Genomic DNA, 224,813 nt, shown 5'->3' on the forward strand with positions numbered 1-224,813 from the left:
AAAAACAGACCTAAGGAAGAAACCTTGTGGCTGACTCTTTTAACTAAACTAGCAAAAGGAAGAAAGGGAGCCAGTAGAAGAGAATCAAATTAAAGCTGGATGTGTACCCAGAGGGCATGCTGCCATGGAAGCTGAGGTTATAAAGCCCACGGAGGAGTGAGTTGACAAAGCCATTAGAGACCTTCAGAGCACTACCAAAGCTCTACTGTTGAGCTTCTTAAAGGGGAATATGCATTTCTCCCAGTCTAAGTGACTGTGCCAAGGAGTATGTGAAGCCACAGGACCAAATAAGCATGGAACATCTTTCTGGAACAGGATTTCAATCCAGGTTTTGGGGGAGATGCTGAAAGCTTGGGTAATAATGTTATACCTAAATATAAAAACCCATTTTATTAGGTAGAATGCAAAATTTGCATGAATTTTATACTAAAATCATGAGGCTAAAGACATTCCAAATTTGAAATGAAGCTGCTTCAGGTTATAATCCTAGATTTATAAATTCACTTTTCTCCATCTTTAAGGGTAGTGGAAAGGTTTGAAAAATATTGCATGGAATATTCCAGAGTGAAAGAAGACAGTTGTCACCATCTAGGTCATTAAATTGACATGGGACTCAAAAAGGTTATAACTCCTCTGTCAATGCCAATCTATTGGAAGTGTTTCCTTGGAACACCTTTATTGGGAAGAATTCCGAGACTTGTGTTTAGTGATTAGCAATGTGTTCTAATGTTGGGGGAAGTGGCACATGGCAGTTTGCTGTAATGATTCATTATAGATTAATATGGGGATCTAAATCTTTATTCGATACATTTTTTAGATTGCCCAACCTCTCAGTTTTAATGTTTACTAAATACTTTCAAAGCCATATTGTCCTTACATCTTGGCCTTCATGACTCAAGGGGTATCAGTTAATATGTTTACCATAAAGGAACCCTTGAAGATTTTATATCATCATCCCAGTCCAGTCTTTCTTGATCCCTACAAGATACAGAGGTGAAGAGGAAATTAAAAAGGCACTGTATTCCATGTGAAAATTTTTTTAAACATTTTTTTCCTTTTTCTCCCCAAAGCCCCCCAGTACATAGTTGTATATTCTTCATTGTGGGTCCTTCTAGTTGTGGCATGTGGGCTGCTGCCTCAGCATGGTTTGATGAGCAGTGCCATGTCCACGCCCAGGATTCGAACCAACAAAACACTGGGCAGCCTGCAGTGGAGCACGCGAACTTAACCACTCAGCCATGGGGTCAGCCCCTCCATATAAAAATTTTTAATATTTTATTCTACAAGGAACAGGATGGTATTTAAATGAGAAGCGTAGAACAAATATATTAATAGAAAAATAGTAGAAATTCAAATGAAAAGTCGGAATGAGTGAAGCTGGGGGCAAGGAATAGTTAGGATAATAATTGAACAGAGAGACTTAGGACAAATAAAGTAAAGAGGTGGGGAGAAATTCAAGAGATATTTCTGAGGTAAACTCACTGCACTCTAATAACAGATTACATGTATGGAACAACGGGAGTAAATGATTAATGCAAGAGTCTTTGTTTAACCAACTAGGTAGGTAGAAATATTAACTATTACATGGGGAAGGCAGGAAGAGGAATTGTTTTGGCACAGACGTCACTGATGATGCTGATTATGTGCTTGTTTGCTCTTGGTCTACTCTGCCCTTCCCCTGAATTCCTCAGCATTACAAAGAACTACATTTCTCAGACTCCCTAGTTTCCAGGCAGGTTTGGGCAATGGCAGATGCCGGAGGTTGGAAGGTAGAGAGAAGTCAGGATATTTCTTCCTCTCTTACTTTGCCTCAGGAAACATTTCTCACAGTGACCAGATCTTTTCCAAGATTTCAGCTCCCATCAGACAAGCTTTGTCCTTGGTTCCAGCTTCCTCAGTGGTCATAGCTCTAGCTTCAGCTATTGTTCTAGCTGGGTGGCTTTGCCTTATGGATTCTGGAAACTCCACCTATTGCTGTTATCCCTCTTGCCCTAGGGATGATAGTGACTTCCTACTGTTGCTAATCTTTGGATTGTCTTGCAATCCCCATGTTACGTTCTTGTCTCATTTATCAACTGTGTAACCAAATCCCAGCATTAAATTCCCTGTTAAATTCTTGACCAGATCCTGACTAATACAGTAATATATTCAGTTTTAGATACATTGAGCTTGAGAAAGTGTGGGGCTCCCTGGTCAAGATATTTAGTAGAGGCTTGGAAATAGTTACCAAAGACCTAGAGACAGATGAGTGTGGAAGTCAACAACATGCAGGTGGAATTTGAAGATGTAAAGTTAGATTTCCCAGGCAGAATGAGGAGATGAAGAGATCAAACCAAAAAGATTAAATAGTAGGCTAACCCCTGAAAAAAATCAATGTTTTTAATTTAAGCCAAGAAAGAACTTGAAGACTGAAAAGGAGTGGCCAGAGAAGCAGAAAAGCCAGGTTAGGAATGTCACAGAAGTCAAATGAGTGATGAATTTTCTAAAGACAGAACAACAGTGTTAAACTTGGTGGAAATAGCAGATAGGACACATACAAAAGGATCCAGGCAAATAAGACAAACATCTTCCTTGTATTTAGCAAGAGGAGCGTCATTGCTACTTTTGTCAGAACAATTACAATGTAGTCGGGGAAAGAAACAAGATTATGAAGAGTTAAGACAGATGAAAATGGGAGAAGCCAGCAATGAATGTAAGTTACTCTTTCAAGAAAGTAGACAATGAAGACCTTGAAAGAAAGAGTTACCTTAAGTCAGAGGGAGAGGAAGGGCTGAGGAAATGAAAGGAGTGGCTACTGAAGATACCACAAAAGTAAGAGGAAATGGGATCAAACATATAGTGGAATGGTTATTCCTCCTGAAGAGGGAGGGTGATGAGGTTAATTAAGATATAGATACATTTACGTTAATTAAGATATAGATACATTTACAAGGTGTCTAATTGTGCCTTTTCTAACTTGGTATTATCAAGTAGTATCCACTGTGCACAAATGTCTCTAAAATGAACAGAAGTATTATTCACTTTTCTTTTGCTCTCCTACTCACAGCTCCCTTTTAAAGCAAAAAAGAAAAAAAAGTTGGAGTCACACATCACCTTTATATGAATCACACGCTTGAGGCTGTGTTAACTTTTCTCCAAATGTCTCTAGCAAAGCATGAAAATTCCATGTTTGTAATGACTGATACTAGCATTTTGAAAAAGAACAGACATATTCATAAAATTGGCTTTTCCTGAGTGCTGATCTGTCGAATTTTTTTTCTCGTGATGAGGACACTTAAGCTTTATTCTCTTAGAAACTTTCAGATGTCGAATACAATATTAACTGTAGTCACTATGCTGTACATCTCATCCCCAAGACTTTTATTAACTGGGAAGTTTGTACCTTTTGGCCCTCTTCACTCATTTCACTCACCCCCCCGCCCCCCAAACTTCTTAATTGACAAAGTTGTCCCATTGTTTACTTTTCCAGATGCTACCTGAAAATATTAAGAAAATATTAAGAAAACCAGTTCCATATATTCTATTTATACACATTGTATGAAGTATTGGAACAGTATAACTATTTGTGGAAAACTGTCAGTTCTTCATATAATTACCCTGAGGCTGTAAACTACACAGTAGTACCCGTCTTTGTTGTGTATTTGCTCATAACTAGGAGGCTCAGAAATCAAGTAGTGTAAATCAGTTCCCATAAGGATAATATAATATCCAGGCATCAAGCAATGGGTTGAAGAAAACTGATGCCTTCATAAATATATTCCATTTTGTTGATAAGGAGAAATGAATAGTGTTGAAATAGTTTGGATAACCAAGGACAGAGGTAACAACTTGTGTAATGCTTAGTATATACCATGCTGTGTTGACCATATTTCACATATTTACCTAATTTAATCCTTAAAACACAACCCTATATATATTTTACTTAATTTGGTCCTTAAAACAGCCCTTTAGGTAGAAAATATTGTTATCTCCATTTCACAGATGAGGAAATAGACCTAGAAAGATAGTCTAGACTGTGACTCCAGCAGTCTGGCTCTGAAATCCCCATTCATACCCACCACACTATAGAGTGTAATTTACAGCTAAACTAGTTAGTGTCCCAGATGTACTTACCAACATAGGTTTTAAGGGTATTTTTCTGCTTTTTTTTTTTAAGGACCATTATTTGAGGGTAGAGTTGTTATAGTATTTTTTCCTAAATGTATATCCAAAGAAAAGAATTTCCACAAAAAATAATTTTGAAGTTTTTTAATGCATGAAAAGAACATCCCAGAAACAGAACAGGTATTGACTTATTAATGATGAAGCACTATATAAAGGAGCCCCCTCCCCACTTAGTAAAGAGGAATATAATGTAAATAGACATGAAAGAAGACGATCACTTTAGGATTAAACGCAAACCCCAAAGTTGTATACAACATTCATATATGGCTTATTATCTTATAGCACTATTTTCATAATGATGTATATGACATTTATACTTATTGGTAAGATGCTTCTGACTCAAAAGTTAAACAAAAGTGCTAAAGAGGTAGTTTTGCCAATGCAAGGTGAGAAAAAGGCTTTACCTTGCTTTGTTTTTTTTCCTCAAAAGTCTGTAACCAATTCTTTTTGTTCTGATTCTCTTCTGGATCAGCCAGGAAGATAATGATGCTTTCAGAAGAAGCCAATTCAAAACCCTCTAAGAACTGATTCCCCCAAGTGGACAAGGATGGTGTTGAAACTACTCTACGAGTGTCCTTAAAAGGCTCCGTAGTTTCCTCTCTCAGTCTTGGATACGAAATAGATTCTGACTCAAAGGAGATCTGTTAAGATCTGACCAGCAGTTGGAGGAATTCATCCTGTTTTCTCCTCGAATTCTATGAATGGTCTGACGATGGTAACTGCTACAGTGACCTAAGGATATAGGTAAGTACTCCCTGTCATTGTAAGTCAGAGACAGCTTTAAAGACAAAAAATATATATATAAATTGAAGTTTGAAATAAGAATTTGAAAAACCCTCTAGCTGGCCTCTGAAATTGCATGATGAGTACTACAAGTGGCCGCACATAATTCCTCATGTTTTTAGGCGTCACAAAGTCATTACATCTTCGATTCTAAGGGAGTTTTGGCTTCTGACTGCCAGATGCCACGTGTTGCTTTATCTGTGCGAGCTGACATGGAGTGGGGGAGGTCTGCTGATATTCAGATTCTTTGACACCAGTCATCTGACCCTATGTACAAACTAGCTTATCCTATCCTTACAATGAGAAATAAGCCCACAAAGAAAAGAAAAGTTAAGTTTCAGGGGGCAAGAAAATATTTGTCAACTTGCAAAACTAGAACAGTCATTTACTGGACAATGGTTAGGAACCACTAGAAACAAAGTGACATAATATTAATCAGGTATGACGTTACACATAAGAAAGCATAAATATACAGTAAATAAGAGGTTTATATGTAGCCCCAGCAGAATATGTACACATTAGAGCTGCTGCAAAACTGAGCAGGAATTCCTGTAGCATATCCCCAGCTAAAAGCAGTTTCCTCACACAACAGTGTGAAGGTGACAGATGCTGAGAGTGACAGGTGGTAACACTAAGTAGATATCCACATAGATTTATCCTGGAAAATGCACAATGTGAGAAACAAAGGGCACAAGTGAAGAGCGCTTTGCCTGCTGAGCTTCTTTCCCATAAAGATGCACGAGTCTGTTCTCCAGTGGTGCTCTGCAGCCTCGCACCTCTTGCCTCTCTGTGGTGCCGGGACCTCTCGGCGCACATCGAGCCAAGTCACATGCTGTACGCTTCCTCCTGCTTCCACTGATTCAGGTCAGGAACTCCTGCCACCAGTCTCCAGATGCAAATCAAAGCATAAATAACAGAGACCACGCTTGTGGCTCCTCCTTTCACAATGTTACTGGGAACAGTGACTGGTCCGAGCAGCACAAATGCCACACACCAGTGTCTGGAAGTGGAGAGCAGCTTTGTGCACTTTTGCAAAAACAGCCCCCCACACCCAAATCCACCCTCTGTGTCTTTTATCTTACTGATTAGCCCTGTCTGTAGCTAGGAAGACGCTGTGTTGCTCCTGGGCTCTTTCTATCAGCTTCCTCTTCTTTTTCTTGTTCTTCTTCTCCTTTGCCTTGGGTGCCCTCTTCCCTACAACAGGGAAAGAGAAAGAAATGAAGACATGTCAGAAAAGGCTCTTTCTCTAGCAAAGAAAACACAAAACATTAAGAGTTTTACACAAAGCCCATCTGGAAAACATCACCTATGGAAAAAGCAGCCTCAAAGAGAAAATTGTTCACATTAATTTTGACGGAATAATAATAATTTACTAAATTGGATATGCTGTCTAAAGCAGAGACTGATCTTCCTGTTACAGGGAACTGGCGTATTTAAAAACCTCCCAGCGGCCTGATCAGTCTTGCAAATATCATCCTGCCACAAAAATTCCATTTATCCCCTCCGACTTTTAACAATGCTACCCTTTACTAGACATCTTTACATCTTTCTACTGCTCCACATGTCAGTGGGTCGAAAGAAAATAAGCATTTATCTACAGTAAATATACCAGAAGTTTCAAACTCCCCTCTCCCTGCCCCATGGGAGAAAAAAATGTCTTGCTTTTAACATTATTCCCCCCATGTTCTCCAAAGACCAATATACGAAATGACATATGTGGAATACTTCTTTACTTTCTACAAAAATTCACGAGGACTTCATTCATTATGTGGCTTATGGCTTCTTATACAACTCCCCCAGACAAGTTGTTCTTATTATTAATTGAGAGTGAGAAAAATGCTTGTTTCTGAAGAACTGGTGGTATGTGTCTTACTGCCAGGAAATCAAACCACGTTATTTCTCCTCTTTGCCTTACCCACTAGGAAGCCCAGACCACGAGCTAAATGGGTGAGGTTTTCCTCTATCAGGAGATTTTAGATAGTTTTCCCTTTGCCTCTGCTATACTTTACTTCTTCTATCTTGTGGTTATGATTTATAGTTTTTATAAGGTCTCAATGTTTCTTTGCAAGCATGTATATATAAGATTGTGAGAAAATGAGAATAAGGAACATAGGCATTCGCTTTAGGTCCATTGCTCTCTCTGAGTTCTAAACACATAGGAATCATGGGATTTTTAGAATTGAAAAGAGCTTTAAAGGTCACCTACATTTTACAGAAAGTCAGACATCACCATACACCTTCAGTACGGGAAGGTTCTCCCCCAGACTAGAAATTTCAAATCCTATTCTTCCTCTCCTACCTGCCCTTCTTCCGAATTTATCATGTAGTTCTACAAAACTTCAGTTTTCTCTTCCTGTGAGGTATAGCTATTAGACACTGTAGTAATCAATACGACAAATAGAACATTCAGTGCTAATCCATGCTTTCCAGCCTCCCCCATACCTAAGAAACTCAACATCCAAGACCCTTTCATTACAGAGACATAGATGGCCAGCTTTTCAATCCAGACGATGGAGAAAGTGGCTGATATAAGAAATGAAAAAGAAACAGGTAAATGGCTTTGGAAACCAGGGTATGCTAGATTAAGAGAGACTATGAGATTTCTAAATAAGGGAGGTGTTCCTCGTTTCCACTCTTTCTCATCAGGAAGTATCCATTTTGTTTGAGGTGGAAAACAGTCTCACTCAAGACTGTAGCACATGGTTGGCACACAGCTGATGTTCAAGAAATGTTTGAGGGGTAAAACTATCACAAGAAAAAATATAAAAAATAACATTTTTAATAGGACACTACAGTAAAATAATCACAATGTGATCATGCCCTCATATTAGATTATGAAGGCCCTTTAAGTTAACTTCTGGTTCTTGTTAAATTCTGGCATTAATGTTATAATGGCATTTTGCCATCTTTAAACATAGGCATAATCTTACTCAGTGAAACGTTAGTCCAAGCCATCATTAATCAAAGAAGCTGTAAAGTTACAACTATTCAGCAACATTATATCTAATGATGAGACACACATAATGAGGGAAGAGGAATGAAATACTTAACATAAAATAGCATGTTTAAAAAGAAGCTTCAATTATAAAGTTTTATGAAGAAAGTTCTTAGTTCTATATTTTCTTTAACCAAACAAAAGTTCCTTAGTTAAAAAAATTCATTACTGACTACATTGTAAAAATTAATTTAGTTTATGTTTAATTTATTTAAAGCCTGAAGTTTAAGAGCAAATGGAACTTAAGTGAATGGAAAAATAATGCTAATATTAATAAATTTTAAAATATGTTAAGATAAAACATATACTGGATATATGTTACTTAAAGAAAGCTTTTCACATTCACCGCCTCAATTCTTCATACAAATTATGTAGTTGAAAGTTAAATGTACGTTACTCTAACAGCAAATCCACGCTAAATGAATGGAAACTCATTTTAAAAGGGTCAATTTTATGTCATTTACCTATTATTCTGATATAATTGTCAGTATCAAAGAGTCTTTGGGTTTGCTGGCTGATAATATTGTGTGATAGGGAAGTTATTAAATATTTACATAAAGTAGTTCATATTGTGGCCAAAAATTCAGTAATGCTTCTGCAAACTTATTTTATATGAAATAAGTTTTCAAATTGTATGATTATCCCATCGGCAATAAGTTACATGGTACTGGTTCCAACTAAAGATGTTTTGGGAGACCTAATTACAACCCTAAAAATTTTCCTCAGAAGTCTCTTTTGAATGACATCTCTATGCTATTGGTTCATTGCTTGGTTTTGGTTTTGGTCAGCCCCATTTCTCATGTAGGATATATTGCAAATACCAAAGAATTAAGATGGTTAGCCAAGATTTGACCACGGATAGGCCTAAATTAACTGAAAATATTTTGTGGTCCACAGTAGGTTTTTTTGACTTTAAGCCCAACTCAAAGTAATAAAAGAATATTAAAACATAACCTAAGAGAAGGTATAAAAAGGATCTTGTACATACTTCCTTCTCAACTCTAAGATTTTTCAAACATAAGAAATTAATCATAAGGATTAAAGCTAACAAAAAAATCTGTTTTTGTCTATGTATTTGAAAAGAAGTTATATTGGACATACAAGCATGCTAATTTACATTTCCACTTAACCTCTTTACATCTGTGGATATGAGATTAGACTTGGAGAATGACTTCCAAACTTTCACCCTGTACAGGAAGCATTTAAACGCAAGTATGATACCAGCCACCCAAAGAGTAATTCAACTCATCGATTTAACTTTCTTACTTTTTAGTTCACAAGACTTGGAAAATATAGTGCCCAAGATCAGCAGAAAAGATTTGAGTTTAATGACAAATTCTGCATATCTTTGTCCTGCATGCTTTAAGAATGCAGCAGCTATGACAAATCACTATTGAGTGAGTCTGATCTACAGAGCAAATCTTTTCAGCATTGTTCTACAGATGCAAGATGACAACTGGCCCAGATACTACTGTTGTTAAGGAAAGCAATGCAGTTTAATAGAGAAAGGCCTCCTCAGGGAGGAAGGAAAGCTGGTAGGTAGGCACAATCTTATAACTCAGATGTCTAGTAAGACATTATACTCATGACTCTGTTTTTACATTTATAGACTGAAGATGCTACGATCAACCTTCACTAGAAAGTTATGAAACACTGTATGAAAATGTTGTGTTCCTAGGGTGAAAGACGTGTAAAATATCACTAGCAAGACAAGATTATCATCAAAATGAACAAAGTCAGAAAGATACTATCAAAGCCACACTCTGACCAACATAATTACATTGACTTGCACACATGTGGAAATGGTCCAACAGGATAACCTATCAACTCTTCTACAGAGAAAGGTGAACAGTGCCTTATGGAAATACTCCTAACATGCAGCTGTAGATTACTGCTATTAGACTTAGAAATAGGAGAGATTATTTTGAACTAAGATATCAGGCAGACTCACAAATTACATGAAGCTGTGAAAATACTGACTCCACGGCCAGTCAGACATGAATTTCATTCATTCATAAGTTCCCAAATTCAAGGAAGGTCTTCAAATGGTTTCTACCGTTACTAGGTTTAGGTAAGAGTCTTTTCATCACTGGAACAATGGTTCTTGTACATCCATTATTAAGTTACAAAGGTTGTCTAGGGTTTTCATAATGATTACTAAGAGGTTTGAGGAAGACTTTCTAATGACAAATACAATGAAAGGAAATTGAAGAAAAAAATGCAGTAGCTGTGACTATCACAAAAGATAAAAGCTTCTCTCTCTCTGTCCTCCTCTCCCTCCACACACACTGGGGAAAGCAAGCCACAATTATGACAAATGTAATTAACTGTAATTACCATTGTTATAACCACAATTATGATGACAAAGGGAATCACCTGAAACCAAGACCAATTTCTATTAAATTTTAATGGTAAGTTTGTGATGCTAACTTGAAACCTGGGCTTCACTGTATTTATGAAATTCACCACGGAGACTTGGGGATCACCTCAGAGAGACTCAGTCATCCTTAAAACAGCTAAATCTGAGGGACAAGAAGCCCATGTAATAACCAACCCGATGAATCTTGCCATACTTCAGAGGACATGCTGGAGGCAGAACACAAAAAGATCGCTTCCACATCTAAAGTCACAAAGATTAAGTTGTAGACAATGAATAGCAACGGGACTATTTCTTTTTTTCATATGGGCAACTTGAGTTTGCCCAAGAATGAGTAGCAACAGAGATTGATTTATTTAAGAGTGATGGATGATTCTCTGAAAAAATGCCAGCTGGTTCCTAAAACCTTTTAAAAGCTCATATAGACAAAAGACCTAAATACAATTCATAATGGAAATAAAAACAGTTAATAAATATATTAAACAATCAAATCTCACTTACAATTAAAACTGCCAAATAAAATGAGTTGCTGTTACAAAGATTCTTAAAAGAGAAAATATCTAAAGCTAGTGAGAACGTGGTAAGACAGACATCAGGATGCATTATGAGAGCATAACATTGATACAGCCTTTCTGAAAAGCCATCTGGCAATGTGTACAAAAGCATTAAAAATATTCCTAACTTTTGACTCAGATCTAGGAATCTATCCTAGGAAAATAATCTAAACTTGGACAGAGATTTATGCATAGAGATGTTTACTATAATTCTGAAAAAATCTGTAAATTACCTAAATGCCCTACTACAATTTTTCATGACTCCTTCTTTTTATGATTACTGAAGCAATAAAGTATTCTGTATTTTAAGGCCACAGCAATTAAATTTATTCCCAATAATAATTGCATGTCCTTAAAACTTATCATAAATAGGTATAAGAAAACACCTGTAATACAAAAGCATTCCCAGTGTGGTGGTAAGCAGATCCTTTAGTGGCACAGTCAATCATAATTGGATCTAAGATATAAAAGCTTAAGAACTGCTAAACTACCTAAACACTTCAGACGTTAAGAATGGATTAGCTCATGAAGCTTCTTTAATCTAGAAAGGAGTCCCAGTGGACAAATATGATGAGCGCTAAGGGATCCACCATAGCATATCCTACATAGTCTAAGATAAAAATCTTTCCATTGTACATAGCAGTTCAGAATAACATATTGATGGTTATTTATTTACATAAGCCGAGAGTCAGAGTACAGAGTTAGTTAGAATGAGTAAAGCAAATGGATCAATTTTGGCTCCTTATTTATAGTGCAAAGTTCAAATTATATTTTTAGAAATAATACTCTTTCCACTAAAAACATTTCACCAATAGATAGATGTCTTTGGAAAGGACTGGGAAATCCTTCAATGGTTGTTTCCTGACTGTGATCAAATTTTCTTTGAGAAAAAATTAATCTCGAGACAAACCACTAACTTTTAAAGTGTTGAAAAATAATAAACCACCTACTAAGGGGACCTTACTGGGCATCTTGAATTTCAAGTTATAACTTGAAAAACTTCCAAGTGGTTACTTAGTCATTTCATCTTTATAAAAGAGCACGTGCTGGGTATGGAGAACAGACTGGTGGTTACCAGAGGGGAAGGAGGTGGAGGCGGAGCCAAAGGGGTAAAGGGGCACAAGCTTATGGTGATGGATGGAAACTAGACTTTTGGTGGTGAACATGATGCAGTCTATACAGAAGTTGAAGTATAATGATGTACACCTGAAATTTATATAATATTATGAACCAATGTGACCTCAACAAAAAAAAAGAGGGCATGGGCTTCAAAAATCTATATACAATCTGAAGATAAGTTACAAATAGTTGTTCGTCTTACAAGCCTATTGGTGGAGAGTGACAAGCATTCAAAATCAAAAATAACTGACAAATGTACTCCTCTAAACATACAAACATGAAAATCATTCAGAATACTTACTACCTAAGCATATTTATGCTAATTTGTAAAAAACTAATTCAACAAGCCAAATTCTGATTTTGGGATACTGTTCTTCTATTTGTCAAAGTTTGCCATATTTTTAATTGTCATAAGAATATGAAACAGCTTCCTTTGTCTTTAAGACCTCTCAACTCTTCTTATGTAAGGCATTTTATTAAGCATGAAGTCTGTTACCTATTTTGCTGAAAGGAAGTCCCGTTTGGTTTTAAAATCTTGTTTCATGCTAAAAATGATGAAAATGGAAGAAAAGCTAGTCCTGAAGATCACCTGAGCCTTTATGAATCATGTCATCACTGAGAGTTCCTGTACGTGGTATTTCAAAATTTCCTCATTTTATATCTCTGAGGAAAATCATTCTTCTTCAGGTGTATAATGCGACTTCTAAAAGGGCAATGAGCTATTTCCCAAGCTCCTACCTGCCAACTCATTTAAAGTGATAAGAATTACAGAAAAGTAATTCGAATGAGATCTGGGTTTGTTCCACGTAACGTTGGTCTCTCTAGTTGATTTTGTTTAACTTAAGCTCTTAGACACCTGGTACCTCAAACCAGAAAAAAAAGGAAAATCAGTCCAAAGACAATATTCTATGGAGTTTAAGTCAGAGAATAAACAAACAGGGAGAGATGCTTTCAAAACTAAAGATATTTTCATAAATACTTTAGGTTTATTGTAAAGACAAAGAGTTTCAGAGTCATGGAGACTAAAACTTTCCACAATTTCGCTGGTGTGAGAAAATAAATACATAATTCTACCACAAGGGGGCAATAATTCACTTTTACTGTAAGAATAGCTCTGATTTTTTAAAAAATGTACAAGGGAGTTTTGGGGCTCTAATTTCTTAAATACTTTCTTTTAATCCCAATTGGACGCCTTTTTTTTTTTCCCTTTCTAGCTAAGGTGAGTTCTGTAGTGGACTAAACAGTAGGTAGCAAGGCCCAAGCGCATTACAGGGAAAAACGTAATTACATTGCTGTTAAAAAGATGTTTGAGGGTAAAGGAGGGCAAAAAAGAGAAGCAAAGTAAGATAAATTTGCCATTCAAACAGTGAGTTAGGGGAAAAAAACATTATTCACAAACCCAGGTTTGCCATTTTATTATAGAGAAGTTAACATCAACTACCTGCAAAGAACAGATCCTTTTTGGGGGCGTCTCATTTATAAGAATAGAGTTGTAAAACTAAAAATGATCTTCACTATCTTCTGGTCCAGGGTGTGCACAGACTTAATATCAAGTACGAAAGCTGATAGTTAGATGGTGATTCCTGACAAAGGGTTCCGATCGAGTTGGCCATATTGAGGAGGGGGAGAGACAGCGAGTATACCAGACACTCATTGTCTCTGCTCTAGTCCAGCTCTGCTGTATGGTTTAGATCAGCAGCAAGCGAGGCACAGAGGAACTAGAGCGACCTACCCAAGTTCCAACAGCTGATTAGCAGAACCGGACTTGGAACCAGGTCTCAATGTCTCTCTCTCTCTTATGTATTTTTATAGCTTTCAAGGTCATTGGATAAGGACATAGTTATAGAGTTACAAACACACTAGAAGACAACTAATATTACTCTAACCTAGTTCTATGGGAAAAGTCATTGGCCTCATAATAACTGTGAAACCCCTTTATGAACTGCATAAATAACAACTTATCTGTAACCTAGACTTTCTGTAAATTGACACTTCATCGATTCACGGCTTATTCTTTTTCTTACCTTTTAGCAACATGCAATCTAGAAAGTTTTCTACATAGGGTTAATGCGACGGTGGACATTCCTAATATGTACCATGCACTGTAAGCACTTTATACACATTCTCATCTAACTGAGTATCATGAAAAAATTTAAGTACTCAAACTGTTCTGCCAGAACATTGTGCAGTCACGCACCCTAAATTGAATCAGAATAAATAAAATTTGCAGTAAACTATCAGGCTCATTTGGCATTCCTAAATTAAGTCAGAAAAACATCAGGTTTTGCAGAGAAAATGATACAACTCATTTCATTTGATTAGGAGCGATGGGATAACCAGAGAAGTATTTCAAGTTCCTCCATAGCTGACTTCATACTATAACAGAGGGTTCCTTTTAAGATAATTCCATTAGAATAAAAGGATTTAATCCCTTCTTCTTGGTCTTCAATCAATAACCATTAACTAAATGAAAAAAAAAGTCCAAGAAATGATATTTAGGACTATCGTCATATGGCAAGCATTTATTTAATTTGGATTCAACACAATTTCTATGGAACTTGAGGACACACCTACAAGTGAAAAGAAAGTTAGTAATGGTTTCAATGTGTTAGCTATGTCAGAGCATGGGTTACCAGTCCAACATTGCAGCTCACCTAAGCGGCAGGCCTGACGTAGACAGTCAACACAGGATGTGAGGGGATGAATGTTCCATGAAGGACCATAAATGCATTCCCCTCTCTGCAACCTTGTAGCACTTTGGATCTCTCTCATTAAAAAATTTACCATCTTCTGTTGTAATTTTGTGTTTGCTTATGTATGATGACTATTAGTTTGTGAATAATTACAAATAGCTACAATTTAATGCCAACATGTGCCATAGATTCATGGTTGAAGTCTTTCCAGAAATCACGTTACCAATAGTCACTCAAACTTGATGAATAAGGGGAGTTAAAGCAAAGATATATGGACTAGATTTAAACACTCAATGTGGTCAGGAACCAAAGCCGTATGGTCTTTGTCATCCATCAGAGAACGAACTCTCTTGCTCTTCCTGGGCTCCCACATAGCTTCTGCCCTCAACTTTAGCTTACGCATGGTTTATGAAGGAGACCCTGGCCCTGAGTAAACCCACTGATCTTTCAGCTTACCTTCCCCTTATAACAGCCTCAGTCTCTTTTGCCTTAATTGCATATTTTCAGGAGAGGAATTCAACATGAATTGCTTCCCCTATGAGTTAAACCACAGAATCATGGATGCCTGGCCAGCCCATGGCTAGGTCACTCCCAGGTCTTGCCTAGATAGGTGGGAGCAGTCATGTGACACTAGACTGGGCAAGCATCTAGGATACATGTTTAGAGCATGGGTTTGGGGGTCAGCCAGCCCTAAATTCAAAGCAGAGCTCTTCCTTTTATAAGCTGGTGACCTTGGACAAGTTACCTTCTTTTTCTAAAGCTTAGTTTCCTCATTTCTAAACTGATATCAATGGTACCCATCTCATCATTGCTGTGAAGGGTAAAGAAAATGTATGTAAAGTTCCAGATACTATACCTGGGACATAAATGCTAAATAAATTATAGCACCATATGAGGTACCTCACACGTGTTATTTCTAATCCCTACAACAACCCACAAGGTAAGCATTATTTCCATTTTGTCAGTGAGGAAATAGGTTTAGAGAAGTTAAGTAAATAGCTCAAAATCACATAGCTCGGCAGTGATTCAAACCAACATCTGGCAGATTCTGAAACCTGTACTCTTTCCACTATACTCTTTGGATCCCTTGTGCCCAGCAAAATGTCTTTGATCTCATAATCATTTAAATGGCGGCTGAACAAACAAATTAATAAGTAAATGCTAGGCTGAAGAAAGGCATCAACCTCCCCACCCAGTCCCTCACAATATTAGGGTTCCCTTGGGCCACATTAGCTCCCCAATGGGCTTGGCCTACAATCTATATTTTTCACGTTAATTATTCCCTGGGGTTAAGGCATTCAAAGTCTCAGTTTCTTGGGGTCAAGCAACACATTTAGCATTTCCAACTCAGTATCAACAATGTGCCCATGGCAAAACCCAAGGGAAGAAAACATTTCCTTTCCAGGTGGGAGTTGGAAGAAGTTTAGACCTGTGGTTCCAAAAGCCAGTTCACAGGCCACAGATAGCAGAATCCTCCAGGGAGCTTTTTGTTTGTTTGTTTAAACATAGGTTCCCTAGCCATACGCTGACTCTTGAAGGAAACTTTCAGGAGAGAAAACCTAGAATGTTTTTTAAGCTTCAGAGGTGATTCAGTGCAAAGTTAAGACTTACATGCAAGTCTAGAGCATAAAGCTCTGCTGAAAAGCATGTGGGCAGGTGAGAGAAAGGACTTTGGATGAGGATAAAGAAGAAGGCACTGAGCGAGAGGACTTCAAAATGAAAGTCAACTGCCTTCCCAATTGAGCTAAGAATCTAGCTTCCAAATTGTGAAATGAAGCAAACCTCTTTCTGCCTGGACTCTCTCCCCTAGCTTCTGTCTGTGGTGATTCCCCAAGAAGAAAGCAGCAGAGATCAAACTGTCCCTGTGTCGAGAGGAACGTGCACACCCAGACAAAGGACCACTTATCTTTATCTCAAGCCAAGCTGTTGTGGATCACTCATGTTATAGCAGATTCATTTCTCCTGTGGTTATATTCCAGAAACTTGCTTCACTCTATCTACAGAATCTCTCAAGTCATTCAATTAACAGGTTCTGTTGTGAAAGACAATCTACTTAGTTTGCAGAAATTCTTAAAAGTTGGACAAAAAAAGAAAACAAAATTGTAGTTGAAAAAATTTAAACTATTGTCAAGTTTGGAGCTTCTTCCTAACTAGGATACAGAGTTGGCACTTCAAAAATTGGAAAGAGGGGCTGGCCTGGTGGCACAGTGGTCAAGTTCACACGCTCTACTTTGGGTGCCTGGAATTTGCAGGTTCAGATCCCGGGCAAGGACCTACATACTGCTCACCAAGCCATGCTGTGGCAATGTCCCACATATAAAGTAGAGGAGGACTGGCACAGATGTTAGCTCAGGGACAATCTTCCTCAAGCAAAAAGAGGAAGATTGGCAACAGATGTTAGCTCCTTCTAAAAAAAAAAAGGAAAGACAAGAAAAGTACCCCTCAGACCAGTTGACACAAATACCAGAGGTAATAAAATGTTATTAATTGTATTACAGAAAGAAGGAAGAATATTCCAAGTCTTTTTTCTTCTTTCAGAAATGTGCTATGTAGGAGTTTCTTCCAAACTATTAAATCATCATCATCATGCAGGTGTTAGCTGTGTGCAAGCACTAAGTGTTTTACAAATGTTAAGGCATTTCATGCTAAAAATATCCCTATGAAATACATACTATCTTTAGTCCCACTTTGCAAAGAGGAACCCGAGGATCAGAGAAATAAGGTAACCTAAAATGACACAGCCAGCCAGTGGTCAAGTTGGGATTTGAACTCAGGCAGTCTGGTCCCAAGGCTTACCCTCTTAACCATTATGCTATACTTTCTCTTATCACCTTTGTGGCATAATAAATGTGATCTCCTGAGAGGGAGGAGAGACAGGAGGAGGTGAGTGTTACACTCTTCCCTTTAATCATGGACTCCCACAAACCCTATGAAGAGGCCATTCATTTAAATGACCAGACTATTAAATTAATAAAATGGAGGCTGGGACCATCATTGATTTGATATAAGACAAGGATGAACAAGGGCATATTGTATTTGTTATTCTTGCAGGACAAGGAAAGTAAATATATATTTGCCAAAAATAAATAGTCTTTATCTACAATTAAAGACCAGATAAATGTTTTGGTTACTGTAGAATCTTTGTCACCTACCCGAGTAGCAGCAATGGATTTCAATTAGAGGAAAATTATTTGACAAGGAACTCTAAATAACATGTTCAACACACCTACTGATTACTACAGACATTACAGTCCTGAGGTTTCAAAAAGTCTGCAATCTTTCTGTTTTCTTGAATACTAATATCTTTGTCTGTCATTATCAGATATTAAATAAATCAGAACATGGTTAATTATGGTTTTTTTCCTACAAATATCCTAATGTTTAATAAAATGGGTTTGTTTCCCTTCAATTGACAGTGGTATTTCACTATCTGGAAAAAATATAGAGACTTATTCATATAGTATAAACTAAAATCAAAGGAAGCTATTACACGTGTACACACACATACATACACACAATACATACCTGTAGTATTTCCCAAGTATTGCTTATTATCATGGTTATATTACTATGTTCTAATCAGTTTTATTTAACTTACGTGTTAAAGGAAAATATGAGACCCCAAAAGTTTATGAATCACATGAAAAAGTTTAAGATGTAATGGAAATGATTTAAAATGAATCATCACTGAATCAGATTATCTAGGAGGAGACTTGCATTCAAACTAGTATAATTTCAATAAAGACATCACCTGGAGTTTGACAAGAAAAACTATATAAAGAATATCAGTGAGCTGTTCCTGTGTTACAAACGACAAACTTCTCAGGATCTTAGCAGGGCAGACTCAAGGATCTGAGCTGAAACTTGAGCTAAATGGATCAGTGCAGTTGCAGTAAAAGTTAAAAATGTCTGTTAACAGTGAGTAGAAGGAACACTGAAGCTGAAGGAAGGAGCGCAAAGCTCTCAACATGCACTGTGCTTGAGTACTGCACCCCACTTGGCTTTCAACAGTTTAAGCTGGTATATCCAAATGAGGCACCAAAAATGAAAATGCTAAAAAAAAAGACTTTGTGGAAAGGCTACAGAGAATGCTTTCCCAAGAAACAAAGATGTCAATGGTCCCGGGATATGTAAAAGATTTTCTTTTAAAATTAGAACTGTTTTCTACCTTTCACTGTGTCGCTAATCAAAAATAGATAAAATTACAGCTACAAAGCTCTAACACAGCTATAACTCCTTTATCCATTAGGGAAGTTCGAGACTGAGTTACTGAGAACAGATGTGAAAAAGCTTTTCTGCTTTACCATTTGCAGAAATTAGGTAACCAGTTTTCTGACAGTAGCTTGAATAGAACTCAGTCGGAAGAAAAGGAATGAATTAAGAAACTTCTGGAAATCGTTTCCAATCAGTTTGATTCTAATACAAAACAGACAAAATATGTGGGTGATAAATGTTAAAGATGATTAATACTTATATTTTGATACTTTTTAATGAAGTGATATATTTTTAAACTGCCTTAATGTGGTTTGCAAATTTTCCTATAGAAACATTTAAAATTCCACCAAAATAATGCCCAACCCTCATGCTCTAAATGTCTTATTAAAACCTAAATTGATTCTAGCATAAACCAAGTCTTCCTTGAAAGACAACTGCAGCTATGTTTTAACGACCCTTCATTTAATCTTAAATTCTGGACCACTGACAGTTTCAGTAGCAATGAAGTAGGCCACCCTAAAAATTACCATGCACAACTTCTGAGATATATGTGTGAGTGTATTCATAAGTGCATGTATATCTAAAATATACCTCTCCATAGACTACATCTGGGCATATTGGTTTAGAGGATAGTTTACTCTCATGTAAATGTATATGTGTTCATCTTACGGCATAAAATTACATTTTTTAGGATTATGATCAACAAATTACAAGTTTCTTTAAAAATAAGACTAAAACTTCTGGGGAATTAAAATTGTAAACTCAGCAAGAATTACAAAATTCCTATAAAAGTTTACCGCTTGTAGTTATAACCAATCAATGCTATTTTTCTGGCTCTGACAAAGAACATTTTGCACTAAACAGCAAAGTTTCTTTAGGGCTCCAGTTTTTACACTGTAAAATAAGGGGAAATAATTCCTATTAACTAAGGGCAGAGCATGACTTAAGATCTCTCTCCCACTTCCTGTGTTTATAAACAAAATATTGAAACAATAAAATAACCTGGATGAGGGGAGTTGTATGGTGAGGGGGAGGGAGGGAGGGAGGGAGGAAGAGCTCATTAATTATTATGGCTACTATTCAACTCAAATACAAATTGGTCTAGGGGACCATTTTATAAATATCTTCTCATTTAGAAATCAGACACTGAGGTCACCCAATGACAGGTAAACATTTTATTCATGATAGGATATAATTTTTGAAGCCTTACTGTAACACTACTTATTAGAGCTTATAAGCTGGTATAAAGAGTGCTTTGTCATAGATCCTATCCTAAGAGTTTCCATTATGGAAACACCAAAGAGACTAAATCATAAGGAGGTTCTAAAAACAGGATTCTCTAGGGAAGTCTGCAATGGAGATGTTGCAAGAACAAAATGGTAAAATTTGGATCATATGCCATTTTGTTCTAAGCATTAAAGTTAAGGTTAAAAAAGACAGTAAGATGACTATAGGTGAATACTGGAAATTTGCTTAGATTTGAGGTGCTCTCATCACACACATGTAACTGTGAGAAGATATGCTCATTAGCTTGACTATAGTAATCATTTCATTAGTATATGTATATCAAATCATGTTGTACAGCTTAAATACATACAATTTAAAAACTAAAATAAAAAAGTGAAAATGGCCATTCGATTTGGTCACTAGGATGTCATCAACAACCTTAAAGAGTAGTTCAGCAATGCTGAGAGAGCAGAAACCAGACCAGCATGAGTAAGTCAGAGGCCATGAGGAAGTGAAGATGAAGGAGTGAGGCTTTCTAGAGAGTCCAGTTCTAAGAAAGATGGAAGGGAAGGCAAGAGTTATTTAAGGATGGGAAAATCTGAGCTTATTGAAGACTGAGTAAAAGAACCAAACAGAGAGTGGGAGATGGTTTCTACTATGGCTAAAATGTGTCTGGCCACATTCACATTACCAAAAGGATGAAGAAAAAAGCAAAGAGAAGGAATTCTCTTAACACAAAAATGTATTAGCTACTTATCTGTAATTTTAGATTTGAGCCATAGAAACTATTTAATTCCTGTTTAATTCGTTCTGTATCTAGACTGCATGGAAATCCAGAAGACACAAACCTGTTTAATAACCTTCCTTGATTTCTAATTCCTTCTTCATACTGTCTTTCCTAGATTTCTTTACAAGGAAAAGCCAAAAAATTAATGCTCTTTCCATCAGGAAAAATTGAATAAATGTATTCTCTGTGCCAAATCTGATAATAAAAAATAAAATAAAAATAAAAGTAATATTTGAGCATAAATCCTTTTTGAAATTCATTCCATATAACTCCACAAAATGTACATTTCACACATTGATTGCACTGATTGATTGAAATACTGTGGCTTTTCCATTGAGTAATGAACGTTCCCCAGTGCCACCAAGATTTTATTTTAGAGGTAGATGTTAGATCAGTCCCCATTAAGAGTTATAAGAATGCATCCTGTCATGCAGGTAAAGAGTCCCTTCGCCAAGCGCTACTCCATGGGAATTTTATAGCCTGTCAATTACAATTAGTATATACCTAAATATATATACACATTTAAAATTAAGTGCAATAAGTTAAAATATGAAGTAGATGAAAAAATATTGAAGTATTTACATGTCTGGTTTAAGTGTAAAGTGGTACAACTTTTCTGAAAGGAGCTTTTCTCTCTTTTCTTCTGGGAATTTTATGGTTTCAGGTCTTATGTTTCAGTCTTTATTCCATTTTGAGTTAATTTTTAGTGGTGTAAGGTAGGGGCCCAAATTCATTCTTTTGTATGTGGATATTCCGTTATCCTAACGCCATTTATTGAAGACACTTTCATTTCCCCATTGAGTATTCTAGGCTCCCTTGTTAAATAGTAGTTGACCACACATGTGTGGGTTTCTCTCTGGGCTCTCAATTCCATTCCATCGGTCTATGTGGCAGGAAGTGTGATGTCTCTAGCTCTGTCCTTTCTCAAGGTTGCTTGGCTATTCGAAGTTCTTTATGGTTCCACAAAATTTTAGGTTTGCTTTTTCCATTTCTGCGAAAAATGCCATTGGTATTTTGATAGAGAGGATTGCATTTAATCTATAGATGGCTTTCGGTAGCATGGACATTTTAACAATATTAACTCTTCTGATCCCTGAACATGAGATATCTTTTCATTTATTTGTGTCTCCTTCAATTTCTTTCATCCATGTCTTCTAGTTTTTAGCATATAGATCATTTACTTCCTTGGTTAAATTTATTCTTAAGTATTTTATTGGTTTTTATTCTATTATATATGGGATTGTTTTCTTTCTTTTTCCAATAGGTCATTATTAGTGTGCAGAAATGCAACTGATTTTTCTATGTTTATTTTGTATCCTGAAACTTTACTGAATTCGTTTATTAGGTATAATAGTTTTCTGGTGGAGTCTTTAGGATTTTCTATAAACAAGACCATGTCATCAGCAAACAAAGACAACTTTACTTCTCTTTCCCATTTGGATGCCTTTTATTTCTTTTTCTTGCCTCATTGCTCTGGCTAGGAATTCCAGTACCATGTTTAATAGGAGTGATGAGAGTGGGCACCCTTTCAGCTCAAGAAATGCATTGATGCTTGGTGGGTACTGTGGGGGGGTTGCAGAGGCTGCAAAGGCTGTTGAGGTCCTCAGTGGTGACTCTAGGTTCAGAGGCTGGGGACCAAGGTGGCAGGAATAGTGGCTGGAGCCAGTGGTACGCACATACTCGGCTGCAGGGAGCCAGCTGTCTGGGTAGTGGCAGGAGCCAATTGCAAACACACACATAGTGGTGGGAGCCAGAGCAAGCAGCAAGGGCTGGGGCCACCAGCAGGTGCACTGGCAACTGCGGGGGCCCTGGCTGTCAGTGTGCACTACTATCACTGCTGGTTCTGGTCACTGGTGCCAAGCAGGGGAAGCCAGTGAAAGGAGTCAGGCTAGGGGCATGCAAGTACACAGCTGGAGGGACTAACCGCAGGTGAGTGCAGTGGTGCAGGCCAGTGACCAGAGACAGGGCCAGGTCAAGGTCCACACACAGCTGCAGGTGCCCCGGCTGTTGGCGTGTCCTCCTATGGCTATATGTTCTTTCCACTAGCATGCACATGGCAGGGGAGGCCAGTGATAGAGGCTGGGCCTGAGGCATACAGGTGTCCAGCTGCAGGGGCTAGCCACAGATGAGCTGAGTGGTGTAGGCCAGTGACAGGAGATAGGGCCAGATCCAGGACCACAAGCAGCTGTGGGGCCTTGGGTATTGACACATACTTCCATGGCTGTAAGATCTTTTCACAGTGCACACATAGCAATGGAGGCCAGTGATGAGCACCAGACCAACAGCATGCAAGTGCACAGCTGTGGGGGCTGGCCCCAAGAGAACACACAACAGTGAGGATCAGCTTTAGGGGTCTAGGCTGGTGTCTTGCTACCACAGAGGCTTGCACTGGCTGCTGGTGTGGGTCCCACGCTTCTGAGGGGAGATGGGAGCAGGGAGTGGGGAGGGACTCAGGGGGCTGGCTCAGCAAACAGGAATACTTGGGGCAAAAACTGGTGAAATATGCAGGGGGCTCCTCCTTGGCTGTGCTGGCTGTTGGGTTTCTTCAGTGGCGAAAGCTGCTGATGTCATCCACAGAGCTGGTCACTGGGAACAGAGGTTGTTCCCACTGTGTGGCGGATATGGGTAGCCCTTGCTTTTCTTCCTTGTTCCTAGTCATCTTTATATGTCCCAGCTTTGCTGGTCTCTGGGTAGGGTGACTGAAGTGGGGCCTGAAGCTGGTGGCTCACCTCACTCTTCCTTTCCCTGCAAGGGGACCTCTTTCAAGGAATGCGTCTTGGAGGATGGGGTCATCAAGGCAAAACGAAGCTGCTCTTCCTTCTCTTTTTTGTGGGGTTATTCTCAAGTATTTTGTTCCACTGCATTGCTGAAGCTTCTTCAGTGGACTCCAGAGCTCTCCTAGAGCTGCTTTTGTTTGTGGACAACTGTCTAATCAGTGATCTTTACGGAGGAATGGAGGCTGCGGTCTCCTACCCCGTCATCTTGGTGACGTCGCTAATAATGATATATTTTATAAATGGAGTGCTGGGTAAACAGACGGTTTCTTTATCATTGTTCTTTAAACTGAACGTATAAACTGTATGTATTTTTTGGTAGGTATACTTCTTTAAAAAGTTAATATAAAATCACTGTAAAATATTTCCCCAGAAAAACCCCCCAGAAGTAACCATTGTTAACCAAAGAAATATATCTTCTAAACAAAAATATTAGCATATCCTAAATGCTAGAAAACTGCTTAGTTTCTTCTTTAAGATAGTTTGCAAAGTTTTTTTTCAAGAAACAAATATTTTGGTGGCACACTTTGCAACTGTTGTATATTTAAGTATCTTTCTGTCCTTTCACTACAGGAACCCTCATTATCTGAATCGAATCCATTCCTAAAAACATGTTGGACAGAAAATTTTTGCCTAGAGGAGGCCTGTCTTCTGTTTTTTTAAATTGAAAAAGTAATCTATTTCCAGCTTATGAAAATATCCCAAGTAATTTCTCAGAATGTCACTAAAATCCTTGAAACATCTATGTAACAATTCAACCCACAATTTCTAAATAAAAAACATTTAAATAGCCTAGTTACCTATTAATAAAACTTAATACACTCTTTGATAGGTGTGTTTGTGTTAACCAACGATACTGTATAGTACTGGAAACCTTCTACATTTGGAAATAAAGTACACGGTGAGGAACACTGTAGAAGGGTGACTCCAGGACACTTGCCATAATTTTCTTCCTTCCTTGTACACATTTGCCCTTCTCTCATCCAGAGGTGGAGTCTTATCCTTCACTCCCTTTGAATCTGGGCTGGCCTTAGCAACCTGCATGCCAGAGATGATATTCTGGGACTTTTTTCATAAGAATTCTTGCAGCTTCATCTGGGTCTACTATACTGTGAAGAAACCCAAGCTAACTATGTGGACAGACTATGTGGATAGAAAGATGCTCAACCAACACCAATTATTCCAACCATGCCAGCCCAGGAGCCAAACATGGGATTAAGAAGCTTTCAAATGAACCCATTTTCAGCAGTCAACTGACAACACAATGAGTGCTCCCAAGCGGAGAACCTGCCAGCTGCAACCTGTCAACTCCCAGATCCACGTGAAAGATAATAAAATTCTTGATTTTCAGCCACTAAGTTTTGGAATGTTTGTCATGCAGCAATAGATAACCAAAATATACACTATCCTATTGAGAGGACTACTGAGGTGAGATCGAAATGCACTGTACATCCTTCTTGCTTGGACTCACATCCTATTTAAAAGTTTTGCTGGCAAATGCACGTGAGCTGATTCTGGTAGGGTTTGATTTATAAATTTGGAGTACAATTTTTGAAAGCTGTTATAGCAAATATTTCAATAGTGACAATTCAGGTAGCATGGTACATCTGTAAAGATAGTTTGGCTGGATTATAAGATTACAGAGTTACATTCTTCATCTGCCAAAACTTAGATACTATTCCACTACCTTTTTTTTTGACCCTGAAATTAGAAGTCTGAGGACAGCTTGATTGATTTTTGTCCTTTCAACATAAAGGACTTTCCCTATGGATGCTTGTAGAATTTTTGTTGTTGTTAGGAAGATTAGCCCTGAGCTAACATCTGCTGCCAATGCTCTTCTTTTTTCTGAGGAAGACTGGCCCTGAGCTAACATCCATGACCATCTCCCTGTACTTTATATGTAGGATGCCACCACAGCATGGCTTGACAAGTAGTGTATAGGTCCACACCTGGGATCTGAACCAGAGAACCCCGGGTCACCAAAGTGGAGCACGTGAACTTAACAGCTATGCCACCAGGCCAGCCCCTTGTAGATTTTTTCTTTATCCTTTTTACTCAAATGCTTTTGCTAGGCTGTGTCTATATGTAGATTTCTCTTTCACATATTGAATTCTTTGGCTCTATAAACCCACACCATTTTTCAACTCGAGTTTCTTATTGTTAACATCTATCTTTTCCAACATCATTTTCATCAGTTTGTTCTTATCTTCCAAAATTCCACTGGTTTCCCAAGTTTTTCCTCCATATCACTATTGTTTTACCAAATGATCAATTCTGTACTTGACACTCCCCAATGAACATTTTAATTTGATTATACTCTGTTTAGGTTGCCTTCAGTTCTTTATCTCACCTGACCTCTCTTTTAATCTGATCCTGTGCCTTTATCTCAGCCTATTCACCATTGCTTTCTAATCTACTTTATGAGCAATATGTCTTTCCTGCAGCCTATTGCGGACAAACTTCTTTCCTAAATTTTTCTTCTGTTCTCATAACGCAACAATAGCAGAAGTCTGAATGTTGCTAAGTTTTAAAATGATTTCCCTCTCATTCTACAATAACTATTCCATAAATTCACTCTTTTCCCCAAAAAAGGGAAAGTCTACTCAGATCTAAGAAATGAATTACAGGGACTGCCTTTGGACCCTCTCTTTGCCCATTTCCATTTTCATTCCAACAAATGAATAGCACTTGATTTGCCCATCCCCCACCCTAATCCAATGTTTAGGTAACTTTTCTCTGCTGTGACTATGCTGAACTAAAAATGGAACCTTCGCTCAGCTACTGTTTGGATGTCTAACACTGAAGGGAAATACATTAAATTATAATCTTTAACAGTCACTCCCTCCAGGGTTCTTTCCATCATCCCCCCTAACTTATAGCACTTAAGAAAACTACATTTTCCACACATGTGCCACCGATTTCTTATTTGTTTTCTGGGAGTTGGTGAATATTTGTAGGAAGAGCAATACCAATCGTCTTTAGAAAGAAAGATATAAGAAAGAGGAATCCTGCTTCAACAACAGTTTATCCTTGTCTTTAGGACTAGAAGCCCTGAAGCCCAACAGTCTGGATTCAAATCCTGGCTCCGTTACTTAACTTGTTCAAAACACACAGCTGATACTGATCATCTCCATGCCTCTATTTCCTCATCTGGAAATCCGAAATAATAGTACCTCTCCTACACAATTATTGCAGTAATTAAATGAGTTAACATATTTAATACAATATCTGGAGTATTATAAGTATTCACTATTAGTTACAATTATCATTCTGTTGTTATAAAGCAGAGGCCATGCAACAGAAGGACATCTGTTCAATTTTCTAACTGATACAGAACTTTCATTTCTGACCCAGGGTGCATTGGTTGGGAGTAGAGAAAGCCATTTCTAGTTTTCAGGTGAACAGTCATGTAAATGACCCTCTACTTATGTTTTCAGTTTAGTCCTTTTGGTTTTTAGCTGTTGGAACTTCCTTCTGGATTCTGATGACAGGTTGCCCGTTGGTTTTAGTTTACAGTTTATTCATTCCGTCCTTATGAGCATTTTAGGGAGAAGTCAGGAGAGGTGGCGGCAAGGGAAAATCCACCTAGATACCATTCTAAAGGAGAGGCCAGTGACCATTAATCTTAAGGATTAATCCTTTGTATTAAATAGAAATTGTTCAACTAAAGCTTACATGACTGAGAATAGCTCCCAAGTTCAATTATGTTTTGTTTACACCAATAGCAAGTATCAAATCCTAAAAATCTCCTACCTAATCAGAATTCTTAAAAGTGGACAAAAAAAAGTCACAGTGCTAGACAGAGCTTTGAGGGCTCATCTACTCCATCTATCTGCCTTAAAATATGTCTACATCCTCTTATCCTGGAAAAAGTATTTCAGAGACTCAAGAGAATATTAAGTATTCTTAATAATCTTAAGTACCAAGGAGCTCTCGATTATTTGAACTTCAAATCCTCTTCTGTGGTTATTTAAGTAAAGTTTCTCAGAGAGAAAAATAGTTGGCCACCAGGTTCCATATAATCTTGGTTCTTTAAACCTTATTAGATCATCCTTCACTATGCTTTTTTAAAGTATATAGTTAACAGATGCACTGCTTAGCTGACAAAGTTTGCATAAATAATTAGCCCTATATAAACATATACTGCCTATTCTTCTTTTGAAATGTCATATTTAAACAAGAAACTAAAAATTTGGTCTTGCCAAATTATGCAAAGATTTCTCCAACACTGCTTCTAACCTAACCTTTTGATCCCCTTTACTAAACATACTTACATTATATAAAACTAACAGAACTGGGAGGAATGCCATTCCAAATTTTTATGTACAGAACATTTAAAAGTGGTGAGTTCCTAAAGTGGGTATTTTCCAACAACCGTTTTAGTTCAGGAAAGCAATATAGCACAGAGGTTAAGCACATGCTCTCTGGAGACGAAGAGCTTTGGTATAATGCTTAGCTCCACCACTTTAACTCATCCAAAGCCTCATAGCTGCTATGTTCTCTAAGCCTCAGTTTCTCATTTGTAAAATGTGAGAAACAGTGGTTCCTACCAGATAAAGTTGGTGTTATGATTAAAGAAAATGAAGTAAAGTTTTAGCCCAGTTCACGGCACAGAGTAAGCACCGAATACATGGTTGTTTTGGTGATGGTGGTAGAAATGGTGGTGGCAGGGATGATAATGATGATAACAAAGAAGACTGTCAATGAGACTGTGAGCAAGAATAGATCTTAGCCTTCCTTAAACCAACCACATGAAACAATCTCACTCAGAGCCAAACCACAGGGAAGGTTTGACCACACGCCCTGACACTATTGTAAGCCCATGTAGTGGCTGTGCCGTCCCAGCTCAGTCACGCCACAGACTGTTTTCTGACTTGTATTAGAAGTTGCTCTTCCCAGCTCTGATGGATGGTAACTGCTGGTTTGGATGGGATTTACTTTACATCCTCTGACTTGAACGGCTTCGCAGAAGTAATTTTTTCTTATTTTGAGAGGATAAGTAACGCTACAGAAGTACTCATGTCCAAAAAAGTGAGGATCATGCAACAAAAAGAAAATACCCAATGGAAAACAAATGTGTAGAGGAGATAAATTCATTTCAGGATGGATGTTTACCAAAAAGAAATTACATCCACAGTTCTCTCAGTTGGGGACCAATGGCAAGTTACATGCCCCCTGTTCAGCAGCTGAAAGCCAGCCAGATCCTGTGGCTTGGCTCCCTCACAAGCTTTAAATACACGAACTTGCAAGACAGCACCCAAGTAAGCAAATAATGTGCAAACTGCTCTCGGCTAAGAATAGAGAGGACAGAGAGAAATTTTTCAATAACTACAAGCTTGAAGAGATTATACAGATAAATGGGTTCAGCTTTGCTAAGGCAGAAAATATTCGATTAAGTTTTCAAAATCTATGAAAGACACTTTAAAACACTTTCTCTCCCTCAACCCTCTCACCCTCTCTCATTTTAAAACTATCAAGGATAGGATGTAGGAAACTTAGAACAGATACAAATTTCATCTTTTCAATAGCTGCTTTTCTTCTTATATTTTTCTACCTACCAAATAGGTTTCCCACTATGAAGAGAAATGCCAAGCAATTCTGTCTATACTATTAACTCTGACTTTTAAAGAAACTATAAGGCAAAATATCTGCTGGAGCTGAAAAATGTTGCCTGTGGGGATTACAAATCCCAATTCAGCTACACTATTCATAGACAGAATCTGACTATCTTCTTACCTTTTTAAGCCTTCTGGGCGATTCTGATGCTCTCCTTGGTTTGGGATCTACTTCTCTAGATCAGCACCATTACGATTGTTTTATCTATATTCTTAAAGTGGACTGATGTTTCAACATCATTATTTGTTAACATTAATATGTTCCCAGGTACTATGTCAAGCATTTCATATGTATTGACACATTTAGTATTTATTACAACTTTTGGGTAGGTATTATCACTTTACAAATGGGGACACTAAGGCGTGGTAAAGTTAAGTAACTACAAAGGTCACAAAGCTACTAAGTAAAGGAGCCGGGATGTGAATTCCAGAGCTTACACTCTTAAACAATGTTGTATTTCCTGGTTATGTAAGAGCTCCAAGAGTTAGAAATAAAGTCGGAGTGAAGGATAGGAAATTAGGTTTGAAAGAAGAATAAAGATAAAAGATGAGGATTTAAATGCTACAGGCTCTATTAGCCAGATCTCTGTCACTCTAATTGCAGTCCTTTCCCACGGCCCCCCAATTCTAAAGCAGCAAAGCTCCTTCAACTGCTAAATAACTGGTGATGAACATTGTAAGTCTGCTCAAACATCTAACCTAATAAACGTCCTTCATTATGCCATTTTGGCACTAGGATTTTTCATGATATTCAGATGCATTCTGAACCACAAAGTTGAATAACAAACACCAGTGCAGCACTAAAATTATAGAGTCTTGGTTTTGTAACGATTTCAAAGTATGTTGCTTCATCCCTAAGTCATCTAACTCATGATGGGTACTCAATAAAGTCTTATTAAATACAAAACTATGATCTCACGCTTGGAGAAACTGGATTACTGTCAGTAGAGCACACATACCATCCCCTAGATCAATAGCAGAGCCAGACGTTGAGGTTGGTCCTATTGCCAGACACTCGGCTTGACCATTGTGTGTCATTTTTCATCTCATAACTGTACGATACAGTTCAAATCCTTATTTAAGTAACTGATATGCTAAACTATCAAATACAAGTTTATAATCCAATTTGTTTCTCATCATTTAGGAAGCTGTTTTAACCAAAATGTGCTAATTTGTTTCAGGATATACATAAAATCCAACATTCCTCTACCTGGGCTGGAAACATAATAGCACTTTGCCAGTGAATAAAAATGTTTAGATGGCTCCCATAAAAACCTGTGACATGAAATTAAGCTAATTATAAGACACAAACTTAAGGTTTAAACTACTTAATAATTCTTATTAATCTTGCATTAAAAACTGAAACCAACAATGGACAAGAGTTACTTTGTGTAGACCAACTCTCTTTAAATTAATGCTACTTCCTTTATAGTAAAAAGAAATGTTAATATAATGTAGGTCTTTATTCTTCACATATCCTCCAAATCATAGCTTTGCAGTACTTATGGCTCCAAGATAGCCAAAGTCCAGTAATGCCCTTGGTAATTTGAGATCTGCAGTACACTTTTGACACAAGCCTCCTTTATTTTCCCTTTAAATGCTGTCAAAATACATGAATGTTATCACTCTGCTTTACTTTATGTTTGGATGCTTGGCCCTCACAAAATTAACTGAATCGTTTGTTTGTAACAAGTCACAGAAACAATTATTGTACTAAAAATAGAAAAGTAAAATAGAACAAAATTTTCAGAAGTCCAGTTACACAAAACTAACAACTAACATGAAGTAAGTGGTTGGCTGAAAATTTGAAATGAGGTGACCACACTAATAGAATAAATGCAACATATATATATATATATTTTAAAAAGGGCTATATCACTAAATAACAGTTAACCTAGAAATTTCAGTAACATTTAACAAAGGTGCATATTGTTTGTTTCAAGGTAATATCTAGATGAAGCAAACGATTCTAGTGTTATATACCAGATACCATTCTAGAGTTGGTCCTGAAAAAAAAAAACTCCAGTCAAGAGACCACTAAAATAGTAAAAGTGGTCAAAGAGAAGAAAAAGTAGGACTGAGTAAAGAGAGGGAGCAGACAAGTTGTTAAGGTGGCAGGATCAAGTGGAATCAGTGACCAAATGGATATGGGCAATGAGGATAATCGAGGAGTTTTGGATGATTTCTGGTTGTGGCTGCAGTGAGTAGGGAGGCGATGCCAGCCTCTAAAATAGGGCATAGTAGGTGGAAGAGCTTGTCTGAAAGGAGAATTAGAAGTCACTTTAGATATTTTTAATCTGAAGTACATGTCGGGTAATCAGGTGGAAATGTGAAGGTCAGGGGCTAGGGTAAGAAGGCACTGAGAAAGAGCTGGTAGAGAAAAGGAAAATAGAATAAATAAGGGCCTCCTGGAGAAGGGATAAAAGTCAGGAATACCAGGGTAGCCTTGAAAGAAAAAGGTTTGTCTCTTCCATGAAAAAGTACAAGTAGAGTAGGTACAGTGTTTGAAGATAGACAAACAGGAAGAAAGGTGAGGCAGTTTACTTCAATTGTCTGCCATAAGGAGAAGACAACATGGTCTTTTGAGAAGAACAGTCAAGGTTAGGAATAACTGTGCTGAATGATAGAGAGCTAAGAGAGAGATGGGTAACAGCATCCTCAAAAGCTGGGCTGAGGACTTAGCCAAGATTACAAGGACATCTGTCCATATGGTCTGTGATTTCCTCAACCTTAGACTGAATCAGGTTTGGAGGATTTGAGACTAGATAAGGAGGCTAAGTTCCAGCTTATCTTCCTGAGCCTGTGTATGTTGTTCAATCATAGAAAGACTAATAGCCATGATGCAACCTCCTCATAAACACTGCCTAATGGTGTCTTCACCTGTGTATACATACACCTCTCTGATCTGATGCTGAGTTTAAATGAACCATATCACTATCAATATGAAAAATCATATGGCATAATTTTTCCAGTATTATAACCTAGTCCATGCACATGTTGAGCCTGCTATAAAAGAAAATGTAAGCTCACACAAAATAGTCAACTGTTGAAAAGAAATTGGCCAGAGAGGTTGCAAATATACTCGTATGAAATATACATGTATTTAAATTATCCATTCTCTTTCATTTACTTCTATGCTCATAAAAATGCTGGTCCCAAATTTATCACTCATGAAAAACAGATATTTACGTCAAAAAATGTTTTGAGTACCACCACCTTAACAAATCTTAAAAATGTTGAAACCCATGAGCGAATTTCTGAGGGAGCACATATGCAAAGTTTTTCCTCAAAGGAATATTTTAAAATTCATTTTCACAAAACAATTTTTCAAAAAGAAGCTAACATGCCCTTAATTCTATTTGTCTTAGCCAGCACCACTCAAAACTTAGAATGCTTAGAACAGAAGCTAAAACTATCATTGTACAACATGACAGATTATAAATTCAGCGTTTTTAGTACAACTTTGTACTCATTTCATTCCATCTAAAAATTAATGACCTTGTACTTGGACCTAACAATCTAGTCATAAGTATCCAACTGTGATAATTTAAAAACTCTCTGCCATTATGGAAGTCTTGGACCCTCATCTTAAAAAATAAGATTACCACATAATTTTTTATATTCCTTTTTTCTAAGCTTCTAAGGAATGCACATGCTCTTTGCCTATCATGGGCTAAGTTTCCAAAGACAATTCCCAAAAAAGGGAATGCAACTGGTAAACAAAGAAATGGAAGAGGGATCCCCCTCATTAATAAATAAATATAATTGAAAACAGACGAAGTATTTTAAAATATAAAACATGGTTCTGGCAAGGTGCGTTAAGGTTGCTACTCACACTTGGTGGTAGCACAATAATATAGACAAGTCCTTTGGAAAGCCGTTTGGCAATGTGAATGTTGGCAAAAAATAAATCATATTCTTTTTACAGTAATTCTACTGCTCCATCTATTCTAAGAAAATAATCCAAACTCCAGAACATCATATTCACAACGATAAACGCAAAAATATTTTCTTACAAAATAACTTCAGGTTGTTTTTCCTGATTATTATACTAAGACAATGTTAATTGTACAAAATTTTAAAATTGAAAAATGTATAAAGGAAGAACAATTTTACACATCCACATTCATTTAGATATTTACTGACTATACAATTGGATGCAAGGAACCATTAAACACTGAAGACTGAGTAGTGGGTGTGACAATCCTTCCCATCATAAACCATAATACCACTACCAAGAAACAACCACTATTAATATCTTGATGACTTCCAGTTTATTTTTCCATTCAAATAAATTTATTACATTTTTTAACTGGTTGATACTTATAAGTAGGAATGCTATTGATTTTTCCATCCTCATCTTTTTTTTGTTCAGTAACCAGACTGACAAAAGGAAACAACTCTCAAATGCAGGAAACTCTTAAGTGCTCAACTTTATAATTTAGGTATTGTAAAAAAGATCATAGGCTTATTACATGCAAAGTATCTTCTCATTTCTAGAAAATATATATACAACATACAAATAATATATACTATATATAAAAGGATTACATATACAATACATATTTTATACAATACTCAGACTTGAATATGTATAAGAAAGGTCCAAATACACAAAATTATTATATACTACTATAAATCTTTAAGCTAACAATTTCAAAACTTGTTCCAGAAAACATATACTAATAATACACAAGATACCCATTATGAGATAAGGCTTAAAATGGATGTAATCTAAATATCCATCTTTGAGTTTTGCAATCTCATAGCTTCCTACTGGGTCCTAGATTTGTGAAAAGTTCTTATCCCCCTGGGAGGATTGTCAAAATTTGGGGAAACCATCACCAGGTAGCCAGATATGGAAATTAGAGAAAAGTGCCCAAGCAAGTGGGTCAGTAACCCAAGCAGGTGTAAAGAATCAGAAGATACAAAAGGCACGGGACTGATGTACCAGGGTCCAAAAATAGTGCTCTATTGAATGGCAGAACAGTGTCCTCTATTGAATGGCAGGACGGTGCCCTTCATACCTCATAAATAAAGGACCTAGGTTTATGTGTCTAACAGAAGGAACTAGGAATCTGGAACAATACTACTACTTTCTGGAACCTGAAGAGCTCTAACGTCCTAGGCAAGCCACCCAGGGTCAGCTGAAGGAGTTAGCACACTGACACTAATATAAATAGCCATAAGCACCCAGGAAATGTTAGTTATGTGCAGACACCACATTCTCCTTGAAGCCTCAGAAGCTTGAAAAGTAGATTCCATTCTCTGTCCCCACTTTACAGAAAACAGTATCAGAGATGTGCCCAAGGTCAAATAGTTAATGAGTGGCAGCCCTGGGGAGACAATCACAGAACTGTCCAATTGCAAAGCCTTTGTCCCCTTTACTCCTTTGCTATTCTGCCTCCCATCATTTGAGGGCTGAAAAAAATAGAAACAGATGGAGCAGGTGATCCGCAGTGGAGTCTCAGTTTGTGAGGGCATCAACATTGGAACAAGTTGACATCAACTGGAGATGCCAGGTCATCAAGGAACTAAAGGCAATTTATTTACCCCTAGATGTCTACACTTGCAATTCTACATTATGACTCTTCTGTAAAGTTATTCTCACCAAGCCTGTTAGGAAGTGGGTATTTCACCAAACAGATTTGATCCATATTGCAGGGAGAGCTCATTCTCCATCTTTTCAACAGACCAGTTAAGAAAATATACGTTCTGGTCATACATACACATACAGAGGGAACATGAATGAATGAAGTATATAAAGACTGACATTTCTTGTATATCTGCTTAAATTCCTGAACCTGTCCACAATAGGATCCTTGAAATGAAATTGCAGTGTCATAGTGCTGTATCAGACAACATTCTTGTAACATAAAATTGTGTCCTTTAGAGTTTAAATTTCAAGTTAGAAGAAACAAAATATTTAATAGACTCAGAAGTTTTATTGCCACAGATAAACATTTTAGTTTTGCTACGTTTCTTGGCATGCTTATTAAATCAAATATTTTGCTCTGTTTACAGTAAAATCTTTATGAACTCAGAGCTTGAAAATATGAAGAAATTAAAATTAACCCAGAAATGGTCAAATAATTTCATCCTTGTGACAGTTTACAACCACCCACCATTTTCCTAGGCAAATGCTCTGGGAACCCCCCTTAAAATACATTATCTTAAACTTTTCATTTACGAATTCCTGCAGAATTACTTAACATATTGAAATGAAAGGTTTTCTTTTCAAAATACACAGTGTGTCTGCCCACAACACTATCAGGACAAAAGGTCATTTACTAAAGCTGTAATATCCCACCCACTTAGTGAAAATAAATAAATACAATAAAACAGACCATAACTCCCCGGCCCATCAACCAAATGGATTAAAAATTGGGGGGCTCACCTGACTGTGGCTATAGAAATGTGAAAAGTATTTGGAAGCTAAACACCAAGCATAGGTTCAGGAAAAAGGAGTCCTTCCCAAGAGGCAAATAACCTCCAAGGAGACAGGTGACAGATGTGCCTACGGACCAAAATAAAATAAAGATCTGGCCAACCAAGCTGGGAAGGAATTTAAACACAACAGAAGCTCATGTTAGCACACGTTGGTGCCAAATGTATCCTGCAATCTTTGAGTAAAGCATTCTGAGGAACTGAGCAGTAAGTCGTGGAATTGAAATGAAAACCTAAGCATCTACCTCTGCCTGCCTACCACAAATGCTGCCCACATCTTGTCACAGCACAGGTTAACACTGGCTGGGACAAAAGAGCTGAGATTTTGCTGTTATTGCATTTTTAATGAGTGGGAGGAATCAAAACAAAGCCTTGAATCAGCACAAAATACAAACTGAACATCTTTCCAAGAGTGAGGCCAAGTCTCAGGAAAGCCCAACGTGCCTGCAAAAGATGAGGAAAGGGATCCTGGAGAAAGGAAACATGTTTGTGAGCAAAAATGAGATTATAACTCTTGCTTGTTATTAACTCTGGCCAAGCCTAAACAAACATTTGTTTTTCTTCCAGTTATTATTGAGTCATATGGCCACCAGCAGGAACTGTTATCACTTCATTTTCTGCAGAATGTTTCAGAAACTTGAAACCTCCCACACTTTCCCCATGTGAATACTCTGGATTTTTAAACAACCATGAAGTGTTTGCTTCCAAAATTGAATACATTCGATGGCCTGGTAGTACAGCTGATCTATCACAAACTGTTTAGCAGGGAGAGTAGGGGGAAAAATTGAAAAAATTACTCGACCAAAGGGCACAATGATTAAAAAGTTATTATGGGGTGCTGGCCCGGTGGTGTAGTGGTTAAGTTCCCACGTTCCGCTTCAGCAGCCTGGGGTTCGCCGGTTCCGATTCCGGGGGCGAACATACACACCACTTATCAAGCCATGCTGTGGCAGGCGTCCCACATATGAAATAGAGTAAGATTGCCACAGATGTTAGCTCAGGGCTAATCTTCCTCAAGAACAAAAAAGTTATTATGGGACAGTTATATAAAACAGCAATTTAAATTAATTAAATTAGCAATAAGGCTGCCTCTATTGTGCCTTTCTCTCCGTTTTGCTGTTCAGTCATTCAAAATGGAGAGCATTTGCAAGAGCACAGCCTGAATTGCTGAAAGTAAACAAGTAAACATTTCAAAAAGTCATTGTAATCCTCGAGTGACTGACCCCCATGAAGCACCTGCTTAATGACACAGGAACGTGAGGTGAACGATGCCAAGTAACTTAACTGCCAAGCATTTTGCCCCCATTCTATTAACATAACAAGGGAAAAACTATCTAGAATCTCAAAGTCTAGTGTGTGCTACAAGCTTGGTAGTAAAATCAATCCGTGATTTTTCTGTGGCTGTTTTACAAAAAAAAAACAAAAAAACAAAAAAACCCGCCTATTTTAGGTAAGTGTTTTTCTCTGAACAATGTCTCTCCTAAAAAACTACAATTGCTTATATATCATCTTTGAATCAAGGAAATCTCTAATACCAACAGATTCAAACTGATCTATAGGTTAACATAGAACACAGCTTCCTCGACCTTACAGCTTGTAAGCCGCTCTAGAATCTTTTGATTGTGCTATATGTAACATCATCTTCAATTTCAGCTACAAACAATTTCAAAGTCCTGCCTCTTGTCACTGAATGGGCTAAAGAAAGAGCTTTCCCCAGAGGATTTCCTCTCATGCCAGTCTACTCCTCCCTGCGCCTAGGGCTAGTTCTTAAATTTTCATAGAGGTGGTCATTTCTGCTTAGCAGATAAAGTATTGGGTTTTGCCTAAAATGAACTTGAAATGTAAAACATCAGGTTTCATGGCTCCAGCCAAGTTAAGTATGTGTGTTTTATAACAGATGCTAGCCAGAAATGCAAATGACTTCTACAAAGTTCTAATCCTGTTATCAGTCCCTTGAGACACACCCCCTTACCCTTCATCTCTCCCCTGGCTATGGTTCTACATTTTCATTGCATGTTTTTAAAAAAAGAAAAACACTAGTAAAGATATCCTAGATTCTGGTTTAGGAGTCCCAGGAGATGACACCGAGGTGTGGACTTCAGCAGTTTTCTAATTAAAAAGTCAGATGGTCTGTTTCTCTTAGAAAAGCTTCAACTCTCAGTGTCTGCACAGTAGATGCTTTGCTCATAGCTTCTTGGCCCAAGGCCATTTCGGATCTGCTTCAACAAACCCCTTCCAAAAATAGAGCCTAGCAAGCGATGTAGAGTCAGGATATCAAAGAAGAAAGGACTTGTATGTCTTAAATACGTATGATTTTTATTAAAATAAATTTTAAAAATAAATTCTAAAAGGCTTGGAAATCTGAAGAATGCAAGCATAATTTTGAAAGAAAATTCACTACGTAGAAAAAGCAATATGAAATATTTTAACAAATAGATGAATGAGGAGGAATCAAATACACTGAACTATTTTAGCCGTTGATTAAAACACCAATCACAGCTTGCTTCTGATAGCTTTTTTTTTTTTAAAGCATAATATACCTCCCTTACGAGCTTCTCAAGCAATTGGCATCATTTTTCTATGGTGTCTGTGTTCCCCGCTTTCAGCATTTGGTTCTTGCTTTAATTTCAGTTGTAGCAGTGTTTAAATTTTTCAAATCATAAGTCACTTCTACATCACAGCTCTTGGTTTGTAAAATACCTATTACAATGAAAAGCCATGCATTTTATTAGAAAAAATTGCATATCTTATCAATTTCTTTCATGTCTGTGGATCAGGGAACCCTTATATCAAGACGACAGCAATTATATCCAGACTCTGCAATAACTACTATTGCAATCAGAATGCAAAAAAGCTGAGAACAGAGCTATTAGAAGTCATTCTCCCACCCTCTTTATCTAGAGATATTCTTCTGTGGTAGCCTCACTCTGAATCAAACTGCATGAAAGTCTAGGAACATGGCATACAAAAGCCTCACCAGAGTCTTGGTTTAGATTATGATAATGATAACAGCTACAATAGTCTAGTGAGTGAGTTCGAAAAAAAAAGTCGCTGGGGCCAACCTGGTGGAATAGTGTTAAGGGTTCCACACACTCCACTTCAGCGGCCTGGGTTCGTGGGTTTGGATCCCACGTGCAGATGTCTGTCACTTGTCAGCCATGCTGTGGCAGCAACCCACAAAGTAGAGGAAGACTGGCACAGATGTTAGCTCAGGGCTAGTCCTCCTCAAGTAAAAAGGAGCCTATTGGCAATATGTTAGCTCAGGGTGAATCTTCCTCACAAAAAAACAAAACAAAACAAAACCACTATAACAAAGAGTAGATTCTGAAGTCATTTATGGGAAGGTAATTTTTCAACATGATACATAATAAATGTGGACCATTTTTTATTTTGTTTTGGGGCTTTATCTGAAAAATTCACTAAGATAGCCTGTGCCAGACATTTCACAGGTTACTTAAAATATAATGTGCAATGAAATTTGTAACACCATAAGATACCACTCTGATAAATGTTCATTTCCTTTGGACATGGGCATCAGTCAGACCATGGGTTAACTTAACCAGCGAGGAGCCGGCCATTTGCTGATCCCATTCTGGTCTCACATAAAGCTGGTTGGTGTCACAGTTAGCAGAACCCAGTAATGCTATAATTCTCGAGTAGTCCTTGATTGAACACTCTATAAATGACATAGAAAAAGTAAGAAGTGAACTCTTTATAGTTCGTGATTAATAAAATCAGCTAGGTTATGCCCATGGAAAACTGACCAAGGTAAAAACATGGAAAAGGAAAGATATTTGAATTAGATTATGCAAAGGCACAAAAAACACATGATTTTGAAGAAATGTAACATATATAACTTTCTCCCAAGGCCATAGAACTGCCTCCAATTACCTGCCACCATTTGTGTGAGTTTTACAGTGAAGATTTTCTGTGCCAACCTTTGGAGGTCAAAATTCTATAGTAATTTTAGGGAATCAACTCACACCAGAAAACTGAGATAAGTAGAGAATAAGCTTTAAGTGTCCAGAGGACAGCCCCGGTCTCCCCAAGAACTTTGGAGGGTGACTGGCTTCCCATTGTTACTGGGAAAAAAAAAAACCCATCAGGATGTCTCTTCCAATTCCAGATCCAGTATGCATTAGCTTTAGAAGCCCTAGGGACAGAAGGTTCCTGGCCTCCTATATTAAGAGGGAAAATTGTACTGGCTGAACAGCTAAATGTCTTATTTCAGACTCTATGAACATTCTGAAAACCCTATTGCAGCATCACAATCTAGCACCCACACCTCTTGAAATTCTGGTATCATCATAATCTCCGAAGAGATACAACATCACTACATAATTTAATTATGCAAGATTTCAGCAAGTTTACTTTCCTCTACATGATAAGTACTAGAAATTGAGATCTAAATTTGGGAGTCTTTTGACTCCAAAATTCTTTGACTCCTTTACAGGACTGGCTTTGTAGTCTGAAATATCTCTAGGACGTACAATTTAAAAATTCATTTTTTCCTTTGTTGATAAAAATGAAATAATGTCTTGTATTTTAAATACTAAACCCCCCCCCCCCTTTAGAAAAATCCAATAATAGGAACACCCAAAACTTTTTTCTGGTTAACAGGAACTATACATTTTCTTTCTCTAGTTCATGGGTGAGGGTAATTTTAGTTAATAGCTAATTCTGATTTTTCTGTCATTAAAAGGAACAGATGCTAAAACGTGCACACAAGAAGTTTAAATGTGTGGACAAGCTAGTTTTGAAATAAAGGTATAAAATGAACTTAAACTGTAGTTGCTTTTTGTATTTGAGCTATCTTTGTTTCTTACTGGGCTTCTCTCTCTAGTAGCGGACAAATGCACTAATTTTCTCAATATGGAAAATGCCAGTACTAAAGCCAAATAAAGTCGAGTTTAAGATAATTACACTAGATTTCATCAAAGCAACTTGGCACTCATCAAAATTCAATCCCAGTTGACTGATGAGATTTCATCAGGCTGCTTAAGAAGCAAGGAAATAAACAAAGTGGAGAGACAATGAAAACAATGTGACAACTGTCAAACAAAATGCCGAGCACAACATTGAACATTTCCCTAAACGCAGTGCTGAAACCACTAATTCTCATCTCTCCACCCCCAACACACACACAAATGTACAGGAGTAAATAACCACATACTTTGAATTTTCAATCATCTTTAATTGTGCATTCATTTGTTCCTAAGTACTAAAAGTTACATAAAAGATGAGCAATTTGAGGGCTGTATGGTTAAAAAAAATTTTGAAATATGGGTGCTTAAGAGGTCACCACCCTTGTTTGAACTCCTTTAAGCAAGTTCTTAATAAATGTAAGCTATTATAAAAGGAATGGTTCAAATTAGGCTACTACCGATGTTATAGTTCTGCAACTAGATATGCTCACATGTCATCCACCTGGTGGAAAATTTTACATAGTGGTTCCTGGGATACACAGGTCTTATGTTTCTGATAAAGTAGAAGCAAACTGGTAATGGCAAAACAGAGCACACTGCTTCAAAAAGCACTACAGAAGGTAGCCAAATAGCTCTTAATTCAAAGCATATTTGATGACTGTATTAGGTCAATCTGTGCGCTTAGAGTTGACAATTATACCAAATGGAGGAAGACCTGCAATGCAACAGACACTTGACATTTGAGGCAGAAATTACTTTAAATTACTCGAGTTAGCAATACCACTCTCAACATGAAAATACAAGACTACCACACGAAATCTTTGCGCACATGCAAGACAGAGGCTTGTGGTTTCTTTCTATAAGATTTGACATCAGATGAAAAGAAGAAGAGAGGGAGACAGGGATGGGAGTCTACACAGTATACATCTTCCACGGATGAGCATTCGGTTGTTTTTACCATTTCATCAGAGGTTCATTTCCTTTAGAACTTTCAAGGAAGAGGTATTTCGGAAAACAGAAACTTTCCATCAGCCAAAGTCCATTTTCTATTTATAAGTCCAAGGTAATAATCAAAGACTTATTACTAATTCTAGTTTCTAGTTTTGGTTATTACCTTGGATTAGACATTTGAATGACTAAGACTGTATCCATCACTAAAAGTGACTGTAGAACTGTATCACCAAACAGTCAGCAGAAATTTTCTCCTAGGAACAAGCGAAGATAATACCTACTGAATAAAGTGTTAAAGAGGCAGCACAAGATGAAATGAAGTTGTTTGGAGCACATCATGTGCTTGTCCACTTTATACTGCATTTAACTGTATATAATTTGTATTTGCAAATGAAAAACTGTCAACTAGTTAAAGGGGGTATTTTTTTATTGGTCTATCAGAGAATCTTGCAGAGTCCAGCATAAAAGGTAGATACATTACTGAATTCAGTCCATGCTAAGTTTCATACCATATTTTGAGAGAAAACTGAAAAAATAAAAGGCCAGTCACCATAGAGGATACATATGCAATAACATGAACAATCCTACTTGCATTACCTCTGGAGAATTCCCAGGAATCACTAGGGGTTGAAAGACAAGGAGGCTATATGGGAGAAAGAGCTCTAGGTCTGACATCTAAGCAAGAACCAAGCTTATCTGCACCTTAGGTTTCAAAGGAAAACTCATGCAGAACCCCCAAAATATAAAAGAGAAAAAAAATAAAGCTACTCTCATGCAACCAGGGTGAGAGGTCAGATTCTCACCTGCCAGGCCTCCCCAAGAGCCATGAGAAAACCCATGTACCATGATATCCTGTACAGAACCTAGATTGACCACTCCTGAATCCAGGCCTATAGCCTCCATCCCTTCTATAAATCCTCACCTCTCCTCAAGATTAAATTATTGATATATAATGGGCTTAAGAAATTGAATTTCCATAGCAAAAATGTCTTTAGGAATAGTGAAGCAATACACATTACTGAATTGGTTATACATCCAGACCCATATTCTGAACTTCAGGCTCACTACTTTCTTATGACACAGGTGGCTAGTTCACTTGTTACAATCCATGTATCATAGGCTATACCCAGGCTTTAACTTCTTTTTGAATATTCACATACCCAAGCTTGAGACTTATAAATGAATTACCACAAATAGGCAGAGACATCCTCGTCCCTGTGATAATTCTTCAGTCAGTCTCAAATTTTTCTGGCACAGGTCAATCCATGAGGTTCAATTTGGTAACCAATTCTGACTGATTCTGAAGTATTTGCTGAGTTCATTCCTTTCTCCTTATTTCTACTCCTTTTACCCCAATTGTCCCCCTTTTGCTTCCTGACACATGCATTGTTTCAAACAGATTCCCCATGTGTATATAAATTGTAACCTATACACACATTCTATTTTTTCACACTTTTGCTCCTTCAATCTTCTCCCTTCACCCTCTACTCATTTTCACTTATTCAACTCCTCCCATGATTCCAGGTCTGTATTCTGAAATCTCACCTCTTCAGCCACCATTAACCTGTCCTCAACATCCTGCAGACTTCATCCCTTTCAACATCTGAGGCTTACTCTGTACTGGGCCTTATGCCAATCAGGATACTCAGTAGCTGTCCTAGCCATTTTTAGAATTTAGTGTTTTGATTTTACCACCTAGATTACACTGTAAATGAGGTGAAGAGTTCAAATTTGAATATGCTGACACATCTGTTAGCTAGAATGCAAATTAACCTGTATTCCCTCTGCCTACGAAAGGTTATTGCAATCTTCTATGTAAAGAGAATAAAAATGCCTGAAGTCAAGACAATAGAAATGAAGATGAATGGACAGTAGAGAAAGATGACTTTGTGAGTGGTTATGTAAAAAGTGAAGTAATAACAACAACCCACATTTTCTGATCCTTGACCCTGTGCAAGGCAAGGTATGAATGATATTATACAATCCTTCTTACAATCCTATCAACAGCAATCTGTTCTTATCCCTGTAAAACAGATGTTGACACTGAAGCTTACAGAGATTAAGTAAACTTCTCGTTTGCATACTTTTAGGTGGTTGAGAAAGATCTGAGTCCTAGTTTGTCAGAATGAGAGGAAGAGATTCAAAGATAGGTCTGAGAGCCTGGGTCACTGGGAGCTAATTATGCCTTTAAAGAGGATAGCCATTCCCAGGAGAAATAAAGTTTTGAAAGGACAGCAAGGTATGTTTCAGCTATGCTTGGTTTAACATGATGGCAGGATACCCAGGGAAGATGCCCCTTGAAGGCCAGATCTGTGGGATTAGGGCTCAAATGGAAGAAGAGTCACGTCTGAACGACTGCTGAAGCCATGAGGTAGGTGGAAATCAAAAGAGAGCAAAGAGGCAAGAGTAAGACAGCCATGGGAAAAATGGAAAACAGTAGAATTAACAACAGAATTACAACAAAATGTAACAGAATACTAAAAACTCACCTATTTGCACATATGCTCATTTACTCCTCACAACAATCCTGTGACATATTATCCCCGTTTCGTACATGGCTAAGCTTTGGGAAATTAAGTAATTTGACCAATGTCATTCAACCAGTAATTGACCAAGACAAGCATGTATCAAATTTACAACTTGTTCCACTATTTTTCCATACTGTATTTTCCCAATATGCAATCACCATAGCTGAAGGAATAAAACAGAAGCTTAGATGACTATTTGTCAAAGACATCCAAGTGTGGCAGGGAGTTGGAGGGAAGGCAGGAGAAGAGTCATGAAGAGAATGGGTTAAAGGATTAGAATTAGGGGGAGCAATATATGATACATTCCTTTCCACCCCATGCCACAAACACCACAAACTGATAACTATACAGTTTTCTTCTGAACCCAGCATTTAACACAAAATCCTTCTCAACCCAATGTTCCAGGCAGCTGCTAGTAAACAACATGATAGATAAAACCACCTTAGGTTATACAATTGAAATTGGACCTTGTAGGAACATTTTCATGTTCTGAGTAATCTGAATAATATTTAATTTGTTTACTTTAAATTTTCAGAGTATTCCAAGCTGGCCTAAGGGAAACCCATTAGAAGGTTAACATCATAAGCTAGGAAATAGGGAATAACACATCCAAATGTCTTGGTAAATGGCACATGGAAGTAGCAGTTAGAAAGCAAAAATAGCTCAATTAGGGTGAATGCAAAATGTGCCTAGATTTAAAAAAAATAAACTTCATTAATACAAACTGGGGAATGGCTTGGCTTAAAAAGTTGGCAGAAAAAGACAAGGGTCACAGTGGAGGAAGTGAAGGTAAAATTCTGCACTCTTTAGAAAAGCAATCATAACAGAAAAATACATAAACATGAGAACCCATAAGCATTCTCTGATAAATCTCCCAAACTCAGACTTTGCTTGATACTCTGCCCCAAATCTGGGATGTGCAGTTTATCTTCTTATTTACACCTTAACAACACAACTTCAGTCACTTCCATCTTCAGTCAGCATCTTACTAATGTACCTCCATGCTCAAAAGCCCCCTATGGCTCCACTTCGTACAAGGCAAATGCATAATCCTGTCCTCTCTATAGAAGCACTCCACAATCAGTATGTGACTTATATTTTTGCTGTGAGCTTCTGTCACTGCTATTCACAAACTCTGAGCTCTAGCCAGGCTTTTCTGCTTACCCTCCCTCGGACACAAGAGGCACGCTTCAGTGTCTACGTCTTTCCTCACAGTGTCTCTCTGTCTAAAATGATCTCCCTTTTTAAACATGTTGTCCACCCACCCCTCCTAACATAATTTAAGTTTTGCTCTTCAGAAAGTATTCCCTGGCCACGACTGCTAAAAATGATACTTTTTCCTATAATATCAGAGCCTGTGACAATACTTACATTTACAATTTCAACTTTGCTACCTCTGTTATTTTGTAAAGTGCGTTTTCTTCTTCCCTAACTAGGCGATAAACTCATTTGTTTGTATCACTCCTTGTTCCCAATGTGCCCATTTCTTTAAAACACAGGTATTAATCATTTTAAATAATTTATTTGATGAACCTGCAGACATGGCAATGGGAAAATCATGGACTGCATTGGAAACTCAGCTCCAGTACTTACTACCTGAATTATATTGGGGTAGTAGGTTCAAAAGAGGAATTAGAAGGCATCTTACAATGTATTTTAATAAAGTCAATTTAACTCAGTAAGCATTTCCTCAAAATCCATGTGGTTTTATCATATCAAATAGTTTTGACAGATTAAAATAATCGAAGGCCAGCCTTGGAAAAGAAACTAAAATCACAAGATTATTTAAAATATTACTATAGGGCTTGAGATAATCACCAGAAATAATTTTGCATCTAAATATGCAACTCCTGATCTTACTTAAGAACCTCTTCCTATATAGGAAAGACATCATGCTTTTTGACAAGTTCAAAGGGCAACTGACCCTCAATACAAATACACATTATCTAGATTCTCCAGATGCCTTGAAGTTCTAAATGTTTTCAGTACTCACTGAAAGAACCTACCGGATGATTCCACTCAAATATAACAGGCAAGTCACAAAGTATTGATTCCATTTTGCCTGGGCCTCTATGGGGTCACATTTCACGATTACGCCTTCAGCTTTCATTGAGGGATAAACACTCCCAAGCTGCCTTCTGCCTTCCAGAAACATATGTTTGTGATAACAATGTTGTTGACGACATTGTCCACCATATTACTCATTGTTCTGGATGTGATTTCTCATTTGAGAAATATGTTTAGTGTTTGTCTCCTTATGAAACTAGAATATTCTCTTCACTGTGAGAATTAGCAATTTCCTCAATTCAATGATGTAGGTCCCACGCCTCCCACACACACATACACACACTTTAATGTGTCTGAAGTTGGAATTAGTATTCATATACATGTGTGTTGTGTATATATGTGTATATGTATCTACATATTCATATATACATGCATGTGTACATATGGATGTGTATATACGTTTTATGTGTATATACATACATACATATGTGATTTTCCCCCCAAAAGCGGTTATTAAATTGATCTTGTATTTTATAATTAATCATTTATTTTAAATTAAGATAGAACCATATCCACTTTTTCCCTTTCCTGGTAGGAAACCCAAGGCCAAATTTTTGGCTTAACCAACACATATTTGTATGGTCTATTTTCTTTGTCAGTCCTAAGCTCTTATTCTAATTTAAGTTGTTCCTAGTTCTGATCTTTTAAGTTTGTTTTGTTTTATTTAAGCATGTTATCAAATATCTTTTTACGTTATATGACTATAAGTTTTCATTAAAACCTGTAAGTAATGGGCAGGATATAAGGACATAGCATCGATTATTAAATGTCTTTTGACTATACAAATTCCAATATTTCACTCCTCGTTTCCAAAGGCCTCAAATACAAGAAAAGAATACCAACACATAGAAATATTGAGTCCAAGTATTGTATACACAGATCAATTGTAAAGCAAAATATACTGTCTTTACTTTTTTTTTCTTTTTTTTTTTTTTGCTTGAGGAAGATTGTCGCTGAGCTAACATCCATGCAAATCTTCCTCTATTTTGTATGTGGGACACCACCGCAGCATGGCTTAATGAGTGATGTGTAGCTCTGGGCTTAGCACCAAAACCAGCGAACCTCAGGCTACCAAAGTGGAGCCTGCGAACTTCACCACTATGCCACTGGGCTGGCCCCTACTGAGTTCACATTTTTAGTTTAAATTGTTATAACATTTGACACCTGAAGCTTTTTGCCTCTCTGTTGCACAATGTAATTTTATCTTCTTAACCATTTCCGTATGATGACATGAATCATGCTGGGATTTTAGTAAAACTCTTTCATTATTTCCATTAAAATGTTTTCTTTCTGCCCCCTGATCCTGGAGGATATCCACAAGTACAACTCTAGGTCAATCCAGTAGCTGGAGAAGTATTTACAGGAAATCTCAATGAGCAAACCGCATGTGCTCTTTTTATCAACACCATTGAAAGATCCCAGAGAGGTGTCTGATGAGGAAAATAAGTTGTTCTAAGAAACCGTTAGGGGATTTATACTTGAGACTCTCTTATCTTATAAGGAAAAAGAAGTCCCCTGTAAGAAGAGAAAAAAAAAACTCTACCACTGACACCATATGTGTCCTATTAAAGTTGTTTTTATTTTAGAGTGTTGTAAAAATTGTTTTATATATTTTACATTAAGATCAGAGTAGCTTACTGCTGTGTAAAATTCATAAAAAAAGGCCCCTTTGGAATTTTCCTGTCCTTGCCTTGTTACACATAGAACATCGGGCCTTCGAAGGCATATGTAGTTGAGAAATCCTTTTTTTACAAGAACCCATAAAAGAGACTAGTACATGTTGCTCCAGACTATAATTAAATGGGGCTAGTAGAGATTCCAGATGGGAAGCTGTAGAGAGTGGCACAAAGGTGTGGCTTCTTTCACTTGCTGGCTCCCTGGCCCTTTTGACAAGCAAGGCTGGCACCAGGACAGGCTCAAAATGAAACTGGGAGAAGAGGTTGTCTTCCATCTCCTCCCTCCGCCTCTGTTTAATGGGCGTTTTGCACGCCCTTAGATTTCTTTGTCTAAGTCTGAGACTGAGCTTCTTTTTGCCGTCTCTGGACTTTTCATGATCTCCCATGCACACCACATTGCAGCCCAGTTTTCTGCTCCTCCATTTCCTCAGACCCTTATCCTCTGAAATGTGAGAATTAGCAACCCTCAAAGAAATCATTGCTTAAAATCCAAAACCAAAAAACCCTACCGCCAACAGGTGCCAGTGTCTACCCCCTTACGTACTTTCCAGAAAACAAGTAGAAGAATAAAGTAGCGCGGGGTACAATGATAGTGGGGATATTTCCAAGACACTGACTAAAGGCTCACTGCTAAGATCACTGAAGGAGGAATTTCGGACATTCCAGCTCCTGAAAGAATTGTTTGGGGCAGGTGGATATTTGTTAAACATCAGTTTTATATGATAATTAAATATTAATATTTAAAATGTGGCTGCTTATGTGTGATTGTGCCAGTTTACAATCACTATAAAATAAATATAATTAGCTGCCATGTCTCCAGAATACCTGGGAAATAGTACAATTTGCTTAAAGCAACTAACACAAATCACTGATTTTAAAAGAAATATAATAAGGTATTCAGCACAGCAAACAGAGGAGCAACAAGAATTCCTTTTTTGATGCTCTCTTCTTCATATAAAAATTTCAATACCTACATTCCTGACAATTCTGAAAGTTTCAAAAGAAAATAGGTTTCCTCTCTCTTCCAAACTACTCTTGAGGTTGGCATGTATAAAACAGACCACATAAATTGCAACTCAAATGTAAACAAAATGTACAGAAATAAAGAACACATGTCTAAAGCATATTTTTTGACCCTGTCCTACTGAAAATGTGCTTATTTCCTGCTCTCTATTTAATCCATCACAATCTACAACCATCTTTAGTCATATTTTCTAATACCTAGTCCACATGTTGCTGTCAGTTTATATACAGAAAACAAAGATTAGAGAGATTTTATTACTATTGCCTTTTAAAAAGTAGATGTTTGCAGAGACTCAGGTTCTAAGTTGCTAAATAATATTTTCTTTTATTTCCTACCAAGTTAAAAGTCACTTTAAAAAAAAAGGAGATAATCGTCAAGTAATGTCTTTTAGAGGAGTAAGTTATTTCAAATTGAAATAGTACGCAGTAGTCGATTCCATATTTAGACTTTAGCAGAGTCCTAAGCAAATACAACTAGGGCTTCAAGAATTGCACCATATTGTTACTAATAACCGAGGTATGGTAAGTTAAGGCAGCCACGAGTAGGAGACACAGAAAGCTATCTTAGCATATATCAAAACATTGCCTAAATTACTTTAACAGTCTGATTGTTTAAATGTATCAGAAAGAAAAAAGCCATACTGGACACAGAGCCACTAGATGTGGGGGTGGGATTCAGACCCCAGTGCTTCTTTGCAGGCCAGGGAGCAAGGGGACAGAGAAGTGCTGGATGTGGCTCAACACAGGCTGCCTCAACCGGAGGGTGACTTTGAAAGATTAAGAATGAAAAGAACATTCTTGAGGTCCCACATTTTCCCCCCAACAAACTAAGGACCAATGACAGTAAAACTAAAGACCAGGTCTTTGTAGGGGCAGCTGAATCAAAGCAAAGCCAGCGGCTCAACACTTTGGCATTTATGAAAGACCTCTGCGGTATGTTTCACTAGCTATTTAAAGCTGGAAGATGTTGGGAACGGGTGGTGATGGCAGGGTGTCACATTTTTAAAAAGCATTTGTAGAGCAAAAGTAAAATGATGCATTGGGTAAACAGAGAAATAGTTTCAAGTTGGCTACTTCGATGTTGGACAACCATGGCTTTATCTTCGATTTTTATTACAAGGAACAAGGAAAAGGCCTAGAAAAACTTGGGTTTCCAAGGCAGCAAGACATTGGTCCTGTCTTGGCTCTGCCACTAGAAACATGCTATGTATCACCCTGGACCAGCCAGAGCCTCCCTTGATCTCAGTTCCTTCCTCTTCCCTAATAAACAGTGAAAGAATCAAGGATATTATTAAACATAGCCATTAAGTCAAAAGCCAAAAAATTTTCCCTTAGGTCTTCAAAATATCTTCACTCAGATTTCTCATCAAATGTTACTCTCTCAATTTCCCTGAACCCTACAGGAAATAGTACACTCCTGATCCAATCTTTCACCAGCTCCTTCTCCTGCTTTATTTTTCTTTGCAGCCCCATCTCCACATGAAATTATGCATTCACCCACCTATTTCTTTATTGCCATATCCCCACTAGGAAAAGCTCTGTAAGGACTCTCTGAGCATTATCATGCCTAGACCAATGATTGGTACATAATGGTGCTCAATAAATATCTGATTAATCAATTAAAATAAGTTGTCATAGGACTTTACAAAATAATGAGGAATCTCATACAGATGGGACAGAATATTTCAGGTTGAGGTTATGTTGGCCAATCTCGGGAAAGAGAAGATTACAGCTACCTCCAAATGACATTTTCCTCTGTACATAAACATCATCCAACTTTGTGCCTCTGAAACCATGATTTTGTTCTTCCATTTGTCGTTTAAATATGATCACAGCATGCTTATATTTTTCTATTAATACATTGCCTAATGTACAACATGGTCCAGACTTGAAATTCCTTCCATTTAAAGCTGCATGTTATATATTAATAAATTTTCTCCAACAGGATGAACTCAACTAATTAGCATGCTCAAGATGGGAACAAAGGGAAGTGATATCTGCAATAAGTACAGTCTATTTTTAAGTAGTCCATTCTTTTTTCCCCTTGTTTTCTCCACTCGTTCAATTTTTTTTTTCTCTCACTCATCCATCTTTCTTTTTTTTCCCCATGGTCTTTTATGATTCTCTCTTCTCTTTCTCCATCCTCCTGCTGTCTTGGTAACTAAAAATCACAAGTCATATACAGATTTAAAGAGAGTCTTGCTTAGTCTTTGAGGGTTGTAAGGGAGTGGGAGGAGGGAAGAGAGGAGATAGGGAGGACGAGGGTGAAAGTTGCCAGAAGTGACAGGCTTGGCAAACGCACAGCTCAGCTATTAGAAAAGTGTTCAATTCTTTCGCTGTGAAGCAACACTCTTGGGCTTAACAAGTTTCTTCCTTACCCTTCACATGACAACCACAGAACTTGCCCATATCTTTTAGCAATCAGTCTTAGAATCATCAGATTTTAGAACTGGACTGGATTTCAGAGATGTCCTACCCCAATACCCTCAATTTACAAATGAGAAAATAGAGGCCAAGAGAGGTTAAGTGACTTGCCAAGGGTCACAGAATTAATGAGTTGACAGGGCGCAGAGACCCGATCTCCTGACCACCAGACCAGAATCCTGAAGACTCTGAATCAAAAAAGCCCAAGAAACTCTACAGGTTATGTCACCGGAAATCTAATCAAAAAGAAACGTTTAGGAATGAACACGGAGTAACTTCAAGTGTAAATCAACCCACAACTTGAGTTATTTCCAGATATTCTTTCACTTTTAAAAAGCAAATAAGTATATGATAATTAAGGAGAAAATAGGCTAAAGCATTACACTGATGTGTTTTTTTTTCTTAAATCTCAGTCATTTATTTTCTCATTATTAATAGTTTTCAGTGTAATATCTTATACACTTAGTGACTATTCCATTTCACTGACCTCTAACTTACGCTTTCCCGTAATGGAAAGCAGCTGATCGTAATGTGCCAGTGCTTTAGTGTGAAGGAGGTTACAGCTGCGTTTGTGTGCAATCAGGTTAAGACTGGCTCCAACGGGAGAAAAATCCATACACATGTTGAAAAGATCTGGAAAATGCCTATATTCCCAACCTGATTACGACTTACATTTTTGCATGGTTTGTCAAAGTAGATCACTGAAATCAAGTCAAGATGTAAAATAGGATAAAGTGGTTTTCTTCTCCATTTTTCCATTAATCGCCGTGACCTATGGAAGAAAGGAAACTTTCCCTCTCTTACCTGAGGCAAGGTGGGATACTCCACTGGAAGTTATGCCAATTTTTGCAAATTGGTGCTCAAGTTCCAAAATTAATTTCCTAGTTTTCATTTCTTATGTTTGTAAATAGAAGTTATTTTATTGCAGAGTAATTTTGCATTTCTATCAACAATTCTATTTTAATTCTGTTTTCTTAACACATAAAATAAAACAAATTCCAACATAGCTTTTAAACCTAGTAATTTTTTAAACTAACTTTTTATATAACTTCAAAGATTATATAAAAATTGAATTTATTCAATTGAAAATGTAGATACAGGGATTAGAGTGATAGCTGGTCTCTCCTAATAAATAATACTCAGTAAAACCTAAATATGAACTAAATCAGAGTTCATTACTGGTTCACTCGTGAAAAACAGAATATTAGCCTCTGGTACATAAGCATTTGTTCTGACGTAATTTAAATTGCTGACAGTGTCAGGTTGTATTCTATTAAGACAGTATACTGTTGTTGGAAGCATAAAAAATTAAAATTCAATAAACATTATAGGGGAACAATCTTATCTACAAAATTCCCAAGCAAGACTGGAGCTAGGTCAAAATAGTTTCAAAGGGGAGGGAAATGTGCTAGCTCTTGTTACACATAAGCGTGTTTGTTATAGGAGCATTTTCAGGTTAATTTTTGCTATTAACGTAAACCACAATTGGAGGACTGCGTTGCTGGAAGAGGAATGGGGGGGGGGGGTAGTTATATAAACAATATACAACAAAGAAAGTCTTTATTTCCATTACCTGAATACATCAGGTTTGTTTTTAGGCACAAGGTTGCAGGTTAAATGCTCTCAGCTATCCAAGAAGTGGCTTATTAGTTTTGTAAGAAAATATTTTCTTATATTTTGACTGAAAAATACCCAGTTTAACTGAACAAAACCATCCTTGTTAGTGAAAAGCAGACCCAAAAAAACTTTGTTTCAAAGACCCAGCAAAAAAAAAAAAGCAAAACTAATTCAAGAGGAAAAGCTGCCTTCCTAATAGTAGCATCTGAATCTGGATCTAACAGTTCTCAAAGGCTGACTGGAGTCTTCAAGTCTTAAAAGTTTTGTCTTCCTCCACGCATCACAGACATTCTCTATGAGGCAGCATAATACAGATATAAACCCATTTTAAGCAGATATATATTGTCTTTCTGGGCTCTAGCCACAAAGCTGGAAAGCTATGCACCAACAGCAAGAATGAGGCAAACAAAAGTGTTGATTATTTCATAGGGCAATTTTCCACACGCAACTTTCTCTTTCGCTTTTCTATTTGGTGCGCTAGATAAATCCCAACTTCATCTCTGGCAATTTAGCATCCGCTAGTGATAAAATAAATGGTAACAAGCGATTAAGCTTTAAGAACCACAGTGACAGCGCTAAGCAGTGCATTTCGACATACTGACTCAGCCTTAACCAGCACCTGAGCTATGTACGCTTCTCCTAATTTGTAATTTGTAAATGGGCCTAATCCTGTTATTACAGAATAATTACTGCAAATCAGCACAATTACTACAAAGACATGAATAAACACACACATACCAGTAGCTGTTTTCTACAAATTATTATCAAAACAAAGAGAACCGGGTAATTGTGGTAACATTAAGACAACATTTACTCTTCCCAGTGTTTGGGCAAGTTTATTTTAAGTTGTCATCTTCAACTAGTAACGATACAGATGATTTTACAGATTCCATAAACCTTTCTAATCTAAACTCTTCTCAACCGAAAGTTGGCGCTTCCCTCAGAGCAACATCTGCAAAGGCCTGATTTCACAAGAACCGCTTTTATAGTACATTAGCAAAAAAAAAAATCCGGCACACACACAATGCGTTTAGAAATCTCATTTTAGAAAGCTCATTTTGTAATGTACTCTTCTAAATTATTTTCAAGGTATCATGAAAGTAAATGAAACATTCACTTTATATTCTTCACAATTTAAGCATTCATCCCTAAGTAAGTACAATGTGGAACTTTACTCTCTCACCAATGTTATTATCAAGTTTCCTTTGTGGATAAATACTCCCTATTGGGAGGGAAGGTGGTTTAGGAGGAGGAGAATTCAGACAACACCCAGCCCACGATAGTGATTATTCAAACTCACCTCCTGGACAATGCCTCATGGCCATCTTACATCTTCTGGACTCAGCGATGGTTGGACATGGTATCGTGTCTTTTGCAGGCTTTTTAACTATTTGCCGTGTTCTGGTTTCCAGACCCCATTTAAATCCACATGTGCGATTATTTCTGCTACAAGTTCCCCATTCACTCCAATGACCAACTTCACATCCTTCTAACAAAGATAAAAAAAAAAATACAATCACAGATAACAATTTGACATCCACTTGCTCCACTGTCATCCAATTTATACAGCAGTGTTTCTCCACTCCCCTTACCTTCAGACACCAAAAATTAAGTTGTACAGCCCACAAAGACCTATATTTGCCTTTCAGGAACTTTAATTCTTTGGGCCATAGGGTTACTTCCATCTACAACAAACAATTGTCAAGTAAGTAATTTAAAAACTATTACTTTCTATTTGTCTTAGTTCATTTTTTGAAGGGATGCTACTGGTCCATTCTAAAGACACTGAAATACATAACCTTTAAAGATTCAACAGCTAAAACCTATGGTAGAAGATTATTTTCATACCATGACAGAAGACAAAATTTTACAGGTTAATTCTGAATGCCCCCACTGAAATTCAGGAGTGTGTTAGTTTTATTCTGGAAGTAAGTACTTCGTGAACAGGATAGGGAGTTTGTTCCCCGTTTTCTGATTATCTCAATTCTTTCAATAGGAAACCACAGTATTTCTTATTCCCTAAATTGGTGCTATACATTATCATAGTTTGAAAAGTAAACAAACTGGTCAGGTATTTGAAAATGGGTGTTTTTCCTAGATTTATAAAGACTTTTAGCATTCCCTTTTGTAAGTTCATATAATGGAAAAGTAGGCTACCCTTCAACCCCCTTGTGGGGGGGTGGGTGCAGCATGGAGGGAATAAAAGAATAAAAATATGCAAAGCTAAACATCTTCATCAAATTCACCATTAAAAAGCCCCTTCACACTAGCAGATGAGGACCCAGGCCCAGAGTGCACACACAATCAATATTTTAGCATTCCAGATCTCTGCAGGCTTCATGGTTACTCTTAGATTTTTCAAAGCTATTTAAGATTTTTATTAAGGGGAATGCATAGAACTCTATTTGTAATTTGTTTATATTTAAGGGTTTCATAAGCGTTTCCACTGAACATTTGCAATGGGTGTGGGTTCTGCCTCTCAAAAGCAAATTCAACATTCTGAATATGATCTTCCAGTGACTTTATTTTTTTAATAATGTCACCTGCATGAAAGTATTAACTCACATGTAAATAGGAGCATAAGTACACATTTCTTCAAAAACCTCTGAATTAAATGTGTTCTCTGCAAGCTTTCAAATATATAATTACTTCAGCAATATTTCTGCAGGAAAAAAGTTCAATTTTCTTTTAAATCTCCATTTTAAGGAGATAGAAAGTTTCATTTATAATACATAGCTCTGTTGTACATCATATCAGATGTATAACATGTCAAATGCAATTCAGGGATCGGGGTGGGAGCAGTGAAGATGCCATTACACCTAAGATTAATTCAGACATTCGTCAAAATGTAAGTCCTGACATCTCTACCTTTTCATCAGTGGTATAAAAATACCAAAGTGTTTTTCAAACACTCAAAAAATGTAAAATTTATAAAATATGCACTCCTAATTATTATTCACAAACAGTAAATATGTATATGTTAAATCATGCATTCTAGATATCTAAATTTAATAAAAGTAAAATTGTTTTAAAGCACTTTGCAACATGCAGCCAATCATCAATAAGATATGTTTGGCACAAAAAATTTCTTTCCAATTGATTTTTTTAAACAAATGCCTAAGCAAGAATCTCTATAATTAATATACATAACAAAAGTGATAAGATAGTTAACCACATGGTACCGACTGAAAACTTTTTTCCTCAACAAAAATGTTTTTCTCTAACAGTAACTAATAATTTAAGATAATTTAGAAATGGATGTATTACACGGATAACAGAAACATCATCATCACCATCTAAAAAGTTTCACCTAGCAAACGTACGACTAGGAAATTTTGTAGCACGATGTAATGAGACTACTCAACATCATGATGCCTAAGAATTCAGAAAGTCAGCAAAGAACTTAAATAATTTTCAGTTCTAATTAACAACAAGAGAACCAATTTGTTTTTAGGTTGAATATATCCAGCATGTTTTCAAAAAACAGGTGAAAGTTCAAAAAAAAGTTGAAGTTTGAAAGCTACATGAAAAACTACTCACCCACACATTCCATGGTTTCATCTAATGGTGCAAAACCATCTGGACATTCATCAAAGCAACGGCCTCTATGCAAATAAAAGCCTACTTTGCACTTGGTACAAAAGTCTTTGCTAAAGCAAGAATCACAGTTTTCTATTCTGCATCCTAAAAACAATTTTAAAGAGAAAAAGAAAATTTCAGTCAAAGCAGCTTACTTGTTTTGCAAATAAAACTTTCACAAACTCACTGGTTAGTTCAATCGAAATTCAAGTGGTCAGAGAAATATGTGGTCAACTCATTTGTTTCCTAATATTAGCCATCTCATTCTAAATAACTCCTACTGCTTCCAACAGCTCACCACATCAATAGGCTAAGAAAAAAATTGCAGCCCAAGGCCCTGGGCAGCTTGAGACCCTTCCGAAATTTTTGCAACTCCAAATGGGATTAAAACAAAGAATTAAAAAGAAAAAGAAAATATCCCCACTACAAATTACATCACTGCTGGGACTGAAGTCTGTTCTGCCCTTCAAAAGACTTACAATGATAAACACAATGGGAATACTCCAACTAGTATCTTCTGCTTCAGGACAGAAAAATAAAATTCTGTTTAATACTAGCCAAGGCCAGCATTTACTAATCAGAAGGTATCATAACTCAGAAGGGTAGTTTTTAGGTCATTTTTTTGAAAACCTTCAATGTTCCAAAACCTTTACATGCATCTCCATTTAGTTTTCAGAATAATCCTACAAGATGGGCAGCAGTATCCCTATTTTTCAAATAAGGAATTTGAGACTAAGAGACATTGAGTCAAATAGCTAGTAGAGGCTGAGCTGGTTCTTAAAGCCCCCAAAACTAATTGCCTTCTAAATCTGTTCTCTTCTCTCTATAATGCACAAACTGAGTTTCGCTAGGAGCAGTTTGTGAAACAGAGTGCTGTCAGGTGTGCTAGGTCTGAGTTTGAATCCCAGCTCTGCGACTCTGGACAATGACATGCCTCTCTGAGCCTCTTTTTCCTTCAGTATAAAACAGGGATGTCGCTGACTTTACAAGGCTCTTGTGAGGATTTATAACAATACATATAAATCAACACTGCCCATAATAGGTAGTCTGCACAGAGAGGTAACAGTAGATTAGAAACATGCATTTTTCCCCTAAACCACACACATTACAATAAGGTGTAAAAAGATGCAATAGCTTAGAGGCTTGTATTCTAGGTCAGATTCCCTGGTAAGTCAGTAACATCTGTGTCAGAGATAATTGGCTTGCACAGGTGAAAATAAATTTACTCTACACTACTCTTTCCAGGAGAAAAAAGGAGAGAAGTTTGGAGGATTGGTTAATTGAAAGGTCAGGTTTTCAACACATTACAGTGCATTATTACTTGTAACAGGTTTAACTGATGGCAATTAACAGCATGTAAAGCTCTATGAAAACTCCATGGCATCACTTTCATTCAACAAGCCTCTGAGTGCCAGCACTGTATTTGGTGCTTCAATGATTCAGAAGAGCTTTAAAATTGATAGTTCTTGCAAGCAAAGAGATAATAGAAGAGAAAATGAAACCAAAACATGAAATCACTGAATATTAAAATTTTGCAAATTGAGCAAATAAAGCCAGAAAGTAGAATTTAAAGGCTAAAAAAATTGTTAAATAGATTACATTGTAAATAATAAGTTTCTAGACCTATAAAGAGAAAATGGTAACTCTTCACCTTTCAGCTTTGAATCTAAACAGAACTTCATATATTACATGACCACCATGAAACAGCTAAGTCAACCTCTAAAATGTTACCAAATTTACAGTTGGAAAGCCGACTAAGTGTGAGTGAAAGTCCATAGTCAAATTACACTATAGCTCTCTTGGGGGAGGATGGTGGGCACAGAAGAAGTTTATCACTCCATAAAAGGTTCATTTGTAGTCTTAAGACTATAAATGCTGTAAACCATATTTTAATAAAACACTGGTCTATAGCCGGTCAGTAGTTTCTTAATCATGGTCAAAATACATGGCTGTCATGTCCACAAATTGTGGGTTTTCTTGCTACATTTTTTTCAAAAGCAAGCAGCCCATCCTGTTAGCAGAATTATCTTCCAAGAAATAATGATAAACATTCCAGAGGATAAAACAGAACTAAAGGGTGAAGAGAACAAAGCATTTATATTTAAATTTAAAAAGACTACACACTCCATAAATCAGCTGTTATCTACAAGGTCTGATTTTTCTTTAAAACATAGCCTGCACCAATCAGCTTTTTGACAAAAAGTTATAGCAATAAGCATTTGGAAATAATTTTACAACATCCTTCGCTGATCTTTATTGTTACTTGTAGCTCTCTCTCCTCATTTCGTTCCATGCTCCTGATACCAGTTCACAGAACGTGGAATTTCTGAAATACCTAACATTCTCTGTAAAATCCCTTAGGACTTCTTCAGGCATAAATCCTGCTAGAAGAAAGCTTAATTATTTATCCTCAAATTTAAGAATAAAAATCTGATGCATTCAAATTGTAAAATACTACAACCACGAAAACCCATGAGGTGAATTATAAGCAATGACTGAGAATGAGCTCTAAGACTTATCATTATGTGAAAAAGGCAAGTCGCAGGATGTAGAGAATATGATGCAATAAAACTACATATGTACGTGTGTGGATATGAGCAGCTGAGAGAAGTTAGTTTGGGAAGGGGGGTGGTGGAATTTTGAAATGTTAAAAATTACGTATTTCTGAATCATATGAATCTTTTATAATTGTAATGCATTTATGTATTAAAAGTAAAATAGAAAGTTATTTCAATATACATTGGTGACCTACTTAAATTTACAGAAAATACCACTATATTAACATTCCAAAATAAACTCTTAACAGGCACAAAAGAGTAACAGAATATTCTATCCCAAATTTTTTCAGATTGGGTGCATGAAATTATACCCCTTATACGATAATGCTGAACCTGACTGAGCCTTCAAAATACACAATCATTTGGCCATCTCTTGCCAGCATCCTTTGTTTTCATCTGTTCAACAGTGCTTTCTCTTCGTTCAAATCATTAGGGGAAAAACCTAAACCTTTTTTATTCAATAGAGCATTCAAACAAATCTTTGATTGGTGCCAAGCCCTAACACCATCTGAAGCTCCTCTGACCTTCCTGATCTCAGCCACTCTTTGCTGCAACATAAAACCAACGCAGGCGGCCCGTAGGCTCAGCAGCCTGAACTGACACAACTCATCTAATCACAAACACCTGAGAACCGAATGCTTTTTCAAGCTGGCAACCGCAGAAACCACCTCCCCTGCAAATCTGCATCTTGACATGCTTTAGCATCTGAAAATCTTTCCTCACTGGCTCCAGGTCCATCCACAACCTCCTGCCTTGTTCAGCCACTTCTCCTGGAACTAACTCTTCTGCTTTGGAGAAAACCACTATCGGGTCGGCCCTCATAGTTCTATACCTTCCCCTTAGCCCTGGAGCTACTCTCCCAAAATTTTCTTAAGCTTGTTTTCTTTAAATAATTGGGATTCACATTAACTCTATTAACTCCTTTTTTATATAAAAGTAAAACATTCTCATTATAAATAAAAATTTAAAATAGAGCAGAAAGTTTAAAGGAAAATACACAAATACTCTTCCTCACCTGAATGGCACATCAGCCTACCACCCAGAAATAGCCACTGTATTCATTGTCCTGGAAAATCTGGATGTACATTTTATAAATAAACGAGTTTTAAAACACCAGTGGGATCATACAATAGATTGTTAAACCTTAGAAAACTTTAGACTGCATAAGAAAACAGGTGTATCAAAGTTTACAAAACATGGGTCTTTTCTATAAAACTCTGGGCTTTAAATCCTTATTCAGAAATATAAGACCCTGGTTTAGCCAACTTACATGCTTCTAAATTACAGTGCCTCCTCAAAACTGTAATCCACCAAATGAGAACTGCCAATATCGGTTTAAGAAAAATTACTGTCCAAGTGAAACTGTGTTCAAATGTGGTCTGACGAGGCTGTCATTTGGCAAGAGGGGCTTATTCTGGCCAAGAGACAGAAAAATAGACTGGATACCCATTCTCCTGCACTCCCATACTACCCATACAGGCTCCATTATAACATTTTTCAAATTATACTGTAGTTACCTTCAACAGCTCACTTCAAACATTCTCCAAAAATGGAGTATGTGCCAAGTATTGTGACAGATGCTGCAAACATAAAATTATAATACCCATTCCCTGTCCTAGAGGTGCAAAAGCCAAGGAGAGGGGGCTAAGTGGTACTCACAGGGTATTGCAACACAGCATAGTAGATATTAGAGGCAAGTGCTGGGTACATTAGAAGCAGAGAAGATAGATCCATTTCTGTTTTGCCATTACAGTGTTATTTTTTTCAATCTGTGAATCCTTTGTTTCTAACACAGTACTGGACACACGGAGTTTTAATGCTTGCCAAGTGAACTAACATGAACGCCATGTAAAAACTCAATTCCTTTATATTTAAAAACTCATTTGAATGCTAAGTATGAGATTGCTTGCACATGCACTGTAAATATAAAAAAACCATAGTGGCTGTAAAGGACTGCAAACTTTATTGGAGCAACGAATAGTCCAACACCTGAAAACAATTGTAATAGAGCATGTAAGTATTGAAGTGTGGCAGGTAATATGTGCTATGAAAGTTGGAACCTCAGCTGAGCAGGTTTTAGAGAGACAAAGGGAAGACAAGAGTCCTGGCAAGGGCGATTCTGTTCATAATAAGGCAATGGAGAAAATCCACATGGTGCATGACAGGCCCAACGAAGAGCGGTTTGAATGAACTGGAGGGTAGGTAGAGGGATGGTTACTCAGGTTTTCATTACTGTGGGTGAGGAATTTCACTTCTTATTCTACTTAGCTTCAAAAAAGGAGGTAAAATATAAATTATTTGTACTTGGGGGGTTTTAAGTAACAATGAAAATTAATAAAAATGAAGTTGGCTCCAGATTAGGGCTTGGTCTGACTAGTAGTGAGAAGTTCCCATAGATTCTTGAGCATGAGAGCAACATGACCAGGATGGTACCGAATTTGTTCCCTCATTTCAACAGATAAAAGCCCCTAGGGGCCAGGCCTCATGATGGACAGCTAGAGGCAGGGATGAAAAAGCAAGGTTCCTGTACTTCAGCATCTTTGGTTTACTAGAAGGAAAGGTACATAGGCAGGCAATGAGATACTAATAATGTAGCTACTCTGAAGTATACAGAATAAGTGGAGGAGTGCATATTTTGAGAAAACTAAGCTTCCCGAAAGAAGGAAGAAAGTGAAAGTAAGGAAAACGGCTGAGAGGCTCAACACCCTTAAGAGGTAATAGTCGTGAGAAAAGGAGCTAGGATGAATCAATAGAACGGACACTGGGTGGAGGAGAAGATGAAAAACAGAGAAGCCAAAGAACCGCCTCTTCCTACAGTGCCACACCTCTCTCAGGGACTTGGCACACTGCGAGTTAGTTTTGTTTATCTCCTCAGCAAAATCTTGATGACAAGAACCATCTCAATTGACTATCTCAGCATAGCCAATCATATAAACAAAAGAAATTTAAAACCTTAAAAGCAGAGAAAAGCCAACCTTTGTGAAACCCAACTGTGAAACTGTACCTCTATATATTACAATGAATTATTAGAGAAAGGGAAGCAATCAGTGAGGTAGAGAGGATCACAGACACACACTGAGGAATCCATTCTTGTTATTTCTTGATCATCAGGGCTGTGGGCTTCAGGCTGCCTTAGCACACCATGCGAATCTGACTGCTTATTTTTCCTCAAGTACCCTTTATTGTCAAAGCACCAGCATCTCCATTCAGAATGTGGCCGACACTGACACCCACTAGGGGCATTTAGTCTTCAGACTGCAGTTGCAAGGATCAAAGCGCATCAAGCCAACCCCTGGAAAATCCTAGCGGTTACTCTACTCAGTATATGCTAGAATTCGAATAGAAATTAAAGGGACAGGTTATTCAAAGACATTTGAAATCAGACTTTTAGCAATTTTTCACACAGAAAGTACTTGATTGTGCAACTTAATGAGGTTTCCTAAAATTGTTTAAATATTTTTTAGGTGTCTCTAACAACTTCAAATACTGCTGTTTAACATTCCTTCTCAAAACTTGCAATGGTTTATAAATACCCTTAAATAAAGTCTTTAAGCTTTACCTCACCAAAATCATGCATTTCTAACATGGACGTTTGCAGTAATCCCATTAGAGCAGGGACTATGAGAACTATGACCTAAAATCTAAAATTACATTTTTTGTGTAGCATAGTTTAGTTACACACAGCTCATTAGAAGCTTCATTATGTTGCAGCCTAAAGAAAATAAAGGACAGAATCAGAGGTTTCAGGAATCAATGTTTCATACTTACAACTGAACTATTTGAGTGATGACACAGAAAACCAGCATTACTAAGTTAATAGAAGATCCAGAGTAGAAGTCTGTGTAAAACCCATTGGAATGGGTTTAAGTCAAGATTGCCTTTATTATTTGGGAGAGTTAGCATAGGATGAAATTCAACTATGTCAAGGGCAGAATAGGAGACAGAACAACAGTCAAAGGCAGCAAATAAGAACTATGTTGTGAACATAGTGGCCTCTCAAATAATACAGTGGTTAGCAGATTTGAGGTTAGAATCTTGGCTTACTGTTATGTGACTGTGGGCAAGTCAGTAATGCTCACTTTGCCTCAGCACTCTCATCTATAAGGAAGAGGTAACATTGGTCCCTATCTCAGAGTTGTTGAGAGGATTCAGAGGCTTAATAAAGGCAAAGATTTTAGCACAGTATCAACTATGTAATTAGTGATTAAAGAATGTGAGCTATTATGAGTGTAAAAATTTACCAACTAGGACAGTCCAAGATGGCAGATGGAAGGGAGCGCAAGCAAGATACCAGGATACTCCACATGGAGTGCATATGGGTGTGTAGATTTATAATTAATGACTTTAATTAGTTATATATATATATGTATGTGTATATATATACATGTATATACGCACTACTCAAATAAAAGGCATTATCCAAAGACCACTATCTGTAATAAATATAGTGGCTTTACCTTTGTTTAGGTCATGCAGCTAAACAAACTGAACATAATCACTTATTAAGCACCTACATGGAAAGTCATCTACTTCAAACATTTGGAACCAAGATTTAGGAAAACAGATCTAAATGTAATTTTGACCTTAATAGGGGAAAATAACAACCTCTCTGTGCCCTACTCTCCTCACCATCAACAGGATGGGAAAATACCCAACCTACCTATATCAGATGATTGTTTGGAGTATCAAATTTAAGATGAGAACAAAAAAGAATAGGTGAAAGCTACCACACAAAAACTATCACTCCCTAGAGCCAAATAAGCCTACCCTTCAACAGACACTGCTTGAAATGTGCAGGACCGCTTTCTAAGCACCAGGAAGATGTTCAGTTTATGAAGTGCATTAAAAGTGGTCTATCATGGCCACTGGGCAGTGAACACAAGGATAGTAAAATCCTGGCCTCGGCAAAAACTTTAGTTCTCAAATAGCAATTAGGTAGGATGAATGGACTCCAACCAGAAATTTATACGTTGTTTTTCAGATAGAGATATGCCAAACTTCTATTATTCTTCTTCTGTTTCAACTTCTGAGGATATATACGCTGTCAGAAGTAATTTTTTTTTCTCCTAACTCATTTTAACTTAAAGTGTTACAATTCATCTAAAAAAATTAAAAGAAGGCGCTGGCCCTGTGGCCGAGTGGTTAAGTTCGTGCGCTCCGCTGCAGGCGGCCCAGTGTTTCGTTGGTTCGAATCCTGGGTGCGGTCTTGGCACTCACTGCTCATCAGGCCATGCTGAGGCAGCATCCCACATGCCACAACTAGAAGGACCCACAACGAAGAATATACAACTATGTACCAGGGGGGCTTTGGGGAGAAAAAGCAAAAAAAATAAAATCTTAAAAAAATAAAAAGAAAAACCCAAAACTCAAATTTGTGAAATATGTTGCTGGTAAACTTACTGTAATATCTAAATGCTTAAAAACGTTATCTGGCTCACTCACAGAAGAAAATCTGAAGAAACAGTGAGGCTTGTGTAAAATCATGTGGTCAAATAATGAGGAACTATAAAAATGTTGGCTTCATTCCCTGTATATTCAAGTGATGCATATTTGAAATCATTCTCAAAACAACTGAAATTAAAACATGAACACATTTGCTGGGAATACAAAGCTAGGTGTTTAAAGGGATTTTTTTTTTTCATTTAAAGGGGGTAAGAGAGGAGATAACTATCTCAAAATGAAATAGGAAAGGAATATGCTAACAATGAAAACAGTTTTAAAACCTATACACCAAATTAGTATCTCTTCTCACATTTTCAATTCCTGCCAGCACTAGACCTCTCACCTGGGTTACTCTTTGTGCTTTTCCTTTTTTGTAACTTGTCACCCTTTCATATTAAGGTGGAACTAGAGCAGTTTAATAAACTTCAGACCTGAGTCTTAGTTGAACTTTTCCAAATGTTGGAAATTGCCGCTCTCTCCATCCAACTAAACAGAAAAGCATACGTAAGCTAATATATGTTTTGCCTTCCACTCAACTTCCATCCAAGGAAAACAAGAAGAATTTCTTAATCCCATCACACTCCAAAGGGGCTAGAGGAGGAATCAGCAAACTTTTCCTAGAAAGGGCCAGATAGTAAATATTTTAGGTTTTGTGGACCATACGGTCTCTGTCTAAACTACTCAACTCTGTTACAGAACAAAAGCCCCAATAGACAACATGTAGATGATTAGGCATGGCTGTTTTCCAATAAAACTTTATTTATGAACACTGAAATTTGAAGTTAATATCATTTTTTGTGTATTGCAAACTATTGTTCTTCTTTTGATTTTTTTCCAACCACTTAAAATCTGAAAGCTATTCTCAGCTCAAAGTTCCCACAAAAAAAAGGTGGCAGGCCAGATTTTGCCCATGGGTCATAGTTTACTGACCCCTCGGCTAGAGAATGATTGAAATCCATGGAGTGCATTTAAAGAAAAAGGAAAAAAAGGATTTCACTTTTAAATTTCCAAATGGTAGCATTTGAGCATAGGGAGGCATAGTAGTATCTTATATACTCCATCTTATGTATACACTTACATATGCATAGTAATATATAAACACTTGTGCATAAGACAAACATCAAATGAACGTGAAGATGCTGAAATTTAGTTATCTCAACGTGGGAACACTTTTACTTCAGTGTTTTTCACACTATATTGATAAATCAAGAAAGATGACTCCTTATCATTTATTAATAGGTCAAAATTCCATTCTGTTTTAACAGGCTTTTAGTTTCTTGATTACATATGGCCTTGACTTATCAATGAAGGGGTTTGTTGGAGAGAAAGAAGGAAGAGAGAATAATTTTACAAAATAATGCATTTGAGCTGAACCTGCGTAACCCTTCTGCTTAGTCCTATGGTCTGATATCTTTACCCAACTCTATTTGTGAAGGTGCTTTGCCATGTCTGCCTACCTAGTTTGATGATAAAAGTAGAACCAGTTTCAGCCATGCCACGTAGTGGCAGCCAACTCGCAGGCTTGTCAGCGGACTTCTCAGAATTTCTGTTACCTGTGCTGTAAAGGGGGATAACACACTACCCCCCTCATAGGATTGCCAGGAGCAAATGAAAGGATGGATGTGAAAGCACTTTAAAAACTAAAGTGCTAAACAGATGCCTTACTTACACAAAGGAAGATGGAGCGCAAAGTAGCATATGCCTTTAAAATAGAATGATCCTGTCAAACTTGGTCTAAATTGAAATAATAGGCTCATTCAAGAGAGCTACCAAACCCACAAGAAAATTAAACATAATCTTGGGAAATAAGATTTCCTCTATTAAATAGCAGAACAGGCTTTCAACTTTCCAACCATTAGCATCATAATTAAAAAATATCTTTTGTAAAGAGTATTGAAAATTACATAGCCATGTTTGCAACAGAGAAGAAAATATTTATTCTAGCTCTTTGGATATCTATTTCATACAATTTGGCTTCCAGACGAAATAGGAAGAAAGAGTGCCCTTTGAGTTTTCTATAGAGAGTCGTGTAATACAAATTAAAGCAGGGTCTACCTTGCAACAAACAGTTACGGCATTGCTACCATGGACCAGCATATTAAACATCTACAGTGTGAGATGAATAACCATTACTGAGGTTGTGAATAGTATCTCTGATGTGGCCTACTTCTTAAATCCTTGATGGTTCAGCCATACTGGTGTTACAGATCACAGTGATCAAACTAAGATTGCTCTGCTGTTGCTACACGAGGACCACTGTGATCTTTCAAAAGCTCAAGTTAGTCATGTCATTTCCTTGCTTTAAAATCCTTCAGAATAAGCTCCAACTCTTGATTTTAAAACAAAAGGTCCTTCTTACAGACATATCCATCTAATTCCCTAGCCTCATTGCCATGTGCACCTTACACCCTCGCCAAGCTAAAGTTTCCTCAAAACTTCCCATGACCTCCCAGCACCCAGACACCTGTGACAACAAGTCTCTCACAGTTGTTACAATGTTCATAATAATCCCTCCATTAAATGGAGACCCCATGAAGAAAACAGAGCATGTCTTATTCTATTCTGTATTCACAGGGGCTAACCTGGGTGCTTGACGTGACAGATGATGATAGATGTATCTGCTGAATGACTAACAAATTTAACACTAAATTTCTATCAGTTTAGAATAAGCACCAAAACAGTGTCTACCTTGTATATTTTAATGTAATAGCATGATTTTGGTACAAACACTTTAGATTATAAAGAGCTCCATTTCCAAACTAGGTACCAATTTTTTGTATACTATATTGAAGCTGTTGTCTCATTTTTTCTCTAAGAAACAAAAAGTATACATATTCCTTAACTGAAAACCAAGTAAAGATGAGAGTTGGAGGGAGAGACTGAACATTGCAGAAACTAGACTTAAAATACTCATAAAGTCACAAAGAAATCAATATTAAAAAGGTAACTGCCAACAGCAGATATTACTCTCTTATTCAGTTTTTTATAGATAGACTCATAAGAGTTCTTAGAACCAGAAGGCTATTATTCCAGACTGTGTTATGTAATTGTGTAAGCTTGCAAAGCTAGTTACCGTCAGAGCTCAAATCAGAGCCCAGAGTTCCTTCCAATCCAGTGTGCTTTTAAAGATGTGATTTACCACTAATCAATTTCTCTTTTTAGAAGATAAAATCCAATGTCTTGAAATCCTTAATGGGATTTAAAACACTTAAACTGACCACTCATTTAACAAAAACCAGTCAAAGAAAGTTTTAGATTTTTCTAATACTCAGGTTTATAACTGTGCATAATAGTTTTATCTGTATCACATGGTGTATTTTTTGAGGAATAATGAAAAGAATATTCCATGGAGCATCTCAGACACTGAGGCCACCCTGCTACTGACTAATTGTGTGACTTTGGGGAAGTACTTCCTTGATAAGCTTCAATATTCAGAGGTGTTGGAAGTGGGGGAGGGAGAGGGGCAGAGAAGGAATAGAATCAATTAGGTCCACTCCAGATCTATGTGCATAATTTTTAATTAGTTTAGGGGGACTTCTGCATGCCTGACAGAGGCCTGGTAGGGCTGTGAACACACACACACTGGTTGATCAGTAAAAGTGTTTATCAGTTAAAAAAAAATCCTCTCCTTTAAGAACTGTTCGAAATAGGCTGTTATTACTTGCTTTCTTCAGCACAATGCAATAAACTACTAGCTTATCTTTATCTGAACTCTGTCCACAGAGTGAAGAGATTGGGCATAATGTGAACTATTTCATATTTAAATTAATAGATAAAAATTCCCTGATTATCCTCCTCCTCCTAAGACTAGCTCACTAAAAGAATATTCAAGATGTCGTAAGGGCTGTCACATGACAAATATTGGCCTACCAAGTTGCTCCACTGTACCACTACCTTCCTGGATAATCATATTTAGGATCTTATCAAGAAATTAGTTGCTTTAACCTTACATGATTTTTAAATTCTAAAAGTAGTTAAAAGGAATGTCTTCATTAAATGTAAAAATAGTTCCAATTTTTACCTTATCCGTTCCACAAAGTTATATAGCAATCCCTCTTTAGAACAAACTGAAAAGCATTCTAGGAAACATATAGTCCAGTAACAAAGGACATGAGGTGTCGACAGTCAGACACACGTTCTATTACCAAGTCTGCTGTGGACCAGTTGGTGACTTTGAACAAGCTATTGAACTTTCCTAGTTTACTTGCCTCTAATAGTCATGTATCTACTGCATAAGCTGTTGAAAGGATTTAGCCAAAAAGAAAGTGCTGTGTTCATCATTAGTCATAAGCACATGGAGTCTTTCACAGAAGAGCAGCTAGTATAACTGAGCTCTTCCTCTTGCTCTCAGAGATCCTGAGCCACCTGGGACATTTCAATCATTCAGTTCATATGGATTGAGCAACTATTAGATGTCAAAGCCCTTGACTGGCTGAACTTAGTCAATTAAACTGTGACCCCAGTGAGACCAAGCTTGGATACAATACCCTAAAACTAAAGCCAATTGACAAATGTTTTGTTTTATCTCAGTCATAGGTGCATCAAAACATAGTCAGCTCTCTTGCAGAGATGGGATTTCTTGAGAAGAAAGCATAAAATCAAGAGACTTAGCCCGTAATGACATCTCAACTGTCTTCTGATAAGGGGACAGCAGGGCCATCCTCATGGTCCCTCTAAGGAATTATTCCTTAACCATATCAAGTTATAGCCAGGTTATTAATTGGCTGGTAGCAGCTCTTTTGTAATAAGATAGAGGCACTTTAGGACAATGAGCTTTCTCTAGCTGGCAGTAACCCGTTAACCAAATGAGTATCTTCTGCAGAATGGCCCACAGGGCAAGGTCCCTCTGTGGAGAAGAAACCGGCTCAAGAAAATACCCTTTTAAATTGTGCCAATTAGAAGTGAGGACCTACCCTCTCCCTGCCCAAAAGACAGATTCTAAAACTTATTCAGTAATGTGCTTTTCTGATATTTTGTTTTCTCCAAGAGAAGACACACGGTGTGGTGAAAGAAACATGGGCATTAAAGTCAGAGAATATCCTGGATCCCATTCTTAGCTCTGCTTCATACTGTATGTCCTTGGGTAGGTTTCTGAATCTCTCTGAGCTTGTCTTTGCAATGGTAAAATGTAAATGTTTACCTAAGTCATTGGGTTGCTGAGCGAGTTTTGGAATACATATTCCCACCTGGAATTTGAGTTGGAAGAGAGGGACTGGTCTAGAATAGCAAAAGGCAGTAATGTCTGGCATTCATAGAATCACAGAATATCAGAGCAATGACTTCATAGTCTCCCCTAGTTTTTAGAGATAACAACACTGGGACTCAGAGAATATGATGTTCACCCATCGTCAAAGAGTAAGTTAGGACACCTCACCCAGGAGCCAGCTGTGGACAGAGCCATCAGAAGGATCTTCTCTGCCTGAGTAGTCCCTGTGACCCCTCTCTCCTGCCTGTAAAAATTCCCCTGCTCTTCCTTTCAAAATATGGCCCCAAAGAATGGTTTACCATGCTTCTAATCATGTGGAAGCTATATTTCAATCAGAATCTTTTGTCAGAACCTCTATCACCAAATCAGAAGAGAATAAATTAGATTCTAAGATATCAAGACACAATTATAAATTAGAATACTATACGTGCCAGAATACATAAAGTAATGGGAATCTCAGAGAAGAAGGAAAAGGGAGCTATGAGGGAGGGAGGGAGGCAAAGTAAGAAGTCAGAGGAGTGGAGATTCAGGAGCACTGGAAACCTGGCCAGAAAGCCAGAGTATTTTACTGTGATCAATTTAGTAGAGTCCATAAACAGATACATAATTATTGATTATAATACCGATGATTAAAGAGAGACGTGAGGACACACTTCCTCAAAATATCCTCATAAGCTTAGGGGGTACTAAAACTTATCTTTTACTAAATACAAAGTCTTCTATTCCATAGTTAGTGACAGGTGGAGGCAACATAATTACCACATTGTAGCAGTGATTCTCAAAGTACAGTCACTGAGCCAGCCCTGTCAGCATTACCTGGGAACTTGTTGAAAGTGCTAGTTCTTGGGTACTATCTCAGATCTACCAAATCAGAAACTCTAGAGGGGACCCAGCAGTCAGTGATCTAACAGATGTTAACAGAATGCTGCCCAACTCTTCACTCCTTAGCCACAAAAGCTAGATGGTGAAGGAGGGAGAAAATATAGCTTAGTTACACAATTGCCTAGTCTTTCATGACTGTCCCAGCCTAACCACTAACTGCTCCGTTCTTTGACCTCTGTTATAATCACGTGATATACCTACCCTATGTGCCTGCTGTGCCTTAGCAGCACGTTAGGTAATGGTGCTATACAATACTGTTGTCTAAGCTGATTCTGATACACGCTTCAGTTTGAGAACCACCTCAGTCTCACTCCTCCCTTGCTGACTCCAGAGGATATTCTAAAACGAGAAAACTGTGTGTATTCCCAGCTTATGAATTCTCCATCCTCATCTTCCAAGATTCCATTCTCCAACTTCATGTTCCAACTCTCAGCTGACACTCTGCTATGAATACCCTTTTCCCCCTTGCTCTTACTCACCCTACTCCTCCTTCAGGATTATTTAAGGTAAAACACTCTCTAGGAGATCTTAAACCTCACCTATCCCCAGTGGAAGTTAGCTGACCCCCCAAGGGTTCCCTGAGCCACCCAGTGTATTGTTATCACAGTTCTTATCACATTGTACTCCTTTGCATTTTTCTTAAAACACACTTTGCCCCTGCCTACTGCATAGAAGGTAAGCATTAAATGTTTGCTAAATTTGTAAGCTTTATTAAGCAGCCTAAACCAAATTATAGCCTGTCATCTTTTTCCTCACTAGATAAATACCTAGCAGTAATGCTGGGAAAACTAGTCAAGTGCCCTTCATCCAGCTTCCTTGATTCTAGCATTGCTTATACTCCAAAATAAAGAATATGATAGGCTCCTTAAATATATCCCTAATCCATTTGGTAGTTTGCTGGAAATCAAACCTAAAGTAAAATAGCTCTAACACAATACTTGATTTAGAACACATCTGATTTCTTTTAAGTGTAATCAGAATGGTCTCTGAATTTGAATCCTATTATTTTTAGTTGGTGCAATATCAATCATTTATCATCTCCAGGTTTCCCATCAAGGTCTTATTACTGGCCATTTCACACATCGTGCATGCCCATTTCCTCTGAATGCCCCATAACTCTTCATACCTACCACCCCGATGGTGAAGGAAGGAGAGAATATAGCTAAGTCACACAATTTCCTACTCTTTCATGACTGTTCTAGCCTAACCACTAACTTTTCCCTTCTCTGACCCCTGTTATAATCATGTGATACAGCTACCAGATTTCCCTGTGGTGCTTTAGCAGCACTTTCGATAATGGTGCTATATAAAACTGTTGTCTTCTTCTAAACAAAGACACTCTTGACTTTATTTTACTTCTATAATCCCACAAATACTGAGGTTACAGCAACATATTTCTTAGAGGTCTGTATCTTTACAGATCTTTAAATACACATTAGATAGACTTTATGGTACTCCGAGTAATGACATATGTTCCCTCACTTAGAGTCCACAGTTGTTCAGATTTGATTAAAAACATTTTAAACATATTTCTATTTTAAACACCTAGATCTTTTTTCAAATGCATCATTAAACTGCATGATCCTGAATGCACTAAAAGCACTCAAACTTGACATGCAATTCTTTAAAAACAGCTAAACACTGGCCTTGGAGTTCACAAATTAAAGGATAGTTATATTAACTGTGAATTTTCTTATATGTGCAAAATTACTAGTTTTAAACATATGTCATTTCAAAAACGTAACTATAGCATTCTCCTACCCTAAAATACATTTTCACAAAGTGCCAAAACAAGGGCAGCACGATAAAATATAGAAGAGTTAAAACAAAAGTAGCAAGTTCACTGCATACAGAATTACAAAATCTCATTTCTATAATTTTTTAGTTACAAATGATTTTTTAAAATACACTTCCTCCAGCAACAAATGTATATGTATTATTTTCTTATACATAAAAAATGTACTAGTCCGTTTTCCCTTACTTCAGCATATTTCTGATACCCTTCCTGGTACATTAAATAAAGCAAAACCTTGACTGACATGAGGTCGATGCTTTATGGATTGCTGATTCAACAAATGCTCAGTCCAAGGCTAATTTCCCTACTTAGGTTTTGGATCCCATGTTCTTCTGTCTCTTCAGTGATCTTGTTTCCTTAATCATCTCTGTCTTTTCCCAGCTCAACTGGCTCTTTCTCCCCCAAATCTCCTTCTGTCTTTCACACACACAGGAATTTCCTAATCCATGAGACTTCTAGCTGCCACTAGAAGTTTTTTCAACAAGCTCAGCGGTGAAGGGAGAGAAGAGAAGGAGTGTCTACCATCACTGTGGCTGCTTCCCTAAGACGCCACATAATCCCTCAACCATAGCAATCAGGATAGTGGTCCAACAATAGCAATGAAACAACTCCCAGTAAGGTAATAGCTCTATTGTTTAAACAGTGCAGTTTTGACGTTGATCACTTGCCACTTCTCAAGCCTATCTACTTCTGCTTCTAGGATATCATTCTCTCATTTTCTTTCTATGTTCCTGTTGACTCAGACTCCTCCACAGTCTTGTCTTTGCTTGCTGTTAAATGTCAATATTTTGGGCTTTAATCTTCAGAACTCTTTTCCCCCTCAGTTGATATTCTTTTCTTTCTGCCAATGATTCAGTTCAGATCTCACTTAAGGGCTCAGGACCCTTATATCTATCTGCTCCTTGGGCACCTCCCCCAGGATGTCTCATAATACCTTAAGTTCAACATGTCCCAAATCAACCATTCTCCACCATAACGACCTTTCTCCCCAGCAAATGCTCCTCTTCCTATATTCTATACCTTGATAAATTTCATCTTCCAGCTCCCAAACCAATGTAAGAGTAGTCTTAATTTCACCTTCACCCAACATCCTCCAACTGATTATGAAGTCCTATTGATTCTTCCCCAATCTCTCTCTCCATTCCCCCATTCTTAACTATAACTACTTTCATTCATTTATTTATTCAAACATTTATCGAGCACCCACTATATGTCAGACACTATTTTGCATATCAAGAGCCTAAACAAGACAGATCAAAATTCCTTCCCTCTTGGAGCTTACATTCTAGTGGTAGAGGAGAATAAAACAGATAAGTAAAATACACAGTATGTTAGTTACTCTTAAGTCCTAGGGAAAGAAGGGAGGGAAGGAGTAAATGTAAGAGGGAGGGAAACGGACGGATAAAGAAGAGAAGGAAGAAAGGAAATATTAGGATAGGGAAGATTAAAATTTTAGATAGATTGGCCAGGGAAGGTCTGATGAGGAGACAACTGTTCCCATTTTTTTTACCTAGACTATTGATTTTGCTGCCTTTATTGTTGACTCCACTCTACTTCATCTTTCATGCTGCCAAAAGAAAAAGACTTCCAAAAATCATAGCCTTATCATTCCCTTACTTGAAATCCTTCACTGACTACTTGTGCCTTTCAGGAAGATGTTTTTACTACCTAAATTTAGCACATAAGGCCTGTCATGATCTGGTCCCCATAAGCCTAACTAGCATTTCTGGTTATACAGTAGAACTGTACTAGTAACCAACTGTACTAAAATCATCTGCATTTCACTTAACAATGGATGATTTTTTTTCCATCTCCATACCTTCACATGTCTCTTTCTTTCTACCTATAACACTTAATCCTAATAATTCTGAAAATGCCCACCATCTTCATAAGTGTCATCTCCTTCATCACTGAAATCCCCCCTAACATTTAAAAAGTATATTTTACCCAGTTTAGGTAACTTCACCCATAAAACAGAAATACCATAACCTACTTTGCATACTTGTCTGAAAAATAAAACAAGAAAAGTATATCTGATAGAGTAGTTGGCACAGAATGGAAGCTAAATAATTAGCAGACTTTACCACATGATACGCTGAATTAATTGTCTGTCTTTTCCACCACACCAGGCTTTCTCAACCTCAACACTACTGACATTTTGGACCAGATAATTCTTTGTTGCAGGGGGCCGCCACTGTGCATTGTAGAATGCTTAGCATTATTCACGGCCTGTATCCACTAGATATCAGTAGCACCCTTCCAGTTGTTAATGACCAAAATTGTCTCCAAACATTACAAAATGTGCCCCAAGGGCAAAATTCACCCCTGCTAGAGAATCACTGCACTAAATCATAAGTAACTCAAGGTCAGAAATCAATTATCACTCATCATTTTATCTCCAAATATCTAGTACCAAAGCCAGCACAGCACATAGTAGGTGTTTAATAAATGCATATCAGTATGAACCACAATCCTGCCTCCTAGCACCAAAGATTAATTTTACCTATTTTTGAAATGTATGTAAATGTCTATTTTTTATGGCTTCTTTCATTCAATATTATGTTGTGAGATTCATTTATGTTGCTGCACATTTGCAGTAGTTCATTCATTCATTTCCACTTCTGCATATTTTTTAACATACTTTTTTTTAAGGTAGTCTATTGTTTGGATATCCGGATTGTTTCCAATTTATAGCTGTCCGACTACTGTTGTCATGAATAATCTTTTATGTGTGTTTTGGTTATAAGTCAGGGCAGTAGTTTTGTTGAAGGAGGAGTGGGGGAGTGATTGGGAAGGAATACCATGAGGGTTCTTGGGGTGCTGCTAACATTTCTTCTTGACCTGAGTGATGGTTACATATGTGTGTTCACTTTGTGATAATTACTGAACTCTCCATTTATGGTCTGTGGACATAGAATTCCATATGATACTTCATTTACAGTTTTTCTTTTATATTACTAAGAATAAGACAGTTATGCAAATAGAGAAAAAAAAAGGCCAAGGATTCTAGTAAATATCCTACAATGCCAATATTCATGTGAATAACAAACGTTTACCTTCATTTATATCAAAGAAAAGCATATAAAAACCAAAAAATGCACTTTTATACTGTTTGCCAATAATACCCATTGTTGATAAGATGAAAGGGAAGATGTTTGCTGTTAGTGAAGATGTGAATGGGTACAATTTTCCTAGAAGACCATTTTGCAATATAAGTCAAATGTCTTTAAAATACGTATAACGGTTATGTGTCACTTATAATTCAACAAAGTTAGAAAAAATTTATTATGTTTAAAAGCTTATCATGAAAATAAATTAGACAAATGTGTAAAACTATGCATGTCTGTAAACATATAAAAGTATGTGTGTGTATGAGAAAAAGAATCTCTTATATTCTTCACATAACTGCTTAAAATGGTGCAAAATTAAAAGCAAATATTCAATAGGCAATTAAATATATTATGGTATATCCATTCAGTAGAATGAATGCAGCCATATTTAATGACACACAAAAAGTTCATAATTAAATTAAAACAAGTTATAAAACAGAGTAATGACACATCTGTAAGGAGAGAAAGACATAAATATGCATAGAAACAAAATGTCAAGGATAGAAGCCAAAACGAACTTTCTAAGCTTTCTACAAGGACTATGTGTAACAATTTTCAAAATTAAGCTTTTTCATGTAAATGAGTTTATCAATGAATGAGAAAAAGAAAACGAGAAAATTATCACCTAACAGTATCAGAGACAATGGCAGCTCTTAGTGCCATTAGTGTATATATATATTTTTTTCATAGTATGCCTCAAATGAATTCGTTACTGAATTGGTTTTTATAAGCATGTTTGAATTTTATAAGCTCCATACTTTATGGACTAAGAAGCCAACCTCAGCCAACATTCCACAGAGTAAGTCCTCCTTTGGAAGAAAGGTATTGCTTTACAATTGGAATCTTACTCTAGTAATTAGGAAACATGAGCAAATTTCCCTTGTAGGATTTTTTTTAAAGCTACTGTTGCTTGAAATATAATTTTCTTCTCTACTCTGTCAAGCAATAATCTCTTAACAAAAAGTGCACAAGATTTCAAATTTTAAGTCTGTAACAGTTTTTCTAATTTAAAGCTGTCTCATCCTCTAAATGGAATACAAACAACAATGCAATATAAACAAAGTATCTATGGAAACAAAAGCAAATAATTAGTATGAAAGAACCATGGTCACCCAAAGCCATATACTGAGAATTAAGAAATAATTGTCCACTTTCACTTTGCTTCACAGGAGTCTTGATAATAAGCACTTCCCGACTGTATCAGATAAGTAATGATTTCTTCCAGGTTAGTAAAATGCAACATTAATTGCATTCACCTACAATAAGAAAAACCATAGCAAACCCATTCTCACATGTAGATTCTCTTTCCAAGGCTGATTTATAGTCACTGTTCTCCTCTCCATTTCTGAGAAAAGGGATCGATTAAACCAAAAGGTGTGTGTTAACCCCTGCATGGGAGTGTATCTCTAAGGAAGACCCTGTTGGTACACTAAGAGGTATATGGTAAGTGACCATCTATAGCAGATTGCCCAGGACAGTCCTGGGTTATAACCAACATCCCTGCATATTTATTAATAGAAGTCCTTTTCACTCCCCACCATCCCAGGTTGAGTAACATTACATGAGCACCCTATCCTCCCATACACAGTATGTATCAGGCTAGGCCTAGAACATGGAATAAATGCCTGGAACCATCTACACTCTTGCCTCTTCTTCCTTGTGCATGGATAGTCTGGATGAAAAACATACAAAATATTTATAGACTCAAATCCCCCCCATACGTGGTCTAAAGCAATCTGAACAGGAATCCATTTCAAGATGGACCCATCCTCCTATGGAAGTTCAAAAACCACGAAAGACAAATTACTAAGTAGCCCAAAACATAAGCCTTAAGGATAAGGTACATATTTGCAAAAATTGGCCAATCTAGTGATATTTGTTGGGTGTTGTGTCCCTCTAATTATTAATCCAAACAATTCCATGAAATCGAAGTAGACGCAAACTTCCTCTAAGCCGATATGTATTTCTATCTCTGCTAATGGTAAAACTAGTCACCCGGTCACCTTAGCCATAAACCATGGGATCAAATTTGATTTTCTCTCTTCACTGTGTGAAATTAGTTACCAAGTCTCATTGATTCTATTTTAAAAGTCTCTGGAATTGATTACCCAGAAAACTTCCATGAGAATAGGATTTCTAATCTACAATTGTTACAGTAGCCTTCCTCTACTTTCTATCCTTCTCCAATTCATTTCCCTCACTGCTGCTAGAATTATCTTAAATAAAATAAGCAATCTCTTTAGTCCACTGCCTGCTCAAAACCCTGGGATATTATCCAGACTTCTTAGCATGGCACTCAAGACCTTTATCAATTGCACTCAGGCCTCCCCTTTCCATCCTCAATTCCAACCACACCTCCCATTAAGCACATACTACTCAATGGTTCTCATCCAGGAATGGTACTGCTCCCCTGGGAGGTGCTTAGAAATGTTTGGGTTACATTTTTGCTTGTCACAGTGATTTGAGGGCATAAATGACATTTAATGGACAGGGACTAAGGACAATAAGTGTCCAGCAGCGTAGAATAAGTTGCCTTGCCAAAATGCCCACAGTATCCCAGATGAGACTTCTTGTTCCCTGAACACATTATTTTTACATGTGTGGTTCCTTCTTTCTAGACTCTACTTAACCTCCCTCAACTAGTTCTGCTTGCTTCCAAAATAATATTGTCCTTTGATGATACAATTCAAATAAAGACATCAGCTGATTTAATAGTCATGTACACAGTGTGTTAATGGGAGATAATTAAATCAGTGTCATTACACAGTAGCTGCCTGCTGATACAGCACTTAGTATATTGAATTATGATTCAATTTCTTATCCTTTTGTCACTTTACTCCATGTTTCCCCCTTTTCCTTATTCCCTCTATCCCCTAAAATTTGAGCTCCTTAAACAAAGGGATGTTCCTTTGTATATCATTCATGTTTTTAAAGTCCAATTTCTACCATTTATCTAGAAATTAAGAATCATTTTATAAGTGATTTTTGGATTAAAAGATGAAAAATTGTACCTGCATTCTCATATGCAGAATAGCATTCGTTAATAACCTTTTCTGTAGTTGTTAAACTTAGAATACTTTGATGTAAAACTAAATATTTTAGTTACATCTTTTATCAGTAACGGTGCTTTACAGAACTCTAAAATGCACATATTAAATTGTCGATTAGACTAAATAAGGTATTACAAACTCAGGTAAAAAAGGAAAAAGATGCTATAGACACTGGTAAACTGGAGAGAGTGTTCGCCAATATAAAGGTATTTCAAGTCTTTTTGTTTGTTTGTTTTGGTCAGTGCTAAGCAAGTACGCTTTACAAAGATCTGCCTAACAAGCTTGTGTTAGAGATGCTTGTTATGAAAAAATACTTAGGTAAAGTTAAAAGTGTACGTGTGCAATATACTTCTATACAAAAAGAGAAAGTATTCTATCCTACCTCAATTTTTTTAAGCTTAGACTATTTCTGTAGCATATTAAAAATATACCTTTTTCAGTCAAAATTTTCAACTTAATTCCCCCTAAATTACATCAACAGTAAAATAGGGTAGACCAAAGTTAACTGCTCACTTGCACATCTGTTCATATCTGGTGCTCGGTGTCCATAGTACCCTGATGGGCAGGAATGCAGGCACTCTCCATACTGGCGCATGCCTTCTCTTCGAAGGAAGAAGAACAACTTCTGTTGACATCGGCTGCATCCATTGTCCTTTGAACAGGACAAGCAACCCTTGCAAATGGGATTTGATACATAACTAGCTGTAAAAGAAAAAAAAAAGCACGTTTAAATATGAATATAATCAGACTTCTGGTCCATACAACATGCTAAGACAACAAGTATCTCTTGTTCTTTTACTTTAATCACAAAGAAATGCTCAACAAAATATCCTCTGCCACTCTCTAAAAAAATAGTTAATACACAACCCAACTTAGAAACAAAGAAACTCAGGCAGAGTTGAGGCCAGAAGATCACACTGAATGACTCATGGAGATGTTTGACTAGACAGAGGCAGACCTCATGGCAGAGTCCCGAATCCAAACCAAGAAATATGCATGTAAAGAGCTGACACTTGGCCGTCTATGTTTATGTAGACTGGACTCATGAGGGCTGTTTGTCCATAAAACAAGTACTAGAAGCCCCTACTCCAACTGGCCAGAGAAGAGGATTCCAACACTAGATTAGGGGCACAGAGGGAGCGAGCACAGGAGAGAGAAAACATAACACCTGAGAAATAAGAATCCCAAGTCTGCAGGACATCTAACTTTGGGATCCAAGTTCAAATTATCAATGTAGTACGGAGTCCCTAGGGTCAATAGGTTAACATATAAACTTGTCCATAACCAGGAAAACTTACAAAGAAAAAAATATGAAACTACCCTATAGAAATTTTCTACAATCCTGAGGCCTGGGACTTTCATGGAAACCCCTTCAACATCAAAACAAACAGATCACACATACAAGCGAACCTCCATGAGGAAGAGTCATCAATCTCAGGAAGACAGATTTCACGAATAAAGAATCAGAAATAAAAGAGCAATCTGAAAGAGACTTCAAAATGAGTATCTTTAGAGTATTTGAAGGAATAAAATAAGGACTAGCAATCACATGGGAAGAAGCAATATCATATACAGAATGTGCAAAATAGAAAGAAACAAAAGTTCTAAAACTGAAAAAATTCCACGGGCAAGTTGAATGGTAGACTAGAAGAGAGGGACTTGATGGGAAAACAGGCTTAAGGAACTGCAGCATGAAACAAGATAGAGAAGAAAATGTGAAAAAGGTGAGAAGCATGTAAGAAAAAAATGAAAATGTTCCAATACATGATTATTAGGTGTTACAGAATGAAAGAATAGAGAAAATGAGTAAGACGGAATATTCAAAGAGATCATGGCTAATTAGTTTTCAGAATTAAACACAGACATGAGTTCTGAGAGGAAAAATTCAGAGATCTGAGCAGATCAGTAAAAAATAAATCTGCACCTGAACACAGAACATTTATACTAAAGAATGAAGTCAAACCAGAGATAAACAGTAGATTACCTACAATGGAATAAAAATTTGACTCCCGGGAGATTTATCAAACAGTGAGTATTAGATAGTGGAATATTATCTTCAACGTGCTGAGGAAATATCATCAAACTTCCATAAGCAATTAAATGAGAGTTTAAGAATAAGGGCAAAAATAAACACATTTTCAACCAAAAAAAAGGCAGGGAACTTACTAATCAAAACACTCATTAAAAGAATAAACTGTATACATTGGAGAAAATAAAATGGAACCCAAATGGAAGTAGAATATAATAAGCAATATTGATCAAACCAATTGAGAAACATGTTAGTATATTTATAAAAATATCAATTTAAAAAATAATGATTTCCAGAGTTTAAAAATAATACATATTTTATATTCAACAGCAATAATATGGAAGACTTGAGAAGGGAAGCCAAAATTAAAGATTCAAAGTTTCTGTATTATGAGGAAGATCAATATAAATTAAACTTTAAGTTAAATGTTGCTAAAACCCCAGGTGGCAACTACAAAAACAGTAATACATAACTTCTAAACCAGTGACAGCTACAGACAGATGTAAGAAACATATAAAATACAGGTAGGAAGTAACAATCTAAATGTCCGTGAACAGGAGAATAGATAAATAGTTTATCTACATATTCACACTATGAATTTTAATGATAAAAAGGATTAAACTACTGAGGCAGACACAAACATGAAGGAAACTCATATATGTTATGCTGAGCAAAAGCAGCCAGACTAGGAAAAAAAAAAAAAAGAATATGTTCTATATAATTCCATTTATATTGACGTCAAGGACACGTAAAGCTAATCTATGGTGATAGAAATTAGAACACTAAATGACTTTGAGGGTTGGGACTGACTGGAAAGGGGCACAACGGAATTTTTGGCAGGTATATTAGTTTCCTGGGGCTGATTTAACAAATGACCACACCATGGTGACTTAAATAACAGGAATTTATTCTCTCAGTTCTGTAGACCAGAAGTCTGAAATCAAGATATCAAGAGGGTGCTGCTTCCTCTGAAGACACGAGGGAAGAAGCCTTCCTTGCCTCTTCTGGTGGCCCCAGGCATTCCTTAGCTTGTTGGCAGCATAACTCCAATCTCTGCCTCCATCTTCACATGGCCTTCTTCTCTATGTATCTCCCTGAGTCCCTTTCTGTCTCTTATAAAGACACTCTCATTGGATTTAGGGCTCACCTTAATCCAGTATGATCACATATCCATCCTTACCTTAATTATATTTGCAAAGCCCCTCTTTTCAAATAAGGTCACATTCTGGGGTTCCAGGTGGACATGAATTTGGGGAGGGGAGGACACTATTTAACCCACTGCAGGATGTGATGGAAATGTTCTAATCTTGACTGCATATTGGCTATACAAATGTATATATTCGTAAAACTCAAACCGTGTATTTAGGACCTGTGCATTTTTTATAAGTAATGTGTATAATTTATAAGAAATCATATCTCAATTCTTTGAAAGAAGAAAAAAGTGGATAGGAAGGCCATATACTAACTTTAGGATAATGTAGTTACTTATAATTATACCTCTTTTAAAGATTCTATAAATTATAGAGTGCTCACCTATAAGATATTCTTTACTTCTATGAGTTTTTTTTTTAAGACAGAAATATCCAATTGCAGGGACAAAGAGGGAGCAGTACTAAGTAAATGTTAAAATAGCATCTGAAAACTAATCCATGAACCTTACAAAATTTACTACATCTAGTGATAAAAAGAGTACTTTAAAAGAAACAAAGTGCTGTTTCTAGCCCCAGTATCAAATTTAGAAATGATACAATCTGAAATCCAAGTATAAATTCTAAAATATGAAAAATGCATGTAACTTTTAGTTATCACTATACCAAGCAAGATTATAAATATAACAAGATATATGTCACACTGACTTCATTTTACTGGATTAACCCACAAAAGAAAGCAATAAGAGAAGAAATAGAAAACTCATTAATTATTGAAACTTTTATAGCTTTGAGACTACATCCTGTTTGCCCTACATATAATCTTTATTGCATATAAAACTAGTATCAAGTGATAAGTATTCAGGCTAGTAGCTCTACAACAAAGTACTTTGTATACCACACCCTCCCTTTACTTATAATGATTCAACATCCAATATATTTACAGCTGCCTGTAGCAGATCTATACAGGTTTTAGTTCCACAAGATACTTTCCCTGCTTCTCCTGGGCTCGCACAGCCCTGATTTGCTCTTACAGCCTCTCTTCCAGAGAGATCCCCAAACTAGGGTTTAGTTTGCCTTTCAGAGGAAGAAAAAGAGAAGAACCAAGGCACTCAGCACCAAGAATCAAGGCCAACAGAACTCCTTGAATTAAGATCTACTTCTTCCCACCTATTCCAGGCCTTTGTTCTATCAACTGTTCAACTATTTTTATCGACATATTGAATCCATCTCACGGACATTCCCTTCCTTCCAAACCTACCTATGCTTCCCAAGTAATTTCTCATTTACTACCTTATTTTCTTAAATCTGGAATTACAGAGGACAAAAGAATTCAGATGAAAAGTCACCTCTTCAGGTATCATTCCTAATAAAATTTTGGCAAACAACTTTCCAACTATCTCTCTATCTATATATGCATATATGTGAATGAAATATGTATTTTTCATAACTGTGATCACACTTTACATGTGGTATCATAACTTGCTCAATTTCAATTTGTGAGCATCTTTTCATGGCAATGAACCAGTCCAAAATCACTGTCATATTTCTTAGAAGTGTCAGTTTTATCTGTTGCCTTTACTCACCACTACCACCCATTCAATTATCCCAACACTACTTTTATGCAAACCATAATTATTTTTTGATACTCAATTCAAGACCTCATTCTTGGTGTTTGGTCCTTACAACTCCTGTAGCCTGGGTCATTGCTGAAAGTTTTCTTCCTCCTCCAGCTTCCCATGATAATGTCTCCTCCTACAGACTTAATTCCAACCCTCACTCTTGTGACTTCCACTAATCTTCTCATAACTCAGGCCCTCATTGCTTCTCATTTAGACAGTTATCGTGCCCCCAACCCCATGTCCACCTCTCTCTACCTCACTCTACATTCTATGGTTGGGTCAATTTTCCTGCTTCCTCATTGTAGGATTTCTCTTATACCTTACTTTGACAAGATAATTATGATTTATAAAGCATTTTCACATAGCTGACCGAAAACAAGCCTATACTATTTACAATTTCCCTAGATGCCTTCTGAAGAGGTATGTCATCTGATATTGCTATTAGTGTCCTGAGCAAGGTGTAAAGAGTGAGTACATAAGTTTCAAAAACTGGAATTACAGCTCAACTTCTCTGTGTAGGAAAGAGGTAAAACTGTGGGGTGGGGTGGGTAGGGTGCAGAAAGCGAGGGGAGAGGAATATTCAGTGGCTCTATGATGATGCAATGGGTTTGGCAGAGGAGGTGGTGACTGGGGAGAACCCAATACATTTTAATTTTCAATATTGTCTAAGAACATGCCCTAGGGCCTTTGTGCTTAAGACTCGGTGGCATGGTATTTAGAGAAGAAATTTATGACGGCGAAAGAGAAAGCCCCTAAATAGGATGAACCAGGAGACTAAGGCAAGGTCAGGGGTTGCTGGCTGGAGCTGCATCAAAGGCAGCCCCATACTGCAGAGCCCTCTGCAACATGTCTGAGAGCAATTCACTGGCTGCCTTCTACTCATCCATTTAACTACAGATTTGAAAAGACAATATCAAAGTTATCCAAATCTCAAACTTAGCTTTATAAGTAAAAAGATAATTTGGAAGATTTGCATACATAGTAGAATGGTTTAAGGAGAAGGCTTTCTGGACCGCAATCACCACAACCTCAAGCTGAAGCTATACTTACTTTCACTTCAAAAGTTAAACCTAGAGCTCTTTATCACCATAAATCACACTCCATAGCAAGAAGTATGGAGAAAAGAGAATTACAGAACCAAGAGGATCGACATAAATTAAAGGCTTTTTGTTTTGTTTTGTCTTTATGTATGAGAAACCAACTTTCATCTTGACCACAAAGATTTCAGAGTCAACAAATTGTGCTCTACATATTTTTTAAAGGTATTCTTAAAATCATTAAAAGCATTGCTTTATTTACTTGAACCTTGACTGACTTAATGAAAATGAATTAGGGAGTAGTGACCTGAGTCCATATCTTAGATATCTTTACAACTGTACACATGAGGAATTCTCTTAAAGCAAAAGTGATGTGAACCACACCCAACCTAAGTGCTCTCTTCCCTTCCCCCAATTTTCTTTACTCATTAATAGTGCTCAATACTGAAGGACAAGAGCACATGTAATTTTTTCAGTTTGAAGCCTTGTGCCCCAAACCCTCAGTATACTTTTCAGTTTAATTAACCATTGTCCAGTGTCAACTATCCTGGTGGCCTCTATGTTGTAAATCAATAGCCTAACAATTCAACAAGAACTTCCTTCATCCGTTATATGATGACTACATCAACCTCTATATCTAAACCCAGGCAAAAATAGACCTTTAAACATGACCAGAGTAATTTATTTTGTCAGGATCTTAATAAGTCAAATGGCTCTGCCTATTGCTATGAGATTTAATTCAAGTGTGCAGGTGAATAAACAGATCTTAATTCCCAGCTTTGATGACCATGTTTATTTACTCTCACTGTAAGCTTCAACTTTTCCAACTCTAAAGCCTGCTGAGATCCAGAGCCTCATCATTCCAACCAAAATACTTTTCTAAATCTAGACCCACCCAAAATTCTAAAAATCCACAAAAAGGTGTTAGAGAGTGGTATTAACACAAATCCACAGATATCTCCTTGACAGAGAAAGGAATATACGGACATAGAAAACAAGAAAAATCATGAGGCAGAAACCAGGTAACAATACCTATATCACTAACAGGATACCAAGAGAGAAAGGCAGCTTAAGTAGAACTCTTTACTTTTAACTCTAATTATTTGATTTGTGTTCTTCTTAAATTGCAAAGTAAGTTTGGTTTTTTATGAATCCTGGTATTTTAAGTTTGATACTTTGTTAAATCAAATCCAGTTATTCATATTTTATCCCATAGAGCATTTTAGGTAGGTGTTGAATGCCCATCTGTTTCCAATATACTGCTAACACTTTTTTAAAGTGCTCCCTTGTTTCTGGAGTTAGTCCTTGCCAAACAAGAAGAAATCCTTCAAGGTGAAGGCATCCATTCCTGACAAAGGGTGTAGATTTCTAATTCCGAAAATAATGGGACTGAACAATGGGCTGTTGGCTTCTTAGCCTCACTCTATATTTGCTGGTTAAATAACACTACAATTGAACTTGTACAATTGAACAGATTTTTAATGAACAATCCCTGTTAACTTCATAATTCAATCTTATTATACAATTGCTAATATTTATCTCCGCCCAATACAAAATTCAAGACATATTTAAAAACAGAAACCCTATCTCTGGCACCAGTAACAGGGAACTTGGACATCAGATTCTATACAAATCAAGTTGGGCACAGATTCCCTCTCCAAAGCTTGGCAACACTGAGATAAAAATCCTAAAATTGTGTGTACTTCCAAAGCTCAGACTCAACTAAATGATGAATGTCATGAATTAAGGAGCCATGTAAGATTTAACCAAAATGAGAAATGTCTATCTTAGGATACTTTGCTTAGTTTACATTAAATTGTAAGTGCTTGTAGAAAATATCATCATAAAACACATAATCTGATGTTTGATGCAAAGATGACAAATTTTAACAGTCTAGATGTTCACCATTATAATCATGCCCTAGACAGAAAATAGATGTTAAAATTAACAGTGTTAGCAAAGCTTAAACATAAATTTCTAAATGTCCATTAAAGTTTTAGAGGGGCTAAATTAACCATACATGAATTTAATCTAGAAAAGTTTTTGAGAATAATAAAGGAAACTGTACCAAATATTCCAAAATTTTAGAACCTCTAGAATTAAACCATATTTTCTCAGAATCTCTTTTTATCTTTCATCATGAGTTCTTTCATAGAAATATTTTTAGATAAAAGACTTACAAAACTTTAACTTCTCAAAGAAGCACTAGCTTTGAGAAATCCATATTAATTGGCTGTCTGAAAATATTATTTGATAATTAATAATATTTTAGCCACCTAAAATACATCAATTAGGAATAAAAAACTGGATATATCCTTATCTCTAGAAGTATTCCTCAGGAAAATAATACTTCTAAAAATTTATAAGGCCTCTAAAATATGGAAATCATCTCTAGAGATGAATATTCTTAATGACATCAAGAGTAAAGGTCTTTAATCAGATGATTTTGGCTCTCCTACCAAAGTATGTATCTCACTGTACAAAAAGTCAAATAAAGCCACTAAACTTTAAAACACGGAGGGAGAAAGATAAATCAAGTTAGATTTATTTTAACACATGAAGTGCTAATATCTTAAAAAAAAACAAGAAAATTACCCCAATTATAAGTTCCTAATTACTCTCCAGTGCCAGCACCACTTGAGCCATAATCCTCAGAGATTGGCGCCTCAGAAGCACATTTACAATCATAATTAACCATGGCCTTGGTGCAGTCCATTGGACAGGATATTTTTTACACAGCACGGGAAAGCACAAAGCCTCTATGAGGCATGTGTCATGCATGTTTCAAGTCTGTCTTAACTGAAATGTCACATGGAAGCCCAGAACACTCAATAACTGCAGGTCAAGGAAAGACAATGAACCAAGATATGGTTGTAAAGTAAATATGGATGGAGTCTTAACATCTGAGAGCACAACAGACTTATCCAGAACATAATAAACACATTCTCCTTCTCCCTTAACAAGTCACAGACATCATCAATATTCAAGACAGTCTGCAAAAACTGGAAGAGATTGAGAAGATGTACCAAAGCAAACCATCACTGCAGGAAAAGTAACTTTGGTTCAGCACATTTTACCTTGAGACAAAGCAGTATCCCTTCAACATATTTCACCCAGAACGCAAGCACTAAAGCAGATGTGGGTTGCTCATCTTGTGGTGGGAGCCAGAGATTTCCCAGAGGAGCTTCTGAATACACGTCAATCACAATGCAAGGTACTTGATTGCTTTTTTTTTTTCTTTTTCTTTTTATCAGCACCCATCAGATCCTGATCCTCAGGGCTCAGCACCCTGGAAAGAAGCTCCAGGAAAGCTAAAATTAAAACTTTGACATTCCAGTTCTATGCCCGGACCAAGGGAGAGTCAGCCTATGCCAGAGAGAAAAGCTCAAGCAGAACATAAGAATTCGAATGAATTAAACGGGATTTAGAAATTCTCCAAAAAACACATTTCCAAAACAGTCATTAATACCTAAAGTCAAGTAAAAAGACAAGATAAAAGTAGCTATGTATAGACTAATAGAAAACTAAAATCGTGAACGCTGAATTTAGCATATCTGGTTCCCCAAATGAAGTATTTCCCATAATTAACATTCACTTTGGAAGCCAAGCCCTCTAAGAATTATTCCCTTTATCCTACCTTTTGAAAGATAAAACCTAATACATATCCCTACACTAGATGTTAATTCTGACAGGTAATGGAAAAGGATAACACACTCATCACAAAACTAAGCTACTAAAGTAGGCAAAATACGCCACCACAGTCATAGGCTCTTCAGCTCCAACAACTGCTAACACCAATAATGATTAGTTGATGAAGTCAGAGAAAAATAGAAGATGATTTGGGATTGCTCATTCTCCCAAAGAAATATGATGTTTTTGAAACAAGGGAAGAACAATATCTTTTGTATAAAATAAGCCACCTGCTTGAATCCATGAGAGAGAGAAAAATTTACTCCATGAAACTGCTCTAATATCAAAAGAAAAGTAAGCTTAAAGTTAGAATGTGTGTGATCCTATACAGCATGGCTAGAAACTGCTGTGTAGTACAGATTATTCATGCCAAGTGTTGGCTTGGACTTCCGCAACATTCTTAAAAGACCCCATGGAAATGTTGACAGACTGTTGGTGCTAATGCTAACTCCAACATGAGCAGATCTAAATATATACATTTATGAAGATTGAGAAACCACCGTTCTCACATGGTTCCATGTTTACACAAGGAGATAATCCAATTATTTAAATATAAAAAAACAAACTGCTCACAAACAGAGCCAGATTTTTATTCCATAAAGTACTTAAATACTTCTTAAACTAACACTCTTTCAAAACAGTTTTGCATACTTCCTAAGCACTGTCACATAAGTGCCATAGTGCCTGACCCACCCAACTTCCTGTAGGACAAATCTCCCCCTCCTGCTTATTCAAAGATTAAATTGTTTTTTTAAAAGGGGACAAAGGGGAGGATGGAGTCTATTCAACACATATGCCCATCACGTACAAATTATTCAACCACGTCATATACCACCTGCTTCCTAGAATAGCAACTAGCTTGCTAACTCCTGTTTATTCTACTACTTTAATTTTAAAAACAATAAATGGAATGCAAACTGGATGGTTTATTTGGTGTCATAACACAGCCCTCAAGAAGAATCAGTGTCATAACTAACCAGATTAAAGACTCCCTGTGTTTTAGATGTGGAAACTTCCATGGGTCACACCACTCTCTTTAAAATTGAGAATGAACACTCTGTTAGCTATATTGTCCTAGAGAAAGGTTTCTTCAAACGACAATAATAAAAAAAAAAACAATTTAAGTTGCCTTAATGAAAAACACACTAACAAACCCTTAGGGCCTACAAACATTATGCAACAACTACTCAGGAATACACTAAGATGCGAAAAAAGGGAAAGCTTTATTAGATTCAATGTAGATCACTGTCGCTAAAATATTACATACATTAACAAAAATCAGAATGATTCACTGCTGCGTCTCCGGACCTACACAGAACTTAGTTCTTGATAATTTTTTAAATCAACTGTCTGCGTTTAACTTTTATAAACAGTTTGTTTTAGCATGCTTTGTCAATTTACTAACTTCCCAGCAATCCACACCTTAGGCCTACTTTGAAATCTATTTAACTATTCTTATTCTAAGAATAGTCTATTCAAAACAAGAAGAAATGAGGAGGAGCAACATCAAAATCAATTGGGGGTAAAAAGAAAAGAAAATGAACTTTGGGGAACATGCTACAAGACAAATTACAGACTACATGCTTTCCTACTTTTTGAAAGTAACGCTTGTTACTCACAATTTCTGTTTACAAAAATGAATCAACAGATCAGAGTTTAAGAAACCGTTCCAAAGTCATATTGTTTGTTGGTGACAAATCTGAATGCAGCTCTGACCTCTGATTTCAAAAGCTATGCTTTTTATTTCTCCATTAAGAGATACACATACAGCACCTATGGAAAAAAATGCATTATACCACCGTTAAAACTGTGAGACCTTTCCTTCAAATTATGCTGTGCTCTTGTAATTTGCTCACTGCTCCTTGACTCTGTTTTTAGCTATGGCAAAATAATCAAAGTCCTTTTGATGATTAGTCATTAAGAGTACTATACTAATTCTTTCCTAACATAACTAGGACTATATTAAGTCCCATAAACCAACAAAATTAAGATGTCATCCACAAAAACACTTCACAGTGAAACTGCTGACACATCAAAAAGGATAATGGGGGAAACTGAGTTACGGGTTCCTTCTGGCAGAGGTTAAAGAGAAAGCTTCAGAATCATAAATGGAAAGTCTTTAACTGTTTGAGCATACAGCAAATGGTCAGCACTTTTTGAAAAGGGATCTCCACTTGACAAGTTCAAAGAAAAAACAAAAAAAACACCCCCCAAACCATGCAATTTCCTGCAAATAGGCCACTCTCCTCATTGTCTTTGAAGACAGATCCTGTGCTGACCAAGGGGCCTTTGAAGTAACACAGCCAGCATACCTGTGTAATTAGAAAGGCTGGTACACCACTCAAATGATCAAAACTAGACTTTAAAGACGCATGAAAGAAGGGAGGGACGGACTGACAAACTGACACAAGGAGGAGAAACTTCTGTTCTGGACAGATTTGGAAAGCCATTTGCCACCGCTCACTGACCATGATTCTCCTCCACCACCTCCAAACCTTGGGAGCCAGAAGCCAACTGCATGTGCATTAATGGAAAACTGTAAATGGTGTTTGGTCACTCTCAAAAAGTGACAAAACGATATGCAGTGTGTTTACAGACATAGACGTGTACAGAAATATAGCTATATACACACATACCTACATTTATGTGTGTATACAAACAAATGTATGCATATACTAATTTTCTGAACCATTTGAGTGTAAATTACAAATACTATGCTCTTTTACCTCTAAATTTTTCAGTGTGCAGTATGTATTTCCCAAAAACAAAGACCTTGTCTCACATCAGCCATAGTGATACAACACTGTTTTCTAATCCACAGCCCATATTCAATTATTCTAATAATGCCCTTTATATCTATTTTTCCCGTAGACAAGAATCCCATTCAAGATTATACATTGCATTAGGTTCTCATATCCCTTTTAGACTCCTTTAATCTGGACGAGTTCCTCTTTCTTGAGTTTAACATTTTGGAAGAGAATAGGTCAGTTATTTACAGAACGTCTATTTGGGTTTGTCCGATTTTTCCCTTGCATTTGGTCACGCATTTTAGGGGTCAGGTATGAAGTGACATTATGTCCTTTTCTTGTGCATGTCAACAGGCACATGATGAATTGGGTTGCATTACTGATATTAATTTTGATCCCTTGGTTAAGATGGCGCCCATCAGGTTTCTACACTGTAAAGTCACTATTTTTTCCCTTTGTAATTAATAAGTCATTTTTGAAAAGAGAGTAAGACTATATAAATATCCTGTTCTTCATCAGACTTGCACAAAGCAGTTTTGGCATCCTTTGATGATTCTTGCCCAAATCAACTATTATTCTAATAGTTATCAAAGGTGATTGTCATTCCTTCATTCCTTCTCCATTTATTAGAGGGCATTCTAGTATTCGGAGGAGCTTTCCTTCATTTTTTTCTCCCTCATTTGTTCGTCTGCTTCTTTGTCTATATCAGTAAGAAATCATGGATTTTATTCAGTGATCTGTAATCTCTTGTTGTAGTTAATGCCCAATTTATCCTAGATTTGTTCAGTGAGAGCCCTTTAAGGTGCTGTGGTTTTAAAATTGCATTTTATATGTGTATTACATTTTATATGTGTATTACTGAGTGCTTGGGGGGTAGAGAGGAAGGAGATCTAATTTATCCTAGATGAGCTAAGTAGTAGTGATGCGAATTGGGTCTTGCAGAGAAAGCAGGAGTTTGCCAGTTGGAGACAGCTATCCCAAGGGGAGGGAATAGTGCGTGCACAGATGTGTGCACAGGGTTGAAGAACGCAAGGACAAGCAGTTCTGTGAGTCTGAGAAATCTTGGCCTATCTTATTGACAATTTATCTTTTAGACAACAGCAAAAACAACGAAGGAGCCACTCAATACTTAACTTGGATACAAGCAAGAATTTGTTGAGAATATGGAAATTATGATGTTACCATGGGGTTTATAAAAGTAGAATACAGAAACCGTGACCCCAGAAGTATAATCAAAGACTTTAAGAATGTATATTTTTAAAAGTTTGGAAGGAAAAAGGTTTGGGTTTGCAGCCAATATTTCTAAATTAAAATAGGAGTTAAGAGGATATTTTCAAAATAAGAATCTACTTACATAATACCAAAGGTTAAAAAAAAATGAATTCTATAGAATTCAATATGGTTTCTTAGGAAGTTCTCTGATGACTTCAAACATTTTAAGCAATACATACAAAAGGATACATTCTGGAGGAAAACTGAATACTGTAATAACAAAAGAAATGTCAAGAAGCCTAAAGTTTCCTAAGGTTTATGGAACATTTTTTAGAAGAAAATCAACAAAAAGTCAAGCCCAACTATTGAGATATAAGGTAATATTACCTAAAAGAATAGAAAAACTTTAGTTTTCTGCTTTCATTTTTGTATTTACTAAAAATAAAGACCTTCAAAGTAAAAAAGGAAAATCAAGCACGGCTTAAGAATATTGAAACATAAGATAGGCAAGAAGACTCTAAGGAACTGTGTGTTTATATTTTTTAAAATACTGAGAAATTGGTTCCTGAAAAAAATGGAAGAGAAATTTAAAGAAGGGAGATGGATAAATGTCTGATTTTCAATAAGTTGGGAAAATTGAGCTTCAAAGACTCCAATTCTAGAAGAGACTTTAGGACATAAGGATTGTAAGCACTTACAGTTTAAAACAATTATTATAAACACCTATCCTACATTTTGTAAGTCACTAAGAATAAGTCATATCAAAACTAACCTCATTATTTTTTACAAAATCATAATTTCCCCTTATTTCTTTCCCTCTTACATATCAATATCTATATGTCTCTGTCTACATACAGATGTATAGATAGGGATGAAGATATGGAAATACACACACATATTTTTGGCAAACTATCTGAAAGGAAGTTGTAGATATCACAATATTTCATACAAAATTCTTCAGTATGCACCTTCTGAGAATAAGGACATTGTCTTACATAACCACAATACCATTGTCAGACTTCAGAAATTTAACATGTGTAATATTATTAATATGCTGTCTATATTCATACTTCCTCAGCTCTCTCTGAAATGTTCTGATTTTCTGCCTATCCAGAAACCAATCAAGGATTGTGCATTGCGTTTGGTTTATTCCTTTAGTCCTTTTAATTTGAAACACTTCTCCCACTATTTTGTGAGTTTTTTGATATTGAGATTTTCGGAGTCCAGGCCAATTGTCTTGTAGAATATCTTATAATCTGTATTTGAATGACTGTGGCCACATAATTAGATTCACCATCTTGCCATCGTTAATATGATCATTTAATTCAGGCAGGATCACCACCATCCTAACACCAATAGGTAAACATTTACTGGGAAAAAATGATACCCAAGAGATTTCTTATTAATTCCAAAGGAGGATGTTGCCTTTATGATGGAGAGATTTGGCCAATCCATATTAACCAAGAGATCAAACTGAGCATAACTAAAAATGGGACAAACTACATCATGTGCTTCCTGCTTTGTGTACTCCCCATTTCATCACCTGTATAGAATCCCTATCAATAGACAAACTCTTGTAATTACTTCATAATCACTAAGTCTCCAATTTCATTTTCAGGGATCCTGAACTTGATGTTCTAGAAAACTGTTTCTTCCTCTTTATTTTTTTCATTTTACTCTTCATTAGTACTTTCATCTACCTCATTACTTCATTTACTTTCTTTAGAACTCTGAGAACAAGGTATTTCAAAAAGGAGTGTAGCAAAAAAAAATGAGCCAATAGACAGAGATTATGAGGCATTTTGTTTCTGCTCAATATAAGAGCCAATCATTAGGCTCATACATAGGTATGCACGTATGCACACACATGTGCATGCAATACACATACACCCCAAAGCAGTGAAGTAATAGATGAAATCATCTGCTTTCTGAGAACACCAGTTTGTCACTGGGGTATACAACATTTCTAGGCCACCACCTATTCTTATGGACTACACAGCTGTCGGGGGCCACTAGTCACATAGAGCAGTTCTGTGTAGAACTAATACAAAAAGCAGAGGTTCCCAACCGATTATCACCAGCCCTAAGGTAGTCTGTAGAAGTATTTTGTTTTACCCACACCATATTTTTCCCTCTAAAAATATTTTTATGGAAATCCAGATTTCTTGCTTTTTCTTGAATAATCAGATGGTATGGTTCACATTCCTGTTTAATAACCATCGACCTGAGCTGTACTGCGGCTGCCTCCATTGAACAAGCATGCACTCTATTTCAGTTCATCACGCTTCATGGTCTCGCACGTGACCTACCTCACTCACAGAAGGAGCCACCTGGCCCAAGAATCACCTTCTACAAAGACGACAGGACACTAGAGTTCATGCTGTCATGTGCAACATTGACCTAACACCCAATTCACTTACTAACTGAAAGGTTTAAATCATCTTACAAATGGATGCAACCTTTCTCGCTATGAGTTAATAATCACAAGATGATGGATTTGTCACTGTAGCCTAGTAGAGACCCGTATGCATAAAGAGAAATAGATTTTATCATAAGCAATATCAGTGAAAACCAAAATTAGATTCTAATTATAAACATATTTAAGTGTACTCAAATGTCATACATATAAAGTATAAAAATCACTTTGCAAAATGGTTTGCACATTTTAAAGTCTATGTTCATAGAGCAATTAAAAAGAATCTCCTGAAAGTCTGTGTAACAAAGTCAGAAAGGGTAAAAAAAAATACTTATCAAAGAAACAAACTGGAAAAATTATAGCAACATACAACAAAGTTTCGATTTTTTTGTATAATGAATACTTGCAAATAAACATGGAGAAAGGTTCTTCTAGAAGAAGTAGAGAATACAAACAAACTACTAAAAAACAGAAATGACCAAGGAAATGGAAAGACATACATAAAAATATGTTCAACCCCATGAGTGACCAAAAAAATGTAAACTAAGTCAACCTCTCTATATATTAAGGTTTAAGAAATTGATGATTAAAAACTATGGATAAGCATTTAGGAAACGGGAATCTCATATACTGCTGGTGGTAATATAAATTAGCACAAATCTTCTAGAGTATAATTTAGCAATATCGCACTTTTCCTTTGACCCAATAATGTCACTTTTAGGAATCCTGCAGAAATAATTGGACAAATACATAAATATGTACAATTTATATCACAGCATTGGTTTTCATGGTGAAAAGATAAACAGCCAATAGAATAAATAATTAATATTAGCTCTAAAGTATTGACTTTAAAGATCATTTATTATGCACAGCCATGTTAGTTAACATGTAAAGAAGGCTTTTTCCATATAGAACAATGTGGGAGGGGAGGTAGATTATTAAAACAAGGTAGCATTCTATTTTTACTTAAAAACACACATATATTATGTGTGATGGTATAATATTGTGGAATGTTAACTGACTTTCTTTTAAATTTATATTTAGTCCTTCATTTTTTCTTCATTCAAATATGCAAGTGGAAGTCACTGGCTCAGGGGAGTAAGTGCAAATGATCAAATTTTGAGTTTCCACATGGAATCTTAAAACTCTTGGACGAGATAAAAACCTTCCCTTTAATTTTATTGTAAAATACTGAGTTTTGAGTATCAAAAACCAGAGACACAAAAGACACAGAGCAAAAAATAGATTGTCCTAAGCAGGGAAGACTATGTAATCTATCAGTCAATTACCTGCTTAGACAAGATAAAGACCCCATGAATGAGGTGAGGGCGGGGGGTGGAGAACACACAGTTTAGGCTGAGTGGGTCTCTACAAAGGGACCTGTGCCCTAGTCTTAGGGGAATAGTGGGACAAAAGAATATTCAAATCGTGCCTTGATAAGTTTGGGAATCAGACCAGAGGAAATCCGCAAAGCCTAAGAAATTAGGAGCATGCAGGTGTGCCCTCCAGCGCAGACACTTAAAGAGTCAGGAGGGGAGACATAGGAGTGAGGCATTGGGGCAGAGAAAGTCTGACAGGTGGTCTCAAGCCAAAAGCAGTCTAGGAGATCATCCAAAGTAACCTCACACCCTGAGAAGAGCTCAGAAGTGGCTGAGAGAGAACAGTGACCAGTGACTCACAGTCAGGGCAGAAGATGCAGAGCCCACGGACAGACAAACAGAGCCCTCATGAATGAATGCAACAGGAGGGGATGTGCAGGCCTACACATAGAAAAAGTCAACAATAACAGCGCACAGTAATGGAAAGTGGCATCAGGACGACAGAGGCCTGCATCGCTTTCCCTCCCCTGACAAACTTGATGCAAACCTTACTGAGAAGAGGGTAGGGGGAGAAAAAGGGAAGGGCAGAGCTCATTTGGGGAAGAAAACGGAAGAAACACTTAATTGACAGAGTACATGAATTTACTAGGATTAATTTTCCACTACTAAGAAGAACAAGGCCTGAAGAAAGATGCTAAATTCAAGTTTAGAAAATAAGATGACTTTGTTGCACCCTTGGGTATGTGTCTTAAGGAAATTTCTACATACACACAGAAAAGCACCTTAGAAAGACAGATGCAAAAATGTTAACAGTGGTTAACGCAAGGAGGTAGAACAAGTCAGGTTTTTTCTTTGTACAGTTTGGTACTTGATAAACTCTTTCAGTGAACTCATTAAGAGAAAACAAAGCTATTTCAGAAATTAAACGTAAGTCACAATTATTTTGCCTTAAAATGTTCTAAAGAAATTTAAAGAATAATTTGGTTTGTAAAATAATTTTGGTACTAGAGTATAATGGACCATTTCTCTCCATTTCTGAGTTTGTACTTTAAGTTATCCAGAGTTTCACACACCGAATTGAAGGAGAAAAAAAATCCGTGACTTACATCAGTGACTTACCTGAAAGAACACAGTAGGACATGTGCCATTTGAACCACACATGCTAAATGAACGCGCTTATCCACGCAGAGGAGCTAATTGGGCAGGGAAGAGTTAGTCTCTCTTTAAAAAACACATAAAATGCTAATGTGCTTAACATACGCACAGAAACCCAAAGGCCTTAATAACCTTAATTACAATTTCCTCCAAGTAGAACATTCATAAGCCTTAAATCCCTTTACTGAGTTTTACTGCCAGTAATTAGGCAAAGTCCACAGAACTGAAAGAGAGAGAGAGAGAGAGTGTTTGTGTGTGTGTGTGGGGGGGGCGGGGGGGGGGGGTTAAATTTAATAGAATCAAGAAAGATTTGTGTCATTTAGTCCCCCACTTTTCAATACAGAATGGAAATATTTAAGAAGGAAAAGGAAAAGAGATGCAAAGAATTCAGAATAGGTGGAAAAGAAAGATTTTTTAGATTAGTTCAACATCCAAATAAATATAGTATTTGGCTCCTGGTCATGTAAATAATTTATTTCAATCATTCCTTAAACTTGCCAAAAATATATTTAGCGGGAAAGCTGAAACCGAGATTGGTTTTTAAAACTATAGTGCCACATTAGCCAGTGATACTCTAAAGCTTTGCTCTGCAACGTGTGGCCCTCAGCCCTAGGCAGCAGCATCACTGGCGAGCAGAATCTCAGGCCTCACTCCAGACCTAGTGAATCCAAATCTGTATTAAAACAGAATCCCCAGCCGATTCCTACATAGCACTTTCAGGCATTCAGATCAAAGTTTTGAGTGTAGTGCCTGCTACCCCCACCACAAAAAAAAATTTAACAAGAAAAATAAATTTCTGTACCTGAAAACACTAAAATTACCTTTGCACCTCTCTATACATAGATTAAAATCGATTCAAAGGGAGAATTCATACATCTTTGCATCAGAAAAACAAAACATCATAATTAAAGTAGAATCTATTTTATTTTCTCAATCTTAAACTGCAAATTGAAAATGCGTTTATGTGCAAAAGAAATTCCAAGGGTAGATTTATTTCTTAGGGTTATTAGTTGACCCTATTCAACCTACACTATGAGAAGCTACTAGGTCACAAAGTAACATCACAGTCAAGTACAGGCTACATAATAAAGAGATTCTCCAAAAAATTGAAGAATGAGTTTTAAAAGTACACTATATAAAGGAGAATTAACAAAGATTAGAAAATATAAAAGTTAAGGTTTTCAGGGTCGGCCCCATGACGGAGTGCTTAAGTTCACGTGCTCTGCTTCAGCGGCCCAGGGTTTCGCCGGTTCAGATCCTGGGTGCGGACACGGCACCGCTCATCAGGCCATGCTGAGGCGGTGTCCCACATAGCACAACCAGAGGCACTCACAACTAGAATCTACAACTATATACTGGGGGGCTGTGGGGAGAAGGAAAAAAAAAAAAGGAAGACTGGCAACAGTTGTTACCTCAGGTGCCAATCTTTAAAAAAATTTAAAAAGTTAAGGTTTTCAAGTGTTCATTCGTTGAAATTACAACCCTCATACTGGAATTTACCCTAATGTTACAACCCACACAACTCTGGTAGAGATCAGGGTTCAAAACGTCTTGCCACATTGGATCAGACTCACAATCCTTCCTGTCCAGGATCCTGGTGATGGTACCAAGGGACACACTGTGGGAAGAATGGGTGTTCTTTGAGGTCCACCTCAAAGGTTAGGAGTGTACCCAAAACGTCCTAGTTCCTCGTAAGAACCCATTATGGATCTGTCATCCACAAATTCAGTTAAATCATTTTTGAGGTTATTTTCCACCCCTACTTCCTCTTAAAGTAATCAGTTCCATAAGTTTAACCAGTTGAGTGAGGCGATATTTTCTAGTCCAACTGTTCACCAAATCTTGGAATAAGGCAGTGTTCTTACTCTCAGTACTATTCATGTCATCTGTGATGTCCAAAAACAGCCATGGCCATATCTCCTCACAGACTTGTGCCTATAGATGTCTGTTGTTTTCCTTTTCTCCCCACGGGCAGGCACTTTCTCTCTTGACCACTTTAGAATCTTTCTTGTATCTTCTCCAATTTCATTATATATCTTTTGGGGGGATTATCAGTCTATTACAAGGAATAAGTATGCTATTAATTTGTTCAAAGACAAGAGAATGCTCTCTACTTGATTTCAAAATTCATTTCCTGATGATTTAAGGCCTCAGTCAAAATTTTCACGGGTCCTGTAAACTCTCGTCAGTACTAATAACTTAAACTATAAATTTAACTTCCCATACCTATAATTTGCCTTGTTTCTTTTGTTTTGTTTTTTGCCTCCACCCTTATCCTTGTCCACCATTGTGAACATAAATCCATCTGCCTGTGTCTATGTCTGCACACTCAGGTAAGCTCATGAGCTTGCCCTGACATTTCTCATCAGCTTGGCATTCTACTCCCTGGTAAGGATTAGTATTGGCAGCCAAAAGTAGAACCTGTATACTCTCTCAAAATAGTAAATTGACTTGATTAAATTGATCATCAGTCTTTAAGATGCCCAGTTTGATATATATTTCCTTTGTAGAAAAATGCCCCACATTACACCTGTGATTCCTAGGCCTTGGTCTGTTAACCATACAGAAGCGCATAAGTACAGTCTCCAGTTACATTGTGACAAAGTGTTTTACACAAAGTTATATTACTTTCTTCTGATATACAGACATATTTGGATTAACTTCTTCGATGTAGCTAATAACTGAGCATGATTAGCCTTAGAAAAAAAATTATTATTTTCCACAGCAGGTTATTTAGATATCTGTGGTACTATCTTTTATTTCACATCCCAATAATGTTACACAAAAAAACAAGTGACACACTCATGAGAAGCATTACAAGGACTACCTTGAGAATGTTTTACTCTCTAATACCTGAACCCGTGTGGAAAAATCACAAGACCTTCAATCATGACAAAGATTCCCCCCTTGACCAAACTTTAGTCAGGCTTCTCTGAATTCTTGACTAGGCCTTGACCTTAGAACTGTCCTTGCTGTGTCCTTAGCAAGAATCCTGTTAAGTCAGCTCAGAGAGAATTTCTCACCCTTAATATCTGATCATCTGCTTCATCCCCTACCCTTGATATCTGATCTCCCTGGCCTGCCTTCGGCAAGAATCCTTAAAGTCAGTCTAGCAAGAATCCCCCTACCCTTGATATTTCCTTTTACTAATTTTGCATCTACTATTCCCCTCCCCAACCCTAATCTTTGACTGTAAATCTCCATTTTTTCCCTTGTTATTTGGAATTGAGCCCTGTTCTTTATTGGGGTCTCTTTTCTCCTATTGCAATAGTTTCTGAATAAAATCTTCTTTTACCACTTTAACTACTGTCCAGCTATAGTTCTCTTTGACAACCACAAAGAAAAATAAGATACCAACTATCAGCACCTATGATAACTTTTGAAGGTGAAGGTGAGGGTGCAGAGAAGGGAAAGATATCCTTCTAGAGAGGCACATGCTCCTGACTTCCACCACCCACTTGGGGGCTGGAGAAGAACTGGAGAGGAAATTAAGAGAGTTAGATGTAGCAAACGCTATAGGAGAGCCCATCCTGAGGCTGAAATCTGGAGTGAGGAGACAGCTGTAGAAAATCTCCAGCAAGTATCCAGGACCACCTAAAATGGTCAACTGCCAAAGCAGAATAAAGATCTTTTCTGATATGCAAGGTCTCAAAAATATATATCCCAAGTAGCCTTTCTCAGTAAGTTATGGAAGGATATACTCCATAAAAACAGAGAAATAAACCCCCCCAAAAAAGAGTAAGAAAAGTAGGGGCCAGCCCAGTGGCATAGTGGTTAAGTTTGTGCACTCCACTGTGGCAGCCCAGGGTTCACTAGTTTGGAACCTTGGCGCGGACCTACACTGCTCATCAAGCCATGCTGTGGTGGCATCCCACATACAAAAATGGAGGAAGATTGGCACAGAGGTTAGCTGAACAATCTTCCTCAAGCAAAGAGAGGAAGATTGGCAACAAATGTTAGCTGAGAGCCAATCTTCTTCACCAAAAAAAATAAAAAAGTAAAATATGGAATCCAGGAAGTTAGAGGCAGAAGGATTCCCCAAGATGATGGTGAAAGGAAACCCCAAGATGATACCTGTGAAGCAGCCTATTAAGAACCAGTCTAGATTGCAGATCAGACTCTGAAAGAAGTTTTTTCAAAAGGATAAAATTATAAAATAGTTACTATATTCTAGTATACTATAAAGAGATTTAGGCAAAATGGAGAGTTTAAAGTTGAATTTGAGATGTGTACATAAAGGGAAAAACATCTCCAGAGAAAACAAGTTATGCAAGATAGGAAATGTAATAAATATATATACACACTTCGTGGCTCAGCTGTGTCTGCACAGTTATAAGAATATAAACACCAGCTATTCATCTTTCCAAAATTATAATATAACTATCCTGGGACGATGGGGCGGAGAAGCAGGCTTATGTGTAGTGAGGAAGGAAGTGGTGAGAGTGAGCCAAAGCCTTATCTCCCATAGTGGCAAGTCACTGGATCACTCCCCAAACTAAAAAGAAGGCCAGGAGCAGTCAAAGCATGTTATGAAGAGTTAAGAACACAAAAACCCAAAGATTGTAAAGGAGTTGAAAATACTCGGCGGAGAGGTGGCAGAAGGAAATTGGGCTAAGGACAGTAATTTTTCATAACAATGCTGATAGAACAATTTGATTCCAAACTATGTGTACAGTTTTGATAAAAACAAAATTTGGAAACAAAGAATGTACTTATTTCCTCATATTAGTAATGAATCATTTGTCTATACTGAGGAAAATTTCAATTCCATGGGATTAAATTAGAAGAAATTCCAAGCTAAAGATTCAATTACATAGTACTTACTTACAAAGTCAAAAGGAGAGAAATATACAGTTGAATGTTAATATTCTGTGGGCTGTCAGCAGTTAATATCACAATATTCAAATTCCCAGATTTCTTGCAATTGCTACCAACTAGAAAAGTCACAAAAAGCCTTTAGACTTTGAAGTCTCATTCTATAGTATCTTGCTTCATTCAGCAATTGAACAAAACTGATTTATTCAATGTAGAGAAAAAAACAAAGCATTATTTACCATCATGTTTTTATTTACTTAATTGTGGATAAAATTATACCCTTAATTCATATTTATATTTCATTACTAAAAGGGTACTTCACTTAAATCTTGGCAGAAAGCTGGAGTCTCCAGACAGACACACAGCTCACCTCATACTATGATGAACCCATTTGGGAGGTCTCTTATTTTACTCGGGGGAAAATGAGGAAATTAATCCACGTTATTGGGATGCATTCTTATATAAAATATTGGGTTTACAAGGAAAGAATGCCTGTATTAACGATACATGGCATTTGTAATAAATCCTTCTCACACTGTGGTATATTAACCAATATTTCCCAAACCTCCCTTAGGTCAACACAAGAGACCTCAAGCAGCCAACCAGATTAACTAGGACCACATCAAGTAAAACCAGGCCACACAGAAGTACTTTCCTACATAACAGACAAAACAATACATGTACAATTTCAATAGTTTCTCAAGCTGTTCCAGTGTTGGCTAAAACTTACATCTTTCCAGACTTAGCAAAAGTACAGACATTATCCAGGCCTAAGGAGTTTCATATTCAGTAAGAATTAAGTCTCTCTGTTCCTTCTTGCCAAGATGTCTTAAAGTCTTAAACAGGAATGGCAAGGGGGTAGGGACATGATACAAAATCCAGATAAAGTATTAAAAAATAAATGTTTACATCACCAAATGTGAAGACTTTTTTCTGTAAAACATGAAGAACGTAAAAGTGCCAGGACTTTAAATTTCATGCTTTCATGATCTTTCAGTGGATTTGGTTTTTATAATTAGTCCTTCTTACTTTAAGAAAACAGACTTCATGCCAGCTGAAGAATTGCACATACCTTATTGTATATATGTTTAAAATAGTTTTTAAAACTGAGGTATGGTGGTATATTTAAGTGAAGCCAATACAATATAGATTATTTTAAATATAAATACAAGAGAGACGTACACAAAAGCAAACTTGAGAGAAGGTTTATTATTTTACCTCTGGTCTGTGGACCTCATAATCTCTAATATTTTCAAGCCTAACGAATTCAACTAAAAATTTTATAGTGAACTACCCAACACTGACTCTTGTTATTTAAAAAAAAACAAAAAACAACTTTCCCATTTATATGTTTATTGTATCTTCTGCAGATAACCCCCACTCCACAGTAGCCTTTTCCTTTTGTAGGCTTCCCTCAGCCTTTTGGTCTGAGTCACATAATAGTCACATATTTACACACTGCTTTTAAACTTTCCTTTGATGTTTTCTATTTTCTTTTACTTTTCACTCAAATAAAGCTGGGTAAGAAAGACCACAGTCAACTTTTTTTTCTTTTTCTCATCAATACAGTAATCTCCCATTGGTATATGACGTTTTTCTCAAAATGTTCTTATAAAGAGTAGATTTCATGCTCTTTGTTTAATTCTAGTAGTAGTAAGACTAACAGGTAACTTACCATGTGTCAGACATTACTAATTATCTACCCTTCTTTCAGGATCCCAGTTCTCTTCAGGGTGGAAACATGGTTGGCTAAAGAACTGATTTTCCAGACCCTCTGGTAGTTGGGAGGCATTCGCTGCATGGCCCTCCAGGCAGGGACAAGGGTATATTCCAGTTGGGTCTCTCATTTTTTCTAAGAAATCAGTACCTTTTCAAGGAGCCCTATCCAGGAGACTTCTGCTTATATCTCAGAGACCAAAACCTTGCCTCCAACATAGATTCCCATCCCCTCACCCCTGGTCAGTTACCAACTCCTACCAATCTTCACTCTCCAATTCATCCCTCACTCCAGTCATTCTCCTGCATCTCTATTACCATAATTCTCACTGCAGATCTCGGGCTATTCTGCCAGCCTACGTACCTACATGCTTCCAGCTCTCACCTCCATCTAATCTAGTCTCCACTAAACTGTCAGAGGGATTTATTTTAAAATTAAATAAAAATCTTATCACTCCTCCTGTTTAAAAGTCTACTATGGTCTCCACTTCCTAAAGAACCAAGCCCAGTCTTATCTCCAAGCTGTGTCTGATTCCTACACAAAACACAACCCCAAACTCTTGAGGTTCTGGTTCTGCTCTTCATCATCCATCCCAAAAACACCTTCACCCCAACAGCCCTTATTTCTCTAGTTACTTATAATTCAAGACTCACATCAGGCTCTATTTCATTCATTCATTCAACATTTATGATTATTCCCTATGTCCTACACACTAGGAACAAAGTAAAACGATATACAATTTCCTAATTTAAAAAGGAACATGCAAGTCCCTTCGAGAAGCCTTCTCTGATACTCTAACCACTTTTAAGGGCCTAAGGGCCACTACAGTATGCCTCTGAGACATGCTGGACTGTCTTCTATTAGTACATTTATCACATGATGAAATTTCCCAGCTGTCTGTATGTCTTCCCCAGTAGACAGTAAGCTCTTCAAAGGCAGGTATCACCTCCTAGACATTTTGCAGTGCTTCACGTCTAGTTTAGATGTTTGCCATATGGAAGAATATATTGTTAAAATGCAGTGCCTTTCAATTAACAAGTTTTAGCGTACTCACCTTTTACTTGGCTTCTTAGAAAATAAAATACGGCTCCTGGTCTCCAGAAACATACAGTCTAATTTAAAAAGATATGTGTGCATGATATGCCAAATTTAGTGCAACATTAAATAACAAAGGGAAAATCTCTAAGATTTGGTCTCAATCATTTTGAATAACCTTACGACAACGTTCTATAGATCATGGATTTGAAAGGCAAATTTATGTATCTCTTTGCCAAACAAGTCATTAACCAATTTACTAAGACAGTTTTACTCACTGGAATAGGTAAATAAACTCTTTTTCCCCCAAACCTGACCCCCTCTTCTGCTACTGTGAACCCCCACTTTCCCCTCAGGATACCAAGCAGATTCCATCAATGAAAGCAAGTCAAAATTTACTACAGTAGTTCTTGCATATTTAAGGACCATTCCTCTTTATTTAAAACAGCATCTAAATAGAATGTAAAGCCTTTCCTCCTCTCCCCACACACACAGAAGTCTAATTCCCCAACAGCGTGGAGTACATGAAGGTTGGATGCCTTAATCCCCAGTGTGCTACAGAGGAAAAAGGACCACGTCTTCCACTTAAAGGATGAAGTTTTATCCCTCTCCTTGGTTGGCCTTAATGGTTTCATTGCCAATGGTCTCAGGAAGGAAAAGCAATGACTTCATCACCTTCATCATCAAAAGGAATCTTGTTGGGGAAGGGTTAACATCCATACCAACTTTCCTAGGCTTTAGTGGTCCCTTTACAAATCTCACCACTCCTTCCAGATACCACCAAGTGGGCAGCGTTCACACTGTGTCTCCCTGATACAAGCTTTAGCTAGCCCTATCCCCGCCATGCTGCAAAGGTCCTGTCAAGACCATCATTCCTAATCTCATCCACATTGTAGTCAAACATGCAGGCTTCATCATTAGTGCCTTCTAGAGGCAGTTGCCAACTCAGTCTCTTTTCTCTTCTTCAGACAGCACAGAAGGAGAGCAGGAGTTTACCGTCTAAGGAATTTCCAACAATGGAAGGAAAAGTCATTCTCCCCTTTCTGTCAGTAGCACCAAAATTGAAGAGTAATTTTCCTTAAGTCCCCACCCTTGCCTTTGGGGAGGAGAAACACTTCCCCTTCATTCCCAAGCTCCCAAATATCTGTGAGTTTGTGTGTGTGTGGTGTTAAACACACAGAAAATATCAGAAACTGATATAAAATAATAGTTGCATCTAGAGAAGGGTGATGAAAGAACATGGGAGACACGCCTTTTACTTTTTTTTTTATTTTAGGAGGATATATTTGTGCTACAAGTGTAGCTAAAATGAGAACAGGAGGAGAAAAAGGGAAAGAGGAAAAGGAGGAGGTAGATTAATTGATTCCTTATAATGAAAGATTCCTTATAATGAAATGTTTCAATCATCAAGCTTTCAAATTAAACTCTTAGTATTCATAATATTATATATTAATTTACTTTTCAGAAATAGTGAGAAAAACTCCTCTTCATGGTTACTGCAAAGGAATAAAATTATACCACTTTAATCAAATGCAGCAAATTCAGAATTGAGAAAAATGTCATAGTCCTTAGGCATCCCTGAGGAGCACGCCACGTTGCCCCCGGAGCCCATTCAAGAACGAAGCTTAGAAAGCACCAGCTTCTGGTTAAAGTCAATCAACCCAGGAACAAGAGAGTCTTTGTCAAGGAAACCCGAGTTCAAGTGCATGAGGATCAGATAAAACACAACACATGGCATCTGAACTAAGATGATATGCTTTGATTTTCGATCAAAAGTTAAGAAACCAGCAGAATGTGAACACTTAAGAGAAAGGATGTACAAATGAAATTAAGATTGGCTTCCTCTTAGGTGCTGACAGTTGAATAGAAAAGTGATGATATTAAATGTGTTGCAGAGCAGCCCTATAAACCTCTTTACTTGTAAATCCATTACATATATGGTTCTATTTAATAGGACATTGTGTTATGGTCACAGATAATAGATATTAGATAACAAGTATTTAGCAAATATGTTGTTTAGTAGACTACTGATAATAAAAGAACCACCATTAATTTGGAAAAGCACACGGTCCTGCTTGTGGTCTTAAGGCCTGTATCCTGTACAGGGAGGAGGAAGTGGTGGATGGAAGGAGTTATGCAGAACTGTGTCTCAATTACGGCTATAAAACCAGTTACCCAAATTCTTTTAGAACCTCTCGTTAGAAGCTACTCAGATTACCTAAGATAATAAAAAGCCAGGAAGCATAAGGGCTCTTTTGACCACACATTAAACATGAATTAAATTACTGAAATTTCATGGTGTATAGTCCCAATATGGTGTGTTTCTGTGTTTAAAAGTAGGAGAATTTAAAATTTTATACACTGAGAGATACTTCCAAAGGAAGAAAAACAATCTAGATTAACACATACATAATTCCAAAATTCTCTCCATAAAAGACAACTTGGAGGAAACTTAGATTAAGTTGCTTCATTGAAATAAAAATTACATTAATCTGAAAATATATTTGCACAAGTTTATTTTTGCAGCATTGTTTGTTCCTGCAAAATACTGGAAGCATCCTAAATGCCAATACACAGAAGAGTAAGTGGATAAGTTATGGTACATCCACACAGCAGGGTACAGTACAGCCATAAAAAAGAATGAGAAAGATCTCTAAACTGATATGGAGCAATTTCCAGGATATAAAAAAAAAGGAAAGAAAGAAAAGTGTAAAAGAATATCTAATGTATATTACCTTTGATATCAGGAAAAAAAAGGAGAAATAAGAAAATATTCATGTCTGCTCATTTGTGCAATAAGATGAATAAACCAGGAACTAATGAGATGGGTACCTGCAGTTACCTGTAGGAGGCAGGTGAAATGGAGTGGAAAAGACAGGGGAATGTGAACAGGGTGGAGGGACAGGGTGTGTGAAGTACATGCACCTCTTCTGTATTGTTATGACCTTCAGAATCATGCAATATTTGACATACTCAAAAAAATAAACACATGAAAACAACAAGGATGGGGAACAGGGAACACAAAACAGAAAGGAAAAAAAACCAGAATCAATCTAACTGAATTTCAAATGAATAACAGAAGCACACTGAAATGGGAAGAGAACTAACCTAAGCAACTTGAACACATTTTGACTACATATCCTTAAGCTAAAGACAAAGAGAATTGTAAACAGATACTGATTCTTAGTATGTTTTTCACAGTGGTATGGGTTAGCATTTCTAAACTCTTAAAAATTCTATGTATATTCTAGAACTGAGCAAATAGGTAAGTATATCGTGGAAGAGAGTTAGGTTTCTCATTGTTAGAAAAGAAAGTAAAAAAATATGGAAAGAGGGAACACCAAAATGAACCCTACAGTGCTAGATTGGAATCGGAGGCCATGGCAGCATGAACTCATCATTTTCAATATGTACATACAGGTAGATTATATTTGTATATATATGTATACATGCATGTATATATACAAACACATAAACACAGATGCATGTATTTCCTAGCTTTGCTTGCTGAGAAGGTCTAGAAGTAATGATATCACAATAGCAATGAGCATACCTTCCATCCAGGTTTTGTTTTCTAAATATCATTCTCAACTAAAAGGAGCCACAGCTCCTTGGAGACATATGGCCATTTCAAAGGCTGGGTCAGGGAAAGTACAAAATCAGCCTGAGACATTTTGTGCCAGAAAGAAGAGAAGCCTTCAAAGAACGATGGAAACATGTCAAAAAGAAGTTTAAAGGAGCTCCTAATGGCCTAATCTGGGACAACTTGAGTAATAGTATAAATAATGACAGTAAAAGATTATAATCCTTAGAAGAAAGTGAACCATGAACCTATACTGCTATGAATGAATGAATGAGGGAGAAGAAAGCTCTTCTTTGCAGTAGAATTCCAACTAATGAATATAGAATAAATAAGGAATTAGGAGATCCTCACCGGAAATCACCACAGTAATAATTGCTTCAGGTACTAGCTAAAGCTACTGAGTAGAGGTATGATGAGAAACAAGGTTTTATATAGCATCAAAGTATTTCCCATAAGATACTTATTAATTTTGAAGGTTAATATAGTAACTTTACAGACAAAATATCTTAACTTAGTGATCAAAATTAATGTCACAAATCAATATCATGTGCTTCCTGATGTGACGCACTGAAAAACACATCATTTCTGTCATATCCCTGGCAAAAATGCAGAACTTCAATCATGAGGAAGCATCAGAGAAACTTAAACTGAGGAATATTATAGAGAATAACTGCCCAGTACTCTTTAAAAATGTCAAGGTCATCAAAGACAAAGGCTGAAGAATTGGTCCAGATTAAAGGAGAACAAGAAACATAACAACTAAAGCAATGCATGATCCTAGATTGGATCTGAAACAGGATTTTTTTTTCTTTTACTACATCTCACATTAGTGGGACAACTGGGAAAAGTTGAATAAGTTCTATAGACTAGATAACAGTATTATTTCAGTGTTATATGTTTCCTGATTTTAATAAATGTCTTGTGGCTATAAATTAGAAGGTTTTTGTTTTTAGGAAACACACACTGATGTTTTTAAGGAGCATCATTTTTCCAACTTACAAAATTTCAGGAAAAATAGATAATATGACAGCAAGTAAGAAGTGTATACGACATTAACACTTGAGGAGTCTATGTAAAGAATAGATAAAAATTCTTTGTGTGAATTTTTTACTTGTCTATAAGTCTGAAATTAGTTCAAAATAAAAAGTTAAACAATATAATGATCCAAGTTTAATCAGAAGAAGCAATAACCAACCAATCCATTTCAAAATAATTAACCTAATAATTACCTATAAAAAACAAAAACCATTAACATCAAGTAGTTTTGTGAAACTAGTCCTGGTTTTTCCAAGGAGCCACAACTCCATAACACTTATATTTCTTGGAGCTTTTCCATGAAAACAACTTCTGATATTTCTTAGATAATAAGGCTCATTACTTAAAAAACCAACATACCCAAACACACATTGCATTTTTCTCAGTAAAGTTATCCAACTGATTAATTAACAGATAGTTCTTGAATGAAAGACACTGTCTAGATGCTTAAACAGATAAGATCTACATCTGTTTCATCCAGTTGATTAGTTCAGTGCCAAAAACAAACCACCACACAAGCTTTAGCCAATGGGCTTTGCCAAATGAATTCCCAGTCTGGTCAATCTGGTAAGATTACCATATGCAGGCAGAACATTCAATACAGTCACAGTAATGAAAACAATTCTTGAACAATAATTTCAAGGAACTTACTGGAAATGCATCCTTCATTACAAAGGCATTTTTATCTGAGAAAATAAAGGGTTGAGAGCTCGCATTTAAAAAAAACCAACAACCCATGAGTTCGATTATAAGAACTCATTCCAAATCACCACTATCCATTAGATTCCTTCTTTCTCATTTTTGAGATATAATTGATATATAATATTGTCTCAGTTTAATATGTACAACATGTTGACTTTATATGTTTATATATTGTAATATGAGCACCACCATACCATTAGCTAACACCCCCATCACATAGCATCACATCATATCACATAAACCATCACCTATTAGAATGGACAGATCAGGATGGATGTAGTTTAGGGGAATGAATTCTAACTAGATCTTTTCAGAGCTGGAACAATAAAAAATGATCATATTTCTTTCTTTTAGGACTTCATCCTTCTCAAAAACAAAATCCTCCTTGATGTTTCCATTTACTCCCTAACATATTCTCATCTGGTTTTATATTCAACAATCCACAAGCTTCTTTCTACATATTTACATACTCCAAGATTCAATGTAACCCTCACACCCTTCAAAAATTCTTCAGTGGTTCCCAATGCCTACTGATAGCCTTTGGCCTCTCACTCTTTATTTCCAGCGTAGTGGCTCACCTCAGGGGGTAATTATATATACCACAAGTCCAGTGACCCACCATACATGTAACCATTCTATATATTCTACCATCCAACAAATCAAAGTCTCAAGTTCCTAGCCTGACACTCGAGATCAGCCATCCAGTTTGTTCAGGAATGAAGAGTTTTCCACATGTGAGACTTTCAGTGCTGAAACCCAGAGTCTCAGGCAAATCAGGACATTGGGTCACCCTAGCTCTGTGGCCTAGCAACTGACCTCTTGACTTCCCAAAGGCACCTTTGCTTCTGATATTCACTTTCTCTGGCTCATCCTGCCCTTGTCAGGTCCACATATCTAAGTGAAGATTGTCAAGAACTTGTCCAAACGCCACCTTCTCCGTCAAAGTTTTCCCTTTCTCCAGTCCTGGAAGTGATTTCTCTTCAGCGTAAATTCCAAAGCACCTCAATTTTTCTCTCCCTTGTACCACTTGTTCTATGTTGGGCAGGAAGAGAAAGGACCCTTAGTCCCCACTCCTGATGTTTCCTTCTTCACAGGGGATATCTATTCACATAGTACTATGCACATTCTCCTCCCTCTCACTAACTCTTCCCCAAGAAAGACGAAGGGAGTTCTCTGTACAGGGAATTTGGGACAAGGAACTATGTATTGCAGACCAGCACCCTCCTATCTTTTCCTCTTTAGAATTTGCTTGCATTGCCAAAGGGTTACAGAAGCAGGCCTCCACATGGAGTCTCACACACTGTCTGTGCCTGGCTGTATGGGCCTGTCTGAATCCAAGGCATGGGATTAGGAAGTTCATTTTTGCTGTACATCAAAGGCATGTTCTCTAGTATCAGCTTTACCAGTAACAAAAATATTTGTCATCTGAACACACTGATCTCATCATTATTCACAACATGGGTAGGTAAGAGGAAAACTATTGACTACCACTCCCTCTAAACTGTAGGGTCCTATAACTTGACTTAATCATCACTATAGCACACTGTACAGTGCCTTGTAGGTAGTAGACACTCCTAACCATGTGAGCAGATACAAATATCTTACTATTGATTTTTTTTTTCCTCAAGTCATGACAGAGTGGAATCAGTTCAAATCCTGGGTCTGGTACTTACTAGCCAGGTAACCTTGGGTAAGTCTCTTAACATCCGAGTCCCAATTTTTTTCCCAGTTGATGAGTTGCTACAGAGACTTACAGCCCACAAAGTCTAAAATATTTACTCTCTGGCTCTTTACAGATAAATTTTGCCAACCCCTCTTTTAAAGATTGTTGTGTGAGAATGGCTATAATTAACAAGACAGGAAACAACAAATGTTGGAGAGGGTGTGGAGAAAAGGGAACTCTTGTTCACTGCTGGTGGCAGTGCAAACTGGTGCAGCCACTATGGAAGGCAGTTTGGAGTATCCTCAGAAAATTAAGGATAGATCTACCATATGATCCAGCTATCCCACTGCTGGGTATTTATCCAAAGAACTTGAAAACACAAAGGCATAAAGATACTTGCACCCCTATGTTCATTGCGGCATTATACACAATAGCCAAGACTTGGAAGCAACCTAGGTGCCCATCAAGGGATGAATGGATAAGGAAGATGTGGTATTTATACACAATGGACTACTACTCAGCCATAAGAAATGACGAAATCCAGCCATTTGTGACAACATGGATGGACCTTGAGGGTATTATGCTGAGTGAAAATAAGTCAGAGGGAGAAAATCAAATACCATATGATCTCACTCATAAGTAGAAGATAAAAACAACAAAAAAGAAAACACATAGCACTGGAGATTAGACTGGTGGTTACCACTGGGGAAAGGGGAGGGGGGAGGGCAAAAGGGATGATTAGGGTCACATGTGAGGGGATGCACTATAATTAGTGTTCGGGTGGTGAACATGATGCAATGTATCCAGAATTTGAAATATGATGTACACCTGAAAAAAATAAAAATTAAAAAATAAATAAATAAATAAACATTGTTGTGTGAACTACAGATCAGATGCTATTCATTGCTAGTGCCTAGCATATTTTTGGCTGTTATCAATTTAAATGCCACGGTAATAAAGTCATATTTTAAAAAGAAAATTCCTGTGGCTATACAAAATTAACAGCTAAAACACCTCATACTCAAATATTCTAAGAGGGAAAAAGCCCACAAGAATCATCATTTTTAATTTGCTACAAATTTAGAGGCTCAGGAAGCATTACCTACCTCAAAACTCTTACACTGCAATGCATTTACAAGACATTCATGACTCAAGAGAAATAACAGATATGCTAAATATTTATTCCACTAAAAGGAATCTTGAAATAGAACTTGAGCAACAAGAATATTTACATATTTAATATTCTTTACTGGATGAGAAGCAGAGGCTACTTACTGATGGGAGTTATTCCAGCTTGAAATGAGTTGTGAAAACTATTAAACCGGACCAAGACATTGCAATAATTCTCCCTCCAATTAACTTTGACTCATTTAACATTATGCTAAGTGCCAGGGATCCAAGATAAAGACAGTCCCTGTCCTTGTAGAGTTCAGAGTCCAGTGAGAAACACAAATATGCATTCACCAGAGTTATTTGAATTCTTCTAGCTGCAGTTCAAGCACTTTTAGCAGAAATGACCCTTCTCCCCTTTTCTGAGCTCCATGTCAGTTTTGTTTGGTACCAGGCATGAAGGGAAGAGTTTTGCGAGTGAAGGTCCTAGGACTGATTTAAAAAAAAAAAAAAAAGATATGACAACTAAGCTTGTGATAGTGGCCAGCCACTGGGCTGGATTTCAGTTCCAGAAGTTAGAAGGGCAAGGAATTATAGCTAGATAAGCTGGTTGAGGAGGACCCTGTGGAGAGACCCAAGTAGTATTCATTCATACAACCAAAGTACGTACAGCTTAGAGTTTGGGAGGGTGCCAGCGTCTCTCCCTTTGCATGGAATCCAGCATGGCTCTGGTACCCTAAAGTTTGGCAATTTTAAAAGTTTCAGAAGCAAGAGTCTTTGGACCTGCCTGGTACCTGCACTGTCACGAGCAGTGGTCCTGGGGAGACTCTCCAAAATGACTTCATGAGCCACAGATACCGAGTACTGGCTGTCTAAGCAAAAGAGGAAAGCCCTGATGGATGCCGTATGGTGACTGCATGTGATGCCCAGAAATAACTGGAGAAATTGACTGGGAGTAGAACCCACAATCCTTTAATCATTCCTCTGCTGGCTTAAATATGCCCTACTCATTTAGGATACATATGAAAATAAAACCAACACATTATGGTAAACGCTATGGGAATCCAAAGGAGGGGCTCCAAAATCCAGCCAGTTGAGGCAAGTCAGAAAGAACTCTGAGGAAGACCAGTTATGTTTTTAAGAAGTTACAAGGAAAGCCATTCCTGGTTATAAAATGGTTGGTTTTTTACATTTCTGTCAACTATTTAGTTTTCCTCCTTCTGAAGATATAGTATAATAATGGGATACATATTTCATCAAGTGTATCTAACATTCTTTGAAACCACTGCATAGGGTCCCTGAAGAATTGGCAAGCATTTTTCTGATGATTATACTCCTGTGTCAATACTCGTTAAAGATCAAGATGACTTTTTATGCTACCAGAGAGAGAATTAGTATCTCCCACTTACTTTCAGGCTCAAACAATTCCATTGTTAAATCATTCTTATATCTCACAGGATATGCATCTAAGTTACATTTTCAAACTGGAACAAGCATAACTTGACCCAGTCTATTTATAAATTATGGTGTTACAGACTTGAACCTACCACCAGGTTAATCTGTCTTCAAATAATGGCTGTAAAGAGGTATTTAAAAGATCCCAAAGATCTTGCATCACTAATGGCTCACCATTACACGGTGCAGAAAACTTGACTCAGGAAGTTGTAAGAGTAAACAGATGGAGTCCATTATAAGTTTTCCTTTCTTGTGGTGTAACTAAATGGCCTTATTATGCTACCAACTTTAAAAATAATAAATTGTCATGTTTATTACTGATTATTAAAAACACTATGCATCCCAAGCACTTTGAAAAATACACAGAGTAGATTGTCAATCCATTTTGAAAGAAGAAACCAAATCTTTTATATTTGCAAAAGCCCTTTCAGAACAAAAGAAATACAAGCATTGCCACCTGGGTGAGAATAAGAAATGACATAAAATAAGAACAACAGAAGACTACAATTTTTTTATTGAAAATTCAAGACCAACCATGAAGGAAACTGTAAAAACAATATTCACTGACACTGAGAAAGCTAAAGATTGAAGCTTTGGTTAGTAGACTTCGTTTCAGTTCTCTCTCCCTCCTCCCCCTTTCTCTCTCTGTAAGTTGAAGAGGGAAAAAAAAAGTCACCCTGAACTACGAGATCCATCAAACTGCTAAAATTATCTGCAATCTTTTGGAGATAGCAACTAGCTTCCCTCATCTATGGTGCAAGCAGAAAAGAAAGGTGATGGAATGAAATAGGATTGGTGGCCCACACCTCGCTCATAACACAGTTGGCCCAGCAGCTACGACGGTGGCTTAGATTGACAGAGATGAGGGAGGGGGAGGGGACAATGGGGAGGTTGTCACTCCATACACCAATATACAATAGATTGTTGCCTTCACCCAGGAACTATGACTGGATCACAGGCATATAGAGCAAATACAAGTTTTGACCCCAGTACTGCCTCTTCAACTCAACAACTTCAGTAAGACTCCTTGGATGCTCTTGTCGTTATCCTAAAATTAAGACTTTTCTTAAAAAGGAAAATAAAAATACAAAAGGAAAGGAAAGAAGAGGAGAGGAAGTTACAGAAAAACAAAAATCTGTTTTACCAAATTCAATCCAAATCATCAACATCTAATAACATACACAGTTCACGCTATGGTCCGCCCCTCTGAGAAGCTACTCCTTCATCTTCATTCCCACTAAATGATGAACTCCTTGAGGGCAAACACTCTTAAACTTTTATCACTGGCACCTTAATACAGTTTCTAGTATAGGAGGATTATATATAGTTTATATAGACGAATAAGTGGCTTTATTTATCTTTCAACTCAATAGCTCCCATTTCTATCCTGTGTCCTGGCCACATATCCTAGATATTTAGTAAACACCTTGGCTGCCTATGATTTCAAAGTGAGCTTACTGAAATTAAAAAAAAAAAAAAATCAAACTCTCCCTAGCAATTTTCATGTTTCTTTTCAAAAGCATAAGTATCTTTTTTGTGTACTTCGGCACAAATTCTTAGTCACCACATTCCTTTCATTCGCCAGATTCAGTAAGTCACCAAGTTGAGAGGATACTTCCAAACCTTTCTAGCACCTCTCATAGCCCACTCCTAGGACCCTAGTCCAGTTGCTAGAAACCTGTGCTAGAATTCTAGGTGGCCTCCTTGATTCCAGCATCCACCCCTCCAAATCACTTATCTTCCAGATGCCCCACATCCACCTCCCACACCCACCCCCCGAAGACAGGCGTGCCTCAAAGGCAGATGCCATGTCTTATTCAACTCAGAGTGTCCTTTCAAGTGTTTGCAATAAAAACATTCAATTACCTCATGGACTGAGGTGCCACATGAACACCTATTTATATTCAAAATTAGATCTCTTTGGACCTTCTGGATTATTCTCTTTAAATATAGCCTTATGAACCTTCGTAATCACAAAGGAATGGATAGCTTACCTATTAAGCAGCAGCTCTTGCTATGGAGTTTTATAATTCACCCGTACACTCTGCTTCCTAGACCCTCGTTAATCTCTAAAACAATAAAATAAAATGAAGGAAAGGAAGCTAGGTGCACTTAGTGCTGGCAGTAGTGTGTCGAAAGAAAGGCATTGGAAGCAGCAAAATGCGACACCAAATTGTCCATTCTTCATGCAATTCCATCATGTTTGGAAAGCTAAAAACTACAACCCCGTGGCAACACCCTTCGCTGAGTCACTGTATTCTTTGTGTGCATTTTTCTAAGAGCAATCAAAACAGTAATTGCAGGACTAACTTTAGAACATGAAATCACTGTATCTGCATTGACATGGAATGCAGTGTGAAAAGTAATCTCTCATTAAACCAGAAACTGTGGTTTGCATTGTTTAAAAAGTGCATCGGATCGCTCATTCTCAGGGGATAGATCATAGTGCTCCTTAAGGACAGAAAATTGAGAAAGTATTAGCTCCTTCCACAAAATACTTAAGAAATCCCACGAGGCTCTGGGTTTTCCCCAACTTGTTCTAATTACATCAGGAATAAAGCGTTCTTTAAGTGTGTCTTTAGTATCACCCTTAAAAATGTCCTTTCCCCAAATTAAGATCCCAATTCAAATAAAACTATAACAAGCCATATTTGAGACAATCTGAGAAATTTGGTTGTGGCAGGTATTAAATGGTGCCAAGGAATTATTGTAAATTTTGTTAAGTGTGGTAATGGCATTGTGGTTATAAAAGAACCTCATTTTATAGATAAATAATGACGTATGCTAAGGTAAAATACATGATATCTGAGATTTGCTTTAAAATACTTTAGCAAGGACAAAAAAAGGACAGAGGAAGCATATATGGAATGTACATATTCTTAATAAATGTTGAATCTAAGTGATCTAAAGGGATATCCTCTATTTGTGGTGTGATTGAAAACGTTCATAATAAAAAAGTTCTTAACGTCTACTTTTTCCCCCTTTACATAGGTCTCAGAAGAATGACTGCAGAGACCCAGCCAAGAAGGGGTTGGGGCCACAGAAGCATCCAAGCAAAGGAAGACTTGCTGTGACCATGCTATGGCTAAAGCTATGTGAAAATCAGTCTGGGAAGTGTTATAAACACAAGGTCTAGAAGAGATGTGCATGTGTCCACAGAACACTTCACAATCTTGTCATAACTTCACATGATGAAGCAGACCCCTACACAGAAGCTAAGTTTCACTTCATGTTGTGACTGAAATTACCAACTATTTCCCCCAAGCGTTGTTTTGCTTTTACTCCTCACCATAATACAGATGTGTTTTATGTTAAATAATTGAAACCTATTGAAAACTCCCTCCAGGTAAACACACCTTCCAAGTTTTGACCATTCCTTGGTAAGAAGAGAAAATGAGTTGGGAACAAGAAGATTGGATCCTTTTCCAAGAAAACAATATAATGGAGACAAAAGACTGGATGATTACCTGAGTATCTAGCAGCAGCAATAGAACTTGAGAAATCTAAATGTCTTCTCCAAATTATATCGTTATCTTCAAATTATTGCCCCTTGTAGCTGCTTCTTAGGGCAAGTAGATAGCAGACAAGTAGAACTGAAAGATTTGGTGATAGTTCCTATTGAGTTCCAATTCACTTTGTGTTTTCTTACTGTGTTTCATTCTGCTTTTGAGCATGAATTTTTAACACAAATACAACTGGTAGAGTCCATGTTAACAGCACAAGCTTACAGAGAGCAGTGGTTTCTCCTGCAGTTCTTAAACATCTGTGATTCCTGGACACAGAGCCTGAGCTGCCCCTCAGAGAGTCTGTTTCAGTTTATCTGGATTGGGGCCCAGGCTTCCACACCATTAAATGCTCCCCAGGTTATTCCCACCATTATCAGGTTTAGGAACCACAGGCAAAGTCTATCCATGTACTGGCTAATGTAAACATTTTTCCTGATTTTGTTAAACATATTACAAAGATAGAGACACAAAGGCATCCTGTGAATAAATGCATACTGTCCTCCGAGTATTAAAAAAGCAAGTTTTAAAAAAGAATTTGTATTAAAATCCAAAATATTTTATTAAAAAAAAAAAAGTACAATTAGCATTCCCTTCATACCAAGTAAACTACCACTGGTGCTTTGCTGTCCTCACAGATCTTAGTAAAGAAAACAAAACAACCCACCTCACATTATTAAAATGTGCTAAAATCTCTAGCAAAAGATGTGCTGTCCCCTCTGTGAAAGTGTGACTATCTTTCAAGATTCAGCTCCTATGACACTCTCCCCTGTCCAGACCTCACCCACCTCCCAGGCAGAGGAGCCTGTGGCACATTGCACATACCTGTGTGTGGATAGTGCTTTTCAACACTGGGTTGTAGTTATTTGTTTTCCAGCTTATCGTATGAATTTGAGCACCCTCAAAACAAAGACCACGAGTTATTCATCTTCATATTACCAGCATCAGGAAGTATTTGATAAATGCTTTGCTCAGTGTCTACTAGGAACCAAATAAATAAGTAATCATCCAAATTCTTGAATGGCTTAAGTCAGTTGCTCATTCCCTTGGTGTATATGACAACAAAACAAATAGGAAGCTAGACTCCTTAACTTTCCCTGACGTTTCCATTTTTTCTCTCTTTCAGTATGCTCCATATTTAAGAGTTTCTAGATCCTAATGGTTCTTGTCCTCATGTATTAAAATCATAGCACTTTAATAATCTGGCAAGTAAATTAGAAACAAGTTCTAATGTCTCCCCTTTTTCTTGCAGCAATCCTCATTGCTTTTGTTGTCAGTGTCGCTGAGTTGATTCCGACTCCTATGACCCTGCGTCCATAGAACAGAACCCTACCCAGTCTTTTTGTCCCATGCTCTCATCTTCCAGTGCTCTACTAGACAATGCTCTGCTCTTCATAGGGTTTTCATAGTCAATTGTTGTCAGAAATGGGTGGCCAGGTCTTTCTTGCTAGTCTATCTTAGTCTGGAACCTCTGCTGAAACCTGTCCACCATGGGTGACCCTGCTGGTATTTGATATACTGGTGGCATAGCTTTCAGCCTCACAGCAACATGTAGCCATCACAGTATGACAACCAGTGGACCAGTGGTAGGATACCCTGACCAGGAAACAAACTTAAGCCAAGGCAGTGAGAATGCCGAATCTTAACCGCTAAACCACTGGGGCTGGCCTTTCTCATTGCTTGGTAATAGTAATGTTAATTGCTATCATTTGAGAATGCACTATATGCCATACTGCTTAATATGCTTTACATGTATTAACTTTTTTAATATTTCTAAAAATCTTATGAGGTATTACTATTAACCTGATTATAAAGAGAATGAAAGTGAAACAGAGAGTTTATGCATCTTGCCCAAGATCATTCAGCTACTAAGTGACAAAGCCAGGATTCAAACCCAGGCTGTCTGGCTTTAGAGCTTAGAACAAAAGAATTAGTTAAGTGTGTTTTCCTTTGTATTTAAAAGCAAAAAAATAAAATAAATGTTTGAAAGACGGTTGATCATAAGATTCCTTTCAAAAGGGAAAAAAAATAGCTGGGTACTGATGAGGTATGAGCTCATCTATCCAGCCTCCACAATGGGTGGGCCCAGCGCCTCTCCCCTCCCATCAACCTGAAGAGAACCCCAGGGACTATGGAGCTGCCAAGCACATTTACCCTTTCTCACTGCTGGCCAAACAATAAGTAGCATAAACAAGGGATTAATCAAGAAACTAACACTGAGCACCTGTTGCTAGAAGGCTCTGAGGAATAGGAAACTTGAAGACATGATTGAAGCCCTTGAAAAGCATCCAATCAAAGGGCTGTATCGGGGCTGGCCCCGTGGCCAAGTGGTTAAGTTCACGCACTCCGCTGTGGCGGCCCAGGGTTTCACTGGTTCAGATCCTGGGCACTGACATGGCACTGCTCATCAGGCCATGCTGAGGTGGCATCCCACATGCCACAAACGGAAGGATCCACAACTAAAAATATACAACTATGTACTGCAGGGATTTGGGGAGAAAAAGCAGAAAGAAAAAAAAAGATTGGCAACAGTTGTTAGCTCAGGTGCCAATCTTAATAAGAGAAAAAAAAAGGCTGTATCAACAGGCATTAGAACACCCACAAGAACAGGCAAGCTAAATGTTGTAAATATACATATTGAAATTTCCTGCTTTAAGTCATTTTTAACATGCCAACTGTGGTGATCACTGAAGGTATCTGAACTGGGTCTTATGGACTAGACCTCAAACAGAAGGAATGTAAAGGGAAGCAAAGGCATTGTAGACAAAAACAAAACACATGTGAGCAAATGCATGGGAAAAGTAAGTGCTGCAGTTGAGCTAGTGCAGAGTAGATGCTTGATGGTCTTGGAAGAGGGCTGAAAAGGTAGGTGGGGTCCAGACCAAACGGAATATGAAATATCACACTGAGGAAGAAAACTAGCCCTCCAGGCACTGAGAAGTGCTTAAAACCTGAGCAGAATGACTTGACCAAAGAGTACAATAGGAAGACTCATCTGGTTTGATGTGTCAAACTAACGGAGGGAGAAGGGCAATGAACAGAGAGGGAAATCAGTTAAGAGACTTTTGCAATAATCACAACTAAATATTCCACGTGACCAGAGCATTGGCAAGAGGAATCTGACAAAGAATGGATTTGATTCATTACGAACCCAAAATGAACAAGTGTTGATACCAGATAGAGTGTGGGGAGAGGATATATGAAGATGTGGTCAAAATTTCCAACCAGGGGAAAAGAACTGAGGTATCACTAAAATCAACAGCAAAGTCAATGATGAGCAAGATGGCAGTGTGGAGTTGTGGGTTCATTTGTTTCATTTTGGCTGGGAAAAGTGTACAGAGAATTCACTTTCAGGACAGGCTAAGCTGGCCACGAAAATGGAGCTCTCCAGCATGCAAATGAAAACACAGGGATTGCCTACAGAGAGATTTTAAAGTCATCAAACAATTTAGGAGGAGAGTCCCACAGCATGAACTGAAATCAGTTTCGTTTCCTTGAAACATTTTAGAAGAAGTTAAAGAATGAATGCATGGCAAGAAAGGAGAGTCTTCTGCGGATTGAAAATGATTTTTTTTCCAAGAAGTTGAACAATGAAAGGAATTGCAAGAGCAAAAACAGTACATTTTAAGGGTTGCAGAGCCAAAAGATATTTTTATCTTACATATAATATTGAGGATACCTAAGGCCTTTTGAAAGTAAAAGGGGACGGAACCAAGGAGTGAGAAATGGAAAATCCAAATGGAAGAGATCATAACTGAGTGAAGCCCAGGAAAGGAGATGAGACCAAAAGTAGAAGTAGAAGCAACAGGCTCCACTCCATCTGAAATAGGAGGAAAAATAAATTTAATAGAATGAGTGACAGGAACGGCCCAGTAGCATAGTGGTTAAGTTCGTGCGCTCCACGTCAGTGGCCCTGGGTTCACAGGTTCAGATCCTGGGCGTGGACCTACACACTGCTCATCAAGCCATGCTGTGGCAGCATCCCACATAAAACTAGGACTTATGACTAGGATATACAGCTATGTATTGGGGCTTTGGGGAGAAAAAAAAAGGGGGGAGGAAGATTAGCAACAGATGTTAGCTCAGAGCCAAGCTCCCCCACCAAAAAAAAAAAAAGCATTCCTTTAAAAAGAAAAAGTGACTAAAAGTTTTTAAGAAGATATGGTAACAGGAAAGTACAATGTGGTGAGAACGAGAGAAGAAAAGATTAGTGAGTTCTTAGTGAATAGCCTTGATTTTCTCAGTAAATTAAGTGGCAAAGTTATTATCTGAGTGATAAGAGACAGCACTGAACAAAGACCAAGATTGCAGAAAAACATTTGGAAGAGTTACTGTGGGCGGAATGCAATAAGGCATCCCAAACAATGATGAAAATGGTTTTCATGGAGTAGTGAATCCCACTTCTGGGCAAAGAGCACACCACATACCCCTTAGCAGCATAAGATTAGCATCACATAAGGTCAGAGGCGAAAGCATTAGGATAAAAAAGATGGCAACCTGGCAGATGATGGTTAAGGACTGAACATATGTGTCTCCCAAATTCATATGTTGAAACTCTAATTCCAGTGGATGGTATTTGGAGGTGGGGCCTTTGGAAGGTAATTAGGTCATGAGGGTAGGGCCCTCACAAATAGGATTGGTGTCCTTATAAGAGGAGGCTAGAGAGGGAGCTTGCCCTGTTCCCACCGCATGAGGATACAACCAGAAAACAGCCATCTACAACATGGAAGAGGGTCTTCACCAGAACTTGGCCATGCTATCACCCAGGTCTCAGACTTTCAGCTTCTAGAACTATGAGAAATCAATTTCTTTTGTTTATAAGCTAGCCAGTCAATGATACTCCATTAGAGCAGCTCAAATGGACTAAGACAATGACCGTGTGTCCAATCAGAATCCTGAGTCTATCAATATGCTGTCAAAAAAAAGCTTTAAAGGACCTGTGGTTAGAAAAAAGTCAAAGAACAAGACCAATTAAGTGATAGTAAGGAAAGGTTGAGCCATACAAATTGTATTCAAGAGAAGAAAATACAAATTTGAGAACTTGGAATTAGAAAGGTCTCAAGATAAAGTCACTTCTACAGGTAATTGAGGAGAAAACGAGATCAAAGACAAGCTTTCATGGGTCACCAACATGGTACCTATTGGTTCTCCAATAGGATTTGGAGGAACCCCATGACCCAAGCGCGAAGCTAACGGAGGACGGTGAAGGAAGACCCTGAATGTCTGCACGGTGAGGTGATTATGTGAGGAGGCAGCAGAAAGGAAGGTAGTTCACTACGAAGAAGCAGACTGTTTAACAGCGGCGAGAAATAATGGCTACGACGGGGCACAGAGAAATGAGACGCAGTCCTTCCTTTTCCAAGGAAATGAGAGGAAGAGGTCTCCATGAGAGGAAGATTCCAGAAAAGAGGCAGCATGGCCTGCAATCCAGATTTCATTACAGCTCAATATTAGTGCTCATTAAATGTTGAGTTAATGAATGGCAAAAAGACAGAAGAAGCAATCATATGGAAGCAACTTTGTTATTAACATAGCTTTCTCCTGACACCTAGGAACCTAAGCGCCAAAGTGGGGAGCGTGGGGAAGCAAGGAGCTGAGTTCTTAAAGATGATTACTAGACTAGCAGTAGGGGCAGGATAAGCTTTGCATCTAGGGCAACAGTGATAGGTAAAAGATGAAGGAACATGAAACTGGCAGACTGGGAGGCAGCACAAAACTGGGAAATTGGGGATCAAAGGCTTTGTTTGGAGTCAAGCCCAACTTTGGATCCTGATTCCATCACATGCTAGCTGTAAGAGCTTCTCGCCTCACCTCTTTGCTCCCTTAAACTCCTTGCCTATAAGCTTCCAATTTCCAACTACATATGGCTGTTGCAAGGACTAAATGAAATAATGAATACTTACAAAGCACAAGGCTGAAACACACCAAGTATACAATAAACACCAAAAATAATTGATAGCTATTTTTACTAGAAGGGAGGAGGCATCGAATAGTCTCAGATAGAGGCTGTGAAAAGTGAAGGCAACCTGTGGGTGAGGGAGAGAGAAAGATAAGAACAACTGTATAACAGCAAGTGCCTTGATAAATGGGGCTTTTAAACCTTAAGGGTAAGTGTACTCAATTTGTAATGTGATTTGCTTTGACTAAAATGCTTGCTCTCTTTACATGTAATGCTAACGCTTCGCCACTTGAAAATTCTGTGCTTTAAAATCCTCCTTGCCTAAGCCTTAGAGAGAGATATGGGCAGGAGGTGTAGCAAAAAGCCGGGGCCTTCCCATAGGAGGACACCCACTGGGTTTCTCTCGCTCTGGAAAGGTAAAGATGCTGTTTCAGCTGCTTTGTTTCTCTAATGGTGCCAGATAAAATTTCATTCCTAATGAGGAACAAAGGAAAACAAATTATTTCTAAAGTTGTGTCTAAAACATATTACTCTTTTTGCTAAATTGCTACAGGAGAATAGTTATTTTAATGTGGTTATACTTTTTACTACTATACTTTGGAAAAAAGCAGTATCTTGGAAAAACACCAAAAGATAGTCTTAGCACCTCTCGCCCTGAAGCATGCCAGCATTCTCTCATTCCACATTTAATTTGAAAGAAAATTAAAGAGATACCCATGACAACTTGGCTGAACTTTATAATTGTGATAGCCAGTCAAGAAGCCAAGGAATGCGAAAGCCGTGCAGCCTGGTCAGGGCTGTCCAGGCAGGAACGAGGAAAGGAGTCTCTGAGGGGCAAGAACACTCCAGAGAAAAGCGAAATGAAAGGACCACTTGTACAAAACATTGTTTTAATAACCAGAAATCCTAAGGGACATGACAGGTCTAGAATTACATTTGAATTGTTAACAATAGCAACTTTAGAGAAAAAATGTTCAGTATTTCACTAAAAATTTTAGTACAAAAGCAATGTTTCACTATTTTATAAATGACAATCACTTCTGGCACAATGCCTGACACCCAGTAGGAATTCAAGAGACCTCTGCTCAATGAATCCATGTCCTGTGAAGAGCTGATATGTCCCAGTGATTATGCCACAATTCTAAAGTGGGCTTACGAACAGAGAGAAAATGCCAGTAATTCTGTGATCCAGAAAGAAAGCTATGAATATGCTCTGATTTTACAGGTCAAGAAGTAATATTAATATCTATGCTTCTAATTCCTCAAAAAGCTATTAGAAGGTAAACTTAATTTCTAACACAGAAGTTTCTCTCTTCACGACAAAGCCCGTGCATTAGATGCCTGAGTTGGAAATCCAAACTCTCTCAGAACATTAATTCTTTCTCCCTTTATTATATAACATGATACATTCAAGACTGTAAGAAGTATGTTTCATTCACTATTCACAAATACCAAAACTCACAAATATTAAAACTTTTTTGAGTAGGAGGGAGCATTGAGGAGGGGGGAGAAATGTCTGTTCTACATGTAGCTGCAACACAAGCTTAGCTGAATTACATTCACCTTTTCTAGCCGTTAGAAGATAGCCATCTTGTCTGTATCTGTTACACTAATGTATACATCTTAAACAGTAAAAGACTTTTCCCTGCATCTACCTAAGTGAGTTGCAAGGGAAAACATGTGAACAATTTGCTAACTGCTTACTCCATTCAGACAGCCATCGAGTCGGCACTCCAGGCTACGTATACATGGTTGGAATTAAACTGTGTAATATAAAACACAGCTACACTTTAAACTCTCCTTCTTACCCTGCCATCTTTATTGCCATCTCCACCAACTGAAGAATCCCTGTATCTCAGATTCAGATAAATATTCAACAAAACACGAAACACCTCTTCTCTTGGAGGGGGAAAATCCAAGACAGGTAAGGCTCAATGTTAATGACCCCTATTCCAGACAGCACAAATGATGGCAGCAGCTGCCTGAAGAAGGCTCACCCACGTGCGTTTCACAGGGTATGGAAACCATTTGTTAATGAACAGCCATAATTTAGGCCTAGGGCCTTATGAAAAGCAAACGTTTATACATTTGCAGAACAGTATAATAAGATTTCACAAATGCAAAGATAAAATGTGCTATCATTTATCTTGGATTATAATATCTGGGGTTTGATTACCTTGTGAAAGGTCCAAATCAAGAACAATTATAGATTTTTCTCACACACCACACACACCATGAAACATTTAACAAGTACTTCTTTTAGACTATTCAAAAGATTAGAAAAGAAGAAGATTGTCTATTCAGTGGTAGACAAAACCATTAAGATGTGAATATGATATGATATATAGAGGAAAAATAAAGAGCACTAAGACTAGCAATGAAAATAACCATTGGTCATTTTTTCAAAACATTAGTTTAGGGAAGGAACAATCTTATATCATATCTGGCCATACAAACTTTTCCCTTGGGTTAAAATTGGCACCTTGAGACAAATGCATCATTTGCAAAACCCTACTCTACTCACTGCACGGCCGCACCAATGGTCTGAAACAGTGCCCGCTCCCAATCCCTAATTGAAGCCTGGCCCAGTGCAGTGACGCAACTCTGCCAAATTATACATGAAATGGACAAGAATTTAAATATTCACCCTATGAGTTTCCTCTCCCAATACAAGTGTCAAGGGTAATTCACACTATACGCTTTCTAGAAATAAACCATTTGGATGTGCAGACAAAACACTAAGTTTTTACCCTGTCAGCAGACATAATTGAAAAAAGTATCATTTGCAAGGATAACAGTTTTTTCCAAATGTCTGGAGAGGAAAAAAAGTCAAGAAAGGTAAAAGGAGAAGAGGAAAAGGGGAAATAGCAAATATGGAGCCTGGAAGCCGCACGAGTTAGGATCAGAAAGTAGCACCTGGAGGCATGAGTGTCAGCAGGATTCAGCAGCTAGAAAGCCACTTCTGCACCAGTGGTCACCCTATAGAAGCAGGGCTAGCAACTGGGAATATTTGTAACACCCTCCTGCCCTTCAGTGTTACTTAGTATAACCTATGCGCATTATCCAGGACATGAAATATTATTAATAAATGTGAAATTTATTCATGTACCAGACAACACTATTCAAAGCTTTCGATCTTTTTATAAATATTTAAATTACAGTCTTTAATGCTGCTTATGTCAAAGGCCACGCCAAGTACATTAAGGGGAACTTTGGGGAATTTGTGACCTCATGTCAGCAGAAGTGCTATCTTCTGCTAATGAAAAATTTGCACATTTCACCATATATGCTGCTCAAAACACCTCAGGAAAATTCTTGAAATGGTGCTGGACAGTGTGCTGCTTCTCACTCGGTGAATAACTTAGTGAGTAAGAAAGTGGACACAACTTAAGGGGAAGCCTGTGGTCCACTGTATTTATATATTCACCCAAGGTAAGGGGACAAGTTAAGGGATTGACACCATAGAGATTTTTCTTTATTCTTTTTTTTAAAGATTTTATTTTTTTCATTTTTCTCCTCAAAGCCCCCCAGTACATAGTTGTATATTCTTCGTCGTGGGTCCTTCTAGTTGTGGCATGTGGGACGCTGCCTCAGCATGGCTTGATGAGCAGTGCCATGTCCGCGCCCAGGATTCGAACCAACGAAACACTGGGCCGCCTGCAGCGGAGCGCGTGAACTTAACCACTCGGCCATGGGGCCAGCCCCTCTTTATTCTTTTTTATAAAGAGGAAAATATCTAAATATAAGGTATCTGCTTCGGTGTGTTTGCTAAATGACAGCTAAAATATTTTTGTCCTTACTATGTGCTAAGTACTATGTTAAACACTTTTTAGGTATCACTATCTAATCCTTACAATTACCCTAAGGAGGTAGGTACTATTAACATCCATTTAACAGATGGGAAAACTGAGGCCAAGAAATGTTGAGCAACTTGCCTAAGACATAGACCTAAGATGCTATCCATTAAGCATCCTGCCTCTCTTTATATGCCCCATGCCAATTTATGAGAAAGAAGATCCTGAGGGACTTTAAAAAGCAAATTCCAGGGCCACTGGGAAGGGGAGTGGAGCTAACCTGTCAACGTCTATTCACATTTACATCCGTCATTAGGCTTCACGATAACTCGATAGTTAAAATTAGAAATAAAGTCACAAAGAACAGTGAAGTTATAGAAAATCTACTGGAGTCAAAAATAAATATATTTAAGAAAGAATTATATCAATTTCCCTAAGTTCTAACATTTAAAATAATCATTTTCATCTAGCTGGAATCTTAGCTTTGCAAAATGACTCAATCTCTAGTTACAAATAGCTTAGGCTTCACTGTACCCTTAAGTCTCTGACGCTTAGAAAGAGCACAAAAAGCTGTTTCCATTCCATTCTTTTTTTACCTGAAGCTGGGAATTACAAAACTTAAAAAAAAATTCTATCTTGTGCATAATTCCAAAATCTCAGGGAAAAAAAAAAACACACTAGACAACTCACTGCTCTACTTTTTCCACTACAGTCAGTCAACAGCAGGAAATCTTCAGCACCCTCCAAACCACTTGATTTTCCAGGATATATTTGTTTTATATTTATGGCATTTTCAAATAGAATTTCCACAGCCCAGAAAAAGCCTTCCAATGAAAACAAATTGCTTCTTACTTTTATGTATTCAAGTGCTGGATTGTTAGTTTTCCTAAGATTTTCAACTTGAGGTATACATGAGTTAATTATGATAATGTTTCATTTTAAAAAGTTTATACAAGACTAAAATTCATCCTTTTGGATAATTTGTCACTTCTTTCATAGGACCATACTAAGTAACCATTGTTTACCTATTAAAAATGAGTAACTAAAGTATGGATACATAGGTTGATGAAGCAAGTATTACAAAATGTTAATTTTTTATTCTAGGCTCTGGGCATGTGGATGTTTATTTTCCTATCTTTTTATTTTTTTTTTTTTGAGGAAGATTAGCCCTGAGCGAACTACTGCCAATCCTCCTCTTTTTGCTGAGGAAGACTGGCCCTGAGCTAACATCCATGCCCATCTTCCTCTACTTTATAAGTGGGATGCCTACCACAGCATGGCTTTTGCCAGGTGGTGCCATGTCCGCACCCAGGATCTGAACCGGCGAACCCCAGGCTGCGGAGAAGTGGAACGTGCGAACTTAACCACTGCACCACCAGGCCGGCTCCCTATCTTTTTTATGTTTCTGATTATTTCTAGTTTAAAAATTACAAGTGACAAATGCTTTTTAAATGTAACAAAAGAAGGCAAGGTGGCATTAATATAATCCCATTTGAAATGAACAAACCCAAGAAATAAATTGCAAGCATGAATAAATGAACGTCTCCAGGGAAAACTCCTGCCACCACCTGGTCAACACTGAACGGGACCTGAGACCTGGCTGGGCTAAAGAATCTGCTCCCATCTCACCATCCTCTGCATTTAAAAAAGAAAAAAAAAAAGAGGCAGATAGCACCTTCTATGAAATCTGGGAGAAAAATGTTACCTACATCTTCGAGGACAGAAGAATCACCTGGGGGAAAAAATGCTGCTCGGCTGCTTTTTCCTGGGTTCTCTTCTACTGACTGAACCTTGCAATTTCTTCCTGGGAGATTAATTACAGAGATGGCTACGACAACATGCCACAGATGAATCAAGAAGACCTTCTTACACCATGAAACCAAAGCCACATGTGAGGGTGTGTGTGAGCGCTGGAGAAGGCTGCACGGCTTCCACAAGGAGCAACACCCCTCCAGCCCCCCCGCACCCCAAACCCACCAACACCACATTTGGCAAAGGAAAACTCATTGAATTGTTAAGGGAGAGGATAAAAACTGGGAGTTGATTTTTTTAAAAGCTCATCTAAATATTAAAACAGGATGCCTATTACTATACAATAATCTAGACAGTGTGTCACTGGCAGCCACCAAGTTGAGACTGAGTGCTGCAGAGGCAGTTCAGAGGAGGGGAGAAAAATTAAGACTCCAAATCGAGCACAGTTAAGGTTTGGGATTGTGGGGCTCCATCAGCAGAAAAAAAAGGCTGCAACAAAATTTAAGGTTTTATTTGAACTGGCTGCTTCTTGCAGTGTACAGAAAGTGTGGGTACTAACAGATGTCAAACGATTTAAAAGAAATTTTTATAAATACTACCTATTACCTAAAAACCTTGTCAATAAAAACAGCAAGGCATAGAGAAAACGCATGAATGTTTTGAGAGTCGGGCAGAGAGGTCTGGGTCTCAACAGGGCTGTGACTTTGAAAGGACAAGTGGAACAGTTGACCAAAGTAGATTTGAATATCACTCCAGTAAATGAAGAGGAAAGACAGACAGGGAATTAGTCTTCAGAGACAGAAGCGGTGGTAACAATCAACATGAGGCCCAGAAAAACTCAAGGACTATGTCACAGTGAGAGCCGGTGCCCATCCGGAAGGAATTCCAACCCAGGACTCTGGCCTCTTTTAAGTCAGCATTTTCTACTGAGCTATCACCAAAGAACTCAAATCACACACAAATAAGTTCTGGAAACCTACTCAAGCTAGCATAGTGCCTATAGCTAATAATACTGCATTGTATACTTAAGATTTGCTAAGAGGATAGATCTTATGTAAGTGTTCTTACCGCAAAATAAAACAACAACAACAAAGGTGGGAGGAAACTTTGGGAGGTGATGGATATGTCTATGTCCTTGATGGTGGGGATGGTTGCACAGATGTCTACTTATTCCAAAACTCATCGAATTGTGTACATTAAATATGTACAGCGTTTTACATATCAATTATCTCTTAATAAAATGGTTATTTTAAAAATCACATGCACAACCAAGATTAAGTAAATTTAAGTTTGTTTCTTCAAGTATCTTCTTTGGGCATTTCCATCCTAGTTCTGTGGTAACTTATATGAAACTAAGCAATGTGCATGTTAAAATATTGGTTGTTACATACAATTTTTAAAAAGCAGAGATGCTATGATAATATCAAAAGGAAAATTTTAGCTTTTTCAGCTGGTGGAGGATTTCTAATGTGACTCATTTTCACAGTGAAATAAACTATTTATATAAAACTGGATCATCTAGAAACCCAGGAAGTTGAACATAGGCTGACTTAGAGTTCTAGATTACCATGTTTTCATGAACTCATTACTTTTCATAAGGTGTATTTTGCACCTTGGCTAGCCACATTCGATATCTCTAAGCACGCATTTCCGTTCTTCACCAGAAGCAGCCAGTTTAAAATAAAAAGCTCCTTTCTCGGAGAAATTCAAACATCTGTGATTTTGAACAGACTTCCAAAAGGATGTATTCCACAGCACCATCTTCGACAATGCCAGATTAATAAAATGGTATCTTTTCTCCAATTCCTATGTATTCTAGAAGTAACTTAGTGGTTCATTGGAATTAGAATGAATTTTTAAAAGACACTGTTTCAGGGAATCTTTCAAAACCATGAATGGAGAATTTATTAGAGACCTGGTGTGGGAGCAAATATGAGCAAGAAGACGTCCACAGAGTAAGCAAGTGGAAAATTTAATTAGCAGCAGCTAATGGTCCCTGTGCGCCTGTTCAGTGCCAGGTGCTGTTCCAAAGGCTCCACAAGTGCCCCCTACTTAACTGTCACCACAAAATCAGAAGGCGTGACTACTATTACTCCCATTTTACAAATAGCAAAACTGAGGCCCAGAGATGAGAAATAATCTGATCAATGTTAGAGAGTACTTAAGAGATGAATGAAGATTTGGTGCAAAAATTTGGACCAAATGAAGAAATATGCATAGAAATATGAATTTTATTGTTGAAAGGACTCTTAGGACCATTTAGTCCAAAGCTTTTAATTTAAATAGGTGGGATATCTGGTCAAAAAGCTGAATTTAAGTTCTCTCACAGACACACATTCTCTTTCTCTCTCTCACACACACACTCTCTCTCCTCCTCCCTCACTCACACACACTCTCTCTCCTCCTCCCTCTCTCACACACAGTCTCCCTCCCTCCCTCTTACACACACGCATTCTCTCCCCTACTCCCTCCCTCACACTCACACACACACATTCTCTCTTCCTCTCTCTCTCCCTCACACACACACTCTCTCCCCCTCTCTCTCTCACACACACACATAGTCATTCTGTGGCAGAACTAGTGAAGACTTACTTGTCAGGGCTCATTCACGTGGGACAGAGGGCCGCACACAGCCTGACCAACCAGAGAACATGCATCTTAGCAGCGACTTTGGAATGTAAGTAGGAATAAAGGACTCAGATTTTATATATTCTAGGTCTGAACTGGGGTACTGAACCTGTATATCTGGATCTTCTAATAGATCATAAAACCTGGGCCATCTACCACCAGTCCACCCTGTTTCCACGCAGCTTGCAGTGTGGGCTTCTCAGTGGGAAGGTCCCCACAGCGAGCAGCAGCACCTCCCTCCACCCCCCATGCCTGCCCGGAAACTGCAGGAGCAGGAATCACCACTCTCCTCTTGCCCATCCTCCTCCATGCCCAGAATCTCAAGGCTCCCAAGAAGTTAAAAACAGGTTCATCATCTTAAAAGGGTTAGAAATCCTTAATCTTGACCAAAAATCCTTTCCATCATCAACAGCACAATGCCAATGCCCTCTCCTTAGAGCCTATAGACATTTCTAGAAAGAACGGCACCAGATCCTAACCCCAAACTAAGGTTTCTATCACTAGGCAAGCACAACAATCTACTGAGCCTTGAACATCAAGGAATTCCACTATGTAATAAATTCAGACATTACTTCTCTGTTGCATCAATTAAGAAATTCTTAAAAGTTCAAACATATACTGGGCATAATCAGTAAGAAATAAAGGCAAGAAACTTTGAATATTTTCTAGTTATAGGCATGTCACTATAAAAACGATTGGCTCTAGCCTAATACATGAGCTGTTATTATTAAATTCTATACTTTCAATGTGAAAACACTGTGCTGTACCTCGGGCATAGATTTTAAAACATTCATGATTAAGAAATGTAGGGCAGCTTTATAAATACTGAATACCTTATATTTAAGCGTTAGGTCTCTATTCTCATGAAGTCTTTTTTTCTGGAGCATCATCCACTCCTTGCCCTCTGAACCCAGAAGACATTTCCTGCCTGCATCCTTCTTCCGGAATTCTGTCTCGAATTGTTTACACACTGCTATTTATATCCTGCATTTATTTGTTCAAAAGAAAAATTGCTTGAAACCCTCGACAGGCTAAGCATTGTACTGGGCACTGGTGACACGACGTGAACAAGGTCCCCACCCCTTCGGAGCTTATGTTACAAAGAAGCTCTAGTGTGGATAAGAGAGCCCATATTGCTCAGGGCAAGCAATGCCAGCTTTATTTTCCCCTCCAGCTTTATCGAGGTCTAATTAACAAATAAATTCATAAGATATTTAAAGTGTACAAATAAATTCATAAAATATTTAAAGTGTACAATGTGATAATTTGATGCACATATACATTGTGAAAGGATTCCCCCATCCAGTTAGTAAATTTTTTCATCATCTCACAAATTTACTTTTCTTTTGGTAAAAACATTTAAATTCTACTCTTAGCAAACTTCAATTATACAATACAGTGTTATCGACCATAGTCACCATGTTACACATTAGATCCTCAGGCCTTATTCACCTTGTAGCTAAAAGTTTGTCTCCTTTACCAACCTTTCCCCAATTCCTACCCCATCCCCTGCCCCCTCCCCAAACATTTTTCTGCTCTCTGTGTCTATGAGGTAGGCAGTATTTGTCTTTCCTGACTTGCTTATTTCACTTAGCGTAATGCCCTCCAGGCTCACGCATGTTGTCACAAATGTCAAAGTCTCAGTGGCTTGACACAAAAGAAGTTCGTTTCTTGCTCGCACAGCGTCCAGTGCAGACATGTAGCACAGAGGGTTCTACCGGGTCATTCAGGGACCCAAGCTTTCTTCACGTGGTGGTGGGGGACCTGGGGCTCAGAGAAGGGGGCTAGCTCCTCTGCACCAAGTTGGCTGGCTTGAGAAGAGTGAGAGACTCTCCCATAGGAGTTCTATTGGGGTCAGGACTAGAAGTAGTCAACACATCACTTCCGCACACTTTCAACTACAAAACGCAGGCCCATGGCCACACCTAACTCCAAGGGAGGCTGAGAAACAGTCTAGCTACATGCCCAAGAGGCAAAAGAAATGGGCTTTGATGAATACACAGTGTTGTCTGCTGTAAGAGAAGAGAGAAAATTCTAGCATGTTTAACAAATAAAGAGTTGATAAATCGAGTAGGGCTGTGACTGGGGTGAGGTGGGCCAGGATCCTATGGCGCAAAATGCACGAGTTGCTCACTCTCAGGCGTGGGCAAGTACACTCCTTAGATTTGTGCCATAGGCCCCCCCTCCTCCCCGTCCCCTTCCTGGCCCTGATTGACAGTTTAACTGCAGAAAATAGAGAGAGAGAGAGAAATTCACTGTTTCAGATACAGTTATCAGGAAAGAAGCCTCTCATGAAAAGGCTGAGGAAAGTTTTCTAGACAGACAAACACCAGCAGATGCAGAGATCCTCAGACAGGAATGAGTTTAGAGTGTTTGAGAAACAGAAAGAGCCCAATAGGTCTGAGATAACAAATGAGAGTTGGAGAAATAGGCAGGGACCAGGCCACAGGGCAAGGAGTTTGGATTTTTTTTTCAGGTATAATGGAAACCCACTGAAGCACTTAAGTGGCAGCATCAAATGCTCTGACCTTTGTTTTACAGGCAGTCAGTCTGGTTGCCACGCGAAGAATGGATCACAGGGAGATCAGTTGGAAGGCTACCGATGTGGTCTAGGAAGGAGATGGTGATGACCTGATCTACAAAATGGCAATAGACTTAAGGAGAAGAAGAGGGATTCAAAATATACTGCAGAAATAGAAAATATAGAAATAACACATGTTGGGGCCAGCCCCGTGGCCAAGTGGTTAAGATCACGCGCTCCGCTGTAGGCGGCCCAGGGTTTCGTTGGTTCCGATCCTGGGCACAGATATGGCACGGCTCATCAAGCCACGCTGAGGCGGCATCCCACATGCCACAACTAGAAGGACCCACAACTAAAATATACAACTATGTACCGGGGGGCTTTGGGTATAAAAAAGTAAAAAATTTAAAAATTAAAAAAGAAAAAAGAAATAACACATGTTGCTGAAAAAACAAGGAATAAAGCTTTAAGCAAGTAAGTGGCAAGCAATGTTATATGGAGCCAGGGAAAAAAAGGAGAACGTTCTCTCTCTCTTTTTAAATAGCGAGCTTCTTCGCTATAAGGTCCTTCTTTCTATTCTCGACAAGAATAATCCAACAAGATATTAAAAAGAAAAAGAAATTACCAAAGACTCAAGGCAATACACATACCATCTCCCACCTACAGAATAAGAATCAGTACAATGTTCTGGAGAACAATCAGCAATGAGGTCAAAAGCCTCATCTTTCCATCTTGGTGGTTAAGAGCATGGCTCAAACACCTAGATTGAAATTCTGGCTCTACCACTTACTAGTTCTGTGTCCATGGGCAAATTACTTACCTTTCTGCGCCTCAGATTCTTCATCTATAAAGTGGGGAGAAAAATAGAGCCTCAAGGTCATTTGAGAACTAAATCAGACAATATGTAGCCTAAAGAACTACGCTTAGCACATGGTAAATGTTCAATAAATGTAATGAGTAGAGTATATTAATTGTTGTATCTAGTTCTGTGAATGATTCCTAAGGAAAAATGATGTGGGAAAAGATGTACAAGGATGTTCACAGCAGCATTACTCATTATGCTTAAAATACTGAAATGTTTAACAGTCCAACAATAAGGAAATTGATTTTAAAATTTCATGGTGAACCATAATTTATGATGCAGACATTATAAATAATGTCATTATAATAGTTAATATATGCTTATAACATATTAAGCTTTAAAATCTTATGTTTATGTAGAAGGGGAGGAAACATCTGGAAAGAAAAACCAGATGTTAACAGTGGTTATCACTGAGTGGAAAGATAATTGGTAGTTTTGTTTTCTTCATTGTGTTGTTCTCTATTTTCCAAATTTTAAACAATGAATAAACGTTGGGTTTATATTCATTAAAAAATTCCTTAGTGGCTTTTTTTTAACCAACTACTTATATGAACACAATGTAAAGTCTTTACCATTTGCTTCCAAGATAAAACACCTAAATGTTTCAACAATATGAAAGTTTATTACCAAAGTAACCTTCAAAACCAAATGAAAGAAAAATGGGGTATGAACAACATGAACACCTAGCCCCAATTACTGGATATAGCTCACTTGTTTTCTTACTTAAAAACATACAAGTTGAAGGGAAAAACTTCATTCTCAAGAATCTTCCATTTGCATTCCCAGTGCTGTTTCCCTAGCTTGCAATGTAACCAGTTTCTTCAGTTCACAATACTTTTTGTTCTTGTAAAAATACTGGGAAGGCACTTTTTACTCCTAAGAAAAGTACACATCTACAGTGTTGTATTTCTCCAGCAACAGTTTTGTTTTTGTGAGCCACATACCAAATGTGTTTATATTCAAAATTTCTAACATGCTCTTTAATCCTATCGACATTTGTGTAAATTTTCAACTTCACTAAAAAATAAAATTATTAAATGTATGTGTTATAGGTATTTTTCAATGGGTAATACAAAAACTATACCAATGTAATTGATTAGCAGCAATGAGCTAAGTTTTTAAATGAATAAAGGAAAGATTTCTGTAATTAGAAAGAGCCAGCCATAGCCTGTATGTAGAAAACTTTTTTTTCCACAATTTCACTGCCTCTTACCCACTGAACACACATATTCTCTAGACCCTTTCTTCATAAGCCTGAAAGTTAAAGGTTGTACAGCAAAAAAGAAAAAAAGGGCACGTCATCGATGGGCTTGGAGAGCACATTCTAAGTGGCTAGCTGCCGTTCAGGTCAAGCTTCGGGGAAAATGTAATCCTCCTCAGGTGACATTACTTGTAGTCTACAACATCCAGTTGATCTCCTCAAATATTTTCCTTCCTCTCCTTTCTAAGCCTTCCAGGGAGTGTTTAAGTAGCACAAAGTACTGTTTTTCTACCCAATGAGCCTCAGATTACACCAGGCTGAAGCTACTGTATGTTCACTCAGAAGCTTTTCTGAAAGCTGTTAACAGAAAACACTATCAGAAGATGTCTAATAGAACTCAGGTTTTCAGAAGGTTTGCATTTCATTCCTGTTAGCAGAAGCCAAGAAGATTTTTTTGATGTCATTCTACCACCACTGTTTCAGTAAGCAGAAACTGTTGGAAGCCTTCACCTCTTCCATCTGACAGGCAACGGCTTGACACAAATCAAAGCATTTTATTCACTTGTAGTGAAGTCGATCCACCAGCCTACTGTACACGCATCAATTCCTTACTCTGAATATCGGCAATTAAAGGGGAAGAATAAAGAGTACTGCCTGCTTTCCCTATAAGAACTTTGATTCATAGTAACAAAATACTATGGTTGAAAAGAAAAAAGAAATTTATAGAAGAATCAGCTAAGAAATGTGGAAGGAATAATAAAACTAGAAAAAAAAAATCCCTATTTTACAACTCTTAATGAAACTGGTGATTCAAAGATCACCAATGGAAGAAAACGTTACATAAAAGGTTAAGGGGAAAGTTAAAATGCAAGGATTGGCCTCTTACCACATAACCCACTGATTAATCTTAGCATCACTAAAAATGGCAAGTTAGTTGTGTGCTTCCTGATGTGATGTCATGTGAGGCACACAGCACTACCTGTGAAGTGTTCTAGCCGAAAGAGTTGGATCTGAATCTAATCAAACCTTCAAGGAGAGATTATAGTTTACAGAAAAAGTGGAGGATAGAGAAACAAGTCAAATGACCCCTATAAGGGAGCAAATGGAAAAATCCAGAATGTCAGGCATTCTACTGAAAACTGACCTGGTTTCTTCAATAAGCCAATGGCATGGGAAAACGGGTGGAAAGGAAGTACTGGACCTTCAAAACAAAGGGACATCCCAACCAAGTGCAATGAGTGGGTGTTACTTGAATGCTGATTCATACATACCAGCTGTATAAAGACATTTTTGAGGCAAATGACGGCATTTGTTTACATACTGATGAAGATGTGTTACCAAGGAATAACCAATTTTCTCAGGCATACTAATGACATTGTGGTTTAGCAACAAAATGTCCATCTTTGTAAGAAATACATTCAGAAACATGTAGGGTGAAATGACATAATGTCTGGGATTTGCTTTATAACAATAAAAAGTAAAAAAGATGAAGAAAATGTGGCACAATCTCAATATTTGCTCAATCTTGATGATAGGTATATGAGGACTCATGCTATCCTCTCTGCCTTTATGTATGTTTGAAAATTTTCAAATTTAAAATGTGACATTTTAAAATGTTCTTACTAGCCCTTTACATATAGCACACAAGTATGAATTGATTGGCAATGCCAATATTAGATGCTACTCAAATTCAGAGGGAACTATTTGAAGATACCACTGACACCCGAAGCAAAGTACAGCAGACAATACTGAGATCACCGTAACGTTCTATAAAGGATGCTGACGGCCCTTGGAAGACAGTAAACTTCAGCAGGAAACCAGTTGAACACTGAGACAGCAATTTGATTCACGGATTTATTTGAAAAATAAACACTTTCAGGTGATGCTTTAGATTTGTGCAGTTTCACAGAACTTCAAGGGCAGGAAGGAAATTGAGTCCTCCTAGCCCAAACTCTATACACTTATAAACCACATCGAAAGCATCCCCAACCCCAGGGCCACTGTGTGCACAAGTCCAGGGGGTGCCACTAACATCATACTTTATGTCCAGTACACCGTCTGTGTGGCTATATGCAATGGTCCTATCCCTACTAATCATTTTACTTCTATTACCACTACTTCTTTTACTACTACTTATTGTTATTATTATAGTATAATAATAATACTTCTTCCACAGAGTTGTTACAAAAATAAAATGACAATTTAAAGAACATACAGGGTCTGACACAGGTTATGACTTACTATGGGTTGAACTGTGTTCCCGAAAAAGACACGTTGAAGTTCTAATCCCCAGTACCTGGGAATGTGACTTATTTGGAAATAGGATCTTTGCAATAGGTAAAGTTAACATGAGGTCATTAGAGTGGGCCATAAGCCAATATAACTAGTAAGAGAAGAGAGACCAATACAGAGGGAAGATAGCCATATAAAGATGGAGGCAAAGATTGGAGTTAGGCTGCCACTAGCTAAAGAACACCTGGGGCTACCAGCAGCTGGAAGAGATGAGGATCCTCCCCTACAGTCTCAGAGGGAGCATGGACCAGCTGACACCTTGATTTTGGACTTATAGCCTCCAGAACTGTAATAAAATTAATTTTTGTTGTTTTAACCCACCAAGTTATTGGTACTTCATTATAGTAGCCCTAGGAAATCAATACAGTATTACAACTTATGCTGCCAATGCCCTTCTGAAAGTAATGACATCTAGAACAGAACACTGCTGGGGACTTTCACCGCCTCTTTTGGTTTTTGTTTTTTTTGTGTGTGTGTGTGTGTGTGTTTTTTTTTTTTTTGGTGAGGAAGATTGGCCCTGAGCTAATATCTGTCGCCAATCTTATGTATTTTTTTTCCCCTCAAAGCCCCAGTACATAGTTGTATATCCTAGTCACAAGTCATTCCAGTTCATCTATGTGGGATGCCACCACAGCATGGCTTGATGGGTGGTGTGTAGGTCCGCACCTAGGATCCGAACTGGCAAACTCCAGACCGCCGAAGTGGAGAATGCAAACTTAACCACTCGGCCATGGGGCCAGCCCCTATCTGCCTCATTCCTGAATCTAGGTAAATATTTCTCTTGACACAGCCAATTTCTTTTTTGCAAGTATATCACATCATAATCTCAGAGTGAGTCAAAAATCAGTAAAAACCCCATTGTCTCCAACATCCTATTCTTCCCTAATTGTTTCTTTGATCTTAAGAGCTGAACTACATTTTTACTGTTTAGATCTTCGTAAATTCATCCGGTCATTCCCAGCTATTGAAATATTTTTGTAACCAGTCAACCAACATTTTAAATGTCCTATTCGACTTCACATTATGCAAAAGTGTTGTTGGCGTGCCATCTGTCTTCAAGCAAATCATCAACAAAATATTGCCTCAAACAAGACTGAAAAGGGAGTCCTTTACTACATCAGAGGCTTCCCTTAAAATGGGCATTAGTCCATTACTAACCACTCTCTGTCAAAAGTAATTCAAGTAAGATGACATACCTACATTTCTCTGTCTTATACAGAAGGACTTAAGCCTATTATGTCTTCATAAGTGCAAATTATTATTAATGAATTTTTTTCAAAGACTTATCTTACAGCCTACTAACCCCCTTAAAGAAAGCAAAATATCCATATGGCATAACCCATGGTGTTTACAGTTATATTGAAATCTCAGATTTTCTTACAATAAAATGTTCTAGAAATTGACATCATGGCCATGTAAGAATTGAGAAATGTCTTCTTCCTCTTTTAGGAATTCAGAGTAGGCTTCAATATCTATGGAATTATTTCTTAGTGAAGTTTAGAATGATGACTCAGAGGCACATGATGGAGAATCTAAAGCAATTTTTGTAGTCCTCTATTTAGGAAAGCAAGAGTCTTATTTGATTATGAATAGTTATCAATAAAAATTTCTATTTAAATATCTATCAGATGCCAGACGCATTACAGATGTGCTCTTTGTGGCTCTTACACTGTGAATGGTCCTCAGAGGTCCCTCTAGACTCAAAACAGTCACTGGCTTTACAATACTCTTAAGAGATACTTTCCGCTGTTGGAAAAAGGTAATTTCCAAACATTCAGGGCTTCAAGAAAGGGTCTCTTTCATTAACGGGTAGTTTCCGAAATATAAGCTGTAATCCTGCTCCCTCTGAACTTCCTTCATTTTGCCTCAATCCAAAAGCTAGAATAAATCACATCCTTCTCCCATGTAACAGGCCTCAAGTCTTAGAAACAAGTGATTTTGTTCCTGCTCTTCTCCTTTCTAGGTCCAGCCTCTCCCATTTCTTCAAACTTTTCTCTTGGAATTCACCACAAAGATAACTACTTGAAGCTTGTCAAAACCTTTAGAACAGTTATTATTCACTTAAGTCACTTCCAAATCAAAATTATGTTGAGGTCACTCATAGCAGCTTCAGTATAAGGAAACAAATTGCACCAAATTCATAATTTTGGACAATCAAGTTCCAAGGGACAATTTCCAAGCCCTAGATCAATTTTCAGGATAGTATTCTTTAAAGGAGGGACAAAAAAATCTTTCATAACTGACAGGATTCAGTCAAGAATCATATCAGCCACTGCACGACTTATGACTACCAGGAGTGGTGTGAATGGCTTCCCTAACTCCACAACAAACTAACCTCAACCCACTAATCGTGCTTCTGGGAACCACCGCTGTCCACTATCAAACAACATTTGGTTTTTCAAATTACTTAGTCTCCTGACCCTAACAAAATTTCTCTAGTATACTCAGCTGGTGGAAGCAGAGTGAGCACAAAGTTTCTTCCACCAGTAGAAGGAATGCTATGGGTAGGACAGCCCTGATTTCTCTCAAGGCACTAGACAGATGTCTAGATCCCTGGACAACTAGAAAATTTTAAGCTAGTTTGCTCACTCCAATCACCCAACGTACAGCTGTTCTCTTCCACTTCCTCATATCTACTCAGAAAAGCCCAGAACTAACACCCAAGAGTCCCTCAAAATTCTCCTATAAACCCGATCCTTAGACACACATACAAACACACGCTTCCAAAGAGAGTGAACCTCTAAAACATCATCAGAAGCAAGTGTCAAAAATTAGTATTAATTTTAACAAAGTATTCTTCCACCTACAAGAACTGCCCAGAGGACATGACAAGTCAAAGACCAGGACTGCCTTAATTTAATTGATATCTAGGGATGGTAACCTGGGAGCCCCAAGTGCAATTCTTCTCAATCTACTGGGCTGACAAGGGTTTCTCATTCAATGCAGAGTCCTTAAAGCTCACTGGCAGTGGAGGAGCTGAGAACAAATACCACAGTTACACCAAAGGGCTATTTTTGGGGGGATGTGATGGGCACAGAATATGTCACTTGGTCACAGGAATATACACCCCACTATGACTCAACTAAATTGCAACCTGGTCTTAAAAAAAGAAGACAAGAGCAGTGTGATAAACTAAATATGCAGGTTAATGATGATATAGCATAAATCCCTCAACATTAAAAAGCTACAAGAAAGGGTCATTAAAACACAGAATGTAAGGTGAACAAGGAGTGGCCAGAGAATTTTTAAATTTTATGTCAGACTTTATTACATGAAGGGGAAAGAGAATTTTTTTTTTCACTTTTTTTTTTAGGTAAGGAAGACTTACCCTGAGCTAATTTTTTTTTTTTCTTTTTTTGCCCTCTTTAGGAAGATTAGCCCTGAGCTAACATCTGTGCCAATCTTCCTCCACTTTGTATGTGGGTTGCCTCCACAGCACGGCTGAGAGTGGAGTAGGTCCACGCCTGGGATTTGAACCCATGAATTGGGCCACCACAGTGAGTGCACAGAACCTTAATCACTCGGCCATGGAGCTGGCCCCAGAAAGAGAAGCTTCTTGAAAAAATTAACCTTTGGATTTTCAAAATAAGATCAGACGATTTTTACCATTCTCAAAGGGGTACAATGTGAGAGATGCATTGAAAGAGATGGGTCTCCCCATAAAGATTAAAGAATGTGGCAAACAATTAATTGGGAAATATTAATTTGGAGTCATTTGGGCAACTCCGAACTTTACTAGTTGCTTGAATTTTTAGGCAACTACTTTGTGGAAAACATTCTTTTTTTTTAAAAAAAAAAAAAACAACCTAATGTTTTCCAAAGTCACTGTAGAAGCTGGACTCCACATTCAGGTTAATGCACACTCTAGCTTTAATATCTGCCTCACAGATATTAAAACTGTGAGTTTGGTTAAGTTTGCCTTTTGGTGAGAAGGTCTTATCAAAAGGAATTTAGGGACCAAAACCAGAAGTGCTGAGTAAGACTGAAAACTCTCTTTATCCATTCCTTTTTCCCTCCCTCTGTGAGGACATCAAGATGATCACAGCATCAATCTTACTGGAGAGAGCAGAGCAGGTTGCCACCTGAACCAAAGGGGCAAAGCAAAGTAAGCACAAATCCCACAGAACTTCAGAAGACAAAGCACAAGGAAAAGAATGCAGAGTGTGCCCTCTATCGGTCTGCGCGTTTTAATTGCCAAGTGGCTGGTTGGCAAGTTGTACTCAGCAATAAGTGAGAGAGACTAAGGCCATCCTGGGAGAAAAATTTTAAAATGTGCTGACCCAGTAGCAAGGATCTAGCCGAAGCCCACTTGGCCAGAACTGAAGAGTGCTCAGCCTGGTTCTGCCCAGTCTGTGAACCAGCAGCATGATACATACAAGTCACATCAATGCCAGCACCATGTCATCAGCTGGAAAATTCCAACAGTGATTTTTAAAAACTCTGTCATACTGTTTTGTTAATGAGATAAAAATTAGACCATGTGAGAAGGGAGTTTTAACAAAACGGCTTATTTTGTGTATTTTGTACTTTTATAAATTTTTTAGGGGGACGGAGAATTTAACAACTATTGTCTTTGAGTAAGGGATTATTAGCCAAGTAATTATTTACTGAAATAAATCTTGATAGTGTTTCCAGTGTGTCCTTATATTGGTAAGTATATGCACGGCACATGGCTGGAAACGCACACACGGAAAATAAACTTCTGGAAAACAAATGTTTACATCAATTTGAAGCAGCCATTTGACATCATGCTAATTAAGGTCTACCTCCTATTTCTTTAACCAATGCTTCTTAGCCTGCTAAAGGAAAGATGAACCATGGCCACTTCAAGACTTCAGTGAAAGCTCTAGATGCTCTCTCTACACCTTGAAAAGAAACAGAAAAGGTTTTAATTCTAACCTCAGGGGACTCACAAAAACCCTGACCCCATCTCCAGACTCCAAGTTAAGAAACCCTGCTCAAAAGAAATGTGCTATGCAAGTTAAACTGTTTTATAAGTGCTCTTAATATCCTTCAGCAGGTGATGAAAATTGAAAGGTTTTAAATAAATTGTAAAGGCTTTCCCCAAGCAACTAGATAAGGAGGAAAGCTACCTATAATTAGTTTCTCTATGGTTTAAGAGTAAATAATAAGTAATAAATAATATTTAGTAGAGTAACCAATTGGGGTTAGAGAAGAGCTGATTGTGTTACGATGGTACTACGTGTGTATACATAAAATACATAATACACACACATACAAACACATATGTTGACACACACACATGCATGAGCACACCCCCACAGACACACATATTTGTTCTGGCTACTGGAGTGCCAGAAATAAAAGAGGTTCCTATAATTAATATACAAGAATAATGACAAAAAATAACAATGATCATAAAATTTAGCAATACAAGCATGCAAATTTTTACCAGATCACGTTTACAGTCCTACATCTCTGTTACTCCACCCACTCGGCCTTGAGTTACTTAATACTTACTTCATTAGCATAATTATGAGTTGTAGGAAGTTCTCAGGCTCAATAAACGTCTGTGGTTCAAAGAACTTTTGAATGGGTTCAAAGGTGATTTCTTTCTTTTTTTAAATGAATATTTATGTTGTAAGTGTACTGGGTACAGGAAAAGCCAGTGAGTTCAGGAGGGTTGGATTCTAGTTCTAGCTTTTTTCCACTTAACTGTTGGTTTTTAAAATCATACATTTCAGGAAGCAGCTCACCTTCTTTATAAGTCAAACCAGTCTCACCTCCTTCAAAGGGTAGTGAAGATAGCATGTGCTCTCCTGGAATGCACTATACAAAAAACTCTGTCGTCTATTCACCCCTACAGAAGAACTTGTTCTAAAATACACACACACACGTCTGTGTCTCTCATAGGTATGTCTACATAACTATATTACACTAAAGTCATAAACATAAGAACGTAGATTGTTTTTCTGCACTAATTTATCTGGTATTAATATGATTGCCTTTTAAGAAGGTAAACACCACTCTGTTTTCCTCTAAATGACTATTCATAGGGGCAAAGTGTTTTGGGATGGAAATCCCTTATTGACCCCTTCTCTGGAAGGCATATTTTTAAAATACAGGTTACCTCCCCCTCCACCGAGTTTCCCCTACCCTACCCCAAACTTACCTGCCATTTGGGATACTCTATGACTCAAATAATAAACAGGGATATGGCCACACAAGCAGGCACTCGTGGACTCTGAAATTCTGAAGATTATCAGAAGAAACTTCAGAATGAAGATGGGGCTGGGGATGCTTTTATACCTCATTGTTTTTTGTTTGTCTTTAAACTCTAAAGAAGAAGAGTAAATATTGAGACTACACTTATATCTAATCATTCATTCAGACTTCAACTATGTGCAAAGAACTTCCAATTTAAAAAAAAAAGAAGAAAGAAAGAAACATTTCTAAGTTACCAAAATTACATTAAGGACAAACAACAAAATCTCACAGTCAATGACTTTTTGTTCAGCCACAACTTGTGGACGAAGCTCTCTATTAGACCTGGTTTGGGGAGTATTAAGATGAATACACCAAAGTTCGGCCCTAGAGAAGATTAAAATATAGTAATGATGAGACATGTGGCAAAGTAACCAGAGTAAAGGGGAAAATAAGGGTTCTTTAAGAGTAGCACATAAAGCTGAGAAAACCATGCTTTAGAAAAAAGGTGGAAAATTTCAGGAAGGCTTCATAGAGGCAGTGACATTTTAGCTGGGTACCACCACATGCTCGACAACACAAAAACATGATTTTCTTGGAAACAAAGTAATCTGGTAGAGTTTAAGCATATATCACTTTCAGAGTGGTGGAAGGTTGGAAACAGACTGTGGTCAGATGGTGGGGAACCCGTAAAAATGGCTTGTGTTTATTCTGCAGTCAATATGGAGACCTGAGAGGTTTGAGGCTTATTAGTAGAGAAGTAACATGATCAGATCTGTGGTTGAGAAAAATTCAACGCAGCAGCATTGTAAAGGATGGAGCGAGGAAGAGGTGGATGCCGAGGGATGAGGCATCACTAAGGATCTGAGGTGGGAAATACCTTGGGGAATGGAAAGGATGGGGTGGATATCAACATTTCTGAGGTAGACTCACCAAGACTGACTGAATCAATAAACGAGGCAATAGAAAAGTGAAAGACTACAGTCAGGCTTACCGTCTTGACACACAGAAACCCCATGAACAGAAGTAAGGAGCACAAGTAGAGAAACACATTTGGGAGAAGGCATAGAAGAGGAAATGAGCTGTCAAGTTTGAGTGTGCACGGAATGGAATATCCATATATGAGGGTGCATGGAATATCTATCCATATGGCAGCAGTTGGGAAATCAGAGAGTAACATAATCTGAAGCTCAAAAAAAAAAAAAAAAAATGGGGGCTAGAGATGAATGCCTTCATGTGGAAATAACAGTTGAAGATATAGGGGTGGGGAAAATTTGCCAGAGGGAAAAAGGCAAAGAAATGCTAGTGTACATCTACTCCGAGTGAGGGGACCAAGGAAGAGAAATTGGCACATTATGGGCAAAACTAGAGTGTGGTGTCACTAGCCAAAGGACGAGACTTCCTTTGGAAAGACTGGTATCTCCAGAGGAACGAGTGACAGAGGGCTGTAATCATGTTGGTGAAGTCAGCAGTGATAAGAAGATTGAGTACAGATGACCACTAAGAAAAACCTTTCAGTAAAACGGCGGCTATAGAAGCCAGATTATAACAGACTGAAGAGTGAATGAAACAGGACTACTAAGCAAGAGAAGAAGGGAAGGGTAGAAGTGAAGAAAAAGTAGAGATTAGAAGGAAATGTGAGGAAAAAGGAAATTACAAATTTTAAGAGGAGGACAACAGAATGCTTGAAGAGAGGGTGGCCAATACAGAAAGATCCTAGAGAACAACAGGTGGAGAGTGGGCCTTGGAAAGAATAAAAACACTCTATCGTTACTCATTCCTTCTCTTCCTCCTCCTCCTTCTCACCCTCTTAACTGTCCCCTGTCCTGTTCAGTCACCCTGAGAGAAAGATGAAAAGGAGAACCGGGAAAGATGAAGGAAAATCCTTTTTAGTTACAAAAACCCAACTCTCCATAATCATACCATCCCCACCTCCTCTCCACATACACCCACACATCTATATACACACACATATATAAATCTATGTATATATACCTTCCCTATCTTATATAATTGTATCTATTATATATGCACTTTAGTTCTAGTTAGTATCTTCCATATTTATTTCAGTTAAAATTATGACAATTTATGAATATGGACATGCAACACTGTATCTACCTAATGGTCAATCCTCGATTGCTGCAGATAATGCGAAAAAATAATAACCATCATGACATTCTGAAAAAAAAATAGGAAATTTAAAGCTTTATTTTCATCCCAGAGCTTACTACCACCTTGTAGCAGAGTGGTTATCAAGTGTTATATCAAATGAGTTGTCATCTATTTCTTGGACTTTGGAGGAGTGTTTATTTCCAGGAGGGAAAAAAGTGGTTTAAAAGGCAGTCAGTGGAAGGAAAGTAGTAAAAAGTAGCCTAGATAATCCATAAACTGGCCAGTTACAGTCTCTGAATAAATCAAGAGGTCATTTTGCATTAAGAACTAGAAGTGTCATTTCCAACTTGTGATTTCTGCAACTACTGGATTCTACTCAAGCTGGATTCATAAGCTGATAAAGGAAGCCAGAATTAAATGGAGGCCTGGGGGAACATCACCTATTCTGAATCACTTCCAAATTTCAGCTGTTGGTTGGGGCACGGCAACTTTCTGATCTCTGTGCACTGGTAAGATATTGGCCAGAAAAACTCAAGTATTCTGTGAGAAAAGCAGCCCATTAAAAGAGAGAGAACAAAAGGAAAAAAAAGAACATATTTACGCTGTAAAGTTAACCATCATGTGAGCTTTTCTGAAATACTCTGGAACTTAAAAAAGCAAGTAAACAAAATGTATTTTGAAGCTTTTTCATTTAAGCACAGGTTAATACATTCCAAGTGCCATTTTGTATTTCGGATGAATACTGTGAGAAATAAGTACTTGTGACACCAAATATCTCCAAATTTCTTTGTTAAATCTTTAGAAATACAAATTAATTTAGCCCTATAAGGTTTAAGAGAAAATATTTTTTACCAACCTCAGTTGCCAGAAATACACCACACCATTTACGATACACACTTCAGTTTCTTGGAAGAAGCCAAATCTAATCTTAAGAAAATGAGATGTTATGGAGGAAGGAGAAGCTGAGACTACAGTATGGAAAAGGCTGCAGCAGGAAACACTTGTCATACTATGCCCCTGCCATCAGACCACCAGAAACACCAATTACACGTCTGGGAGCCTTGCTGCTTCTAAAGAGTTTTATCAAGAAAGTTTCATAAATGCCTGGTTAAAATGTGACTGGGCATATAAACAGAAAGAACGAGACATAAAACTAAGTCACTACATACCAAGCTCAAGAAATCCCAGAAGACCATAATAAAGTTATGATTTGTCTATCCACCTTTCAGTTATTCAGCCTGAAATGTGGCTTACAACCGTTCCAAAACCTAAAATGAATCACATAACCCAGTTTACCATACAATAAATCACAAGAGGTCCCGAGACAGATACAGGCAGTAGGGTTAAAAGTAGCTAACAATGACTATGCTTTTGAAGGAGAAGAGCAGGTGAAGGGGCCAAATGAGCTGGGACTGTTACCAAGCAGACAAAATGTGAGCTGTCAATTAGCCTTTCAAAACCTCGGCATGTCTCTCCTCTACAAGACATTCATTCTCAGTGTTGTGTGTGTGCCTAACTAATTAAAAATTATTGCTGCCAGGCTCTATTAGTCATTATGAAATACATTTTTGTCCTATGATTTTGTTTTCTAAATAATGGGAAGAAACGGCAGTAGGTGTTGTTTACGATGGTCCCCCCATACAAAGTTTTGTCCAAAAGTAGGCAAGGTCGACACTCTATTCTCTCAATCCTCTGGCTATATTTTGAAATAAAACATAGAGTTAAATGATATATTTGGTCTTTATTCCAGACTGGATGCAATTGATTTTAACAGACTAAATTATCTGATTTCTGCCAAGAATTTTATTTCATTAAGAAAATGATATTATAGAGCATCTGAGATCATAGAGCAGACTAAACATAATGCCAAAGGAGTTCTGAGAATGCGCCACAGTGAAGGTTTGATTATTTGCAGATGGAATATGAAAAAAAGAAAAAGAATCAGATCCCAGGCATTAGCCTAACCAATCCTGGTATCACCGCTGCCTACACAGTAACACAAAGCCAAAAAAATAACTGCGCTTCTAAGCCACAACACCTTTTTTTAAGGCACTAATCACTTTTCTTCCTAGAAAGTAATATTTAACCGCCACTACCCAAAACAAAGGGGAAAGGGGAAATGTTGGTACCACAATAGGCTCTAAGCCTGTCAAGTGTCACTGCTGACATGATTTGGCTAGTAGTCAAGCATTCACCAAGGAACTAATTTAAATCAATCTCCTTTGGGAAAGCCAATTGTTTGGTATGCGCAACAATTGGTGTAGGATCAATCAGTGGACATGAGATCAATTAAAACCAGCTTAAGTTTGTGAAGAGGGACAATTCACACAACCTGAGTTAGATCTCTATTCATTTCAATACTCACAATGCAATCCTTAAGCTTCCTTGCAAAGCAGAAAAGCTACTATCACCCTACACTGTCTAGCCAGCCCTTTAAGTAGTTCCACTTTTAATTAAAAACACAGTACACCCTTTGTTGGCACAGATAGTGTGGTCACTTTTAAGGACCGCGGTTATTTTAGCCAGAAACCTGGGATTTTGGAAGGGACATCTGTTAAGAAAGGGGGGAAAAAACCCTCACTTTGATAGAATTATCTTTTTCTTTACAACCTTACCAATTTACAAGTACTTGAAAGCATTTGAATTTTATTAAATTCAAAGGTTGGTTTGGAAAAAATTGCGCACTTTGGAACTGGGTTTCTAAATGTCAGCACTTGGGGATGTGGAGGGTAATTGCTATGAGATTTTGCTAAAGCAGCTTTGAAAATAAATAGATACCTAAGAAAGCATAGGCAGAGATGGCATTGAGAGTTGGCATTGCGGAGAAAGCATGCAGTATCGCTTCTGGCCGCAGGAGTGCTGTAACGTCATTCTCGACCAAATAGCATCTTCGCGTTAAGTGCTACTAAAACAATATGCTTGATTCTTCCCCAACCACAATGGGACAGGCAGTGTTGATCAGAAAGACATCACTGAATTAGTAAGTCATCTAATAAACAAGAACTCGGCAAAGGGTTTTGGATATTTCTATATTATGCAAAACCTGGAGCACTTTAGTTTTTTCAACTAAATAAATTGCAACTTCTGCTTATAAGGGGGAGGAAAGCCTCTCCAAACACTTTTGACCACAGTGTAATCAAAAGTTGCCAGTCCTACAGAATACCTGGAAAGAAAATACTGGGGTGGAGAAAGGAGCCAGTGGGGATGGGAGGTGAAGGAGGAGACGGAAGGAGACTTTTCCAAGACTAATACCAATATCGATCTTTCATGGCCTCTGGGAAGAAATTTCTCCCTAGTATTTTTATGCGGAATAACCTCTGAAAGTAAGCATTTTCCAAATGTCAGAAATGAAAGAGTGAGAGAAAGGGGTATCCTACTTATAAGCCACAGGTGCCTAGCAGGGCTCCTGAAGTCGCACGCGACCAGTTATCTCTAGTGCAGCCCGTGGGCCCGCCAACCCCCAGCCCTGCCCATAGGTGAAAACAGTTTAACGATGTCCTAAAAACCTATGAAAAATTAGGGCTCGAAAGGCTCTCTCCAAAATCTGGGCGCAGAACCTGGAGATTCCACAAAATGAATTATAAACAAGTCACATCACAGGTGGTGTGAGGCATTTATATCCCAGAAAAATCAAGATGTGTTAACCTCAAGATGAACGCTTAACTGCGCGAAACTCCAGATTTCTAGAAGACGACATAGCTCTCGGGGACTGCTGTGCACTTTCCCGGCGCAGTAAAGCAGGGGTGGGTACGTGTGTGTTGGAGGTTGTGTTTATTCCCCAGAAGACTTAATTGTGTTTAACAGCTTTTCCCCTAAAATGCAGTTGGATTAGCTGCCACAGCAGGACTCAGACAGAAATACGCACAGGCGCACACTAAATCTGCAGGAAAGCCAGCTCTCTGAAACCTTTCTGGAGGCTTCCCCTCGCCTTTCCCGCAGTGCGCAAGCGATGGAGAGGGCGGGAGCGGTTAAGAAGCCGCAAGTGAATTTCATTAAGAACACAAACCTCTCTCAGAAACAGCTGCTTTTGAGGGAAGTAAATGGAGAAAGCAAACTCTGGCCTGTCCCCAAAACATCACTCTGCAGGCGAGCGCTCCCCAGAAACGCTGCACACGAGTTACTGCTCAATGTAGAAAGTTCAGCAAGTCATCCCATTTAGTCTTAAGTTCCAGAAAAATGGATCAGTGTTGCCCTTTCCTAGAAATGCAAGTCCTCCACCTCGACTTGATACCCTTTCCCAGCTAGCTCGTTCCCTCTCTCGCGCGCGCACACTCACATACACAGTGCGCGCGCGCTGCTAGGTTGCGTCCAAAGCGATGTGAGGTCAGGATTTGGGGAGCACGTGGGTGGGGAAGATAGAGCCAGATGAGCTTCAGGCGAAGCGATTAAGAGAACAAAAAAGAAAGACGGAGAACAAGAAAAATGGATGCCAGATAAGAAATGAGACCGAAAGAGAGACGAGTTCAGGAGTAGAAGCGCGGCAACAAACGTGGGTACCGACTCTACCACTTAGCTCAGAGCGCCCGCCAGACGCCCGGCTCACTCGGCTCTCCGTGCGTCTAGCTCCGACTTGCCGCGCCTTCTGAGGACAGAAAAGACAGAGCGTTCTGCAGTGCTCCTGGGCCCAGAAAGTGGGAAGCGGTGGCGCGCAAAAGCGAGGGTGGAGGGCAAGGTCCTGCCCATCTGAGCCCCGCGAGCCCGGGCGTGAGTGAGAGCCGCGACCCGCCCCTCTGACCCCACGCACCTCCGGCAGAGTAGGACCCACCTCGCTTGTTGCGTCTCCATCGGTTGCCTTGGCAGTGGCTGTAATCCATACAGTTCAGGATAATGAGGGCAAAAGAGAAGAGGCGAAACTGCATCTGGGCGGTCGGGCAGGGGAGAGACGCCTCTCAAAGTCGGGGAACTGGAGGGCTCATGCGAGGAGCCGGCGCCAACAGCGGTGCTGCGGAAAATGCAGACGGAGAGACGCCACTAGTTCAGGGGCTGCACTGGTCAGTTTGACCCGATCAGCATCTCTCCGCCTTGAACCTGAGAGACAAACAAGGAAGAGAGACAGGGTGAGTGGAGGGACAGAAAGAGTCCCGGGGAGGCAGCTGCTTCTTCACGCGTCCCAACTTAAGAAGGGGAGGGAGGCGGGGAAGCGAACCCACTGCCTGGCACGAGCCGCGGAGCAGCTTAACCCCGAGCGCGCAGCTGCCGGCTATTTGGAGAGCGAGGTGATTACAATCAGTGAATTAGCAACCTCTGCCGAGCTATAGGCTCCTACCCCGGGAAAACGGCGTCAGTGCGGGCGCTCCGGGGAAAGGAAAGAGTTCCAAAGGCACCAAAGGCGCAGGGTTAAAGGAGCGCTCTTCGGCCCTTTGGTCCCACGGCGGTGTACCCAAGCACCGTGACCGCGGTGGCCGGGCGCGGGTCCCCTACCGTGAGCACTTACGTCTCCGGCGGTGCCGCGTGCCTAGGCGCGGCGCTCCATCCCGGGCTCGGGAAGCGAGCCGCCTCGCTGACACGTGGGCTGGGGAAAAGTTTGCCGAGAACCGCCGGAGCGCCTGGCACCTCCGGAATTCCGGCAGCCGCCTCGGGGTTGCAGCGCGCGGAAGGTCCTGTGGACTGGCCGCTCCTAGCAGGAGCGGAGCGGGCGCGTCCGCAGCCTCTAGGATGCTGCGTCCCCGCCGGTGAGTGTGATCCTCGTGCGAGGGGCACGCCCGCTCTCGCTCTCTGAGTCCCTATCCAATTGTGCGCAGTTCCGAGCTCTCCACAGCCACTTCAAAGCTAAGGTTACTCCCTTTCCAAGCGGTGGGAGACAGAACGCTCCCGGCAGGCCGAAGGGATGTGGCGAGCACACTTTCCGATGGAGATGCAGCCGGGCTCAGGCTCGGGATGCTTCTATAAGTAGGTGGTGCTGTGGTCCAAGGCATCTAAGTCAAGTCTGCCTCGGAGTTCCTGGGTCCTAAAGCCAGAAACTCCTAGGTTTCCCTAAGGTCCTAAAGAGCGCTGAAGCCTCCAGCTAGCCTAACCCCAGGCGAATCCCCTCTGGCCTTTGCAGGAGTGGGTGGCTAAACTAAAGAATAGCTGGGATGGGGGCTCTCCCTTCCCGCGCTGGTCTAGGGGGCCGTGCTGTCTTCGCCTTCAAGGCGTCCTCTCGGGGGCTCCTGGGTCGGTTCCAACCTCAGCACCGCGCCAACCTTCCTTCAAGAGGATCTGACTGACTGACAGCTTCTTCCAGACCTTCCTTCTCCTGCTCCTGGCCGGACTGTTGTTTCTGACAAGCAGAGTTTAAACTTGAGCTGCATCCGGAAAGATGCCGTACCTCTCCCACTTTTTAATTTATGTCTTGGCTTTATTTTATAGGAAGATCTGTAATCCGGGCTGAAATTAAAACGTGCCCTCAGTTTAGGGAGTGAAAGAAGTGTTTCCAGTAGCTTTTGCTCATCCTCAGAAGTGTTATATTTTGACTTTGTTTCTCTTCCAGGAACGGTTACAGAAGCCTGTGATACCTTGCTTGGAGTACTCGAGAAATTGGGACCTTACTTCTTTAAAGAAAAGTTCACTTTCCACTGAAGTATTTCTAACTCATAATCCTCCTCCCTCCCCCATCCTCAAAGTCTCCTGAATTAAACTTTTAGGTGCCTTGTGTTTGGGGAATGCTCAGTTTAACGAAGTGTTACATTAAATACACTTGACACTACCTGATTTCATTCTGGTGAAAGCTTCTGTTCTATAGTCATTATTGTGGGAACGGATGTGTTTACTCCTTAGGCAAAAGATAAGAATTTATACTGCTAACCATGGCAGATATGTTTGTAGATATGACCACAGGTCCATATTAGTATGCTATCATTTTGTACCATTTAAATAACCTTTTCTATACCTTCAGTCTCAGAAGATGTTCAGAAATTTGGAGACTTGAGACAATCATATAGAAACAATAAGAATACTAGAATAGTCATGTTTATTAACTATTCCATTATTACCTATCCACAACTGTTTTTATGGACATCCCTATTATATAGCAATATTTATGTGCTGAGAATTTCACTGCTATCCACTTTGTGCATGCCTGAGAATACCCAAGTAAATCTGAGTTGGCGTCACTGGTCCTATTTCTTAGGTAAGAAAATTCCGGCCCTGAGACTGGCCCACAGGGCACAAATAGAGTTGACAAAACACACCGCAGAAAGAGTGGATCTGTTTCTTGGCTTTTGGAGTCTCAGATTTTTATCATAGAATTTGGAAGCAATTGGAAACATTTCAGCTTAGAGAGTGGCCCAGCATTTGGCATGATGGCTTGATATTCCGGTGACTATTCCTGCATTGTCATAAATACCACTTCTCCCATACATTCACACATGTACACACCAAATTTATTGCACTTCTAAAGGAGTTAAATCCATGGAGGTATAAAGTCTTCTCTAAATAAGCCCTCTGCTTTCCTGTACAGCATTGAGACCCATTAAAAGACATCAGTGTCTTTTAAGATATTTAAAGGCAAAACTAAGCACAAGACCAGGTAGCTCTAGCCCTGCTATTAACCACCTGGGTCACTTCGGGCGATTCTCTGCATCTCTGTTTCCTTGGTATTTTTAGGAAATTAGACCGAGCTCTCTTTCACCTCTACCGTGTTCTGGTTTACAATCAATTTTCTATTTCTATCAAGAAGTTTGCTATGGGGTATAACCAGGGTTAGGACAAACTCACCATTGATGGGTTTTCAATGTAGAAAAATGAGAGTTAGCCACTGTCATCCTTAGTTAAATTTACAGACCACTTTCAACCTTCTGTCTTCAAAGATTACTTTCCACAATTTTAATCATTTGGGTTGCACAGTTGGGATTTTTTTTAACCTGAAATACTTTTCAGTTTAGTGAACTCCTAGATGCATTTCATAAAAAAGAATTTTACCAGCACTGCTTCTGTTGAAGATTGGTTAATGCTCTTAATAGGACAAGTACGGGCTCCAGGAGAAAAGAAGACTCCTAATTCCTTTCTTCTCTTGCTCCCTCCTAGTCTGTCTCTCCTGTTTAAAGGACACCACTGAACCTCAAAAATCTGTCACACTTAGTTCTTAGGGTGCTTAGAATATCATGCTTAATCTCTTAGGGGCTAGTTTGTTGATAATGCAGCCTTTTTTTTTTTTTTTTTTTTTTTTTTTTTTTTTTTGCCATTCACTGAACATTTTTCCTGATTTCAAGAACCCAGGAATGTTCTTGCTACTAGAAAATACAACCCTAGTGGATCCTAAACTATCATTAACTTTAATCCCATATTTCTGCTTCCTTTCATTTCTAAACTCTGAATGTGTTGTTGTTGAGGCTCAGAGCTCACAGTTTCTCCATCTTGGAGACCCAATGGACTTTTTCTTCAAACTGAGTTTAGATGGTGGTTTCATTAAACTAGCTTTATAACAGACATGTGCCTGGTGTCTGTTTACAGAGAAGCATACTGATGAGGTTGACTTCATACCACTCACTGGTGGTCACGAAGGTTAACTGAGGGCAGGGGTGGGAGATGATGTTATAGTTGGGAGGAAACTTGTGCCCTTTAGTTTTCAACTTGTAATTCATTCATACAGCTAAAATTCAGTTCTTAGTAAAGAGCATATGAGGAGAAGGTTTTCCCCAGCCTTCCAGTTCTCCTCCTCAGAGACAATGTTATTCGTGTATAAGCTTCCAAATTTTGAGTATAACTCCAGAGATATGTTGTGCTTATCAAGAAAACGTGTGTGTATATGTGTATGTATACTCTTATGCAGCTAGTAGAATATTGTACTCACTAATCTTCACCTCAGTTTTTTTTCGTGCATCTTAGAGTCCGTTCGGTATCAGTTCATAAAGAGCTTTCCTTTTCTTTTTGTACAATCACATGTTTCACTGTATGGTTGTGTTTAGCCAGCTCCCTACTGATAAATATTTAGATTGTCTTCGTTCTTTTTCTGTTATAAGCAATGCTTCAATTAATCTTTTCATGGATCATTTTACCTTTACTTTATAAGTTCGTAAAAGTCGAAAAGTTGGATCAAACAGTTGGATATATGTGTGTGTATCCTTAAAATTGTCTTCCACAAGGTTCTGCCAAATTACACTGTATTGCAGTGCCCGTCTCCCGATATACTGGTCAACGTGTTTTGATCTTTGGTATTCCTAGGCAAAAAGTGGTATCTCAGTAGTTTTCATTTTTATTTCTTTTCTTTTAAATGAAATTATGTGTCTTTAATATGGTCAAGCTATTTATACTTCCTTTTCCATTAACTCTACAAAGATATCATTCACCTCTTTTTTTAGGTTCTTGGTCATTTATTCTTGCTTTGTAGAATATACATCCATCGATATATGTATTATCTTTTGTGATTTGAGTTGCAAATATTTTTCCAAGTTTATCATTTGTCTCTTAACTTTGCTTTTGATGTATATTACTATGCCAAAAATTTGAAAACATTTTTTACGTAGTTAAGTTTGTCAGTCTTATCTTGTATAGCTTCTGTGTTTGTATCATACTTGTAAAAGCTCTTCTATATGCCATCCTTTTTAAATTTTCATTTGGGGGTTTTCTAATACATTTTTTTCAATGCTAAAAGCCATAAGATGTTAGTGATTTTATGACTATACAATGTGGCTACATTACAATCGATTTAAGATTTTCTGAATCTTTCCTAAGTATTTATAGTCACAGATTTGGCTCTGACTCTCATTTTCATTAGCTAATTGCTTTAGAATTCTCTTATCTTTTATGTTATCAGATATATTCTCAGATTTAAAGTTTCCCACAATCTTCTTATTCATTGTTGAAATTTGTTGATGTTGTACTCACTCTTCCAGTCTAGAATTTATCTATTAATTACTTTGGAACAAATTATGGCATTTTTCCCGTTGTGTCAGTATTGATACTACAATTTTTTCCTGTTAAATATAAGCTGAATGTCCATTTTGTTAGTTGCATATGATAGACTATACTCATTTATTATATTTTGTATGAAATAATTAAATTAATTAATATGAAAGATCTTCAACAAGGTCACTGACCAGTCCTTATCCAGGCTAATTTGTTGTTTTTAAAAGCCACACCATAATCACTTATTTAACATTTAAAAAATGTGTAAATATTTGACTCCTCCAAATGTGAATACTATCTTCTGCCACTTGAGAACCCTTCTGTAGACTGATGTGATAAGGCCTATTGCTCATTTTGCTCTCCATCCCCATGGAAGAGATCCAGAAGGCTCCCTTCAAAGGAAGTCCAACTCAGACCAGCTTATACGAGAAAACTCAAGATTTGACCTAAGCTTTTAAAATTATTTCCTTTATTTAATCTTGTGTGCTCTGAACTCTTTTGAACTAAAGTAATGTGTGTCATTTCCATTCTTTTTTGTGTAAATGTGGTTGCTGGAAGGAAGTGTTACTACACCCAGTTAATAACAAGAGATACATAAGGATTCTCAACTATTTTAAGAATTACACTCGTTTTCATTAATATGAAGAGAATGTTTCTTTTCACTGTTTGTGGACAGTCAATTAGCTGTGTTACTTGAGATGAACACTATTACAGGTAATCCCTAAGAGCAGGAAATACCCTCCCCAGAACTTTTTTCAGTATGAGTATCCAAAATAAAGATGAGTCTCCTAAGCAACTGGCTTGTCTTTCACTTACATTATAATGAATTGTGTTACTGTTCAAGAGCAAATTGGTGGCTTACCATCAACAAGTGTACAAGACAGGCAGGCACTTTGGATATTGGTCTCGTGTCTTGCTCCATTTTACGTTACTACTCTCACTTTCCCTGCTGTGTTTTCTCACTTATTGTTAATGTATTTTACTTTGCAGGATTATATTCATCTTTATAAGCCACTTTAACTTTGGAACAACACAGAAAGTTTTTAAATAATAATACATACATTATACACATGATACTACAAAAATATATACACAAGTTAGAGAACCAACATAGGCGCTCTAAGTGAGTCTACTCTAACCATTCCAGAACTGAGGAATTAACCATGGTGTGAATCTGGGGATTCACTAGGCCCATTGGGAGATGGACCCAGGCCCAAACTCCATTAGTTACCCAGTCTTCATAAGCCCCTTCTCTTAACATTTTGCGTGTCAAGAAATTAGTAGTAGTCCCCAAAAGTGTGGTTATTTCTCCTTCCCCAAAACAGTCATCTGAGTAAGTGGCCCCAGGTCCTGTTGGGGAAGGCCAGGAGAAAGATTTACAGTGAGGGTCCTCACTCAAGAGACTTGATCTCCTCTTCATTCAAGGAGCTCTAAGGCTGTGAACTCGCTCAAGTCTGAGATTGGGTAAGGGACTGTGACTCTATTTTGGTGACTTAAGCTATACTTCTGTAAGTCAGACCTACAGTTTTTCTGTTATACAAATCAGGTATGACTTTTGTAGGCTGCCCATCTATCTCAGTTCTAGGGGAAGAGTAAGTTCTAAACACAAGCTACAATCATACGACTAGTTGCAGAAACACAGACTATGGTAATAAGTATTTCTTCCTTGATTTGATATGAATATCAAATATCAATATTTTGTGATCTCCTATTCCTCTACTATCTAAAATAAAATGTGTAAATTGTACTTAGCCTTGTATCTCCTTATTTAAACTACAGAATATGAAATAGTGAGTGTGACTCAGCTAAAAGAATGAATATCACCCCAAGATGAATAAAGGGACATATAAGACTTTGTGTAACCTCTTTTGGAAAGAAGCTCAATATGTTTTTGTGTAGATAGGTATGCCATGTTCTATGGAAACATAAATTTGCTTTTGTCTTTATTTGGAAATTAAATGTTGTTAAAAGACGCATATATTGGATGCTAGATTGTCAAGAGATGGACTATTGTGGTTTGTACTGTCACCTGTGCTAAGTTGGGAACTGTATTTCTCAAATCCCCTGCTATGTAATGATTTTGAGTTAGAGCTGGCTAGAAGAGGAATTTACATGAGATTTGTGGGATGCCACCACAGCCTGGCTTGACGAACGGTGCTAGGTCTGTGCCCGGGATTCCAGCCTGCAAACCCCAGGCCCCGGAAGCGGAGCATGCAAACTTAACAACTACGCCACCAGGCAAGCCCTTCTGAAAGTCTTTTTGCAATAAGATGCAGTAAGATGAAGCTGAGGTGCACAGTGGTCCAGCTTGAAACTCACTCTGCTCTACATCCAGCTTTTCTTCCTGACCGTTAGCCCTGCTGACTCAGAGACCCCAGGCCCACCACTGAATGACTAGCTGTAGGGGCAACAGATTTCCAGAGACCTCTCCACAGATTCCCCCTTTGCCATTGCACTGTGGTGGCTGGGCATGCTTGACTTCTCAGACACGTTAGGGACTTCTCTGATCCTCCAATTCTCCTTCAAGACCTTCACTTTCTCAGCCCCTCTCACAATCGTGAAAGATCTGTAACTCCTGTAACACCCAGTGACTCTGCTCTCCCGACTGAACCATGGCTGATATAAGTATTATCTATTGATTTTCTACTATAAAAAATGAGAACTTATTCCCTCTTCCTCCTGCTTCTTCCCTACACACCATCTCCCCATCTTTCAAATATGTTTAGATCAATATTGAGTAGGTTATATTGTTATGACTAATGTTATTCAGAGCTGAGTCATGTTGTAAACTGTGACTACTGTTACTTTCCTGTGCAAACTTTTGTTTCCTCTGGAATTATAATTACCTTGTTTTCTCTTCTGCAGAGTTTCCTGTGACTTACCAGAAATTCAACCCACACCTTCTTCTGGTCATCTTAATCACCTCTTAATATGTTCGTTCATACCAAGGAGACCATCAGTTTCATCTTCTTAAAGCTCCTCTTAAAGGCTCTGGCATGCTTCAGCTGGACTGGTTACCCTTTGAGCCTGATACACAGTTGTCACTCTGGGATGTCCCTTTACCATCTTCCTGGGAACTCTCTTTTCCTCTTACCTCTGGTGGATTTTCTGTTTCCTGTGTCCCATGTCTTCCTCCTTCCTAGTTAATTCTTCATTGCGGTAGAGGATATTATCCAAGACTTTCTTGAAAAATTTTGTATAGGGGTAAATTTTTTGAGACTTTGCATGTCTAAAAATGTCCCTATTCTACCCTCACAACTGATTGTTTGGCTGAGTATAAAATTTTAGATTGAAGTCATTTTCCTTTAGTGTTTTGAAGACATTATTCTGTTGTCTTTTACCCTCCAATGTTGCTTTTGAGAAGGCCAAAACCATTCTAATTACTGATTTGTTTTTTTGTTCCTTTCTGCAGCCCAATCCCAGAAACTTGGAGGTCTGGAATTTCACTGAAAGTACTTTATTGTGGATCTTTTTTCATTGATTTTGCTGGACGTTTCATAGCCCTTTAAACTTGCAAATTCATGTCCTTCAGTTCGGCAAAGGTTCTTTAGTTGTTTGTGTATGATCCCCCCCTACATTTTCTCTCCTTTTTTTGGAATACGTATTGTTCAAATATTGGACATTAGAGTGCTCCTCTAATTTTTCAATATTTCCTCTCCTACTTTTCATCTTTTTGTCTTTTTTCCTCTACTTTCTGGAATATTCCCTCAACTTTATCCTCCAAGTCCAATGAGTTTTTCATTGCTCTTCTCATTTTTTAAAATTCCAAGAGCTCTTTTTTCCTTTTTAAAGTTTTCTTTAATGTATATAGTCTTGTTTATTCCAAGTTGCTTTTCTCTGTTTATTTCCATCTTTATCTTTTGTCTTTGAAGCTTTTCTTGATGTTTGATAATTCTTGGCTTTTTGCTTATATTTAAAAGTGAGAGATTAAAAAGCTGATTTAAAAAACTCATCACTTGGATGATGCTTGTCAACTTGAGCTTTACCATATGGTAAAAATGGACCAAAAGTAAACTGACTCAGGCATTTATTGAGAGGAATAAAAAGATAATTTATTATTATTTTCTCTACGTTAGTCAGATTTTCCAGAGAAAAGTTTTCCAGTATTCTGCCAACAGAGATGGTTGGGGTAGGCATTTGTTGTCTTTATTCTTCTTTTCCTTATGGATTTTCCCCCTTTTTGAAAAAATTATTTTACTTCAAATTTACTAAGTTTTCAGGAGAGAACAAAACTAAAGGCATAGAAGTCTGTTCTATTTGTCTTCATATGTTTTTCCTTTATTCACTCAGCAAATAGTTATTGTAGTTCTACATATTGAACTTTCGTGGGTGCTGAGGATACAGCAGTGAAAACAGAAGACAAGATCATTGCCCTTATGGAGCCTATATTCCTACAGGGAAGAGATAAACAATAAAAAGTAAATAAATAAACAAGAGATTGTCTTTGTTTCCCAAAGCAGTTATTTTATTTTTGTACTTTTTATTTTGATGTAATTTCTAAACAACTTCCAAATACTCTTTTCCAAGTATCACCAAGTATTTAAATTTTACTGCATTTATTTTATCACTCACTTTGTCTCTACAACTATACGTATTTTTTCTAAACCATTGATGAGTAAGTTTTAACTATGGTCTATTACTCCAAAATACTTTAGTATATACTTCCTAAGAACGTCCACTTATATAACCTCAAAATTAGAAAATTCAACATTGATACAATATCATTATCTAATTCACAGTCTATATTCAAATTTTCTCAGTTGTCTAATATGCCCTTTATAGCTACTTGTTCCCCAGACCAGGACCGAATCCAGGATCATATACTACATTTAGTCGTCATGCCTCATTGTCCTCCTTCATCTGAACTGTTTCTCAGTCCTCCTTTGTCATCCATGACTTTGATATTTTTGAAAAACACAGTCTATTTTGTTGAATGTTCCTTAATTTGGATTTGTCTGATATTTCCTCACAATAAGTTTGAGGCTATGCCTTTTTTGGGGGGAATATTATGAAACTGATTCTGTGTCCTTTTCAGGGCACCATATCACGAGGAAGATGATGCTCATATGTCCCATTACCCATTACTTAGTTAAGATGTTGTCTGTCAGGAATTTACATGGTAAAGTCACTATTTTTCCTTTTGACATTAATAATAATTTATGGGAAACACTTTGGGACTATGTAAATATTCTCTTTCTCATAAAACTTTCACCCACTACTTTTGTCATCCATCAATGACTCTTGTCCAAATCAATTACTACTCTGATAGTTGCCAAACGGTGACTTTCTAACTACATTATTTCTTCTACGTTTATTAGTTGTTATTCTACTGTAAGGGAAAGCTTTCTCTTCTCCCTGATCAATTGATTTATATCAGTGTGGACCCATGGATTCTTATTTTGCTCAATAGGTTATACTGTGTTAGTACACTTATTTTCACTCTCAATTTGTCCCAGATTTTGGCTTGTGGGAAAATCTTAAGCTGAGTTCTGTGGTCTTTTGACATGTTCCAAACATTCTTTAAATACTTTTTCACTTTTAGGTACAACCATAACTTCCAGACTTATCTTGTGTTTTTCCCATTCCAGCCCTGGAATGAACCTTTTCCCCATGCAGTCATGATTCCTTTTAGTGGAGATTATATTTAAAAATCAAGATCTGGGTTTGGGTGTACACAATGCTACTAGAGTGCCATAGCTTCCTGTTCTTCTCAGCATCAGAGTTAAAACCATGAGTTCTTTATATACCTCCCATTCCAAGACAACAACACAGAGTTTATTCTCACCTTTCTATTCCCATGTTTAAAAGTCCTTCTGCAAGAGTGATAAATGTAAACTTGAAATAAATATAAAGAGCAATTACTGCTGTTGTGTGATTATCAAGAAAAGTTTCAAAGAGATGATATATAAGCTTAGTATTGAAGGCTGAGTAGGATTTTGTCAGGGAAGCAAAAAAAAATGCATATAAGTCAAAACTGATAGACGGAAAACAAAGATATAAAGGCACATAGTTGTCTAATAAACCAATGTGCTAATGGGGTGGGGCATGCAGGGAGGGAGGGAAGATGAGGGTTTAGATTGGCAAAGTAAATTGCAGCCAGATTGTATAGGTGAATGGACTTCCACAGTGATGAAAAGGAGTTTTATCTTCAATATGAATTGAGGATTTTTTTTAAGTAGGAGGTGTAATATATTCAATTCTATCTTAGGAAGATAATTACTTTGGCAATACTGAAAGTGCATTGGAGGGAAACCAGAGGTTAGTTACTATATATATATATATATATATATATATATATATATATATATGATATATGACTATATTACATATGATATACAATATTATATTGTTGGTTCTCATTATTCATGGTAGAGTTGATTCTCATTATTCATGGTAGTTGTGTTCTATAAAGTTGCCATGAATGCTGAATTAGCAAATACGGACCTATTGCTCCTAGGAGAATTACAAGGTTAGGTTCCTGCAAGCCTGTGGTCACATTTTATCAACCAATCAATATACAACCTTGTTTTATATATTTCTATTTAAAGACTCCTTATTTAATATATATTGTTGATTCACTAACGTCAAACTCACAGCAACACCACTATAACTCAAACCTGAATGAAGGTTATTTGACACATATTTTCTCTGTAAGGTACATCGCAGCCTTCTTGCACTGGGGAACACTACACAGCACTTCAACACTATGCTGGGGGACCATTATAAACATTGAAATCACAAACAACAAAAGTTCAAAAATGTGAAAAATCTGGCACTAAATAGATTGCAAAAAGGACACTAGTTCACTGTGTCCTTTCTCTATAAGATCTGAAACAAGAAGGCAGAGCATTGCCTCATTCACCCTCAGCTAGGAACATGCATATCAGGTGATTCCAATTTTTTGCCACTCTGTGCATGTCCATGAATGACTGTGAAAGTGCCATTAATATTGATTTTGAGGTTACAAATATTTTAGTGAGTAGGCAAATTTGCAAATACAAAATCGACAAATAATGTGTATCATCTATATATATAAATATATACATATGTATGTATGAAACTAAACCAGTGCAATGTTAATGGAAATGGACAGAATGGATTTGACCAGTTAAATGTGGGAATGGGGAGAGGTAAAAGGCAAGGATGATACAAAGTATCTATTTTGGAATACTGGATAAATCTTAATGCTATTACCAAAAAATATAACCCTGAAAAGAGTCTGGAGGAGAAAGATAGAGAATATAATTTTGGAAATGTAGAATTTAGGAAACAGACAATATCCTGGTAGAGAAAGCAAGTAATCAGTGTTAATATGGAACTGGATCACCTTCAGAGGCCAAAGCTAGAGATAAAAAATTTAACTATCAGGTACACATAGAATACAATTAAAGCTGTAGGAATAGAAGAGATTGCCTGGGTAGGGAGGCAAAAATCCAAAGAGGGGCTGGCCCAGTGGGGCAGCAGTTGAGTTTGCACGTTCTGCTTCAGCAGCCCGGGGTTCACCAGTTCAGATCCCGGGTGCAGACAGGGCACCGTTTGGCAAGCCATGCTCTGGTAGGCGTCCCACATATGAAGTAGAGGAAGATGGGCACAGATGTTAGCTCAGGGCCTGTCTTCCTCAGCAAAAAGAGGAGGATTGGCAGCAGATGTTAGCTCAGAGCTAATCTTCCTCAAAAACAAAAAAATCCAAAGAGAAAACTTTGAAAAAAATATTAAATTTAAAGAGTCTAGGGGAAGAAAAAATAATGAACAAGCCAAGGAGAAAATCTGGAGGAAAAACTGAAATCTAAGGGGGTTACAAGAAGAATACCAAGTAAACAGGGCTAGTAAATGTTCCCTAAGCAGGACAGGAAGTAAGGGAAATATTAATATTATGTATGCAAACATGTGTGATACAACTCAAAATATGCAACATTGTTTGTATACTTGGTACCCATAGCCTGTGTCACACTGTAATTCTTATCATGCTTTCAGATAATAGAGATGATTTAAGATTGGAAAGATAGATATCCCAGAAACACCCCAGAGTCTAAATGGACCAAGATGATAGTATTTTGGAGAAATCAAAAACGTCATACCATCAATCTCAAGACGGAGAAAGAACGTTATGCATCAAAGATCGTGAGAAATTGATCCATGATGTCATATCGAGATATACAGGTTTGGCTATCCCATTCCAGTAAGGCCTGTCCATAAGCAGAGTACAATGAAAGATTAGGGGCAGAGAACTGGGAAGGCAAATAGAAACAAAGGATCAGGAATGACAAAACATAGACCAGTGCTTTCAGGAGAAGAATTGCAGTTCCCAGGCTATGTTATTTGAACGAACTCTCTCACTGAAAACAATTAAAAATGCTGAGTATAATAAACACCTTTCACAAAGAACTGACAAGACAGTAAGGAATAACAGGCCAACAAGAGCCCTGGATTGTAAGTGAGCACAAAAGCTACTTTCATCCTGGGGCTATTTGCTCAACATAAAAATGTGAATTTTCATTTTTTCAGGAAGGGGAGGGGCTCTTGTGGAAGGGAAAGGAATTCAAATGCAAAGAACACACTAGTTGAGGCATTAAACAGGAGACCCTCCTCAAAATAATCTGGTACCCTAGCTATATAGAGTCAGGATGGCTGGGTAATAAACCAGCCTCACCACATCTTGCATCCCAGATTTATATCACCTGGGTAGTCTAGAGGCCTTCAAACACTGAATATGAATTAAGGTGAACCTGGACTGATCGTACCCACAGGTTCTGGCAGAAGCAAACTCAAAACCTGCTTGGAAATAAAGTACCTTCATCCTGAATTCACATTATTCCTACAAATAACTCTTCGAATACAGTAACCAACACAAAATAAAAGATAACCAGACACATACACACAAAAAAGTCACTGTGGACAAGAAACAACAGATAACAGAAACAGACCCACAAAGACTCCAAATATTGGTATAATCCAGCAAACTATAAAACAACTGTGCTATAATCTGTTTAAAGAAATAAAAAACAAATAATTTCTGCAGGGAATAGGATTGACAGTGAGTGAGATAGGAAGAAAAGGCTAAGGACAATAAGGTTTTGGTGAGAAAAGAAAGGTTTCTCTTTGCATCCATACATGCCTATGCAATGAATAAAATCAATAACACCACCATCGTTTTCATCAAAATGCATGATTAAGACTATGTAGTTTAATAATGCAGATATCTGTTGTTTTTGCATGTCTAGTTTCCAATCTCCCTTTGTCTCAAACAGCAATCTTATTTTCCTTAAAAAGGAAACACGCACACTATGTCTATTTATAAGGAAAGTTCACCTTCCTCCAGGTTTCAAGAGTGGTGACATGACCCCAGGCTGACCAATTGAAGCATTCCATTCCCCTAGTTACTATAATTAATTCGGGACTGGGACTGTTTCCCAAGACAGCCCAATCAAAGTAGAACTTTTCCTGGAACTCCTGAGAGAACTGGAACTGCTGAGGTTGCTTAACTGGTAGGTTATCAGTCTGGTGACTATCCTGGCGCCATGAGAAGAGAGCCTGCCTGTGAATAAAGCCAACATTAAGAAAAGAAAAGCCAAGGAAGAGAAATAGATTATTGATGACATCCTCTAATTACCACATCTATGCCTATAGGCCTGACATTTTTCCATTTTATGAGGCAGTGCTTTCTCTTTTTCTGCTTAAGCCAGTTTAAATTGGGTTTCTGTAACTTGCAAACCAAAGAGTCTTGGTATGTAAAAACAGTGTGCGAAGTCCCGGGCTGGTCACTGAGGATAAAATCTTTTTTTTTTTTTTCAGTGAGGAAGATTCGCCCTGAGCTAACATCTATGCCAGTCCTCCTCTATTTTATATGTGGGATGCCACTACAGCATGGCTTGATGAGCAGTGTGCAGGTCCTCACCCGAGATCTGAACTCGTGAACCCTAGGCCGCTGAAGCAGAGCATGCGAACTTAACCACTACACCACCAGGCCAGCCCCAAGGATAAAATATCTTATAGAGGGAGAAAGAAGTCAGTCAGTGAAAGAAAACAAAAATTTTAAAAGAGGAAATGACTAGAAAATTCAGATAATGAGACTGATCTATTGCCGACCCATCCTATAAAACCCATCCTCCTACTGAATTTCCATAGCACTTTATCAATTACCCTTTCCTGGCACTTAAAACATTTTACCTCATCTTATAGCTAACTTTGTACATCTTTGTCTCTCTTACAAATCTGCACGCCCTGCGGTGCAAATTCTCATAGGATTTCAGAGTTATAAAGTACCTTGGACAGGCTTAGTAGGACTTTCTCATTTCATAAATTGAGATAGGGACCATATCTGTTCTATCTTGGCATCCTAGATGTATTCAGGAAATAATATTGATTAATTAAAGAAATGAGTTCATGAGACGAAAAAAGGGAATTGGAAAGAGTAGAAATTAAGCAAAAGTGAGAGATAAATAAAATTTATGTATTTTGAGAAATGGAGAAGAGGAGGATTTGGAAGACACAGAAGGAAAGCGAAAAAAAGAGAAAGTAGAAGACATTAGGAACATTGAGCAATACTTGTGTGCATCTCCAGTTGTGGGCTACATTATAATGCTTTTCTTTTAGAATTTTGACCCTTCCAAATTGTCTCTGCTTATGCAAATAATAAAATTTATTTTTTAATATCCTGAGTGTATATCAAACAGCAGGAGGAAGGAATTCTGGATGTGTTCTTCATTGCAGGAGTCGTCTTGATTTAAATCATGTAACTAGGATGGAGAGTTGAAGCACCCTTGACTGACTGGTGATGGGTTTGTGGAAGTTCCTCTTGATCATCCTGATAGATTGTACTGTGGTTTCAATTATTTGTTTCCCTTTTACTTTAGGGGAATTATTCATCTCTCCCATTACCATGGAACCTGCAGTGACCTCTTGTGAGAGAAACATACCTGCCTGTCCCGCTGATATCAGTCTTGGCCGTGCAATATGGTTTGAACAATAGCATGTGTGAGTCATATCACATGCAAGCAGCAGCTTTAAGAACCACGGTGAGTTTCTCTTGTTCTCTTTCTTTAGGCACGGAAATGACATTTCAATAAGAGCTGCTCCTTTATCCTGGATCCTGGAATAAGAGGACATTTGTAGCAGAGCCACAGCTGATCCTCAGACAGTTTTGTTGTTCTCAATTATCGAGACTGACGGATCATTTGTTCCAAAGCAGAGCTGACTTAAACATTAAATTGCCTTTGATGCACAAACACCGGTATTTTTTTAAAGTAAACTCCTGAGTTACTTTGTTTCCAGGACTACATGCTCTGATAAAAACAATTCAGAAAAAAAAGCAATGTTTGAAATACAATTTTGTCTATGTTTATAAACCTTTATTCTTTCTCAATACCTATGTTGTAGATAAAAGAGAAGCACAAAAATCCATCCATAATCTGTATCATTCACAGATCCACAATGTCTAAGAATGCAATAAAAGAGAATCACCATAAATTCTCCTAGCAAAGACTTAGATTGCTTTGCTCTCATTGAAGAAAAACTAGACTTTACTTTTAAATGTTAAGAAAAATCGTAAGGCAGTCTGTGTGTATAGGGAAGACCACTCCCTTTCTTCATCACTACCACCATAAAAATATTTACAGACTATAAATATCTTGGTTTCAGGACCCAGCTGGTCATCTGATAGTTCAGTAATAGTCTCAGAGCAGAAAGAAAAATATGTTTCTTGGTTTTAGAGGAAGGAAAAGGAAAACAACTCCAATAGTTGCATTTTTTAATTCCACGCTGCAAAGGAAATGTTTTCTTTCATGAAAAACCAGTGAAGCAAGACTCCCCTGAATTTTTATAGAAAGCTGGAAAAAAAAAAAAAAAGCAATGGATTACAAGGTAATAGCACTTCAGAAAAGGTGGGTTTTTCATTTAAAAAGGTGCTGATAATGAGCAAGAGCACTACCAGGAATACAGCATATACGTGAGTATGTTTAGATTTAGCCAACCTGCTACACTGCCCTCCTCCTCAAATAAAACCACAGAATTACATTTCCTCTAAAGCTAAAGAAGAATAAATTTTATTTTCCCCCTTTCTTTTCAAACCGTAAGAAACAAGAAAGTAAGAGCTAGAGAAAAAAATTAAGGGCTGGCTTTTCTAAGTCATTTGAGTTTCAGTTTCAGGGACATTTTTCTATTTTTTTTCCAAAAGGCTAGATACACATAAAAAGTAATAAGAAAAATATGCTGTTCACTGCATCCTGAATCCTCATCTTTCAAACTGGACCTGTTTGTGAGTGTCAGTTAGAGCCTGCCAACTGTAGAAGCCATGTTCCTGCTGGAAAGTCCTAGTGCAAGGATATCATATTTCTTCTGGAGAGTACCCATTGCAATTTGCTAATCTTCTTAAGGTGAGAGGGCAAGTTCATTTTGCCAACTGTACCCACCAAGTTGGTTTTGGAAGATGACTGTTGGGTGTTCAGAAAGATGTTTTAGATTACAAATGTTTTCTATTTGTTTGGTTGTTTTTAAGAAATATTCATCCATCAAATGAGTGGGCTAGATTTCTTTTGCTGTTTGGGAAAGAATCTGTTCTTTCCCCCTTTTTGGTGGCAATTCATTATTTTTACAAGATTAATTACTGGCCATAAATCTCATGTGACTAAGATATTTGGCCTGCTCTTTGCTGCATCACTGTAAAAGATTAGCAAATCCAATATAACAAATTGTGTCATCCAATGTATGCATTTTTGGAAGTGGATGCCAAATGTAAGTAAATTGAATTGGCTGACTTCTAGGAACCAGAGGGCTGTATGAGGTAGGTTGAGTAGAATCTAAGCCCACCTCCAGTTGGCTCTTCCCCCTTCAGTAACCAAATTCTTTCATTACAAGCCCCTGACTGCAGAAAGACTTGTCTTTCTTGACCACGAAGGACCATTATGCAGTGTAATCAAATGAAATTTGGAATCTTCCATTGCTTTTCCCTTTACCTCTCAGTGCACAAACAGTTGTTATCAGCTGTGCCCCCAAATGCAGCCTCTCTGCAGGTGTGCGTTCCCTCCAACTCTGACCACAACAGGTCTCCATCAGGTCCGATCAGGTGCTCACAATACTTTTGAAAGAGGAGATGGCATCCCCTTCTTCCTTGTGTGCCCCTTTTTTAACCAGGCCATCATGTGGCACAGAGGTGACAAATTCAATCAGCTATTTGGTATCAAGCAGGTAACATAGAAGAGTAAAGTGAGTAGGTGGGGACTACGGCAAATTACAGATTACAAGTCCCATCCAGAGAGGGCAGTCACTACTTAGTTCTGGCCAAATTTTTTCACATAAGCATTTGACCTACTAAAGATAAATCTTTCCTTTTTTCAAAAGAAATGGTGTATCAGTCAAGATCCAATGAAAAAAACTATACAAATCCAAATTTTAATGATATATCCCAATTTCCACATGTAGCTAACAAATTTTTTGAATACTTACACACATACTCACATTGTTTACCAAATTAAGTCTGTGGGCCTCCACTTTGTGATAGTAGGTGACCATATTTCTCTAAACATGTCAATGGGCAGAGTTCCCTCTTAAAATATTTTACTGAAGCTCCAGTATCAATGTTTTTAGGATTGCAGGACACGTTTATCTCAGTAACCTCAGGCTATTTAACTTTATGATCATTTGTTTATTTACACATCCATCAGACATTTACGGAGTGCCTATCCTAGGGGATGAGTGCACAAAGAGAAATAAGACATGGCACCTGCCTTCAAGGAGCTTACGAACTACCCAGGAAGTCTGACATATAAACCAAATTAACATGGGTATTAATAGGCTGTTATAAGAATCTGTTGAATGCGAAGAGGCAAAATGTCATTGGGTTGTTTTTAAAATCAGTTCTCAAAATTACAGTGCTGCCCAGTCTTCCCCCAATCTCCCATGCCCAGCCCCTCCCACCCCACCCACTCTTCATACCACATAAGCATATTACTGCATATGCTGAAGGAGTTGGGTGTGTCTGCTGGCTGCTTCACTAAACTCCATTACTCTATCGAATTGTGCATGTCAAGAAGCCAGTTATAGAGGCCACCTTCTCAGACACTCTGCATATAAGAATGAGCAATCATAACTTAAGATGAAGAGAAATAGTGGTTTTTGTTGCTCTCACTTTTCTCCTTTTGATCTCTCCCTTATCCTCTATACCCCCTAATCCTCTCAACTTAATATTCACCTCTCTTATATAGATAGAACAAAGCAAAATGCCTGGCAAGACTTTTAGCCACTAGAAAATAATGGAATGAAATCTCTCTAAAAGAAAAAAATTTGTGTCATTTGCCCATTGAGACATCTCAGCTTAAACCCTAAAATGTAGATAGGTATCCGAATATACTAGGATTGAGAAATGGCGTTAGAATAGAAGGGTTTTCAGATGTTTTGGAACTATTCTGTCTGTGTGATTTACAGCTGAGTTTTGGGGTCTCTGTATAGTTGAAAGTCAACAAGTCAAGACTTTTTACTCATAGGACAGAAACAATCAACATCCTCTGCAGTAAATTATGAGCTATGTTTAAGGGATATTTGGTGTTTGTTGAGTACCTTTTATGTTTCAGGCTCTAGGTTAGAGGATTTTTGCTGTCTAATTTGATAATTTAATTCTTACAATTACTAGGTGGTATTGCTACATTTCCAGATGAGGAAACAGACTTGGGAAAATTGAATAACTTATGCAAAATCACACATTAGTTAGTGGCAAAAACAGAGTGTAAATGCAGGTCTGTCTGAAACTGGGCCTTTGCTCCTCCCACTAAACCACACTGTTACTTTAAAGCCAACACTGAGGAGATCCTTGCTCACTTAGTCACGATTTTACATATATAGATCTCTTAGCTGCCATCTGATCTTTCAGTCAAAGAAGTAATAAATGACAGAGAACAATTAACAACTTCAAATACAGTTATATCTAAACAATTTTTCGTAACAAGACTACAGTCTGATTTCACCCATGGTTGTGGCAAAGATACGGGGTAAAATGCCTATGATTTACTTTCCCTGGTAAGAAGTAGAATTTGGTAATAATCACAGTCATGAGGTAATATTGGTAATTCTCTTGTAACTTATTGCAGGAGTAAACTGGCATCACTAAGACTGAGGATGGATGAATTTGACATATATGCATTTTACAATGCAAAGAGACAACCTGTCATTGGTTGTTATTAACATCAATCATCAGTGCACCAGTGCTGTTCAGCCCCTTCACAATCCCCTTAGACCAGCTAGCTTCCTACTTACTCCCATCTGCTACATATATCACATTCATTAATTAGTGCATGTATTTGAAGTAGTTATGTGTCTGTCATATGCTTTACACTCAGTAAATTCCATTACTCCATCAAATTATGCATGCAAAAAAGCCAATCACACACCACATTCTCAGGTCCTCAGATCTACATTGAAGAATATAGATTCTACAGTGAACCAGAAGGTTGAAGAGGGTCTGGTATGGAACAGGTTCCCTCCCACCCACTTCCCAATTCCTTAAGTCCATAGTGTAAAACTCTAACGAGACAGGGCCTGGATATTCCACAGAAGGAAGTAGAAGAGTAAATATTAATCCTTAATTTTTAGTGTGGATAGGTCAGCAGGAAAGAAAGTCAGGACAAGAGCAGAGCTTTGCCCTTTCCCTATGACTCTGAGACAGTCTCCACCTCAAGCTTTTTTTCCAGATCTAAAAACCCTTCCATTCAAGGTTTTATGCTACTCCTCCCACCTAATATATGCCTATTGATTTTCACTATTTGGAATAAACCCAGCCACACACCCTTGTCTGGTCTCCTTCCTGAAGAACCCTGCAGAGGTGAGAGAATCAGCTGCCTGCCTAGTTTGCCCACACTTGCCATTGGACATTTTGCTTTCAAACTCTGTTGATCTGTGATGGTGATAGAGATTCTAAATGAAATATTCCCCTAACCCATTCCAGGGCCCCCCATCCTTTGCTTCTAGCCCTCACCCCTCAAAATTAGGAGATGTTAGTATTTTTCCAGGATATTTGTCCATTTACTTTGTGGAACCATTCTACTTTCTTAAAAGGGAAACTTGTCGATCGCTTGATATCTTCCTTTAATCTGGTCCCATTGTAATGGATCTAGCAAAAATTCCTGAAAGTTTGTAAGATATAGTCTTCTTTCGAATTTTATGTACAGCATCTCTATTTTTGTTTTCCTTCATTCACCTCAGTTGAGGGTGGGACAATTCCATGATACTTGTGTTCATGCTACCATTTTCCCTTGAAGTCTTTCACTGAGATTTCTTCTACATTTTCTTGCTTAAAGAGCCATATCTACTCACCTCCTTTTCTGGAATTTTCATTAAAATATCAGTTTTAATTAATGGGAGTTTTCGGATGCTCAAGGAGGGCCTTTGTGCCCAGAAAAGACTAGTTAGAATTATGTGGGATTTAAATATTCAATATGATGAATTTCCAAATTTAAAACTCAAATTTTCCTTTGTCTTTTAAACCCATCTTAAAGAGTCTTCTATTTTATCTATAAATCGAGTACATTTTATGTAAAACCAGAACAATCATTTTAGGGAAAATCTTTAATTAATGTTTGGTCAACTAATACAGAATGGACTAAATTCCACTTAAACCATCTAACTTATTGACTTAATTAATTTCTCTAAGCATTTTAAACTGAATTTTAGATGTGTATACTTTATTTTCTTTTGAAGAACTTCAAATGCTCCATCCGGCAGGCGCATAGCACTACTAGGCAAATCCTTCCTAGCATTTACACAACTCTTTTGAGTTAATCTCAAATTCCTTTAAATATTTCAATAGTCTTTTAAAATTTAGGCAAATTTTCTTGACCAATTTCAGCTTAAAATAACAAACCTAGTAACAATTAATTCTTGAAATTGCAGTCACAGGGTTAATCTCTCAAATTCCCTAAAATTTCAAAATTCTCTTCAACATAACAAACTATATAACAGCATACACAGATTATTCTGAGTTTAACACAAAATGAGTTAAAATATGAGTTTGATTTTTCTCATCATTGAAAAATATAATCAATAAGATGAACTCAAGAGTTACGTATCAAACTCCAGACCTCCCAAACCGAGAATGTACATTATTTTCAAACAGCAATGAAACACTGACAAAAATTGACCATATATTAGGCCACAAAGAAATCTTCAATAAGTTTTACGAAATGGAATTAAACAGGACATGCTGTAGCCAAAATGTAATAAAACTCAAAATGAAAAATAAAGAATTTTTAAAAACCACTGATTTAAAATTTTAATAACAATACTTGATACCAACACATAATCATCTGACAATACCACTTACTGACTCCTTTTTACTGTCATCTACCTCTTAATCAAGCTTCCTCATTCATCAATCACTTTAGTAGCTGCTTTACTGTTCTCCTCTCCATCACTTATCCTCATCATTCTCGGTGAATTTGACTTCATACAGATAATTCATCCAACACTCAGGTCTTTCAGTTTCTTAACTTCCTCAATTGTAAGTTTGACTTATTCCACAGATAATAAAAGGAAATTCCTTTGTAATTTGCATTGGAAATGCATTACAAGAGTATCTTCCCATAATAAGTACTACACTAAGATATAGTTTAAATAGGTCCTATAAAGTTACCTCATTCTATCATCTAATTATTCTATCTATTTTAATACTGGCTGCTGAAAGTATAAGTATTCCTTTAATAGCAAAATATAATGAAATTAAATACTGAAATGTAATTGAAAAGATTCTTAATGACCCTTTTTAAACAAACGCATTAAAAACCCATATGCAAATATCTGATTTCTAGTGTCACAATAAAATGATTCCCCAAAACACCAACTCCTCCAGCTTGTACCATGTCTGTTATGCTGGATGCACAGTTCACATTATTATATAGTTATTGGCTGGTTGATGGAATCAGTATTTGCATATTAGTTGCACTCATTTACTAGATGCCTCTAACAATGTCCAAGAATAGTAATGAAATATTGGTAAAGACATATAAGCTCACACCCATCCACAAGGAGATAATTGTCAAATTGGAGAGAGAAAAGTGGCAAAGATGAAAGGATATGAGAATAAATAATGCATTTATGGTATGATATTTACTCTAAGTATTTGGGGTTACTAGATAGGCGTTCTATCAAGTTGCACATATCATCCACTAACCTATTGTGAATTACCTAAAGAGATTATTTTTCTCATACAAGAAAAAAGAAAACCCTGGCTATGGATAGGGAGTGCAGGGTTGGTGCAGTAGCTCCATGATGTTATCAACATCCCAATCTACTTCTCTCTTTGTGTTCTATCATCCTTAGCATTTAGTTTTTATTCCTTTGATCACTGTATAAACACAAGATGACTGTTCCACCTGCAACTTTCTGTCCAGGCTCTAGGAAGAAGAAAGAGATAAAAATCATATAAATATCAATAGATGCAGAAAAAGCATTTGACAAAATCCAACATCCTTTCATGATAAAAACTCTCAACAAATTGGGTATAGAAGGAATGTATCTTAATATAATAAAGGCCATATATGTCAAGCCCACAGTTGACATCATACTCAATGGTGAAAGTTTGAAAGCTTTGTCTTTAAGATCAGGAACAAGACAAATGTGTTCCTTTCATCACTGCTATTCAACAAAGTGCTGGAAGTCTTAGCCAGAGCAATTAGGCAAGAAAAAGAAATAAAAGGCCCCAACCTGGAAAGTCATAAGTAAAATTTTCTCTGTTTGCAGATGGCATAATGTTATATATAGACAATCCTAAAGATCCTACCGAAAAAAGCTATCAGAGAGTAGAAAAGTGGTTACCAGGGGCTCAGGGGTAAGAAAAATAGGGAGAGTTTGGTAAAAGACTACAAATTTTCAGCCATAAGATGAATAAGCTCCAAGGATCTAAGGTATAACATGGTGACTATAGTTAATAACACTGAATTATATAATTGAAATTGGCTAAGAGAGTAGAACTTAAATGCTCTCACCAAAAAAAAAAAAAAATATGTGAAGTGATGGATGTGTTAATTAACTGGATTGGAGGGATCCTTTCACAATGTATATGTATATCAAATCATCACAATGTACTCTTTAAATATTTCACAATTTTACTTGTCAATTATACTTCAGGGAACTTGAAAAAACTGTTAGAACTAATAAACAAATTCATTAAAGTTGTGGTATACAAAATCAACATACAAAAGTCAATTGTGTTTCTATACACTAACATGGAACTATATAAAAAGAAATAAAGAAAACAATCCTACTTACAATAGTATCAAAATCAATAAAACATTTAGGAATAAATTTAACCAAGGAGGTGAAAGATCTGTACACTAAAAACTATGAAACATTGATGAAAGAAATTGAAGAAGACACAAATAAATGGAAAGATTTCCCATGTTTATGGATCAGAAACATTTATGTTGTTAAAATGCCCATACTATCTAAAAGCATCTATAGATTCAATGTAATCTCTATCAAAATTCCAACGGCATCTTTCACAGAAATAGAAAAACAGTCCTAAAATTTGTATGGAACCACAAAAGACCCTGAATAGCCAAAGCAATCTTAAGAAAGAACAAAGCTGGAGGCATCACACTTCCTGATTTCAAATTATACTACAAAGCTATAGTAATCAAAATAGTATGGTACAGGCATAAAAACAGACACACAGATCAATGAAACAGAATGAGAACCCAGAAATAAACCCATACATATACAGACAACTAATATTTGACAAAGGAGCCAAGAATACTCACTGGGGAAAGAATAGTCTCTTCAGTAAATGGTGTTGGTAAAATTGGATATTCACAAGCAAAAGAACGAAATTGGACTGCTATCTTACACCACAGACAAAAATTAACTCAAAATAGATTAAAGATTTAAATGAAAGCTGTGAAACCATAAAACTCCTAGAAGAAAACATAGGGAAAAGCTCTTTGATGTTGGTCTTGCCAACAATTTTTTTGATATGACACCAAAAGCACAAGCAACAAAAGCTAAAATACACAAATGGAACTACTTCAAACTAAAAAGTTTCTGCACAGCGAAAGAAACAATAAACAAAATAAAAAGGTAACCTATGGAATGGGAGAAAATACTGTAAACCATATATCTAAGGGGTTAATATCCAATACATATAAGGAACTCATACAACTCAAGAGCAAAAAAAACAAATAATTTGATCAAAAATTGGGCAAAGGACCTAAATAGACATTTTTCCAAAGAAGACATATAAATGGTCAACAGGTATAAGAAAAGGTGCTCAGCATCACTAATCTTCAAGAAATGCAAATCAAAACCACAATGAGATACTATCTCACAGCTGTTAGAATGGTTATTATCAAAAAGACAAGAGATAACAAATGCTGGCAAGGATGTGGAGGAAAGTGAACTCTGGTGCACTGCTGATGGAAATGTAAACTGGTGCAGCCACTATGGAAAACCATATGGAGTTTCCTCAAACAATTAAAAATAGAACTACCATAAGATCCAAAAATTCCACTTACAGATATATACTTAAGGAAATGAAATCACTGTCTCAAAAAGATATCTGTACTCCTATGCACATTGCAGCATTATTCACAATAGCCAAGACATGGAAAGAACCTAAGTGCCCATCAACAAATGAATGGGTAAAAAAAAGTATACATACATATACAATGGAATATTATTCAGCCATGAGAAAGAAGGAAATCCTGCATTTGTGACAACATGGATGAAACTTGAGGGCACTATGCTAAGTGAAATGTCAGACAGGGAAAGACATATTCTGTATGACATCACTTACATATGGAATCTAAAAAAGCTGAATTCATGGAAACAGAGAGTAGATTGGTGGTTTCCAGGAAGTGGGGGATTGGGGAAATGGGGAGATGTTGGTCAAAGAAACTTCCGGTTATGAAATGAGTAAATTCTGGGGATTTAATGTACAGCATGGTGACTATAGTTGACTATTGTATTAATAATCGAAAGTTGGTAAGAGAATAGACAATTTTTCTCACCACTCACACACAAAAAGATAACTATGTGAGGTGATGGATGTGTTAAGTAACTTTATTGTGGTAATCATTTTGCGATATGTATATCAAGCCATCACATTGCACACCTTAAACTTACAAAATGTCATGTCAATTACGTCTCAATAAAGCTAGGAATAAAACGATCAAAGAAGCACCCGGGAGGAAAAGGGGTGCTATGCCCATATTGGGAAAGCAATTCCTAGAAATTCATTTTTGTTTCATTGGCCAGAATATTATCACTCCTTACTCCAAAAGAGCTTCCCAGAACAAAATTAGGATTCTATAAAGGAGAAAGAAAGGGAGAGTAGAGAGTAGATAGATGACCATTTGTTTTTGCAATATTGAGAGCTGAAAGAAGAGAGAAAATTCTTGGGAAGGGTTTCATGGAGAAAGTGAAACAAGAGCTTGATCTTAAAAGATGGCAGAAGTTGAATATCCAAAAGAAGACAGAAAGAGTTTACTCCAGTGGTGTGAACAGGATGACCAGAAGTGGAAGGCAGATTTTAATGATTAGTCTGACATATTCAGAGAACAGATTAAGGTGGAGAGTATGCCTGGGAGCAATGAGAGAAGACTGAATTGGTGGAGTGAGTTCAAGTTGTGGAGTTCTTTGACAGGAAGGCTTTGACTTGACATGGAGCATATTAAGGATCTACTGGAAGTTTTGAAGCAAGAGGAAGAATGTATTTAATAGTTCAAGAAAGTTTTCTGTGGTTGCAGAATGTGGTATAGATTAAAATGGAAAGAGATTGGATCTATTTGCTTATGAAGTCACTGAATAACATTCAAGTGTTTCACTGCAACAATTATGGTTATTGTCCAACTAAAGGTCTTAGAGTTACCCTAACACAAGTGTTTCCCGACTAATGGTTCACGAACTGGCAATCATCCATGACGTGCTCTCTAATCTTCCCAGAAAATATGCTATGCATTCTTGAGACTTTACTAACAGTCATTATCAGAACAATATTGTCACTATATTTTTCAACTTATGAGACATTCTTTACCTTGAATTGTGGCAATTGAGATTTGAGAAGAAAATGTAAGTGGTGATTTTTGAAAAGCAGGCCATTTTTATTTTGGTCAACATGTTTAAACTTAAGTGTTGACGGCATCCATGTGTGGAAAAGTGTGTGAAGATTAATTTGTATGCCAGTGTCCTTTTCAAACACTGTGCATCAAAAGCCTGGTTTAATGGCCTTCCTGTCTCACTCTCCTCTCCTTCCCTCATCCTTCTACTCTCCATCCCTGGGGCAACTCAGATTTCTTCTGCAGGCTGAAGCTTAGCCCCATGCCCACCTAGGGGACCAACCTTCCTCCCTCCTATTAGAGGGCAAATTCTGGAACTATAATCAAGTACCTCAGTGACTCAGCAACCCAGCATGAAGTCAGTCTTGCTTCCGGACCAGGTTAACCTTTGAATTCCTTTCTGGTGATTAAGTCCTCATCACATTTTTCCTTGTTAAATACCCTGTTGTGATGCCTGACCCAATGCCCATTCCTCTAGAGCTGAGGCCCTACCTGGGTCCCATTAGTCCTCCAGAAGGCCGATGTCCTAACTCTGAGTCCCAATGCCCTCCACCCTCTGCCAAGCCTTCTTGATGCTTCTTCTCTTCTTGTTGACATTTCTAGCTATTGCTAGTCGCCAAATCCCCAGAAGCTCGTCTGCCAGTACTTATTTCCTCCTATTTCCTGTTGCGTAGAGTTGTCAGTCCCCTGAATCAAGCCTATTGAGCAGCTGACTACAACCCTGACTCGGACTTGTCCTTTATTTTTATAAAGTTTCATATTTCAGGACAAGTCTTTCAGCCCTTTGTTTGTGTAAGGATTTTTCCCCAAAATATTAATACATTTTTATTCTTTATTTTTTTCCTTCCTCTACCATTCGAAGCAGGTAGCCAGGCCCTTATATTTTCTTGACGTAGAGAATTTTACTGAGAAGAAGGCAGAAGACACTTGAAGAAGATGGCTTTTTTTTTGCCTTTTGGAAAAATTTACTGACGAACTCATTTTAAATATCCTGAATGGGTAGAACAGAGAAATGTGTATTCGATGGAAAGTAAGAGGAGTGGGGACCAACGCCCCTCCCAGGGGAGTATCCCTGGGAGTTAACAAGACCTCAGAGGGTTGGCTGTATGAGTTACCAAGAAACCCAGGCCAGGAACCCCCAGTGCCTAAGTTTCCCACACCCCAAGTGTGGTACAGATGCGGGGGGCACAGCTGTGGAAAATGGAAGGAACATTCTAGCTGGAATGAAGTTGTCTCAATAGTAAGCAGTGTGGACTGGTGACGGGAAGAGAAGCAAAAGGAATGAGACTGATCATCTCTCCAGCTTACTGAGATAGGAGTTCAAAGAGGGATTCAACTTGATTTTTCAAGTAATCCTAGATAACATTACAATAAATAAGGCATGAACCCTGCCTTCAAGGAATTTCAAGATCAATATGGAAAGTAAGATAAGGTCACTAATTTAATAGGTATATATATCATAGTATATATATCATAACAGGTGATATAATATAACATAACAACATAATGTAATGTAATATCTGTGCCATTAAAGATGTAAAAAGTTTTCCTGATTGGAAAGATCAGAAACATCTTCACAGAGACCTAAAGAGATGATAAAAGCTACATAAGCAAAAACCCTCAAGTTGGGAAAGAACAAAGAAGTTACAGCAACATTCAGTGAGAAGTCCATTTGGCTGGAACTTACGCTGCCTAAGTGTCATGGGAGGTGATAAAGTTAGAGATGAAACAGGACGTGTTGACACTCTGTTCTTCAGACAGGGAGAACAGAGTATGCAAAGTGATCAGAAGAACAGTGTTAACAACGTGGGAGACTAATTCTAGACAGTAGAGCCATCCTGCACTATGTCAAGAAGTAGCCAGGACATAAATACAAACCAGTGATCTTTTATCCCATTTATGACAAATAATAGAATCAATCAACATAAAATAAGATTGGCCACAGCTAAATTGTGAGATCGTCAATCTGACCTGGAAAGTTAGACTTAATAAAAACAGGAATCAAAATAGGTTTCAAAAATTATAAATAGAAGGGGCTGGCCCCGTGGGGCAGCAGTTAAATGCGCATGTTCCCCTTTGGCGGCCCAGGGTTCACCGGTTCGGATCCCAGGTGCGGACATGGAACCACTTGGCAAGCCATGCTGTGGTGGGCGTCCCACGTATAAAGTAAGGAAGATGGGCACAGATGTTAGCTCAGAGCCGGTTTTCCTCAGCAAAAAGAGGAGGATTGGCAGCAGATGTTAGCTCAGGGCTAATCTTCCTCAAAAAAAGAAAAAATTACAAATAGAAGAAGCTATAATTGGTATACTTGATATGGACAAAAAAACTAACCAATGAATCAAACTTCCTTGCAAAGTTTTCACAGGAGAAAAGATCTCAATAAAAATAGTAAAATCAATAAAATAAATAAATAACAAAGTAAAATAAATAAGTAAAAAAAGGAAAATAAATAAAATTAAAAATAAATTAATAAAATAAGAATAAAATGGTCATATTAGAAATGTTTAACTGTACTCTATAGAAAATTCATCAAGGAATGAAATTGATTTGGTGCAATTCACTCCAGAAAAATAGTTTCTCAACAAAAATATCTCACCTGTGGAATAATTCTGCTGAAATTCTCCACACCAACATCATAGTGTAAAGACGGAAACACAACAGGCGGAGGGGCGTCGTTTTATTCACTGTTGAATCACCAGCGTGTACATTTTATTTCATTCAGTCTACTCAACAATTATTCATTGAGTGCTTACTGGATAACATTAGGTGTCCTGGATAGAGCTATGAACAAGAGAGACACTGCCCTTGGCCTCAGAGATCTTCCAGTGTCTCTGGATCTCACCAGGAAATCTTCCATGCAGGCTCTGCTGTCTAGCGAAGTCCAGTGGGATTCTGAGTCCACTTTATGTTCCTCTAGGTCTCAAAATATTAAAACTGAGCTATTGTCTCCAGCTCAAGCATCAGGAAGAGCAATGCGAAGCAACGTGTCATAATTGATTTGGTCTTTTCCAGATTCTCTTCTTTTTTTTAAAACTGGCAACATTTTCATCATTTTTTTCCCCCTCTCTGGAAGTATTTAGGTATAACTGTGTATCAAATTATTCTGATCCTCAACTTAGTAAAAAGTTGAAAAATGACACTCTACCACAAGCAAGTTAGAATTCAGGAATTAAGTTCAATTCCACTAAAAAGGTACATAATTACCCCCACGCACTCAGAAATTAAGATTCTGATTGCTTATAACTTTGTATTTTGTCTTTTAAAAGTAACTGGATTATTTTCACAATTAAAACCACAGTAATCCTTGTTTCATCTTCCTGTATATTTATCCAAAATGTCCTTGCCTTCATGTTTACCAAAATACAGTTTCTGCACTTGAGAAATGATCAAAGCCTTTTTCTTCAAACCTTATGGGCAGTTATGAAAAGAAACTCATCCTGGGCCCATTGCTGACAAGCGCTCAACCAAATGATTGTCTCACAAAAGACAAAACGTCATTGGGTTTGGGTTCCTCTTGGCACACCAAAGTACCAACAGATTTAAGTTCTACTAAAAATGCTCCCCAACCATTTTAGCACAGAGAAAGGTCTTCTTCTGTGTGAAGATATTGAGCATGTTCAGATTTCTCAAGCCAGAACTGTAAAGGATTTTGGTGATGGAGAAAGCAAAGGAGATTATGACACGAGCTTTGTCTTCCCACTGTGGACCACCATTCTCTTCCTCGCTCTCCCCCAGTTCTTTGCCCCCATTTCCACCATCACCCACTCTTTCCCAAATCCCAACTCATCCATTTAACACACATTCACAGAGCACCTACATCACTAAGAATGTTTGCCATTGAACGCAAAACACACTTCTTGTGTTCCCCTCGTCAGGGCCATCTTGCTATTGTGCGTGTGAGGGGGTTAGGAGAGACAGAGTTCAGGGGAGAACCTGTGAGACCGCCTGGAACCTCTGAGTTTGCCCATCGTTGTGCATAGGGATAGTATTTAAAGGTCCACCAGAACAGCAAAGCAATTTAACAAACCATCCTTTCTCTGTTCTCCTTGATAAATTGCCACATCACAGTGCTTTGAAGGACTAGAACATGCCCTTTGCTAATCCCATTACCAAGACTCAATTCCTTTAGAGCAAGACCTAAATCCCACTCCAGTTCTGACACAATCAGATTCTCAGAAGCACAAACTTCTCAGGGAAAGAGCCATAAATCAGGACGCTCCTCCCGGAGTCTTCTCGAGCAAATGTATTTTCCAGGCAAATAGGAGCAGGCAGCAAAAAAACAAGTGAGCTCAGGTTTCCCTGTGATGCGATTACTACCTTGGGGAAGTGAGGGGGAGGGGTGGATGAGAGAAAATCTGATCCTACCTTGGATTTCAAAAAAAAAAAAAAAAGCTGGCATTTTGGCAGTCCGTCTACAAATGCTTTCTGAATGCCAAGTGCACGGCAGAACCCAGCCAGAAACAGAGACCTCCGGTGCCTTGTGATAAGCCACTGTTTCACCCACTCCGCTTTTCAATAGTGTCGGGTGAACAGAGCCTTGCGCTGCAACCTTAGAACGGGGCAGAACCGCGGCTGCAAGGCAACCGAACACCCCGCTCCAGCGCGGGGCAGCACCGCCAGGCTGGGGGAGGAGGAGGCCTGGCTTTCTTCTCTTTAAGGAAAGCTCCTGCTACTTTGCCCTTTTTCTTAACCTTTCCTTTTCTGCTTTGTGCACCAGTCAGGTTTATCAGTCTGTAGGCCACGTTGCACCAGCTCCCAGCCACACCTTTGCCTGGCCAATTGCACCCTCGGGGGCTCCAAGGGTGAAGAGCTTGACTTCTACATTATCCGTCCCCCTTTATACTTTGCAGGGTGTTAGGAGGACTGGCTAGGGAGTCCAATTAACTGGAGTTGAATTTTGGCCATGTGTACTTGGGCACCTACTTCACCTCAGTTTCTTTATCTGTAAAATGAGGATCATTATGCCTGCCCTTCAGTGCCTCTTTAGGGATTAATAAGATAATATATATAATACTTTCAAAAGGGTCTAGTACATACAAAGCACTCGAACAGCTGATTTTGAATGCAGTTATGTACATAACAGGTGTGCAAAAACATGGATTTATTTTACCTGGAAGGTACCCTGAGTGCTGTTACCACTTCCCTTGATGCTGCCTTATTCATTTGACCCTCCCACTGATCCCTCAGGATTCAACCCAAACATGTCTGCTTCTAGAAGACTCTTCCCCAGCTTCATAGAGTTCAGCGCTTCTTGCTCTGTGTTCCCAAAGTAAATTGAGCATCTACACTGCAGCAATTCATGCGCTGTTGAATGTAGTCATTTCCTTGTCTGTTAGCCATATCCTGCCATACCCTGAACACTAGGAAGGCGAAGGAGAGATTGTTCAGTGTGAGCCTCAGTACTCTCCCTGAAACCAGGAGTGATAATAATGGTACTCACCTCCCAAGTTTAGCTTAAAAGAGTGCCCAGGACTGTAGAAGTATTAGCTTTTATTATTATTATCTCCCAGAACCTGGGAGATGGCAGGTGCTTGAGGCATGGGAGTTGGATGAATAAGAGAACCACTAAAAATTGCAAGGAGGGTGATCCATGCATGTCATTCAGGAGCAACATATCATACAATGGCTCAAGAATGGCTAAATTGGTACCCAAAAGAATTGAAAATAGGATCTTGAAGAGATACATGCTCACACATGTTCATTGCAGCCCAATCCACAATAGCCAAAATGTAGAAGCAACCTAAATGTCCATCAGTGGATGAAAAGATAAAGAAAATGCAGTGTATACATACAATGGAATATTATTCAGCCTTCAAAAAGAGAGAAATCCTGTCATGTGCTACAACATGGATGAAACTTGAGGACATTATGCTAAGTGAAATAAGCTAGTCACAAAAGGACTAATATGTAGGAAGTATGTTATAATCAAACTTATGGAGACAGAAAGTAGAACGGTGGTTGCAAGGGGCTGGAGGGAGGGGAAAAGGGGAGCTGCTCTTCAATGGGTATAGAGTTTCAGTCATGAAGACGAAAAAGTTCTAGAGGTCTGCTGTACAATAATGTGCATATAGTTAACACCACGCTGTACGCTGAAAAATTAAGAGGATATAGTTATGTTATCTGGTTTTTGCTACAATAAAAAATGCAGATTTAAAGCCAAAAAAGAACAACTAAATTGGACATGTCCAGCTCAACACTACAAGCCTGTTTCTGCCCAGTGCCACCTCTGAGGTAAGAGCTGGGCTACAAGGGGCAGTCACTTCTTAGTCAAATCTGACACTCAGTCACAGTTCCTTCCTTACGACATGTACATATTTCTCCATGTCTGCACAAAGGTGCTTACTTTTACTAAGCAGCCACTAACATCATTTGAGAGTTCGGAGACATTCAAGTGGGAAAAACTGTACAGAATGAATGATATCTGAAGTGTTAATGCTTTACTTTCTCTCTACTTAAGGAGTAGTCTGCTTTCCAAACAAATCTGCTAGATAGCTTGCTTTATTTTTCCTCATAGCACTTATCGGCACTGGCATTATATAATATATTCACTGAGCTGTTGGTCTATTGCCTGCTGGTAGAATTTAATTCCATAAGAGTGTAAACTTGGTTTTGTTCACTAATATATCTTCAGCATCTAGCAGAGTTCCTAGCACATAGTAGATGCTCAATAAACACCTGTTGAATGATTGAATAAGTCCTCTGTTAGGGAAGGGACAAGAAAAAAATAGAATGCCCTCAGCTTAGCCATCAAGGTTACGGTGATTAAGTTGAATAGGAAATTGTCTTTGGAAGGATAGAATCCCTTTATCTCTTTGCATCACATTATTTTACCCCCTCTAGTCTGGGGTTGCAGACCTCAGTGCCACTCCGCAACACAGTAAATATAACTTCAGTTATGATTCTTTAACTAGGTATGTCCAGGACACACTGACCTTTATAGACTTTCATCAGCTAGATAATTCCACGAATTGAACTTAGTGACAAGAACTCATTAGACATTAGAGGGTGGGAGAGAGAGAATAACTCAGGTGGGGCCAAGAAGACAGGTATAATTATATCCTGAGCCATTTCAATAAAGTCTCAGATAACGTCACTTGAGACAGCGTTCGGGAGCAAAGAGAGAGGTGTCTGAAATACACAGACTTAGAGTGTGACCCAGGTATTCATTTAATCAGCCTTCAAAGATTGAGTCCTTGCCCTAAGTTAAAACTCTTCCTCTTTATTTCTTTTCAAAACTAACCAAATTTTCTACCAAAGACATCTGCTAGATGCACAAGGCTTAGAATCCAGGAGTTGCAGAGTCATTCTTTATGTATCTTGATGCCTTCTTCACATGCTAATTAAGAGGATAAACCACATTTTCCTCATTCTGACCTGTGGCGAGCCCGTGTCTACAACCATCAAGAGGGTACTGTTCCTACTAAAGCTCAGTTCCTTTGAGCCAGCATTTCCATCTGTAGCATCTAATGTCGTCCTTCTTGTAGTCCCATGAGGACTATTTTTACATGCTTTGTTTGGGTTTTCTTATGAAATACTGGGTTAGTGTCCTTTCCAGAATGATAATTGGAGAAACTACCAAAGCTTTGGAAGGAGAAGATACCAATGGCATTTGTTTCGCTTTATTTTTCCTTAAAATAATCCCAGGGAGGAGGTTTGGGAGAACCTTGGTTGGGCTTCTGATACCCCTGCATCAACAAACAGCAACCAAACTGTTAGTAGCTGACTTTGCACAGCAGTTTCAAAACCAGAAACCAAAATAACTGCCAATAAGAACCTACTGACAGCAAGATTTCACGGTATTTTTCCCTGTTGTGTAACCCAGCCTCCTTTCCACCTTCCCTCCCAGAGATCATTCCACAGGGAGGGATCAGTTTCTTTTTCCTGCCCCAAGCAAGCACTCCATGAATGCATCTGTAGTTTATAAGACTCCTCAGTCAGATTGGATGTGGCAGGAAAAGACTTTGGAGAGATCAGAGCAGGAGACGAGATCTGAGCCTGTGAGATCTCTCCCAACCTCACTCCTGATCAGGGTGGTCCAAGGAGAGCTCAGGATCCAGGGAGTATCACAAAGAGTAAATATGTATACACAAGTAAAATCCAGATCAGAAAGCAAAATTAGTTGAAGTATTCAAAGGGGAAACGGAGTCAAGAAAGGCCAGAGGAAGCTGCCAGCAAAGATGAGTGAAAAAAGATTTTGTCTCAGGGGTGTCATGGGCAGACCATTGAAGAGCAATGTATGTGTGATTTTAATGGTAATAATAATAATGACAGAACAACAAGAGCTTCCATTTATTAAGCACCTGTGATGCCCCACTGTGGCAAATTCGTTCCATACATTAACTCATTCAGGCACAATGTAATGTGTGCGATTGCCTTTAACTCCATCTCTCAGATGTGGATCCCAAGGCTTAGAGAAATTAATAACTTGAGCATAATCATTCAGTTGTAGAGAGGAGCTAAGATTTCAACTCAGGCCCATCTGACTCCCTTGTAGCTACCCTAGCTCCCGGCCAAGGCTGCTGTCCTGGGAACTTTAGAATGAACTCTACGTGGAGTATTGTGCCCGCCTTATTCCAGCTATCTGACTGTGTGACAGTCAAGCATGCATGGGGGAAAGGAAGGTAAACCGAGGAGGCAATCCTGCTTTATTCCTCTCCTAGGGGCAGCTCTCTGCTCAGATTCCTAGAGATGGGGTAGATTGACCCCTATGATGGGATGACAGCTAGCAACAGGAAGTCCACAGAGGGTCAATCTGCCATGCCACACCCCCTGCACAATATATCTTCCCCAAGAGTGCTGGGCCTGTGGGGTGCCCACCTGGACTTGGTCTTGATTGCTTCTTTATTTTCTCATCTGAAAAGTCAATTTGTCAATAATTGTTCTGTTTCTAATAACACTTCAGCCCAGCTCAGCTTTTGCTGACTCCTCACACGCCTTCCCAGGAACAATGCTTCCTTGAGCCGCCAATGTGGAGAGCAGCTGAGTGGGAATGCTAAGGCGAAGCCAGTGAGCCCCAGGGCAATGGCTTCCTTGGCAGCCAGCTCTTTGATTTGGCAATGGGCATGTAAGAGCTCCAAAGAACACAAATATTCCCATTTTTCTTTTTGGCAGAATTAATGGATAAGTGCTTTAACAAATACAGGAATATGATGAAGGGAGGCTTGGAAGAAAGGGGTAAAGAGAAGAGACTTTTGACTAGCTAAGAACCCCACATTTGAGCTCATCCTCTAGGCTGCAAGGATGACTTGTATCGTATCTGTTGGACTCACCCAAACAAAAGTCTTCTCCTATGTTCTCAGCACTTGCCACTACCTTGTCAGAGCTCCACATATTTTGGTTTCCTGTGGTGGGAACAAAAGACACTTTTCTTCCCCAAAGCTAACTATAATAATGATGATGATGATGATGATTAACGACAATGAGAATTCACAATTTCATAATTTACCATGTACCAGGCAATGTTCTAACTGATTTATATACACTAATTTATACACTCGTACATGAGTTAACATATTACTCCTTCCAGAAAATTCTGAAGTTGGTACTATTATTATCCCATTTTACAGATGAGGAAACTGAAGAACAAAGAATGTGAGTGAGTTGCTCAAGCTCATGACCCTGAAAGGTGGGTATTTATCCCACAGGAAACTAAGTTTCAGAGGGGTTAAGTAACCTACTCAAGGTCACACAGTAAGAAAGTGGTGAAGCTGAGTTTCAAACCAAATCTGTTAGACTCCAAAGCATATGCTATTAGCCACTATGCTTGATTAACTAACTCTCGATATAGATATAGATATACAGACACATATATACATATATGCGTATATATGTAAATATACACACACACATCCACACAACCTAGAAAACTAGAGGTTTGATAGGATCAAACAGCCGTCTTGTGTTTCTGTCCAAGAATCTGGGACTGCCAGATTCTATGACAGCACTTCTTAGTGCCTCCGAAAATTTCACATCTTTGTATACAAAGAAAAGGATTATATTTGAAAGTGACTTGGGCTACAAGGAAAGGGCAGCTTGAGGCCCCTTTGACCTTCTTCTGCCACCTATGAGCTGAAAGTATCAATATTTTGGCACACCTGAAATCCACCCTTCTTAGAAAATCCTGCTTTAGAAAAACGTTCCAGTCACGTAAGCGGGACGTGAATTGAGAACCTACCCCGTCTTCTCTCCTTTTCACCTCTTCCACTCTCACTCCTTCACCTGCTCTGAATTTCAGTGGCCCCAGGAATAAAAAGAAATGTGTTGAATAAAGTCAGGTTCCCCACTAAAAACAAACAAATATGCCGCCCGCCCCCCTCCCCCCCCCAAAACACACACCAGAAAGATCCCAGTGACAACTTTCCTTTTTCTTTCTTCTTCCTCCAGGAAAACAGAACAATAGTAATTAAAAAGGAAGTATTAGGAGGCCCAGAGCATACTGTGAACACCGTTTGCCTAGGAGACTGCCAAGCTACAGATTCTACTTTTTCCCCTTAACGAGCACAACTACCGTCTTGCGATACCGTAATCAAAACCTGCCTGCTGTGTGCAGCAGAGGCGTGTGATGGCGTTAAGTTCTCCCTCTGAGCCAAAGCGGTGTGAGCTGCACCACTCAGGGTATTTTTTTTTTTTTTTCGCCAGAACAGAATAAACATTGGGTGCACATATCATTGGGAGCAGGCGAGCCCTGGCAGAAGGGCACACTATGTGACAGGCGGCCAGTCCTCTCTGGCTTTCAGTTTTATGTTTCTCAAATTCTAATTGACTTGCAACCGCACGGGAGGAGTTCTACTTCATTTTTGCATTACATAAGGCTGGACACGGCCCTAGGGCACATGGGCTGTGGAGTTCTCTGGAGCCCAGGCTTGGAGTGAGTGAGTCCATTCCCCAAACTAACTGCATGCACGAGACAGAGAGAACAGAGGACAGTAACTCTAAGAGTTCCCTTCTGCTCCGCATTTTCCCCTCAAAGCCGCGCGGTGATAGATGCCGTGTAAACCCTGTTGCTCCTACTGCCAGATGCAATGTACATGTGTTGTCAAACTGGGATTAGTTTGTTATTTCTCCTTTAAGTAGGTTAAGCTTTTTTAAGTAGGGGTAATTAAGATTATGACTAGACAACGAATAAAAGAAATCATGGGGCTTAATGAGGGTTTCTTAGTTACCCTCAAATGAAAAGGATAATATTTGCTTTTATTGGTGTGAGAAAAGAAAAAGGAATTAGAGCAATAAAAGATACACAGATACACAGCTCCATTCACCATCCTCTGGTAGAACTGGGAGCACACCTGACCCCTAAGGTAACTCGATCATTACTTTTGGAACTCCTTTTTAAGAAAGTTTTCCTCCCCACTTCTCCCTACTGCTTATTGGCTCCTTAAAGTCTCTGTGGTTACTAATTTCAAAATACGAAAAACATATAGCTTTAATCTCAAAGATAAAGATGGTTATGTTGGCCCATACACTTTCTGATCACAGGTTCTAGGTAGCCGCTAAAAAGAACCTAGTAGAACACAGACAGGCACGAGAGACAAAAGGAAAAGAATCAGAAAGGTTGTGCAAACTCTCTCTCAGTTGATTCTGTCCATAAACTGTTTCTCCAACCTGTCCTCCACTACCAATACCTGATGCCACTGCTTTCAGCAGCTCTCAATGTCTGTCTCTTGAAGAAATACAAGAGATTCTTGACCAGTCTCATGCTTCTAATGGCTCCTCCCTCCGCTTCATCCTCCACACAGCTGCCAGATTGATGACTCTAAAAGGACAACTTGTCATGCCATTCCGCTGTTTAAATTCCTTCCCAGGGGCACAGAAATTCCACCTTGAGGAGTATCTCCTATAAGTAATACTTGCATGTTTTCAAAGACAAGATTATTCAAATCAGCATTGTGTACTGACTGGCACAATTTAATATGTATCATTAGTGGATTGGTTAAATAAACCATAGTTTGACCACGTAATTAGAAAATATGGAGTTGTGAGAAAGAATGAGATAGATCTAAATGTGCCAAATGTGCTGATATGGAACAATCTCAAGATACAAAGCAAGGTTTGTATGGTGTGCTCCAGTGTGTGCAATAAAGGAGATATTTATACATAGACTATTTCTACAAAGATACACAAGAAGTTAGTGATCATGGTTGCTTCCTGGGAGGGAGGCTGTGTAACTGAGAATCTGGAGTGCCAAAGATTCTTTTCATTATATGCTCTTTGTAGATTTCAAAATCATGTGTAGATACTACTTTTGTAATAAGAAATGCCAATTTAAAAAACAAAAATAAACCCAACATGTAATGAAGGCACTTCATCACCTGGCCCCAACCTACCTTTGATGCCTCCTCTGTTGACTCAGGTCAACCATGCCATTTGCCACTGCCTGACCTGCTCCTGCTACCCAAGGATATTCCACACATACTCATTCAGCTGGGTCGCCTCATCTATATACTAAAGATAATAATAGCATCCATTACATAGAGTTTTTTGAGAATTAAATGAGATAAAAAACAAGAGCTTTTAACAGTGTCTAAGCAAATAACATCTTTAATAATTGTTAGTTGCTATTATTTTGTTTTATCCTAAGGCAGTCTTCTAGAGAAAGGCCTTTGCTTCATTCTCTGCCTGGTGAAAGGCTACTTACACTCTACAGCCTAGCTCAGATGTCATCCTCTCTATGTTCTTCACAACCCCAAATCTCTGAGCACTTTGTTCATACCCTTTGTGCTGTGCTTTTCATGTTCTATCATAATTAATAACATACAGGTCTGCTTTTATCCATACCTTATGGGGTATGTAGAGCAAGGACTGTGACATATAAAATTTTAAAGAGTCTGACATAGTTTTTCAATAATTATTTAGAGAAATTAGTGTAATGAAAGCAGTACAAAAATCTCCAGAAGATGCAGAATGTATCACAGCAATCAAATCCTCTCGCAGTGTGTTTGCTAATGGTTTCCCCACTGTGTGACACTAGAGGAACCTTCTGGGAAATAGGGATTAGCATTTGTGCCAAGATTCCCCCCAAGTGATCTAAGCACTTCACACCATTTTGGTTGTCAGTCCTCACTGTTAACAGCTCATCCTTCTTGCCAGAATGCTGGGCCAGCTTTTAGTACTTAATAGTATAGATTGTGAGCTAACACTTGGCCAATGTCTAATTTAAAAGATTTACTGTGCATTAAAAGCCCAAGAAGACCAAAAAAAAAATGACTTGAATAAATCATTACAAGAGGAATCTCTTGGCTGATCATGATTTTGGATTTGAGTCTCTAATATTAACACAATAGCATATTCAATTGTCCTCCATGCTCATGTGGGAAATAATATTTTATCCAGAGATATAAAATATAATGCTAGAGTTAAAATATCTGAGTGGGGAAAGGTTCTTTTAGACTGATGTATCTACATGATTAGTATGTTATCAGAATCATCTGGAAATACGTGTTTATGATTTGGGTTCTCAAGTTCCACCCAAGGCTACGAAATTAGAATCTCTGTCAATAAGGACCCTAGAATCTGTTTTTTCATACAGGATGCTTTGGTGATTCTTTAACATATTAAAACTTGTGAGCCACTGATTTGTGATTGCATTCAGGAAATTCAGCTCGAATAAGAGAGTAAGCAAATGTAAAGATCTCATGAAACGTCAAACTTCATCAAATCACCAGATACCTACAGTGTGCTGCTCCCCATCTTTTGTGCTCTTTAGGCAGAGATTCTGTATCTTTGTTTTGCGAAGTGCCTTGCACAATGTCATGCTTACAAAGATGTCAAAGATTTGGCAGGATTTGGACAATTGTGGAGAATTGAAATGTGGTTAGCTATTGATTGATTCTCTTTCCCTTAGGCTCCATATTGGTTTCCCAGTTCTAATTAGAGCTACACTTTCTTGTGCCTCAGGCCTGATTAGGGATAATGGTCGTGGGAAGAAAAGGGAAAGCAATATAGTTTGTCTTGGGACTCAAGTAATATGGAACCCAAATAATGAGAACTGAATCAAAATTATACTTTACGCTTCACTCTCATTTGTTTTGTATTTTTAAATGTCTTTTTTTGTAGTAAGTCCAGTTGCCTTTCCAGTCTTTCTTTATACAACCCTCCAAGCACGTAGCATAAAAGTAATAATCAAAAGCAACACACTACACTCAGCACATTCCTCTTCCCCCATAGTAGACGTCAGCTCTGTATGATTTGGGAGTCATTGTGCTCTATGAATGAATCTGTATATTAACAGAGACTTACTGCAAAGCTACATATGGTCTCTCATGGAAAGAGCATTTGTTTTCAAATCAATATCTTTTCATTTCTTAGGTGTACAACTTTAATGAAGCAAATCACTTCCTCTTTCTGAACCACAGTTTCCTTATTTGCAAGATGAGAATAAGAATTCCCACTTTCACATCGTTCTCATAAGGATAAAAGAAATGATATTGAAAAGGCACTTAGAATATGATCTTTTACATAACAGGTATTTAATAATATGTCATTAATTCAATCATCAAATAACAAAGCATCTATGATTCCCTACTATGTGGTATCAGTGAACTGTGTTGCTGTGGGAAATACTAAGAGTAGTACAGATCATGCTTAAGCTTCTATGGTGCTTATCAACAGATAAAAACTGAAACACATAAACTATAATAATATTGTATAAACATTATTTAAGTAACACAAAATACATCATAAGGCAGTATGTGATCAATTGCTACAGTAAGAGTTTAACTAAAAAATACGATAAATAAAAGAAGTGAAGAAATAATTCAGAAACCAGAAAAGCAATTTGCTAAGATCACCTTGAATATTACCAAGGCGTTTGTGAAAGTGTACCTTTATTCACTCGATAAATATTTCCCGAGTGTCTACTACAAGCGGGTACTGTTCTAGGCTCTGGAAGGCAGTGATAAACAAGACAGAAAAATCCCTGTAACCATGGAGCCTATATTTTAATGGCAGGAGAAAGAGAAAAAAAGTGAATAAATTCATGTTGACAACTAATATAATTCCAGATAGTAAGTGATAAATTCTAGGGAAGGCATTAGAGTGGAACTAGCTGGCAGGTGTTTTAGAAATAGAAAGTCAAGGAAGACCTCTCTCAAGAGGGAATGTTTGATTAGACACCTAAATGAAGTAAGAGAGTGAGCTAAGAAAAGATCCAAGGGAAGCTGAAGGAGCAACAAGTGCAAAAGTAGAAATTAGCTTGGAGCACAAGCTCCTACAAGAAAATCAGGGTGGCTAGAGTCAGGTGAGCCTGGGGAGCGGTGTCAGGAGACACGATGAGAGAGGAAAGTGGACGTCAGATCATTGGCCATCACAAGAGGGAATTTTACTCTAAATTGTGATGTGAGCCCATCACAGGATTTTGAGCAAGGGAGTGGCATAAATTAATTATTTCCTTTAAGATCATTATGTGTGGTGAACAGACTATGAGGGAAAAGAGAATAAATGTGAGACCAGTTGGGAGATTAATACATGGATCTAGGAAAGACCCATGACTTAATGTGTTGAAGATGAGAAACAAAACTAAAAACATAGTCATTAAAAGAAGAAATTAAAGAGATTATGAAAAGGAGAAATGATGAAAAATATGACAAGCTAGTGGACAAATATAGGGAAAGTAAAGAGGATAAGGAAGAAATGAGTTAGAGTTGGGGTGAGAAATAGGGAGTTCAGAAAGACACTATGATTTAGGTAATAGAGTGTAAAGACCTGGAATCTGGAGTCTGCACACTTGAATTTGAATCCCAAGTCTACTACTTACTATCCATGTACCTTTGGAAATGTTACATATCTAAGCCAGTTCCTTCATCTGTAAAATAGAAATAATGATATCTACATCATAGAGTTGTGAGAGTCAAATGAGAAAACATATCTATTTCCTGACACATAGTAGGTTCTCCAAAAATATCTGTCCTTTCCCTTATACCCACAATTGAATTTAAACTATTCATCCCATTTTAATAACAATAAACCTTGAAATACTATTATTTAGAAATGTGTGACTTCCTCGTGGGGACTTTGTTCCAGTGGATCAAAAATTACAGTTTATATTTGTTAATTACTGCATTCTGCAATAATCGAAGGAGAGTTCTGAAAACTGGCTCAGCTTTGTGGCAAGATGGGAGATTCACAGGCACACTGTGCGGCATGGTCAGATCACCATAAGGGGAATCTCTGTGCCAAGCTCTATTTACCAGATGGCTCAGTCTTGGGTCCACTGAAATCGTGAACTGTTAGCAGACACATTCCAGGGCGACTCTGATTGCCTGGGACACTGTATAGGAGGAGGCGGGCTTAAGGTAATCAAAGCATAAACTCTATAGGGCTTTATGGATTAAGGTCACAGCCCCTCAATGAATACATAATGCCCTAAAGATGATTCCCATTTGCTCATGTAAAGGGGAAATGGAACAACAGAAGGGAGGTGGCTTTTATTTCCATTGTGCTGTGCTAAGCCACTCCAGGACTCATTGCAATTCCCTGTCAGGGCTTCCCTTTTAGTACAGCTTCCTATTTATGCAGCATGTAGGAAAATGGAACAGTTTCCTAAAAGTTAGAAAGAACTCCATTAAGCAGTTGAAGATGAAATGTTGAGTCAGAGTGTCCAAGTATGAGATACAGCCCAAGGCTTGGTCTTTCGTTAATTGCTCTATGTTGCTGAGTAAAGTTATATGTACTGATTCAGAGGTTCCAACTAAAATGTCCTGTGGCCAAAGAAAAGGGAGAATTTTGATAACAGATGAGTTGGCCCCTTACTAGAGCTGATTCTGTCAGTTCTTACCGATGATCATACTTTTTTTATTAAGGCATATAATTCACATATAACATTATATTAGTTTCCAGTTTACAACATAATGATTTGATATTTGTATACAAAATAACTTGTGTGTGAAATGATCACCACAGTAAGTCTAGTTACCATCTGTCACCATATATAGTCACAAAAGCTTTTTTTTCTTGTGATGAAGACTTCTAAGATTTACTCTCTTTGCAATTTTCAAATACAAAAATAGTAATAGTCCCCGTGCTGTACATTACATCCCACGACTTATTTGACCTCCTTTTCGACCTCCCTCACCCATTTCACCCATCCTCCATCTCCCTTCCCCTCTGGCAACCACCAATCGGATTCTGTCAGATCTTACCAACGATCATACTTTCTGTATATAAGTATCACTATATAAGTATAAGTGATAAGTCGAATCATGGCAAGAAAAAAAATGTTGCTCCTGGCTCTTAGGTATTTTGCGTTGAAAAATGCAGTTTCAAATCATCCTCTAGATTTCTCTGAAGATTTTAATGAAACTACAAAAGATTGTTGATATCTTATTTAATCCTCATCTATCTCCATTTTCCGCAGCTGTACTGTACAATGTGAATTTTGGAAAATTCCACCCAGTCTATAAACTTCTTAGCAAAGAAAATGCAAAGATCTTACCTGCTACAAGTTCTGCAGACCTTGTACACAACACTACTGAAAAAAGAGTGTGTTTTATTTACCTATAATATTGAGGCTTTCATAATGAAAACATTGGTTACTTCTCAATTTTCTTAAAATGTGCAGAAGCACTTAATGAGATTATTGACTTCATAGAAATGAAAGGAGATCGCCTCCTTAGACTTGTGCCTACAAGATAGATATCATTGTTGCTGGTCATAGAAAGGATATTAAAATTTTAGCTTGGCATAAAATCGTATTTTCAAAGTGTGGGACAAAAAGAATGTCCTTCTCTAGGGAAACAATAGAAAGAATAAACAAATGGGACTTCATCAGATTAAAGAGCTTCTTCAAGGCAAATGAAAACAGGATTGAAACAAAAAAACAACCCACTAACTGGGAAAAAATATTTGCAAGTCATATATCTGACAAAGGCTTAATATCCTTAATATATAAAGAACTCTCGCAACTCAATCACAAAACATCAAACAACCCAATCAAAAAATGGGCTGGAGACATGAACAGACATTTCTCCAAAGAAGATATACTGATGGCCAATAGGCACATGAAAAGATGCTCATCATCGCTGATCATCAGGGAAATGCAAATCAAAACTACACTAAGATATCACCTTACACCCGTTAGAATGACAAAAATATCTAAAACTAATAGCAACAAATGTTGGAGAGGTTGCGGAGAAAAAGGAACCCTAATACACTGCTGGTGGGAATGCAAACTGGTGCAGCCACTATGGAAAACAGTATGGAGATTCCTCAAAAAACTAAAAATAGAACTACCATACGATCCAGCCATCCCACTACTGGGTATTTATCCAAAGAGCCTGAAGTCAGCAATCCCAAAAGTCCTGTGCACCCCAATGTTTATTGCAGCACTGTTTACAATAGCCAAGACGTGGAAGCAACCTAAGTGCCCATCAACAGACGAATGGATAAAGAAGATGTGGTACATATATACAATGGAATACTACTCAGCTGCAAAACAGAACAAAATCATTCCATTTGCAATAACATGGACGGACCTTGAGAGAATTATGTTAAGTGAAATAAGCCAGCAAGAGAAAGATAATCTGTGTATGACTCCACTCATATGAGGAATTTAAAACTATGGACCAAGAACAGTTTAGTGGATACCAGAGGAAAGGTGGGGTGGGGGGCGGGCACAAAGGGTGAAGTGGTGCACCTACAACATGACTGACAAACATTAACGTACAATTGAAATTTCTCAAGATTGTAACCTATCAATAACTCAATAAAAAAAAAACTGGAAAAAAAAAAAAAAGAATGTCCTTCTCTAATTTGAAAATCCATTGAGGGTGAGAATGGAAAAAAAGATTACAGTAAACCAGAAATTTACATGATGTTCCTCTAAAACTGTTCGATGATCTCTGAAGTCACCATTAGGAACCTAGATAAGGATGAAGTAGCAGTACTTTGATTGTTCAGTGTTACATGTAGGTTGCAACAAAATATAATGAAAAAAATGACATTTTTTGGAAATAAGACTGCTTTAGAACTCAGAAAATGGCAGCCAAGTTAAATAGGACTTTCTCATTCTTTACTAAAACTGTACCTTATTTGGTATCCAACATCAGTTTCACAAGTTCAAATTACCTCTATGCTTTAAAATTATTTTCTCTGAGAAAGAGAGGTTTAACTTATGATGACATCAAATGTGCTTAAGAGTGTTTAAAAACGATAGATAGATAAGCTACATGATTAACTTCTAAATGCTTATCTGATTGACACAGAGCTGGTCTACCAAAACAAGACTGTAGATTCAAAATGAATTAACATTTTGGGAGAGCTAGAAACAAATTCTTATAAGTCTAAAAACCTGCTGTTACTGGTGAGTAAAATCCCATGTATTCAATGCTCAAATTATTTTGTTGAGAAGATATTTAGATCCATGTCATCACGTTGGATTAATACCAGGAATCAGTGTGATATGGACTTAGTAAGAGCAGAGCTGCAAGTCAAAGTGAATTTTACATTCAACTGTATTTACTTTTACCATTACATGAAAGAAAAAAAGGGTGTCCTAAAGTAAAGGCTGCAGGGAGTTTAGAGAAATATTATTGGAAAAGGAAACTTTGAGACTAAAAATATCCTACTATATCATGAAGAAGAATGAAACATCTCACTGCTATTTTTTTATTAGCTATAAGCAACATCTGTTTAATTAGTATGGATCTTAAAAATACACACTAATACCGCCTGAAATTGTTCAATATCTAATAAAGAGATAAGAATTAAAATAAATTATTATATTAGAGAAAAAAATATTGTCAAAATATTGTTAAATCTTCCTCACATACATGATTTTTAAGTTAGTCCTACTATTAATTACTAATTGCCACTGTTAACTAGTTCTATTGCTTAGTTTTAAATAATAGCATTTATATAAAAGAAAAGTAAATAATACGGAATTTAATGTAATTTCAAATAAATACCCATTTTTCATATCTTTATGTTAAAGTAATAACATTTAGTTATTATATACCATATGTGGCTATGTCTCAGGTTGGAGCTCTAAAAAGTTGTTCACCTTACCTCTATCCCAGCCCAATTCTGTTCTCTCACCCACCTGATGCTCCCAAGAGCACCCTCCAGCCTTTTTCAGACAACTCTCCATCAGCCAGAGTCTTATTCCAGGGAACCCAGTGACAACAACCAACACAGAAATGCTTCCTTCTTTCATGAACTTACAGCCTAGCAGGAAAGAAAAGCATCAAACATGTAATTACAAAGAAAGTATGAGCAAAGGAAGGTTAGGCGATACAGAAAGGACTAGAGAAAGTACAACTGGGAGTGTCAATCTGGCCAGGGAAGGCTTCTCTGAGCAATAGCTAGTCAATTCCCCGGAGGCTAAAAGAAAAACCATATGCAAGCCCAGGTTTCCAGCATTGGAATAAGTCGGGCTTGCAAACCAGTGGCCTACAAGGCAGATTCAGGCTGAAAGCATACTTTGCTTGGCCATTAATATGTTTTATAAAACTCAGGTCCAATATAGTTTTTTAATCAGGAGATTTTTACTTAAAAACTGGATTCTGGACTTTTGATAAATAAGAAATTTAGCAATACTGAGCCTAAATCCCACACTAAAACAATCAGCTGGACATGAGTAGCCAGCGCTCCCTTTATGTCATATGGCTTTTCCAGTTTATATCATCCCCATCTCTCTCAACTGCTGCCCTATACTGAGACTGAGTGGCACATGTCATGTATCTTCATGTATGATATTACTCCTTGTGGAAACATATTTCTCATCAAATTGAGAAAACAAAAGGATTGAGTGTCCATGTACATCCAGCTCACTTCACTTATTGAGGTTAGTTTAAGCATTTGAGTTTGTGATGTCCATCATAAGCCACTCTCAGATAAAACAAAGGTTTTTTTATATTTAAAAATTAGAGGGCGTTTTTGCAGGGAGCTATAGTTCAGAACCCATACAGCATCTCCCTCTCCTAACCATGCACCCCCACCCCAAAGTATTTCTAAAGTAAATTCCTTTCTTGATGTATTTAACCTGGCTGACCTTTACCCAAGGTAGGGTCTCCAGCTGGAACTGCCATTCTCCTAGCCTTACCCTGTGTTCCATTCAGCTTATGTCCATGGAACTAGACTCAGAATCACTGTGGTATCTTCTGGGAAGCATTTCGTGGTCAGAGGACTCCAAGTGCCTTGAATATTTGCCTTTGGATGCCAAGATAATCTAATGAGGTGTAGGAAGAAAACATTAGCACTTCCATTTACATTTATTTTATCTTACAAAAGGAAATAAATGAAGATGTTTAAACATATAGCTTGACACTGGTATCTTCACTGCTTCCATGTCCCAGGCTATATGGATCTAGGCATCCTCACATATCTTTTCAGCTTTTTCAGTACCTTGTGATATGTTGCAGTTTGCATTTGTCAAGTTGATAAAATGATTGCCAAGGTTCAATGGCAATGTAAAGACAACAATGGGATCATAGTTAATGACTTAGATGACTATGTTCAATTATACTATGTTAAGTCTTTCCAATTTGGGGGCCCACTCCCATTTTCTCCTAGTTTTTTCAATGGCTTTATCTTTCTCTTTCCCTTGGGAAAGTGTCGCTGCCTTGTGCTTGCTAATAAACAGCCTCACTTTCAAGTCTTTCATTAGTTTAAAAAGACTTCCCCTAGATATACCAGTTCCTCTGGGAACTATCCTCCCACTTCTCTGACCAACTCTGATAAGATTCTTTTTCAAGTCCCCTTGTTCTGCTTTTTAAGAAACCAGTTATCACCTAACTGTTGCTTTTGCTTTGTGTTCAAACAGAACTTCGTTGGCATCCTAGCCTTACTATATGTTCTGGTCAAGTTAGTTAATCTCAGCCTCAGTTTTCTTATCCAGAAAAATGCCAATTTTGCAAGGTTATTGAGGGATTATGTGAAGTGTCTACCACTTTGTATACAACAACAAGAAAATAATTATTATAACAAGGCAAGATTTATCTGCTATGGTATCCCAGTATTCCTTTTATTTAGCCTTGGTCATTTACCTTGTTCCCAGAATAATCTCTGAGAGAGAGAGAAAGACAGAGAGAGTGATTTTGATTGAAGCCAAATATCACAGAATTATTTTCAAATATCCAGTTACCCAGCTCTTAGCTGGTTGGCCATTAAAAAATAAGGTACTCAGAATGAAACTTTTCCTTGATGGGTAAATTCTAAAGGCATTCAAATAGATTATTAAACTTATTGAGTTTAGTTCCCACGTGCTTGGCTTACATCTTATTTCCTCGACAGTAGGATTAAAAAAAAAAAAAAAAAGAGCAATGAGTAATGGAATGTCTGGAGCAGATTTCAGACAAAGGAGATAAACTCCAAGTTTCTAAACTTGCACATATATCAGCCTTTATCTCTTTCTGATCTTCCCAGTAGAAGTACATTCCTTTGGTTTATCCTTACTCGATCTCTTCCATTTTCCCACTGAGGACTCACCAGACTCTACTTTAGCCGTACCTTCAATAGCAGAATGAATTCCACCGTCCCTTTCGGTGGGGTGTCATTTGTCAACTGGAATAAGGGACTCAATTGTGATGAGGAAGGCCTGAATATCGATAGACAACTCCCAGCTATCAACGCCGCACTCTTGCCTTGTGCCTTAGACCCCAGCCCAGCTAGTTAGGTGTCAGAGGTAACATTCCTTTCAGAGATTTCAATACCCTTCATCGTGACCCCTTGATTCTGCTTGATGACTTCTATTATTTGTTTCTAATATTGAGAAAGGTGAGATTTAAGCTTGCGGGGGGGGGAAAGCAACCAATCAGATGCCATTTAGCACTCAAAAAGAAATGGATTGACTATCACCTTATTTGTTTTAATTTCTGCTATTCCACAACATACAATATTCTCTGCTTGTGCTTGGTGACTTCCTGGATCCCACTCACTCTTACTTTTAAGTGATTTTTACCTTTTGTTGTGAAATATGTCACTCATAAAAAAGCATATATAAAGCATACATGTACATTTTAAAAAAAGCAATTGTAAAGTAAACACCCAGGTTCTCACAGATACCCGCATGACGAAATGACAGAATGCTAATGTCTCAGGAGACCTTCCCTTCCCCAGATGTAACCTCTACTATAACCTTTGTGATAATCATTATTAATAGTTTTATCATTTACAATGTAATTTAGTTTTGCCTCTTGGAGTTTTATATAAATGGAATAATAATAGCTTTCATTTTGTGACTTGCTCATTTCACTCCATATTCTGTTTGTGAGATTCATCCACATTGATATATAGGCACAACTGGTTAATTTTCTTTGCTGTATGGTAATCCATTGTATTACTTGAGTGTACTACCGTTTCTTGTATCTATTCTACTGCTGGTGGACAATCGTTTCTCCATGTATACTTTGCTCCAGTTCTGCCTCCATGTCTTCGTTCCAGCCTAGGAGACTCTCATATTTTCTCCTCATGTATTCAGTTCTCTCAAAATTGAATATTGTTCTTCCTGATTCTTCCTCACCAGTTCACTGTCCATTCTCTGAATTACTAATGAGTGCCTTCATTAATTAATCAAATACTTTGAGTATTTAGCACTATGAACTTAGACTCAATACTACACAGTTTAATATTCAGTATAGCTCACAAATCTTTTATCAACACTGTTGGACTCATAATAGTGCTCAATTAGTATGTGTTAATCCTTGGTTAAGAATAATAACATTAACAATAGTAATAACAGTAATAGCTAACATATATTGTGTACTTACTATGTGCAAGCCACTGTTCTAAGAGCTTCAGAAGGATTAATTTATTTAATCCTTACAACAATACTATAAAACAGGTACTGCTATGCTTATCCTTATTTTATAGATAAGAAAACTAAGACCAGAGAAATTATGTAATGTGTCCAAAGTCATAAAGCTAGTGAGTGTTAGAATAAAAGAGATAATAGAAACTTAAATATAATCAATTTAGTTATTCCATGCCGATTTACAAAGGTACAATTGTAATAATAACATTAATAGTAACAACTATTACTTGCTGAGTATCACTGTGCCAAATACTAAATTCAGCCCCTTTCACGATCTTAATTCTCACAATATTTCATTATAATGAGTACTATATTTTCAATTTAAAAAAAAGGAAACTGAGGCTCATAGAGGTTAAATAACTTGCCTAAATAGCTAGTAAGTGGCAGGCTGGCATTTGAACATAAATTTGTCTGACCTCAACATCTATGCTCTGCCATAACCCTGCTATCTCTCTGTAGGTTTTACCAGCCTTTTGACATTGATGCTTTTCCTTGTTAAATCCTAATTTCTTCTTTTTTTAAAAACTGTCTCTCATTACAGGATGTGATGGGAAATAAGACCTGTGCGGTTCAACCTTTCAACTTGCAATTAATGTTCAGGAAAGAGAGGTCATTACTGGTTGGAGTAACAGTATCGGATGCTCCATGGAAAATTTTTATCCATACTATTCTTCTCTCTATATCACCATAAGTGATTGGATATGGTACAGGAAGAAAAAGTGAGTGTGACCATCATCCTTGTTCAGTAAGACTCTGGTAAATATCAGGACATTCTTTTCTCCCTTCAGTCCCTCGGGTGATTCACTTCTTCCTTGTTTCTTGAAAGTGGAAGTTACCAGTTGGATCCCTCTCTGTTCTCTCTACCTCCATTCATTGCTCTGATTAGTGAAAGCTAAACACCACACGATACTTTTAAAGCCATGGTGGGGAAAGTACAATTATAATAATAAATTAGCATTATTTTTATAGTTTATAATATAGTTTAATCAAATAATAGTTAAAACTTTCAGTAAGAATTACAATATATACCTAAGTCTTGGCCCCAAAAATGGCATTTACAGTCATGCATCACTTAACGATGGGGATATGTTTTGAGTAATGTGTCGCTAGGCAATTTCATCAGTATGTGAACATCATTGTGTGTACTTACGCAAACCTAGATGGTATAGCCTACTACACATCTAGTCTATATGGTACTAATCTTATGGGACCACTTTTGTATGTGCAGTGTGTCGTTGACCAAAACGTTGTTATGGGGCGCATGATTGTAGGTATCTGTTTGTTTATATAACTGCACAGCAATTTGTAAACTAAAAGTGTAGAGGTGCCCCTTGAGAAGCTCCTTTCTGAATCAGCCAGGGAGGAGTTTTAAAAGCTAGTATGCACAGAAATGACCAGGGGATGGTAGAAGTTAAGAAATCCAGAGATGTAGATGCATTTTTTCTTACTTTAATTTACAAACAGTAAAATTCATTCTTTTCAGTGTAAAGTTCTATGAGTTTTGACAAATGCACAGAGTTGGTTAACCATCACCATAAATAATATACAAAACCGTTCCACCAATATTCTCCAAATACCCTGGGTTACACCTTTGAAGTCAAACTTACCACCAACCATTAGTGCCTGGCTATCACTGATACGTACTGTTTACCTATAGTTTTGCCTGTTCCAGAATATCATATAAATGGAATAACATGGTATACAGCCTTTTGAATCTGACTTCTTTCACTTACCACGATGCATTTGAGATTAATTCATGTTGTTGCATGTACCAATAGTTCATTCCTTTTTATTGAAGAGTACTATTCCATTGTATAGTTGTTAAATCTTCATTTCTTCTTCATTTTTTAACTGTCTCTCATTACAGGATGTGAAGGGAAATAAAACCTATGAAGTTCAACCTTACAACTTGCAAATTGTTTATCCCGTTGAGGGACATTTGGATTATTTGCAGGTTTTGGTAATTAGAAATAAAGGTGCGATAACATTCACATACAGGTTGTTATGTAATACAGGCTTTTATTTCACTTGGTTAAATGCCTGTAAGTGGGATCGCAGGGTTGTAATGTTAGTGCATGTTTAACTTTGTAAATAACTGCCAAACTGCTTTCCAAAGTACCAGTTTGCATTCTCACCAGCAAAGTATGAGTTCCAGTTGCTCCACACTATCCTATATGTGTGGAATGGTCAGTCTTTGATTTTAGCCATTCTAATCTATGAGTAGTGGTATCACACTGTAGTTTTAACTTGTGTATTCCTAATGACCAATGATGCTGAGCAATTTTCATGTGCATATTTGCCATCTGTATACCTTCTTTGGTGAACTATCTGTTCAAATCTTTTGTCTATTTTTAAATGGGATTGTTTTCTTATTTTTGAGTTTTAATTGTATATTTTGGACCCAAGGACTTTGTCAGATAGGGGATTTTCAAATACTTTCTCCAGTTCTATGTCTTGTGTTTTCATTTTCTAAACAGTTTGTAGATAAAAACGTTTTTATGAGTTCAATTTCAAGTAGTATTAGTCCTCCAACTTTGTTTCTTTTTCCACATAAGTGTTTGGTTATTCTAGCTCCTTTGCCATATACATTTTAGAATTAGTTTGTCAATATCTACAAAATATCCTGTTCAAATTTAGATCGGAATTGCATTGAATCTATACATCAATTTGGAAAGAATAAACATCTTAATAATATTGAATTTTCCAATCTATAAATACAATATATTTCTTTGTTTATTTAGGTCCTCCCTCACTTCTTTCATCAATAATTTGTAGTTTCCAGCATACATATCCTGCATATATTTTGCCAGATTTATACCTAAACATTCCATCGTTTTTAATGTTATTGTAAATGGTACAGTTTTAAAAAAATTTCAATTACCAATTGATCATTGCTAGTATATAGAAATAAAATTGATTTTTGTGTATTTACCTTGTATACTGGAACCTTGATAAACTCATTTAAATAAAGATTGTTTCTTTCTGTCTGTATGTATTTTATTTATTTTTCTTATCTTACTGCACAGGCAAGGATTTCCAGAACAATGTTAAATAGGATTGATGAGAGCAGACATCTTTACTTGTTGCTAACCTTAGAGGGAAGCACTCATTTTTTTGCCATTGTGATGTTAGCTGTAGTTTTTTACATATGACCTTTATCAACTTAAGGAAGTTTCCTTTCATTCCTAGTTTGCTGTGAATTTTTGTCATGAATGGTTGTTGATTTCTTTAAAATGCTTTTTTAATATCTACTAAGAGGATTATGTAGTTTTTCTTCTTTAATCTTTTAATATTGTGAATTATATTGATTGATGATTGCATGTTGAATTGGTCTTACATTCTTGTAGTTTATTCTTAGAATAAACTACACTTGGTCATGATGTATTATCCTGTTATATGTTGCTGCATTTGATTTGATAATATACTGTTAAGGACTTTTGTGACCATGTCCATGAGGTATATTGGTCTGTATGTTCTTTTCCTGTAGTGTCTTTGTCTAGTTTTGTTTATCAAAATGTGGCTGACCTCATAAAAAGAGTTGGGAAATATTTTTCCTTTTTCTATCTTCTGAAACAGTTTGTGCAGAATTCATATTACTTCTCCTTAAATGTTTTGTATAATTTGCCAGTGGAAGCAGTTTTCTTTCTTAGGAGGCATTTAACATACAAACTCAATTTCTTTAATAGACATAGGTCAATTTAGCTACCTATTTCTTTCTGAGTGAATTTTGGTAATTTGTGTTTTTTGAGGAATTTTTCAATTTAATCTGAAAGAATTAAGGAATTAATTATAAATTATAATTATAAATTAAGGAATTAATTTATAGAATTTATAAGCACAGAGACATTCATAGTATTTTTATCCTTTTAATTTCTTTAGGTTCTGTAGAGATTCCTGATACTGGTAATTTTTCTCTCTTTTTTTCTCATTCTGATATTAATGGTTCTATACATGTCTTTAAGAAACCCCAATCTATGACATACAAGGTACTCAATATCAGTAAGAGGTAGCAAATCCAAAATAAGATTTATGTTTGAATAGAGATACTATGATTTGCTTAACTCTAAGCTGTCTTATCATCTATGGCATCATTTTATAATGCTAACTTAAAAGTCATTTAATTATTAGAACAAACTTTATTTGAGAAACTCAATAGCCACTTCAAATGAGTAAATGGTGAGTTTTCATTTTCCCCAAACACACCTTTCTAAATCTTTGTTTATATTTCAAATAGCTATTAACAGTTTTCAGAGTAATATATTAAATATCTTAATTGGTTTTTTTAATCAAAAGAAGTTACTATGGTTTATGTGATCCTGAATTAAAAATAAAATTATGGGAATTTCAGGAGATGATATCAAATGTTTTCCAGATGTCCTTTAAAATGGATGATTTATTCATATACTCATGCTGACTTGAGAAAAACAAAATAAGGCCCAAGAAATGATTCAAGCATCTAAGCTATTAAAATTCAGATGCTTTTTGACCTCAGTAGGCTAAATGCCAACATAAATGAGTTGGAAAATATCCAATGCCCATCCTCTTTCTGGAGGTTCCAACATTTATGACTAAGTTATTTCTGTAAGGCTAAGACCAATTTCCATAATGTTTAAAACAATTCTGCCACTGTACTGGATTCAAAAGGATTAATCTGTATTTCAAGCTATGGCTGCCATTACCAAAATCTGACTTAGTAATATAAAGATGATGGAATAAAAGAAGTTCTAAGAAATATTTATTAAACTTCTACTTTTTATTTTAATGAAGATATTTTTTCATAAAAATAGAAATTTCATAAACAGAAATTTACCTTGAAGTTCTCTAAAATCACATTAATTTTTCTACCCTCTTATCCTGGTTTAAATGTCCTCAAATCACCTGTATGCTGCCCTGTAAAATTCCTTCTCTAATACACTACACAAAGTTATGGCAATCAAATATTTCAGCTTAGATGATAAATTATAATGTCATTCTACCTACATGAGTTTGAGTCAAAGTTCTCGATATAAAAATCAAAAATTCATTAGAGCAAGTACTAACTGACTAACACTAAATGCATAGCAGTTGAGAAATAAAAAGAAGTAATGTCTTCTGCTTTTAAGGAAATGATACTCTCATAAGGTAGTGTATACAAGCACTATCAAGCAACAAGATGGAGTTTTTAAAATTGCCACTACTTATATGCTTAAAAGAGTACAACTGAAAGATGAAAGTTGAATATAAGCTGGACTCCTAGCAGCATAAGAACCAAAGGCATGCCTGTTTTTGGTCCCTACTCTATTCTTGGCACCTAGCACAGCACCTAGACTAAAATGGATACTCAATAAACATTTGTCTGCTGACTGTAAGTCTAGTAGTTAAGGACATGGGCTTGGAAGTCAGACAGATGTGGGTCAAAATCCTGCCTTATCTGGGTAGATATATACTAAGATTTTCAATATAGGCAATATTATCCAGTTTATTCTTCCTTCTAAGTCATAAGACATGAATTTGCAAGATTTCTATTTCTAAAAATTAAATATACTCTCAAAAGTTAAGATTACCACATGAAAATTGCTAAAAAGTTATGCTTTAGGCTTTGAAGGCAACTCATAAAAAGGAGGTTCCATCTTTGTAGCAAGTGACATGAGCACTTATCTGTGCAGAATGTCCACTTTAAGGAGGATGATACTTTGGGAATACAATCTCTAGTGTATTTGTTTAAATTCAGTCTCAGCCATTAATGGGAGAAGAATACATTTAACAAAAAATGGAATTATAAATCAAAAGCCTTACTATAAATGTTTGTATACTTTGGTTTATTAATTCCATTTCTGAGAATCTACCCTAAATCAAAATAGAAGGAAGTCCATTGAAGCATTATCTGAATCTATTACAACAACAAAAAAGAATAATCTAATGCCCAACAATAGAAAAATCATGGTTAAATTATAGTATATCAACATCATTCACTATAATTGTGAAAAGATTTTTTACAAGGAAGACTGGTCACATTGCAAATTCAGAAGTATATAATAAAAATTGTGTATGTAGTTTGCATTTGACTATACAAAAATAGGCATAGAACCAGCACTGAAACCACCTCAGTTTAAAGATAACGACTCTCAGATTAGGTAAAAATAAAAGGCAACTTCTTCAGACAACAAGAGAAACCAAAAAATAACAAACTAGTTTAAAATGAATAGATAGTTTAAAATGTATTCGGCAAACACAAATGAACCAAGTGTCAAAACATTCATTTCATAAAAAGAATTCAAGGAAGAAAGGATTAAGTGAGGAAAAGATACACATACATGTGTGTAATAATACATAATACATTATAAAAACCAATAACAACTGTATAAACTCTGTGTATCAAATTACACAGCACCAAAATGTAAAAAGAATTATTAAAATATATGTGGAATATTTAGAAATACAGTTTAGAGAGAAACTTTCAACATGCCACTATAAAGTCCATGTCATATCAGATAGAAAAAACAAATAAGAAAATAGAGATTGGAACAATTAATTAACAGTTAAATTAACTGTGCAGTCTGTAAACACTTTACATACTTTTTTAAAGCATCTAAGTAATACTGACCTCTATTAGGCCAAAAAGAAAATATAAATAAGTTCTGCAAAAATTAATTATAACTGGCTAATTTCCAAATTACAAAGCAATAAATTTATAAATTAATAACCGAAATTTAAACAAAACTCTCAACTCCTTCAAAATTAAGTGTTTCTTCTATTGGATCACAGTTTGTGGAATATATTCAAAGTTTTCCAAAGGGGCAAAGTCATAATCTTTACTATTAAAAAAAAAAAAAAGTAAATGAACTAACATTCAAGAAGCTATAAAAATAATATGTTTCCTTCTCTACCTATTAAATGTTGGAGTTTCCCAGGGCTAGACTCTCTTCTCATTCTGTTCCTAGGCAATTTCATCCTTTCTCACAGTTTCATTTGTCATTTATACGGCAAGTGAAACACAATTAACCACAACAAAGAAACCCAGGAAAATGGAAATCATTCCTCACAAAAGAGAAAAAGCAAAGAGCAGAAGAAAACTTTAAAAAGAAAAAAACCCTTATAAACAACTTGCTCTGATTGAAAAGAGAAAGATAAGAAAAGTTACTGCAGTTATGAAACAATTATAGCATGCTACTAAAGATGATAAAGAAAAATAAGAAAGAGATCTGAAAATCCAAAACAGAACAGACAGAATAGAAATTTCAAATGAAAGAACAAAAGACAACGTCAGCACTTCCAGTTTCTTCCCTGACATGAAAAGACCTTGGAGGTCATCTCTCCCACCTTCATGAGAAAAAAGCTGAACAAACATGACTGCCATGTTATGAGGACACTCAAGCAGTCCCGTGGAGTAATCCATCTAGAGAACTAAGGTCTCCAGCCTACAGCCAGCAACAATTTGCCCCCCTGGTAACGGATCCTCTAGTACCCTTGAAGCGTTCAGAGAACTGCAGCCCTAGCCCACATAGGACAGTAATCTCAAATAAGAACTAATGGAGCTTATCCTGAATATGATTAACAGAGATTATGAGATAATAAATGACTATTGTTTTAAGCCACAAAGGTTTAGGCTGATTTATTATTGCAGCATTAGATTACTAATGCACTACTTTAATAGGCATGTGACAGAGATGTAGGAATATTTGGGGGAAAAAAATCACATTAGGTCTAGAGGAAAACATAGATATTGGCTGAGAATTTTCCCAGAATTGATGAAAGTCGTCTTTTATCATCTTCTACTGACAGTTCAATGAACTGTAATAAAGATTAAAAGGAAAAAAAAACACCTAGACATCATAATGAAACTACAGAACATCAAATATAAAGAGATCTTCAGAGAAGCCCAAGATAAATGATCTTCAAAGGATTAAAACTTAGACTAACAGCAGACTTTTCAATAGCAACAATGGAACTCAGAAGTCTGTGAAGTGATGTGTTCAATTTTGCTAAGAGAATGGACCTAACAGAATTCTATACCCAGAAAGATTATAACCAAAAAGTCATTAAAAATGAAGATGGGGAAAAAAGTCTTCAGAGAAGCAAAAATAGTTAATTTGCTAACAATAAAATGTTTATTACTTAAGGAAATTCCAAATATGTGCTTTAGGCACATGGGAAGGGATCTGTGATGGAAAGTTTAAAGCACAAGAAGCAAAGGGTTATATGGATAAATTCAATCAAATATTGAGGTATAAACAACAATACTAATGTCTTTCTGGATGGAAATAAAAACAAGAATAAGTTAGACTTAAAATACGTGACAAAAATAGGTTGTAAGCGGGGAGCAGGTGACTGGAATCAACTGCGTTAAGGTTTGTGTATTGTTCAGGAGAAGAGTAGATTTTTATTAAATCTAGATCTTGATAATGTATTATGCATGTTAAAATTTCTAGAAAATTCCTTAGAATAATATCTCCTTTATTATTTGATATATATGGCAGCTATTAATAAGACTGATCCAAAACAGTAGAGAAAAATAACGCTTGGAAAAAGAAGACAAGAAAGAAGAAATAAATATAGAAAAGATGGAACAAAAATGAAGCACAAAATAAATGTTAGGACAATATCCAATATGTGTGTATAGTAATTAAAAAATATATATTTATATAAACAGACATTTATATATTAAAAAATATGCATACATCACATATATTTACACACACATATATAGTAATTGTATCTACGTATAGTAATTAAGAGAAATTTTAATGGACTAAACACACCCATTAAAGGCAAAGTTCATCAGAATACATTTAAGAAAAGGAAAATCTACATCTAAAACAGACTATAAAAAGTTTAAAAGGAAAAAATACCAGGAAATATTGACCAAAAGATAACTGGGATCACTATATTAACATCAGACACAATAAATTTTGAGACAAAAGCATTATTAATATAAAGGGATTCACCACATACTGATAAACAGGAAGTTAATAGTTCTAGACTTGTATGCTCCTAATATTATGGTCCAAAATATATAAAGCAACATTTAATAGACTTCAATGAGAGAGAGACAAATTTGCCATAATAGTGGAAGATTTTAACCCAACTCTCTAAGTAATTGGAAGATTTAGTAGGAAAAAAATTAAGGATATAGACAATTTGAATAACGCAGTAAGATTTACTTGTTAGTCTAGAGAATGCACCTGACAACCGTAGAATGCACTTTTTTATCAGGCACATGTGAAGCATTTACCAAAAGTGACTACATACATAAAGCAATTCCCGACCAACACGAGAGGATTGAAACCACAGATCTTATCCCCTGACTGCAATGTGATTAAGTCAGAAATCAATACTAGAATGATAAGAGAGTAAAGACCTTAGAAACAAATACTTTTCTATGGTTATTTGCTATGACAGAGGTGCTAAGTCACACCATAGACAAAACTCATTCCAGATAGATTTCACAGCCACAAGTGAAAGGCAAAACTATAAAACTTTTAGAAAACAATATAGGAAAATACTTTTATGGCTTCATGGCACAAAAGGATTTCTTAAACAAAACGCAGAAAGCACAAATCTAAGGAACAGATTAGTAAATATGACTTCTAAAATTAAGAGCTTGTGTTATCAAAAGAGTCCATAGAAAGAGTGAAAGGTAGATATCTGCAAAATATATAACCAACGAAGGATCATATATCAATAATATATGAAAAATAATATGCTTCAATTTTTAAAAGATAACCTAATAGGAAAATGGAGGAAAAAAAATGAATTTCACAGGAGCAGAAACAAAAATACACGTATAACAAAAGATGTTCAATCTAAATTGATAAATCAGGGAAATACAAATTAAAATCACAATGAGATAGTATTTATACTCACTAGATTGGTAGAAATTTAAATGTCTGACAATACCAAGTGCTAATGAGAATACAGAACAAAAGGAACTTTTATTCACTGCTGGTAGAATTAAAAACTGATACAATTGCTTAGGAAATTTTTTGGTATTACCTAATAAACGTGAACATACACGAAGCCACTAGATGCCCTAATAGGTATACCCTAAGGGTGTTTCCTGCACATGTGCACCAGAAGACATGCATAAAAATATTTGTCAAGGCATCACTGTACATAATAGTAAAAACCTGAAAATAATTTAAATGTCTATCATTGGTGAAAAGGATAAATAAGTTGTGGGATATTTACACAGGGATCATGATAGTAGAGTGAAATGAGTAAGCTATAGCTATATGCATCCATGTGGACAAATTTCAAAAATATAGTGTCAAGAAAGGAAACCAGACATAGAAAAATATGTACAGTATGATTCATTCATACAAATTTTACAAACAGGCATGACCTAACAATGCATTCTTTAGTGGTGCCTATGTTGGTGGTAAAAACTAAAGAAAAGCCAGGGGATGGTTAACACAAATGTCACAAGTGGGAGAGGTGCAAATGGCAGCAACAGGGAAAGCATCTGGGCTAAGACATTGGTCTATTTCTCCACCTGGATGATGAGTACATAGAAATATTTTTTATTATTGTTCTAAACTGCACACATCCACTTTCATATCTTTTTTTTTGTTTGGATATGTGCTATATTTTACAAACACACATGAAGAAATTCTTCTTTCTTTTTTTTTCAGAATCAAAAACCCTGAATAAACTTATGTATCCAGAAGGATACAATTCTTATTTGCGAGCAAAGGAATTCAGTCTAAAGAGCTGAAGCAAAAAATGAATTTTGTAAAGCATATTATGTAGTCACTGAATTTCTAGTAGGACCAGCTATCCAAATTCGGAAACTATGCATGTGTGTGTCCGTATATGTCAAAACTTTCATTGAGCTATACGTTTTAGGTTTGTGTACTTTACTAAATGTATGTTTTACCTCAAATAAAAAGTTAATTTTTTAAAACTACCACAGAAATGCTTGGCACCAGCTTTACTGGAAGGTCTTTCATATTCTCAAAGACTAGATATTTTTCAGTCTATACAAACTGCCACAGAGTTTGTAAGTAAAGCTAGTGAATTAATTTTATGAAATTAGTGTAACTCTGAAACTGAGACCAGATAAAGAACTGAACTAGTGTCACTTAGAAATAAAGATTTTTAAAATAATGAGCTATAGTAACACAATTCAAAAGCACGTTAAAAAATAAATCTTTCACCAGGACAATACAGGACTTATTCCAGAAATGCAAATAGTTGACTTTTGAGAAATTTATTAATGTATTCTACTACACATGTCAGTAGATGTCAAATGGCATTTCACACAGATTCCTGATTTTGGAGATGAACAAACAAGCAAAAATAGAAGTAGCTGTTCAAAATTCAAAATATATATGTCAAAATCAGGAAACTGAATGGATACTCACTATTATTACTACTGGTTAACACTGCAGCAATCAGAACATCCAGAACAATGAGAGATGAAACAAAAATACAGTTAGAAAGAAGGATTAAACGCTATTGTTTGTAGATAATACAATTATGTGCTTAGAAAACTAGGAAAATCAAATTTACAAAGTTCAAAAATTAGGGTTTCAGCAAAATAGAAGATAAATATGCTAAAAGTAATAGCTTTCTTTTCAATCAGCTAAAAATTAATTGAAAAGAATTATTTCATTTCCTCCAGCAACAAGAAATATAAAATAAGTCTAATAGAAATTATGTAGTTCTCAAATGACAAAATTATAGCACTTCCCATATATAAAATGAGATTTAAACGTAGAATGTTAAATGTAGGTATGTACCACGTTCCTGAATAGACACACTAATTTTGCAAAGATATCATTACTTCCCAAGTTAACTTGATAAAACTAGAAAAAATATAGGGGTGGGGTAGCTTTGTAATGTCAACTTTCTATTTCTCGTAACAGGGACGAGAGAGATTCTTACGGGAGATTTGAAGAGCCGAAGTGAAGCAGCAGCTGTTTTGTAGCTTGCGCACTTTGTCACTGAGCTGCAGTTTCATCTCTTGGCGTGATGTAGTGGTCAGGCCTGCAACGCTCCGCCTTCCCCTGGATCCTCCTTCAGCTGCTCTGACTCCCAGGCCAGATGTGTGTTTGGCCCCATGAACGGGAGATACCCACACCGTACCATCAAGGGCAGAGGCAACAAGAACAGGCACTGGTTTCACTCCATCCCTGTGGGGCTCCAGCTCATGCTTGTGGTTCCACCTTGTCCCTGCTCTGCCCACTTTACCTCCATCTTTCCTTCCCAACTGCTTGCCCTCTGGACCTCAACCTGTAGCATTAGACCCAAAGACAGCAGCCTTGCAGACACTGCTTAACCATCTCCTACAATTATATAAGATCAAATCTGTGTGTGTGTATCTCCTAATAGCTCTGCTTTTCTGACTGAACTGTGACTGACACAATGTGACTAATGAGGAAGGATTGATGTAAAAGACTTTTTAAAAGAATAATAGCAATGGAAGAACTCACAAAAACTGAGAAATATGATTACATACAAATGAAAACTTCTGAATGTTAAAACTACATAAATACGTTTAAAGGCAAAATTAAAAACGTGATAGATAAAAGTTTAATGTATTTGATATATAAGAAATTTCTATGAATAAATTCTTAAAATACTAACAATATAGCTGAAAAATGGAACATATGAATAGGCATGTTAAAGACAAATTATAATTGTTCATTAGACATATAAAATCAATATGAAATATCAATTTTTTTAAACAAATCAATACAAATTAAAATTGCCTGCATAATCTACAAACTGTAATTTACTAAACTGTTAAAAAGTCTAATCTTACTTACTGATAGCGAGAAAGTAAATTGATATATAGTTTTCAGAGGTCACTTTGGCCAGACATATCAGGAGCCTTGGGGAAATTATTAATTCTACTTCTAGAAATCCAACCTAAGAACACAATTAGCATTTCAATAATTAATTATATACAAACATGTTCATTGCAGTGTTACCTATGCTAACAAACCACTGCATACATAATTTTTTGTGAATAGGAAATTGGTTAAATACATCATGGTATATTCATAAGACAGAGCATAGCTTCCATTAAAAATGACATACTTGAAATATTAAAATAAGGTAATTAATATCTGTAATATAGTGTGATGTGAAAAGAATGGCCTATAAAACTTTGTAAAGTATGTGTAACTTTCATTAAAAATTATAAATTAAATTAAATATAAAATGGTAAAAGACTAGAAGAAAAATACGTTAAAATCTAAGTGGCCATTATGTAGAGGATTATGGAAGTTTTTGTACTTCTGCCTTTTACATTTCTTGTATTTGTTTTTCTCTTTATGATTTTCTGTATTTAAGTTTTCTATATTTGCTTTATAATCACAAAAAATAGAAGCTATTAATATACCAAATTTTTGTCCCTGGATGATGGGATTAGGGACAGGTTTCTGGTTTTATGGAATCCCGATTTTTTTTTTTTTTTTGGCGTGGAAGATTCACTCTGAGCTAACATCTGTTGCCCATGTTCCTTTTTTTGCTTGAGGAAGATTAGCCCTGTGCAAACATCTGTGCCAATCTTCCTCTATTTTGTATGTGGGATGCTGCCACAGCATGGCTTGATGAACGGTGTGTAGATCCATGCTTAGGATCCAAAACTGCTAACCCTAGGCTGCTGAAACAGAGCGCATGAACTTAACCATTACACCACCTGACCAGCCACAAGAATCCCAATTTTTTTTAATGTGTTAAGTTTATAATCTGACTTTTTATAAAAATCATCCTTTTCACTTTATAGCCTTATCTCAGAGGCCAAGTGAGCACACTTGTAAGTCTGACATTCTTGGAAAAAATGAGCTACTTCCCTGAAATTGTGAATCTCTGAGCTAGAAGATGAGTAGGAATAGTTAAACTGTGATTAGTCAAGGTCGTGTCATTATTTTTCAGAACATGACTTCCCACAGTGCAACAGTTCTAATTGTTAGAAAGGTCTCATCTAAGTGCTTCCAACAAATGGTTCTAATTCTAGCCTCTTTGGCTACACAGAGTATATCTAATCCTTCCTTCACATGCAAGCCCTTCAAATATTTGACAAGTTTTCATTTCCCCTGGGTCTTCTCAAAGCTAAATATCTCAAGATTCTTTAACTATTTCTCAGAGGTCATTATTTTGTCTCTTCAACTCACAAGCCATCCTTCAGACACATTTCCTTTTTTCAGACAATTAACGAATAAGAAAACCTTATTGACTAGCCATGAAAAAAGATGAAAAGTCAATGGTAACATCTATTTTCAGATTTATTTATTTTTCCATACTATTTGTTAGAAAGGAATTTATTTTTCCTTTTAAAAATTGAATTTCCAGGGGGCTGGCCCCGTGGCCGAGTGGTTAAGTTCGCGCGCTCCACTGCAGGCGGCCCAGTATTTTGTTGGTTCAAATCCTGGGCGCGGACATGGCACTGCTCATCAAACCACACTGAGGCAGCGTCCCGCATACCACAACTAGAAGAACCCACAACGAAGAATATACAACTATGTACCGGGGGGCTTTGGGGAGAAAAAGGAAAAAATAAAATCTTTAAAAAAAAAAATTGAGGGCTGGCCCCGTGGCTGAGTGGTTAAGTTCGCGCGCTCCGCTGCAGGCGGCCCAGTGTTTCGTTGGTTCGAATCCTGGGCGTGGACATGGCACTGCTCATCAAACCACGCTGAGGCAGCGTCCCACATACCACAACTAGAAGGACCCACAACGAAGAATATACAACTATGTACCAGAGGGGCTTTGGGGAGAAAAAGGAAAAAAAATAAAATGTTTAAAAAAAAAAAAATTGAATTTCCAGGAACTGTTCTTCATTTTTAACTCAAGTACTCAGTAAATTCTGAGTTAAGGATGCATTTTACTAAATTATTTAATTATTCCTGGAAGCATGGGGGCAGTATAGACTAGTATTTAGGAGCATAGGCTCTGGAATCAGAACATTTGGGTTCAAATCCTTCTCTACTATTCACAGCTGTATGACCTTGGGCATAACTCTGTGTGTTTGTTTCCTTCTCTATAAAATGGATGGTAATAATAGGAAACGTTAAACAGGATAATATACGTAAAGCACTTAAGTCACAGTGCCTGGCACACAGTACAGTCTTTTTAAGTAAAACAGTTTATATGCATTCTCAAAGTCATTTAAAAATCTTCAAAATAAGTCTATATGAAGATAGCGACCATATGAAGCATCTCTATGAAGACAGGATACGATTAGAAACCAAAAGCATAATAGCTATTAACGGTAGTTTTTGCAATATTTCACTTCCCAAACCTAAATACATAATTTAATTTAAAAACTGTGCTTTTATAAATTCAAGTTAACAGATACAGAACTTTATGTGAAAGACATAGATAAATAGGGCATGTGGACCAATGAATTAAATTCAGTGTTCCAGGGGAGAAATAATGAGGGTTTGATTCTAGATAGGAGGAGGCAGTTTTATAACAATGAAACTACTATTTTATTGAGTGCTTACCCTGTGCCAAGCACTCAGAGGAGGAGGAGGAAGAAGGTCGGGGGAGGAGAAGAGAGGAGGTGGGAGAGGAGGCAAGGAAAGGGGAGGGGGAAGGGGGGAAGAGTGAGTGGGAGCTAACAGGTATTGAGGGCAAATACTGTGTTAACTGCTTCACGAGAACTGTTCCATTTAATCCCACAAAGCTAGGAAATAGGTATGAGATACCTTCAGATAAATTAAGTAACGTGCCCAAGGCCACACAATTTATAACTGGCAAAGAAGGAATCAAACCTGGTTCTTAACCACTAAGAGGAAAAAACTTTAGTTACGGGGATAGGAAAGAAAGGATAGGAAAGCAAAGGTGAAGATCTGGTGTCTGAATGACAAAATCAGGCGTGATAAGAAATATGGATTTCAGTGGGGATGGGAGGTGGAATAAAAAGAGTTGAAGAATAATTCTTTGGTTTTTGCATTTCTGAAGGCAATATCTAAGACACTCTAAGTAAAGAAAATTGGGAGGCAGATTATACTAAATCAATTTCACATTACAAAGATATTGAACACTGAAGGTCAATAACAACACTTACAAGACTAGGCAACATTCTCAATCCTTCCTATTACTTAATTCTGATAACTGGGAAAGTAAAATGAAACATGGAAGATAATAAAAACATGTTCTTTTCTTTTTTTTATCAAGATGATTTTTTAATTTGGTAACTTAAGAAATGTCCATGTTTGCCTCAATTTGATAAAATAAAGTTTAGCAATGGGAAATGGCTTTAACCAGTATTTCCTTAAATTCACACACCCAAGGAAACCTTTCAGGACCCAGCAGCATGTTTGAGTCATGCCACGTTTACTTTCGGAGAGAAGCAGAGCCTGGCTGGTGATATTGCCATGCCAATGCTTTCTTCTTCCAGATACACACCTGATTAAAGGCTACGGGATCAAAGAGCGAACCACTGAGAGCAAACTGCTGCAGACCCAAAAGCACATCTGTGAGCGGAATCACTTAAAACTATTTTAAAGGGTCATCACAAAGAGGGTGCTTATTTTTAGAAATGAGTTTTCTTTTGATACAAAGAAAAATGTTTGCCATTTCCCTTATGTTTATAACAACATTCCAATTTAATCTTCAGTTTAAAAATTCTTTAATTATTGCACAACAATGTTTTGTTGATTGCACAACACCCACATCTCTGTTTGATACTAAAATCTAGACTTTTCTACAAGAGTGTGTGTGTGTGTGTGTGTGAGCACACACACATTCTTTTCCTTTATGGTAATGATATATGTTAAAGCTATGGTTTACAACTTTAATTTTGCTCTCAGGCAAAAGCTATAAACATGAATGATAGAAAAAAAGTCTGTTATAAAAACATTACATATTTACTAATTTCATTATTACTTACCCAAATCTTTTTCTGATAACAGCAGTGGAGCTGGAAAGGAGCATGGTATTGTGCAGGTATCTGTTCCAAAAGTTTATTCTTCTGAATTCTGTGGCCTATTCTCCACCACTTAAAGTCATTGACATGTATATATATATATATATATATATACATATATATATATATATATAAGGTCTTCAAGTAAAAGCAACCAATAGGGGTTGGAATTATTCTTAGGATGATGATTAGAATCTCATACAGAAAAAGGCCTTCAATCTAAATTTCCTTTGTTGGTTATCGTGACTATCACTGAAAAGTCTGGAAGAACATATGCCAAAACACACAACCACATGTTTTCTTGTCCAGTCATACATAAGAAACCAGCATAATTATTCTTGAATTAAAATCAAAAGCAAGTTTATAAGAAGAGATCTATGTTCTTATAAATACTGAGACCTCATCTAGTGTTAGTTGATAACAATCATTGTATTTACTTCACTTTTGTTTATAGTGAAATTAAAAGTTGAAAGACAAAAAACAGTCCTACCAATTTAAATAAATTATGTGAAAAAACCACTGCATATACCTTTATATCTTTATGTGCCTTTGGCATTTCTATTTTTAGCAAATATATTGTTCTAATGTTGTGTAACATTTTAATTTTCCTTGTCCTATACTGTTTTGTAAAATTTAAGAGTGAACTTTTAAAAACAAACAAGCAAACAAATAAACAAAAAACAAAAGAAGTTTGTCTGCTCCTAGAAGACAGAACCAAAAAAACATTGGGTAAATTTAAAAACACACACACATTAGTTTTGCTTCTCTACAATTTAGTCATTATAGTAGAATATAAGTTTCAAACGCACAAAACCTCGAGTCTCCTGGTGCATCTTGTGTTACCGTCTCTTATTCCACTGGCATTTCTATGTTGGAGCAGAGTGTTCCTAGGATAATTTAGCTAAAACAAAAAGCTAGTTTTTCCTTGTTGTCTATTCAAATATCCAGAGATGCCAAAAGGAATTCTTTCACTTTTTTTCCTTATATGCTCTATAAGGGAGCAAACTGTTTCAGTAATTTTTTTCTAAGTTTGATGAGTGATGTTTCACCTAAATGTTCATTCTGTTTTCTAATAAGAAAATGCACCATCTTATAAAAGAAATAATGTTGTCAGTAGAGGACTATACCTTTGTTTTTCACTTTATACTTTTACTTTCCCAGGGTATACTTTTTACCTTCCTAGAGTTCCTTAAGTCGCTAACGGTCAGACAAGAAAAGGTTGCCAGATGATCAATGTTAAACCTGAAGCATAATGTCCAACTTACATTACAAGGTTTTTTTGAGACTCACTTGAAAAATGTAAATGATTGTTAAAAGTGAAAATATGAAGCAAATAAGAGACATTATTATTGATTGTTAGTGAAACCTCATTGAGCCCTGCAAATCTTCAAAGAACAAGGCCTCAAGTCCCAAAGAAAGGCAGCTATTGCTAGACAACCAAGAACATTGCCTAATTATGTTATCTATTAAAACATAGGCATGCTGGTCATGTAGATCTCTGGATGATTTCTGAATCAATGAGACCACTCATATTCCACCACGTATTTTCTAGGACTGATTAACTTCCCAAACATCACCTGTGCACCTAAAAGAATGAATGGGTAGTGAAGAAGTCAATCTCTCTAAGTATCTACTATTCTGCCTACTGTTTGGGGAGTATAAAGATGAACAAATCATGGTTACTGTGCTTAAAGGGAAATGCAAAAGGCAAGAAAAAATTGTCCACAAATAAATGCAATCTAATAGTATTTTATTCCCATAGGAGAGCTGCCAGATTTCAAGTCCTGATTAAATAAGTCTTTCTGTGATCCAATTTTTTTCCATGCCATTTCTGCACCTAAGCCATGCCTCTCTGGTCCTCAAACAGCAGCAGTCTAGCACGGATCAACACAGAATCTTAGATGGATACCTTTAAGCAATCAGACTTACATATACACAAATAAGTATACTTAGCTTATTTACCTGGAGTTGTACCTAAGTCCCCAACCTGTTTCTCAGTTCAAAATGTCAACTTCTCCTCACCCCTCAATTGTCCTCACAACACTAGAAAACAAAATTAACCAATCTGGCGTTGTTCTCCCAATCTCATCAGACTAAAAGGAAGTCAGCACAAGAGACACAAACCAAAATAGGAGATGCCTTAGATTAATGTTATTTCTTGCACATTCTAACAGTTTATTAAATGCATGAGATGAAAAATTAACAAAACATAACAGTGTTTGTGTTACCTCTCCAGGAAGTGAACACTTTTCCAGAGGACGGCTTGATCTCCGAGTTAAAAATGCATAGGAGTTAATTATGCATGGAAAACATACAAAACAGTTTAACAGCAGGCTGTTTTTCTAAGAGTCTAATTAAAGCCTCATTGGAAGTTTTAAACAGTTCACTCTAGCAGATAGTTTGGCCCTGACCTTGATTACTTTTCTTGCTGGTTGTCTTTACTGCCCAGAATTTTTACTGAACTTTTTACTGCTGAAGTGATAGGATTTAGGATTTCAATGGCTCCTGTGTTAGCAGCGGCACTAGAACCAAAAGGGTTTCCTTCCCAAGTGACCTCTTCAAGATGCTTGAGGGTATCTGAGGATAACTGTACCACTTCCTTTGTCCACACACGCACCAGTTGGAAAACAAAACAGTGGTCACATGTGGGGATCAACAGGAGGCTGGCAAACAACATAACTTCAGAATATCGTGAATTTAGAAGTCAATAGTTTTGTATGCTTGTCCAGCTCTTTTCCTGACCACTGGGATGTAGAGAGGAAGAAAACATCTGAGATCATTAGTAAATCTGCCTCTCCATTTTTACTTCCACAAATACCAAGAAAGAACAAAGACTAAGAGAAAGATAAGTTTTGAAACTTTTCATAAATTTCAGTGACCTGATAATTTTAACAAGTCTTCAACTGATCTTACCCATAAAAAAGTATCTTATAGCAACACTTCATAAATTCAAGTGTTTTCACATACAATAGTACTTACCATATTGTATTATGTTTATGTGTCTGCCTCTGACATCAACTGTGAACTCATGGAGAGAAGGGATATGGTAGTCTTTTTTTATGTTTCTAACCTCAAGAAGCCAGGCACACAAAGCAGTTAATATTGTCATTAGAGAGATTTGCCAATCAGAGAATAAGAAATACATGATTTTGTTTAAGATCACCTGATAATAACAGAATAAAAATGAAGGTTTTTGGACAGGTACATTTATCAACTTTTTTCCCTTTAAGTCCACATTTTTTCCATTATATCATTCTGAATAAGATTCATTCATTAGTTTGTTTCACTCATTCAACAATTTATCAAGCGCCTAATAAGAGCCAGGCATTCAGTAATTCATTCAGTAATGAACAAGACAGATACCATCTGTAAACAAGTGAAAATGACAGTCTGACAGACATTAACCAAGTAAATTATAAAATTAGTAATGTAATTACAAGTGGCGTAAATACAAATGAGACTGAGACCACAACAGAAGAATCTAGCCTAGTCTGAGGGAAAGGGAAATTTTCCTTGAGAAAAGAAATACCAGGTTTTCCTTGATATCTGATTTGAGTTCTGGAGGATAAATAATATACAAACTAGATGTACATGTGTGCATGGGGAGTGGAGGTTGGAGGGAGAGAAAATTCATTCCCAGGCAGAGAGTACAGCACTGCAAAAATCAAAGCATAGGAAGGATTGTTACTCTTTACAGCAATATTTCTCAAACGTGGATTGATATCAATTAGAAGATTATGAAATCAATTTATGGGACACAATCACCACTACATAGACTAGAACGGAATAGAATAAAAAATAGAGGTCACATATAGTAAGCGTGGGTATCATTTTATAAAACTTTTGTATCAGATAAATACATACATTTTTATAGTATTGGGTCATAATGTAGAATGTTTTTCTTACTCTACAGCAGTCAAAAGAGCTTGAAGCTACTGCTTTAAAGGACTGAGACAAGGCCAGTGGTGCTTGAGGCTGGCATAAAATGAGGCTGATGGAGCGAGCAGATACTAGTTAATGAGAGCCCCGTGAAGGATTCAGTCTTTAGACTAAGAACAGTGGGGGGCCACTCAAGGATTTTAATCAGAAGAGAAAAACAATCAGATTTAAATTTGAAGATTACTCTAACTTTATAATATAGAAAATGGGTGGGAATAGGGAGTCAAGAATAGTTATGGGGAGAATAATTCAGAAGCTATTGTACTCATTAAGTGATGGATGCTAGCTCGGGCAAGAATGGTGGCAGAGAGATTCAAAACACAAAATATAAAACAAGTTTAAGGAGGGGCTGGCCCGGTGGCACAGTGATTAGGTTTGCACGTTCCGCTTCAGTGGCCTGGGGTTCACCAGTTCAGATCCTGGGTGTGGACATGGCACTGCTTGGCAAGCCATGCTGTGGTAGGCATCCCACATATAAAGTAGAGCAAGATGGGCACAGATGTTTGCTCAGGGCCAGTCTTCCTCAGCAAAAAGAGGAAGATTGGCAAATGTTAGCTCAGGGCTAATCTTCCTCAAAAAAACAAACAAACAAAATAAAATAAGTTTAAGGAATACCAGAGAGCACTGAAGGTATGATAAAAGAATAAGAGACTACCAACGATGAGAAAAAAATCATTGAAATGAGAAATTCAATGGATGTTTAACAGCAAAATCAAACACAGTTGAAGAGATAATTGATGAACTGGAAGACAGATCTGAAATTACCCTAAATGCAGTGCAGCAAGGATGACAAACATAAAAAATATGAAAGGGAGGGAGGTTTCACTGGAGTGGGGACTCAAAAACAAAGACCTGAGCAACAAGTATCCAAAAAGTTAATTTTCCAGACCTAATACAAGACAAAAGCTATTTTCACAATCACAAGGCCCAATGAATCCTAACCAGTACAAATAAAATTCACACTTAGACATATCACAGTGAAACAGAACACCAAAGAAGAGAAGACCCTAAAACAACTTGAGAAAAAAGTTCAGAGAAAAGAAAAGAATAAGAACAATAGTATTATTGTACAAAATAAATGTCTATAATTTGAGGCTACAATAAAAAAGAAAGAATATGGACAAAAACAACAAGCTGGGAGGAAGATGATTGCAGTAAAAGCCTTCCTCATATTGGGGGGCAGAGATATTAATTTTAAGACATTAAGTTAAAAAACATGTTATGTGTATGGTGATGGAATGCTAACGAGTCTCTGGGTGGTGAACATGATGTAATCTACACAGAAATCAAAATACGATGTACACCTAAAATTTACATAATGTTATGAACCAGTTACCTCAATAACAAAATAAAATAAAAAATTTCTAGACTGACCAATATAAGAATAGAAATAGAATGTTTAGTTGCCCAATACTAGTAGACAGGGGAAAAAATGAACCATAAGGCGGCAAGAAATAGGGGGAAAAAAAGCCAAAGAAGGACAAATAAAAAGCTCATAATAAGGTGGTAAAAATAAACCCATATATGTTAGTAATTATAACAAAAGGAAATGGATTTAACTCTGCAGTTAGCAGACACGTTTGTCAGACTGGTTCCAAAAACTCAAGATAAGCAA

General features: G+C 37.4%; 1 protein-coding gene and 1 long non-coding RNA gene across 4 annotated transcripts; one reads left to right on the forward strand and one right to left on the reverse strand.

Annotated features, from left to right (window-relative positions):
* Window positions 1–4,233: 4,233 nt before the first annotated feature.
* RSPO2 (R-spondin 2) lies at window positions 4,234–152,730 on the reverse strand. Of its 3 annotated transcripts, none has more exons than XM_008535760.2 (6): window positions 152,237–152,730; window positions 151,568–151,830; window positions 79,097–79,285; window positions 56,502–56,645; window positions 54,262–54,450; window positions 4,234–6,141 (listed from the first exon to the last, which is right to left on the reverse strand). In XM_008535760.2, exons 2-6 carry the CDS (start codon window positions 151,659–151,661, stop codon window positions 6,026–6,028), a joined length of 732 nt encoding a protein of 243 aa, XP_008533982.1. In that variant the 5' UTR covers window positions 151,662–151,830; window positions 152,237–152,730; the 3' UTR covers window positions 4,234–6,025. The 3 variants fall into 3 exon arrangements, with proteins under 3 accessions (XP_008533982.1, XP_008533981.1, XP_070486928.1); XM_008535759.2 differs by having other exon boundaries at window positions 151,547–151,830; window positions 152,237–152,690; XM_070630827.1 differs by lacking the exons at window positions 151,568–151,830; window positions 152,237–152,730 and adding an exon at window positions 116,068–116,088.
* LOC139085100 (uncharacterized) lies at window positions 151,719–158,374 on the forward strand. Its single transcript, XR_011543144.1, has 2 exons — window positions 151,719–151,859; window positions 153,272–158,374. It is a non-coding gene; the product is annotated as an uncharacterized lncRNA (long non-coding RNA).
* The last annotated feature ends 66,439 nt before the right edge of the window (window positions 158,375–224,813 follow it).

This window comes from Equus przewalskii, chromosome 8, assembly GCF_037783145.1.
Source record: "Equus przewalskii isolate Varuska chromosome 8, EquPr2, whole genome shotgun sequence".
Taxonomy (NCBI): domain Eukaryota; kingdom Metazoa; phylum Chordata; class Mammalia; order Perissodactyla; family Equidae; genus Equus; species Equus przewalskii.

What these genes read in the sequence shown, in the direction of transcription:
- RSPO2 (XM_008535759.2), bottom strand. Translation starts at nt 151,661, where the DNA reads ATGCAGTTTCGCCTCTTCTCTTTTGCCCTCATTATCCTGAACTGTATG. An exon ending in TGGGTCCTACTCTGCCGGAG is followed by an intron (nt 79,286 to 151,546) that starts GTGCGTGGGGTC and finishes TTTCTTTTACAG; the next exon opens with CTAGTTATGTATCAAATCCC. An exon ending in CATGAGGCATTGTCCAGGAG is followed by an intron (nt 6,142 to 54,261) that starts GTGAGTTTGAAT and finishes TCCCTGTTGTAG; the next exon opens with GGAAGAGGGCACCCAAGGCA.